Source organism: Aricia agestis, chromosome 14 (genome assembly GCF_905147365.1).
Source record: "Aricia agestis chromosome 14, ilAriAges1.1, whole genome shotgun sequence".
In the NCBI taxonomy this organism is placed as follows: Eukaryota; Metazoa; Arthropoda; class Insecta; order Lepidoptera; family Lycaenidae; genus Aricia; species Aricia agestis.
In genome coordinates this window covers 11,512,056-11,800,413 of record NC_056419.1, presented here as the reverse complement: position 1 = coordinate 11,800,413, position 288,358 = coordinate 11,512,056, and the positions used below count along the sequence as shown (strand labels likewise).

The 288,358-nt window shown below is 36.8% G+C and overlaps 3 protein-coding genes and 1 long non-coding RNA gene across 4 annotated transcripts; 3 read left to right on the top strand and 1 right to left on the bottom strand.

Moving 5' to 3' along the window:
* Positions 1-118,208: 118,208 nt before the first annotated feature.
* Positions 118,209-231,423, bottom strand: LOC121733512 (alkaline phosphatase-like). The gene is made up of 12 exons (XM_042123780.1): positions 231,214-231,423; positions 170,395-170,561; positions 155,077-155,158; positions 147,092-147,233; positions 146,141-146,315; positions 131,445-131,623; positions 129,930-130,137; positions 128,328-128,504; positions 124,002-124,196; positions 122,460-122,654; positions 120,879-121,012; positions 118,209-118,533 (listed from the first exon to the last, which is right to left on the bottom strand). The coding sequence occupies exons 2-12, from the start codon at positions 170,489-170,491 to the stop codon at positions 118,309-118,311; spliced, it is 1,809 nt and encodes a 602-aa protein (XP_041979714.1). The 5' UTR covers positions 170,492-170,561; positions 231,214-231,423; the 3' UTR covers positions 118,209-118,308.
* Positions 188,576-197,189, top strand: LOC121733513. The gene is made up of 3 exons (XR_006036570.1): positions 188,576-188,587; positions 188,828-188,832; positions 197,101-197,189. It is a non-coding gene; the product is annotated as an uncharacterized LOC121733513 (long non-coding RNA).
* A 15,027-nt stretch (positions 231,424-246,450) lies between the features above and the next one.
* LOC121733934 lies at positions 246,451-247,071 on the top strand. Its single transcript, XM_042124336.1, has one exon. The coding sequence runs from the start codon at positions 246,547-246,549 to the stop codon at positions 247,069-247,071; it is 525 nt and encodes a 174-aa protein (XP_041980270.1). The 5' UTR covers positions 246,451-246,546.
* Positions 247,072-276,931: 29,860 nt separating this feature from the next.
* LOC121733683 (secretory phospholipase A2 receptor-like) lies at positions 276,932-285,259 on the top strand. The gene is made up of 6 exons (XM_042124018.1): positions 276,932-276,999; positions 277,485-277,595; positions 277,959-278,102; positions 283,850-284,044; positions 284,738-284,989; positions 285,088-285,259. Exons 1-6 carry the CDS (start codon positions 276,957-276,959, stop codon positions 285,252-285,254), a joined length of 912 nt encoding a protein of 303 aa, XP_041979952.1. The 5' UTR covers positions 276,932-276,956; the 3' UTR covers positions 285,255-285,259.
* The last annotated feature ends 3,099 nt before the right edge of the window (positions 285,260-288,358 follow it).

Below are 288,358 nucleotides of genomic sequence, written 5' to 3'. Positions count from 1 at the left end.
CATAATTGTTGTCAAGGTGTGTACCTTGACAACAATTATGGACTAAAATATCACTTTACACTTAGGAATTATTTAAACTTAAAGTCAGTAAAATATATTATTTCATTATTTTTAAAGTTGTTTGGCGGGGTTTTTTTAAGTTTCTTAATTTAATTTTATTTCATGCTTTTTAAACTTGTGTTGCTTATAGTGCAGAATAATTCCTATCAACGGGATCATATATTATCCCAATGAATAGCACCTAGGAATGTTTTTTTGGATGAGGCCGTCAATATGAGTCCAAACATGAAACCTCCACTTTGGGTTCATATGGAGCTCGGTCCTATAGAATCCAGGTGATGCTGCAGCAGCAGCATGCAAAAATTTACTGTTTATCTACGTCTTACTAGTTGTCGCAATTAAAATGACCCCAAACACGATACCATTGCTCTAAGTTAGTGAGGAGTTGGGTATCCTATTGATTACCAGGTGATGCTGCAGCACCAGGTCAACTTTACATTAATGTGTAAATATTCATAAATATCACGAACTAGAATGCAAAATATAAAGCCCACCAAACGACTGAAAGTTGCTAATCGGCCCTTCACGAACCAGATGAACCGCGATTTTCCAGCACGAAGCAGTATGAACTATGGCTAAGAACACTCTCGGTTAAGTCAGCTTTCAAACAAAAAAAACTAGATCAAAATCGGTCCACCCGTTTGGATGCTACGATGCCACAGACAGATAGACAGACAGACAGACAGACAGACAGACCGACAGACAGACACGTCAAACTTATAACACCCCTCTTTTTTATCGGGGGTTAAAACCTAGATTCTATGTATAGCTATTACCTAGATTTATTACGTTTATGATGAAGTCGGTAAGTTACAAGATTTGTTCAAATTAATATAGCAAAAGTGAGTAACTGCTCTTATACAAGATGTTAGTGTAAACACCGTTATCCTTGAAACTATCAAATGAGCCCGTCAAAATGAACAACTTTTCTATGAGAACAATGCTGGGAACTCAAAAAAATCCGTCTTCATACCCATATAAATTGCCGATCCGGGCATCCGTATGGGTATGAAGACGGCTTTTTTTTTGAGTTCCCAGCATTGTTCTCATAGAAAAAGTTGTTAATTTTGTCGGGCTCATTTGATGGTTTCAAGGATAACGGTGTTTACACTAACACACTGTATTGTAGAATGTTAGTTACCCACTTTCAATAATTTTCTCCTTCCACGCTCCTGAACCTCTGTTTTATTATCATAATTTAAATGCATTTCAACGATTCGCTTTGTTTCGAGTGAAGTAGAGCTAAGGCTCTTAAGTTTGTCAGAAATGTGTTACTTTGAGTGAAGAGAATTTTATCATTACATCATAATATTATGTTGGTTAAATGCAGAAATTATTTTTGTAATCTTTTATATTTTCCAGTTTAATAAACATTTAAACAGATACATCTACAAAAAGGTCAAGCTTATTATTAAATGCAAGCTTAGTATTAAAATTGTGAGTGCGAAAATGTGTCTGTTTGTTGCCTCTTCACGCCGAAACAACTGGACCGATTTTGCTGAAATTTAGTATGCCTTGAGTCCCAGGAAAGGACATCATAATTATGATACTTTTTATCCCAGAAAATGTATAATTCCCGCGCTACAAAATTTTGCAGCAACAGAGTTGCGGGCGTCATCTAGTGCTAGCCTAATCCATACATTTTCGTAAAGTGGGAGAGCCATGCTTCGGCACGAATGGACCGGCTCGACCGGAGAAGTACCACGTTCTCACAGAAAACCAGCGTGAAACAGCGCTTGCGCTGTGTTTCGTCGAGTGAGTGAGTTTACTGGAGGCCCAATCCCCTATCCTATTCCCTTCCCTACCCTCCCCTATTCCCTTCACTTCCTATCCCTACCCTCCCCTATTACCCTATTCCCTCTTAAAAGGCCGGCAACGCACCTGCAGCCCCTCTGATGCTGCGAGTGTCCATGGGCGACGGAAGTTGCTTTCCGGTGACCCGTTTGCTCGTTTGCCCACTTATTTCATAAAAAAAAAGTCAACGAAATCTGAGGTTGAATGCTAAGTTGTGAGTACCTAATTAGTTTACAAAGGAAACTATATTGACGACATAGTAAAATATTACGGCTACTAGCTTTTCCCTGCGACTTGTTCTCGAGTGATCTGGCTGTGGCATACAAACTTTAAACAACCTTCACGCCTTCGGGAATTCATTTGTAAAAAAATCTTTGTCCTTTAGGTCTAATTGTCTAAGTGTTGTTTATCTACTGAAGCAAGTATCAGCTTTGCTATTTTAATATAGAGATATTTAAATACAGTGACTCTAATAGCCTTGGGCAATCATTTTTTATGGAAATGAAGATGTACGACAATTGCCAAATGATAACTAAGACACTAATTGGTTTATAAGTCACGTATATTTTATCGTGATACCTAAAATCTATCGTGTAACTTCATAAAACAGTCAAAAGGTAACAGACAAGCAGACATGAGACAGCTGATAAACCTTCACATTTATAATCTTCGTACGGATGTGACTTAAAGCCAAAGCAATTCTATTGTCGTTTCCTCGGAAATCCAATGTAGATTTAACCGCCCCGCCATTGCAAATATTGCACGCTTCCAAGCAAACAAATAATCGCCACTTTCGGAAATTAAAGCCCGTAGCCAAACGCTCCGAAAGGAATTTACTGGGCTAATACTAATAAATAATAACAATGGAATAAAAGAAAATCTGCTTGGCGACCTAGCTCTTGGGAAATGGTGGCAGTTTCTTGAGATTTTATTGTAAATACTCCGGCCAAGTGCGAGTTGGACTCGCTCATGAACGGTTCCGCAGCAGCAATAAGGTTTATTTTTATAAAATTAAAAGGTTTTTGATTTATTTTTATATTTCAGTGGATTGAATGAAAGTTAAATTAAGGTTTACCATTTATGACGTATAAAAAAAAACTACTTGTTAGATTTCGTTCAAACCAATTTTGATTGGTAGTTTTTATAGTAATGTACATCATAATATATATTTTTTAGACTTATCATGAACTTTAGAAGTTAGAGAGTTACACACATTTTGCCACTTTGGAACAGTCTCTCTCGCAAACTATTCAGGTTAGAAAAAAATGATACTATAAACCTCAATATGATTTTCGAAGACCTATCCATAGATTCTATGCGTGTGGGGTACACGCATAGGTTAGACGAAAAAAAAAATTTTTTTGTTTCATTTGATGGGGACCCCTAAAATTTATAATATTTTTTCCATTTTTGTATCAAATTCTTAATGCGGTTCACATACTACATCTACTTACCAAGCTTCAATAATATAGCTCTTATAGTTTCGGAGAAAAGTGGCTGTGACATACGGACGGACAGACAGACAGACATGACGAATCTATAAGGGTTCCGTTTTTTGCCATTTGGCTACGGAACCCTAAAAAAAGATATTGGTAGTAAGCAATTCATTATGTAAGTTCAATTTTCTCTCTCTTCAACTCGTTACACAGTTCTACAAGGATCTTAATTTGTTCGGTCGAACATAAGAGAATAAATTAAAAACTGTGCTCTTTATACAAATATATTCCAGTTTTAACAATTTTAATAACTTGATATACTTAATAGAAATTTTAATTATGAGCGTCCACGGCGGTTGTAGGTATCGAAGTGGGGCTCGCGGTGTACCTCGTGCCGCGCCGCGAATGTTCTCGTGCGTGTGAGTGGGATGGAAGAGCGCCGACGGCCGCGCTCGACGATTGTGTAGGTGTTCGCAGCTAAGGCGCGAACATAATTCGCCTGGCTAAAATCAGAACTAATGTCGTCATATTATGCAGTATCACTTGACAGATAGCTTTACGTTAATTTCAATTGTCAATATTAATGTCGTAATCTTATAATATCGTATTATTACTGCTTATATTATTGGGTGTGATGAGTGGTGACTGGTGACTGGTGATTGACATTTAGCCATTAATTTCCTCCCATGTTTCACTTCATTCAAATACGAGAGGATCCTTGCAGGCTTGTAAAAATTTAAAACCTTAAAACAGAGACCATTAACATCCGCCAAAAATATCTAGACGACAGCTGCAGTAATCGACGCAGACAATGTTGAGCTGAAGCATAGAGCTGAAGTAAATGTAGTGAAACACAGGAATGACGTAATTTGACTTTTTATCTTCATAAGTTGTTGTCTACGAATAATAAATAGTTTTTATTATTCGTAGGTTGTTGTGTAGATAGGGAAAGCTATTATACTGAAACTTATTGTGAATGTATTGTATGATTTTCTGAAAATACACTGTAGAAGTATACAGTCGACAAGAAACAACAATAAAGAAAAATAATAATGAAACAATGTTCCATATTTTGTGTCGTCAACTATCAAGACTCTAGCTAGAGCAACGATCGATTGATTAAAATAAAATTAAACCTCAGAAGGTAAAAGTATATTATTATAGGCAGAGGCGGCGTAAGGCGTGGGCGACGTGGGCCACCGGCCTTCGCCCACGGGCTCGCGGTCCAAGGGGCCTCGCACATCATTGGACCATGAAGATAAAAATTAACGAGGTTTAATACTTACTCTTAATTCTTATAAATGAAAGTTTGAGTGTAATTTTTTTTTTCTCCCAACAAAATTCGTCCACTTGCGTCATTCATGAGGGGTCCTCGCAAAATATTTCTTTGCCCACATCAAAGAATATAAAAAAATAGTCGTTAGAAGTTTACAATGAATTAACTGAGAAGTAAAACATTTATCCCTGGAGTACTTAATAAAATTAAAGTCAGGGAGTTTAAGAGTTTTTAACAAGACTCTTTCGGTTGAGTCACTTAAAATACCTAATCAGTGAACCAAATCAATGATATCAAATTATCGTCAACTTTTGGTCTCAGTTAAAATTATTAACTTTTTAACGAAGATCTTTAACATCTATATTTATAAATTATAATATTATAAAGCGGAAGAGTTTGTTTGTTTGTTGCGCTAATCTCAGGAACTGGTGCGATTTGAACAATTGTTTCAGAATTCAGTGTAAGCTAGCTCATTTATTGAAGAAGGCTATAGGCTATATATTATCACTATAACACTATAAAAATATAAAATAAAAAGTGGACCACGTGAAGGATCTTAGGATATTTTTGTGGGCTAATTTGCCTGTGAAATTCCTAACTTACGCGGGTGAAGCCATGTGGAACGTCTAGTTTCTTTTAAAATAAGATAAGGCAATCAATGATGTGGTGTATTAAAGATGGACGCGCCTACTATGGAGGTAGTTGGAAATAGTTGGAGTGGTCGCCCGACTACAGCGACGATCACTTCTCCACCAGCAGCCGCCAGAGTAGTGTGTTCAGTTATACAGCAATCTGTGTTTAATTTCCTCACCCAGCCATTGTACATACTGTGCACTGTACACCATATATACACCGGCACACTCGCCGCAGCTGTAGTTGACGACAGCACAAATAAAATAATTTAACACAAAAATTTACTAAAAAAAACTTATCTACAAACAAAATTTCAATAAATTCTAAACAGCTTATTTAAATAGGAAAGCGCATTTCCGGAACAAACGAAGTGTTCCAATCTCTTAACAATAATAATTATAAATTTATCAAGTAGGTATTGTCATAATAGTAACATTCTCTGCAGTTAAGTTAAAATGTTATTTTGAGATAATTCATCGTTATTATAACTTCGACGACCTCTGTGGTTCATTGGTGAGCGCGTTAGTAGCGGGTTCGAATCCCGCCGACGGAACAAAAAGTTTTCAATATTCCCGGGTCTGGATGTGTATTAAATATGTGTATGATATAATAAAAATCTTAAATATATTATGTATAGTATAAAAGTATTAAATATATTTCCGTTGTCCGCGGTACCTGTAACACAAGTCCTTTAGGTACTTAGCAGAGCTTAGAGCTCTTGGGGCCAGACTGACGTGGTGTAAAGCGTCCATAGATATTATTATTATTATTATTATAACGGGGTATTACGTTTCCTCTTTGAAAGTATTGTATAATTTACGTAATGAAATTGAAGATTACGTAAATTTAATATTTTGTTAATAGTTTATTTTAATTTTAATTAAAACGTAGTGACACGAAAGGTATAAAGCCTTAAACTCGTAACAACGTGATTCCCGCGGCAAAAACAAAGCTAAATGAAGTGGGAGTCATGAATAGAAATCCACTTTTGAATTTACAAAGAGGAAATTTTTAAATCGCATACATATTCATTTGGAATCCATCAGATGTACGTGTGATTCTAGTGCCTTGAGGGATACCGTAAAATCTTTAACGGCTGAAATGGAGGAGTTTCTGGGGCGGACGTGATCGGTCGGCCTGAAACAAAGATCACACAGGGCAGATTTGCTGGATTAGGTACACGCTGTGATTTGACAATAATGTCGTCAGATTAGCTTGAAATCCGCATGTGTTAGAGCTTAGACTATTATATTATGTAATTGTAGGATTAGATTTAGTGGTAAAGATTCTATGATTCCCGCAACTCCACTCGCCACAACTCATTTATCGCGCGGGAACCGTGCATTTTCCTGGGAAAAAAGTATCCTGTGTCCTTTCCCGGGACTCAAAGTATCTCCATACCAAATTACAGTAAAATGGATTCAGCGGCTTGGGCGTAAAGAGGTAACAGAGAGACAAACAGACAAACACACTTTGGCATTTATAATATTAAGTATTGATAATTGAAATTTTGGCAACGGTTGTAAATCGGTGGAGCCATGAACTGTAATACTTTCTAAGTTAAATATTAAATTTAATAGCAAACTAGATGACGCCCGCAACTCCGTTGCGCCAAAACTCGTTTATCGCACGGGAACCGTACATTTTCCTGGGAAAAAAGTATCCTATGTCCTTTCCCGGGACCCAAAGTATCTCCACGCCAAATTTCAGCAAAATCGGTTTAGCGGTTTGGGCGTGAAGAGGTAACAGACAGACAGACAGATAGACGGACAGACAGACAGACACACTTTCGCATTTATAATATTAGTATGGAAGTATGGATAGGCCACATCTATGTTTCTTTGATCTCTGGAGAGGACACTACCGAATATAAAGTCAGACTCATCTTAAGAATAGCATTTACTTTTTTATAAGCATAGCAGTGGAGTTGAAAAATTTTATTTCAAAAATATTTACAAGCTTGCTGTAAATTTAATAAAAGACCTAGCAGCGAAATATTGCAGACGACTGTGTAAATAATATTTTATATTTGTTTTGTAACTTGCATTTGACTAGCTCTATGTTTGTTTTAAATAATTTAATATTTGAATTAAATTTGAATATTTGCGTCTCTTAATATTTTTGTGTTTTAAAGTTAATTGGTATAGATTTAATCTCAATTTTAAGCAATGGTTTAATTCTTTAAACCTACATTTAAGATTCAAATCTGCGAATTCCAAGTCAAAAATTTACTAACGCAGTATTAGTGTTTAATCATTTTTATACAATCTTATAAAAGTATCCAAGAAGCTTGGACACTAATAAAATTCCAAGTTTAAATTGGATTTACTGACTAATGAAAGTCGATTTGAACTACTTTAATTTCATAGAATTGCATCTATATAGATTAGGTTGTAACTATTAGAGGAGAAAGGTTACCTACTTCATTTGGAAATAAGGAACTGAATACTAAGAAGAATTCTATTAAGATAATCAAGTACCTACGTGACTTGGAATTGAAGATGGCCAATATTATTTCTCATAATATAAATAGAGAACTGATGAATGAGAGTATATTGAGTCAACAACTTATAAGAAACTAATACAAGATCTTGTTGCTTCATAATATTAAGTTAGTTGCTTAAGCATGAGTTTATGACTTATAATAAGGCTCATGCTCTTCTTTCAATTATTATGTTTTTGATATAATAAATAAAAATATAGTTTAATAATTACAACTTCTACTAGTTTTATGTAATACTAATGTGTTTATAATAGACTAGTAAAAGTACCAAAAATATGATCATACTGTGATGATGCACAGTGTAATATGGTAGTGATGATGATGATGAATGTGATTTACATAGTAGGATAAACTTTCCGTCCTTCAAATAACGCTAAGAACTCCTGCTGAATAACGCTCCAAACTCGTATACTTATAGATAAAAACTCAAGAGTTCTCTCAGCTCCTTCGGGACCATGGTATACCTTGGTCACAGTATTGCAATATCCTTGGTGCAAAATCTCACTTTTAGGTAGCTGCTTATAATACTTCTCATGAAACCGAAATCACCATAAAATATTATGTTTTCATGTAAATTAAGGAGTTCAGTTTGTTCACGAAAAACGTTACAGGTACTACCAAATCTCAATATTATTTCTACGCAACATTATAAACACAATACATAATAATAAATTATTATATAATATTATCTTACTTTAGCTAAGAACTTTAAGGCTTTAGTCCACATTAAATGTACAGTATATTCCATTATATTTTAATTATGAAATAACAACCGCTCTTCTACTTATTATATTGAGATTCTATTTTGTATACATAATCTCAATATAATATTTAGAGAGTGGAGAGAGAATAATATTTACCGTTATTTATTTATCTTCAGAATGATTGAGTATTAGGATTTAGGTTCTTTATACAACGATTTTAATTAAAATTGAAAAAAATGTGTTTCTTCTCATAGATCAAATTACAAAGCTATAGATAAGATTACTCATCGACTTTATAAAATTAGAAGTTCAATTTTGTTCATTAACTTTATAAGCGTCATTAGCTTTGTCCACACTGTGCCTTTTTCTGTTCGTCAAGGGCATGCGTTATAGCGCAGTCAACAGCGAACGTGAGGCATGGCAGCGACGCATGCCATCTGACCGTATCCAAAACTTCAAAAATGACAATATTGGCGTTGCGTTCCTTGACGTATTCAATTATTGAACGCGCCAATATGAAAGTTGATGACGAAAATTGAAGATGAAAGTGCACAATGTGGACATAACTTATGAAAGTTGATGACGAAAATTGAAGATGAAAGTGTACAGTGTGGACAAAACTTATGAAAGTTGATGACGAAAATTGAAGATGAAAGTGCACAGTGTGGACATAGCTATTGTCTCGTCCACGATAGGTATTGTTGGCTTTGAATCTAACGCTGCATTTGTTTAAGGGAACAAATATAATGACCACCAACAAATGCACTGATACCCTAAACTTGTTTACCAAAAAAAAGATAATTAACACCAAAAAAATAAAGTCCAAAATTGTAATACTACCAGCTATTTTAGTCATGATAACACCTCAAATTGTAATCAAACGCCAAATAAAGTAAATGATCACCAAATATAGTAAATGACCACCAAATATAGTAAATGATCACCAAATAAAGTAAACGATCACCGAATATAGTAAATGACCACCAAATATAGTAAATGATCACCAAATATAGTAAATGATCACCAAATATAGTAAATGATCACCAAATATAGTAAATATCACCAAATCCTTGTGAGCTACGATTGACAAAAAATTTAAGCAAATTATTAACAAAATAATCGGTCAAGTGTGAGTCGGACATGGAGAGTTATAGAGCAAAATTAGACCTAAAATTGTATGTTTGTATGGGAGTCCCCTTTGAATTTTTATTTTATTTTAATATTATTATTAATTATTGAAGTAAACATATAACAAAGGCATTTGCAAAAATATCAACGTGCCTACCGGTTGGCATTATTGATATCGAACAAAAAAGGCCAAAAAAATCACGTTTGTTGTATGGGAGCCCCCCTTAAATAATAATTTTATTTTGTTTTTAGTACTTGTTGTTATAGCGGCAACAGATATACACAATCTGTGAAATTTTCAGAAGTCTAGCTGTAGCGATTCTTGAGATACAGTCTGGAGAAAGACAGACGGACGGACAGACGGACAGACATCGAAGTCTCAGTAATAGGGTCCCGTTTTAGGGTTCCATACCCAAAGGGTAAAAACAGGACTCTATTACTAAGACTTCGATATCTGTCTGTCCGTCTGTCTGTCTTCTTATCTTTAATAGGATTGCTAAATGAAAATATATTTGGTTATCATTTTACATTAAAATGCTAACATATAATGTTGGTGATCATTTACTAATTTTGGTGATCGTTTACTACTTTTGGTTTAACAATGAATTATTTGGAGTAATTTTGCATAAATTGGATAGCGAGATAATAAATCTTTGGTGATCATTTTACATTAAAATGCGAGTATAACGTTGGTGATAATTTAATAATTTTGGTGATCATTTACTTATTTTGGTGATCATTTACTATTTTTGGTTTTAAGATGTTAAATCTTTGGTTATCATTTTACATTAAATTGGTGGTCTGTATTTTGGTGATTGTTTACTATTTTTGTCTGTGAAAAGTTACTATTTCTGGTGATCACTTAATTATAAGCCTTTGTTTAATGTGAAATTGTAAGCGGTCTGTTGATCTTGCATATAAATAGCCTTATTAGCTATGCCTAAAGCCAGCTCTCTTTAAGACCCTGCTCTAAACGTTCTTTTATTCAGTTCAAGTTTTAGATGCCTTAACGGCTTTGCTGTTCTCGAAATATCAGTGTAAGACAGGTAATGTAATCACATCGGTACAAGTTGGTATTTGTATTTAGGTACTATAATAAGGTAATTATTAGTAGTGAAAAAAAATGTTTTTAATTTTATTAAAAATTATAATTAATTAAAATCTTCCATTGTTTTCAAATAAACCGCCCATTACGGATAAGCGGAAGAGATGGCTACAAAAAGTGTGTTAATATAATCCAAGTATAAAAATACCGAAAAAGCGTTTATTGGAATTTTAGTATTAATAACTAAAATGGAACTTAACAAGCCTTAAAGTTTTTTCTCCGAACAGCATTGATCAATTCATAAAAGCTGGTATGGCAACGAAAATTTCATTATCTGACGCGTTTATTAAAATAAACAACAAGCTTTTCAGTCTGGGTTCCGTAGAACATTTTTTTTATTACTATAAAGCTAATTTTTGTGAGTAGCTTCATTTTGATAAGACGAACAACAATTTAATTTGCGGAAAATCTTAAAAGTGGTAGCTAACAGAGTTAAATAGGATTTAATACTTTGACTTGATACTAAAATCCATTGCGTGCGGTGCGGTTTAGGGAACGCTATTGTATGAGTTTGCATACAATTGGCAAACTAAAATCTGTTGCGTGCGATACCGACAAGTGGACGCTTACCATTAATCGCTCAATAGTTAATTTAACTGTTAGTTAACTTTCTGACAATTTGTATCAAATTGTCAGAAAGTTAACTAACTAATGATTTCATGCTTGTAAATACTCGGATGTAAGCGTCACTGCAGTTGGTTAGTTATTCAAATAACCACTCTATCTGTGACTAATCTCTGTTATCTCAATTAGGTTTCCAGCTTTGTGTTTGAATTAACTATTCAAGCTGTTAGTAAAGTTGTTGAGAGTCAGTTCAAATTAAACTAGACGAAACGTGGTGATCCTTATATTATAACAGCTATGCTACATGTAGGTGCGTCCGCGCAAATGCGCGTTTTGGACGCTACATCGCGAGACCGCAATAGTATGCAACGATTTATTTAACTCAGCCTTTCCCAAAATGGGCGATAACGCCCCCTTGTGGGCGCTGAAGGTCTAAAGGGAGGAGGGTGTGGGATCCAGAAAAAAAATGGGGGCGTTGTGTAGAGGCTTGAGGGGTGATTTAATTCATCTGAATTAATTTTAAATTGAAACAAAGGTGGCGCTAAAACCACAGAACAGATAACAGTACAAGTACTAAAACATAATTTGTTCTCAAAGTGGGCAGTAGACAAATTAAGTTTGGGAACCACTGATTTAAATTATTATTTCGTGTGAGTCATTCCGAACTCGCAGTTTGGCGGCTACATCGCAAGATCACAAAAGGAATATAATATAGGACACTATCTTATACATCCCTATTCCACGCAGTGTTTCATTATTCATTCATCAAGCCCCATACGGTCACCGGTGATCGAGACACAATAGAAATTCTATTGTGTCTCGTTTTTCCACGATCAAGGGGTTAAAATATATTTAAAGTTAAAACTTATTTAAAGAAATTGAAATCAATTTTTCTCATCTCCGGGTATAAAACGTCAACTTTCTTCCCGCTGCGCCTACCGATGTTTCCGTTTTCCGCCTCCGTCGATGAGATAAATAGTATACGCACCATGGGCAGTAAATAAGAAAGCCTCAGATCACATGTTTGTTGGCCGAGGCGAAGCATTACATTTCTTATTTTCCTGCTCTAGGTACGTAATGTACTATTTCACGTACCGAACACTGATCTTCTCTGAAAAAATAGATCGATACAAGACTGTAGCCGCAGTTTGATACAAGATTATTAAACTTCGAAAGAGCTCTTAAAGGCAAATTTACATAGAACAATGCCAAAAGCGGAAATTCTGCTAAGAGTAATTTGTGAGCAAACCTATGACTTGCTATTTAAGCACCTTTTGATCTTTAGTTTGGTGAAATTATTACGGGGCTCTCAGCCGTTTTTTCTGTTTCATCTCTATGAAACACTTTTAATAATCCGGACAGAAAATGCAGAGGAAGGTGGATTCGTTCAGTAAACTTTCTTTCAACTTTGCTGATTACAGCTTTTGTATTTTTATAAAATAAATTTTGATGAAAATCTCCGACTAAAGAAAATTCATGATCATCATCGCTTTTCTTTTGTCTATACTGTCTAGCTCTCTTGTTGATTTTCTCTGAAGTCAAGGAAATTGAAATTAGTGTGTCATATTTATTAATATGGATAATATATTAATATATTAAATTAATATATTAATATGGATAAGTAATCCATATTAATATTATAAATACGAAAGTGTGTCTGTCTGTTTGTCTGTTACGTCTTCACGCTTAAACCGCTGAACTAATTTTAATAGAACTATGAAGACACTTTGAGTCCCGGGAAAGGACATCGGATACTTTTTATCTCGGAAAAATGTACGGTTCCCGCGCGATAAACGAGTTTTGGCGCAACGGTTTAGGTGACGCCGCGTTAAAGTAAAAAACCGTGTTGGATATGTTTTATAATGCTTGTTTTCTTTAAGAGGCCGTAAGCGACAAAATGGGTTTTGGCGCGTAATTTAAAAATCATAAATACATTTCATATAAGCTATGGGCAAATTAAAGTGTATGCTTAAAACAATTTATGTACAAATTTTGGAAGTTTAAATCACTCTCCTCTGTTGGCAAAATAGGAATCCCATTTTTTTACAGGGGTCTTTTTGATTGATTATTCTGTGTTATAAAAGTTGACCAATCGTGTTATGCTATGGGTAATTCAAAGACAAAGACATGATGAACACTGACAATGAACTTTAATTTGTTAGCTTTAGTCATTGCTGAGAAAAATCGATATCACTACAGCCAAATTATCAAGGCGTCGCCTTAAGGGCGTCATCTAGTCCAACATTACAAGAAAAATATAAAACAAGTAGGTATTATAGTTGACTGAATTCGAATAAAATTCAATATTATGAATTGTGGTTTATTTTATATTTATCTATATATTAAAACTTTGTAACCCTTTTTACGAAAAATGGAGAAACGTAGGTGCATGAAATTTCGCACGGTTATAGTTTATATGGTGAAGGAGTGCATCAAGCTAATATTATTTTAAAATTATGCTTTTATCATAATATATATTTTTTAACAAATAAAACGTTACACACACTACGACACTACTACTAGGAAAAATGACAGATTTTTGAGTGACAAGCCTATATACAAACGAATTATACTCTTTTATTTATGGTTGAAGTCTGTTGACAACAAGTTGACAAATTGAAAATGGATTATTGTTTTTTTTTTAATTAATTTTAGATACTATTAGACAATGTTTAAACGGCCAGTCTGAGATCAGCTGAGTCCCAGAGACAAGAATTGAAAAAAACTATGATGAAGTCAATATTTTTTACAAAATATAGGTAGCAGTCCTAATGTCGTTGCAAGTAAGGTCGAATTTCGACCATTGGGCGATCTCTAGTCCAATGAAATGTGTGAAGCCCGACTGAATTTGCTTAAATTAATCCTTCTCTAAGCGGTTAGCTCACGATATCTTTATGTTGCCATTTGCCAACCTCCAAACTTCGATTGACATAGTACCTATTGAAAGTCGGCGTTTTCACGAAAAATAATATTATATACGGTCTTGGTTGCGTTGAGAATTGGATGTTTTATCTTTTCAAATAAATCCTGCTACATATAAATCGTGATGCCCAAGTGTATAGACATGAGCATTATTTTGTTGTGACTGAACATAAAGGATACATCTGCTTTCTGCTCCACGTTAATACTATTATATTTTTATCGCCTCCGTGGTCTAGTGGTATAGAGCGCGGCTCTAGACTCAGAGGGTTCTCGTGGGCTCGATTCCCGCGTTGGTAAAATGTTATTTCCAAGTTTGGTTAGGACAATGCAGACTGATCACCTGATTGTTTCACAAGTAAGATGATCCATGCGTCGGATGGGCATGTAAAAAGTCGGTCCTGCGCCTGATCTCTCGCCGGTCGTGTCGGTCTTCCGTCCCACTGGGTTACGAGAGTAAAGGAATAGAGAGTGCTCTTGTGTAATGCGCACACACTTGGGCACTATAAAATTACTCCTGCGTAGCTGGCCTGGTTTCAATGATACCGGCCTCCGTCACCGAAACCGGTGTGGGGGCTATTATTTATTTTTAATTTTTTTATCATACCATATTTCTATCTATCTATCTCCATACCAAATTTCAGCAAAATCAGTTCAGCGGCTTGGGTGTAAAGTGGTTGTTATCTCTACACACCCAAACCGCTGAAATGTCTGTCTGCTGACAGAGAAACAGACTGACGGACAGACAGACACATTTATAATATTATATTAGAATGGATATTATGTATAGTATGCTCGTAAACTAGATTCATAATAAAATATATAGCCTTGTCGGTCTATAGGCCTCTACGTTGGCCCAATATATATATGTCGTAGGATGATTTGATAAATCCGTGTTTTCGCGAAATCCCTAGAATTTTCGCGAAAATTCGATTTATCAAATCATCCTACGGCATCGTAGGATGATTTGATAAATCGAATTTTTCGCGAAAATTCTAGGGATTTCGCGAAAACACGGATTTATCAAATCATCCTACGACATATATATATATATATATATATATATATATATATATATATATATATATATATATATATATATATATATATATATATATATATATATATATATATATATATATATATTGGGCCAACGTAGAGGCTTATAGACCGACAAGGCTTTAAATGAACGTGGCGAAAAAAGAACTAACCCCGCCATCATACATAAACCCCATTTTTGACAGTTCTTCTTTACCGGCAGCGCCCCCGCCCACGTTCATTTAAACTTTAAAGCCTTGTCGGTGTTGCCTTGGTCATAAGTTGGGAGCGACATTCCGTACTCTATACGTTGGCCAAGTCACCAATGTGCTGGATCAATTCGTTGCAGGCCTTGCGTGTGTAAAAAGCGGGCTTTATACACGTGAAAAGTAAAATGACCTTTATCAAACTTACATACTATTTCGCTGGGAACACATGCGGGCACTATCAAAGTGCCGTATCTCCAGTACAGGACTTTGAAAGAGCAGAAAGTAATTTAGCGAGACACCTGTGCACTTTTAAATTTGATTTGTAATCCTATATGCATAGTGTTCTGTTTTAACTTGGCTACTTTAACAGCTAGCTAGCTACTTATTTTAAATAGTAATGCAGTGTAAAATTTAAGGCGACGCCTTGATAATTTGGCTGTAGCGATATCGATTTTTCTCAGCAATGACTAAAGCTAAGAAATTATAGTTCATTGTCAGTATTTATCATGTCTTTGTCTTTGAATTACCCATAGCATAACACGATTGGTCAACTTTTATAACACAGAATAATCAATCAAAAAGACCTCTGTAAAAAAAGGGATTCCTATTTTGCCAACAGAGGAGAGTGATTTAAGCTTTCAAAATTTGTACATAAATTGGTTCAAGCATACACTTTAATTTTCCTATAGCTTATATGAAATGTATTTGTGGTGAAAAAAATTTGTCGCGTAGTTTAAACTACGCGACGAAAACTATTTTGTCGCTTACGCCCTTTCCATTTTTTGCTGTTCCATTGCTTGTTTTCCGGCCTCTCATAGAAAACAAGCAATCTAAAACATATCCAATACGGTTTTTTAATTTAACGCGGCGTCACCTTAACCGTCTTTCAAAACGGAGAATTTAGAATTAGGGCAAATAAACACTTAATTCAATCACATTTTTTTTGGAGTCAGTGGTGATTGTTATCTCTTAATTTCATATTACGAACAGCCAACCTAAAAACGTCACAAAGTGCAGAAAATGATTTGTCAAAACTGTCAAACTAATAAATGTCAAAAAACTGTCAAACTAATTAATGTCAAATAAGTAAATTGAATGCGAATTACTAAATAGACATAATATTATTACAGTATATAGTAAGTCTATGATTATTATTATTGACAATTTTGCGATTTTAAAAAGGATCTAAACTCCAAAGTGGCCATCTTAGATCCGCAGGTTGTCAATATTACATGTTCGTTTGATGTTTCAGTTATTTGTAAAACAAAAACAATTCCAACAAACTTTGAAGCATACTCACGTTTTATTGACTTTGGGATTGTTAAAGTTCTATTTGTTCGTCTTTATTGTTTTACAGAAAGGCCCATTTTCTGGACCTTTGTTTCTAACTAGGACAAGAAAACGTTTAGTTTAACTTGTGAATTGCCAGCGTTAACCCGCGACCCTTGTTGTTACAGTATCCCACTGTAGGACCCCACTATTTCGGTATAGATATGTATCATGGCCTGAACTACCGTATCAAATTTAATCAAAACGCGTTTAGTAGTTTTTGCTAGATGAAGTAAAAATGTACACACAAACTTTAGCCTGTATAATGTAAGTGGTGGTAAAGTTAAATTTATTTATCCATTTAAAACAATTAAATGTACCATAATAATATAATAATATAATAATATATAAAATCTTTTTTTCCCTGTATGTTAAGTAACATAATATATAGTATATAGTAAAATAATATATAAAGAGTTTAACCTTTTTATTAAGGTTTTTTTAATCTCTGCTAACCGGGAAAGTAAATAGACCGCATTTTCTGCTGAATGTATGCGCAGGATAATCACATTAACATATTTAAATCACAATGCGGCGTCCTCATGTTTCGGCCCTCTTTAATTCCCGGCTTGTTATTCTAACCTGACGAAACTCAATCTTACCCAACTTAGTTAACAAAAACACTTGATTTTTTATATTGTTTATACAAAATAATGTGATGTTAACTGCTGAGTCGTAAAGATAATGTAAGCTGCAAAGATTGGAATCGGAAAAATAAGTTTCCACGCGATATTAACAATTTCAATTAACAAAAAATCCATACTCTAATATTATAAATGCGAAAGTATGTCTGTTACCTTTTCACGCTCAAACCGCTGAACCGATTTTGCTGAAATTTGATATTATGACATATTATAATATGACAAAGGATAGTTTTTATCCCGGAAAATGTACGGTTCCCACGCTATAAATTAATTTTGGCGAAACGGAGTTGCAGGCGTCATCTAATAATTAATAATTTTGGTACCATCGAGGAAGTTGATTCCTATCAGTGTCGTAAATCACCAGTGCCACCGGTGCCCAGGCACAGGGCGTAGACTCTGGGGGGCGCAAGAATGGCCAGACCAGACAGATCCTTATTTTTCGAATTGCTCCCGATAAGTTCCCGCTGCGCCCCAAAGATGTTTCCCAATGTAGTAAAAAAATATCCCCAGCCGAACATATTATAACCTCTTTTTTGGAAGTCGGTTAAAAAACAAAGGTGCTGTATATAGAAGCTCGCACAGGGCGCAAAAAAGGCTATTTACGGCACTGATTCCTACAATGAGTTGATTCCTATGCAATTGACAGACCAACGTTATTTGATCGAATATGTCAATTTAATGTTAATTGTGATCTGTCAGCTGGGTTTGACGTAACGCAACCAAACAACTTAGGTCCCCGATTTGCAAAGGAATCAACTTCTCTGATAGTACTATGATGTTATAAACCTTTTGTCTGTATGGTTTTTCATATTTTACACGAACATCGCATCATATCACAGAGAAGAAATAAAGACGTAGCCTCGAGTAGTAATCGGAAATTGTTTGAAGACTCACCTCAGGAACAAGTGTCACAATTTGCCACTGATTTTGTATCGGAATATTTTGCAACGTAACGCCCCGAATAGTCAATATTATAATAATAACTCCCACACCGGTTTCGGTGACGGGCGATTTCATTCATTTTAAGTGCCCAAGTGTGTGCGCAGTATACAAGAGCATTCTCTATTTCTTTACTCTCAAAACCCTGTGAAATGGAAGACCGATACGACACGACTGGCGATAGATCAGGCGCAGGGCCGACTTTTTACATGCCCATCCGACGCATGGATCATCAATACTTGCCAGACAATCAGGTGATCAACCTGCATTGTCCTGACCAAACTTGGAAATAACATGTTTCCAATGCGGGAATCGAAACCACGACCTCCGAGTCAAGAGCCACGCACGCTCTAAAGTCTAAACCACTGGACCACGGAGGCGTCAGTATAGTCACTAATAATGATAACCTTCTAAGTCCCACCGGTTTCATTTTCGGATCAACATGCCCAATACCCATGATGATGATACATGAATCTTTCTAATAGTGCATTCTGATCACCAGATTGTCAGTTCAGTTATAGTAGATTATAAGAATAATATAAGTCAGTTGCAAATTGCAATCCGGGCCTGTTTCACCACTTTCTGATAAAGTGCCTAATAGGCTATTCACAACTTTTTTGACAGATTCTCCATACTTGATCTGTCAAGTTAATTGGTGGATAGCCTTGTCAGGGAGTGTTGAAACAGGACCTAAGTAATTTTTTAATTATTATTTTATTTTTCAGTCGATATAACATGATACGCGCCTTATTCGTGATCTGCCATCTATTTTTCCATAGTAAAAGGAGAGGAAGTAGTTATCTTCATACAAAGGCACCGCGCGCGGCTTGTATGTGTGCGCACTGCGCCATAGTATCAATGCGTCGCCACGTCGTCGGCACACAACAAAATCTCGGCGAGTTTTAGAGGCTGTTACTCGCTACTATGGCGCACACATACAAGCCGCGCGCGGTGCCTTTGTATGAAGATAACTTACTTCACCTCCTTTTAATATGATTTTTCTTTTCCTCAAGTCATTCAATAACAATAATTTAGTCTTCGGCTTATTAAAAGCTCGAAGCCGTAAAAGATGGTCGTAATTTTTTTGCAATATACTTCTTAATTACTTATTTGCAATTTGAATAGAAACGAGAATTAATAATGCAAATGGCCACTTAACGCTGTTATTACTTCAATCCTTGAATCTTTAATCTGTACCTAATTAGCTTCATAAAAGTTGGATTGTTGTGATAATAGAAGAGGAAAAAATTCGGTTAAAATTTAAGTAAACTAATTTGGGCTTCAGGTGAGCCACCTGACCCGGATTTCATTAACTGTCTTCACAAGTTACAATTAGGAAAATTTCAATTCAAGCCCGACGCTCGAGAAACACAAACACTTCCGAATATATTCGTATAAGCACTAGCTAGCAAAACATGTAGGATGGATATTATTTTAGGTCCTCGTAAACGGTGCAAAAAACATAATTATAGTCCTTGTCCTCGCTAATGCGAGCTTTAGCTCGAGCGAGGTCAAAAGAAACACGTTTCTTGTATGAGAGCCAACCCTCCCCCACCCCTTAAATATTAATTTTATTTCGTTTTTACTATTTATTGTTATAGCAGCTACAGAAATACACATTTGTGAAAATTTCAGAAGTCAAGCTATAGCGGTTTTTTTATATACAACGTGAAAACAGGCAGACACGTTTTGCCGTGGGAGAGCCATGCTTCGGCACGAATGGGCCGGCTCGACCGGAGAAATACCACGGCCTCACAGAAAACCGGCGTGAAACAGCGCTTGCGCTGTGTTTCGCCGAGTGAGTGAGTTTACCGGAGGCCCAATCCCCTACCCCCCTAGAAATGCCGCAGTTGAAAAACAATTTGTTACCCCAGGAGGGTACCAACTGCGTTGGAGAATCCTTCTCTGGACGTCCATGCTCAGGAACCCCTGGAACTGAACGTGGACGTCCAGGCTGCCCCTTGTATTCTGAGGAGGGCAAAACTGCGCTCCAGTCTGCTTGGGGCAAGAGCAAACACACAAAGGCACCCCCCTCGATATTAAACATGGACTTTTGTAATATCAGGGAATTACACTCCAACCTTAATGCCGTCCATTACCACCTTGAGACGGCAAAGCCGGCTTTGCTCTTTTTAACCGAGACGCAAATATCATCTCCGAGTGACACATCATACCTTTCCCACCCAGGGTATTACCTCGAGCACTCCTTTCTACCCAAAGCTGGAGTGTGTGTGTATATCAGAGATGATATCAGCTCTCGCCGCCTCAGCAATCTTGAGGTCATGGACCTATCAAACTTATGGCTCCGCATAGATTGCGACGACCACCCTCGCGTCTATGCGTGCCTATATAGGTCCCATAGTGGTGACCCCGAGACGGACCGACTCTTGGAGCACCTGCAAGCTGCTTCAGATTTTGTGCAGCAGCAGATTCCATCCGCAGAGATCATAATACTTGGCGACTTTAATGCCCACCACGCCGAATTGCACAATTCCAGTAAAACTGATTATGCGGGGAGATCTGTCTGCAACTTTGCCCTTGCGAACGACTTGACACAACTGGTTACTACGCCTACGCGAATCCCAGATGTGGATGGTCAGAATCCTTCCTTGTTGGACCTCCTACTGACTTCAAATCCTGACGGCTACCAAATATCCGTAACCGCACCACTTGGTTCATCGGATCATTGCCTTGTTAGGAGTTCTGTGCCACTTACGACGGTGTTAAGACAGCGCGCTGTTAAATACCATCGTGTGTGGCATTACAAGTCAGCAGACTGGGATGGGATGCGGTCGTTTTTTGCATCCTATCCTTGGGGGCACGTGTGCTTCTCGCCGGATGATCCCAACAACACTGCCAACTCTGTTGCCGATGTGGTGATGCAGGGGATGGAACTTTTCATTCCGACCTCTGTAGTGCCAACTGGCGGCAGATTTCGTCCCTGGTTTGGTTCATCCCCCAAAAAAGCTTCTCGCCGGAAGCAGGAGGCTTACCAATCCTGGGCCAATACAGTGTCTGCTCGGGATTTAAATACCAGCACATATAAAAAGGAATACAACCTTGCCTCTAGGTCCCTCAAGAAAGAGATTACTCGGGCAAAGCAACAGCACGTCAATAGAACTGGCAAGAGACTTGAGCGCCTCCCCTCGGGAACCCGTGCATTCTGGTCTCTGGCCAAAGCTATTGAAGGAAATTTGTGCAAGCCAACCCTACCATCCCTACACGTAGGAAATGGATCGTTGGCCCAGGACGCAAAAGACAAAGCCGATCTTCTGGGCAAGCTCTTTGCGTCAAACTCGACCCTGGATGACGGGGGGCAGAAACCGCCGACCATACCGCGATGCACGAGCATCATGTCGGATATACGGTTTCATCAGCGCTCAGTGCGAAAAGCCCTCTGTTCCCTTGATATCCAAAAGTCGAGTGGGCCTGACGGAATCCCGCCTATTGTGTTGAAAAAGTGTGCTCCAGAGTTGGCTCCGGTCTTGACGCGTCTTTTTCGGCTCTCCTATTCCACTGGCATCGTCCCGGCTTCCTGGAAGACAGCCTTGGTGCACCCGATCCCCAAAAAAGGTGATCGCTCAAATCCTTCCAACTACAGACCAATCGCTATAACCTCTCTTCTCGAAGATAATGGAATCCATTATCAATAGCCAGCTTCTTCGATACTTGGACGGCCAGGGATTGCTAAGCGACAAATAATACGGGTTCCGTAAGGGTCGCTCGGCTGGTGATCTCTTGGCATACCTGACTCATCGTTGGACTCAGGGAATTGAGTCGAAGGGAGAGGCATTGGCTGTTAGTTTGGACATTGCGAAGGCCTTTGATCGGGTTTGGCATAAAGCGCTGCTATCAAAGCTTCCATCATACGGGCTGCCCGAGAAATTATGTAAGTGGGTCACTAGTTTCTTAGCAGACAGAAGCATAAAGGTCGTAGTTGACGGCGAATGCTCGGAAACTCAGTCTGTTAATGCTGGTGTCCCTCAGGGCTGTGTGCTATCGCCTACTCTATTCATACTGCATATCAATGACATGTTACAAACCAAAGGCATTCATTGCTATGCGGATGATAGTACAGGTGATGCTGTAATTACCGGCTCCCCTAATATTTCTCTACAAGGCGCAGGTTCGGCCTCATATGGAATATTGTTCTCATCTCTGGGCAGGGGCGCCAAAATACCAACTGCTCCCTCTTGATCGTATCCAACGAAGGGCTGCTCGAATTGTTGACTGCCATAGTGTTTCAAACAGCTTGGACCCCCCGGAATTAGGCCGAGATGTAGCTTCACTCTGCATCCTCTATCGGTTGTATCACGGGGAGTGCTCTAAAGGGAATTGTTCGGAATCAAACCACCTGCAACTTTTCGCTATCGTCCCACGCGAAAAACATACCATCCTCATCACCTTGATGAGTGGCAGTCTTCCACAGTACGTTTTTCGCGTAATTTTCTGCCGCGCACTGTAAAACTCTGGAATGAACTTTCACCAGCAGTATTTCCGGACCGATACGATCTGCAAACCCTCAAGAAAAGAGCGTATTCCCTCTTACAAGGCCGGCAACGCACCTGCAGCTCTTCTGATGTTGCGAGTGTCCATGGGCGACGGTAGTTGCTTACCATCAGGTGACCCGTTTGCTCGTTTGCCCCCTTATTTAATGAAAAAAAAAAGAAAAGACACACAAACGGACAGACAACGAAGTCTTAGTAATAGGGTCCCGTTTCTACCCTTTGGGTACGAAACCCTAAAAAGGGTGTACTGTAAAGTGTAAACACGAGATAGGGGCGCGTCATTTTCAGTTGGACAAACTCTACCAATGTATTATGTAGCGTCATAGAAATTGATTAGAGTTTAGACGCAAATTTTTGATCTGGGTTGGTCGTGATCTGGCTTGGCTTTACATCTGCATATGAATTAATTTATCTGATAGTATCCAAGTAAGTACGTAAAATATAAAAATTAAAAAGCATCAATAAAAGCCTTTTACACTAAACATAATTCTAGAAAAGGTAGGTAGTGCCCTTGCGCTTCGCTTAGCTCGTCTTGGCGGGGGCACTACCGTGCACCCACATCCTTTTTTATACGTGGGAGAGCCATGCTTCGGCACGAATGGGCAGGCTCGACCGGAGAAATACCACGCACGAAAACCGGCGTGAAACAGCGCTTGCGCTGTGTTTCGCCGAGTGAGTGAGTTTACCGGAGGCCCAATTCCCTTCCCTATCCTCCCCTATTCCCTTCCCTTCCCATCCCTACCCTCCCCTATTACCCTATTCCCTGTTAAAAAGGCCGGCAACGCACCTGCAGCTCTTCTGATGCTGCGAGTGTCCATGGGCGATGGAAGTTGCTTTCCATCAGGTGACCCGTTTGCTCGTAAAAAAAGGCATGGCTCAATCTCATCGGTGCTACTATCTGCTTTACACGAAAAGTAACAATTTTCATTCCTTACCCAGGAATGAAAATTGTTACTTTATTAAATTGTTACTTATTCTTTATTTCCATTGAAAACTGAAAAAAAAACACCTAAATAGATATGTCAGTTTAAATACCAGCAGAATTAAGTAACCTGACTCCATTTTAAAATCAGTAAGAGGTGAATTTTCAGGTAGGAATTTCCAGAGTGCAATAAAGTGACTTTAGTGTTAGTAGGTCCCTCATGATATTAAATTTGATCGGACATTTTAACCACTTACATCCACACTTAATAATAAATGCGAAACAGTGCGTCTGTCTGTCACCTCTTCTCGCCCAAACCGCTGTACAGATTTTGGTGAAATTTGTTATGGAGATACTTTGAGTCCCGTGATAGGACATATTAGGATACTTTTTTCCCGTGAAAATCTACTTTCCTGCGCTATAAACGTGTTTTGTATTATCTTGGTTATAAAGTTAATGAATATTTTGTCTTTATTAAAATACTTATAACATCAATGAGGAGGCGTTGCTTTAACGCCTCCACGGTATCGTGAAGGGCCTGACTCTCGTGAGTAGGCTCTCAATAGAATTTCTAAATTTGGCTAAGATACTTGGGCACTCAAAAATTAATCTTGCTTAACTTGTTTAAATAAAAACAGGTATTATAGGTAGCCGTCGCTGAAAACAGTGTGAGAGGCATACATAAAAGGTTTTAATGTTTCTATAAAAATATATCATAATATTAACATTATTTTAAAATAAGTTGTAACTTTATTTATATGATCGTAACGTTACTTATACATAGAGCTTGTGTAACTTGCCTTGCCCACCACTTACCACTTCATTAGTTAATATGAATAATCGGCCAAGTGCGAGTCCGACTCGCGCACGAAGGGTTCCGTACCATTATCGCGAAAAATTAGGCCAAAAATTGTATTTTCTGTATGGGAGCCCCCCTTAATGTTTTTATTTTATTTTAATATTATTATTAAATATTAAAATCATAGCCTGTTGCCATTATTGATATAGAGCAAATAGCCCATAAAAATCACGTTTGTTGTATGAGAGCCCCCTTAAATATTATCTTTATTTTATTTTTAGTATTTGTTGTTATAGCGGCAACAGATATACACAATCTGTGAACATTTCAGATGTCTAGCTGTAGCGGATCTTGAGTTACAGCCTGGAGACAGATCGACAGACGGACAGGCATCGAAGTCTCAGTAATAGGGTCCCGTTTTTACCCTTTGGGTACGGAACCCTAAAAAGGGTGTACTGTAAAATGTAAACACGGGTGCATCATTTTAAGTTGTACAAACTCTACCAAAGTATTATGTAGCATCAAAAAAATAATTAAAGTTTGGACGCAAATTTTTGATCTGGGTTGCTCGTGATCTGGCTTGGCTTGACATCTGCATAATATGAATCAATTTCTCTGATAGTACTTTAAAATAAAATCGAGATGAGAAAATAAAGGATATTTTATACAAAGATAATAAACCATAAATATACAAGAAATGTAAATGTTATAAGTGTATTTTCAATTGGCAATCTGCTCGAACAGAGTAGAATATTAAACGACGACAGTACTACTACTCATTAGTACATTTTATTTCCTTCAGATAGGTAAGCTCTTTGTTCGCCTTTGTTGTTCGTTTTCGTTTCCACTATCTTCATTGCAGCGGTCTTTAAAATAGTCTGATACAACTTTTAATTACAATACCCAATTATTTACTGACTAAACTTTAATTACTTTGCCTTAAGGACTTTTTTACATAATTTGTCCTGGTAATACAGAACGTATTGTCACCGTACACACGTAGGTGCGCCCGCAGAGACAGAACTTATTTACATATCGCGCTGTTAAACCCAACCGAACGCCGATAACCGTAATATTGTTTGAAATTTCAAGTACGGAATTATCAATCGAGTGCTAGTTAGTACCTAATTTCGAAAGTTATGGCACAAGGAAGTATTCAAACTCAAATTAAAGTGTTCTGCAGTTTTGCTCGATAGTTTTACTCCAAATCGAGTAATTATTACTGTGTGGACCGCAAAACTGACAGCTCGAAGGCTCGCATCGCGCCGGCTCGATGGAATCAAATATGTATATCGATTTACTCGAATAAAACTATCGAGCAATGCTGAATGCGTTGTCGAAATCCCGAGCCGCGGGTTTTGCTCGACGTTATTGCTCGATCGAGCAATACCGTATGTGAGTACTTCGCATAATACATATTATCCAGTTCCTAAGGATTTGTAATGTGTATAATTGTTGACTTATAACTTGTATGACATTAGCGGTTAGTCTATCAAATTCATTAAAAAAATCCACTTCTTTTTAACCCCCGACAAAAAAGAGGGGTGTTATAAGTTTGACGTGTCTGTCGTCTGTCTGTCTGTCTGTCTATCTGTCTGTCTGTTTGTCTGTGTGTGTATCTGTCCGTGGCATCGTAGCGACCAAACGGATGGACCGATTTTGATCTAGTTTTTTTGTCAGCGCAAGGCTAAAATCAGCCTAACAGACCTCATTATTAACCGACTTTAAAAAAAGAGCAGGTTCTATGTTAAGCTGTGAATATTTATTTATTTTTAGCTACAAAACCAGCGCTCGAAAGTATCGTATTTGTAATATTTAACCTCTGCAAAACGTTAGTCTCGAGTTATATGCACGATATAAATTCGTTATGATACCGAAGCCAACGAGTAAGTAACTAAGCCACAAAATTTCAACTGCAAATTTAATATTTACTTAGCCAAGCGGTGTTTTCGATTTAACGGCATGTAAGTTATAGGTACCTGAAATTAAATATTATTATAAACTTTATATCAAATTTTTCATTACAAATCGACTTTTTTAGTCTTTCAGAGGCTATCCAAAAAAAGGTTTCATTTCAGCTGGTAATCACGCCCATAATATTATGAAGGCGAAAGTTTAGTGTGTATGTTTATTACTTTTTAGTTTTTACGCCAAAAAGACTGGAGTGACTTTAATACAATTTGGCAAAGAGTTAGGTAACATCCTGGAAAACACATAGGCTGCGGAAAAATATCAAAACTTATTGACGACCTCTGTGGCTCAGTGGTGAGCGCGTTGGTAGCTCAAGCCGGGGGTCGCGGGTTCGAATCCCGCCGACGGAACAAAAAGTTTTCAATGTTCCCGGGTCTGGATGTGTATTAAATATGTGTACCTATAATATAATAAAAATCTTAAATATATGTATAGTATAAAAGTATTAAATATATTTCCGTTGTCTGGTACCTGTAACACAAGTCCTTTAGGTACTTAGCACGGGGCCAGACTGACGTGGTGTGATGCGTCCATAGATATTATTATTATTTTCCCTTAAAAACCGAAGGTAAGTGGTAACACCGTAGTCCGCGGGGCGTAGCTAGCATACAGTCAATAGTAACAAATAAGTATAAATTATTAAGGGGGCGACTAACCCTAAAGTGTCGATTTTATAATTAATCTTTATACTTGAAAATAAGCCCCGAATTGTTTCATTTTCTAAAATTAGATACAACATTATATTTCCGAGAATTCGATCTGAGCAAAAACATGATATCTTAAAATTTTCTCGATAGAAAAAAATCACAAAGATGCATCTGTACATTTTCACAAATTTTTCATTTATTACCATAACCGTGCATTGAACTAAGTTGATATTTTAACACATTGTATGAAATTCTATCATTGAGAGATCGACCTAGCGGATTTTTAAAATGTTTTATATTAATCGAGTTATTGAGAAAAAACTAATTTGGCGATGAATCAGCATCGTTCTTTTTCACGTGGCATATGAAAGACGTGTGAAGTGAAAGTGAGTGTGAAAAGAGAGGGACGATGATTGATTTTTGGGGTTAGTCGCCCTTCTAAGGTAAGTGGTAACACCGTAGTCCGCGGGGCGTAGCGTACAATTTTTTTTTCTATGGACGCTTCACACCACGTCATTCTGGCCCCGTGCTAAGTACCTGAAGGACTTGTGTTACAGGTACCAAACAACGGAAATATATTTAATACTTTTATACTATACATATTATATTTAAGATTTTTATTATATCATACACATATTTAATACACATCCAGACCCGGGAACATTGAAAACTTTTTGTTCCGTCGGCGGGATTCGAACCCGCGACCCCCGGCTTAAGCTACCAACGCGCTCACCACTGAGCCACAGAGGTCGTCAATATAAGTATAAAATAAGTATAAACTAAGAAATAAAATAAGTAAAGTAATTTTCACAGCAGTGAGTGAACTATATTATTTGCAATTATAGCACAATCTCGATCGTGTCATCTTTCAATCAGAGAAGAGCTAGATCAAAATCGATTCATCCATTAAGAATTAAGATACAATAATGCTACGACACACACGACAGACAGACAGAAAGTAGAAACACAAAACTTAAATACCTTTCAACTGTTTTCATGGTTTTAAACAGCTCAGGGGTGGTCTGGGGCTAAAAAATCTCTCTCTTATTTAAATTATAATAGAAGTTCATGCCTCGCTTACACGCTATCAACTTTTACGCGTGGCGGTCGCATATCAGATCCTCTAGCCAAGGCGTTTTCTTTATCGCTTCTTTATACAGAATGTAACAAAAATAAGTGATAATACTTTAGGGTGTGTACGTGTTTCTTGTAGAGAGTTCACTGTGAAAGTAGCAGCACTAAAAGACCATTTTTTTTTTCACTTTTGTATGGGCAAGGGCCCGAGCGTCATGAGTTATTATCACTTATTTTTGTTACTCACTGTAGAATTGCCGATCAAAATGTATAGAATTGACGTAACCGTTCGATAAAATAATGTAGTGATTCGACCCATGCTATGAAAATTCCATACATTTTGATCGCCGATTCTATAAAGAAGCGACAAAGAAAACGTCTTGGCTAAATAGCCTGATATTTCTCAACACAAGTACCTATCCCCAATCACGTACGAATGCTACCAAATATCTGAAACGTGGTCCCTTAAAGTTTACGATCTGTTTTTCCCAACACAAATAACTTAAATATGTTTTATACTTATTTGTACTTATGTTGAAATACTACGAATAATAAAAAGTAGGATTATTACTTTTAGGAGAGATATAGTATACTTAACGCCTCCGTGGTCTAGTGGTCTAGAGCGAGGCTCTTGATTCGGAGGTCGTGGGTTCGATTCCCGCGTTGGAAACATGTTATTTCCAAGTTTGGTTAGGACAATGCAGGCTGATCACCTGACTGTCTGACAAGTAAGATGATCCATGCGTCGGATGGGCATGTAAAAAGTCGGTCCTGCGCCTGATCTCTCGCCAGTCGTGTCGGTCGTCCGTCCCACTGGGTTATGAGAGTAAAGGAATAGAGAGTGCTCTTGTGTACTGCGTACACACTTGGGCACTATAAAATTACTCCTGCATAGCCGGCCTGGTTTCAATGAAACCCGGCCACCGTCACCGAAACCGGTGTGGGAGCTATTATTAGTATACTTAAGCACAGAATAGATAACTTAAGTGAGAAAAAAGAATATATTAAGGAATTAAGGACGGACCGCTGACAACGCTTGTATGCGAGTAATAAAGACGTGAGTGGAACAACCAGATAACTATAAATTACTAATAAAACATTGTATAATATAAGGGCAATTATATTATACAATGTATATGTGTCATTGTTTCCGTAATATAATTTTAACAAATCTTGTTACCTGCTTGTAACCTGCTCATTCCACGAACGTCTTCTATGTAATGTAGAGAATTTTCATTTTTTGTACGAATATTAATTTGTTTTATAATATTTATATCGTAATAGGTACTTGATTATTATAATGTAATATTTTAATGTGTTAAAAATGTATGATTTTTTCAATGTGCAATGTTATAAAGACTTTGAAACGCTGCTAAATAAAGGTTGCAATTAAACCTTCCTGCCAAATTATTTCCAGGGCTTAGGTATCATTAGGAGTGTCCATTTAATCAAAAAAATTGGGTGTTATTTTTTAATGACATATTTTATCCCATTTAAAATTGTTGCAGAACGGTCACTCGTGGCGGTGGGTATGAGCGGGGTGACGCGGGGGAAGGCGTGCGGGGGTACGTCACGCATGGTCACGCGCGGGCGAAGCATAGTGTCCATTAGCTTTGTCCACGCTGTGCCTTTTTCTGTTCGTCAAGAGCATGCGTTATAGCGCAGTCAACAGCGAATGTGAGGCATGCCCTCTGACCGTATCCAAAAACAAAAATGACAATGTTGGCGTTGCGTTCGTTGACGCATTCAATTATTGAATGCGCCAAAACGAAAGTTGAATGAAAGAAGATGACGAAAATTGGAGACGAAAGCGCATAGTGTGGACATAGCTATGAATTATTGTAGTGTTTTTAAGGATAACTTTCGGAAGCTATTTCTCAACATTTTAGTACTGAGTGATTATAAAAGACGTGTACTTTTGTGTTACACGGTATTTTTATTTTTAACATGGATCAATATATCAAAATTTGGCAGGAAGGTTTAATTGCACCCTGTATTTTAATAGCTTAAATTAAGCATGCATCGCGTCGGTACTTAATAATATTCTAAGTCTATTATGTTCTCTTTGTCAAAAGCGAGTATAATATCGGGCTAGCGAAGCTAGGGAAATTATTAGTGCGCTCTAACGTCTAAGTTATAACAGAACATAATAATCCATACTAATATTATAAATGCGAAAGTGTGTGTGTCTGTCTGTCTGTTACCTCTTTACACCGCTGAATCGATGTTTGTTTTTGGTATGGAGATACTTTGAGACCCGGGAAAGGACATAGGATACTTTTTATCCCGGAAAAATGTACGGTTCCCGCGCGATAAACGAATTTTGGCGCAACGGAGTTGCGGGCGTCATGTATTAAAGTTTATAAAGTATAGCTGATTTGGCGAACGTTGCTTTGCGGCTTCTGAAAATATGCTTAAGAAGGCGACTAAAGCAAAATTGACGATTTTGTAATTCATTTTTGTACTTGAAAATAAGCCCTGAATTATTTCATTTCCTGAACATAGATACTACATTACATTGCCACGATATCTTAAAATTTTCAAGACAGAAAAAAAATAACAAAAATGCATCAAATTTTCACGAATTTTTCATATATTGCCAAAACCGTGCTTTCAAATCTTAGTAAATATTTTAACACATGAGTAAATTTTAATTATCACCGACGGACTGGCCTGGATTTTTAAAATGTTGCATATTTATCGAGTTATTAAGAAAAAACTGACTTGTGCTGATTCCGCGTCGTCCTTTTTCACCTGGTATTATGAAAGACGGGCGTGAGTGTGAAGAGAGCAGGACGATGTTTGATTATTATTTTCTTTATTCGCCCTCTAATCTTCTAGCCTAGCGAGGAGTTGTCATTTCAGCCCCCTTTAACAAAGTCCCTTTCGTTAAAAACGATGACGAAATTCGTTATCAAAATGTATGGGATATGACTTTTTTCGTCATCGTTTTTATCGAAATAAATTTTGTCTAGGGCAGCAGGCCCCTTAGACAAAGTATTTTTTTTATTAAAAACGATGACGGAATTCGTTATCAAAATGTATGCGGTTTGACATAAGTCACCGCTAAATGACATTTCGCTTGCGAAGACTAATGTCAAATTCCATACATTTTGATAACGATTTTCTTCATCGTTTTTAACGGAAGATACTTTGTCTAGGGCAGACCTTGTAAATGTCGCGCCAATAACATTTTAGATAGCACAATTGAGGACTGTCGGCTGTTTGGTCTGCTGACAAATTTATTTCAGGTCTGAAATAGATGGAGGCCGATTCTCAGACCTAGTCGATGAGCGAGAATTTCAACAGATAATCTCAACAAAATTTTAAAAGGACTTGAAAACAGACACCGCGGCTCGATAATTTTATACTTATGTGAATCCATACTAATATTATAAATGTTGAACGCCTCCGTGGTCTAGTGGTATAGAGCGCGGCTCTTGACTCGGAGGTCGTGGGTTCGATTCCCGCGTTGGAAACATGTTATTTCCAAGTTTGGTTAGGACAATGCAGGCTGATCACGTGATTGTATGACAAGTAAGATGATCCATGCGTCGGATGGGCATGTAAAAAGTCGATCCTGCGCCTGATCTCTCGCCGGTCGTGTCGGTCTTCCGTCCCACTGGGTTATGAGAGTAAAGGAATAGAGAGTGCTCTTGTGTACTGCGCACACACTTGGGCACTATAAAATTACTCCTGCGTAGCTGGCCTGGTTTCAATGAAACTGGACACCGTCACCGAAACCGGTGTGGGAGCTATTATTATTATTATTATAAATGTGTCTGTCTGTCTGTGACCTCTTCACGCCCAAACTGCTGAACCGATTTTGCTAAAACTTGGTATTGAGATATTTTGAGACCCGGGAAAGGACATAGGATACATTTTATCCCGTAAAAATGTACGATTCCCGCGCAACGAATTTTGGCGCAAAGCAGTTGCGAGCGTCATCTATACTAAATTGTCAAATCAAAATGCGTGAACGTACGCATACAATATAAACGTTGATAACTTTAGGCATCAAGCGATGCAGTGTCATATTCCCATTCTCATAATAGTCAGGGAGTCATAGAACAATTTTTTTTATTACTATCAAGCTAATTTTTTGTGAGTAGCTTCAAATCTTGAAAGTGGTAGCTAACAGAGATAAAAAGGATTTCATACTTTGATTTGATGGTCCTAAAATATGGATTGTTCTATTTGTAGAACAATGCTACTCTTAATTAATTATGTAACTATTAACCTACCAATATACAAAATATCATCTGGTTAGGGTTCCGTTTTAGGGTTCTGTAATCAACAAAACTTGATTGACTAAGTATTTCGTTTTAGGGTACCATAGTACCCTAAAACGAAATTCTAACCAGCTGATTTTTTTTATATTGGTAGGTTAATAGTTATACTAGCTATTTGACCGAGCTTTGCTCGGTATTCAATAAAACACGAATAAAATGGCATTTTCTAAAAATGATTCCTAGCTAGATCGATTTATCGCCTCCGAAACCCTCTATATACTAAATTTTATAAAAATTGTTGGAGCCGATTCCGAGATTCCAATTAAATAAGAATTGCTCGTTTAAAGATATAAGATAAGATAATTTAAGACTAACATTGTCCTACAAATAGAACAATCCATATTTTAGAATCATCAAATCAAAGTATAAATCCAACAGAGATACTGTTAGGCGCAGCGCAGACGACAGACTATCCGTGACGCACTTTTTAGTCCGTGGAAATGGAACCTATGCAATTGTATGCAGTAACGCCCACGTCTGCCCTGCGCGTCGTGTGCGTTACTGCATATAATTGCATCTAAGGTTCTATTTCCACGGACTAAAAAGTGCGTCAAGGATAGTCTGTCGTTTGCGCTGCGCCTTAGCTACCACTTTTAAGATTTGAAGCTACTCACAAAAAATTAGCTTGATAGTAATGAAAAAAATTTTGTTCTCGGGCTCCCTGACTATAAAACTTGTTTCTTTATTTATCCATCAACATTTAAGTCACGGTTGGGTTACTCTTTTCAGAAGAGTATTGATTCTGAACTGAACTGTTCAGTACTATAAAACTGTATTTTATTGAAATTGTGCTGACACCATGAAACAGCAAAAAATATTTTCTGAAAAGGGTATTTTTCTTTTCAGGACGTCATTTTTTGTAGCCACAGTTAGAAGTTTATTTAAATGGGACCAAACTTTCAGGTTGCCGGAATAATTGTTTCAGCTTATTGTTTCTGTTTCGGAACTTTTGGAGTTATAGTCGTTAATATTTTTTTTTACTTTTTTAATTTCGTTTGTTATTATAAAAGTAATCTCAGCATTTAACTGAAGTCATAATATAATATAACCTCTATTTCCTGATATTATTTCTATGTAAAGGTTTACTGTGTGTCAGTTTTGTTTGCATTTAGGCTATTTTTAACTACAAACCATCAAGAAAACAGCGTATTCCATCTTAAAAGGCCGGCAACGCACCTGCAACTCTTCTGATTTAGCGAGTGTCCATAGGCTCGGTAGTTTCCTTTCATCATCCCGTTTGCTCGTTTGCTCCATATAATTAAAAATATAAAAAGAGGCCCAAAAATCCCATGCCACTGCACCTTGCGAAAATATATTTAAAGAGCATACCAATTACCAATGTTACGATGTGAGCTAATTTTGTCATCGGGAGTAATTAAATTTTAGCCAGTTTTTCATGTTGGCTGGCTTAAAGCCAGTAAGGTTGTAAACGGCTTCAAATTATCGCCAACCGGTAAGCCTAGAGGCACTTGCGGTGAGAAATTTATGGCTCCTTACGGAAGAAATCAAGAATTTGATTAAAAAATTATAAAAGGAATGTTTTCTCTTTTCTCTTCAAAAAGTTTTTTTTCTCTCGAATGTTGCGAACGGTGACTTATTTTAAACTGACTTCAAAAAAGGTTTTCAAGTCGACCCGTATGTGTAGAACTGCCCAGTTTTTGTACATTATGAGATATTATGTTAGTCTATATCAGCGTCTAAAGAAATGTGCCAAATTGCAAAAGTGTAATAAGTAGGTATGTATGTATGTATGTTTTTATGTTTATGTTCGCATATCTCCGGATCTAAAAGTCCGATTTAAGTGAATCTTTTCTGTTGTACTACATATTATTCAGCTTAGGGAATACTGCAAGTTTAATCAAAATCGGTTCAATTCTCAATTACATGTATACAACTTTGAAAGTGGTTTTATTATTTTTTTAAACTATTATAATATTGTTGTAATGCTTTTTTCCAATCAAAGTACCAGAAACGATATCATATCAAAATACCCATGATGACGGTTTTGCCATGGGTTTTATTAAGTATATCATTAACTGGGTAATGCTCGCAATTACTCCGTTGCGGCAAAATCTTTTACCGCACGGGCACCGTATATTTTTTCAGGGATAACATGAAACATCTATCCTATGTCCTTTCCCGGGACTCAAAGTATCTTCAAAGCGGCTTAGCGGTTTGGGCGTGAAGAGGTAACAGACAGAAAGACAGACAGATACACTTTCGCATTTACAATATTAGTTAGGATATCAGATTATTATTCGTTTTTGAGATACGTGACTATATTAAAATCTTCTATCTTCGTCTAATACTAATATTTTAATTGATAAAAATACGGGTAAAAATATGCAAATACAGCCCAACATTAGAAGGAGTCTTTGCATCGTAGCTCTTTGTGCTAACGATATTCACATGTGCGCGGTGCAATACCGTCTTCAGACATGAGATGGAGATGAATGTAATATGCCAATTTATTCGAGCTGATGAGGGCTTTCCACGTTCCGTATAATGCATATTAGATTGAACTATTCATTAACGGCTCTAGAGTTAACGCCGATTCTAGAATTCCAATGTCTCCGTTTCTTTTTGGTCCCAGTCCGTTTCCTAAACAATAAAAATCCGTACAAAACAAAACAAAAAAAAAATACGTCTATCTGTCTGTCTGTTGCCTCTTCAAACCGCTGAATATATTTAATTGCTGTTTGTTATGGAGATACATTATGTTTCGGGAAAGGAACGTAGGACGTAGGTAAGGTAGGTAGGACGTTTTTAGCCCGGAAAAATGTACGGTTACATCTAGGTACGATACGTCTACGGTAGTCATCTAGTATTTTCATAATATACATCAAACGATACATTTTTTATGACCAGTCAGACCACGTTGTAAATTTTTTTATTAAAAAATAGAAGTACGGCATCGCATCCGTACGGATACGGTCTAGCGATCTCGTATGTAGATCGATATTGATTTATTTTTATAAAACTGACCCCAGACACAGATTAAAAATAAATTACCTTATATTATACTAGCGACCCGCCCCGGCGTCGCACGAGTATAAAATATATAGCTAACTGAAAAAATGATTAAAATCGATAGCCTATGATCCTTCACGTGGTCTAATTCTTATCTGTGCCAAATAACATAAAAATTGCTTCAGTAGTTAGCGAGATAAGCCCTTTTAAATAATTTCCTCCGTTTTTTCCACATTCTCCTATTAGTCTTTGCGTGATAAAATATAGCCTATAACCTTCCTCAATAAATGGCCTATCTAACACTGAAAGATTTTTTTAAATCGGACCAGTAGTTCCTGAGATTAGCGCGTTCAAGTCAGCCCTTTCAAATAATTTTGCCTGTTTTTTCCACATTTTCCCCTATTTCTTCGCTCCTATTAGTCTTAGCGTAATAAAATATAGCCTTCCTCGATAAATGGACTATCTAACACTAAAGGAATCATCAAAATCCGTTGCGTAGTTTTAAAGATTAAGTCGCTTTTTTCCCTCATGTCCCTTTGTTTCCTACAAAGGGACATGAGGGAAAAAAATAATAAGTATAGATAGGTACCTATTACCTTATACAATATTTAATTAGAAAATTTTATATCAAATCTAAATTAGAGGGATTCCACTGAAAAATATTACCGTAATGAGACTAGTCTGCTTCATAAACTATTTGCAGAAATCTCAAAACTATGGAAACGAAATTTCAAACATTTCGTCATTAATGCGACCAAGTGCCACAAAGTTTACTCAGCTGGTAGCGCCGTATAAATTTTATGGAAGCTGTACGAAAAATTTTCAATTTTTTTCTACTTTCAGAATTCCTGATGATACATAAAGTTGGACCACGGAGTACCGAACTTGTTTTACAGATTCAGAGTTGGGTAACTTATTTATTAATTATAACTAGCTATTTGACCGAGCTTTGCTTGGTATTCGATAAAACACGAATAAAATGACATTTTCTAAAAATGATTCTTAGCTAGATCGATTTAACGCCCCCGAAACCCCCTATATACTAAATTTCACAAAAATCGTTGGAGCCCATTCAGAGATTCCTATTATATATAATATATGTATTATGTATATTGTATATACAAGAGTTGCTCGTTTAAAGATATGAGATAAGATTTAGGCTCAAATTGTAAGGGTTTATTTAACGTCATATTTGGTTAGTTAAGCTACAGTTAACTTCTGGAATAATCAACAAATGTATGCTCAAAGCGTTTGCCACTCCGAGTATACAGAAATTAAGGTTTAATAACTTCATACAGTAACTAACGGTCAGCACTCAGCAGTTTTAGAGTCTTAGAGCCTGTTTCACCACTCTCTGATAAAGTGCCGAATAAGCTATTCATATCTTTTTTGACAGATTCTCCATACGTCTTGATCTGTCAAGTTAATTGGTGGATAGCCTATTCGGCACTTATCAGAAAGTGGTGAAACAGGCCCTTAGTGTCTAAACACACTAGGCCGAAGTTACGCGACGTAAATTCCGCATGATCACGTCCGCAATGTCAAACGCATACAAAATACGGACGGAATGCGACGGAATAGTGTGGCATCGGTAAATTAAAATACATTGCGAGCGTAATCATGCGGAATTTACGCCGCGTAACTTCGGCCTAGTGTGTTTAGACACTTACTGGTACATTACCCACTACTGCCTAATCTTGATGAGCTACTGCACCAGGCTATTTACAACTAAAGACGTGAGTGAATGAACACGATAACTAATATTTTGTAACATACGGACATTTACAATTTTTTTCCCTTATAGACTTTGAACAAATCTTGTAACTTATCTACTTCATCACCTGGCTAATATATCTGGCTATACATAAAATGTATTTCTTTTATTTCAAATCATTTTTCCGGCCCTAAAGCCTCCATTATGTAAAAAACGGCAATTTTTTGACTTTTACTTTCACAACTTTCTTCCCGCTGCGCTTACGGATGTTGTCGTTTTCCGCCTCCGTCGAGGAGAAAAATAGTACCGTATACCATGGACAGTAAATAAGAAAGCATCATCACACATATCACAATAATAATATTATGTATATTGACCTGGGCTTCGCCTCGGCCAACAATTGGGATTTTGAAAAAAAAAAAAGTATTGATTTTTTTTATGTATTTTAAAACTTTATTATTAATTATATTGATTTTTAATGCAAAAAACTTGAAAAAAATTTTTTTTTAATTAATTATAAACAATTAAAAATTGATAAAATTCAAATAAAAATCACGTGACTGTAAACGCGCCATGATTGGTCGCCATACTTGTGACGTCATAATGTTAAAGCAATTTCATGATAGTACAGTGTTTATGGCTATTATCTTTGACTTGATAAAAATATCTCAAATTTATTAGTGAAAAACGATTTGAAAAGTTTATTTCGACTAACTATGTGTGATAAAGGATTTATAAAAGCAAAATCGGATAATATTCCTGATGTTGATATATTTATGATCACTAATTTTTTTAAAAATGACGTTCGGTTTAATTCTGCTGAAGTTCGAGGTGCTAAGGCATCAAGGTAAGTCTGTTAAAAAATACTATTCTAAATGAAAATAAGTATTTATTCTCTATTAAATATAATTAATAATTATTTCATTAATTGTAGAGCATCACGTGAGAGTTACGGTGATAAAGCTATAGGTTATGTTCAACTTAATCGTAAGAATGGTATTTGTGTTTTAAAAGGACGTGTGTGTCCAGAACACCGAGTTCGGAGTAAAGCTTACTCAGTTACTCTAACTATCAATGAAAAATTAAGAAAAGTTATAATATTATGTAATAATATTATTAAGTAATATTATTATGAATACTTACATCGAAATGATCTTCGCAACAAAAAAAATTTGATTTTGTTTTTGAATAGTCTCGGTGCACTGCTTGAAACCATTTCTTTCGACGTTTTTCGTCTTGTGGAACATTTAAAAACATTTTTTCAGGAGTTGTTTTTGTAGTATTTGTACATAATGGTACAAAACAAGAGCGATAACTTTTGAGTTTTGACATTTTCGATTATTTAACAATGCCAACAGAATTTACTAGATAAAAACTCAAAACACTGTACTAATTATTATATCTCTGTATGCTACAATGAGCAAAAACTAACATTGTGACGTCACACGCGCTCGGGTTTATTCGGGAGCTGTCGGCGGATCTTCGGTACTGAATTTAAAATTTAATTTTTTTTTTGAAATAACTTTTTAATTATTGCAAAAAAAAAATAGTTTTGTTATAAAACTTATATATGATCTTTCCATTTATCACAAAAAAAAAATTCAAAAACCCAATTACATGTGATCAGAGACATTTCTTATTTTCCTGCCCTAGGTGCGTAATGTACTATTTACTCGATGTTAAGTGGCTTGAAAGCTGCATAATTAACATAATAATATGATTTGACGTATAAAATTAATTTGACGTATATTTTCTTTTAAAACAGATTTTGATCAAGTATGAAGTGGAATTAATATTTATCGTTGTAAACAAAACTCTTCACCCATAAATTATCAGGAAGAAATTACGTAGTATCGAGCACAAAATGAAATTAAGCAGTTTGAATAGCCTCCAAGGAGTCCATTAAAATGAGATCAGTCATGCTATAAGCCCAGATTAGAATGATGGGCGATTGTAAAGATTTCCTTTGGAAATTTCAAATATCCTTTTGAAATATTAATATTTATAAAATATATATTACAAATACATGTTTGCTCACATAAATAAATAAACAGGGTGTAACAAAACCAAGTGATAATACTCTGACTGCCGCACTCAGAGTGGAACAGTGGGAATCACAGACATAACAGATTTTCAATTGTTATGCGGCAGCCGGGTGCCGCGGTACTTAAAATATTATGTAATTCAAAATCTTGACAAAAGCCCCTACATTATCTGTCAAACTCTTCATTAAATTGAAGTTTAGTCATAATAATAATTATTAAATGTCCCTGAATTCGGCGGTAAGGGTAATAAGGCTTAAATGTGTCCCTTACGTAGAGTTCGCTATAAAAAGTAGCTTAGCGCTAAAAGAGTTGCTTTTGTTTTCTATGTTTCTATGACAAGTGCCACATAATCATGAGTTATACACAAACAAAGTCACACTCACACACACGTCCTAGGGCCTAGAGTCTAGACTCTAGAGTATTAGTATTTTCTTTTACCACACCATATTGTACCTCTATAAACTGGTGATGTAGAGAACTGAGGATGGGGATTCTTTTATATTTATTAAGTAAATATTGCGTTGATTAGTTTTTATTTACAAACTCAAAATACAAATACAAATTTTAATTTTATGATGAATTATTATTCAGTATAAATAAATTAGTTATTAGAGTATTTTGTGAACATTTCAAGTTTCTACATTTATTTTATTTTTAGTAGGTATTCGTTGTTCTAGATGCAGCAGATATACATAATCTGTGAAAACTTCAACTGTTTAGCTAGCACGGTTCTTGAGATACAGGCTGGAGACAGACGGGCGGACAGACATCGAAGTCTTAGAATATGGTCCCTACCTTTTACCTTTTGGGTAAGGATTCCTAAAAATGAATAAAATTGCAGGCAAAGGGCTAGCTTTATTAGTTTTTAATTCTTCTAAGATTTTCATTATGCGACATGTAAATCCCATGCGCTTTGAAATATTAACATTTGAAAATTGGAAACGTTAATATTTTCTTTGAACGCTTTGTCCATACCACATAATATATAAATCTAAAGACGTTTTGTTTTCAACCCCCTACGGGCAAAAAGTTCATTACGCTGTTAACAAAATGAAAACTTAAAATTTATTTTAGAATTTTCAATATAGGTACCTACATAAATAAAAATAAATTTTAAGTTTTGTTAGTGTCGCTAAAACTCGAGAGGGGCTCAACCTATTTGGCTAATTTTAGTCTTGAAATATTCGCGGGAAAGTCCAGGGAAGGTTTATTTTTAAAGTGATACGACGTTCACCGAGTCAACTAGTTTTCAATAAAAAAATAACAAGGTACTTAGAGTATAAGCTTTATAAACAACAAACTAAGGTTGCAATTTGCGAGTTACTCAGTGAAAACGGAAATAAAGATGGCCGTAACAAACCACACAACAATTTAAGACGTTAGTGGAAGAATTAGATAAGTAACACTTTAAAAATGCAGTTTTTTGGCATAAATTGAGGCTTTATGGCCGGAATTATGATTTGAAACAAAAAAAAACTGTGAATTTTATATGTATCCAGATGCATTAGATAGATCATCAAGTTGATAAGTTACAAGCTTTGTTAAAATTATAAGGGAATAATAGCTGTATTTTAAAAGATAAAACCATCTTCAAAATTGTAAGTAATTGAGAATTAAAATTCCCTATTTCAAAAACTACTAAACCAATTTTGATGGAACTTGCAGTATACCTAGTACAAAAAAAAGAACCAGGTCGAATTTATAACCTGCTGGTTTTGAAGTCGGTTACAATGAGTAATTGTCCTCATGTTATAAAATTCTTTTATCTGGTTCTTCCACTCACGTCATTTATTATTTTTGCCACTTTATCAATCGACTTCGCTACTCATACGTGTTGACTGTTGACCTACTTATATCGACTTATTTATATGTAGAGCGGCCATCGAGAGACGTAAATCATGATATTATAATTAGGGTCGAGTATCAAGAGGTTGCGGGCGTGACGTTTGCAGTTGGGGGAAGTGGCATAATTAAGGCTCGGCACGCACTGCTTTCGTCGCATATTTCCCCTGAATAGGCTTTCTCTCGATTGTAATCTGTTATGGTCACATAATATTATTATATTAAAACTAGCTGACCCGGCTAACATTGTTTTTCCAGATGGAAAACAATGTTTTCCGGGTCAGCTATGATTTATATAAATCACTAGATGACACCCGCAACTCCGTTACGTCAAAATTCGTTTATCGCGCGGGAACCGTACATTTTTCCGAGATAAAAACTGTCCTATGTCCTTTATCGGGACTCAAAGTATCTCTATGCCAAATTTCAGCAAAATCGGTTCAGCGGTTCGAGCGTGAAGAGGTAACAGACAGACAGACACACTTTCGCATTTATAATGGTATGGAAGTATGGATTTCTAGTATCAATGAAAAAGTAGATAAAAACCAATTCTCTGGCCTAAGAAATGTACATACTTTCGTTAAAATCGGTTGAGCCGTTTTGGGGGAGTTAGCGCATAAACACTGTGACACGAGAAATTTATATATTACGAGATTTTATAAGATAAAGTTAATAACTTAGGTACGTAATAATATGAATATTAATAATAGAATTTGGTTGCTTGCATGTAAATAGAACGGAAGTTACTAACTGTTATAAGGTGAATATTTATTATGTAATTATAGATGACGCCCGGAACCCCGTTGCATCAAAATTCATTGCACAAAAACACATTTTTTTTCCTATTTTCGCTCTATAATGGTACGGAACCCTTCGTGCGCGAGTCTGACTCGAACTTGGCCGATTTTTATTACAAGTTATAGCCCTATATTTGCAAAAATCTCCACATAAAGTATTTGCATTTTAATTGTAATCTCTACACAAAATTAGTTGTTTGTGTTAGTATCTAACTGGATTAATATTGTAGCGTCTAGCGTGCTACGACTAATCCCAATTTGCTTTAACTAGGATTACTGGTAACTACAGTTTACTGAGACTTTAAACGAACAAGTATCAACTAGCCGAAAATCTATTTATTATATAAATACGCGAGCGACAAACTTTGGATCCCTTTTGACGAAAAATGCGGGAACGTTGGTAAATGACATTTTGCAGAGTTTAGTTTTAATAATGTGCAGGAGTGCATCGAGCTAATATTGTTTTGAAATATGCTTTTATATATATTTTTTTAACAGATAAAACATTACACATTATACCCTTATGTAAAAATTTATACTGTGATGTAAATTATAGCTATATTATATAATATTTACTATTTTATTCACTTTTAGTAAAATAAAAAAATATTGTATATTTATTTGTATACCTTTTAGTTTTACCGAAAACAGAAAATATAGATTTAACAATCAACAAAAAGCATTGACTTCGAAAACTAAAAGAAAACATAAAGTAACTTCTTATTTTTTAGATAATATCACTTTTCCCGTATAAGTAATGTGGTATTCTAAAAAAATTTGAATCAACTATATAATATTAATTAGTCATAATTACATTTTTTTAGTCTTGAACATTGTGCTTCTATATAGCCAAAAATATTGAGTGTTTCATACAATATGGCTTTTTTACAGTGCTTACAACCATATTTTAGTCTTCTAATATTTCTTCTAGGGACAGTCACGACATCTGACAGTTCTTCCAGGAATATTTCTTGATGCTGAAGTTGAGGGTTCAAACCCAACTTTAGAGTCAGACTCGTCGAAAAAATCGTTTAAAACTTATTTTATCATAAATACAATACGTTCGTCACTTATTTTTAAAAAACCAAGTGAAATTAATACTTTAAAGCCAGATAAATTACACAAAATAAAATTAAAAATACATACACCAGCTTTGTGGCTGGGTGAAATTTACCCGAAGTAGATTAAGAAGCCTATAACTCCCGAGCAGGTACACGCAACACTAGGATATCGCCACTAAAGCTTGACCGCTGTAAAGTCAACCCTCGTAGCATACTCGTAGCATACATTTAGTATGCTACGAGTATGCTACGAGGGTCGACTTTACAGCGGGCAAGCTATAATACCTGTGGGAATATGCATGGTGGTCACAAAGGATGATCTTCCGACCGAGCGAGGTGTTATGCTCGGTCAGGCCGAAGCCTTCGTGATACATCTCAGCTGTCGTATATATACCGACGCGCTCAGAAAACTTCGATAGCGCGATGCAGGAATGTTAAGCGAATTGTGGGTACCGCCACATCACTCTCCCCCGAAGACCGGTGGTCGAATCTTGAAGTCTTGTCGCTTGAGTTGCCAGTGCCAGTGAGTTCCATTGAGTCGGAACTGTTGCAGTGAGTCCCAGTGAGTCGGAACTGTAAGCTGCTGCACGGGATCCAGTGAGTCGGATGCTACGTGTGATGCTACGTGCTGACCAGGAGAGATGTGCTCTGCTTGCTGACCGGTCGGTGTAGTGAGAAAGCCCGATTATGCCGATGCGGAGGTATATATACCGACGCGCTCAGAAAACTTCGATAGCGCGATGCAGGAATGTTAAGCGAATTGTGGGTACCGCCACATACCCTCCGCACTCTCTTGTCTGCAGCTACTGAAAGTCCCGTTGTTACTTAGCGCGAAATAAAAAAAAACTACGCGCGTTTAAGTGATGGGCAGGGTGTAAAATACCCTGCCACATTCTCGCCGGGTTAAGCTAATTTTTTTGAGCAGCTTCATTTTGATAAAACGAACAACATTTTTATCTGCGAAAATCTTGAATGTGGTAGCTAACCGAAATAGAAAGGATTTCATACTTTGACTTGACGGTCCTAAAATATGGATTGTTCTATTTGTAGGACAATGTTACTCTTAATTGACTACTCACAAAAAATTAGCTTGATAGTTGATAGTAATAAAAAAAATGTTCTAGGGCTCCCGTACTATAAGTAGGGATTTGCAGAATATTATTAGCTTTCTCACTGTCCTTGAACACACTTATCTATTAGATATTTGTTTGTGATCGTTGACTGAATTTCATATTAAATTGAGATATTATGCTTGTTACTTGATATTAAATTGAGATATATTATGCCTTTTACATTAGTATTTGCATAGCAATACCTGAGGTCTATAATGTGGAATTTCTCCAGTACATAGATCAGGCATTTCGATGTTGGTCGCGTGACTCGGTCTTCATTCTCGATTTCGAATCAGGGGCCGCACCACGAAACTGTTTTGAGACTCAAACAATCATACGAGAATGCCGCGTCCCACTCTAACAAACGAGATATTAGGTTGTAAGAGCAGGACGCGGCATTCTCATCCGATTGTTTGAGTCTCAAAACGATTTCGTAGTTGGCCTACAGAATACCTCCTTCACCAAGGGAAGGGCCTCCAGGCGTTATGAGAATCTATACTAATATTATAAATGCGAAAATATCTCTGTCTGTCTGTCTCGCTTTCACGCCAAAACTACCGAACCGATTGTAATTAAAATTTGTACACAGATAGTCAAAGCCTAAGAAAGGACATAGGCTACTTTTTAACTGGAACTTCTTTCCAGTTAAAAAGTAGCCTATGTCCTAGGTTGTAAGGGGGTGAAAATGCGTAAATTTTATTTATTAGATAACTCAGTATTTTATCTATGCAGTGACGTAACTTTAAACCTATTATTTATCAATGATAAATAGTTTATGGGTAAAGTTGTGTAATTGGGGGGCTAAATATACTTTAAAATTTGGCATAAATAAAGTTTAATTTAAAATAAGTTATGTGCACCCTGCACAGCTGTTATTGGGTGTTTTGATTTAAAGGGTACCAGGGTTTTTTTTCAAAAGCTTTTGACACTAATTTTGTTGACATCGCGCGCTATAAACTGAAGTCCACGCGGACGAAGTCGCGGGCAACAGCTAGTAATATATAATTGTACAATTTGCTAGCTAGACCACTTACGTAGCGACTATTTTATTAACATAAAATAAAATAACTATTTAATAGACATAGCATAAAAATCAGTCCAGTAGTTCTTGTTATTAGCACATTCAAACGAACAAAATATTATTCAGCTTTATAATGTGAGTAGCTTTAGAACTTTACTTTTTCCAAGCAGACATTTTGGACTGTTGCTGTTGTTGATTGTTATTTATTTTCTGGACAAAGGCACTCGGCCTTAAATAATAAATTTAATGTAAGGGTACTAATATTAAAAGATAAAATATAATGCTTCGATGCATAAATTTGAAATTGTAAATAATATTTTAGTCTTCTTTGATGTAAAGTTGGTCAGACAGTTAATAATATTAGTTTAGTAGATAGGTACGTAATAGCATTATTATAAATGGCTTATGCAAAAATAAAAGCCTTGTCCGAATAAACCAGTATAAATTGCGATTACTATAACCATAGAGATAGATCAAGATAGACACCGCATGTCGCTCCATTTGTATGAAAACGAGCGTGCCACTTTTTATAGCTACTGTGACGTACCGATGATAAGAAAAGTGCCCATTATCTAGATTCTAGACCAACGCTTCTATTTGAATTTCTACAACTCAATAAAGCACTTTTAGGCATTTTTAAAATTCCGATTGACGTCCGATTCCGATAGCAGACTGAAGAACAGACTTTCGAAAGACGAGCATTGCTCGTCGTTTGGGAACGCGATATGGCACGTGAAGTACATACACATGCGGTATCTATCATGATCTTTGTCTGTGAGTATAACCAATTTTAGAAAATTGTGTATACCTACTGTATACTATATTCGAATGCAGATTATATTGACTATACATCTATATATTAATACGCAAGCGAAAAACTTTGTATCCCTTTTGACGAAAAATGTGGAAACGTAGGCGAATGAAATTTTGCACAGTTATAGTTTATATGGCGAAGGAGTGCATCAGGCTAATATTATTTTGAAATGATGCTTTTGTCATACATTTTTTTAACAAATAAAACATTACACACACTACAACACACACACACGAGAAATAACAGATTTTTGAGTGACAAGCCTATACATACGAATTATACTCTTTTATTTATGGTTGAAGTCTGTTGACAACAAGTTGACAAATTGAAAATGGATAATAGGTTTTTTTATTGCCTCTAAGATACTATTAGACAATGCTTACACGGCCAGTCTGAGATCAGCTGAGTCCCAGAGACAAGTCAACAAGTCAAAGTCAATATTTTCCAAAATATAGGTAGTAGTCCTAATATCGTTGAAACTAAGGTCGGACTTCGACCATTAGGCGATCTCTAGTTTTTATAATTACTTATTGAAAAGAAGAAAGCGTTGTTCAAAGGAATTTCAAATAATACTTAATATTAATAGAGTAGACAGCACTTAGTTCTAGTACTAGTTATGTTTACTCTGATTTTAATGTACGCCTACTTCTATAAACACGTGTGTTCTTCCAAAGAAGATTAGGGCCTGTTTCACCACTGTCTGATAAAGACATTTTTTTTGACGCCCTCTGTGGCTCAGTGGTGAGCACGTCGGTAGCTCAAGCCGGAGGTCGCGGGTTCGAATCCCGCCGACGGAACAAAAAGTTTTCAATGTTCCCGGGTCTGGATGTGTATTAAATATGTGTATGATATAATAAAAATCTTAAATATATATATAGTATAAAAGTTTTAAATATATTTCCGTTGTCTGGTACCTATAACACAAGTCCTTTAGGTGCTTAGCACGGGGCCAGACTGACGTGGTGTGAAGCGTCCATAGATATTATTATTATTATTATTCACAACTTTTTTGACAGATTCTCCATACTTGATCTGTCAAGTTAATTGGTGGATAGCCTTATCAGAAACAGGCCCTTAGTCTCGTGGGTTGTCCTGTCAGTCAATTAACTTAGTCATTTATATAGATAAGTCCCGTAGGTCAAACCCCAAATGGATGAAAAATTAAACACTTCGGAAACATTTTCCTCAAACCCAACAAAGCTGGGAGATAAATCTGAACATATTCCGACCGCTATAAATATCATAAAAGGTTCGCAAGTTCAATTTTTTATTATTTCCACAATGAAGTGATTTATGTATGGAGCTAAACATTAATCCATTTATCACCACGGCAATAAAGACACGCCGCTATAAATTGTCGTCAAGGTTCATACATCCCAAATTATATTGTTCGCAAATAAAAGCTTTTGGAGCATCGTCGTATCCGCTATATATCGCATTCGATAAATGGTAGGAAACTATAAATATTACAACTGAAACATTCATTGAAGGAAAAATAATAAAAATCTGAAGTTACTTATTATTATTACATTACATTTGTATTGAGTTTGATTGCAGATTGGCTGTATCCTTAAAAGTTTTTACATACTTATCTGATATAGACTGCAAAAACAAAGCAGTTTTTAAAATCAGTAATGTTTTAGATAGCTAGAAGTTATTGATAGCCATTTCCAAGTGGATTTAGTAAAATCGAAGAAGGGTTAGTGTTTTTTTAAATACAGTAATCTCAAAAGTTGGAAAGCCATGCCGCGACACGTATGGGCCAACATTGAGCAGATTAAATCTGCGTCTTTCGCATCCCTGGGGCCTGTGGAAGACTACCGAGGTATGTGGGACTCCTGGGGGGTGGACGTAGATCTGCACCCGGGACTACCCACTAAAACCCCAACGGTGTGTCTGCTCCTGAAGGTGGGACTACGGAAAACGCGCGTGATACACGACCGTAGCCCCACTACCTCTGCGTCTTCAGGCTCAACTCGTGGATACACCATTCCACATTACTCCACGATCGCTAACCTAACTTACGGCAGCCCCATAAAGACGCTCCCCTTGGTCTCCACCTCGGTCTTCTCCGAGGATCGAGCGCCTCCACTTGTCGCCCGCGCTCCGCCTCCTCCTTCGACGAATTTACCATGTGGCCATGAAAACAGATTGCCTCGGATTTCTCCAAGGCGACCTCCAGACCCAGAGCGCGGATGCGGCGCACCACCTGGGCAACCGCAGCTGTCGCAAGAATATGACTTCGCGGTAAGTTTTCCCGCGACAAATAACTAGTGTGTCATCGGCATAACACAGCAGCACTACTCCTCGCAGGTTGGCGACGCGTAACGCCCAGTCGCATACGATGTTCCACAGGTGGGGGCCCAAGGCAGACCCCTGTGGAACACCGCACACAACTACCATTCTTTTCCAGCCTTATTTTGTTGGGTACTCTATGTATAGCATCGAAAGGTAATCTTTAAGAATCCTTCCCAGGTACTTGGTTAACTTGGATACCGGAGCCCATCCTTTATCGTTGCCTAGGGCAAGGAGTTGAAGGCATTAGATATATCCAGGGATATTGCCAAAGCTACCTCGCCCCGGGCGGTTCCTTCCCTTATTCGAATCCGAATCTCGCCTTAATTAAAATAAGAAATTTAAAAACAGCCCCCGTTTCAAAAGCGATCATATCACTGGAAGTCACTTATAAGCTTTAATGAAGTAGATAAACCCAAATTTTACTCTCGATCTCGAGCACTATCTTGATCATGTCAGCTTTCAAACAAAAACAAAACTAGATCAAAATCGGGGGTTACAAATATATTAAATTTTTAATGCGCAATCGAAGTATGGAGTTGAAAGAACAATCTGGGATTTAATTTGAGCCCTGGAACAATGGCATATAAAACCGGAATAATCCGACACCCGGAAAATCCTTCCGATAGATTGGAAAGATTATTATGATCGAATCTTTCGCTCTGACGATATTGTCATTTAGGCCTCTTTTCTCTGCCTTGCAAAACTGCCTACGTTTCAATAAGAGGACTGGCCAGGACTTTGAGATTTATAACTAGAGGAATGATAATTAAAGAAAAGTAAGTATTTATAGGAAAATTTAAAAATAATGATAATTAAAGGAAGAACTTCCTCAAAAACTGTGTGGTCTAAACTCCAAAATGTTAGTTGTTAGAATCCACTTTTTATATCGGCACTGATAAAAAATGTAAGCTTTCATAAAGAATAGCAATATTCATGGTACATAAGCTGTTAAATCTATTTTCCTGCAAGTAGCATACAGTGTGCACACTTTAACTGGACATATTATTGGTAATGCCGTGTACGTGATGTTATAATATTATAGAACATTTTTGCTCAGCGCTTATAATTTTGTACATAACACATTTTTATTTTATTTTAACGACAGTATATTATAAGTCTATGTTTTAAATCATATTGCTTAGTACTCAACTGCTCACCCTTCTTATGAAAGGTGTGAGAGAATAAAACTCAATAAGGCTTCTTACAGACGAACGGCACGTGTCGGCGGCAGTCGACGGCCGCCGTTGACAGTTTATGACGCTTGCAGGGGGCCTACCACGACCTTTCCTAAAACTATCATGTTTCCAGAACACTTTGTTGTAAGATTACAATAACATTACCATACTCACTTTTTAAATATAATTTTACTAAAAAACAGTAAAAAATGCAAAACTTTGTAAAATCCGCTGTGAAATATCAACTTTTTTAAGATGGCTAGCTTGACGTTAAAGTATTATCGCTTATCTGTCAAACGGTGTCGCTTAGTAGAGATGGTGGTAGGCCCCCAGTTATGACGTACAGCCTAAAGATAAGGGTCCACATGTTGGTATTATACGCAACGGACGATAAGACGTAGTTTTTAGTAGTAGATGTAATTTTTTCACAGTAAGTACGCTGAATCGGCAGCGTACGGATTACCGACTAGCCTAGTAAATGAATGCTCAAAAGGGGGTGTGGATGGAATTTGGGAAAGTCGAAAGCAGACATTTTGACTTAGGAACTTTGTGGACTTACTGGCTAGTCGATAATCCGTAATTCCGTACGCTGCCCATACAATGGACGTACCGTAAAAAATATCCGTTTGACGCGAGACGTCCGTTGTGTACGATACCGACCTGTGGACGCTTACCTTTACGCGGTACGTCACAATTGCAAGTGTGATAAACTGTCGACGGTAGCCGTCGACTGCCGCCGACACGTGCCGCCGACTGCCGTCGACTGCCGCTGACACGTGCCGTCGTCTGCCGTCGACTGCCGCCGACGCGTGCCGCCGACACATGCCGTTCGTCTGTAAGCGCTCTAAGAAAACAGGCCATGCGTTAAATAAAATTTGACATAATATGCAAAAAAGTTATTATAGGCAATAAACATTTCAAAAAGAAACGTGGTGGAAAATTATACCATTTATACTCGAGATTGTTAATAATTTAAAACATCGGATAATTTATCAAATGACTCACGCAATTGGGTCGTTTAGACAAAGATTATACAGGGTGTAACAAAACTAAGTTATATGTTATAATACTTTAGGGTGTGTACGGGTCCCCTATATATAGAGTTCGCTGTGAAAGTGGCAACGCTGACAGACCAACATTTTTTTTTCACTTTTGTAATGATGGTCGTGAGGGGATGCTCGTGAGTCGTGACGCTGGAACGCTTGCCCATACAAAAGTGAAAAAAATTGGTCTTTCACCGCTGCTACTTTCACAGTGAACTCTTTACAAGGAACATCTTTGTATGGAAAAAATCATGACGCTCGGGCTCTTCTACTGTCACAGTTAACTCTATATAAGGAACACATATACGTGGGAGAGCCATGCTTCGGCACGAATGGGCCGGCTCGACCGGAGAGATTTTGTTTCGCCGAGTAAGTGAGTTTACCGGAGGCCCAATCCCCTACCCTTTTCCTTTCCCTACCCTCCCCTATTTCCTTCCGTACCCTTCCCTATTCCCTTCCGTACCCATCCCTATTCCCTTCCGTACCCTCCCCTATTCCCTTCCCTACCCTCCCCTATTACCCCTTAGAAGGCCGGCAACGCACCTGCAGCTCTTCTGATGCTGCGAGTGTCCATGGGCGACGGAAGTTGCTTACCATCAGGTGACCCGTTTGCTTGTTTGCCCCCTTATTTCATTAAAAAAAAACCCTTAAATATTATCACTTAGTTTCACACCTTGTAGAACGCTAGATATTACTGAGGGTGCGTCCAGAGAGTGGCAGCCCTAGGGGGTGGCGAAGAGGGCAATCGCCCGAGGCCTCGCTCTTGCAGAAGCCTCGCAAAGACCTGCCACTCAGGGCCTCAAAAGACCTTCCACCCGGGACATCGCAATGGGTAAGGCCACCACTCCGTCCAGATCAATGCAGGCTGATCACCTGATTGTCTGACAAGTAAGATGATCCATGCGTCGGATGGGCATGTAAAAAGTCGGCCCTGCGCCTGATCTCTCACCGGTCGTGTCGGTCTTCCGTCCCACTGGGTTATGAGAGTAAAGGAATAGAGAGTGCTCTTGTGTACTGCGCACACACTTGGGCACTTTAAAATTACTCCTGCGTAGCTGGCCTGGTTTCAGTGAAACCGGCCACCGTCACCGAAACCGGTGTGGGAGCTATTATTATTATTGATTGCATATTCCTGTCATGGCATACAAATTAGTATTCACAGTCGCGTAACCTATGCGTACTTAACATATTGTGCTTATTATTGTTGTTTTAACTCAGTATACAGGTGTAACAAAACTAAGTGATAATACTTTAGGGCGTGTACGTGTTTCTTGTAGAGAGTTCGTTGTTTAATGCTAATAGTAGTACATTGGTTTAATGCTAATAATTTACTTTTGAACTCTAATAAAACAAAATGTTTAAAATTTATCTTGCCAAATGTTAGGCAAGTACAAACCAATGTACTATTAAATGATGAGAAAATGAATTTAGTAGACACCACCGTATTCCTAGGCATAACGCTGGATTGTAAGTTACAATGGGGTCCACATATTGCGAAACTGGCAGATAAGCTTAGTTCTGCAGCATATGCTGTTAAAAAAATTCGTGAAATCACTGATGTAGAGACCGCGCGATTAGTTTACTTTAGCTACTTTCATAGCATAATGTCTTACGGCATCCTCTTGTGGGGAAACGCGGCGGACTTTAATACAATATTTGTGCTGCAGAAGCGAGCTATTCGTTCTATTTATAAGATGTCGTCTTTGGAATCTCTAAGAGAAAAATTTAAAGAAATAAGAATTCTGACCGTCACATCTCAATACATTTTGGAAAATCTCTTATATGTTAGAAAGAACATAAATATTTTCAAAAAGAAAAGTGATAATCATAATGTAAATACTAGAAATAAGAACAAGTTAGCAATACCAATGTTCAGACTAGTCAAAATAAGCAAATCCTTTAAAGGCCAATGTATACGCCTATACAATAAAATCCCAGAAAATGTTCAAAATCTACGTTTAAACAAATTTAAAAAAGCAGTTAAAGAACGTTTGTGTGCTAAAGCGTATTATAAAGTCAATGATTTCTTCGAGGACAGCACACCTTGGGAATAGAGTGGCTCCATGCAGGTTACTTTTCTTTTAATTTTGTTACATAGCTGTAAGCCATAACATTGTAATTTTCCTTTTTTTTTTTGCAAAAGATGGCCCCGTGCGAGTTTCTTACGCCGGTTCTTCTCGGCGGGGTAGTTCCCGAACCGGTGGTAGGCAACGAAGTTTCTTCGTTCGACTTTCAAAAAGTGTATCATGATACCCATTTTGAATAAAAAGATATTTTATTTATTATTTTATTTTAGTTCACTGTGAAAGTATTAGCGCTGAAAGATAAAATTTATTTTGTCACCTTAGGCAGTAGTTTCTCATTTTTTTTTACTTTTGATCACGTCACTGAGTTCTTTCAAAAATTTTCCTTCTTATGGTGAAAATTGTGACATCTCATCTCGATTTCTTGCTACTTTAATTATCTATCCATACTTTAATATTATAATTGGGAAGAGTTTATTTGTTTGTTTGAATGCGCTAATCTCAGGAACTACTGGTCCGATTTGAAAAATTCTTTCAGTGTTTGATAGCCCATTTATCAAAGAAGGCTATAGGCTATATTTTATCACGCTAACATTAATAGGAGCGAAGAAATAGAGGAAAGTGTGGAAAAAAACGGGGGGAAATTATTTGAAAGGGCTTATCTCTCGAACTACTGGAGCAATTTTTATGTTATTTGGCACAGATAAGAAATAGACCAAGCGAAGGGTCATAGGCTATCGATTTTAATAATTTTTTTAGTGGCTTTATATTTTATAACCGTACGACGCCGGGGCGGGTCGTTAGTATAATATAAATTATTATTATTCGAATCCTGTTTTTCTTTTGATATTTACGTTTGAGTTTTAAGCTGTTTGTTAGCACTTTAACTTTTAACTGAACAGACAAAACAGTAGTACGAACTACGCCTGTTTTCGTTGTGTATCAGTAACTAGGGGCGTCTTTCCCTTAGTTGCAGGGTGTGCGTTGCACACGGGCGCCGCGGTCCTAGGGGCGCCGAGTGGCCCGAGCGCCACTCGCAACTTAGCGTGCGCCCGCGTTGGCCGGCCACCGCGCTTTAATGGCCAACTTTAAAAGAACTCCAGTTTGCATACATTTTGTGAAGCATCTGGAGTTCTTCGTATATTTATCGAATTACAGCAAAGCAACTAGCAAGAAGCGCCTCGAGCAACATAAATATAACCTTTTTTTCAACGTGAAATGAATAATAAAACACATAAATGAAGATTATATTTGTCGTCAAGATGGGCGCCAAAATGAGAGCCGCGTGACTCACGTCAGGCTGGATTTACATGCGTCCACGCGTAAGCGCGGTTTCACTGCTAAACTACAAGATTACAAGCAAAATTTACTCTAATGAAAAATGCAGCCTACGCCCTCCGTGCCTCGTTCTCATGGGATCTGTGTATTAATTTGCTTTTCGCTCTCTTTATGCAGCCTCCGTTTGCGACATAACAGTTTCGCAGAGGGTATAAGCTACTGCCTCCCAATAAGTAGTAAGGTCCAATCCAAGGATGGCGCAAAACTCAGCCCGTTGCTTAGCCCAAGCTGAGCGTCCATTAAGCGTATGTTGCGCTGTATTGTCTTTCTCAGGCTGTGGTGGCACCTAGGTGACGGTTTCCTCCTGTCCATATGGTCCAGGTAATGCCCGAAGGTAAGGGCGCCCCTTGAATCGATCGAAGGATCGCTTTCACAGTTCGACGGCCGGAATTTGGGGACGCCATCTGGTCTTGCCAGGTGCGTATTGTAATGACATGCGCCTGGTGGCACCATCAGGTTGTCAGGTCTGGTAGCACCCGCTCTCCTCGCTTTTCAAACTCGGCTGTGTGTTGATACACCCTCCTACAACTCGTGAGCCTCCAGACCCCACGAAGGGGACTCTGTCAGCTCTCTGACAGCGTAGTATCCGCAGCGCTAACGCATGCTGCGGGCTTCTGAGCAGCTGTCTATTCCGGGCGCTTATGTGTTCCGCCCAAATAGGACTGCAGAACCCCTGTATAAAGCCATCTGCAGGTCGACCATGGACTACAGATTTTGGCAGAAGGCAATTCAGGGCCATTGCCATCTTCTTTAGTTTTAATGCCAATCGACGAAAATAAGGGTTATTAAAAATTCATTCAGAATCAAGGACCAAACCCAAGCACTGCATTTCAGCGCCGATCGGCACAATCAGCACATACGTGGGAGAGCCATGCTTCGGCACGAATGGGCCGGCTCGACCGGAGAAATACCACGTTCTCACAGAAAACCGGCGTGAAACAGCGCTTGCACTGTGTTTCGCCGAGTGAGTGAGTTTACCGGAGGCCCAATCCCCTACCCTATTTCCTTCCTAACTCTCCCCTATTATCCTATTCCCTCTTAAAAGGCCGGCAACGCACCTGCAGCTCTTCTGATGCTGCGAGTGTCCATGGGCGACGGTAGTTGCTTTCCATCAGGTGACCCGTTTGCTCGTTTGCCCCCTTATTTCATTAAAAAAAAACTCCCCTCCACATCTCTGCGACGCGCCCATAGAAAAACATGGCCTACGTCTTTTCGACTGTGACTAATGGTCTGGTCTTCAAAAAAGTAAAAAGTATTAACTATTTGGTAGTTAACGGGCTTACGGCTCACCCATAAAGTTAATATACTTAGCGGAATATTAACTTTATGGGTTCACCTCATATTTATTCTGGTCATAGACACGTCTTAGATGGCATTCATTATAATCTCTATGCTAGAGATTTTATTTAGAGATGAGATTTAAATTCTCAGATTAATAGTTTTTTGCCTATCTTTGCTTTAACCTTTCGTAGGCGAGTCCGACTCATGCTTGGCCGTTTGCCGATTGGCTGAACCAAAAGTGGCGTCCTTCTATTTTTATTTAGAAGGGCGCTGCTTTTGGTTTTCGCACCAACTGAAAGTTTGACTGGGATCGGCACTGGTACCCATTTGATTTTGACCGCGCGCTTGCAAGGGGCGCTAGGGTAATATTTGCACACGGGCGCCGCATGGGCTTGAGACGGCCCTGTCAGTAACGCATCTATCCATATTATATCTTTGTGAAAATCTTACTGCTTTGTCCCATAATGCTCTTGAATAATTTGGCACGCATTTTTCAGACGTAGCCCCTGATGCAGCGGATATTACCTTGATGTTTCTCCCAGACGTGCTTATCTATATTACGGCGGGTGCCTGGCTAATATATGATGCCATTACGTACCAGACAATTTGTCACAACACATTCATAGGCCTCTGAATATTTTTTTGGTTTTCATTTTATTACACTTTGCTTCTGGCCTACCTCTCAGCTGTTAGCGATTTTATTGAAAAGTCAGTTTTTGTTTTGAAGAACGTAATTGACATCGTGATACATGATAATAATATTATATCGTTACTATTAGGTTACATTATGTATGTAAATAGAATGTGAGTAGCGCATAAAATGGAAAACTCGTGTTTTATTTTACCGCATATGCAGGATAAAAAGTATACATGACATGGTGTTTTTTATCCGAATAATTTCTTGTTGAAATAATTCGGATTAAAAACAAAAAACTGCAACTTTCGTGATTCGTCCACTACTAATCTAGGTGTCCTGAATTGTGCGTCTAATATTCCAACAGACAGACAGAACCTACATTTGACGACCTCTGTGGCTCAGTGGTTGAGCGCGTTGTCAGCGCGTTGTTCAGCGCGGGTTCGAATCCCGCCGACGCGACGGAACAAAAAAAATCGTATGTTCCTTAATCCTCGGTCATGGATGTGTATTAAATATGTGTATTATATAATAAAAATCTTAAATACATGTATAATATAAAAGTATTAAATATATTTCCGTTCTCTGGTGCCCGTAACAGAAGTCCTTCAGGTTATTACCACGAGGCCAGCTGACGTGGTGTGAAGCGTCCATAGATATTATTATGTTTGTGTTAAGCACTCCTTGCTCACAGCCCAAAGGCTATTAAATCCCGGACCTTTGGAAGGCATGCGTGGGACCGAAGCTACCATGTAGGGGCCCCGTAACACAGTTTATTATTATCATTATCATATTACAACCAGAACGAAACGGAATATTGTTAAACTAAAAAGCTTGGTTCAATTAATACTTCTGACCATTCATATTCAGAGTATTTTGCAAAGAATTAAGAGACAAAGACACTTGAAATACAGAATACCGTTAGCATAAATGCGGGCGATATTTAGAACGATTGTTCCTTTCAACGTTCGAGCAAAAGCTACAATCGATAGTGCAATTTTATTTCGCAGAAAGCTGTTCCGTTTTGGTATCGAACATATTTGATTTCAGTTATTTGAAGACAAATCTATATTTCAATCAATCAAATTTAAAACTTCTAAGAAACAAAATTATTATTCTACTAGCTGTCCCGGCAAATGTTGTTTTGCCATAAAATGATTTTCCCTGTTTTCCTGCTTTTCTCTTGAAGTTTTTCTGATTTTCTTTCTATAGACCTCACGGAGCCCGAGACCTTTCCAACGAAAGCAAAACCGTGGAAATCAGTTCGTGCGTTCTGGAGTTATTATAGCCTCAGGAAGGAAAACCCGATTTATTTTTATATAATACGTCACTCAATTGTTTTGCCTTCCCGGAACCTCTCCACTAACACAAACTTTATCGTATGGTATTAAAGTTCAAATTGACTTTTAAGTATTATCACAAATCTTTTGTATGGGAGTAAGTATAGAAAAGTGTTGTTTTTAGACTTTTTCAGGAAATTATTTTTTTTTTAAATTTTTCTCTCCGTAAGAACCATCCTCGTACTTCAAGGAATATTTTAAAAAAAGACTAAGCGAAATCGGTCCAACCTTTCTCGAGTTTTGCGCTTAGCAACACATTCAGCGACTCATTTTTATATTATAGAAGATTATATTCTGTATAATTGTAACCACAATACGTAGGTTTTGTACCTACTTGACAGTAAAATAATAAAAAAAACTCTTAAGATGTCGCTACCTGCGTCCTTGAAATTGAATTCAGACAATTTTCATTGCATATGCCAAAATATAAACAACTAAAACGGCCACACAATATGTCATAGGTTTAAATTTGTAAATAACGATTAACGAGTAACGACAATAATAATATAATAATAATAATATCTATGGACGCTTCACACCACGTCAGTCTAGCCCTGTGGTAAGTACCTGAAGGACTTGTGTTACAGGTACCAGACAACGGAAATATATTTAATACTTTTATACTATACATATATTTAAGATTTTTATTATATGATACACATATTTAATACACATCCATGACCCAGGAACTTTGAAAACTTTTTGTTTCGTCGGCGGGACTCGAACCCGCGGCCCCGGCTTGAGCTACCAACGCGCTCACCACTGAGCCACAGAGGTCGTCTTAGCGACTCGAAATTCGTCAAATTTTTAATTTCAACAACACTTCTAAGTCGGCATACTCATTTGTTCTCTCTACTCCGTCGCTATGGTATTTTACTAAAATATATTTACTTATTTGAGTGTTACTTGTATTTGAAAGCCAGAATGCTGTATTTAAATATAAATTCTTTTTATTTACAACACAAAATATAGACATAACATTCTTCTAAAGAACCACATTTCATTACAGTTATTGGCGGTTCGCCAGGGCGCCAGCCACTGATGCTATGACAATCAAAAAAGCTTACAGCATGACGTTTCACCACAAACAAAATGGTGCGGTGGAATAAATAATGGCATTCTTTTGTTAATAATGCTCTTACTATTATCAGGAACTTTTAAGGTCACCCTGTATTTTGAATACAATTTAGACTTCTTATTTCTAGAACTCTTTCACTTTTTCTTAAGCTTTATTATAAAATAATTATGAAACTAATTTAATGAAACTGATCTTCGCATTTGCATACTTTTACAATGTAAGCAGTAAACGTAATATTTTGTATGTAAATTATTATCATCACTACCAAGATCACACAATAATATGATAGACACTAGACAGCTCCTTATTATCTTCGCATTCACATTGGCATCAGCATCCGCAACCACATCCGCATCAGCTATCCGTATCCGCAATCGGCTTCTACGTACGACCTTAATTGAATTACTTCATATTCTATGATGTTTAAATAGCAGCAGGTTTTTAATTTGTTGTTGTGTTTAAAATTTTATTTGGGTTTAATTTTAGTAATGTCTTAAATCTTAATCGATACTAATAAAACAAAAACAAAATTCCAACGTCACGTTCACGGGAACGAAACTACATCAACTAGTCTTTTAAATGAAAAATTCGAGTAATCAAATCTCTCCAACGAAAAACTTCCGACTACTTTGACGACCTCTGTGACTCAGTTGGTGGGCTATGGGTAGCACAAGCCGGGGGTCGCGGGTTCGAATCCCGCCGACGGAACAAAAAGTTTTCAAAGTTCCTGGATCATGGAATGTGTATTAAATATGTGTATCAATATAGTAAAAATCTTAAATATATGTATAGTATAAAAGTATTAAATATATTTCCGTTGTCTGGTAGGTAACCGTAACACAAGTCCTTCAGGTACTTACCACGGGGCCAGACTGATGTGGTGTGAAGCGACCATAGATATTATAATTATTATATTATACTTCCAACACAATGTTTCATTCAAATGAATTGATGAAATTAATTTTGGTAAAGTCTTTCACCGCATACCAGACGCAGGAAATGAACGGACGACCATTTCAGGGAAACAGGTCCATAATACCCTCATCATTGGATGTGTGGATTATTCGATACGCTGGGTATTCTGTTCACAGTGTTAATGAAAAGTAGTGTTAAAGAATTTGGTCCAATTAGGGTGGGTTGCACCAGAGGCTTAGTTATAGTTAAGGTTAAGGTTATCGTCAAATATGGCGTCCATTATTTTTTTACAAACTTTCATCCCCTATTTGAACCCCTTGGGGTTCGAATTTATCAAAATCCTTTCTTAGCGGATGCCTACGTTGTAACATCTACCTGCATGCCAAATTACAGCCCGATCCATCCAGTGGTTTGGGCTGTGCGTTGATCAATCAGTCAGTCAACCTTTGAGTTATATATATATATATATATATATATATATATATATATATATATATATATATATATATATATATATATATATAACTATACATGTGAACAAACCGGATACAAAATGTAAAGGAATGAATTGACGGTACTACTTACTATAATTCTCAAATCGCGGAATCCTGTCTGTAGCGGTCGTTGACTTCCTTTCTGTATAAACAGAAACTTCACATCACATCGTGTATGCAAAATACAATAATATAATACTTAGTCCGTTTCTTTACAAGAATTCAATTTTATTCTTAATTGAACAGAATGCAATGCGAGTATTTTTCACATAGCTCCTAGACTAGAAAGGTCAATGACCGCGGTGCCACCTTAAATTGTCCTGACTTTAGCCTATCGTATTTAAATATATTTAATTATATACAAAGGCCTTAGTTATATATGTCTTCTTTAATAATTAATAATGATATTGAAATAAAATAAAAATATAAGGGGGTCTACCATACATAAAACATAATTTTTGGACTATTTTTAACCCCCGACAAAAAAGAGGGGTGTTATAAGTTTGACGTGTCTGTCTGTCTGTCTGTATGTCTGTCTGTTTGTCTGTGTGTGTATCTGTCCGTGGCATCGTCGCATCCAAACGGGTGGACCGATTTTGATCTAGTTTTTTTTGTTTGAAAGCTGACATGATCGAGAGTGTTCTTAGCTATAATTTATCATCATCAGCCTGTTCAGTGCTGAACAGTCAGGGTTTATCTGGTTCATGAAAGGCTGTTAGCAACATGTAGTCGTTTGATGGGTTTTATATTTCATTCTAGTTCGTGACATTTGTGAATAAACAATATAAGTATACACATAATAATGGAAAGTTGACCTGGTGCTGCAGCATCACCTGGTAATCAATAGGATATCCAACTCCTCGCCAACTTAGAGCAGAGGTTTCGTGTTTGGGCTCATTTTAATTGCGACAACCAGTAAGAAGTAGATAAACAGTAAAAATTTACATGCTGCTGCTGCAGCATCATCTGGATTCTATAGGAACCGAGCTTCGTATGAACCCAAAGTGGAGGTTTCATGTTTGGGCTCATATTAACGGCCTCATCGAAAAGGACATTGATAGAATATGGTAATCATGAGAATATGATTCTGTTTATAGGAATTATTCTGCACTATTTAAACCAACACAAGTTTGAAAAGTATGAAATAAAATTAAATTAAAAAATTAAAAAAACCCCCGCCAAACAACTTTAAAAAGTAATGAAATAATATTAACTGCCTTTAAGTTCAAATAATTCCTAACTTGTGTAAAGTAATATTTTAGTCCATAATTGTTGTTAAGGTGTGTCGGGGGACCGCTAATGTAGATGTTTAATTTCACATAACAAGTTTAAGGATCAATTCACAGCGAACTGAATCGAGATAACCAGCGACTTGGCGGTTGAAGGTTGTAGTTTACTTGGCGGTCCCCCGAACACACTGAGACAACAAAAAAATTACGCAAAAAATATGCACCTTTGATCGTGGCCGCAGAATACATAGGTAAGTACTTATCTTATATATTTAAACGAGCAATTCTTGTATATATATAATTGGAATCTCGGAATCGGCTCCAACGATTTTCATGAAATTTAGTATATAGGAGGTTTCGGGGGCGATAAATCGATCTAGCTAGGAATCATTTTCAAAAAATGTCTTTTTATTCGTGTTTTATCGATAATCGATAAACTGAAAAATATGACTCTTCCTGACATCTATTGGCGAATAATAATACTATTTTGTTAGCAACTAATTGTTTTAACGACCAGCAGATGGCGTTATTAAGTAACACGAAGTCAATGAGTGTTTGCTATAAGTACCGAGCAAAGCTCGGTCATCCACGTACTTATTACTTGTCTTGAATAGGAATAACGAAATTTTTGTTCTTGTTGGTAAGTGAAGGACCGTTCAAAAATGGGAATATCGGTGAAAAAATGACTTTGATAGCTTAAAAACTATCCAAGATATCCATACAAAATGTTACATAACTGTGATGTCACGCTTAGGTAGTTTGTTCGATAGCTATGTTAAATATTGCGTTTATGAAAGTGGTTTCATAAGATTTTTTTATAAATTGCATAACTTATCGAATAGTATACAAAAATTAAGGCATTTTATAAAAAAACAACGACTTGACGATCCAACTTTGGACCTCATAACAAAAAAAATACATAAGTTTTGAAGCTGAAATTTTGGAAATACTTATATTTTATCGCTATGTCTTTATTTTATTAAAAAATCAGCTAATATTTGACCTTGTCGTCATCCCTATTGAGCTTGTCGACCTTTGAAAACTCAATTCTGCATTATCTGATCCATAGGACTTTTATACGGCCGGCTCTTCCACTATTAGCTTCAGAAACACACTAGGCCGAAGTTACGCGGCGTAAATTCCGCATACAATATACGGACGGAACGCGACGGAATAGTGTGTCATCGGTAAATTTAATTACATTGCAGGCGGAATCATGCGGAATTTACGCCGCGTAACTTCGGCCGTGTGTTTAGACACTTAGTCATGGTTATAATAGCTAGCATTATGCGTAGCGTAACGCCCAGTGAATTAAATCTAAGAATCTGTTGTTGTACCTACATTATTTTATTTCATGAAAACCTTTAATTAAGTACCTCTTAAACTTACAAAGAAAATTGTGTCAAGTAATGTAAAAGATAATTGTAAGTAATTAAACTTTGAATATTGCTGAGCAGTACGACCGGTTGTTGCTTGTTATGTCTTTTATTACAACTTTGCGGGACCGAGTACGATTGTTTACAATTATGGTATCTTTGAATAACTTCATCTGGTAAGTGACTGTAATACTAATGAACTAAGCAGAGGGCTGCATTGTTATAACTTATTTAAAGTGTTATGATAGCAGACTTTTTAAGGTTCTCGATTCCGCTATTTGAATCAAATATTCATGCAGTTATGATCTAGTCTGGATCCAAAACAGCAAAAAAGTATTGATTTTTTTTCTTTAAAAGTATAAATTAGGAGATTTGAATTTCTCGTTTCGACCTGAATTGTTTGACATTTGACAAGTTTGACGATGACTATAACGAGACTGCATCGAAACAATAACGAAGGTTAACGTTGGATTAAATAGCAAAATCAGACACGAATTCCAAGCTAAGAGTAAATTGAATACAAAATAAAATCGGCCAAATGCGAGTCGAAATCGCGCACGAAGGGTTCTGTACCGTTAAGGAGTGAGCACACTGAGACGGGGGAAATCCGCTGCGCCCCGACACAGTGTGCGATACGCGCATCCGCTTCCATACAAATTGTATGGAGGCAGATTTTTGCGATGAGCCCCGGCACGGCCCGTCTCAGTGTGTTCACTCCTTAATAGAGCAAAAATAGGCCAAAATATAAATACCATCGTGTAATTTTTAAACAGAAAAAGACAGTAAGTAACTGTAAACATTTAACAGGCGTGTAATTCTTAAACTTTTTTATGTAATTACTAATTAGTGCACTATAAATTTTAGGCCAAAGTCGCAATGAAGTTTAGACTTCAGAGCATATCTAGTGCTTTTTACTTTTCACAGTCATTAATCATTATTCATTAAAAATGTAACAATATACTATAACAATATGTAAAAACCGGCCAAGTGCGAGTCGGACTCGCGCACGAAGGGTTCTGTACTATTATAGAGCAAAAAAACCCAAATTTTGTGTTTTGTATGGGAGCCCTTCTTATTTTTTTATTAAATACTAGATGTCCCGCGCGGCTTCGCCCGCGTAAATTAGAAATTTTACAGAATCCGTAGGTACATTTTCCCATAAAAAATATTTCCCCCGTTTTTCCCACATTTTCCTGAGTTTCTTCTGTCGTATTAGTCTTAGAGTAATAATATAATATAACCTTCTCGATAAATGATGAGTCTTACTCGATAAATGATCTATCTAACACTGAGATAAGTTTTTAAATCGGACCTGTAGTTTCTGAGATTGACGCGTTCAAGCAAACATACGCTTCAGGTTTATAATATTAGGTAGATATAGATTTTTTTTAATTATCGCTTGACAAACTCGAGTCTCGATCTAAAAGACTATGATATGGTAGTGATGATGATGATGATGATGATGATGAAGAATGTAATTTGCATAGTAGCATATGCTTTCTGTTCTTAAAACAACGCCGAAACTCCCAAACTTGTATCTATAAAGAATCAGGAATTCTCTCAGCACCTTCCGAACCACAGTATACCAGGTATATCTCGGTGCAAAATCTTACTTGTTGGTAGCATATGCTTAGAATACTTCTCACGAAACCGAAGTCACCATATGTTTCCCTATAAGTTTTGAGGAGTTCCCTCGATTACTTATGGATCCTTCATCAGATCATCACTTTTCTGAATATAATACCAAATTGGGATGATACCCTATATACCAAAAGAAAAATTTTGAAAATCGGTTAACCAACGGCGGAGTAATCGTTGAATATAAGAAAACGAACATAACACCTCCCCCATTTTGAAAGTCGGTTAAAATTGTAGCCTATGTGTTATTTATTTAATATTTTAATCAGCACATGAATTGAATAACAAAATTTTTTTCAAATTAATCGTAGCACCATCTGTCAGGACAAACTAAAATTGAAATAGAATAATATTGAATGCGATGATAGCGCCGTCCGCCGGATCTAATGTAAAACATTCCAAAATCAACAACTCCTTATAAATAAGAAATTAATTGAAAAAACATTTTCCAGTAGACCAAACTGTAAATCTAAACCATTCTCGAATCTCCACGAACACACACAAAAAATTTCATCAAAATTGGCCAAGATAAGATAAATCCGTTCAGCCGTTCTCGAGTTTTAGCGAGACTAACGAACAGCAATTGATTTTTATATATATAGATTTATCTTTCGATTTCTATATAGTCTTATTAAAAAAATAATCGGACAGAGTAACAACTTAAGTTAGCTAAAATAAAAAAATAATCGGACAGAGTAACAACTGAAGTTAGCTAAAATTGTGTTTATTTATGTACTATGTATTTTGAGACTATGCAATTTTGTCGCGTTCGCGATTCACTTTCACTTTTGTTGAGTTTCAGAACGCGATATTAGGTCCTCCAACGCGCACGCGAATTTGAACTTTATGCAGCGGTAATAAATTACAAATTGACTCTCCATTTTATTTAGAAAACGTTTGTATGGGAAATAGAAAAATGCTGTTTTGAGGATTTTCCCGGCAATTATTCGAATTTTTCTCACCTTTTAAACCTTCCCTAGACCTCCACGAATAATTCAAGACCAAGATAAGATAAATCCGTTCAGCCGTTCTCGAGTTTTAGCGAGACTAACGAACAGCAATTGATTTTTATATATATAGATTAATATTATTATCTAAAATTAAAGGACACATAAAACTAAGGATTATGTGAAAAATTCAAGTACCTACCTATAGCTATAATTGATATAGAGCAAAAAAGGCCAAATAAAACACATTTGTTGTATGGGAGCCCCCCTTAAATACTAATTTTATTTTATTTTTAGTATTTGTTGTTATAGCGGCAACATATTTACACAATCTGTGCTCTAGCTATTACCGTTCTTGAGTTACAGCCTGGAGACATACAGACAGACAGACGGACAGACAACGAAGTCTTAGTAATAGGGTCCCATTTTTACCTTTTGGGTACGGAACCCAAAAATAACTATTTTCTAATATATAAAATACTCGTTTCACGCCCACGAAGTTGAAGTTTGAACTCCTCTGAAACGGCTCGACCGATTTTCATGAATCTTAGCGAGCATATCGGCTACTGGGTACTTTTTATATTGATAAGTGCATTTTTTTAATAAATAATGGTAAATTATTACAACTCGAGACTGACGGCGACCATTGTTTGTGTGACGGGATAGCGATGACGGTTGCAATGGTGACATGCTTATATTTTAGTCACTTCAATAAAATAATATGGCCGAAAATCGAAATACTTTATACGGCAAAACAAGATTTGCCGGGACAGTTAGTATAGTATATGATAATATCGCTATATTGGTAGATGGTAAGGTTCTAACATCTGTCTAGTAAGTCGATCAGTGTAATTCGACTTTCATTTCAAACTGAGCCTATAATATTGAATAATCCATAATCGAATTTAAGCCTTCAAAAGGCAGCGAAAGGGTCGGAAATCAAAGTCAATTACCGTTCTGAAATTGATTCCAGCTCCATAAGGGCACGTCTGCAAAACCTATGTCAAAAGGGCAGATTTATCGACTAGCTTTTGCCTGTGACCTTAAGGGTCAAATCAGACCGCAACGCGAGGCGTAGATGCATTTCTAAATTTGTATGGAATTGACAGATTTCAATTGCGTGTGACGTCTTGCAAATCTGTCAAATTCATATATTTTTATTTTTTGAATTGACCCTAACTCTAAAAAACGTTTTTGAAATATATTTTGTTGCTGCTCCGTGTCCATAATAATATTATAGTATTTCTTATTAAAATATCTAATACTTACTCAAATAATTTTTAAAATCGTAACAGTTGTTGCGATTTTACTAGGTGTAACAAAACTTAGTGATTATACTTTAGGATGTGTAATAAATAAGTCCCCTATATTGAGTTCAAATGTCAATTGAATATTTCAATCCCCCTCCATTAAATATTTCAATTATTAAAGAACAAATATTATCAAGTATTTTGTGAATATTTCAAGTCCTTACTAGTAGCCATTATTGATAAAGCGAAAAAGGCAAAGAAAATTACGTTTGTTGTATGAGAACCCTTAAATATTTGATTTATTTTAATTTTAGTATATTTTGTTGTTATAGCGGCAACAGAAATACATAATCTGTGAAAATTTCAACTCTCTAGCTATCATCGTTCTTGACAGTTGAGATACAGCACAGACGGACAGACAACATCGAAGTATTAGTAATAGAACCCTAAAAAAGTTTCACTGTGTGGTTACAGTTCAAAAAGAACGCACTTATACGTGGGAGAGCCATGCTTTGGCACGAATGGGCCGGCTCGACCGGAGAAATACCACGTTCTCACAGAAAACCGGCGTGAAACAGCACTTGCGCTGTGTTTCGCCGAGTGAGTGAGTTTACCGGAGGCCCAATCCCCTACCCTATTTCCTTCCCTACCCTCCCCTATTCCCTTCCCTTCCCATCCCTACCCTCCCCTATTACCCTCCCTCTTAAAAGGCCGGCAACGCACCTGCAGCTCTTCTGATGCTGCGAGTGTCCATGGGCGACGGAAGTTGCTTTCCATCAGGTGACCCGCATGCTCGTTTGCCCCCTTATTTCATAAAAAAAAGAAACATGAAGTCAATATTTGAATCGCGTTACGCAACTGAAAACGGGAGATACAGCGTATTGTTACGTTTTACGAGGCACTTTGTCGGTCCTAAAGTTACTTGATGAAAATGTTCACGTCTTCACGATATCACTTTCACGTGATCAAAGTACAAAGTAGAGATAAAATTTAGTTATAATAATAACGGTGTTATCGTTCGAATGTTCATTTTGAATAAAAAAGTTTATATGCTGTCGTAACTCGCGGGTCGTGACGAAAATTGAGGAGTAAGCCCGGGCGCGCAATAGCTGCCAAGCCGCGGCGGCTAGGTCGCGACTCGCGGCGGCCATCGAGATAGATACCTTAGTATGAAACCGCCATAGACACAGAACAATAAAAACAGGCCATAGACGACGCGCGACTGGCCGCAACGCGACCTGCGCCCACACCATACTTTCGATGGCCGCCGCGGCCTAGCCGTCACGGCTTGGCCGCTAGTGCGCGCCCGGGCTTAGGGTCAATTCAGACCGCAACGCGACACGTAGATGCATTTCTAAATTTGTACTGAATTGACAGATTTGCAGGACGTCTCACCGCTCACGCAATTGAAGTCTGTCAAATAATTGACCCTTAGACGCTACGTGAGAGTGATGTCAATTAAGAATTCGGCCAAGAGCGAGTTGGGCTTGTGCACTAAGTGTTTCGTACCGTTATAAAGCAAAAATAGGTCAATTTTTTTTTATGTGAGGAAATTGACTCAAATTATGGTTTTGTTACATATTTTTTCTATTTAGTTCAAAGCCAGATGTTGTGTAGGTAGTATTTAAGTAGTACTAATACCAGAAATGAATTTCTTATAAAATGTTCTTAATAGATTTTATCGACTGCATTTAAATTGCCGGTACAAATAGATTTGATCAGAGAAATCCTTTCAATTATTTTTCTTCTATAAAAAGAGCTACTGAATTGGAAGTTTTTAAAGACGATTTCTTGTTGAACACTTCCAAGAACTTCAACATTTTTAATGACTTACTAATAAAGTAATATTTTGTTTAAAATTGTATAGTATGTAATCTATATATTAATACGTGAGAGAAAAACTTTGTAACCCTTTTTACGAAAAATGGGGAAACGTAGGTGCATGAAATTTCGCACAGTTATAGTTTATATGGTGAAGGAGTGCATCGAGCTAATATTATTTTAAAATTATGCTTTTATCATATATATTTTTAATAAATAAAACGTTACACACACTACGACACTACTTCTAGGAAAAATGACAGATTTTTGAGTGACAAGCCTATACATACGAATTATACTCTTTTATTTATGGTTGAAGTCTGCTGACAACAAGTTGACAAATTGAAAATGGATTATTATTTTTTTTAATTTAATTTTAGATACTATTAGATTGTCTAATGGCTAATAAACTGGCTTAAACGGCCAGTCTGGGATCAGCTGAGTCCCAGAGACAAGAATTGAAAAAAACTATGATGAAGTGTAGGATGAAGTCAATATTTTTTAAAAAATATAGGTAGTAGTCTTAATGTCATTGCAAGTAAGGTCGAATTTCGACCATTGGGCGATCTCTAGTAGATAATAATTGTACAGAACCTTTTATATTTCGAATCATACGATTCGAAGGTACATACGTACCATAGAGGTAAAACAGAAGTGTAAATTACTACTTAATGTAAGTAAAACTTAGGGCCAACCCACACGTACCACAACCACACAACAACCACAACCACATCACGTGGTCGGGCGTATATATTTCGTATTGTAAATGAACTGGACTATCACACGTACCACGTTTTGCAGTCGTCGTCGACCACTTGTGTGATACCGGTAACCGACCACATCGCAACCACAACGTCGCGTCGATGACAATGTGCGCACACCGCCCGCACTCTTCCCCACCTCCGTTTCATTGACTTTCGTACGTCACAACACGCAACTACTGGCGACAACGCAACCACGTCAACATTTTGTCGGTACCACAACGCAACTTCAAAAAGCTGCAGCGACACCATTCACACGTAACCACTGCTTGACGGTATTTTGTCGTTGCGACGTGGTGTGGTTGTGGTGCGTGTGTGTTGGTCCTTGAAATGCTCTTATCGAATTTTCTAATAACACTCGAAGAAATCGCTGGCGCCAGCGGCCACGAGCAGTCACGAGCGGCCACGAGCAGCCACGAGCGGCTACGGGCGGCCGTAGATTTTTCAAGCGATACTATGTATTACAATAATGAAGATTAAGTTTAAAATTATAATGACACTGAAAGCGCTCGCCTCGCCGCTGCCATTTCGGTGTAGGCGGCCCTTAGTTAAGCTTACTTTTTTAGTCACTAAAGGTGCCTTTCCGATCTTTACCGCAGCCCGCAAGTGACCAAAAATAAAGTAAAACGCCACTTTATGACATATGTCCTAGGTTTTAGGTTTCATTTTGCTCTGCGCCATAAATTGAATTTAAACTCGTCAATTTATTGACAACTCTATATAAAATTCAAAAGAACTATTATAGAGCTGACATCATACAAACAGAATTCTTGGAAACTATTAAGCAAGGCTAGCTAGGACCTATAAAGTTATAACTTTTGTACTGGTCATTTTAAAGTGCACATGATTTTTTAAAATGCGAGAGTATTTTAAAATCTGCATATTATCTGGGTGAGTCAGTCAAACTGAAAATATTTATTCTATTCTCATTAAAATCTGCATATTATCTGGGTGAGTCAGTTAAAGTGAAAATATTTATTCTATTCTCATTAACATTATTTCTTGTTTGAATAAAACATACAAACAAATACAATTTTTTGGACATAAACAAAGGGATAAATTATTGAATTTTAAGTAAATTGTTACTGTACTAATAAAATATAACAGATCGTATCAACAACAAAAAAACTAATCAAAACAACAACAGCCTTAGGGTGACAAGTTTTTAGGACTTTTACGAAGGAAGATTCTCTTCCTTAAAGTCCTAAAAACTAACTAACTAGATAAAGCACAAATATAACCTTTCTTTATTTAAATTTCACACTTTAACGGATGATATTAGGGAATCTGCAGATTACCTAGGTAATGTGCACATTAACGTATTCTGCATTTTAACGACAATATATGCATAAAATAATAATAATCAAAATAAAAACAATATGTGTCGACTAATTCTAATATTATTCATATAATTCAGCACCAGCAAGGCACGTTTCTGTCATATCAGGATATGACAGAAACGTGCTAAGCTGGTGCTGCCTCTAGCGTGAAAACATTGCAGTAATAAGTTCTATTGGAATGCTATTTTCATAAACAAATAAGATTCAGTTAACATCGCAACGTCGCACTTTAGTTTGTTAACTTAAATTGACCTTTACCTTTCTTCATAGACTGTTAATTCAAAATGTTAAGTTGATAAAGCTAATAAAAGTAAAGTTATTTCGTTCAAGATATTTAACTTTGTAAGTAACTTGTAATAAATGGGATTGAACGAAATAAACAACTGTCACAACTTTGTATGGGAAGGCCATTCTACACCTGTTAACGCCATTTTCTAGTTAGTTTAGCAAAGTGCAAGAATGGCCCCAAATGGCTCTACACTTTAAAATAAATTAATCCAGGAGTCCGGCTTGAGGTGAGATTGCTGAAAGCCGGTAATGAACTAAAATACGTCCACACGTTGTTACCTAATAGACTTATAAGATGCCTGATGCTTTTGGAATTCTCGTGCTGTTAAATAGCTAGCAAAATTAGCTACTTGTGGATAATTATTTTGGTACGTGATTAACTTTATTGCTTTTATTAGTACGTGTAGGCTTAAACCATTAGTAGTTACTAGTTTCACCTTAACGCCTCCGTCGTCCGCTACTTTATTCCTTTACTTTCATTATGTTAGTGCTCTTGTGTACTGCGCACACACTTAGGCACAATAAAATTAATCCTGCGTAACTGACCTGGTTTAATGAAACGGGCCACTGTCACCGAAACCGGTGTGTGAGTTATCTATTATAATAATATTTTTTAATCAGCTAAAAGTGAAAAACAAAACGTATTAAAGATTCCTTACTTTTTGGCATAGGTCCATGTTAAAAGTTTTGTTTTGTCTATTATTTTATTTTATTATATTAATAAAAATTAATAATGAAATAGACATAAGTATAATATCATGATAAACTAAACTTACCGACTTCCAATTAAAAACTTTAAATACTACAAAGAGGATACAATAAGTGGCCATAATTTTACATAAGCGTCGCCACGTTTTCCTGAATGCTAAAGTTATGGTTTTAAAGCAAACGAAAAGTAATTTCAGCCATACGGTGTTAAAATTAAATGGTATCATAATGAAAGGGTCTTTTGTAAGCCTGTTATTACGTTACAATGCAAAAGGGTATGTAAAAAATGTTGTCATAAGTGACCCGTATGAGAAATTGTCGAAGGATCAAGGAATGATGTTATCATAATTAATTTTACGAGTATAACGCACATTTTTAAATACTATTTAAAGCTTATGTTAAAATAATATTTGCTCTAATAATAATCGATTTAGTTTTGAAGAATTTAGGACGTAAAATCTAGGTTAAAGGAATCTAGGTTTAGGTTTCAAGATATTTATTTATACTAAGACTCGTTACAGGTTATTTATGTAGCCTAGGCGATGAAAAAGTAAACTTTTGTCTAATCTAAACTATAACGAAAAAAACTAGAATCCCTACGTAGGTAACTATTGAAATAAAATTAAGTACTAGTAACATACAGATAATATAACCCTTTGCGCCTTTACTTAACAAAGAGACGAAAATTACTTTAAAATTACACCCAGATCCGGCGCCGAGATTGATCCTCGAAACTTAGTAATCTAAAGTTACAGTGGTCTAAGCTTGAGATAGAGAGGATGACCTAATAACATTAAGTGTACATTGTGCAGTGGGTACTAAGAATGTACAGCCAGGAAAAATAATGTGTGTTACAGACCTATAAATATGTTTTGTGTATGGCATTGTTTTTTTTTTTTTATGAAATAAGGCGGTAAACGAGCAAACGGGTCACCTGATGGAAAGCAGCTTCCGTCGCCCATGGACACTCGCAGCATCCAGAAGTGCTGCAGGTGCGTTGCCGGCCTTTTAAGAGGGAATAAGGTAATAGGGGAGGGTAGGGATGGGAAGGGAAGGGAATAGGGGAGGGTAGGGAAGGGAATAGGGTAGGGGATTGGGCCTCCGGTAAACTCACTCACTCGGCGAAACACAGCGCAAGCGCTGTTTCACGCCGATTGTAATTTACACATGGGTGTGTACTATGGATACGAAGCTGTTAATATTATGTCTCCAGCAAGAATTCGTATTTGCAAGATGATTCTTGAGGGTAGACAATTCACAGGGACAAAAGTTCAAAGTGTATATGGCACAGAATATATATTAGTAGTACCAAATAATGGTGGATTTACACGGGTCGATTTTAGTCGTGCGGCAAGTCACTAGTCGAATCTCAACCCCATTTACACAGTTCTACAAAAATCGCTTGTGACTAGTTCGTTCTGCGTGAAAATGTCGCGTAAAACAGTCGCATTGCGTAGGGGAATTGAAATCGTTCGACAATTCATTATTTGAGGAATATTTGACCAATTAAAATGAAGAAAAAGGTACTAAGGTGAGGCTACAGTGCAGACAAACTATATTGAAATCGCAGCAAGCGATCGCTTGCGACTGAGCGTTTGCACGGTCGATTTTAGTCACCAGCCGCATGCGGCCAATAGCTACACTATGTAATTTCATCTTCAATTTTCGTCATCATTTTTTTATTCAACTTTCGTTTGGCATATTCAATAATATTTGAATGCGTCAAAATCCACCCGCGTTGGAAAGAAAAGTGTCATAGCGTCGCGGGCATGCTTCACGTGCGATGTTGACTGCGCTTTAACGCATGCCCTTGATGAACAAAAAAAGGCACAGTGTGGACAAAGAAAATGGCCGCGCGGCAAAAGTCGGTTGGCAGTTTACTTTTGGGGCATGCGGCTCGAGCCGCATGCGGCGTAGCCGAATTGCCATTTAGACAGTCGATTTTCGCCGTGCGGCGTAAATCGTGCGGCTATGGTCACCCGTGTAAACCCCGCGTAAGATGGCAGCGTTAGCCATGCCCATGAGTGATGAGATATTCTTGTAGGACTGTATTTCAATGAATTCATACTTTGTAGGTTAGCTCCTTTTTCTGCAGAGTGAATAAAATTGCAAAATTTGTTTTTTGTTTTGAATTGGTGTTTTCTCATTCTTTTTATTACTTTATTAATTCTTATTAAAAAAAAACATAGTAAACATTTGGGAATAATAATATCATGCCCTACCAAAAGTGTATTGTTATTGTTCATCGGTCACCATTGTCGAACCTTTACACAAGACTCAGGAGTCGAAAGCGGTAAATCTTAGCCCTTTATAACATGAGTCGCTTCACCGAGAATTAAGTTAACTTATCATTTAATTTCCTTAACTGTACGGCAACTTAGTAGCACTTAAGGTATAGATATAATATAATTCAAAATATGTACTTTTCACAAATTTTTGTACCTAGTTTCTTAAGGTTCCGTACCCAAAGGGTTCTGTCTATAGAGTTCTGTATTCAACAAAACTTGGTTGACTACTGAACCCTAAAACGGAACCCTAATAAGCTGATTTTTTGTATTTTGTATAATGAGGTAAATAGTTATTAATTTTAGGACCATCAAGTCAAAGAATGAAATCCTTTCTATTTATGTTAGCTACTACGAATAATAAAAAATTATTATTCGTAGGTTAGCTACCACTACTTGTACTATTATCTATTCTGTGCTACCACTTTCAAGATTTTTCGCAGATAAAAATGTTGTTCGTCTTATCAAAATAAACCTACTCACAAAAAATATATAATATACTTACAATAGCTTGAGAGTAATAAAAAATGTTCTAGGGCTCCCATGCCCTTAATATTATCGCCCGCCCGCGATTACGCCCGCATTTAGAGTACTTGGGCTTGCACTCTTATTTTTGTGCGATTTTCAGTGTGACATGACCCTTATTGGGACTACTTGGGTCGCGCAGGCACTGCAGTTAAGTGGAAGCCATAAACCAATCAATGTCCCCTTGTTACCATCTTAGAATCGGACACAGAGTCCATTCAAGTAGGAAACTGTCATTTTGCACTCTTATTGTTTGGTAATCGCTCAGTGGTCCATTGGTTTAGAGCGCGGCTCTTGACTCGGAGGTCGTGGGTTCGATTCCCGCGTTAGAGACATGTTATTCCCAAGTTTGGTGAGGACAATGCAGGCTGATCACCTGATTGTCTGACAAGCAAGATTCAGATCCATGCGTCGGATGGGCATGTAAAAAGTTGGTCCTGCGCCTGATCTCTCGCCATTCGTGTCGATCTTCCGTCCGGCTGGGTTATGAGGGTAAAGGAATAGAGAGTGCTCTTGTGTACTGCGCACACACTTGGGCACTATAAAATTACTCGTGCGTAACTGGCCTGGTTTCAATGAAACCGGCCACCGTCAACGAAATCGGTGTGGGGAGTTATTATTGTTATTTGGTAATCAGTTTTCTTATTGTACCAAACTGCATGGTAAGTAAATAAAATAATATTAATCCTTACCAAGTACTTGCGAAATAGTCTATTTGTCTATTTCTCTGTGTATACCCTATTCGATACATTGAGACACGGAAATGAGATAACTCATAGGCCTTTTTTATTCCGTAAAAATTTACGGCCTGATTAGGGAATGCAATATCTGCATACCGGGATCCCGAAATACCATCCCGCATGCATTTGGCGGGACTAATCTCGGTCGATAGCGGGATCCCGTTGGACTGGCGGGATTACGAAGAAGCGTGATTTATACTATACATATATTCTGTGGTACTTATAAGTAAATCGGTGGCGCGTGGACTGGTTAAGAGGAGTCCACACCACCCTTTTTTCCATACAAACGTTGTCCCCTGTTTCCTCCCTGGATAATGCTAGTAGAGTTATAATTTTTTTCCTGAATATTTACAGCCACTAATACAATGTCCCTATGTTTTCTTTTTTTTTTCATAATTTAATTAAAAAAAATTAAAGCTCAAGCCGGGGGACGCGGGTTCGAATCCCGCCGTCGGAACAAAAAAACTTTTCAATGTTCCTGGGTCTGGATGTGTATTAAATATGTGTATAATATAATAAAAATCTTAAATATATGTATAGTATAAAAATGTATTAAATATATTTCCGCTGTCTGGTACTTGTAACACGAGTCCTTCAGGTACTTAGCAGGTACTGACGTGGTGTGAAGCGTCCATAGATATTATAAAGTATATTATTATTAAATAAGATATAAACGTTCAAAAACCCAAAAAAATGGCCAGATTTTCCACTGTTTTTAAACATCCAGAAAACAGAATTGACTAAATTATACAAAAAAAATAAAACTTAGGAACACAGCTCAAGTCTTTCTTTAATATTTAATGAAAAAAATACTTAAATCGCTTAAGTTTTGGAGAAGGAATCAGGGGACAACGAATCGTTGATTTTCTGCAGTTGTCTGTCTCTATCGCGTTAAGCGGTATAGGCTTGAGGTAAGGGAGACAGCTATAGATATTACTATAAACTTACAAGATATTACACGTTTTTTTTTTCATTTCTCTAGCCACTGGTGTATCCTCATAAGCCGGCTAAAGAACTATTTCGAGTCAGTTGAATTAAAAGGCCTTCAATAATAGGTGAACTATTTGAGTTCAGATTAAAACGGGTCCATAAAGTCAATACGATTTATTTTAAAAGTTTAAGTCCACCCTGCTGGATCTCGCAAATACCTGGATTGAAGTTATCTTGCGGGATTGCATTCCCTAGGCCTGAATCCTGGTAAACGAATTTCGGCATCACCTAGTAGCATGATAATATTTTAAAGGTTTATTATTTATTATAACTTATATGTTTACTTTTTTGGCGTTAGCAAGATGGAAAATTCGTAAGCCGCAGATGAAGTAGACTAGAAAGAATAAGAAATATCCTCTCTCTTTCTTCTTCTTCACGGCGAAAATGTGAGCTTATTAATTTGCTGTTTCGTTCTTACTTCTGAATCTGCCGCCATTCTTATGATTCACAATGCGCAATTCGACTCGGATTCGGAAACTTTACCGCGCGACATCCAATAAACGCTCGCCACGCTAAGCATTGACCAATGACAGCACGCAAAGTTTCCGAATTCGAGTCGAACACTCCCAACATAATAATATTGTTATTGCGTATGCTAGCGCTATAAGCGGGCCCCTAGACGATCAATTTTAAGTATTATTACATTTCACGCTTCAATTTTATTAAACAATTTATATGACAATTAGGTTAAAGGTGCACGATGTTCAATATCAATCCTAGATGGTCAATAACATGATTTTATTGTGCAATATCACCTTATATAATTATTGATCGTCTGGGAGCCCGCTAACTCAAGTACCTCTCTTTACGTAATGTTGTTATTTCGGTTACCGTAGATTGTACAATTGCGAAGTGTCTGTCAGACGAGCAGACGTTTACAAACTTGTGACAACTTTGATTGGAATGCTAAATTAATCTTGGGCAGGCTGAATTTGATTTAAGACATGATAAATGATAAATTAACAACGGTAACGTAATAGCCAATATTTTAGTATTATCTCATAAGTTAGGATTTATTGGGAAAATGTATGTTACAAGTAATTCCTTTTTAGTATGCTGAAGGCAAATTTTTTTAAGTTAAATACAAAAATTAGTTACCTATGTTAAGTTAAATACAAACATTGTCGTTTAAGCCTACATGCTTTAGAAAGAGTTTCTTTCTTTGAAAAAAAAAATAGACAAAGTGACATAATATTTCTGTCCTTTGCAAAAATTCTACATTCATAGCGCTCACACTACTAGATCTAAATTTTGCTTCGTAGTTTTTTACATAGATAGATATAAACCCTTTATTTACTTACTCCTAATTATTACATATTACTAAATAGTTATTACGTAATCCTACGTAGTAACTATTTAGTATTGATTTAAATTACTGATAACTGATAGTGATAAGTGATAAGTGATAAACTAATTAATTTTTTTAGTAATTTGAGACATAAATGCGCGCAAAGGCATTATACGTGGGAGAGCCATGCTTCGGCACGAATGGGCCGGCTCGACCGGAGAAATACCACGTTCTCACAGAAAACCGGCGTGAAACAGCGCTTGCGTTTCGCCGAGTGAGTGAGTTCACCGGAGGCCCAATCCCCTACCCTATTCCCTTCCCTGCCCTCCCCTATTCCCTTCCCTTCCCTACCCTCCCCTATTACCCTATTCCCTCTTAAAAGGCCGGCAACGCACTTGCAGCTCTTCTGATGCTGCGAGTGTCCATGGGCGACGGATGTTGCTTTCCATCAGGTGACCCGTTAGCTCGTTTGCCCCCTCATTTCATAAGAAAAACACTATAAGCGATCTTTTTCGTGTTCTTGTTGTAAAAAGATCACGCCCTTATCAAACTGCGACTTACCCCAGGTGAATCCAACTTTTAATTAAGGTGCTCCCTCACCGGGAGCATTCGCGTTTAATGTAACATTATAGATAATTCGTCTTAGAGCATTACATTACAATACTATCTCCCTGACCGACGAGCATTCGCGTGTCATGTAACATTAAAGTTAATAATTCTACTTTGAGCATTCCATAGCAAGTCGACTTTACTGTCGCATAGCATTGATGTTACAAGACACAAGTTGTACCAAGATATTACACATTGTAACACACAAGGTACGCATTGTAATGCTCGGATCTGCTCCCTCAATGATGTAATGCTCGACTCTGTAAGGGTTGATTCAGACCGCAACGCGACGCGTAGATGCATTTCTAAATTTGTACTGTATTGACAGATTAGCATGTCGCCACGCGCAATTGAAATCTGTCAAATCCATACAAATTTATGTCGCGCCGCGCCTCGCCTCGTCGCGTTGCGGTCTGAATTGACCCTTACGTTACATCACAAGCGAACGGTAGGGAGCACCTAAATATTATGTACTTAATAGCAGCAAACACCCATATTGTCTATATAAATATAGTCGAAAATCCCGAATAAAGCAGTAAACACCGCGAGCGCTTTACGACTTCATATTGCATATTATTGCGAATTTATCGTCGTTTTTCGCGTCTCTGTGAAATGTGAATTCCTCGCACGTAGTCAGTGACGTACAAATCATATATGAGCTTTTATTACTTAACGCTCACGCCGTGTTTTGTACGGGAAAATTGCAATTTTATTGGATTCAAATTGGCTACAGGATGTTTTTGTGTGAAAATATTATGAACACTATTCTATTAGGCTTCCAAAAAAACCGGCAGCCGAAAAGTGTATGTTTAGTTTTGGTTGTGTTAATAACTTTGTTCTTAAAGGGAACATTAAAAGTCAACACTAACGACGCGACACCATTCTGATGTCAGCAGCAATCCCAAATTGTGGGGGGGTTCAAGGGGGCGTAGCCCCCCCAAGTACGGACTGACGTCAAAGTCGTCCGCATATTAATCAAAGGACAGCAAAAAAGTATTTGTTTAGTTTTGGTTGTATTAATAACTTTGTTCTTAAAAGGGAAAATTAAAACTCAAAACTAACGACGCGACATTATTTTGATGTAAGCAGACATCCCAGGAGGGGGGGGGGTTTGGAGGGGCGCAGCCCCCCCAAGTACGGACCGACATCAAAGTCCTCCGCATATTAATCAAATGACAGCCGAAAAGTGTATGTTTAGTTTTGGTTGTGTTAATAACTTTGTTCTTAAAAGAGAAAATTAAAAGTCAACACTAACGACGCGACACCATTCTGAAGTCAGCAGCAATCCCAAGTTGTGGGTTGGTGGTGGTACGGTACGGGCCGAGGGTAAAGTCCCCCGCATATTATTCAAATGACAGCCGAAAAGTGTATGTTTAGTTTTGGTTGTGTTAATAACTTTGTTCCTAAAAGGGAAAATTAAAAGTCAACACTAACGACGCGACACATTATGTCACGTATAGATGAAATTTGGTATGGAGATACTTTGAGTACTCGTACCTTAAGACTTATGGTTTACGCGAAAACTATACAATCCATTGTAATATAAAATCTTACAATCGAAAACAATCGATTGTATAGTTTTCGCGCAAACCATAAGTCTTAAGGTACTCAAAATATCTCCATACCAAATTTCATCAAAATCGATTGAATAGTTTACGCGAAAATCATAAAAGTTTATTGTTCGGAAACTGTACATTTTTCTGGGACAAAAAGTATTTTATGTCCTTTCTCGGGTCTATCTACAAACAAGTATCTACAAACCCATCAAATCGATTGAATAGTTGACGCGCAAATTATAAAAGTATGTTGTGCGGAAACCGTACATTTTTTCGGGACAAAAGTATCCTACGTCCTTTCTCGGTACTCAAAGTATCTCCATACCAAATTTCAGCAAAATCAGTTTAGCGTTTTGGGCGCAAATCATAAAAGTTTATTGAGCGGAAACCGTACAGTTTTTCGGGACAAAAAGTATTCTATGTCCTTTCTCGGGACTCAAAGTATCTCCATACCAAATTTCAGCGAAATCGGTTCAGCGGTTTGGGCGTGAAGAGGTAACAGACAGACAGACAGGCACACTTTCGCATTTATAATATTAGTATGGATTTGTATGGCAATGAATGTACATTTATAACGAGTTTTACACTACTAACAACATCATCTCAGTTACGCTCAAAGGAATTTGAAAGAAAAGTTCCTTTATACTTTGCCGAATACATAGAGTTCGCGCACAAACACCGTGAGATATTAGAATTATTAGAAGATGCATAGAAACCATTAAATTTAATATTGAATGTTAAATTAAAATATATTTTACTAGCCTTTTGGTTTGCATTACTTATTACCGATTTAAAAATTTACTTTGCATCTACGAATAAGAAAAACTAAGGAATCGTAACTCCCATACTATTACCGTTTTAAATTTGGTTCCTTTTGATCTGTCATGTAACGTCAGCCTAGTACCGCTCAAGGTCACCTAAATATTGCAAATGTATTGAAATGTGTACCGTACACTTTTTTGGCAAGTATTGTGGAGCATGTTTTTTGACGGAGTTACTTTTCCTTAGTTTTTATTATTCGTAGCTTTGCATTGTAGAAATTCAAAGTTATAATGTTCTACAAGTCAAACGGGTGTATTGTTGTGCTGACATCGTGTCCTCAATTCGGAATTGCGAAGGATAACAAAAGCACGTTCGATTCCACATGGAAATGTTACAGAATTGTACAATGTAGATCATTTTGTTTGGAACTAGCCGCACCGGCTTAACTTTTGCCGTCATATTTGTTTTGCGACAGTTTTTCTTGAAATTTCGCAATCATTTTCAAAACTATAATAAAAATAAGGGACAGAATTTCTTAGTTTTTTTTTAAAGAGGAAGGATCGATTAGCCCTTTGGACCCACTTAGGCTTTTTTGCCTATAGTGCCAGCAACCTTGCTTATGCTTATAATAGTGTAAAAAGCTTGTTGCGCTGGATAATGGCGCGGAGGCCGCATATTAAAAAAAAGCTATGTACACAATTGGTTAATCGTTTCATGCACAAAATATATCGTTTCATGCACAAAATATATCACTTATTTTTGGTACACACTGTATAGCTTGAATTATTGTTGATAACTATATTAATATTGACCAAGGCTGGCAAATCCGGGTGTAGGTCGACCTCCAACTAGCTGGGACGACGATCTCCGTTTAGTTGCGGGCCCATGTTGGATGCGAGTAGCAGGAGATCGGTCATCTTGGCGTTCATTGAAAGAGGCCTATGTCCAGCAGTGGACGACTATAGGCTGATATGATGATGATGATTAGAGCACGGATTTATATGTAAATACCATCGACATAAGAAGCTATATGGACACAAAATCACTACGAAAGACGCCTGCCTTCAAAATTTGTAAACTAAAAATGGCAAATTTTACTAGAGATGTCACTGAATAATAAAAAAATATCGATATCGATACTAATTTTCCAAATAATAGTAAAGGCAAAGACCTAATAGGTCTTTGAATTCAAAATTTGTGGACTAGAATGGCAATGATAAATATGATGATATTAATATTAGTAAACATTGAATATTATCTGGGTGCACGGAAGTGCCCCCGCTAAGATGAGCGAAGCAAAGCGCGCACGGGCACTACCTACCTTTTCTCGAAACGTTTCGTCGTATTTTTGCACCCTCGTAACTTTGGTTCGGATAATGCCTGATAGTTGAAATTGCAGATATAATGGCATGAGTATAATAATTAAATGCGCAATGTTTGAATATTGTTACTATTATACTTTAAATTTTATAGGTGTCCAAAAATCCACATTTCTGGCACTGACTCACCGATCATCAAAATTGTTAAGGTACTTCCTGAAGTCTGAGAAAGCTGAAATTTGGTATGTAGCATACTATTAGTACAGAAACAACAAAAAAATTATCAAACCCAACCTAACCTATCCCGTCCCCTTGATATATTATTATCACACAGTGTAAAATTAAGGTTTTTAAATTTAGGGCTGAGTCTGTAACGTTAGAAACTTGGCTCTACATGAGATCTCACTACTTTTTGACACCACAAACTATATGTTCTCATCTTGGCAACATTTTTACATGAAAATGTTTTTGGTGGGATTAGAGATATTACGAAATAATTTGTGTTTCAATAAACACAAATAGCGAAAGCTAATGCCTTACTTTCGACACAATCGAGAATCGAATAAACTCGATCTAAGTCGTCTAAGTTCTCTCGACAACAGCGTTGCCAGACGTCCCGATTTTTTTATCAAAATTAAATGTCCCGCGCGGGACAGGCTCGGTCCCGCGTACGTACGTGCAGCGTGCTGAGAAAGAAAGAAGCGTAATTAAGATAAGAGTGTGGGAGGTAGAGAGGTGGATTTTCTTTGGCTACTTTTGCTATCTATTGTATAATATCGTAAAGTAACGCAAATGAAATGAAAAAAATTCAAAAAACTTTCGATTTTATACCTTTTTTTCCCGCTTTTGACTGAAGAATCCCGCTTTTTCACTCAAAAAGTTCCAAAGTCCCGACTGGGCACAAAAAATCTGGCAACGCTGCTCGACAACCACATCAGCGCGATTATGCGGTGGCCCAATTTGTAACTAAAACCGATGTTAGGCCTTTGCGATGTCGATTTTGATTCGAGATTGTTCAGAGTGCTTACGATCGAAAACTGAATCCAAATCGAGATCGAATCAGACTCGTAAGTCAAAATCGTATCAGTTTCGGGAGTAAGGCCTCTAGTTTCTTAGAGTCGGATGTCGTATTGATTTTGTAGAGTCGCAAATTCAGCATGCACCAGAGGATTTACAAGAAGTAATTCGATGCTACACGTTTCTGCAGATTCAATTTATTATCCTGCTTTAGTTCAATTAATGTTGTTTCGGATAACTTAATAGTCTGCAAGCGTTAGTCCAATCTGAAACTAATGCAGTATTATAAGGTTTATTTACCCAGTGAGAATAATATTTACAACCAAACATACTTTGGATTTTTTTGAGTTCCCAGCATTGTTCTCGTAGAAAAAGTTGTTTATTTTGACGGGCGCATTTGATAATTTCAAGGATAATGGTGTTTACACTAACATCTTGTATAATTTATATTGCTATACTGAGCCCGCGTGATGATAAACTATTTTAAAATTATTCACGCCCACCGGCAAAATAATGTAGTCGTCATGAAACACGTGATTTTTTTCCACTTTTAAATCGCATATTTTGAAGAACGTTATTTTTTGACCCTAAAATTTTTTTTGTGGCCCGCGACACCAAGTTCAAAACATATTTGTGGCCCGTATACAAAAAAAGGTTGGGGGGTTAATTTCCAGCAGATGTCGAGCAGGCGGAAGTTCGGGTAACTGTCGATTTATTACTTATGATTCAGTACGCGTGAGCAAATAGTGCAACATTTAGCTGGATTGGAAAACCGGATTTATAACGACGTCGACGAGATCGTAACTTGAAGTCATCCGAGAACTGGACTTGCGCGCGCCCTGGCGTAAAGAGTTTCCCCATACAAAAGTGAAAAAAAATCTCTTTCAGCGCTACTACTTTTACAGTAAACTCTTAATACACGGGACTCATACACAGTACCCACCCTAAAGTATTATCACTTAGTATTGTTATACCCTGTATACTAATATTATTAAGTTGAAGTGTTTGTGTGTTTGAAAGTGCTAATCTCAGTAACTGCTTGTTTGATTTGAAAAAATATTTTTGTGTTGGATAGGCCATTTATCGAGGAAGGTTTTAAGCTAATAAATAACGCCGTTTTATTGTATTTTCCTGAATATTCATGTTATGATAAATTTACGTTTAGTTGAAAATACGAACTTAAAATGCCTAATATCTTGGCTCCGATATAGTTTAGCTATATGTCCCCCATAATAAAGTTTACTCCCCTTGATATGTTGTTTCATAATATGCCGGTTTGGTGAGTGGCCGCGAGATTTGAAAATGACGCCAATGTTACCCAAACCCCTTTGTACTTGGTAGATTTCAATTGCGTGAACGTCCTGCGAACCTGTCAAATCCATACAAATTAAGAAATGCATCTACGCGTCGCGTTGCGGTTTGAATTGATCCTAAGTACACAAGTCACGTAATAAAAGAATCATCAAGACATTTATGTTCTGCAGTTCGCAGCCCTAGTGCTTGAGTGGCCAATCGACCAATTTTATCAAAATATACTTTTTATTTCAAACTATTAGTAATCCTGATTACCCACTTTACAATATAAATATTTTTTATTTTCCTTGCATATAACTTGCTTTTTTAGCAAAAATAAAATATCTCATCTCCCATACAAAAACTGTTTTAAGTGCTTGAGTAGACTAACTCCATATTTTGCTCAAATGACCAATCACGGTCAAGCATTTTGAAGGTCACGCGCACGTCACGCGACGCCATTTTGCTTGTTTATTACGTATTATTTGCTTACTACGACAAATTTAAAATATTTAAGTCTATAACAACGAAAAAATGGAATTTAAATTAAGCGAAGTTGATTTGGAAAGGTACGTTGCCAGTTTCATGATATATTCTTTTGTTTCAATTTTGTTTTAGTGTTCGAAGTTACTTGAGGGTAAATACAGGATGATTATTAGTAAGTACTCAATAAATAATTTATTACCTTGTCACATGCAAGCCATGATCCGTTCATACTATTTTAATCCTTCAAGCCCCATACGAGCACCGGTGATCGTGACAACAATAGAATATAATAGCTTTTCCAAGAATCCCCGATCGAAGGACTAAGCCCACTTAAAAAAAGTAGGTTCTCAGATTGACCTCTATGTATGTGTGTATGTATGTATGATGTATGTTGGTCCGCAATTATCACTCGTTTGGCTGAACCGATTCTGATGCGGTTTTCAGAACAATATTTGTCACATTTAGGGTCAATTTAAACTAGCACAGAATCGAAACGAATTACCAAAACTGAACATAGCGAATTCAACCTTAACTCCAAAGCGTTAACGCACACATTACTTCTGAGAATTTAAAAAGGCGCGCGCATTCGCACAAATTCGCGCGAATACAACGACAAACGCTGATTTGCCTCGCAGAAGTAATGTGTGCATTATGCTCTGGAGTTAAGGTTGAAACTGCTATGTTCAGTTTTGGTAATTCGCGTCGATGCGCTTTGATTCTGCGCCAATATAAATTGACCCTAATCATAATCATAATAACAATATCTTTATTTGCTCGAAATGTGGTTAGTAAAAAGATGACAAAAGTAAGTACAGTTTCAGCACAATTCGCTAATAAATTGTTAGCATGCAAATATTAATTTCTCATAATTTTTAAATAATAAAACAGTATTAAATATAAACAATATTATGACAAAAATAACAGTAGTAACAATAATAAAATAATTAAGTAAAATGACATAAAAAGGAAATCTAATTTAAATGTGACAAATATTGTTCTGAAAACCGCATCAGAATCGGTTCAGCCAAACGAGCGATAATTGCGGACAAACAAACATCATAGTATACATACACACATACACGGACATATACATTTTTTAATAATTTTATAAAAATATAAACATACTGTATAGCGAACATGGTGGTATTTTGGACAAACAAGCACTAAACTGGCACGTTATTTTAGAGAACTATCTCCATGTCGTTGTGCTCAATCTCCATATGCATAATTATGTTGGAAGAATTTTGGCCAATCTCCAATAATTAAATGAAATATAATGAGTGCTATAGTTATTATTTTCAATTACTATTTCTATACATATAAAGAAATACTACTTTTTTTTAAATCAGCAAAAGTTTAATAAACTTCTAATAATATCCATAAGTAATTTAAAAAAAACGTCTCCTGTAAAATTTGCTCACTGGTCGATTGATTCAAGCACTAGGGCGGCGAGTTCATAATGAAATAAGTATATTACAATCAGAGCGCCTTCACATTACGTCGCAAGCAGTGCGGCAGCAGCGCTGCAGCCGTACGACTTCTATACAAAAGAGAGTCGCGCGGCTGCGGATTTCAATAATTAAGCGTCAACATACATCCCGAATTCTCAGAAACTATTCTGAATTGAAACTGAGCACGAAATAACCGACTCAAAGGATGCTTACGTGAAACTTGATCTTTCTACACGGGGTTGCGTTTCAAAGGATAGTAAAATTGAAGCGCTGTATAGGAATTCGAAAACTGGAACCTAGATCAAATGCAGTTTAGAAGGCTATACAAAACTCTGTTCAACTAACATAGCTTTTAAATTCATCGTTCGGTCAAATAATCGCTTGCCTTGCAGACGGCACACTTTTTGTGTGATCGAGTCTGCGGCGCGGGCGCACATACACTATACAGTCTGCATGGCCTCGCCATGCCGACTGCGATCTCCCTAAGGCCGTGCGCCCATTGCGACTTTTTGTAGCGATGCAGTCGCGAATCGCGATACTGTCGCATATTTGCATCGTTACAGTCGCGATGCAGTCGCTAGCTGTGTGTTTTGTATGGATTTGCAATTGCGACTAACGCGCGTTAGTTATAAAGAATAGGAGTAAAAACCTTTTGTTTTTAGTACTACACAAATCAAATATATCAAATCGTTTACTTTAGGTTACATAATATACTACATTTTTTGTTTTTTCTAGAAAGTGTGTAATTTAGCCATAAAATGATTTAATTATGAAAAACAGCGTTATAACAGTCATCTTTGAGATTTTTTTCTATCGTACCTTTGCGTATAGGAAATTTTCTCAATTTTAAAACGGTACTTATTTTATACTTAAATCATTAATGACATTTTATTTAAAAAAACGTGTTTTAAAAAAAACATTTTACGTAGTTGCAACAACCACAGCGCCTTAAGGTTGAATTTTCTGTGTACAGTTTTTGGAAATTCGCTTCGCTGCGCTTGGACTCTGCTCTATTATAAATTGATCCTTAGTGTTTTGACCTGACCTTCGTACATCTTCGTACTGATTAAGCTTTCGATCAAACTATCGGCCGACTATAAGTCTGCAGTCTGCGGGGGCTTTAAGGCCGTTTGTCCACTGCCACCGCCAAAAATTCAAACAAAATACCACTTTATGACGTAAGCTATAGGTTTTATTTTCTACCGACATTGGTCTAGCGACCCATGCCGCCTCTTCTATTTAGTGGCGTAGAGCAAAATGAAAGTCTACGTGAAGGGGGTGACAGACGTGCGAGTAAGTACGCGGACTTATGGCTCGACGATCTTAATCGCCTGTGTGTCAGCAAAGAGCCGCGAGCCGCGAGCCTGGGCATGGTAATCCAGTGTGAGCGATTCTCGTGTGTCACCGACGCGAGCCGAGTAAGTTCGCAAAGTTAAAACCCGCGTGCTTTAAGTTCCTACGTCTATCAGGCCTTTCACGGCGGCGGTAGAAAAACGGCATAGCACTTTTTTTAAGTTAATTCACTTTTTCAATTCAATTAAACTATATTAACAATTAGCTGTTGCCCGCGACTTCGTCCGCGTGGACTTCAGTTTATAGCGCGCGATGTCATCAAAATTGGTGTCAAAAGCTTTTATAAAAAACCCGGGTAAGGGGTACCCCTTAAATCAAAACAGCTGTGCAGTGTGCACATAATATTTCATTTTTTAAAATTAAACTTTATATTTTAATTAAGTCACTGCATAGATAAAGTACGGAGTTAATTAATAACGTAGTAAAGAAATAAAATCGAAAAAAATCGGAACTCGGACAAAAGATGATACCACCTCTTATAGAAAAACTTTTGAGCAAGCGTCAGCGCGATGTAGGAGACGCACGGCGCCATCTATTATGAATTTTTGGAACTAACTTAATTTGAACAAATTTACGTATTTTCACCACCTTGCAACCCTTTTTTCCAGTAAGAAAGCGAGACAGACAGACAGACAGACGGACAGACAGAGATACTTTCGCATTTATAATATTAGTATAGATGATTTCGGTTAAGGCCAAAACAGAAAATTAAAAATTGCTGTTAGTTTGCTAGCACGTTGATCAAATTATAGGGATTACTCCCTTTGCTGTTTAATAGACGCATAAAAATATATAAAAATAACCCCTGTGTTCTTGAAAAGCGCGCAATTCTTCTCGATACCAAATAAAGTCAGTGAACCGAATATTTGTCTTATTTAGCGCGTACTTTGCGAGGAGTATCCTCCAAATAGGATTATACGGGTTTCAATTTTATCCGACGCCGGCGTTGGGTGATTATATTATTATTTTTGTATCGTCACGATAGGTCTATTTAACCAGTCTGAGTAATTCCCACCGCCTCGGGCTATCGTGGATTATTAACCAGTCTGAGTAATTCCCACCACTTCGAGCCATTGTGGATTATCGAAGACATGAATGGATGAAATGGGTAACAATTTGAAAACTGTCGTTTTTTTGCATAAATGGAGGCTTTAGGAGCGAGAAAATGATTTGAAAAACTCTTAACAGTCTCTGTATACTTATAGCTACATTTATTAGCTAGATGATTAAGTAGGTAAGTTACAAGGTTCGTTCAAATTGTAAGGGACGAAATGATAAGCAAATATGTTGTAAAATGTTAGTTATCCACTCAATACGTCTTCAATCGTGGTTACCATCATGATTGGGGAGTGGTAGCGTGCTTAAGCGACACTAAGGCTGGTATGAATAGTCAATACTTAAGATGCGACCCGGTCTCAAGACGCGGTTCGGCTCTGTGATTGGTCCAAATTTTGACAGCCAACCAATCACAGAGCCTGAACCGTGTCTTGAGACCGAGATGCATCTTGAGTACTGACTATTCATACCAGCCTAAGCAACCATAGACGCAAATGCACCTTTTTGCATGCTCAATCTCTTGTATTGACTCGTGATGTTACTTCGTCGACACTCGACATCTATAATATAGTACTTACGAGTACTCGTATGTATTTTCAAATTTCATAATATCATGTATTTGGATGTGCAATATTTGAAATACCTATCTGAATATCTATAATATCGGATTAATTTCGTTCGTCCTATAAGATAGATTTAGCTAGTCCCTCGGGCACCCCTGTGATCATATTATCAAAAATGCGTGGTTGCCCCGCTTAAAAGAAATGTCAAAATTAGAGATGTGCCGATCATGACTTTGGCCGACTAGCCGACTAGCCCATTAGTCGGCTATAAAGAAGCCGACAAATCGGCCGAATAGTCACCCAAGCCGTCATGGTTTCGGAAGTTTCTGTAACATCTTTTTTATTGCTGATTCACGGGTAAGTCACACACACTGCCTGCGAAGGTGTCGGATCGTGTTATTTTTACTTCGCGTAGGTAGGTAATTTTTTTTATGATACAATTGGTTTTGAGGAAATATTTCATATGCATACATGCAATCTTGATCTAATATTACATTCCTAATTTGTTGTTAAAAACTATCTTAGATATTAAAAAAATATTTCTTTACTAGCAAGTAATTTCAGAAACACTTCATTTAATTTTAAAATGTGTGACTTATGAAGTGTAATATGAACACATTATAAATAAACAATTTTTTTGTATTTTTAATAATTATTATAGCAAAAATTTAAAAAGTAATAAGTCGGCGGTTTTTGCCGACTATTCGCCGACTACAAAAGTGGCCGGATAGTCGGCTTTACCGACTAGTCGGCGACTAGTCGGCACATAGAGAAGAATTTTTTTTTTTTTTAGACTGAAGACTGAAGAAAATCTTATTTTCTTCAGTCTTCAGTCTTCTATATAAAATTTTCTAACTTTTATATTTTCTAACATGTTAAATAATACTTCTTCTTCAGAATGTCAGAGTGTGATGACGGAGACTGTAAAATAATACATACTCGGTACACTTAAAAAAATATTGTTTTTTTTTATTTTCTAAAGAAGTTCACCAGGTCAACTTATTTTAGTCTTAAAATAAATATGTATCGTTTTTTACCGTGTATGATGCTTTACGTTACTAAAATACAAACAGTTACATTTTATTTACAAAACCAAGAGTGATACTAGTAAAAAGATAAGAAGAGAAAGCTCGGAACAATTTTCGAGAACAGGGGTGTTCCTTAAAATTACAGATTTCGTATTAATTATACCTGCGGGGATACAAGTATCCCCGCAGTTGTAACGTGATGCGTTGTCAGTATCAAGATACTGACAACGCATCACGTTTGAGTTTAATGTTTAGAATGTAACATTTCCTGTGTTATAGTTTACGTGTTTATTGAATTTATGTTATTCGTCATCAAATTAATTTTATTTTATTTAACAGAATATAAATTCCACGCTGTTGAAACAACTTGTAGTTCTGTATATCTAAAGGGGTGCAACAAAACACTTTAGGGTGTACAGAGTTGACTGTGAAAATAGCAGCATTGAATGAGTAACTTTTTTTTTGTGTTTTGTATAGACGAAGTCGTGACGCTGGGTAGCTTGGCCAAAACCGCAAAAATTCTATTTCAGCACGGCTATTTCAGTCCACATAATACCACAGAATAGATAATAGTACAAGTACTAATACAGGGGACTCAATATGCCCTTTAAAATATTACCATTTTCTTTTGTTACAGTTACGTTTAACAAGTACGATTTTTAGCTTCTTGAGCCTGAATATTGCTAAATTATGTTACGGATACGCGTACTTTATCTAGGTACTTACATGAATTGAGCTCTGTAATATAATATGCTCATATTTTTTAAAAATATAATATCATTGGACGCGTCAGATAATTAATTTCCCCAGTTTAAAATACCAAATAGCCGTTATTTAGTCAAGTTATGTCAAGCTGACTTTACTCTCATATGAGTCATAACCTCAGAACAGGGAAATAAGGTCATAACCCAGTGGGACGGAAGACCGACACGACTGGCGAGAGTTCATGCGCAGACGGCAGAACCGACTTTTTACATGCCCATCCGACGTGTATCATCTTAATTATTGTCAGGTAATCAGGTGATCAATCTGGATTTTCCTAACCAAACTTTGAAATTGTTTTCAGCGCGGAAATAGAACCCAAGACCGCCAAGTCGAGAGCCACGTTCTAAGCCACTGGACCACGGAGGCGTTAATAATAATAATTAGGTTACTATAAGTCCGTAAGGTAGATAAGCCATTAGACTTATTACACAATAATCAATATTTAATTGCTATAAATTGCGATGGTTAATAATAAATTAACCAACATTAAGCGGCTTACACGTTATTCACGTGATAAATATATCCGATTATTTATTTGTATTTAACGCATTAAACAAGCGGCAATTTCCAGAAACAAATTATGAATGCATTGTACTAAATAGGCGCTGTTAGTGATATACCATTAAGTAATATATTTAACGCAATAAAATATCATCAACACCTTTCTTTATTTTATTTGATTATGTTCTGTTCATACTGAGAAAAACGTACCGAAATGTGTGTATAAGACGATTTTTCTATAGAGAAAGCCAATAGTCAAAGTCAAAGTCAAAAGTCAAAAAATTTTATTCAGAATAAGTTTTTTTCAAACATTTTCCGAACGTTGATGCTACTGGTGCCTACCACCGGTTACGACGGGACTGGGACTGATTTGTAGGTAGTCGATACGACTACCTACAAATCAGTCCCAGAATCGTCTTTTAGTATGAATTCATCACTCATCACCCGTGCCTAGCACTGCACGATAATCAGTACCTCCACTCTGACGCTGGCTACTCCCGAAGGGGAGGCATTCGCCAAAAGAAGAAGGAGTCTTGTCGGGAATGTAAAAGAGTGATGAGAGTTTTTGTATTATTTACCTAATATTGTGTTAACTGGGTTTTCAATGTGTAATATTGGTAGGATATTAACTATTAGATATTCGTTATCACGCATAAGTGTAGGAAAGTGATGCAATATCTAGAAACGTGCTATTTTGTGTTCCCTCCGAAACTCCATCGAAAGTTTCAGAAGCGTCTGCCACTTTACTGAATCGACCGACTTGACTTCCTGACTGTATTGACTTTTACTTTGACTTTGACAAGACTTTGAACCTGACAATATAGGAAAACGATGCTGAAAATTGTATTATAAAATATTCTGTACCCGCCATAATATACTTAACACTGAAGAAGAAGAAGACCGTCTTTTAAATGTACGAACGACGCATGGATTTTCCTTATAAGTTAGGTTGATCAATAAATAATATTTCAATTCAAACAACACACAAATAAATTTGGTACACCAAATTGACATCTGCGGTGCTAATATTAAATTTATATTTCAATTTTTTTGTATTTTTATGTTAAAAGAAATACTTTCTTCTTCTTAAAATACAGAATTGCAGATTCATGTTTAGCGTTTACTCTTCGCCTGACTCATGTCAAGCAGCTCATCAAAGGAGCCAACAGCACTTGGCGTCGTTGGTCTAATCTTCATCCCACTTTATCCTCTGAATCGAAGCCTTGAGGGTCCTTTTATCGGCTAACAATAGGTCGTTCACACTTTTCACTTTGTTAGATCGTGGCTACGAATAATAAATACTATAGAAGAGTAACTGTGTCAAAAACCACAAGTTGGGTAACCACCTTGGTGTGCATTTCTTGGGACCCCAGAAAAGCACACCAAGGTGTAAATAACTGGTGGAACTTTCACCATAAATATCATAGATACCGCGAGAAACCAATGTGGATCCACCCTAAACGAAAAGGTCACCTGCTGTAAAATTTGTGCTCAAAATATATAGGCCCTTTTGTCCCCTTCAGTTTCGTAATAAAAATAGAATTGCGGACGCAAAAGAAACCTTGTTATGTCTATAATATCTAAGAATAAGGCCCAATTTTACCAACGTCTGTAGCGTTAACAACTTTATTACTTTTTAACAAAAAATTAAAACCGTCTTCCAAGGTAAAAACAATAGTAAGTACTAACATCCTTATAATATGACCGAAAAAGTATTGAATAATTTTTCCTACCTAAAGTGCCTTTTTCCGAATTCTGCTAAACCTCAACTATTTCTGTACTCGATCTTCATAATTTTGAAGTCGGTACTTACGGCTACACATCCCTTATCGACTTTTTTTAAATTTTCACCACTTTTGGTGCGTCACATGACATATAAGTCAGGACGTTTTACAGCATAGACTTAATATATACTGTTTACAGTATAAGTAAAAAATTACTTGTCCAATTTTAGAACCACGAAAAATGTTTATAGTTCAAGTTTTTAAGATATAGATAAAAGTCAAAGAAATGTTGAAAAACAAAAATTGAATGAGAAATACGAGTTTGAAAAAGAATTGTATACCGGACAAATCAGTCTTGTTTCGCACTGGAAAACTTTACAGTACATGACAATATCGTCCTGTAAGTTGTAACGCACCAGAATGGAATATAACATTTTCAAGCGCCGCAGCGAAAGTGTTAAAATATACACTCGACCTCTTGTTTTTTAAGAAACAAGATAACTTTTTAAGTCTTCAGGCTCTCAAAGTTAAAAATAAGTTTAAAGTTGTTAAGTAAAAAGTTATATCTGTAGAGCGGTAACGAAGTCTCAAAATACAATGTAAAGTATAACACTAAAACCGGACTAGGTCAACATGTTCCTTTATTACATTTTGTTTGCTACTAGCGCATTGTGTAACTTATTGTATTGCGCATAATACCATATTTGAAGAACAGCGTCAATTTTATACAGTAAGGTAACTCTGTTCAGCTTGAAATCAAACTCAGTCAACACAGAGACAAGTTTTGCGCACGTTCAACGAGACTGCATTGTTTTGCTACTTTTGATATTATTCTAAATTGCTATAAAATAGATGCTGATGTGTACAGTGTTAAAATGACATACTGTTTATTTTTATGCTGAGTATGAAGTCCAGTCATGCTAGTTTTCATAATGTTTTCCCGCAGTAAAATGATTCAGTTAAAATGATCTTAGTAGTACAATAGATTTGTGAAGTTTTTTTTATTAACTCAAAGGTGACTGACTGACTGATTGACATAGTGATCTATCAACGCTCAGCCCAAACCACTGGACGGATCAGGCTGAAATTTGGCATGCAGGTAGATGTTTAAGACGTAGGCATCCGCTAAGAAAGTATTTTGATAAATTCCAACCCCAAGGGGTTAAAAAAGGGGATAAAAGTTTGTATATAATAATACTACTTAACGCGAGCGAAGCCGCGGGCTCGTCATAAATAAAATTCAGCCGGGTCATAGTAGCTCGCGCCTATCGGCATAAAGTTGCCATAGTACGTCATACAAAATATTTTTTATGTTCAAATATTAACATGCATTATTCGATACTATAGGTAAATCGTTCTGCTGTGGGAAAACAACCACTAAAATTTCACGTTGTATAGTAAATTGCGTTGGACATGCTACAGAATATTATATACAACATGATGTTGAGGTTTGTTATAATATTGTTATAGCGTAAATAAATTATTATTTTACGATTTGTACATTTCTCTTGTATCTTTGTTCAAGTAGCCTTATTTTCGTGACCATCATAAGGGTTCATCCATAAATATGTTACACCTAAAGGGGTGGAAGGGTTCGACGCAGTGTGACATGGTATAACAAGAAGGGGGAAAGGGTCCTTAGTGCAAATTTGTGACGTCACACTATATTGGGGTCCCACAAATGTGACAAGGGGAGAGGGGGGTCTAAAGCTCGTGAATCGTGTGACGTACTTTATGGATGGTCCCAAAGGGACCCACAGATCTTTTTATTACGGACCCACTATTTCATCGAGTGATGATAAACACCAGTAACTTGTTAAATTTCGATTTAACATGTGGACAATACTTTACATTGGCTACATTTTGAATAATTGAAATTAATTGAGTTTTTTAAGCAATAAAATCCTGTTTAATTGACTTAATGGGCGGTTAAATTCTTCTCGTAAATCAAGCTCGAATTGTTCCGACGCAAAGTGATCATTTCCTAATTCCTGGGCAAATTGAGCGGTCGGTTTGCACACTAAACCGCGGATCGGTTGAACGCGGATCCAAATCGCATGGATTAAGTACAAAGTTGCAATGGCTTTCAAGCGACTCTCTTAGTAATACTACAGCTGGTGAATATTATGAATAAATGAAATTAAAATTATTACTGTCGATCAGTTTAGTTTTAAAATATTAGCCTTAGCGTTGAGTTAATTATTTTAAGTACTAGATGAGATCTAGTCATCTAGTTCCCGCGCGATATAATCGTTTATTGCGAACGAACCGTACATTTTTCCGGGATAAAAAGTATCTTAATATGTCCTTTCCCGGGACTCAAAGGATCTCCAAATTATACCAAATTTCAGCAAAATCGGTTTAGCGGTTTGGGCGTGAAGAAGTAATGGACAGACAGACACATTTTCGCATTTATTATAATATTAGTGTAAGTTATTTACTAGCAAAAAGCCGAACTTTGTGAGGGCTCGCGTCGTCACATCTTGATTCTTGACTGACTGGTGATAACACATATACATATAAATAAAAATTACTATGTTAAAGCACACATTAATAGGCGTGATAGTTTTTCCGTAATTAAAGTATTGTATTACAAAATGTAAACATTGTGGGATATACTAGGGCTCGCTTCGCTCGCCCTGATAAAATAATAATGAGTAGTTTTATGTTCAACAGAGTAGGCACCCGAAGACGGACGCCGGCGCCGTGGCCGGCCTAGAAAAAGATGGCGTGATTAGCTGGATGCTTACCAGCCAGGCTGGCCAGTGGTGGCGCAGGAGAGAGAAAGATGGGAGTCTTTGGGGGAGGCCTTTGCCCAGCAGTGGCATTAAGGCTTATAAACAATATTATGTTACAATTTCACCCACTATGTCAACACAGTAAAACATTTAATAATGGCATAAGAATTATTAATATATCTCTCACATAAGGATTCTATCACAGAAATTATATTTTATTCCTTTCTATTAACAAATTATAATCTGTATCGAAAATCGTGTAAAATAGTGACGCGATACCACGGTTTTGTGTAATAGCATAATATTTGTCCATCCAATCTTTTGTTTAGGAGGAAAAGCAGATTTTTTTAAATTCAAACCCAAAAACGTGACAGCTACAAACGTTTGATATCATTCACTCTGTTTTTGCTTTACGACTTCCGAGTTCCGACTCAAAGAGAATTTATTGGAAATATTTTGCGTTTTTTGCGGCGTGGTGGTTTTCTATGAAAAAATTATTTATTTTGCCTTCAGTTAACGTATTTTTTTCATGAGTAGGCAAACAAAACAAAATCAAAGTGAAATAAAAGCTTTTAAAAAATTGTAACTTTTATTGAAATGTAATTGGATGTTGGGATTTGTCAAAATTATAATTAAAACTTAAAAGTAGTCATATTGATATAAATAATTTTCGAATAAAAAATTATTTGTAAGTGTTTGTAATATAAATTCCAGAATCCAGGCAGACTTTTTTATGAAATACACTATTTTATAGAGATAATATCGTTATTTTTTATCTATCAAACTAAAATAAACTGTTTTTTAATATTCATTACTCATTAGTTTTCTTAAAAAATAAATATTCCAGGAAACGTTCCTTTAGCTATTTGTACCGCTTTAATATAAGAGGTACAAGTTGCTATGTATAGTAATCTGGAAGTCAAAGGAAACATGCTGTGGAAGTTTGGAAGTCAAGAACTAATATAGAGGACGAAACAAACAAACTGTACAGCATGCGCAATAGACCCCTCGAACTTTGCTGAGCTGTAAGCTCTTTTTATAAAGCTTAAGTTTGTGTTGGAACAAAATTTCTTGGTTGTGCACAAAGTAACTATAATAATAATAACAATTTCGTTAAACATTTTTAATAAAAAATCCTATAACACATCCTTTTTCTAAGATTTTTATGAAAATTGTCTAAAAAAAAGTGACAAAGTAAAAATTACTTCCATAAGACTCCATAAATCTCAGAAAAGCTGCCACCTCCATTTAAAGTTAATTTAGGAAACTATTTCTGATGTAATCACTGGCTGACAGAATAATATAATAAGTCATTCTTATCACATTCGGTCTGCTCTAGCGTTAGGATCGGCGTAGACTAGCTACTGACGGCAGCATAACAACAGCGCGAAATCAGCACGACAGTCGTCACCTCTGACAAGTCTCGTTGCGTGTGAGACGGTGTCAACTAGGTGCGAAAACTCCCAATAATAAAGTACTAGAGAATGCGTACTGGCCCTAAAGGTATTCCAATCCGTGCGTTACGCATCGATCCTATAGCTTGGCCCACCGATGGAAGTCGAAGTCAAACTTAATACCACTTATATAATATTATGAATTTGAACAGTGTTTCAAGTGCGTTAGCGTATTGCGTGCCGCAAAGATTGGAAGGATATTTATCGGGATACAAGGACGACTGTCGCTTTGACAGAACTCTGTCTTTATTGCCGGTATCCCGTTTGCACTTCTAGACGTAGAAAAGTCACGTACGATTCCGCAATCAGCAATAAATTGCCAGGTTAAGTGCGGTATGCTCTGGGATTATGAAGTTAATGATATTTTTCGCGCATAAGCCTATAAAAGTATGTAATTTATTCCATGAACATTCCGCGATACGATCTTCTATTTCGCCTTTTAATAAAACAACCAAAAGCGAGAGCGAATTGAGTATTTCATAATGCTAGTATAGATAAAACATACGTTTATAATTAGCAAGAACCCTTTCCTACAAATAAGTTTAAAAGTAAATTAATGTTCTTTTAAAACATGGAATTTGTTTGGCATTAAGGTTGATCACTTACACACGTTTCCCGTATTCGATTTCCGAATTCGTTTTCCGTATTCAAAATTCCGTGTGACTAGCGTGGGTAAGCCAAACGAGCGAAATTTTTGACGTGGGAGAGCCATGTTTCGGCATGAATGGACCGGCTCGACCGAAGAAATACCACGGACTCACAGAAAACCTACAAATTATGACTCACAAAATTACGCCCGTGTGAATCAAACAGGACTTTTGTATGAAACTGAATGCAGCAGAATTTCTGCCAGCCGACATTCTGCGACTCACAACTCACAAATTACGCTCGTTTCGCATCACCCAGAAACGTACGTGTGGAATTCGTTCCGTTAAAAAAAGCGAACGTGTGCGCCAGTTAACGTATTTACTACTAATACCATGCATTCGGAAATCGAATACGGAAAACGTGTGTGCGGCCAGCCTAAAGTAACAAACTGTATAATTGAACTTGGTAACGGTAGTCTGTAACGACGTCTGGCGTACAAAAGGTACAGTCATACAGTTACAAGAACACTTTAACTGTTCCACGAAACTGAAGCGAAGATGTTATTCAATAACAAGTTCCGGTTTAATTAACAGAACTTGAATAGACTAAAACATGATGGAAAGCAAAGTTCGCTCTCAGTAGCTCACAATGTAGGTATTATAAAATACTGGAAGATACAATAAAATTATGCTGACTCGGCAATCGCTGTTTTGTTATAAGTAATGTAAAACTAGCGGCCCGGTACGAGCTTCGCTAAAATTAAAAAAAAATATTTTTTTAAATTTTAAAAAATACTTATATTAAAAAAATAATTTAAAAAAAGTGAAATGTTTGAAAAAAATTAGCAACACTGATAAAACAGCAAAATCCCCATTAAGAAAATGATCCGCTATTCATTGAATTAATTCGTCACAAAAATGTGATAAATAAAAAACCACTTCACCGATTTTGTGCAAACTTCACATAGAATACAAACACACTAAATAGTCCAAACAAAGCAACATTTGCTTTGGATAGGTGAGCCCGTTCTTGAGTTATAAAATTACAGCGAAAGGTGGCATTGATTTTTATATAAAGAGATACTACGTTTACAGCTTACAAAATAAAGCTAGAATAGTTTCAAGATCTAAGCTTATTTAAATTGATAGGGAAAGAGTAAAGACAGCCTTGTGTTATACTATATAATTAATATTATTCTAATAAAGCTGATTCTATCAGTTTATAGTCATGTTATACTCGTAGCAACCATTAGAATCATAATATTAATACGCGAACGAAAAACTTTGTAACCCTTTTTACGAAAAATGGGGAAACGTAGCATGAAATTTTGCAAAGTTATAGTTTATATGGTGAAGGAGTGCATCGGGCTAATATTTTTTTGAAATTATGCTTTTATCATACATTTTTGTTAACAAATAAAACATTACACACACTACAATACACACACATGAGAAATGACAGATTTTTGAGTGACAAGCCTATACTATCATGTACATTCTCGCTTAGTTCAATTGCAGTTATGAACTCAGAGAAGATGGACCATTATTTTTCTCTATGCATCGAAAGATATCATTGTAATCCAAAGATCTATAATCATATTTAATTTTATTTCTCACAGATAATGACTGATAATGACGTTTATTATTGTTATTTTTCTGTTCTGCACTGTCTAGCGGCGCGACTAGTAGTGAAAAACGCGAGAGTGTACAGTAATGCGCTCGCTTTCCTCGCGAGACCCTTTGTCTCGGGCGCAAAATACCGACACCGGACCGAGAGGGTCCGAGACAGGCGAGACGAGGCGAGCGCACCCATTTACACTCTCGCACTCGGGCCGCCTCGCTGTGTCTCGGCGAGAGTGTACAGCCGACATTAGATACTATTAGACAATGCTTACACGGCCAGTCTGAGATCAGCTAAGTCCCAGAGACAAGAGTTGAAAAAAAATAATGATAAAGGCAATATTTTTTACAAAATATAGGTAGTACTTAGTCTTAATGTCGTTGAATCTAAGGTCGAATTTCGACCATTGGGTGATCTCTAGTCGACATAATTTCATATAATCTATTTAAATAAGATAAAATATACTAGTACTTTTAAAAGCATTAGAAATAAAAATAAAATTCACACAAATCTGTAACAAAAATAACAAAAGTAACAACGATGATATTCACCGTCCGTAATACTCATGTTCAGTTTTCCTTTACTCAGGAGAGATATAGAAGATTGAGTTAGTATAAATTATTATGGGAAGATAGGGTAACTTTGTATCGAGTAGTATCGACTAAACTATTGTCGCATGCGATAACATAATTATTGTGTATCGATGTTTGGAATAACGTTCTCCTGGTAGTTTCTCGCGATTTTCAGTTGAAATATTTAAAATGAAATAAAGTTGTAATTGAATATTAAAACCTTTTATTTAGCGACACAGTACGAGTACTATTCAGTTCACAGGTAAAATTCGCCATGACACTTTTACATAGATAAAACAAGAGTGAGAGAGAGACAACAAATAACAAGATATTATCTATCCCAGTAACTTAGTATTAAACATTTTCTCAGTGCAAAAATCAGCGACTTTCATTCTGGGAACACCAGAGGGCCTAGACAAGTGGCAAGCGATTACCGTAAATGCCAACAAAATGACTAGATTTGACATTTATAGTATTCGCTAGCGATGACTTAATTTAATGATTCGCAAGGCCCGATTCGACCAAACTTGAAGTTAAACGAGTATAACTATCATGAGAATAATTTTACTCCTTTAATTTACACTAGGGTATTATCAGAGTAGACAGAATGATAGAGTATGCCGACTTAGAAGTTAGAACTGATGTTGAAATTTTTAAATTTGACGTATTATGACTAAAATCGTTGCTAGGGTTGTTAACTTGTTACCTACAAATTTAAAACTATGACATATTCGCTGGACGTGTTCCTCTTTGGTCGTATTGTTGTTTGTGTTTTGGCACATGCGATTAAAATTGTCAGAATCCAATTTTGAAATCTTTATTTTAAATATTTAAAAATAAATTATATCAGCCAGCGCGAGGCACATTCCGCTTATAATCCTAGTGAAACCCGACGAATTTGACAGATATTGAAACCTGTCCGTCTCTTTGCAGTCGAACTACTGGTCCTTATGTCTATTGTGCTAGCGATGACTTAATTTAATAATTCGCAAGGCCCGATTCGACCAAACTTGAAGTTACACGAGTATAACTATCATGAGAATAATTTTACTCCTTTAATTTACACTAGGGTATTATTGTTTGTATTTTACCAAGTTACTCAAAGAGTATGAAATAAAATGTCAATTATAGTTCACAATGACACCGACCGTGACAGTTGAACCCTGTTGCGCAACTATTCTCCACCAAAATAGCCCGTGTAAATATTTACTCCCGTGTACCTTTACCTCATTCTTGGATTAGAAGTTGGAAAAACGCAAAACCGGCTTACTCTTAGATTAGGAGACAGTTATACTCGAGTAAAATTTTACTCCAGTTTGGTCGAATCCGCCCTAAAGAAATAGGATAATATTAATTCCTAGAAAGCGCCGGCAGTATACTCTTTCTTCGTCTTAAAAAAAGAAAAGGTGCCCAACGCACAATGCCACATAAGCGACTTTTACTTTAAAAAAATCTGTTATTATAATATTCTATGTACTGTGTACCCAATATTCTGTCGTAGCCTATTCTATATCTACAAAGTTTCTTCACATTGTATGCAAGATTATATTATAATAATATGAAACATTTACCCTACATTATAGTATAAATAGAACATTGAAAATAGATGTTGTTATAAGATCTACCAGAATCTGATGGCAAAAAGTGAGAAAATAAATTATTGACTCTAGCAAAACCGGGGTAATTTGAATAAAACATTTTGATTCTTTTTTTCCTTATAGCGGCTTATTCTGTGTGTGAAACAATATAAAAATGTATCCAATGCTCAAGGATATTTTTTGAAGATCTGCCATCAAAATATGCCATCAGATCTGGTAGATCCGATAAATCCTATTGATAATTAGGTGTTAGACAAGTTTAATCTGCTCTTATTAAGCATCAATGGAGTATATTATAGTTTGCTTTTAGTCTCCAGTTCTATTTGAATTATGTTAATTTATATTCAGGTTAAATAGGTCATACAAATGTATTACCTAACAAATTCCAATTTTCAATCCATCACATGAAACTACATAGGGAATTAGTATATTTGTTGTGACATAGTTCTCGTAATATGGATTTAATAGTTAGCAGAAACTAAATATTATGGTTAAATAAATTATGGTTTTGTTCGAAATATTATAAATTATGGATCTTTGTATCGATCAATTAAAATATAATGAAATCTAGATGACGCCTGGAACTCCGTTGCGTAAGCTATCGCGCGGGAACCGTACATTTTCCGTTACCGTTACCTCATAAGAAATAACCATAAAGTTAATTATGTACCTAGCGGAATAGAGAAACAAAGGCCTGAGCAAGCGAGATGTGTCTATCAATAACACTGCGTGGTAAAAAGAGACGTGTGATACATGACAGCAGAACCAATTTTATTAATAATCTGTTTGACGTCCAACCGGCACTTATCGGCACGTTGACAATTTAATCTCATAGAATTCATGTTCAATCATGCTTTTGTAAGTGTATACGTACACATATTTTTACACACAGATGTAATCTAATTTCGGTTTTGTTGGACAGCTCGAGATTATTGCTACTTGCTCTATTCCGCTAGGTATATTAACTTTATGGAAACAACGAAATTTGGTATGAAGACACTTAAAAAAACGGGAAGGGACCTAATAATATTAAGATAGTTTTCGTTGGGGAAAAATATACGGTATCTGCAACTTTTAACGAATGCACAGAATATATTATAATAGCATGACGAATGTCGACACAACGGAGTTGGGGTGTCATCTAGTATGTTTTTTTTTTTTTTTATGATATAAGGGGCAAACGAGCAAACGGGTCACCTGATGGAAAGCAACTTCCATCACCCATGGACACTCGCAGCACCAGAAGAGCTGCAGGTGCGTTGCCGGCCTTTTAAGGGGTAATAGGGGAGGGTAGGGAAAGGAATAGGGGAGGGTACGGAAAGGAATAGGGGAGGGTACGGAAGGAAATAGGGGAGGGTAGGGAAAGGAAAAGGGTAGGGGATTGGGCCTCCGGTAAACTCACTCACTCGGCGAAACACAGCGGAAGCGCTGTTTCACGCCGGTTTTCTGTGAGGACGTGGTATTTCTCCGGTCGAGCCGGCCCATTTGTGCCGAAGCATGGCTCTCCCACGTCTAAAATAATGTTCTTCTTATTTCTTGCTACTAGCAAGAAATTAACGTAAAGTTCAATAAACTATATTCAGACCGCACTCAGTTACTGTCAAAAGCCATGACCCTCATCATACTGTTCAAAATTATTATACGGAGAGAGAGTAGGTATTTTGTGATACTGATCCTTATGTGACCGATATTAGATTGATGTCAGATGTAAACAAAAGATCAAACAAGCGAGATAGTAAAACTAAAGTATAAAATACATTATGACTTCGACTTACAATCAACTTTGAACAAAAAGCCTAAATTTCGTCATTGTCTGCTTTTATATCCGAGTAAAAGTCCATCCAAATCGATACAGTACTATCAGAATCCGATAAAACAAAAAAACTATGAAATCTGTCCTAATAATATATTTTTATAAAATTTCCAGTTTAAGTGCGGCCCTCGTAGCATACTCTTAGTGTGCTACGAGGGTCGCGCTTATACTGGTCATACTATAGTTAATAGCAGGGCTCGGAAACCGGTTGCAGAACAAAACCGATTTCGGTCATTGACCCCAAACCGAAATCGATTTCGGTTAAAGGTTGCACTTTACCGGTAAAAACCGGTAAACGCAGAATACGGTACCGGTTTTTCTTTAATTTCGGTTTTGGTATTTTAAGTAAAATTAGCCGGTAATTTGCCGCGCGCGACATTGCCACCCCGTGCGCAAGCGAAAAGTAAGATTTTGCATCAAGGTATACCATGGTTGCGATGGTGCTGACGGAACTGATTCCTTATAGATACAAGTTTGGGGGTTTCAGCGTTGTTTTAAGAACGGAAAGTATATGTTGTATGTGTAAATTATATTCATCAGAATTCAGTAATAGTAATGGACATTGTAATTACTATGTAGTAAGTATGTGTGCTGTAGGATGAATATTATGATTTATGCCTGTGTTCGGCAACCATCTCGTTTCGGACAGTTTTGATTTTTACAAAATGATTATACAGATTTTAATAGGTAATTAGTTTTCTATTAGGTATTTAACAACTATCAGTTAAAAAATGTAGTGTTTATTTTTTATTTTACTCGATTTAAAAACTGTATTTGTTTTATAGTCTAAGTCAGCGGCAGGCAACAGGCGGACCGCGGTCCGTGTGCGGACCGCGAAAGGTCGAATTTTGGACCGCGAAATATTGTAAATATTAATTTAAAAATTTTAAAAACTTATGGTGTACTCCGAACACTTTAAAGAATTTGCTCCCGTTGGAAATTTAACTTAAAGTAAATTTTTAACAAATTAGACAAATGCTAATTAACGAAATTTTTTTGAACTTCCGTCCTCATTGTACATAAAAAAAATGTTTAAATAATTTTCGTAAAAATTTTTCACTTCGTAGGGCCCTTAAACATCCTACTTCCTACTATATTATAAAGGCGAAAGTTTGTTTGGATGTATGGATGTTTGTTACTCTTTCAAGCAAAAACTACTAAACAGATTTTAATGAAACTTTACAATAATATAGCTTATACATCAGAATAACACATAGGCTACAATTTTAACCGACTTTCAAAATGGGGGAGGTGTTATGTTCGTTTTTTTTATGTTCAACAATTACTCCACCGTTTGTAAACGAATTTTTAAAAAATTTCTTTTGGTAATTGGTATATAGGGTATCATCTCAATTTGGTATTATATTCACAAAAGTGGTGATCTGATGAAGGATCCATTAGTAATCGAGGGAACTCCTCAAAACTTATAGGGAAACATGTGGTGACTTCGGTTTCGTGAGAAGTATGCTAAGCATATGCCACAAAAAAGTAAGATTTTGCACCGAGGTATACTTGGTGCTGGGAGAACTCCTGATTCTTTATAGATACAAGTTTCGGAGTTTCGGCGTTGTTTTAAGAACGGAAAGCATATGCTACTATGCAAATTACATTCATCATCATCATCATCATCACTACCATATTATACCATGCATCGTCCCATGATTATGACCCTGTTATTGGTACTTTTCATAGTCTTTTAGATCGAGTCACGAATTTGTCAAGCGATAATTTAAAGAAATCTATACTTTAATATTATAAACCTGAAGAGTATGTTTGCTTGAACGCGCTAATCTCAGGAACTACAGGTCCGATTTAAAAACTTATTTCAGTGTTAGATTGCTCATTTATCGAATAAGGCTATATATTATGACGCTAACCTAATACGACCGAAGAAACTCAGGAAAATTTGGGAAAAACGGGGGAAATATTAGAAAGGGTTTATCTCACGAACTACTGGAGCAATTTTTATGGCAATATTTACGTGAAGGGAGTATAGCTATTTTTATGGGAAAATGTACGGTTTCTGTAAAATTCCTAACTATCGCGGGAGAAGCCGCGCGGGATATCTAGTATTTATACAAACATATTTAACAAGATCACGCCATAAAAGTTAAAAAAAAATTTATACTTTGTTTATAATAACTTTTTAACTTGGACAAAAAACTATAAATCCAAGTAATATTGTCAAAAAAATTTTGTTTTCAATTTTTGAACAACTTTATAATACGCTTTAGCACACAAACTTTCTTTAACTGCTTTTTTAAATTTGTTTAAAGGTAGATTTTGAACATTTTCTGGGATTTTATTGTATAGGCGTATACATTGGCCTTTAAAGGATTTGCTTATTTTGGCTAGTCTGAACATTGGTATTGCTAACTTGTTCTTATTTCTAGTATTTACATTATGATTATCACTTTTCTTTTTGAAAATATTTATGTTCTTTCTAACATATAAGAGATTTTCCAAAATGTATTGAGATGTGACGGCGTTTGTGAGAAAACCGGCGTGAAACAGCGCTTGCGCTGTGTTTCGCCGATTGAGTGAGTTTACCGGAGGCCCAATCCCCTATTCCGCTATTCGCTTCCCTAATCTCCCCTATTCCCTTCCCTACCCTATTACCTCTTAAAAGGCCGGCAACACACTTGCAGCTCCTATGATGCTGTGAGTGTCCATGGGCGACGGAAGTTGCTTTCCAACAGATGACCCGTTTGCTCGTTTGCGTTATTTCATTAAAAAAAAAAACTTAAATCACAACTATTAATATAATCTACATTATTTTTGAGTCTTAGGGTGAAGCCAAACGACCGAAATTTTGCGAGTCACGAGTCACGATTCACAAAATTAGAGTCGTGACTCGTGACTCGCAAAATTTCGGTTTCATAGAAAAATCCTACTTCAGTTACACGAGCGTAATTTTGTGAGTCATGATTTGTATGAAACATAATTTACGCGACCGAAATTCTGCGACTCACGACTCACAAAATTACGCTCGTTTGGTTTCACCCTTACTAACAAGCTGAAAACTAAATAATAGTAGGCGAAATAAAGCAAAAACGTAAATTTAGGATTAGCAAATGACCAAAATAATTCACACAAGCATGTTTCAGAGCTTAATATCCTGATCCTCTTATTAATAACCACAGATGTTAACGATCATAGAGGCTACCCGGTCACATAACTCAAAACTTTGGCCCACAAGCTTACGGGCTGTTCAGAGATATTTTTTCCATTCAAATGTGGTCCTTACGATTATCGACATAAAGATTATGTTGGAGGTAGAATATTACCGACTACCCTGTATCTTTATATCCAAGGGATTTGCATTTCCCTATTCCTTCTGCTATTTATGACCAACGGTTTCTGTTCATAAAGCCATTATAGGTCCCAAAAGTATTTTTTGCTGAGATTTTCACGATCCTGCCAAGAAAAATGGCTTATAACTTAATTTTATTCAACCAATGACAGTCTTTTGTCTTCTTAAAACGGTAAAATGCGTTTAAGAATAAAGTATAGGCAGCACAAACTTTTTAGATCGTTCGGCAAAAACAAGGCCTAGGCAGCACAAACTTTTAAGATCGTTGAGCAAAAACAATGTTCAATTTTGCTGTTATTAGTTGTGCGCTCTATTTAATTACATGAATGATTGAGACAGGTCCGGATTGTTGGTGACATCTTATAATTGGTATATGCGGATGTTTCTTCGTCAGTTTTGTCCCACCGATCTTAAAGTTTTGCACCTTTACAATAAGTTTATTTAAATATTTTAGATAGTTTAAATTATTAAAAATATCCTCATTAATATGACGCAGTGCGACAGATTACACTCAAGGGAAATGCTTTTGCGAGGCCTGTTTAAAAATTTAATTCAAAATTAAAAAATCATGTTATTTGCTCAGCTCATTAAAAATAAAAATACTCCAATATTACATATTCTAAATTTAGCATAAAGCTCCATTAACATAATATTACTGAAAGTGGATGAAAACAACGCTCAACATTTTTTAATTTCTCTCGTTCTTACGCGACAGAAAACTTTTGTTCGAGTTTCAAAAGTTAAACATTTGAGGAGGAGGAATGAGGAGTAAATTTTTGCCCATCGGACCCGAAAAGTCAATATTTCTAAATTCTATTGGTTTTCAAGGAAATTCTGTGATTGTGCACAGAAAACTTATTACTTGTTTCCTCAATTAGGGACGACAACTTTAACTACTAGTTTTGTCTGTGTTGAAGGTTGTTTAAGTACATACTTTTTGTTGTTAAAGTTTAAAATGTCGCTATCATTAAACTCTGCAATCTGCATATTTTAAATTCATTTTTATAGTCATTTTGTTCATTTATTTTTATGAATGAATTGAAGTAAATTATTTTCCCACCACGTAAGTTGTAATACTTAAAAGCGGCACCTAACTACCACAATAGACATAAGGACCAGTAGTTCGACTGCAAAGAGACGGACAGGTTTCAATATCTGTCAAATTCGTCGGGTTTCACTAGGATTATAAGCGGAATGTGCCTCGCGCTGGCTGATATAATTTATTTTTAAATATTTAAAATAAAGATTTCAAAATTGGATTCTGACAATTTTAATCGCATGTGCCAAAACACAAACAACAATACGACCAAAGAGGAACACGTCCAGCGAATATGTCATAGTTTTAAATTCGTAGGTAACAAGTTAACAACCCTAGCAACGATTTTAGTCATAATACGTCAAATTTAAAAATTTCAACATCAGTTCTAAGTCGGCTTACTCTATCATTCTGTCTACTCTGTAACTACACTGGACTACATATAGCTACTAGGCGTCGAATCATGACGTCATAAGATATAAATTATGATGTTAATAGACAAAACATTTCGTGAGTACAACGGAGGGTAGCAAAATGATCCTTTACCTACTCCAGTACCATGACGCTATGATATTTAGGAACACACACTAAGTTTCATACGTCAATCAAATGTCAAACTTTTATGGATTTTTTGGATTTGAAAAGATTCGAACCTTTTTGTTTTGAGCGTGGCATACCTAATAAGTTTCAAGTACTTAAAATGTCGTATTTTGGTGTAGACCTATGAAACATGACAGGTATGCCAATAAGGGTGTTGTTCTTTTACGAGAATAACATTTCGTAGTTCGCAAAGATCGAATAAGAAACGAACCCTTATCGATGTTGCGTTAAAATAGTCAAATCGGCCCAAAATTAAACTCGGAAAATGGAACTTGAACTATAATTGCAATTTTGCGATGAAACTGCCATTCCGACAAAAAGAATTCAGTCTAGTGACCCCATTGTTCTATGTCCGATTCACTGCGGCACAATTCACCAAATGGAGTGGACGTATTAGGGATTCACGGGAGCGTACTCACCCGATAGCCGTTTTACAGACAGTTTGCCGAAATCTATTGAGCCGGGGGCAAAAGTCACCTTAATATATTCCGCGTAATTGTCTAGCGTGAATAATCTACGGAGTCTGGACTGTGTATTATTGGCAGCTAATTATAGAATACAGAGAATTGGTAATGCTTTTTTCGCGCGAAATTTTTTATAACTACTAGCTCGGCGCTTATAAAACTTGTCTTTGGTCACATTTGTAATTGGAACGAAGTTCTTTATCGTGCGTTGCGAAAGGGGGCTAGACGGAAAAAGTTGTAACGACACTTTTTGACACAGAGATCTAGATCTAACTTAATCTATGTCTGTGCATTTGCTATAGTTGTAATGTGGCATGCGCGTTTTTTTTTGTCTGTCTCAGAGTCTCTCTCTATCCAAAGAGAATGTCATATACTACGTAACATCATCGTAGAAAGCAAGCCAGTTATGATTTGTTTTGTTTTTTTTTAGTGTAAGTATACAGGTTTTTTATACATAAGAAATAACTTCGTTCCACTGCACTCGGGTGTCACTTGATACCTCTCAAGTTTTTTTTTTGTAGCAATATGGCACGGCATGCGAATACCATGGACAGGTTTATGTAGGCCTTCGTGGCTTAAGGTGAGACCCCACTATTAATTGATGAATGTACAACAACTACCGTCGCCCATGGACACTCGCAAAATCAGAAGAGTTGCAGGTGCGTTGCCGGCCTCTTAAGAGGGAATACGCTCTCTTCTTGAAGGTTGCTTATATAATATTATTATAACAATAATGTACAATAGATAATTATACAGGGTGTATCAAAACTAAGTGATAATACTTTAGGGTGTGTATGGGTCCATTTTATAGAGTTTACTGTGAAAAGAGTAACTTTTTTCATCTTTGTATGGAAAAAATTCATGACGCGCGGGTGCTTGTCCATACAAATCATAAAAAAAATCTCGCGCTGCTACTTTCACAGCGAACGTTATAATAATATGAGGATCATACACACCCTAAAGTATTAAGAGGATTCCACACCGCCCTTTTTTCCATACAAACGTTGTCCCCTGTTTCCTCCCTGGATAATGCTAGTAGAGTTATAATTTTTTTCCTGAATATCTACGGCCACTAATACAATGTCCCTATGTTTTCTTTTTTTTTCATAATTTAATTATTAAATAAGATATGAACATTCAAAAACCCAAAAAAATGGCCAGATTTTCCGCTGTGTTCAAACGTCCAGAAAACAGATTTGGATAGATTATACAAAAAAAGCAAAACATAGGAACACAGCTCAAGCCCTTTTTTAATCTTTAATGAAAAAAGTACTTAAATCGGTTAAGTTTTGGAGAAGGAATCAGGGGACAACGAATCGTTGATTTTCTGGATTTTCTGCAGTTGTCTCTATCGCGTTCTGCGGTATAGGCTTGAGGTAAGGGAGACAGCTATAGATATTACACGTACTTTTTTTTCATTTCTCTAGCCCCTGGTGTATTCTCTTAACACTTAGTTTTTTTACACCACGTCTAGCAAAATCTACTTTGTAAGTAGTTTTTATTATTCATAGTTTATAAGATGTACAAAAACAGGTAAATAACATGTTTTGATTCGATCTTCATTCGATCACAGTTGCCGCAATCTTTATATCAAAAGGAAGACATTTCAATCATTTTTCGATCTCACTGTATCGGTAAACATTAAATGACTCAACAAAATAACTTCCCGTAAGATTTCCTTATTTTTGAAATTCAACAAATAATTATGTGTTCATTATGAGATTAAAATGAATACTATTCGAAGATATATTTTCCATGAAAATGTGTGCCCGTCGGTTCATTGAAGGCTCCAGAAGCATATCTTTGACAGGGCGTAAATCTACAATATCTACATAGAGTTCCACAATCCACAAGCTAGGTAAAAATCTTTGTTTTGAACGTCAGTGACTTCTCCTAAGTAAATATCCCACTACTAATTGATGAATGTACAGCAACTACCGTCGCCCATGGACACTCGCAGCATCAGAAGAGCTGCAGGTGCGGAGCCGGCCTTTTGAGAGGGAATAGGGTTATTACCCTAGGTTAGGGGAGGGTAGGGATGGGAAGGGAATAGGGGAGGGTAGGGAAGGGAATAGGGTAGGGGATTGGACCTCCGGTAAATTCACTCACTCGGCGAAACACAGCGCTAGCGCTGTTTCACGACGGTTTTCTGTGAGAACGTGGTAAGTGTTTCTCCGGTCGAGCCGGCCCATTCGTGCCAAAGCATGGCTCTCCCACGTATATTCATAACGAATACTTAATAAGACCCTAAGTATTGTCACTGTTTTGTTACATCTTGTATAGGGCGCCATCTTTTTCAATGGAATTACACGCAATAAAACTGTAAGGCTCGTGTACCCTCATAAAATAAAGTTCAGCCGAGACCTCACGTACTGCTTATTTATAACTGCTACGCTCACCAGTATCATGTAACTCTCGCCCATAGGAAATAATTGGATTTGAAAATATTTTAATGTACGAATATCTACGAATTCTCTCTTCTAGCTTTGATTTTTTAACCCCCGACCAGAAAGAGGAGAGTTATAAGTTTGACGTGTCCGTCTGTCTGTGTATGCTATTCATCCGTGGCTTCGTAACATAGTAAATGCGCAAAAAAAGAATATGGGCGATTAGCCCATAGCCGGCCCCAAAATACATACATAAATATATATATAAAGAACATAGCCAAATACAAAGACGGCGAATTAAGCTGCGCGTCCACTGGATCGGAATCGAAGCGTACGGAGCGGACAGAGCGTCGGCATTTATGAAAGGGTAGTATTTAATCGAGTGACTGTAAATTACATTTTTAAGTGTCAAAATTACTTAATTTGGGTTATAGAATTACTATTTGAGCGACTGACTGTGAGTGACGAGAAATTAACAGAACAGCAACTTTAACTTTATTTGAGTTACTTAAAATTCAAAATGAGCAGCTCCATAATATTTGAGCGACCTAATATCTGTTTGAGTGTGAACATTACGTCCTGCATTTTTTTCAATATTTGGCAAATGTATTTTTTATACTGAGCGGCATTTTATCTTAAATGAAGTGTTACGAATACAAAAACCATTTTGAAAAATACTTTAATGAGCAGAGTATAATGATCTCACATTAAAACAAAAAAAAAATTAAATAACTATTTGATGAAACACTTTTAATCAGGAATCCCTAGAACATTTTTTTTATTTCTATCAAGCAAATTTTCATTTGGATAAGAGGAACAACATTTTTATATGTAAAAAAAGTGGTAGCTAACAGAGATAGAAAGGATTTTATGCTTTGATTTGATGATCCCAAAATATGTGTTGTTATATTTGTAGGAAATCAAAAGTTTAGAATCATGCCCAACGATTTAGGGAGGGGGGGAGGGGAGGAGGGCGGGGTAAAACCCCGTTTATATATAAAAATCATGAATAAATTACACAAATAATAATCCTTAACGGAACGTCAAAGAAATGGTTAAAATTTTAATGGCGACCTATACCAAAAAAAAAACAACTGGCTTTAACTATGAGTCGACGGAGCCCCGCTACACGGGACTCCTACTTCTGGGTAGTGCACAAAAAAATAACGACGATGGCTAAGGCGGGAGCTTCGCTGCGCTACGCTCCCGGCCGCCTTAGCCATCTAACCTAACCCAAAAAAGTCATATTGGTCCGCAGCCCAAATCACCTGACTGCAAAGATTCGTCGCTCCGCCCCAGTTCGAATTCGCACGCATTTAACAATATGTAGTTTTCATTAAAACACGTATCAAAATATAAAATATAAAGCCTCAAATACAATATCAGTAACCAATTATCATTAATAAAGCAGCTCACAAAAGTTTGCTCAAAGTGAACTTTTTAGTAGCTCGTAATAAATAAGCTCACTTAGAAAAATTTTATCTATATTTAATATTGAAGTTGCCCGCTATGTATTTCCAGTCGCTCACTTAGTAATACAGTCGCTCGGATAGAATTTTAATATCTGAAATAGATTAATCGCAATCCACTTTTTGTAAGCTCATTTTGGATTTTATTATAAATCAATATTCGTCGTTAGTTTAGTTTATTTTTCGCTTAGTCAAATTAATGCCGCTCATGTTATTAAAACAGTATGTTCATCATCAGTCGCAAAGTAATTTTTTATTCGCTCGTTTTATTATTTCCCTTTATGAAATGCCGATGGGATGCGTCCACTGCATTCGTATTCAGCATCGGCAATTTAGTTATTCTTTGTCCGTCATGGCCTGTTAACGTACATTTTCCTTATGGAGGATAGTGACGAGGATATTGTTGTAATTGGCTGTATTTGATCAGAACCACTTTCATTCATTATTTGCCCAATTTCATCCCAAATATTGTCTCTCATCAGTTGGTTATGATAATATTGATGTTTTAGATTGTAAAGTTCTTTATATTTTCCACCAAAGTAATTAAAATATCGTCATTCATCGTGAATAAGTATTTATTTATACTGTATAGCCTCGCGTCGTCGCAAACACGTCAGAACTGGAAACCTTCGGAATAAGAATGACGCGTTCACTGCGGATGACGTCATCGGCATAAATACCGGTCTCAGGCGCAGAAATGCCGATCCAGTGGACGCAGAACCATAGAAATCAGTACAAAGCAACAAATCCGTACGCTCCGATTCCGAGCCAGTGGACGCGCAGCTTAACGGGTGTTGGGCGTGACTGTCACTTTTAACATGTTTCACAAATCACAATGCTTAGCGCATATTTAATATCTACTGCGCGCTCCGCCAGCCGATATACTACCTACTCAAATGTATAAATTTCGAGATTTCTTCTGAGTCGGCCTCGTTAGTTCTGTTTACTCTGGCAAATGAGTGGATCAATTTTGTCGAGTTTTTTATCTGAAAGCTAACATGATTGAAAGTGTTCTTAGCAAAAGTTTATCACATCAGCCCGCACGGCGCTGGAAAATTTGGGTTTGTCTTTGATGAAAGGTTGTAAGCTACTACCGTTGATTATATTAACTTCTATTCTGAAATCCAATGTCAGAATATTTCTACTATATAAAACTGTCGTATCACAGTGTTTGTGCGCGAACTCCTCCAAAACGACTCAAATTATTTTAATGGAATTTTGTATGTACTATCAGAGAAGTTGATTCCTATGCAAATCGGGGACCTAAGTAGTTTGGTTGCGTTACGTCAAACCCAGCTGACAGATCACAATTAACATCGAATTGACATATTCGACCAAATAACGTTGGTCTGTCAATTGCATAGGAATCAACTTCCTCGATGGTATAATTGACAGACCAACGTTATTTGGTCGAATATGTCAATTCAATGTTAATTGTGATCAGCTGTCATCTGTTAGCTGGGTTTGACGTAACGCAACCAAACTACTTAGGTCCCTGATTTGCATAGGAATCAACTTCTCTGATAGTACATTCCTTAGGTCTCAGAATAGGTTTTTATCAACTTTTTATATTGATACCAGAAATAATTTATATGGCAAAAAATTTAAATGTCAAATAATTATTTAACTTTCTGCTGCTACATTTACTCAGTGATATATATTTTTTTCATAATAAGTTTTTTTTTTTCATCTAATATAATAGCCAAATATCACGCCCTCGAATTGAACATGACTGGTGAGATTATTGAACATAATATAATATTGTGTTCAATTTTTTTTTTCTACGGGGAGGGCAGGAGAATCCTCATGGGTTCCTTATGTACCGGCCTATAAGGATATAACCTACGGACTAAACTCCCTCCTGGCCACATCCTGCTGTTGTCAAATTGCAATTTGACAGAACACATCTTATCTTGAAATTCAGAATCGGGAGTAGTAACTGCTACAGCTGACAGCTTACGTGTTTACCTAAAAGTTTAGCAAGTTTAAAAACACAAAACTTTATAGGAAACCTTATAGATAACTAAAACAGTAATTGACTTAAAATATACAAAAAATTGCAAGTTGTCTTAGTACTAAGAAGCATCAGAGTTTATAATAATCAAAGTATTTTCTCTTTATAATAAAAAAATAATATTTTTTCTTAACCCTGGGTAACTATGTTTTCTTAGCAACGGTTATACTGTATTATCCATCAAAAAAACTAAGCATATTTTGCATATAGTTTACTTGATAAAATGCAAATAGTAGTTTATCCTATTACTCAATCCGGAAATTGAATAGATAAGCCATATAGTAAACGAAAAGCCAACACACACGAAATCTCGAGGAAAATTGCTTTACCTTTATTCGAATGCCCATAATATTGGATATAGGATATACAATAAAATACGAAATTTTCCTGTTTGGAAAGGATGTCTATTTTAAGGTAAGTAAATTACTGAGCAAAGGTAAACAAAATCATGCTGATCCCTTTTTCAGCATTTCAAGAATTCAAAGGGTCGTATGTGGGAGAGCCATGCTTCGGCACGAATGGGCCGGCTCGACCGGAGAAATCAAATCAAAATTATTTTATTTCTGAATAAATTTAAAATAAATGTTTTCAGAATGTCCTACATGATGCCTAGAAATACCACGTTCTCATAGAAAACCGGCGTGAAACAGAGCTTGTGCTGTGTTTTGCCGAGTGAGTGAGTTTACCGGAGGCCCAATCCCCTACCCTATTCCCTTCCCTACCCTCCCCTATAATTCCCTTCCCTTCCCATCCCTACCCTACCCTATTACCCTATTCCGTCTTAAAAGGCCGGCAACGCACCTGCAGCCCTTCTGATGCTGCGAGTGTCCATGAGCGACGGACGTAGCTTTCCATGAGGTGACCCGTTTGCTCGTTTGCCCCCTTATTTCATGTTTATTTTTGGCACAATAAAAAGTAATGAGCCAAATTATTATTATTGATTGTGGATTTCATAATATCTCCGCAGACTTTTTCCGCGGAAAATCAGTACTTATCGAAAGCTATATTTACTTATATGGACATGATCATAAAATATTCTTTCAAATTCATTGAACCAATATGATTTTTTACTTTGTATATTTTGTTTATAACATCATATTCTTAGTTATTACTAAAAACAGATTGTTTACCTAATTAAAAATTAATAGAGCACAAACTAATTCCAAAGCAATCATGTTCATGAAGTCTTCGAAATCCATGATGATGGAGAACGAATCATCCGTGTAAAAGTAATACCACAGACCAGAGTAGGTAATCGACTGTACGACGTGAAAGTGGAGCTATGTATTGAATAATCTAAATATATTTTCAGCAACTTACGGGATTCGGGAACCGTACATTTTCCCGAGACAAAAAGTATCCTATGTCCAGTGGCGTAAATATAGGGCTGGCAAAATGCCACGGGCCCCCGACCCAAATGGGCAAAAATTTTTAAGTACATAATATTGTTTATTATAAATGTGACGATTTTTACTGATAGAGCCCCATCAATTTGCCACGGGTCTTATAGTTACGCCACTGTCTATGTCCTTTTTCGGGACTCTTAAGAATATATTATGGAGTTATCCATGCCAATTTCAGCAAAATCTGTTCAGCAGTTAGGCGTTGGGAGCTAACAGACAGACACACTTTCGCACTTATAATATTATTAGTAAATTAGTAATATCGGTAATTAGTATATTAGTATGATAATATTATAAATACGAAAGTGAATATTGAAGGAATTAGTAATAAATATTGAACCGACAATAATTTTATTTATATCGTTTTTTCAATTACAATATATAAAACGTTATTAAAAATAACTTGCACGTGATATTTTAAAAATATTCATGCGAGATTTAGATTTAAGCATGATTAATAATCGGCACGTTGATTTCGATACGTTTCCCAATTCCGTCTCAGAAACGAATAAAACGTTAATTCACGAATCTGAGATTGGGAATTTTTGCACCCTACAACACAACAGTACCTCGTACCGCCCATATTTTTCTTATTCAGACCACTTTTTAACGTTTTCTATGTGTTTTCATTTTTAACTAGTAAACCGTATTTCTCAGCTGATCGCACTCTGACACCCACGTGTTGCCTGAATCTGCCACTCGCCGCGCCACTAGAGATATCCAAGAGGCCTATAATACTAGCGACCCGCCCCGGCGTCGCACGGGTATAAAATATATAGCCACTGAAAAAATTATTAAAATCGATAGCCTATGATCCTTCACGTCCTTCTTATCTGTGCCAAATAACATAACAATTGCTCCAGTAGTTCGCGAGATAAGCCCTTTCAAATAATTTCCTCCGTTTTTTCCACATTCTCCTATTAGTCTAAGGGCCTGTTTGACCACTTTCTAATAAAGTGCGTAATAGGCTAACAACTTTTTTGACAGTTCCTGGGTCATGGATGTGTATTAAATTTGTGTATCATATATATATATATATATATATATATATATATATATATATATATATATATATATATATATATAATATAAAGTATTAAATATATTGACGTTGTCTGGTACCGTGCTGATACCCGTAACACAAGTCCTTCAGGTACTTAGCACGGGGCCAGACTGATGTGGTGTGAAGCGATAGATATATTATGATACATACTTTGAAATAAATTCCCTTTAACCAAAATGAAAATTTTACCGAAACATAATAATTTTCTGGCAATTAGAATGAAGCCATGTCAATGTCCTTAATCGAGAGCAGAGTAAACAAAACTAATGTGTAGGCCGACTCCGAAGAGATCTCAAAATTTAAACCTGCGTGTCCACTGGATCGGAATCGGAGCGTACGGAGCATCGTCATTTACAAAATGCCGATTGGGTGCATCCACTGCATTCGCATTCAGCAACGGCAATTTAGTTATTCTTAGCTCGTAATAGTCTGTTAACATTTGCATTTTCATTACGAAGAATAGTGACGAGGATTTGAAATCAGCGGAATCCGAATGACGCGTTCACTGCGGATGACGTCATCGGCCTAAATTCCGGTCTCAGGCGCAGAAATGCCGATCCAGTGCACGCAGTACCATACAAATCAATACAAAGCAACAAATCCGTACGCTCCGTACGCTCCGATTCCGATCCAGTGCACGCGCAGCTTTAACGTTTGACGTAGTATGTCATGTCGACGGGCGCACGCACACGGTGAGTGCGACGCCGCAACGTTTTGCTGTACTGTAGCAGCGACGGACTCGAGCTCCACCAATACATACACCCCTCCCCGCCTCGTCTCGATTCCGGTGCGCGTGCGGTGCAGCGCCGGAGCGCTCCGGACGGCGCGGCGCCGTGTGCCATACATACATTTTTATATTATGTAGAAAACCGTAGCGGCACCGGTCAGGCGCCGCATCGTCGCCGCACCGCATCATGTGTCATGGTACTTACCCAGCGTGGAACATATGGTTCAAAAGCTTTGTCCACACTGTGCCTTTTTTTGTTCGTCAATGACAATATTGGCGTTGCGTTGCTTGACGCATTCACTTATTGAATGCGCCAATATGAAAGTTGATGACGAAAATTGAAGATGAAAGTGCACAGTGTGGACATAGCTAAAGTGACCCTTGCGCCCAACTCGCGTATATTCGCCCGTTTGTTTGAAGTCGAGGTGCTACTTATTTCTGTCTACTCTGTCGAGAGCATAAAGTTAATATACCTAGCGGAATAGAGAAACAAATGCCTGAGCAAGATGATGTCACTATCAGTAACACTGCGTGGTAAAAGAGACGTGTGATACATGACAGCAGCATTCTTTTTTTGACGTCCAGTCGGCACGTGCCACACGTTGACTATTTAATCTTATAGAATTTATTATTTCATCATCATATCTAAAAATAATTATTCAGAACTCTACCAGAACTTTTAGCGAGATTGTTTAGTAATCACATCTAAATCCATCCAACGCTATTCATCTTCCCAGCTCCGGGCATCTTGTAAAATATAGAAGGGATGTTATTTGTCAACGTCACGGTACAAAAGACCCCAGTTAAATAAACTTTAATCCCAGCCCTCATCTTCAAATACAACATTTGACCCCAGTTAATCCCACAATGGCTGAGATCTTTGACACAATTCGTTTCATTCGCTCATAAAAGCGTAAAATCGGATTCAACGGCTATTTTCTCATTTAAAAATTGTTTGATTTGTCGAACCTCTTTTGTGCTTTATTGTGTTTAAATATTCAGTGTTTTTGTCAAAAAAAAGCAGGAACAAAGAGGTTACAAGCAGAGTTTAATTAATATTATAAGCTTCAGGCCAGACGGCCGCAACGGCTTAATTCCTGATTATACAAATATTTCAGCTAGTCATTTTAAACAAAGGTTCCGTATCTTTTCTCCTGAAAGTAAAACAACTGAATGGTCTTAAAATTTTATTTACACTCCATCAAATACTTTATTTACATTTTAGTGCCGAATTACCTACAAATACTCCCTGTACAAAATTCTTACGATGATTTTTAGCATCAAACGATTTTATCGAAGGTGGCTTACGTGCCGTACATTTATAATAATCAAAGTAGAAAACAATAGTGTAAGAAACGGTTCAAACTTAAGGGCACCCGATCGGGGAAGTCTCTCGTCGGACATGACGCTCGAAGCGACAATCACTCGTCGCCCGTTCGTGACGTCATTTCTTGGATTTTCATCGGAGGCTGAGACGCTGCTTACTTCAGGTGGAACGCAGCTCGGAAGTTTCACCTGGACAAAAAGATAGAGCTTAAGAAAATCCTAAAAATGTAGTGTTATGTGAAAGGACCGTAAAAGTTTACGTTCTCGTTTTTAGCACCCTAAAGTGCCTCGAACACACCGTTGCGTGAGTAACATTAATGTTACGAGTACTATTTGGTAGGAAAGCTCACTTCTGTAATTTTACTTTCATTCCGATTATCATAGACAATGAAACAGAATAATTTTCAAATTATTATTTGTATCGTTGTTCATTCGACAATAATTGTTCAATTTCTAGTTATCCAATACTCATATTGTGTTCCATGAACTATTAGTAAATAATACAATCGAAAGTACAATAAATTTTCACCGTTGATTCTAAATACTTCATCTCTATAAATCTGAATCGAATATATTTTTACCAAACTCTCATCAGCATGCAAAAGTTATGATTTGTTTGTTAGTGGACAAAACGTTAAACGAACTGAAAAATGAATCAAATAACAAGTGATATATTAAATATGTTTGCTAATGGAATCCAATTATTGTGCTAGCGTTGTTTCATGTGCTTGCATTGAATAATAAATTATGTCAAGCAAACGTGTTATTAATGTTGACTTTGCATTGTAAAAAAAAGGGTATGCTTGTAACAAATTCTGCCACTTTAGAATCGTGTTAAAAAATTCCGTTTTAAGGTGAATCCTTGTTAAAAATTGTTTTATTTATCAAAAAGACAGTACGGTGCAGATAAGAGGATTGAATCAAACGAAAACGGAAGAGCACACATACAAAATGCTTAATATTCAACGACCAACTTTGAACTTATTTTAAAATATCAACATCGCAATATACAATAGCAACATTGTAGCATTCAAAAGATTTTCCTAAGGGTTAATTCAGACCGCAATGCGACGCGTACAGCGCATTTCTAAATTTGTATGGATTTGACAGATTTGCAAAACGTCTCACGCAATTGAAATCTGTCAAATCCATACAAATTTTTGCCGCGCCGCGCCTCGCCTCGCCTCGTCGCGTTGCGGTTTGAATTGACTCTTAGAGCCAGTCCACACGGCGCGTTGCGTCGTGCCGTTTGACGCATAGCCGGCCACACGGGCGCTGCATCATTGCAGCGTTATTACTAAGCAGTCTTAACGTTATTACCCCCTCCCGCTTAGTCTCGGGGGCTGCTGTCCGTCATGTGTGCGTTGCGACGACGCAGCGTGCCATGTAAACACCTTGGTTATTTGTATGTAAAACAACGCAACGGCAGCGCTGCGTCGACGCAACGCTGATGCATTGCGTCCATCGCATCCGTGTGGACTGGCTATTAGGAATAAAGCCACATTGCGTTGCGTTGCGTTGTCCTAAGAGCTGCGACGTTTTACAAAATATATTTTGACTTTATGGTTAAACCATATATCGCTGGCCCCGGGCAACAAAGCGGTAAGCGCCGGTTACGCCCTTTTTAATGTTATTTGATTTTTGGCTTCTCTGAGTATTAGTCTATCACCCCTATTTATTTCATATTTTTAAAATAATATTTTGGGTATACTAAATGACAAAAACTTTATTGAATCGAAAATTCTCTTACGACTAAAACTGTATTCTTGCATTACTCTATGAAACATAACTAAAAAAACCGGTGAAGATACGGTACAACTAAGCTTTCGCTGTATGATTCCCCAGAAGAACGGAGTAATCGGCTGGTACGCTCGAAATCTAAAGCGAAAAATACGTCGTATCCCCAGAAGAACGGAGTAATCGGCTGGTACGCTCGAAATCTAAAGCGAAAAATACGTCGTATTATGCTCTTACAGCCGTAAATCTCAAGCGGTTTGGTGTTTATAAAAGGTCAATAAACAATGTTACAATTGAAACAATGTCGCTTATTAGTTGTATTATACTTTTTTCAATTATTTCAATAATTTTTTATACTATAACAATTATTTTGATATGGTTAAATAGGTAAAAAAATTAACTTTCATATGAGACATCACACATTTGTTTTGGACCACTGTAATAATAATAATAATAATAATAATAAAGTTTATTTGCAACTACATTAATGATACATGCACACATACTTTAAAACAAGACAATTCCAAATGTACGCTGCACTATAAACAAAATAGCTTATTTTGTCTCTTTGAACAAAACGATTTTTGATATTACGCCTTTATTGCCCGGGGCCAGCGATATATGCGTTGCAATGCATCGAAAGCTGTGTTTTGACGGTGTGAATAAGACTGACTGGTGGAATGCGCGTTGTATGCTGTAGCAACGTAGCAATAGGTGTAATTGCGTTGCGACGACGCAACGCTACGCCCAGGAGCAGTGTGACAGCTCTTTTATCGTTTTACATTACTATGCATTACCTGTGGCGGAGTGAAATTGAATGGAGTCTCGTAGCAGCGCCGCGCCTGATGCGCCAAGCAAGCTGAGTACGCGATCGCGTGAGGGATGTAGCTCTGTTCCACGACGCCCGCGAACAGTATAGTCGCCATTGGTCCTGAAAATAACTTTCTCTTACTACTTTATTACAACGGTTGCTATTACGAATATTACATTACACGCGAATGCTCGTCAGTTAGGGAGGCAGTATTGTAATGTAATGCTCAAAGTCGAATCTAAAATGTTACATTACACGTGAATGCTCGCGATGAGGGAGCTCCTTTAATACAAGATTCATTCACTCTCATTACTTGACGTCATCCCTTACTACAGTTGTCTACTAATACTCTGTTAGTCTTCATTGATTCTGAAAATAATTTTCAATTAAAAATATAAGAATAAGTATAATTTATTCAATTTATCGTAACAAAAACACCACCATTATAAAATATACAGAGGAATAACAAAAAAAAGAACTTAGAAATAAAAAATTAAATATTCTAAAAGAAACAATACAATTACTCGTGTCTACGAGTAGGTCTCCATAATATATCAGCAAAATAACTTGAACTAAAAGGCTTTGATTTAGACGATCTTTGGAAGTATTTTTGGAAGTATTGCTTTTAATAACAACAAAGCTAATAATAGCCTAAAGGGCCTGAAAGGTTTACTGATGTTAAAAAAATATACTAACTAGTTACTACAATAAATTATTCCGCAACCTCGGCCTCATCTCGTTTATCAAAAGGAATCATAAATTTATGGTATTATCAAAAGCCACCGTTTTTGTGATGGCGGTTTCTAAACCATTTGATTCCCCTAACTTTTTGAGGGCGGGTACTGTGAACTGTCATACATCAAAGGGCGATATACCCTTAATCCTTATGTTTCATAAAAAGTTATCAGATGAAAGTTTGGAAAGCAACGCAACTGGGGTGTACCTATTTTTATCATTACTTACTGAAAGGAAATGTTTTATTAAAATGTCAATATGTCAACCTTTTGCTATGAAACAGGAAACAGAAACCGTGAAATACTTAATAAAATAAGGTACCTTAGGGATAATGGGTACGAAGAGTTTACTTTTTATTTAGAGGACAGATTTTTGTATATTTTACTACTCGACAGCTGCATATTTCGCACTTGATTTCAATTATGATAATATTCACTCCATATTTAATCTGACTCAATTAACCAGATTGGTTGATACCAAGCTGATGCTTATGCACGGTGATAGTTTACTATCAAAACTTTTATAACTCAGAATTACTGTGGCTCTCTTCCCCCAATAAAGAGTACAATTAACGAGTAGAAGAACACAATAATGAACAGTAAAAAAATTGCCTCCATAAATGGAGGCTTTAGCGCCAGAAAAATTATTTGCAATAAAAAACCTGTATATTTTATGTGTAGCCAGATATTATATTAGCCAGGTGATGAAGTAGATAAGTTACAAGATTTGTTCCAATTATAAGGGAAAAAATGAGTAAATGTCCGTATGTCACAAAACGTAAGTTATGGTGTTCTTCAACTCACGTCTTAAATTATGCAAAATATGCACATACCTAGAGCATAAACAGGCACGTCTTCACCCCCGTGAGTCGCCCACTGTCTCGGCACGGCGGCTGAGTGGACGGCATCCACTGGGCTCGCTGAAGTGTTGAGAGGCACCGACCGCGGCTCAGAGTACCCTGGCCCAGTGCCATAAAGCAACGTGGTGTACCTCAACCCGTCGATATCCGATGGGACCGTGTCCGAACCTGTGTTGAATATTTTTTTATTTTAATTTGGAACGTTACAACTAACATATTGTGTGTTTGCAAAAGCAGGCAAGGCCTGGATAATTTCATAGCTGTCTAATGAGTAACTCTATTTTATATCTGAATGCTTTGAATGTATAATATATTATACTATCCACAGTTTTCGATTTTTAGGATTCCGTACCCAAAGGGTAAAAACCTATTACTGAGACTTCGATGTTTGTCCGTCTGTCCGCCTGTCTCCAGGCTGTAACTCAAAAACGGTAATAGCTAGAAAGTTGAAATTTTCACAGATTATGTATTTCTGTTGCCGCTATAACAACAAATACTAAAAACAAAATAAATTAAGTATTGAAGAGGGGCTCCCATACAACAAACGTGATTTTTCAAACATTTTTTGCTCGGTACCAATGATGACAACAGGTAGACAGGCACTTGAAATTTTCACAAAAGCCTTAATTATAATATGTGTACTTTAATAATATTAATAATATTTAAATAAAATAGAAAAATTAAGAGGGGCTCCCAAACAAAAAACACAATTTTTGGCCTATTTTGCTCTATAACGGTACGGAACCCTTCGTGCGCGAGTCCGACTCGCACTTGGCCGATTATTAGCTTTGTTTTTTGTTACATAGTTTTATTTCATAGTAGTTATTGTAGTCAGGGAGCCCTAGAACAATTTTTTTTTGATTTCTTATACTAACAACCTAGTTTTTTGTGAGTAGCTTCATTTTGATAAGACAAACAACATTTTTATTTGCGAAAAATCTTGAAAGTGGTAGCTAACAGAGATAGAAAAAATTTCAAAACTACTTTGGTTTGATGGTCCCAAAAATATGGATTGTTCTATTTGTAGGACAATGTTACTCTTAGATTATATAACTATTAATCTACCAATATACAAAAAAATCAGCTGGTTAGGGTTCCTTTTTAGGGTTTTGTAATCAACAAGCCTTGGTTGACTACGGTTTAGGGCCATCAAACCAAAGTATGAATTTTTTTCTTTCTCTAATAATAAATTAGTTTCACTTCAAGATTTTTCGCAAATAATAATGTTGTTCGTCTTATCAAAATGAAGCTACTCACAAAAAATGTGCTTGATAGTAATAAAAAAAAGTGTTCTAGGGCTCCCGTGCGATCACTAAGCCATGTAAACTTTAAAAAAAGCCACAAAATATGCTGTTCTGTTGGTGTGTCTATAAAATAAATACATATACAACGCTAGTCCTGTGACGTGACAGTTTTTAGTATCTGCTAAAAGCGCTATATTTTATTGCCTCTTTGCAGAAAGTTAAATAAGTCAAGCAGAAAATACCAAAAAACGTTGATTAAAACATTCCTCACCTAATATCGGGTGACCTCTGGGCGTGGCCTGGCCCCCGAAGGTCATAACGTGTCCGTGGTCCGCCGTGACGACGATTAATGTCTCGGCCGGGTTGACCCGCTCTAGCGCCGCCAGTAGAGCCGTTTCCAACTCCAAAGTCTCGTCGAGCGCCCGATAAGGATTGTTGTAATGATGGGCGTGATCTATCCGCCCACCTAAAGAGGGTTAATACGGAAACTAAGTTTTACGGTTAAAACCAATGAGTTTCTAAAATACTAGAGTAGCAATGTCTTACAAAAGATTCTCAGAAATGCGTAACCACTTTTTTGTTCAAAAGACAATATCAAGTCTTATATTCGTTATGTCATTATGTATGTGAGATATGCCTGCAGGCAACGCGTTGCTACCGTAAACTTCTAATCTAGTTACGTTAGTAACATAGAATATCATTGGTTAAAACTAAGTACAGTGCTCCTACAGTGATAATGCGCATAGAACCGGTGGTAGGCACCTTAGTATCAACGTTCAGAAATATTTTTGTTAAAAAAAATATTCTGAATAAAAAATATTTTGATTTGATTTGATTTAGAAATTTTCGTAATTTTTCGGCAACGATTTCCCGAGCGTTGGAAGACGTCGCTGCAAGCGCTGTTTTAAACTTAACTTTAAGAAAAACAGCGCTTTGCAGCGACGTAGAGGCGCCTGACGATGCTTGGACGTTACCATTAACCATGGTAACACCGCGATGGCTTCCCAGTGAGCTTTTGCCACCGGCTATGATATTTACTTCTATTTCCTTTGAACAAGGTGCAAAATGCAAGTATCATACATTTGGGTGTTTCCGTGATTACGACAATGGGGATTGTTCATTTTTTTTTTAATTTTGCTCAGTACAAAAATATTTCGAGGAATAAGGTCAGTGATCGTTTTTCTGTATATAAACGAAAAAAATACCCATTCGTTACTTATATTTTTGAACAAATACGTTTAACCTTTGTTTGACCTTCAATGGCGTTAAATTAGCAATAAATTCGACTAACGTTACGTTTCGAACTTTTGGTAAGCTTCTCGTATCAGCTTTCACATAATGAGAACTTGCATTTGACGAACCAGCCATTTTAATAAGATTGAAAGGAAATTTAAAACATATGCAGAGGCCGATGATGACGTCAGAGCGAAACTATAAAGCAAAAATATAAATTAAATAATTTCAAAATTATTTAATTTATATTCTTAAAATACTCTATTTTAACGAAAAAAATATAAAAAGTACATGTGATTTTTTTTTGGACAATGCCCATTAACGAAGATTTCCATGCGTACTCGTATTATTAATTTGGGAGTTACTACGGTTTTGTCATAATGTTTTACAAGCATCAATCATTTTTTATGAACACAAATGAAGGCTAAACAAGGGCGTCGCCAGCCGATGGCGCAGGGGGGGGGGGGGGGGGCAAGTTGATTTTACCTACTACGATTCATACTTTTCTCATTCTCTATAAATGAGAAAAGTAGATATGAATCGTAGGTAAAGTCGACAGCTCATGAAGCTTTTCACTTGTACTACGACGAGCCTTACATCTATGATCTACAGCGATTATAATAACAACAGTATCTTAGTACTATATACATATAATATATTCTGTGGCAGTACAGAGTCGAGAGAGAGAGATGTGTAAAGCTTTGTTTTAGCTTCGTGGTAAAGCTACACGAGCACGAGCTCTTCGCTATGCAATAAAAAAACTTGTAAATAAGTTATAATAACATTTGTTAGAAAAATAGAATAAAAAGGAGTTTGAATTTGAATAAGTGTACCTACATCGTACAGCGTATTTTTTTTAATTACCAGATTTTAATATTATAGTGGTCGTTGTTTGCAATATATTTGGCAACTTTTTTAGAATCTCTAGGGGGGGCAGCTGCCCCTCTTGCCCCCCCCTGGCGACGGCTAAATAAAACCCTTTGACACGCAAAAAAATTAGGTCGCAGTTTAAGTCCCTCAAAGTGTACTATTTTAAAAGTTTTTCTATTTTAAAGCGCTTATTTGTTTCAAATGTAGACTTCAATTGCCAGTACTTAAAAACACATAGAGAGAGATTACGAAAATAAAATTTTAGTAGCCGATCCTGTTTCCAGGATGGCACAGCAATCAGCGTTGAGCACTCGACGCAGCCATTATGCGAATCGGCATGTTTATCGTACGCTACATAAAGAAATTGCAATTTTCGTGGAAATCCACTTGGCAATCTCTCCAGATTTTCACGTCATGAACTTCTTAGTTACCTAATTTTAGTATTGAGAGATCTGTTAGGGTTAAATCAGACCGCAATGCGACGGTGCATTTCTAAGTGTCTGAACACACCATGCCGAAGATACGCGGCCTAAGTTGGGCAAGATTACGCCTACAATGTATTTTAAATTACCGATGACACTACATGCCGATATATGTCATTGATTGTACTGTTGGTTCTTGGTGGAAATTCATGTTGAATACTAATAAAACACTATTTTTTACTTTGTACCATAAATTGCTCTTGGATTTTTTGGTTTCTCAGCAATAGCAAATTATGGTACAAAGTAATAAATAGTGTTTTATTAGTATTCAACTACATGCCGAAATTACGTCGCGTTATAGCGTACAGCCGAACTTCGTTCGAGCGTAAGTTGGGCAGCGATTCTGCGGCGTTCGAGACACTGAATACTCGGACAAAGTTACGCAACTGGATTTTCACCGCGTAATTTCGGCTATTATCGTGTGTCAGCCGGATGCATCGGAACGTAATGTCGGCCACGGAACTTCGGCCGTGTATCTTCGGCATGGGTGTGTTTAGACACGTTTAGAAATGCATCTACGTGTAACGGGTGACGTTGCTGTCTGATTTGACCCTTACAAAATCTGCAGAGGATTTGAAAGTTCTTATTAAACTACATTAAACAACACAGTATAGTTAACTGAGTGCTGGTTTTATCAAAAAAGTTTGAATACCGCTTCGTAAAAAAATTGTATCATAATACCGCTTAACTCTTAAGTTATCTCAGCCAAAACAAGTGAGACTTAAAGCGCGAAGTATTAAAATTTATGTGGCAAATTTTTTAAATTACTGCGGAAATATTATTGTGGTCGGTGTAAAATGTTTAAAATTTGAACTTTTATTTTGTTATCTACGCCGGAATCCCTGCTGTTATTAATTTATGCAAATTAAAGCGCAGCTTGCTTTTTTACGGCTGCGCGGTTTTATGAGCTTATATCGGGCACACAGTACACAGGGTGTAACATAAATGAGTGATAATACTTTAGGGCAGTGTTTTTAAATCTGCAAATCGCGATCTTCTGTAGGAGGGTCGCTAGAGGTCGGGAGAACTATTTCAGAAAAAAAAACATCAAGATCAATAGGAGAATTTTAACAATGGTGGGGGTCGCATCATGAAAAAGGTTGAAAAACACTGCTTCACTGTATTTGTGTCCCTTGTATAGACTTTGTGAAAGGAGCTGCGTTGAAAGAATTACTTTTGACTTATCATTTTTAGTAACTATTAAAAACTGCTAATTGCACCGTTTTAGAGTTCCGTAGTCAACCAAGTTTTGTTCATTACATAACCTTAAAACGGAACCCCGACCAAGTGATTTTTATATATATTATATTGATAGGTTATTACTTAATAGTAATTTAATTTAAGAATAACAATGTCCTACAAATAGAACAATCCATAATATTTTAGGACCATCAAATCAATGTATGAAATCCTTTCTATCTCTGTTAGCTACCACTTTCAAGATTTTTCGCAGATAAAAATGTTGTTTTTCTTATCAAAATGAAGCTACTCACAAAAGATTTGCTTGATAGTAATCAAAAAAGCCCTTATGGTCAGGGTTCCTTAAATATTCAGCATCATAGTACTCTTAAAATATATCATCCGGAATATGATGATTTTTGTGGAAAACAACATTCAATATACTTCTCAATAGAAGCTTAATCAATTCTGATATTCAGATAACTACTCCAAACTTCTGTAATATTTCTTGTCAACTTTACTAGTTGTGATAAATAAATCTAAATTAAATCACATATACCTACAAACTTTTAGATATAATAATTATTATGGACAAGCAAAAAGTAATTAATTCAAATCATGATTTACAAAGCTGAAATAATCATTGTATTGTAAGACTTACTTTATTAATATCTCAAACTTATATCATTAATCTTTCTGACTTAACTTTTTTTATAACCCTAGATTTGCGAAGTTGTGCTTTATTGACAAAGTTTTGGCTTTATTTCGGACACACACACACACACACAGTGATTGTTTGCTAAATTATGTTTCTTTTCAGATATTCCAAGTACCTTCAAGTAGTAGAAAAAATCCCTTGTCGTTCTTGGTCAATATGGACAGCGCAACCCTGGTCATGTCTGCTAGGGAAGGGTCATCCGCCTTCACAGCCCCACTGGTGGACCCGTCTTCAGCATCCAAGGAAGCACCACGCTCAGCGTTGAACTCCATGTGCGAATACTCAAACAAACCTGGCAAAAATTCCGTATATTTAAAAATAGGAAAGACAAAAAAACGCTCGACAAAAACATGAAATACTAAAAATTTTAACAATGTAATAAGGTGAGATTTCTTTCATCGGTGCTGCAGTAATAAATATAGAATATCTTTTTATACAACAAAATAAATTGCTTTAGTCGTATCCACCTCGCCTCAATAAATTTTATCTTCTGCCCAAAGAAAATCCCCAGTTTTACATCATTTTGATTCCCGATCCTATTATCAAAGAAGGTTTTATAGCTTTTACGCCACGAGATATTGCATGTGGGATAGATTACAATTTACATCAGATCCATCAGATCAGTTCGTACTGAAATGTAAGAAAGCAGTTACTTGATTGTTTTCGTAACAAAGAATACTATGATTAAACAACACCTGACTTACCAAAAACTAAACATTGAATCCGAGATACTAACATTTTGTAAAGCTACCACATCTCCCTCGGACGAATCTGAGAAAATCTTGCAGGATCCAATGTAAAATCGAATTTCTTTTCGAATAAAGTGGCCAATAAATTCGTAGCTAAATATATTCCAGATCCACTTTAAAGATTGGCTTCCTCGAATTTAGGGCAAGTCTTTTAGCCAACAGACAGCTGGACAATTCTTAATGCTGTCTACCCTAAGGGATATCGTCGTACCGAATTCAAACAAACCATTCCCCGAGACGTGACTTTGAATAGGAGACTGTTGTTAGTCTATGTTTGGTCAGCGATGTAATCCATAATAATATTATAAATACTAAAGTGGTGTCTGTCCGTATGTTACCTCTTTACGCCCAAACCGCTGAACCGATTTTGCTGAAATTTGGTATGGAGATACTTTAAGTCTCGGTAAAGGATACCTAGATACTTTTTATCCCGTTTCCCGCGTGATAAACTACTTTTGGCACAACAGAGTCGCGGGCATCATCTAGTTAAATCATACGTTTTGAATCTATTATACTGAGATACATAATGCTTACGCTCAAAATTAAATGCCAAATCGCAAAACTACGGATTTGCTTGTTGTTGAGCTTAAATTAACTAAAATTCTCGCACAAATATAGCTCTACGTATATTATATGCACAGTGCAGTTGTTCACGCTATTATTATGTATGTTAGTCCTTAAGGTATATTATAATATGAATATGTATGTTAGTCTGTAAGATATTTGTATTATGGGCCTAAATAAATAAAAAAAAAAAAATAGGCTCAATTCAGACCGCAACGCGACGCGCAGTCCGCAGATGCATTTCTAATTTTGTATGGATTTGACAGATTTCAATTGCGTGAAACGTCTTGCAAATCTGTCAAATCCATACAAATTTAGAAATGAATCTACGCGTCACGTTGCGCTATGAATTGACCTTCCAAGTATGAATTTAATACGTACCTAACCTAACCAAGTATGCGTACCTAATACATAATCTACTGCTCTCGGATCTATTTTCGCTAGCTGCTCCCTCGTATGGATATATTGGGCTCGCAATCGTCGCCTCTTCTTCTCTCTCGCCCAATCTTCTGCTAAATTCCTCCCGTCCAGCCTTCTTCCTTCTCTATTCGGATGTTCCGGATCCGGCGTCACATTTGGTAGAAAATGTCGTCTCCCACCGCCCATTATTACCTTTACAAATGAAAGTAACATAAACAATAGACGACCTAGACTTGTATTGTGTTGGAGCCGACATATTTTTAGCATCCCCTTTATACAATGGCCGAGTGTGGGTACTATAGTTACATAAGTTTGGAGATGATGTTTTCTAGAGAACAATGCATAGAGATGAAAAGAAACGAAGGCAATTTCGCATGTTATTGGATGAACTATATGGCTCATGGTCATAACCGAAATACAATCATTATATTTCAGTACGATGTGTTCTTCATTGTAATGCCATTATGTTTCAATACAATGGATATTATTATAAGTAGCGGATTAATGAATTAATATTTTAAAATTACCCTGCATTTTAATTTGATATTTTTAATATTCGAATCGCAGAATTTTGTCATAAAACATTTGCTATTCCTCTTCACAAGACACGGTGTTATTATTGGCTTTCGAGTATTGCCATGATAGCAATGTTAATTTTCTTAACCTACATTCCGTAAAAAAACTTGAACCAAGAAATTGTACATTCCTCGCTACACTGTTACTTTTTATTATAATGACATAATAGAGCGGGGGATTTTATTCCGTATCAAGACTTTACAAAATGATAACATTTCGACTTATACAAGGTGTAACCAAACCAAGTTATAATACTTAAGGGTGCGCTAAGCTTCCTCACGAATTTTTTCATACAAAGGTGAAAAAAATGGCCAAGTGCGAACTCGCACACGAGGGGTTCCGTACCTTCATAGAGAAAACATAGGCCAGAATTTGTGTTTTGTATGGTAATTTTATTATTAAAATACTCATAATATAATTGAGGATTCTGTGAAAATTTCAACTGCCTACCTGTTGTCATTATTGACATCGAGCAAAAAAGGCCAAAAAATTACATTTATAGTATGGGAGTCCCCCTTAAATATTTATTTTATTTTATTTTCAGTATTTGTTGTTATAGCGGCAACAGATGTCTGTGTAAATTTCAGAAGTATAGCTAAAGCGGTTCTTGAGATAATATAACAGCCTGGAGACAGACAGACGGACAGACAACGAAGTCTTAGTAATTGGGTCCCGTTTTTACCCTTTAGGTACGGAACCCTAAAAAAGGTACCCTTTTAGCGCTGCTTTTATAATTTATACATTACACACCCTTAGTTTTGTTACACCTTATATAAAAAATAGCATCTTTTTCATCACCTCAGTGCCTAGCAACTTTTGTATGAAACATGTATTTCTATAAGAAACCTCATTGCCATATAAAATTTGCTAAACGGGAATACCGTACTTTCAGTTTCTAAACGGGATAAAGCTGTATAACTTACGTTTATGCTTCTTCCAGGCTCGTTTTCGACTAGTTGCATGGCGATGTCTTTGCAATCTTTTCGCACAGTGGGCGGAACTCGACTGTCATCTTCCCAGTATCTTGAAGGAGCATGGGCGTATAACGCAGCGGGAGTCGCGTGGGTTATCCTAGCTGTGGTCACAATACCGCTTGATTTTCCTGAAAAATACTATGATGTGAAACAGCCTTTCCCAAAGTGGGCGTTGAAGGTCTAAAGGGTGTGGGACCCAGAAAAAATGGGGCGTTGTGTAGAGGCTTGAGGGTGATTTGTAATTTCAGTGTGCTTAAATATATTTTGTTCCCAAAATTTGCAGTAGACAAAATAAGTTTGGCAACCCCTGATTTAAAATATCTCCTATTAAATATTATATTTATTAAAGCACGATATTTCTATAATAGGAGATACTAGGGTCGTTTTTCTATACAAACGTTGTCCCCTGTTTCCTCCCTGGATAATGCCGGTAGAGTTATAATTTTTTTTCCTGAATATTTATGGCCACTATTGACATGTTTTGTTTCTTTTCATAATTAAATTATGAAAAAGATATGAACGCTCAAAAACCCAAAAAAAGTGGCCAGATTTCCCGCTGTATTCAAACATCCAGAAAACAGAATTGTCTAAATTATGCAAAAAAAAAATATAGGGACACAACTCAAGCCTTGCATTAATTTTTAATGAAAAAAGTACTTAAATAGGTTAACTTTTGGAGAAAAAATCAGGGGACAACGAATCATTGATTTTCTGTTCAGAATTTTCATATCAAGCTGTATTATAATATAGTTGTCTCTATCGTGCTCTGCGGGGGAGGCTTGAGGTTAGGGAGACAGTAATAGATTTTACAAAACCTACTTGTTTTTCATTTCGCTATTCCTTTGTGTATCTTCTTAAGGCCCTGTATTCCCAAAAACGGACGATTTTCAAGATTTAAAAGTGACAGTAGACACAAAAATATAGTAATTTAAATTCTGAAAAAATATATGTATTAATTAAGGATCTAACACAGTGGAGTTTATATTCCATTATACAATATCATGATTTTCACTCGATAGAAAAAACTCCCAAACTTACCTCTTCTAAAAAACTATAAAATAGCAGGCGCAAATGTTCGGCTGGTACGCTTTCAGTCACACACTTTGCGCCTGCTATTTTATAGTTTTTTGGCTTCGAGCCCTAGATATATTCTTTGTCTTTAAGTCACTGCAAAAATAATCTGAAAATTCCAAATAATTTGGACATAGTATGGAAAACTCGTTAAAGAAGAGGTAAGTTTGGGTTTTTTTTCTATCGAGTGAAGTTCATGATATTGTGTAATGGAATATAAATTCCACTGTGTTAGATCCTTAACTAACACATATATTTTTTTCAGAATTTAAATTACTATATTTTTGTGTCTACTGTCACTTTTAAATCTTGAAAATCGTCCGTTTTTGGGAATACAGAGCCTTAAGGATATTATATTGCATTGACGGTGCGTCTATTGTAACAATAAATTATTATCATAAAAAATCTTTTTGAAAAAAGCTTTTATTTTAACACTCTAAAAAGAATAAAATAAATTTCTCCTTAAACATTTTAACCATTAAGTAGGTATTAATAACCTCATTTAAATATTATACAATTTGCATGACAATAAAAGCTAATTTGTAAGTGAACTATTAGGTACTAATGTAACAGAGTAAATTGATATTATATTTTTTATTAATATTAAATACTAACACATTGTAAAATCTCGCGACAATTCATAACGCGAACAATCGCAATTATCAACAAATTGTATAATTTTATGAGGTTATAACTTTATTGTAAAAAAATGTTTAAGTAGAAGTTTATTTTCTTTTTTTCAAAACGCGATTTTTTTTTCATAGGCCATATTTGCATTTAATTACACTTAACTAGGAAATCTCCTAAAGGGGTGTTCCCGTTAATGCGCACCATAACGTGGTAAAATCTACAAATGAAATTCTCGTGTCACGGTGTGCGTAATTAAACTCCTCTGAAACGGCTCAACCGATTTTCGTGAATCTTAGCGAGCATATCGCCTAGGGTTGGGAATCGGATAACATCTACTTTTTATATTGATAAGTGCATTTGTTGAATAATAAATAGTAAATTATTACAACTCGGGACTGGCGGCGACCATTGTTTGTGCGACGGGATAGCGATGAACGTTGCCATGGTGACATACTTATACAGTCACTTCAATAAAATAATAGATATGGGTGAAATACTTTATATTATGGCAAAACAACATTTGCCGGGACAGCTAGTCATAATATTATATTACTCAAATCCATGGACACACAGAATGAAAAATGAGGTATTTTAAGCTTTATAATACCGTTAATAAGTAATCCATGCCCATTCTAACGTTATAATTGCGAAAAGTGTCTGTCTGTCTGTTACCTCTGCACGAAAAAACCACTGGACGGAATTTTCTGATAATATCAAAGTATCTCCATACTTGTATGGTATGGAGATACTTTGAGTCCTGGCAAAAGGACATAGGATACTTTTATCCCAAAAAATGTATAATTGCTGCACGATAAACGAATTTTGGCGCCATGGAGTTGCGGGCGTGAAAAACCTCTTTTACATCAGTAATCCCGAAAGAGCGATTTGGTACTAATGTGATGTACATGTACAACGTTATACTGGTATGCATATTTTGTCGGCAAAAAATTGCTGAATGTTAGGCACATTAGCTAATAACCCTCCCATGAAATGTGTAGTCCATTTTCAGCGCATTTCTTCAGTAATATGGGTATACCGTATAATGTCGTCATAATGCCCCCATTGAGTAATTAGGTCGTAATAATGGGGAAACCTAATGAATGCATTGTTCGAACCGTGCGTCAAAGAAAAGTGGTGCTTACGTGGATAGGTGACTAGTAATTAGAAATTAGCTTCCCATATAAAAGCAGTTTCAGTGAAGGCAATTTTCATCAAAGAATGTTTAATAATAAACATTTTTTTCCATAATAATTGAACTCATCATAGTAATTTAATGAGCAGAACATTACACCTTTGAGTTTTGGAAATACTTATGTTTACTCTAATTACACTAATTTGCATTTATATTGTCTAACGTCGTAAAATTAAATTATAATGCTTTTTAGGGTTCCGTAGTCAACAAGAAATACTTATAGTTTCGGTCTTTCCCCATTTATTTCTAAAATTTGAAGTTTTAAAGTGGAAAAATTCGTAACAGTCCAGTGCCCCCCCCCCTCTTCTACCAGTTAAACGGTTGTTTCTGGAAATGTGAAAATATTCACGGGAGTAGAATACTTTAAAAGTTATTGAGTAATAGTCGATTAACTAAAAAAAAATATAAAGGTCCTTTGTGGCGGTATTGACGCGGTTTGAAGGAAAGATTAACGGTAATCACGCCAATTCGTCACATTGGGACGAGGAATAGAGATTCCTCGACGTTACACACAACAATGAGCAACCAAAAACAACGAGCACTCACCAGATTTGCTGGAAGACGCCGTTGAGTGGGTTCAGTAGCTCCTCGATACGTCTGTTGGTTCTGTGGATGTCCTGGGTAAATTCAGCTGGCCAGCTATCACGTTAGGATTTAGGATTCCAATGTCCACACACGATTCACCAGTAATTTTGGTGGAACTCGCGATCGCGGTAATGTGCAATTAATTAGATGCACGCGTTACAAAGTCTTGAGACGCTCTCGGCGAGAGGCGGAAAGCGAATATGGCGACTCCCGCGCCAAACAGCGTCACAGGATCGTGTCTCGCACGTCATTGGCTACTATCGTTGTGTGCGTTAACAGGTGACAAGTTGACGCGCGGTAAATATGAATTTTGAATTATTGTAGAAACGATACATTCCGCCCACCAAAATACCAACTGGGATTTTCTTAAACTGATAAAAGAAACGATAAAATATGAATAACTTACGGTACTAAGCTTAAACTGCTAGGTTGCTACTAAAACTAAGCGGTAATTGATTCTATTTGTCATTCCATAGGAAGAGGACACAATTTGACCAGGGGTCGTTTGAGCAAATGATCATGACGAGTTCGAATAGTTGCCACCCGAACTACTCCATCTGGTCCAGGATGTAGTGATACTACGCGTCCCAGCGGCCAGTGGAGAGGAGGTCGATTGGTATCTTTAATCAACACGATAGAATTTATTGTTAATGGTTTTGAATCTTTGGTCCATTTCGCTCGCTGAGTTAAGCCATGTAAGTACTCATGCCTCCAACGTTTCCAAAACTGCTGTTGATAAGATTGAATCAGTTGCCACCGGTTCAATCGATGAATTTTAACGTTAGTGTAATCTGGATCCGGAACTGTGGTTAAGGGTTCCAACGTTAAAAAATGACCCGGGGTCAAAACGCTTAAATCGTTAGGATCCGAACTCAGTGGACACAAAGGTCTGGAATTCAAAACGGATTCGATTTGAGTAAAGAGCGTGGCAAGCTCTTCAAATGTCAAAGCTTGATCTCCAACGATACGATACAAATGTGATTTTGCGGCTTTAATTTGGATTTCCCATGCTCCTCCGAAATGGGGAGCAGAAGGGGGATTAAATTTAAAAGAAATTCGCTCTGCTTGCGAGGCTTGTTCTACATATGATACGAGTTGTGCGCTCGCGCCTACGAAATTGGTACCGCAATCAGAATGGATTACGTTACATCGACCGCGGCGAGAAATGAATCGGCGCAATGCCGCGATAAAACCATCGGTCGATAAAGTAGATACTACTTCAAGATGCACGGCTTTTGTACTTAGGCACACGAACAAGCATAAATAGGCCTTATCTAGCTTAGCGCCCCTATGGGTACCTAATTTAATTCGAAAAGGCCCTCCGAAATCAACACCTACCTCTGAAAACGGTTTCGTTTGATTAACGCGAAAGGCAGGCAAATCACTCATAAACGGTTGTAAAGGTTTCGGGTTAAGACGATAACATCGTATACATTTCGAAAGTTGATTTCGAATTGCACGTTTTGCCGCAAATATCCAAAATTGTTGTAAAACTAAATAATGAGTCGTATTTAGACCTGGATGAAAGTTGTTTCGGTGAACAGATTCGATTACGGCTGTTGTAAGAACACACTTCCTTGGTAACAAGGCAGGGTGCTTATGTTCAAATTCTAGGCCTGAGTGAGCGAGACGTCCGCCCACCCTGAGAATACCTAAATTATCGATAAATGGACTCAGCTTTCGAAAACTTCGCGGTAATGATTTTCCATGTTTCAAGTTTGAAATTTCTAATGAAAAATAGCGATTTTGAAAATGTTTTACGATAATAAGTAGCGCACGATGACGCTCGACTTCGTTAATAAAATTAGTTTCGTACGATATGCCTGTGCGGCGCGCTTTATTAGCAAATCTAAAAATATAGGCTAGAATGCGACAAATTTTGTCAAGAGATGAATATTTCTCGAACATTTGATCGATAATGGACGGTTGTTGATCGGTATTGCTTTTGTCGATTACGAGAGCTACGCGACGTTGCTCAGATAAGACCACATCATTGTTAGCATGGGTCCTCGATCTGTCCTCTGGCCAATGAGAAGGTGATTGGGACAGCCAGTGAGGCCCCGCCCACCATAGTGAATTATTCAATAGATCGCTGGGTAATTGGCCACGTGAACAGACGTCTCCGGGATTCGTAGCAGAAGGAACGTACCTCCAACACTCGGTAGGTACGATATCCTGGATGTGACTGACACGATTTGCGATAAAAGTCGCCCATCGCGACGAAGGCGATCGCAACCAAGCCAGGGTAACAGTGGAGTCACACCAAAGGAAAATCTCATGTATGGGAATCCGTAAGGTATCCCTGACGAACTTCATGAGATCGGCGAGTAGAACGGCTCCACACAACTCTAAGCGAGGCAGCGATTGCTTCTTAAGAGGAGCAACGCGAGCTTTTGCACAGACGATAAAAACACGTATAGAACCGTCAGACAAGGTCACACGTAGATAAATGACAGCGCCATACGCTAATTCAGAACTATCGCAGAAACCATGTAATTGATACGATAAAGCGTTTTTACTAAAGAATTTACGTGGAATCTTTAGGTTCTTAATTAAAGAAAGCTGACGAGAGAAATTGTTCCATTGGGAAACAATTTCCGGTGGAGGAGTTTCATCCCACGACGAACCGATAATCCAAAGTTTTTGAATTAAAACCTTGGCAAGAATTGTTAATGGGGACAAAAAACCTAAAGGGTCAAAGATTCTAGCCACCTCACTTAGAATCGTTCGTTTGGTGCAGGAATTGTTTGTCGGTTGAACGGTAAAAACGAACGAATCCGAGGCAGGCTCCCATTTGAGGCCTAAAACCTTGACAGTTGTGTCTGTCGCTTCGGTAAAAGTTCTAGATTCCGATAGACAAACCTCTGAGGGAAGATCACTCAGAAGTTCAGGGCAGTTACTTACCCATTTTCGCAGCTCAAAGGAACCACGACCAAGAAGAGCGATAACCTGTGATTTTATGTCACGTGCCTCCTCCAGCGAAGAACTTCCGGTAATGACGTCATCGACATATATATCGGAAGTTAGAACGGTTTTAGCCTTCGGGTACTCGTGACCTTCATCGTTGGCTAATTGCTGGATGACGCGACATGCAAGAAATGGAGCAGAAGAAACTCCGTACGTTACGGTATTCAAGATGTACTCTTGAAGGGGCTCATTTGGATGAGCACGCCAGAAAATACGCTGATAATTGCGATGATGAGGAACTAAATTAATTTGACGATACATTTGACGAACATCACACATAAAAACTACTTCATGTTCGCGATAACGAAGAAGGATTTCAACAATATTGGACTGCAACTTTGGACCAGTCAGTAGTGTGTCGTTTAGCGATTTGCCGGTAGCATCCTTGGCAGACGCATCGAAGACGACACGAAGCTTAGTCGTCGCGCTATCCGGTCGCAGAATGCAATGATGCGGTATATAATACCTTCCCTGTCCGACTTGTTTAGGAGACACTAATGACATATGCCCACTTTCGTTATAATCGGTCATAAAATCGATATATTGTTGTTTAAGATCCGAATCACGAGAGAGACGTCTTTCAATAGCATGAAAGCGTCGAAGAGCTATATCTCTAGAGCCTTCAAAAATTGGCTCTCCGTTATCCTTGAAAAGAAGAGAAACGAAATATCTACCTGTCTCGTCACGGTAGTGATTATTGGTGAAAGTACTTTCACACAATTGATCTTCTGGAGAAAGACGAGAGGAAGATGGAACGGTATCGATTTCCCAGAAACGTTGAACGATAGTATTTAAATTATTGTCAAGAGCCTGAGAAGCAGGCCTACCTAACAAACACGAAGAAGCGAGTTTACTTTTACCTAGGAGAAGCCATCCGAAAATAGAATTGAACGCTTGTGGTTGAGAAGCGCTAGCCTTTATACGTTGCTCAAGAAGCGACTCAGCGAAAACATCGGCACCCAACAAAACGTCGATAGGACCAGGAATGTCAAAACCAGGATCAGCAAGCGGTAATGTTTTAACTTCCCACCCATTCGTGTTGAGCTTCGCTATCGGTTGCTCGCCGCATATGTTTGGAACAACGAACATATCAAGACGAAACTTATCGTTATTGTTAACACCTATATCGCAAGTAATCACGCCGCCCACCGCAGCAGGATTACTTCCTAGGCCAAGAATTTTGACGGAAGTAGCGATAGGCTGCAAGCGCAGCTGTTGTGCAGCTCGAGCCGTTATAAAGTTATTTTGACTTCCGGTATCAAAAAGCGCGCGAAAACTATAAAAATCGCCGGATGCGTCGCGAATCTGTATTATGGCGGTCGCTAGTAACACCGTCGTCGGAGACGGAGAAGAAATTTCCTTCGATACTAAGGTCGTTGAACTTGACTTGTCATCGGATGACACGGAATTAGTTTTCGGTAACTCGCGATGCAGAAGAGTGTGATGTTTACGTTTACATTGTTTACACGCAAATATTGAAGTGCACTGTTGCACGGAATGTGACGCGTTCAAACAGTTGTAACACCATTTCCTGTCAGTGGCCACGGCCATACGTTCATCCGTCGATTTTGAAAGAAAAGATTGACAAGCCATTATGCTATGTTTATCGCCGCAATAAGAGCATTTACGACCAGGCGGTAATGTAGACGATACCTTAGTAGGGCTGCCGTTCCGTGCAGCGCCAGTACTAGTACGAGAAGAAACTAGTGTGACATTTTGTCGCTTCGATCTCAACGAATTTATCGGAAACTCTTTAGACAATGGCGCGGATTTGTTATTAACAGTGCGGTCGGTAAAATGAGTATCACGAATCAAAGCTTCACATTTTGAACGCAAAAAATCTTTAATTTGAATATAGGATGGAAGATCCACATCACTATGTTTTTCTTCTAATTCGCGTCTTAATTTAGGATCGAGCTTCGCTAAAATGTGATAACTAAGAACAAAATCCCACTGCTCGACAGGTAAACTTAATTGTTTCAATATAGTTAAGTTTTCTTCGATAGTATCAAGCGAGTTTCGAAAATCGTGAGCGTTACCTATTTTAAAATTAATTTCTAAAATGTCACGCCAACATGTAAAAGCTAGTTCGCGTTTATTCTCGTATCGATTTCTGAGCGCATCGTATGCACTATTATAATGCTCCGCCGCGACAGGAAACGTCCGAATTAACGATAAGGCATCACCGCGTAAAACGGAAACTAAATAATGAAATTTCTCAATATTAGTTAATTGAGAGCACTCGTGAATCAATGCGTTATAAGTTGAAATGAATTCCGGCCACGATTTTATAGCCCCTGAAAATGTAGGTAACGATATCTTCGGTAAACGTATGTTGCTACCCGGCGCAGCTGCGACTGAGTCGCGCCGCGACCGCAAGTCATCCGGTTGAGAAGATGAACTCGGTTCATATTTACGTTGCAGCGTAACCACTTGAAAATACATGTCGTCGAACATCTCCTGAATCTCGTTATCTTTGTCGTCGACGTCATCCTTTAAAAGATCTAAAATTATAAAATGCGCCTCTTGAAAGTCGTTAGCAATAGATTTTAATTCTTGACAATATGAAAGAAATAACTCGACCTTTGATTGGTCAGACTGAGCCGAGTTCCCGACGTCCAAGGCTCTCGCTATACGATTATATGCGATAGTGCGTTTACGACGCAAACTAGGTAAATTATTAATCGTATAAGACGATTCGATACATTTCTTAACCGTAGGTTTAGATTTACGCCTCGCTAGATAAGACATAATTATAAATCACCACAACAAACGATAAGGTTAAGTTCGTTTCAATCGATAATAATAATTGAAAATGAATTTTAAAAGTACGTAAACAACTATGCAAGTTCGAGGAATGTGACTTGATATAAATCTAAGCCACTGAAATAGACACTGCACTATTATAGAAATTATTTAATGTCTATGCAAGAATGTTTTACGAAAACTATTACGATATACTACTAATCGTTTGAAAATATCGATAAGAATATTGTTTAGTAGAAAATAAATTATTAACTTCACAATAATTTATGAAATATGAAGTGAAAAGTTCCAATCGTTACGTGCGATATGCGCATCTAGTGTAATACATCGATGGCCTGAAGTTGCTTAAACAACTTGAAGTACCTAATATGCCTCGGTGCGTTCGGTACGGTGCGTTGCTAAGTTCACTCGATACGATATTATTTGCAATAATGCTAACTGCAAATTGTTAAGAAAAAAAGAACATGCAACATTGAAATAGAAATATCACTAGGCAAAATTAGGGTTTTTTAAGTTGGAACATTTAAACTTGAATAGAAGTTGCGAGAACGTTCGATAACTTTTTATGAAAATGAAATGCGGTAGTTGTGAAAAGAAATGGAGCAAAGATTATGCTTATTTTTCGTTAATTTGGAATCCTAAACTATGTTTGTAGGTATGATTACGAATGAATAAATCGGTATTTGGCAGGCTGAATGCATTTTTACCTAGAAATCCCTGGTTTCGGCACCAGAAGAATGTGGCGGTATTGACGCGGTTTGAAGGAAAGATTAACGGTAATCACGCCAATTCGTCACATTGGGACGAGGAATAGAGATTCCTCGACGTTACACACAACAATGAGCAACCAAAAACAACGAGCACTCACCAGATTTGCTGGAAGACGCCGTTGAGTGGGTTCAGTAGCTCCTCGATACGTCTGTTGGTTCTGTGGATGTCCTGGGTAAATTCAGCTGGCCAGCTATCACGTTAGGATTTAGGATTCCAATGTCCACACACGATTCACCAGTAATTTTGGTGGAACTCGCGATCGCGGTAATGTGCAATTAATTAGATGCACGCGTTACAAAGTCTTGAGACGCTCTCGGCGAGAGGCGGAAAGCGAATATGGCGACTCCCGCGCCAAACAGCGTCACAGGATCGTGTCTCGCACGTCATTGGCTACTATCGTTGTGTGCGTTAACAGGTGACAAGTTGACGCGCGGTAAATATGAATTTTGAATTATTGTAGAAACGATACATCCTTTTTTATGAAATAAGGGGGCAAACGAGCAAACGGAAAACAACTACCGTCGCCCATGGACACTCGCAACATCAGAAGAGCTGCAGGTGCGTCGCCGGCTTTTTAATAGGAAATACGCTCTCTTCTTGAACGGAACTGATACGAGTATAAATATGTTGTTAGTTATGTGAAACACGTTATAATTAATGTTCATTCTTGACCGTACTAAAATTATCAAAAACTAGCGGTACTACGGAACCCTAAATTACGCGTGGCCCGACACTCACTTCGCCGATATATTGCATGTACTATAACTTCTTGGTGTTTTTTTTTCTACAGTAATAAATTACACACTTTTCACGCTTATTCTGCTTAATTTTATACAATATTAAGTTTACTATAATGCTTTTTACTTTCAATGGGCACATCTACTTAATTTGACGTATGACGTTGTAGATTTTATATACTTTAGCAACACACATGAAACCAATGATATTCTATGTTACTAACGTAACTAGATTGGAAGTTTACGGTAGCAACGCGTTGCCACTTCGAAGATGCCTGCAGGCATATCTCACATACATAATGACATAACGAATATATGACTTGACATTGTCTTTTGAACAAAAAAGTGGTTACGCATTTCTGAGAATCTTTTGTAAGACATTGCTACTCTAGTATTTTAGAAACATTGTTTTTTTTTATGAAATAAGGGGGCAAACGAGCAAACGGGTCACCTGATGGAAAGCAACTTCCGTCGCCCATGGACACTCGCAGCATCAGAAGAGCTGCAGGTGCGTTGCCGGCCTTTTAAAAGGGAATAGGGTAATAGAGGAGGGTAGGGATGAGAAGGGAAGTGAAGGAAATAGGGGAGGGTAGGGAAGGGAATAGGGTAAGGGATTGGGCCTCCGGTAAACTCACTCACTCGGCGAAACACAGCGCAAGCGCTGTTTCACGACGGTTTTCTGTGAGAACGTGGTATTTCTCCGGTCGAGCCGGCCCATTCGTGCCGAAGCATGGCTCTCCCACGTATTGTGGGGAAAACATTTTCGAAATAACACGGATCAGTTTAATTTTAATATTCAAATTGATAGTAGTAGTTGTTAAGTCGTTAATTTAAAGCGCATGGGTCCAATCCATGAGGCTTAATAATTCTCCAACCCTCATTAATTGTAAGAGGGATAATTGTTGTTCAACAAATACAACATGTTAATAACTAAGAACATCAAAACTATTTAAATTATTTGCGAATGTTTCAGTGGGTACTTTGATCAGTAGTTTGTGTTGATATTTTTTTGTTTAATGTTAGATACATCTATTTCCTATCCTGTCCGTGTACCTTTTTGTCTCTTTTTTTTTAGATTGAAATATTTTGTACTAAATAGTATTTATGCAACATAAGCTAGTTTAAGTTTCATCAGTAGATCTAAGATTTTGTTGAATGTTATATTAATAATCTAAATTAAATAGACTATTTTTCGTAGTTGGTACGAGTAAGATGTAATTAAGTTTCTCACGAGATCTAAAACATTTCCTTTAAGACCTGTAACACATCTACAATATCTTTACATTTAGCAGTTCACCTCTTCAAATTAAAAATCAGTGTCATGCCTATCAAAGGCGGTTGCAGCAAATTGTTCCTAATTTGGCACAAAGCGAAACCGGAATTGCTGAGTACGAAACCGACATATTTTCTTTTTATAATTTACTTTTTTAAACTTCTAATATGGCTACAGTTATAAACGTCTGCAGTCTGCTAGACTGTCTCTTACACTTCCCGCTAAGGACGGCTAGAATAAAAGAGTAAGAGATTAGATTAACATAATATTATAGTTAATTATGGAAACAGAGAACCAGGAAAAAGAGAGGAATAGAGTATATTGTTTATCAGGGAATAGAGCAAAATTATGAGCAAAAACAAGCAATAAATCATTATTAAATTGATTGATAATGGTGCGCTTATACGGGCAACTAAAATTGCTCAACTACAGTCAATTGTCGTCAACTTTGACGTCACGACTACATCAAGCAATTAGCGGCAACAAGCAGCAAATTTGCGCAATATAATATTGAGTGATGTGGCCATCGAATATTTGAGCGATATGACATTGAGCGATATGAAATAAATTGCTCCATATTGCTCCACTAATTGCTCCAGATCGCTCCGTTTGTGCCGCCGAGCAATTATTGCCATAATTTTTGCCCGTATAAGCGCTTCTGAAATCTAGCTGGAGAGGAGTAAAAAAATATTCAACGTGATCTTTTGTTTTGAGAGCTGAATATCTGTCACCTCGAGCTGCCAAAAAAGTTGCCTCGTTATTTTGCATGATACGTCATTTGACATCTTCGTTCATTAGTAAATCAGATTTTCACCACTTTTTTATGGGGATTGTTATGACACTTGATATTTCCGCTATCCACAAAGTTCAAGTATTACGCATTTATTTTAAAACTAACTTTTGCAAGCGGCTTCGCTCACGTTAAGAAGTATTATTACATATCTTTCATCCCCATTTTATCCTCTTAGGGGTGGAATTTATCAAAATTCTTTCTTAGTTGATGCCTACGTCATAATATCTACCTACATGCCAAATTACAGCCCGATCCGTCCAGTGGTTTTGGCTGTGCGTTGATAGATCACTACGTGTGTCAGTCAGTCACCTTTGAGTGTTTTAGATAGTGCCCCTTATCGTAGATGCTTCCACTAATCTATCCCCTGATATATAGAAACGTTGTAAATCCGAGACACTTCTACTGAGACTTTAATAGATGGATTCTAAGCTGAAGGAGTTTGAAAATGTACCTTCAGGACATAAATAACATTCGTAAAATATATTTCGACTACTCTAAGCCTGACCCTCTAAATAGGCAATTTCTAGGCCGCTTATAGCCGTAGTGTACCCATTTTATGTAAGGTTGTTTTTCATTCGATTCGAGAGACGATAAAATCTTGCTTATTTCTTACAAGGATGTTTTTTTTATAAGAAAGACTTCTATTTCATAAATATGTTTCTAGTTTTCAGTTTGCTTTGTGATTTAAAGAATATTTGCTATCGCTAGTATCTATTTTATGATGTCTCTGAAAGGATTAAGTGCACGGACCACGGTACAAGAATTGTTTTTAAATCAAACCTCACCGCACCGGAGGAAATTGTTTCGGAAATAACAAAGCCATGACTATCAGCACTTTGTTGAACTAATGTACAATTATACTCGATTTACACTCGACGAGCCGCGACAATGAGTTTCTAAAATACTAGAGTAGCAATGTCTTACAAAAGATTCTCAGAAATGCGTAACCACTTTTTTGTTCAAAAGACAATGTCAAGTCATATATTCGTTATGTCATTATGTATGTGAGATATGCCTGCAGGCATCTTCGAAGTGGCAACGCGTTGCTACCGTAAACTTCCAATCTAGTTACGTTAGTAACATAGAATATCATTGAGCCGCGAGACGCACCGCGAGCCCTGAGTGTAAACTCGAGCTCGCGGCTCATCTCGCGGCGCGGCTCGCGGCTCGCAGGGCTCGCGTCGGGAACGGTTTCCAAAGAAGCTCGAGGAGGACGCGAGCTTTGTGTTTACACTCGCGCTTCGACGCGAGCCGCGAAACGCGCCGCGAGCCGAGCCACGAGACGCGAGTATAAATCCAGCATAGAGAAGTTGATTCAAAAGTGGTGGACCTATGTAATTAATAATTATTTCAAACCCAGCAATCACGACTAAGCGAGCCCCTAGAGTCGTAAACTTAGTATCACGTTGCGCAATATCATATTGTATTGTGCAATATTATTGATCGTCTAGGGTTTGTATTGAACGCGCCCGTCTCTCAATCTTATTGTCAAATATTATGTTGTTCAATTTAAGGCTCTAGGGTACCACTAACATTGAATTGACATAACCCGAGCAAATGACGTAGGTCCACCTTATATAAATCAATTTCTTCTATCCTTACTTTATATTATAAATGCTAATGTGTGTCTGTCCGTCCGTTTGTCTGTCTATTACCTCTGCACGCCTAAACCACTGAACTGATTTTGCTGAAATTTGGTATGGAGATACTTTGAGTCTTAAAGGGCATAGGATACTTTTCATTCTAAACAAATCTACGGTTCTTCGCGATAGACGAATTTAGTTGCGGGGTTGCGGGCGGCATGTAGTGGTTCTTAATCTTTCTCTTTTCTTTTCTAACTCTTTCTTCGGTGTGGCATACCTGCATCGTGTGCCCAGTCGATGAGCGAGGAGACCTTGGAGTTGACAGATGAGGAGCAGCTGTTGAAGCGGCCTCCAGCGTCCAGGCCCAGGGTCTCGTACCGCGCCTTCACCCCGCACAGCAGAGCCGTCGCGCAAGCTGACGACTCCCCAGTTTGAGCATCAACGTTGTACGTCTACAGAATGTAAGAATCTTAGGGTGAAGCCAAACGAGAGTAATAATGTGAGACGTGAGTCGCAGAATTTCGGTCGCTTAAAATATTTTTTGTGTTTTCCTAATAATTTTATTGGTTTCTATAAATTAATAAAGAAATTTTTTCCATGGCTCAGTTTCATTTGGGTCTAAATGGGTTAAATTGGTATCTAGGATTAAAGCTGCTTGAGAAAACTAACTTGACGCTAATTACGCGTCGTTCTTTTTCACATTATGAAAGACGGGTATAAGTGTGAAGAGAGCAGGAATATGTTTGTTTTTTTTTTAACATAAATTCTGATATTTATACCAAATTCTCTCAGCAATAATTAATGTTATATTATGGCAACATTTATGTATCAATAAAAGAGACAATAATTGTATTTTAAAAAGATAAAATCGACTTCAAAATTGTACGTAATTGACAATTAAAATTCCCTATTTTAAAAACTACTAAACTGATTTTGATGAAACTAGGTATTGTTCAACTTAGGTAATGCTACAATTACCTAAGTTGAAAAATACCTAGTACAATAAAAAAAGAATTACTTAAATCGGATCAGTACTTCCGGAGATATGGCGACACATTCATAAAACATACATACACTTTTGAAATTTGGCACATTTGTTCAGACGCTGATATAGATTAACATAATATATGAAAACTGGGCAGTTCTGGAAATATTACATACATGCAGGTCGAATTGATAACCTTTTTTTGAAGTCGATTAAAAATAGGAAAAACAAATAAAATTTTACCTTTGCTAGTGCGACTGCCGGGAATGTGTCCCAAACCAAGTCAGTGTCCTCGCCCGATTGTCCTCTCCTTTGACCCCTGAGTATTCTAGCCGCTGTCGCAGTGGTAAGACTCATGCCGTCGCCGACCACCAAAATTATGTTCCTGGCACAAAAAGCAGCTGTTAGATTTTAATTCTTAGGGCCTATTTCACCACTTCCTGATAAGTGCTTGCTTGGCTATCCACCACTAAACTTGACAGATAGAGTGTGACAATCTATAAAAAAAATGTGGAAAGCCTGTCCGGCACTTTATCAGTGGTGAAACAGGCCCTTAAACTTAAGTCTTAAATAAGCTTACATAATCGGTTTCGGTAGCGGGTGTCAGAGAAAGTTTTAAGGGAGATAAAAGAATCTAACTTGATCCTTTGTCTAAAAAGCCACACATTTTTAGTTGTTATTATTTTATTAAAAGTACAAGCAAATCTCTTTCTGGTGCAAATATAAATGAAAATTTAACATAGATATTAAAGTAGACGTTCCGCGCGGCTTCGCCCGCGTAAATTACATATTTCACAGACAAATTAGTCCACAAAAAATAACATGTGATCCTTCACGTGGTCTACTTTTTATCTGTGCCAAATAACAAAAAGATTGCTCATGTAGTTCGTGAGATAAGCCTTTTGAAATAATAATTTCCCCCGTTTTTTCCACATTTTCCTCAATTTCTCCGTTCCTAATAGTCTCAGCGTGATAAAATAATATAGCCTATAGCCTTCCTCGATAAATGAGCTACCTAACACTGAAATAATTTTTCAAATCAGATCAGTAGTTTCTGAGATAAGCGCGTTCAAACAAACAAACAAACAAACTCTTCCGCTTTATAATAATTATTATTATAATATTAGTATAGATAAAAACCACTATTATCACTTAGTTTTGTTACACCATGTATAGATAATAATAATGTTTGTTTCATCATGACGCCAAAATGGCTGAAACCTACAGCGAAATTGGCACAGGATCAATTTTAGTTCAAACACTGGCTATTTATAAGGGATGTTGTTGTAAATATTATTCAATAGATAATGCTATTGACTGCTTAGCGAATCGCGAACAAGTTGGCAAATCAATGAACAAAATAGACAATGGACTAAATCAACTGACGCAAATGAATAGACACAAAGGCGATTAAAGTAAAACAGATGTTGAATGAAATATGATTCAATTTGGGTTTGCTGAAACTGAAAATGCCAATCATAAGATATTCCCGGACGTAAAGCATCTTCCATTGCAATAAACTTCTCAATATCAAGGAATATTTGAAAAGCAATTCACCACTTGATCAGCGGGGCTAAAATGGTCGCTTTGGAGAATCACTTTTGATTCATTTTTATAAAATCGCTAAATGCAAGTCTGTTTATATGAACGTGTCGAAAAAAGGAACTAACGCTGCCATCATACAAAAACGTCATTTTTGACAGCATCAGAAGAGCTACAGGTGCGTTGCCGGCCTTTTAAAGCTATCTTCCCACGACCTGATTTCTCACAGGTCAGGCCGCGCCAGGACATACCGACAGGCCATGGGAACCGTCGCATCCGATGAGGCCTGCGGTGGCCTGTTGTCACCCGTTCGATCCATCGGAAGTCGGTAAGTTCAAAGGCGCGGCGCGGCGTGGCGCAACAGTGCCTGTCGCGGCCTGTACGGGCGCGTCTGCGTCGGTTGTAATCGTTCATTTTACCTACGGCCGCGCCTGAGCGTACACGCACATGATGGAGTGGACGAACGAGCTGATATTCGAGTTTTTAACTCTTTATGAAAATTAACAAGCTTTGGAATAGTTCGTCGCCTCAACATAAAAATAAGAATGCAGTCCATGATGCGCGGTTACGCATAAAAGCTAATTTATCAGATGGAGCTATCCCTATCACGGAGTTAAAAAATTTAATGTCTACCTACAGAAAGTTGAAAACCAAAATTAATAATTTTATGATCCTCCGTGTCACTGCTCATGTTGGAATGTCAGTCAACAGGCCGACATCTGCCGTGGGAACGCTCACGTACAGGCCGTGACAGGCCTACACAGGCGGGGCAGCGCCTGGCGAGGCCTGTCGCCTAGCGGGTCGTGGGAACCCACCTTTAGAGGGAATAGGGTAATAGGGGAGGGTAGGGATGGGAAGGGAATAGGGGAGGGTAGGGAAGGGAATAGGGTAGGGGTTAGGGGATTGGGCCTCCGGTAAACTCACTCACTCGGCGAAACACAGCGCAAGCGCTGTTTCACGCCGGTTTTCTGTGAGAACGTGGTATTTATCCGGTCGCGCCGGCCCATTCATGCCGAAGCATGGCTCTCCCACGTATATGGACCCTTCACACCACGTCAGTCTGGCCCTGTGCTAAGTAACTGAAGGACTTGTGTTACGGGTACCAGACAACGGAAATATATTTAATACTTTTATACTATACATGTTACGCTCAAAGACCGATATCGCTCAATGAGCGAAAAAATAGCTCACAACGCGTTGTGGCCACAGTGAATTTAGATCCGTAAAGTTTGATTTTAAAATTTCCATGACCAGTAACGAATTGAGATACGCAGTGGTCAATATCCATCCAGGGTTTGGATCATCGTTTACGAATATTAGGAAAAGTTTTAAAGATCGACCTTTGCTAGAATTGGTAATCACTTTGGTTGACGTTGTTAATTTTGAGGAGTTCCTTTAATTTCATTACTTATCAAGTCACCGTTTCTAGGGTTCCGTACCCAAAGGGTAAAAACGGGACCCTATTACTAAGACTCCGTTGTCTATCTCCAGGCTGTATCTCAAGAACCGTTATAGCTAGAGTTCTGAAATTTTTACAGATTGTGTATATCTATTGCCGCTATAACAAACAATTCTGAAAATAAAATAAAATAAATATTTAAGGGGGCATGCAACATACATGATTTTTTTGGCCTTTTTTGTTGTTGAAAGTTTCACAGAATTATAAATTATATGTGTACTTTAATAATTAATAATAAAATTAGAATAGAATTAAAATTTAAGGGGCGCTCCCATACAAAAACACAACTTTTGGCCTATTTTTTCTCTATAACGGTACGGAACCCTTCGTGCGCGAACCCGACTCGCACTCGGCAGATTTTATTGTAAGCATGGTATCAAATTCGGGCACTCTATACAACAAAAAAATAATTCTGAAAATCTGACCACAAACAGCAAAGTAAACATTAACTTCTCCTTTTTTGAAAGTCGGTTAAAATGTAATTAGGATGTTGACCAGGGATGTAAGGTATCATCATGCCAAATTTCATTGAAATCGGTCCAGTGGATTCAGAGATTAGCCTCTACAAACAGACAAACAGACATACAGACAAACGGACAGAGAAACAAAAATTTCAAAAACAGTTAAAATGTGTTCTACTACTCTTCTTACATGCCCCTGACTCGTTTTTTCAAGTTTATTTTCAATGTACAAAAATTTTACCTCTACGATTTAATTATAAGTATATAGAGTATAGATAATGATAAACACGTTATGCAATATGCAGTGATTTAGTAAAAGAAAAACTATTTTGTAGTACGCGTGGTAATTCAAATATGTATAATCTTCCTTACCTATGGACGATTAATCAATCAAGAACAAATCTAGAAAAATGAATAGCATATCAGCCACAACACGAATTTCGCGTTATGGTCTTTTTGTGATTGCCAGAACGCGTCGTGGCCATTTTCATTAGGGCCACGACGCGAACTTCGCGTCGTGGCCGTTTCACTATTACCACAACGCGTTGTGAGCCCTTTTTTCGCTCATTGAGCGATTTCGGTCTTTGAGCGTAACATACATAATTATGTTTAAGTACGGTACATTTTTCCGGGATAAAAAGTATCCTATGTCCTTTCCCGGGAAAATGGTACAGCTGTTTGGGCGTGAAGAGGTAACATACAGAAAGACAGACAGACGTCTCACGTCAGACACCCTTTCGCATTTATAATATTAGTATGGATTTTTATTATATCATAAACACTTTAATCAAACCCGCGACCCCTTGAGCTGCCACACGCTCAACCATTGAGCCACAGAGGTCGTCAAATATGAAAATTGATAATAATATTATTATAATACTTTTTAGTAAAAAATACTTTTAATTATACTAAAAATACTTTTTAGTGTAATTGGTTTAATGGCTCTCTTTTATACCTCAGTTATGATATTATTAATAAAATAGTTTTTAAAATTAAATTTTCTTATATACTAAAAATAGGTACTTATAATGTACTAGCTGTCCCGGCAAATATTGTTTTGCCATGAAATGATTTTCCCTGTTTTCTCTTGAATTTTTTTCTGACCGTGCAAAACCGTGGAAATCGGTTCGTGCGTTCTGGAGTTATAGCGTCAGGAAGGAAAACCCGACTTATTTTTATAAGTATATTACATTCTAGATAATGTAGCTTTTAAATGTTCTTAACGAGAGCCCTTGCATGATATTTTACACGATTACAGGAAGGCTGCTGATAGTTTTGGCAATAGGTACGTCTCTCGCGTAAACCAAACAGGAGCAAATTATATAAGATAATACGGAGTTAACTAGAAATGAACCCTTCCTATTTACTTTAACAAGGGAACGTGCATATCTTATAAGGCTCGAAGTTATCTTTAGTGCCAATTGAAGCCGACGAAGGTAAAGGACCTTGGAGGACACCTCAATTATAAATTAGGAAAACCACACCCGATTAATTATTCAACGACCCTGTAAGGAACAGGAATACTTAATAGCCAAGTTTGGAACAAATTTTCATGGACTTTAAATAGCCTAAAGTCTAAACCAACTAGAAGGGCTAATATCCCAAGCTATTGAGCTTTGTCCACACTGTGCCTTTTTCTGTTCATCAAGGGCATGCGTTATAGCGCAGTCAACAGCGAACGTGAAGCATGCCCGCGACGCATGCCCTCTGACCGTCCAAACTTTCGCTTTGTTATTAAAAATGACAGTTGGCGTTGCGTTCGTTGACGTATTCAGTTATTGAATGCGCCAAAACGAAAGTTGAATGAAAGAATATGACGAAAATTGAAAACGAAAGCGCATAGTGCGGACATAGCTAATCCGAAAGATATAAAAACTAAAACATTTAGTAAAGTAGTCATATTTTGGTATAATTTATGATAATTATTATATATTTTAGAATCGTATAAACTTGTAATAATATTAAGTTCGTTTTTAGACGTTATTTTGATAAGCAATTTGATACTTAACCCTACCAAAATTTATGTTTTTTCGTGATTAAAAACAATCATAATAGCATTCATATTTTGAATAAGTTCGTGCGCTCTGAAAATTACAGCAAGTCATAAACTCCAATATAAGGAAATATAGTAGTTGCTCATGAAAAAAGTTAGGATTTTATGATCATAATATAAAAACTCGACAAACTTGGAAAATATACACAAAGGGCGCGTTGTAACATACTTATTCTCTTTTGTTATCCATCCTTTACATGTATCACCGATATGTAGGAATATCGAGCTTAAGTCATGTATCCACTCTTATATCTGGAATATGAAAGGGTGGGATTGGGGCCCCCCTAAGTTCTGGCCGAGGGCGTATGGTAATTAAGTGATACTCAAAAAGTATATGTTTAGTTTAGGGTACAATAATTTCACTTTTAATTTATAACTTTGTTCCAAAAAAAGGAGAATTAAGAGGATTCCACACCGCCGTTTTTACATACAAACGCTGTCCTCTGTTTCCTCCCTGGATAATGCCGGTAGAGCTATGATTTTTTTCCTGAATATCTATGGCTATTATTAGCATGTCTCTATGTTTTCTTTTTTTTCATAATTTTATTATTAAAAAAGATAAGAACGTCAAAAAACGCAAAAAAATGGCAAGATTTTCCTTCGCGTTCAAACACCCAGAAAACAAAACTGGCTAAAATATACAAAAAAAATAAAACATAGGAACACAGCCTTGCTTTAATTCTTAATGAAAAAAGTACTAAAATCGGTTAAGTTTTGGAGAAGGAATCAGCGGACAACGAATCGAAGATTTTCTGTTCTTTTATTAGAACTTTTGTCGTGTTGTCTCTGTCGCGCTCTGCGGTGTGAGACTTGAGATTGGTGAGACAGCAATACATTTTTAAATACCTATTTACAATTTCTCTCGCCCCTGGTGTATCCTCTTAAAACTCAACACTAACGACACGACAACATTTCCAGAAGGGGGGGATTGTGCCATTTTGTCGCTTACGCCCTTTCCATTTCTTGCTGTTCCATTTCTTGTTTTCTATGAGAGACTGGGCCGGCCTCTCATAAAAAACAAGCGATCTAAAACATATCCAAAACGGTTTTTTTACTTTAACGCGACCTCACCTTAACAGAGATCACGTCATTCTATTTTTGTCAGGATTAAGAGCTACAGCGAACATGAAATTTAAAACCGAATAAAACTTATGTTCCAGTTTATACGAGTCCATAAAATATGCTGCTCTTATTATTATTATTATCAGTCTACAGTGTCCCACTGCTGGGCAAAGGCCTCCCCTCTCTCTTTCCAAAGTTCACGATCCTGTGAAGTTGTTGGCCACTCTTTATCAAACGCATCTAGTTCGTCGCGCCACCTTTTCTTGGGTCGGCCTCTGTTACGCCGACCATTCGGTAGCCACTCCGAAACTAGACGCGCCCACCTGTCCGGGTGCATACGGGAAACGTGCCCTGCTCCACTTAAGGCTAGCTGCCTTTCTGCCTACGTCAACGAGCTTCGTTTGGGAACGCAGGGTGGTATTCCGGACGCGGTCAATCCTTTTTATACCTAGAATGCTGCGTTCCATAGCTCGTTGGCAAACTCCGAGTCGGGACTTCTGTGAAGCTGTCAAAGACCAGGACTGGGCACCGTAGGTCAGAATAGGCAAGATACACATGTCCACGAGTTTACGTTTTAAGCTGCTCTTAAATTAAAATTTGTAAGAATCTGAACTTTTTGGTCGTAGCCTGTCCTGAAACTGTCATCATTCGATATTTTTCTTTTAGTAACATAACGAGCAGTCGTTCTTACTAATTTTATTAGGTAATCTTCAAATTATTTGCTTTGAACCAACGTTGTTCTTACCAGTGACATAACAATTTAATATACATATTGAGCAACCTTCAATCTCACTTATTTTATTAGTATTCATTCTTCTGAAGTATTAACCATTTGTATATAAATAGTTTTCATTACTGGAAATGCAAAATTTCATACTGAGCAATACAAATGTTTTAAAGTTGTTCAAATTCAGTTTGTTTTCGATGATGATAATTGATAACCGATCTATATCCTAAAACAATCACGCATAAAAGGTTTTTTATTAAATTTTTAGGCGAAACATAGTTAGGAGTTTCATAAACCAGCTTTTAACTATGTACGTAACGTAATAAATATTACAGTAGACCAGCTGTACTTTTAATATCAGAGCTTTTCAATGCATTTAGTTTTAGCGAAAATATTTTTAGCTTTAGACACTATGGACTAAATTTGAATTTTTAACCAAAAATGTTTATTGCAAAGTTACATAAAAACTGCACGCGTTATAATCCGGGATATTGAAGTGTGATTTTAATTTTTCCTTGATTATAATTAATGTTATTCCGTGAATAATATTTTATTGTCTTTCCTTTGAAAAATAAATTAATAAGTCGATAATAATATAATCTTGGTGGGCCATTAAAATATAATGTTATAAATAATTACTTAATTACAGGATCATTAATGGTATGTAGTTAATAGTATTTTATTTCACTTTAATATATTGTCTAAGGCCCGTATAAATAGTCAGTACTCAAGATGCGACCCGGTCTCAAGTCGCGGTTCGGCTCTGTGATTGGTCCAAATTTTGACAGCCAACCAATCACAGAGCCTGAACCGTGTCTTGAGACCGAGATGCATCTTGAGTACTAACTATTTATACCGGCCTTAATTAATAACGAAATAATAATACACGTACCCCTTTAAATAAAAAATATATTTTTTACTTACTTAGCAACAGGATTCTTTTCGGTGGCATACTGTAGTCGTTTCTGGAGGGTTTCTTGGGCCTGTGCATACCAGTAGGCGCGATCTGCGACAAATACAAAGTTACTTTTTTAAGCGTTTCAGTCACGTTAAGCCAGGCCGCACATTGTCCGAAATTTCATCAGAAACAGTTGAACGTCCGCGCTGTCTCTTACATTTTGTACTGAGCCGAGTGAGCTCGAACTCGCCGGAAGGATATTTCGGATAGTGTGCGGGGTGGCGGTCCGGCGAAATTCAACTGTTTCTGATCAGAATTCGGACAATGTGCGGCCTGGCTTATTCAAAATTGTCACTTTCAGTATAAAAACGTCAATTCACACTGCATAATATATTACGTCCATCCGTCCATTTTCGACATTTCAATTGTCATCGTCGTAGCAATCGTGCCGAAATGGTAATATTTTGTCAATGGGCGATTAATAAACACATTAACTTGGTCTAGGGATATTTCAATTATTAAACCTAAATAACTAAAATTCTATTAACTTTTTGTTAAGACACCTACACATAAAAAAGTTAAGTTAAAAAAACTTAGAAAAAGAGGAAAATCTCGGACAAAATTTCAAACTTAACTTTATTTTTTAAACATCAAAACGTAAACAAAACAATTATACTGTACTCGGCGAAACATGGCGGTAGCGGTCATTGACTCTCTGTCAAAAACTTGTCATTTTCTATACAATGCCGCGATTGACAACATCTGACACTACATTGTCAGTCGCGGTTTATATAGAAAATGACAAGTTTTTGACAGGGAGTCAATGACCGCTACCGCCATGTTTCGCCGAGTAGTTCAGTATAGTTTTTTAAATAAAAGTTGTCAAACGCTTCTCCGGTGCTCATTAATTAAGAGGATTCCACACCGCCCTTTTTTCCATACAAACGTTGTCCCCTGTTTCCTCCCTGGATAATGCTAGTAGAGTTATAATTTTTTTCCTGAATATCTACGGCCACTAATACAATGTCCCTATGTTTTCTTTTTTTTCATAATTTAATTATTAAATAAGATATGAACGTTCAAAAACCCAAAAAAATGGCCAGATTTTCCACTGTGTTCAAACGTCCAGAAAACAGATTTGGCTACAAACAGACTTGGAACACAGCTCAAGCCTTTTTTTAATCTTTAATGAAAAAAGTACTTAAATCGGTTAAGTTTTGGAGAAGGAATCAGGGGACAACGAATCGTTGATTTTCTGGATTTTCTGCAGTTGTCTCTATCGCGTTGTGCGGTATAGGCTTGAGGTAAGGGAGACAGCTATAGATATTACACGTACTTTTTTTTCATTTCTCTAGCCCCTGTTGTATCCTCTTAATAAATAATCATGCCACGTAGACACTTGACCAGGAACGAAATGTTAAGAGCAGCTGTGGGCATGATTCAAGCTGGCGCTACCCAAATTGCGGCGGTGTCTGAAGCCACGAGGACCAGTCAGAGCGTTCGCGTTATGGCGGCTCTCGACATAGGCGAACGCGTTGGCCAACGCGTCTGCAGACGCGTTGGCCGTAGGTATTTAGACGTTGGCCAACGCGCGAACGCCCGTTCTACACATTGGGCCAACGCGTCCGCAGACGCGTTGGCCAACGCGTTCGCCTATGTCGAGAGCCGCCATTATATCCAGGCTTTGGGCACGTTGCCGTGTCACGGGGGAAGTGGTGGAACGGCACCGAGGATCTCAATGCATTACAATACAATTTGTAGTGTATTGTAGAGGACCGATTCATACTTTTTTTACATTCAGCACTTTTTGGCACATTCTTATGAAAGAAAAATGAGACGTAATGAAAAGAAAATGTGTATGCAATGTTAATAGAAAGTAGCTATTAATACAAAAAAGACATTCCAAACCGGGTACACAATTTTTCTAATATTTTTTATTTATTTATTTTTATTATATGTATGTACACGATATTAATAATTTGAATAGTATTTGTTCTCACAAATTCTATTTAATTTTAAAATATAACTCTGCTGTGTTAACCTGCTCCATTAGTTCTGCACAATAGGAAATATGACTTACTAGTTCTGCACAATAGGAAATATGACTAAGGGTTAATTCACACCGCAACGCGACGCGTAGTTGCATTTCTAAATTAGTATGGATTTGACAGATTCGCGAGAGGTCTGACGCAATTGAAATCTGTCAAATCCATACTAATTTAGAAATGCATCTACGCGTCGCGTTGCGGTCTGAATCAACCCTTAGTAGTTACTATTTAGTAATCTGTGATAGAACGCATGGTCAGAGCAGAGGGCGTTACTAGCATACGCAGCAAATAATCCGATCAAAATTCGACATGTTACGCAAGTACACACGTCATATCAGAATATTGACAGAAACGTTATCAAACGTCGAACAAAGCTTTTTGTTTACCGTCTATGCTGGTGCTGCATGTAACGTGAAAACATTGCAATTATATCCTATTGCAACGAATATGACAGAGAAATTGCATGAACGAATCGTCATTGCACCAAAGAATTCTATTTGCATTGCACGTCCTTTGATGTGAGCTAAGTTCAGTCTGTTCTGAAAGGAGCTCAGACTAGCTTGCATTGTGATTTGCGTTTCATTGATCATTCAAAAATCAAATTTGATACTAAGGTGCCTACCACCGGTTCGGGAACTAACCCGGCGAGAAGAACCGGCGTAAGAAACTCGCACGGGGCCATCTTTTACTAAAAAAATGGAAAATTACAATGGGCATTGTCCAAAAAAAATCACATGTACTTTTTATATTTTTTTTCGTTAAAGTAGGGTATTTTAAGAATATAAATTAAATAATTTCGAAATTCATTGGCTAGTTTTTTCTCAATAAATTTTTAAAGTTTCGCTCTGACGTCATCATCGGCCGCCAATTGACCTCTGCATGTGTTTTAAATTTCCTTTCAATCTTATTTATAATGGCTGGTTCGTCAAATGCAAGTTCTCATTATGTGAAAGCTGATACGAGAAGCTTGTGGCATAATACATTATATGCCTATACATACACAACACACACATAAGTATATTTATTTAATAAAATTAATTTAAATATATACATTATACACACAATAATTAGAAATAAAATATTTACAAAAGTTCTAAATTTCATTCATTCGTTAAAATAAGATTAAAATAATAAAAACACTAAATCTAAACATTAACATTAACTATTACTTAAATTATTAATATTTTATAAACTTCGTTTGCATAGTAAACACGTTACGTCACAGGACCGCCGCGCCGCGCTGCACTCACCTTTAAGTACCTAGCGAGTTCTTATCGCTAGATGTGCGAGCGCAGCGCGCCGCGTTCGGTCACCTTGCCACTTTAGTCGGAAATTCACCTTCGTACGTTGAACCCGTGTCGCTTGCTGCCTCGCCGCGACAATTATTTCTTACGCGATCTTAATATATTTGGTCCGCGTTAGTTATTAATTAATAGACTATAATCCTTATATCTTTCTCCTTCTTAAAATATGGTGTGTGGTTTAGTGTGAACTGTATTCGCTAATTAACTGTTTAATAAACGAAAGTTTTAGTGAATTGTGTTAAATTATTGACTCTGCCTAACACTCGTCTACGCTGTCACCGCACCCCCCATAACTGGTGACCCCGGGAACACTTTTAAGGATTATAAACTATTACAAACATGAGTGAAAGTGATGGTGACAAAAATGTGACGCGCCGGGCGCAACGTGCTCCGGAGGCGCGCGGTCACACGATACGTGACGGATCCGACACGACATCGTCGTCGAACTTTAAAATTAAAGTTCCACCATTTTCTCCCGATGACCCGGAGCTGTGGTTCGCGATGATCGAAGGTCAGTTCGACGTACAAAAAATAACGGACGACCACATAAAATTCACGAATGTTGTCACAAATTTAGACATTCAGTACGCTAAGTCGGTTAAAGATATAATCGTAGCACCTCCTTCAACGGACCGCTACGAAAAAATAAAACAAGAATTGATTAAAAGACTTTCTGCGTCCCACGAAAAGAAAGTAAAACAGCTGTTGATTCACGAGGAGCTTGGCGACCGGAAACCGTCCCAATTCTTACGCCATCTACAGGACCTTGGTGGACATTCCGTGTCAGATAATTTATTGAAGTCTATATGGACTAATCGGCTTCCTCACAATATCCAGACCGTTCTCGTATCTCGGGACTCCGATACTTTAGAGCAATTGGCAGATCTGGCAGACCGTATCCAGGAGTTGGCCTCACCGTATACTATTGCTGCTATGTCGACCGGTACTTCGCAGTCTAGTAGCAGTAACGAGATTGCAGAGCTGAAGAAGATGGTCAAGGAGCTCACACTCAAACTTGAGTCCCATACCAGAGCCTCATGCTGTACTACCTCGCGCTCCAGACCGCGCGAGCGTAACCGTTCCAGTTCACGACAACGACAGCGTTCTTCTTCTAACTACAATAAGCATCCGTTATGCTGGTACCATGCCAAATTTGGGAAGAAGGCTCACAGATGCATTAAGCCTTGTGACTTTGTTGCTGATAAGGTGGGAAACGCCTTCGGCAGTCAGTGATGGCGACTACCGACTGTCCGACCGCTTCGAGTCGCCTCTTCGTGACCGATCGCTGTTCGAAGGTACAATTTTTGATAGACACTGGCAGTGACTTGTGCGTGTACCCTCATTCTTTACTTCGTGAACGCCGTGCTAAAACTGGTTTCCAACTCAGTGCTGCCAATGGATCCGCAATAGACACTTTTGGTACTGTTAAGCTTAGTTTAAATTTAGGTTTAAGGCGAAATTTTGTATGGAATTTTGTAGTGGCTAATGTTACCAAGCCAATAATTGGTGTTGATTTTTTATGTCATTTTAATTTAATTGTAGATTGTCGTCATCAACGCCTTATAGATAATACAACTACTCTTTCCGCTGTTGCTTCTATTGCAAATGTTAATATTTTTTCTGTTAAGGTCTCGACAGGCAGCACGCGATACCACGAAATATTAAGCAGGTATCCTGAAATTACACGCCCATCAGGCTCGGTAGTTTTCCCTAAACATAATACGGTTCATCACATTAGGACTACACCGGGCCCACCTATTTCATGTACTCCTAGGCGTCTGGCCCCGGATAAACTTAAAATTGCCAAGAGTGAGTTCGAGCTTATGCTTAGTGAGGGTACAGCGCGTCCTTCGGAAAGCCCTTGGGCTTCCCCGCTGCACCTTGCACCTAAGAAGGATAACGGCTGGCGTCCCTGCGGTGATTATCGCATGCTTAACGCGCGGACGATACCAGACCGTTACCCTATTAGGCATATACACGACTTCACACATAGTATTTCTGGTTGTAAAGTGTTCTCCAAAATCGATTTGATGAAAGCCTACAATCAGATTCCTGTTTTTGAGCCTGATATTCAGAAAACAGCTATAACGACACCATTTGGACTATTTGAATTCCCCTTTATGACCTTTGGTCTTAGGAATGCGGGACAAACTTTTCAGAGGTTCGTTGATGAAGTCACTAGAGGCCTAGATTTCTGTTATTGTTACGTGGACGATTTCCTTATATTTTCAGAAAATGAAGAGCAGCACGAGGCACACCTTCACCAAATATTTAGCCGTCTGAAAGAGTATGGTGTTGTCATTAATACTTCTAAATGCGTTTTTGGAGCTTCTGAAGTCTCATTTTTAGGTTACACCATTTCTGCTTTAGGTACTAAGCCATTGGAGTCCAAGGTGCAAGCCATAAAGGATTTCCCAGTACCTAAAACAGCGAGACAGCTCAGAAGATTTTTGGGAATGCTGAATTTCTACAGACGTTTCCTTCCAAATTCAGCTAACTTTCAGGCACCTTTAAATGCCTTACTTACTGGCTGTGTCAAGTCTTCTCAGGCAGTTGACATTTCTGGTGAGTCTCTTATTGCTTTTAATAAATGCAAAGATAGTCTAGTCAATGCTGCATTACTTGCTCACCCGGATTGTCAGGCCGAGCTCGCCCTAGTAACGGACGCGTCCGACCAGGCAATGGGTGCAGTATTGCAGCAATTTAAAAATAATGTTTGGCAGCCTCTTGCTTTCTTTTCGCGGAAGCTAAGCCCCGCTCAACAAAAATACTCGCCATATGATCGCGAGCTTTTGGCGATATACGAAAGTATAAAATATTTTCGTCACATGCTTGAGGCAAGGCATTTTGTCGTATACACCGACCACAAACCTCTGAGCTTCGCTTTTTCGGAAAGAAAGGTTAATTGTTCACCCAGACAATTTCGTCATTTAGATTTCATCTCGCAATTTACGACTGACATTCGATATATAAAAGGAAAAGACAATATAGTTGCCGATCCCCTTTCGCGTATCGAAGAAATTCATGCACCTATTGATTTTGAATCGTTAGCTGCATCGCAAGCTTCTGATGAAGAGCTTGCTAAATTTTTGAGAGTTGAATCTTCGTTACGCATTAAAAAGATTAAGATCCCTGATTGTGAAACAGAACTTTACTGTGACGTCAGCATTTCTGTTCCCAGGCCTTTTGTCACTAAACCTTTTAGAAGGCAAGTTTTCGACAGTTTCCACAGTTTTAGTCACCCTGGCGCAAATGCCACAGCCAAACTTGTAGCAGACCGTTTCGTTTGGCCGGGTGTCAGAAAAGACTGTCGTGAATGGACTCGTCATTGCTTGTCCTGTCAACGAGCTAAGGTGTATCGCCACGTGTCTTCTCCATTGGGCATGTTCGATATACCTCGCACACGTTTTTCATTTATTCACGTGGACATTATTGGCCCTCTTCCTGTTTCACAGGGTTACCGTTATTGTTTAACGGCGGTGGATAGGTTCACACGATGGCCAGAGGTCACACCTATGTGCGACATCACAGCAGAAACAGTAGGAAAGGCGTTAATATCATGGATATCCAGGTTTGGATGTCCAATGGATATTGTAACTGATCGCGGCCGACAGTTTGAATCTTCGCTTTTCCAATATCTTGGAAAAGCGATTGGATTCAAGCATCGGAGAACAACCGCGTATCATCCTGCTTCTAATGGCCTCGTGGAACGTTTCCACCGCCAGTTAAAGGCGGCAATAATGTGCCACGCTGATGCAAATTGGGTTGACACTTTACCCCTTGTGCTGTTAGGTATAAGAAGTGCATTTAAAGACGATCTCAAAACGTCTTCTGCTGAGTTGGTCTATGGTGAGCCGTTGAGATTACCTGGGGAGTTTTTCCAAACCTCGCTACATCAGAGTACAGATATATCCGATTTTACATCTCGACTTCACCAATTCGTCTCCAAATTGAGACCTTCACCAGCATCACGCCATTCAAAGAATAAAATCTTTGTATATCGGGACCTCAGCACTGCCAGTCATGTTTTTATTAGAGATGACACAGTGCGTGGTTCATTACAGCCTCCTTATTTAGGCCCATTTTTAGTACTACAACGAGGTAGTAAAACATTTAAGATACTCGTCAAAGGGAAGAGCGTCACAGTGAGTATTGACCGCCTGAAACCGGCCTATACACTGGTTGACCCTCCGACCTCTTCTACTTCCGAGCATCCTCGCTCTGCAAGTCCTGGTGACGATTCCTCACCGGATCCTGAAATTTTAATCCCGGATCAACTAAAACGTACAAGATCTGATCGAGTAGTTCGCTTCCCTGATTTTTATCGTCCGCAGTGACGGCCTCTGGGGGGGAGTGATGTGGCATAATACATTATATGCCTATACATACACAACACACACATAAGTATATTTATTTAATAAAATTAATTTAAATATATACATTATACACACAATAATTAGAAATAAAATATTTACAAAAGTTCTAAATTTCATTCATTCGTTAAAATAAGATTAAAATAATAAAAACACTAAATCTAAACATTAACATTAACTATTACTTAAATCTATATATATAAAAGAAAGTCGTGTTAGTTACACCACTTATAACTCAAGAACGGCAGAACAGATTTGGCTGAAAATTGGTAGGGAGGTAGCTTAGAGCCAGGAGACGGACATAGGATACTTTTTATCCCGTTCGACAGCGTTCCTGTGTGACTTGACATGAAACGTCAGTCACTATAAAACGTGGTATAACAAAAAAGAATCAGACTTGGAATAACAAAACGAAAATGACAGCTATGTAATTGACGTAAAATGACAGCTATGTAATGACGTATGGATGACAATTTGATATTTGTAAGAAATCAATATTAAAACTATTTCTATTAAATAAATAATTAACAAGTGGATTGAAGTGAAGTGAAGTTTAATTAATAATGCCGCGACCAAGACGATCGAATCTTTCCCGACAAAGCCGTAATGCAAGAAGAATACAAAATACTGCAAATGAAAGGACTGAAGAAGAACAAGAAATTGCACGTGAACAGCGCCGCAATAGTATGGCTCGACTTCGTGCTTCTCAATCACGAGAGCAAAGTGAAGCAGCCCGTGAAACAGCTCGGTTGGCAATGCAGAATCGTCGAGCGAACAACAGAAGTCAACAAATAGATAATTTGGGAATTGGGAAGGGAATAGTTGAGGGTAGGGAAGGGAATAGGGTAGGGGTAAGGGGATTGGGCCTCCGGTAAACTCACTCACTCGGCGAAACACAGCGCAAGCGCTGTTTCACGCCGGTTTTCTGTGAGTTTACTATGATGATAACTATGATTTTCACCTAAACCATTTAATCTATTTTGATGAAATTTGGCATGGAGCTATACTCATTTTAATCATGGTTAAATCGTCAAGACAGGACAACGTCTGTCGGGTCAGCTAGTTATTAATATTTTATAAACTTCGTTTGCATAGTAAACACGTTACGTCACAGGACCGCCGCGCCGCGCTGCACTCACCCTTAAGTACCTAGCGAGTTCTTATCGCTAGATGTGCGAGCGCAGCGCGCCGCGTTCGGTCACCTTGCCACTTTAGTCGGAAATTCACCTTCGTACGTTGAACCCGTGTCGCTTGCTGCCTCGCCGCGACAATTATTTCTTACGCGATCTTAATATATTTGGTCCGCGTTAGTTATTAATTAATAGACTATAATCCTTATATCTTTCTCCTTCTTAAAATATGGTGTGTGGTTTAGTGTGAACTGTATTCGCTAATTAACTGTTTAATAAACGAAAGTTTTAGTGAATTGTGTTAAATTATTGACTCTGCCTAACACTCGTCTACGCTGTCACCGCACCCGCACCCCCATAAGCTTACCAAAAGTTCGAAACGTAATGTTGGTCGAATTTATTGCTAATTTAACGCCATTGAAGGTCAATCACAGGTTAAACGTATTTGTTCAAAAATATAAGTAACTAATGGGTATAATTTTCGTTTATATACAGAAAAACGATCACTGACCTTATTCCTCGAAATGTTTTTGTAATGAGCAAAATTTAAAAAAAATGGACAATCCCCATTTGAACATATACAGGGTGTAACAAAAATAAGTGATAATACTTTAGTGTGTGTACGTGTTCCTTGTAGAGAGTTCACTGTGAAAGTAGCAGCGCTGAAAAATCAATTTTTTTTTCAGTTTTGTATGGGGAAACTCGTGACGCTCGGGCCGTTGCTCATACAAAAGTGAAAAAAAAATTCGTCTTTCAGCGCTGCTACTTTCACAGTGATTTCTCTACAAGGAACATGTACACACCCTAAAGTATTATCACTTATTTTTGTTACACACTGTATAGTGCACGTGCACGTGCAGGCGCTGCTGGTAAAGAAGAACTGTCTAAAATGATGTTTTTGTATGAAAACAGCGCTAGTTCTCCCTCTCGCCACGTTAATTTAAAGCCTTCTCGAAGTGTAACAATATTATGACTTAGATCTATTTACAACAGGAATTATAAAGAGTATTCAAGTAGTTTGTAAAAACCACCCTATTCATTTTCCTGTATCACATTCCTGTAAGAACATTATGGAGTGAAACATAAGTATCGGATACGAGTCACGACTCAGTATCATGCCACACGATGAGGTGCGGCAGCGGTGCGGCACCTGACCAGTGCCGCTCCGGTTTCCTACATATGAAAATGTATGTATGGCACACGGTGCCGTCCGGAGCGCTCCGGCGCTGCACCGCACGCGCACCGGAATCGAGACGAGGCGGGAAACTAAACAGACTCGTAAATCCTATCAGTTTCAGGGGTAGGACTGCTGTTTTGAATGCCAAGTTTCAAAATGCCATGAATCACCTCGTCACATTGCAATGCTAACGTTTAGTGGGTGTATATACATTATATATGTATAATGTATATACATTATATATGTATAATGCAAAACCACTCGATATCTGTTATGTATTATGATACATAACAGATATCGAGTGGTTTTGCATAATGCTATTCAGTACGTGAATTCATTGGTAGGGCATAAATTCACGCTGAAGGGTAACCAAGGGCAAAGTTTTTTTGACAGCTGTCAGACCTCGAGTTTGGAGTAACAGATTACAACAGTTGGAACGGTTTCAAAAGCTTGTTTTTAGCTGGAACTCGCTATGTTTTGTCCTAATTTTATAGTATTTTCAAAAATCACGTGAATCTTAAATCCGAACGATAAATAGGTACTTAAGTCAATTCATTTCCAGTTAACAAAGTTTTGAAAATAGGTACGCGATATCAGAAAAAGCAATATTACATACTTCTTTAATCATACTACCACGAAATATTTTTATCACAGTATGCATGTAATTTAAAAGATTCTGAGTAAGTATATCAATTGGATCATAAAACATAATATATTCATTCTTCACTGAGAACGAAAAGTCATAATTTGGAACATGTTACGTACGTATGATTTGAATCGTTTCACAGCCGAATCAGTTTGAATATCAAACATTCTGCGCATCAATTTCATTGGCGATTAATTGGATGAGTTGAATTCATAACGCTTATGAGTCTGAGTAGAAATGCAATCATGACCACTTCATAACCGCATTTGGGACTTGGTATTTGTTTATTCTTATGACAAAATTGATAGCTCTGAAAGGAAACGCGCATCGAAGATGATGATTTAACTAGTGCCGTTGATTCGAAACATAATTACCTATTTACTTGACATGCTCTTCCTCCTATCGTTTATACACGTTCAATAAAAAGTGCTGACTGCTGACGTCGCCTATATTGGGTCAATTTATAATAGCGCAGAGTCGAAGCGAAGCGAAGCGAATTCCCAAAAACTGAATACAGAAAATTCAACCTTAACTCGAGAGCGTAACGCATACATTTCTTCTGCGAGGCCAATCAGCGTTGGTCGGGCGCATGTCACGCGAATTCGCGCAGGTGCGCGTGCCTTTTTAGATTCTCAGAAGTAGTAAAGTGCGTTAACGCTTTGGAGTTAAGGTTGAATTTGTTATATTCAGTTTTAATAATTCGCTTCGATGCGCTTCGACTCTGCACTAGTATAAATTGACCCTAAGTCTATGTCATAAAGTGGCATTTTATTTGATTTTTTGTCCGTCGCGGCTATACTGCACTCGGCGAAACATGGCGATAGGGCCTAGCGGTCATTGACTCCCTGTCAAAAACATGTTCTATACAAAGCCGCGATTGACAACATCTGACACTTCACTTCCAATCGCGGTTTATATAGAAAATGACAAGTTTTTGACAGGGAGCCAATGACCGCTGCCGCCATGTTTCGCCGAGTACAGTATAAAGATCGGAAAGTCACTTTAATCCACGAAAACTTTGCTTGAGTAGGTATTAAAAAAAATTAAGTCTGAAAGACTTACGTTGGTCGGGGTGATAATCATCACAGAATTGCACAATGTAAATATTATTCTTTTAAGTGGTGGAATTACACTAACAGCCAGCGCAGAAGGGAAAAGAAATTTTCTAGGGCGACATCTATTAAAATTGCCCAATAGTTATTTTATACTAATTTTAGTAAATTTTGTCATTTATAATTTTGTAAATAATTCAGGAAATTCAACAAATACTGTATTCGTCAAATAATTTTTTTAATAATAATTATAATTTTGCCAAGTAAATATTGGGCATTAATAAAAACAAAATAATTTTATTAGTGCCCACGGCAAACAGATATTAATTATATTCGGGCCTTTTTTTGCGTTGCGGGAATGCGTTTACACCTCCCCGGGGCCTGGGGAGGATCACCGAGGTATGTGGGACTCCTTGGGGCAGACGGAAGACGCACCCGGGACTACCCACGAAAACCCCAACGGTGTTCCTGCTCCTGAAGGTGGGACTACGGGAAACGCGTAATACACGACCGCAGCAATTATATTCGGCCCTGGCACACACATGTCAACTATGAGTAAAATCGTGATGCAGTTAGCCAAGGCCACACCGACTTGGCATTCGCACTTAAAAGTACTTTTGTGTGAATTTTCCATACTGAAACACAAACGGGAAACCTTGGAGGTTAAAAGCATCATACGTAACATGTAAATAACAACACTTTATCAACCTAGCACTACGAGGCCAGGGTATGTTTCTTGAATTCTTAATAGCTGCTTATGCCCGTTTCTGTTAGCAAAAGCTTATCTGTTTGTTGTCGTTGTTTTATCAATGTTTTGTAGGTAACTAATCAAAATCACTATAATAAAATATGATAAACTACTGTCCAAAATTCTCGGAACCGGCCATTAGTCTAATCTTATATCTTTAAACGAGCAATTCTTGTATATAAATATATAATTGGAATCTCGGAATCTCGATTTTCATGAAATTTAGTATATAGGGGGTTTCGGGGGCGATAAATCGATCTAGCTAGGAATCATTTCTAGAAAATGTCATTTTCATCGGATACCGAGCAAAGCTCGGTCAAACAGCTAGTAAATTATAAACTATGCAATAATTATCCATTGTAAATTAACGCATTTAGCTTCAATATAATTTCGGTATATATAGTTTCGGTCTGTCCGTCCGTCTGTCTGTCTGCGGTTTTGCTCAGAGACTATAAGGCCTACAAAGCTGTAATTTGGCACGAATGCACATCTTAATAATGCCGACAAAATGGTTTATGAAATCTTTAATATTTTTTACGGTACACATCCCCCCCCCTCTCCTACACATCAATGCGGGGTTGATTTTTTTCGCGTCTACCCCACCTTGTGCAGTGTCGTTGGATAGGTTTTTTAAAAATATTACGAGTATTCCAAGATCATGTTCCGATTTAGGGATCCATTTCTGAAATATCAAGTTTTAAAGTGGAAAAAAATCGTTAGAGTCCAGTGTCCCCTCCCCCCCCCCCCCTTCTACTAGCTAAACGGTTGCTTCTGGAAACGTTAAAAATTCACGGGAGTAGGAAATATGCTGAATTTAAAAGGAAAACTATCATAACAGCTAAGAAGACTTTATAAGTTACGGAGTAATAGTCGATCAACTAAAAAAAATATATTCGTAGAAGGACAAAGGAACTTTTCGTTCAAAGTCCTTTGAACGTAACTGAGATGAAGTTGTTACTTGTTAGTATTAGTAGTGTAAAACACGTTATAAATGTGCATTCATTGACCATACAAAAAATATAAAAAACTAGCGGTACTACCGAACCCTATATTGCGCGTGGCACGACACGTACTTGGCTGTTTTTTTTTTCTAAATTATATTTGTAAACTACACGATCTGCCCTCTTGAATTTTTAAGTGAATTCCATTGGTTATTTAACGTAAGACCACTTAAGACAACACGTCACAAACGGCAAGGGTGAATTAAAGTTTGTTGCAACATTATTTACAATGTAGTCACTATTGTTGGCCACGTTCCTAAGTGCTTTTAATCAGATAGCTTCGAAGAATTCTCTTACCAGCGTGTCTTGTTAGCGGTTCTGTTTTCGGTTAATACCGTGTTTTTTTTTTGTTTTGTTTATCGAATTAGTTTAATCACGTTATTAGTTTTGTTGAAACAGCTCAGAAATTTGTTTTGACCGGGTTTTGGGAAATTATCTCTTGTTTATTTGCACGGTTTTACCGAATTTCTCTGTTTGTTGCATGTTTTGTAGTTATTAATTTATATCATCAAACATTAATTAAAAGTAAAGAATTCTAATATTTTTGAATATATTATGCTCTCTATCAATCACGATAATATTATCAAACACTTAATTAAGTAATTATTTAAACTTAATTAAGTGTTTGATACTACTGATTCTACTCCGCGAAAATCAGCCTGCTCACTGATACTAGTGAGCAGGCTGACAAAATAATAATATGAAAACAATTATTAGTACTTACAGGATTCCTAAAACATTTTTTCACTTTATTACTATCAATCTAATTTTTCGTGAGCTGCTCGGCGGCGTGTTTTTTTTTATGAAATAAGGGGGCAAACGAGCAAATGGGTCACCTGATGGAAAGCAACTTCCGTCGCCCATGGACACTCGCAGCATCAGAAGAGCTGCAAGTGCGTTGCCGGCCTTTTAAGAGGGAATAGGGTAATAGAGGAGGGTAGGGAAGGGAAGGGAAGAGAATAGTTGAGAGTAGGGAAGGGAATAGGGCAGGGGTTAGGGGATTGGGCCTCCGGTAAACTCACTCACTCGGCGAAACACAGCGCAAGCGCTGTTTCACGTTGGTTTTCTGTGAGAACGTGGTATTTATCCGGTCGAGCCGGCCCATTCGTGCCGAAGCATGGCTCTCCCACGTATGTGTTTGAAATAGTCTATTTATATATTCGATACGGTGCCGATCCCTTTCCGAGTTGATATGTGTGCTGTGACCTTAAGGCCCAGTAGTCCCTAAAATAAGCAGGTCGATGTCTGTCAGTACGAATATCGACCTAAAGGACATTAAAATAACATTAATATCAGCGCGCCTTGTACAGTGGCGGTTACGCGCCTTGCCTTACGTGCCTTGATAATAGGAAATAGGAAAAAAAACCTTTTTAGTAGGTATTACACAAATCAAATATATCAAATCGTTTAGGTTAGGTTACGACAAATATACTACATTTTTTGTTTTTACTAGAAAGTGTGTAATTTAGCCATAAAATGATTTAATTATGAAAAACAGCGTTATAACAGTCACCTATGAGATTTTTTCTATCGAGCAGAATTTTTCAAATTGTGTACTGATATTACCTTTGCGTATAGGAAATTTTCTCAATTTTAAAACGGTACTTTTTTATACGTAAATAATGACATTTTCTTTACAAAAAACATTATTTAAAAACTCATTTTACGTTGTTGCAACAACCACAGCGCCCTAAGGCACCTCCGTGTAGAATGTAATGTTTCAATGGTTTCTGTACGCCTAGGCTCGCGTTGGTTGGTCGCGCTTGCCAAACGTGTAGACTGTAGACAGTAGCGCTAGCCTTGCGTCGACTTGCCTAGGCTCGTGTTGGTCTACGCTTTCCAAACGTGTACTGCATAACACTCACCGTATGTTTCCTTGACCTCGGCATGCATGGGCGCCGGAGACAGGACTCCAGTGCTGATCGTGCACATCATGACCACGACGCAGCACCACCTCATCATTGTCAAGCTTCATCTGTGCCGGCCGCGTTGCCCTTTAGATTTGAATGCCATGTATTTCGACAACTTGGGCCTGCAACAAAGATTTTTAAATTATGTTGACATACTAATTAGATTTTAAGCGCAGACTATTATGTTTTATCTTTCGGAAATAAAAATAATTTTCTTTTTTTTTACACAGAACAAATCACATATTATTCCGAGTCTTTCAGTCGATTATGCTCCTAGCTCAAATTATATATTGAAACACACTTACAAAATTATGGAACAGTCAAGTCTTATTATTATGAAATGAAAACATCGGTAAAAAATTTAATTGGATCAAAGTTGCTGATTCATAACTTCCGTTAATTGCTCCCCAGACATTAATGGCCTGTTTCACCACTTACTGATATGTTCCGGATAGCCAATCCGGAACTTATATCATACTTAGATAGGGTATGGAATTAGTCAGATAAAATGTAGATAGCCTATCCAGAACTTATCAGTATCTATCTTTCATAACTACAATATTTATTATCTTTGGCATGATTCTAATGGCGATTATTGTGATGATAAATTGTTGTTTAGGACTATTGTTTTTCCCACTGTCATGTTTTAAATATCTGATAGCATTTGTTTATCTGGCAACTTCCCAAACAAAATTAGGACGATTCTGTATTTTGAACTACAATAATCTGCTTCGATGGGTTACATAACACATTGTGTAAATATGTTTTTTACATTTTCGTTCGTCGGATCCTCGGCAATATAATGTATATCTATAATCTATGTGTAAAAAATGAAACAATTCGGGGCTCATTTTCAAGTATAAAAATGAATTACAAAATCAACAATTTTGGGTTAGTCGCCTATCTTTGTTACAATTTTTATGTTTATACGACCGGTTTCGATAAAATCATCCTCATTTGTCAGTGTAATAAATATACACTTTTCATAAGTGCGCGAAAAGTGTAAACATGAATGAATTTCCACCAAGAACTAAGAAGTTACAGTACATTAAAATATATCGTTATGAAAGAAAAAATGATACATCTTAGCTGCTGTTCTTGCAGTGATATGTTCCATTTTTGTTTCATTTTTATTACAAAGTTTGATAGCCATCTCAAAACGCATTGGGCTCGTATTGAAAAATCTTTTTCATTTTTTGTTTAAGTTGCAAGCATTTTAATTGCAATCTGAGAGTTGTATCAAAGTTGATATTGCAGATTATGCCAAACTTTTGAGAACAATCTGGTAAAAAAAGGAAATGGAGTACGTTATGCCAGACGAGATTACAAATTGAAAGGAATATTGTACAATACATTTTAAATTAAACGTTCTTATTTTCCGTGTGTAAAATAAAAGAGAGTCTCAATTTTAATTATCCTGACCTTTTCCTTTTTGGTTTACGCTACACTTGTTATTCGCTTTATAAAGTTACTAGATGACGCCCGCAACTCCGTTGCGCTAAAATTCGTTTATCATGCGGGAATCGTGTCGTGAGAGGAGCGGACAGACAGACAGACGGACAGACGGACAGACGGACAGACGGACAGACGGACAGACGGACAGACGGACAGACGGACAGACGGACAGACGGACAGACGGACAGACGGACAGACGGACAGACGGACAGACGGACAGACGGACAGACGGACAGACGGACAGACGGACAGACGGACAGACGGCCAGACGGACAGACGGACAGACGGACAGACGGACAGACGGACAGACGGACAGACGGACAGACGGACAGACGGACAGACGGACAGACGGACAGACGGACAGACGGACAGGCGAACGGACGGACAGGCGGACAGACAGGCGGACAGACGGACGGACGGACGGACGGACGGACGGACGGACGGACGGACAGAGTACGGATGGATTAGTATGGATGTGTTAAATGTAAGCTCTATGTTATAGTTTATTACTTGAAAAAATACGAGTAAAATAGTTCAGTGTAACAAAGTTATCCAAGCGCCAAAAAACTAGCGACATAGGCGATGTGTCATGTAGCAGTTTATGGAGGAAGTTTTGGCTTAATTTATTTTGTCAGCGGCCAATTCGCTCAGCCGTGACTGGCCAAAAAACTTCCATTGACTTTTTTTAAATTATATTTTTGGCTTAGTGAACAAAAGTAATTGTAACTTTTAGAAAGTTACAATAATTACTCGTGCTTACCCTGCCTTTAGATTTTACAAGTATATGACCTCTTAAATTTTGATGAAATTTTAATGTGAGTATGAACCAGAGATATTATCCTTTGGCATGAGTTGATTTCGGAAGATCAATATCAAAATGACAAAAAACCGGATTGTAATCTTAATAAAACATTAAGTATGTTTAGACAAAACGCGCTTGCTGAATTTTATGACGTGTTTTGCCGAGATGAGCCTAGTGGAAGCTACACTAATAGTAAAAATTAATGGCTGGTAACAGAAGTGCACCTCTCTACTACAAGAGTAACACGTGTATAATGAAAAGTTTTACGAGTATTTGCGCATTTATTTTATTTAAACTTATATTTTACAACTAATATAATAAATTATGTATCTGTTAATCGCGAGCACTCGCGCTATGAGCATTTTGCTCACAGTAAATTAAAAACACGTGCCATTTTGTCAAAATTATCCTTATGGCCATCGTTCCTTCAGTAGCAGAGTTTTACTTCGTACCCCACCTCTGGATACAGCTCGTTTTTTGCTAGGGTGCACTATTCGCTTGTACGAGGAGGTTTAGGAGGAGGTACTGTACCACCATGCGGCATTTTGCTCGTCGCGTTGGTATTGACGTAAGTACTTTTTTCCTTATAAATATTATTTTTCATCATATCGACAGTTTTACTGCTACTTTTATGTAACATTATGGGTTTAAATTACTGTTACGGAAAACTATTACGTATTTCTATTATAGATGGACGATCGAAGAAATGAACGCATTTTGGTGTGGTCTTATCCATAATAATAATAACTCGTTTATTATTCATTCATATCCATAGAAGGGACCTTACAAGACATTGAATATCCCCTACAGCATAAACGTTTTTTACTTGATTAAATGTTTTGTACTAGAATCTGAATTACCAGGACAAGAAAAACCAAATAGAATCTGAGTCCTGCAAAAGGCGCAGGTTTTAGGTACCGAGCAAAGTCAATCTTGTGATATTATGTGTACAGCTTGCAAATACATAATATAATGAAGATTAATACTTCGCACATATTATAATATACTTATATGAAAGTTTTCTTTTTGAAAATATTTTTATTTGTGAATTTTTTTCCTACATATTGCCCTAGGAGGCTGAAAATTTTGTTATCATAAATGTTAATGAAAATAAATAAATAAATATATATATATAAATAAATATATAAATATATATATATATATATATATATATATATATATATATATATATATATATATATATATATATATATATATATATATATATATATATATATATATATATATATATATACATTTCGCATATATATATATATATATATATATATATATATATGCGAAATGCTGTACTCGCGAGTGCTCTTGTAATTTTTAGAGGCGCGGGTGCTGGCAGGTTAAAATAAAAAATAATTTTAAAATTTTTTCAGTCTCTCTAAAACTGAACCGACTTGGCTGAGTTTTAGTCTTGACATATTCGGGCAAGTCTAGGAATTATAGAGGGAAGTGATATTCATTGGGTCATCTAGTGATTTAAAAAAACCATTTTACTAAAAATGTACGTACTTCATCAAAATATTCATACATATTCATGTAAAATACGAGACTTCTCAATTTAACACCTGATGTTCCGATGGCAAAAGTTCATAACTACGAGGAACGAACTACCTGAAACTTTCGAGATGACTGTCTTTGTCCTCATTCATTAAGAACAGAGTCCGTTTTGCATCGAAATTAAAATAGAGATTAAAACATGAAAAGAAGTTATATTAAAAGGGAAAAGATTTTGTATACGTTACATTAACGCTTTTTCTTTTTCGCTCGTTAGTCATTACATTAATGAAGTCTGTTTTATTTACACCTGAAGCCATACAATTATTCTACATACTTTTGAATTTAAAGGTAAAAAAGTATCTAAAACTGTAATTACAATTATTAATTAAATTAAATAGCAACTTTAAGCTACCCGGAAGTTAAACATACTTATATTTTAATTTTTAGGATTCGTGAATCGTGACGCGATATTTTAATAATGAAACCCAATGAAATGACATACACACACTGGCAAAATTAGCGGAACATAGGTAAAAAGGGCCAAAACTTGAACTGAAGTGAGTCGGGCTGTCTGAAAGCCTTTTTTATAGCTTCTAAGCTCATTCAAGAAATAAAATATTGAACAAAACAGGCAAGTTGACAGGGTTTTTATAGCAATTATGCCCTAATAAGTGTTTTTCGATTATTGACGTTGTAAGTGTTCCTGATAAGAATGGCGTTTTAGCGGGGTGCAAGGTATGCTCAGCTCATTTGATTGTTTGGTTTTTGGAATACCACATTGCTTAGATACAAAATTAGTGATTTCCCAGCATCTGCGACACCTAGAGCTGTAACCACGATAGAGAAAGGTCACACCTACCGTCCGGTCAGTCAGGCCTTAGGTGTGTCGGCTTCCGTGGTTCATCGTAACTTTCAACGCTTCAGAGAGACTGGATCTTACGTTCGGAGACGAGAACAAGGCAGATATCGGGTGACAATGGTTCAGGATGACCATTTTTAAGGAAACAAAACTTAAGAAATCGACCTTAAACTGCTATGTAGACACGAAACCTGTCGGAACAGATCCAAGATGAACGTGTAAGTGATTGTACAGTAAGAAGAAGACTCAAAGAAGTTAAATTAAACTCAAAAGTGCCAGCAAGGGCACCAAAACTTGAGACAGGACACCGAAGAGCCAGGCTAAGATTTGCGCGTGAACATCAAAATTAGACAAGTGAGTGAAATCTTGTGCTGTACAGTGATGGGAGCAAATTCTGTGTACATTGTATTGACGGGTGATAAAGAATGTGGATAAATCATAAGGAAAGCTACAGGCCATCAAACTTACCGGAAACAGTGGCCTATGATGCAGGCTTCGTAATGGTTTGGAGTTGCATATGATTTGGAGCCCGCATGGAGCTGATGATTATAGATGATGGTACTTTGACAGTACAGGGCTATAGCACCGAAATCCTGGAACTGCATGGTGTTCCTTTTACACAATTTTAGGTAGTAATTTCAATTTTATGTGCGTCCATAGAGTCAGAAAATTGGGCATTATTACCTAAACGATGCTGGCGCAGCCCAGGTGGAGAGGCCAGCGTGGTCTACAGATGTGGATCCGATTGAAGACGTGTGGCACATCAATGGGTGAACAGTACGAGTTAAAACCCTAGCTCCAAAATGTGTCCAGGACTCCTACTCGTAGTAGTACTGTAAGTAAGTACCTGTGGGATATTCTCCTACTAGAGTAGGAGAATATCCCACAGGAAATGATTGACAATTAAAATGCAAGCATGGAATGGCGTATCCAGGCCCTCTTGAGATCTATAGAGGGCATTACACGCTTTTAACATGGCATTTCTTTAATAAAAATGGAGAATTTCTTAAAAACTTACTACTAAAATTTCAAAGATTTTCTTAATTTTTTTATTTTTGCTGATTTTTTTCTATTTTTCACGTTTTTATGCCCTAAATTTATATATTTATAATTTATTTTTTTATAATCAATTAGTAAATAAATAAATATATAAAAATCAGTGAACAATTAAAAAAAAATTGAAAATGTTGTTATGTTCCTCTAATTTTGCCGGTGTGTTTAGCTACATCATTCTGTCTACTCTGTAGCTACTAGAAGGGTAGTAATAATAATAATAATATAAAACACAACATTAATAATTGTATATATTTACTAGCTGTCCCGGCAAAAGTTTCTTTGCCATATATAAAGTACGAGCTTTAGCCCGCGGCTTCGCTCGCGTTATGAAGTATTATTATATACAAACTTTCATCCTCTATTTAAACCCCTTGGGGTTGGAATTTATCAAAATCCTTTCTTAGCGGATGCCTGCGTCATAACATCTACCTGCATGCCAAATTTCAGCCCGATCCGTCCAGTGGTTTGGGCTGTGCGTTAATAGATCACTATGTCAATCAATCAGTCAGTCACCTTTGAGTTTTATATATAATATAGATTTCGTCCGTATTATTTTATTGAAGTGACTAAATAAGTATGTCACCATGGCAACGTCCATCGCTATCCCGTCGCACAAACAATGGTCGGTATTAATTTACTATTATTTATTCAACAAAATATGCAAGTTTATCAATATAATAAGTAGGTACCCAGTAACCGATTCTCAGACCTCAATGCATATAAAATTTGGTTAAAATCAGTAAAGCCGTTTCGGAGGAGTACGCGGCCTCACATTGTGACACGAGAATTTTATATATAAGAGATAAAATTCATAGTTCCTAAAAATATTTCAGACATTCAATTTATATAATATTCTTAGCTCACATTATATTACGTAATGATCAATAGTAGTATAATTTATGCTTGCCAAACCGCATAATATACATTACCGGCCTATATCTAAAATATACTTTTTACTTTATCTGAATAATTACCTTACTTTTTGTTATATTCCTTATGAAACCTCCCCCGGGCTTTGTGTCAGGATTCGCAGCTTTTCTCGACGGAGGTTCTAGACTAACGACCAGATTAATATCAAGTGTTTGAATAAATAGCCTGCATTAGACGCTAAAAAGTGTTCTCCATATTTTACATACGTAGAGCTTAGCTTAGAATAATATTCAAGGTATTTTTTATTTAGTGTGACTATATTAATTTATTCCCTTACCTTTCCTGGGCTATGCAAAATGACACAATGATTATGTTAAAAGCAATTTTTGTACAAGTTTACCTTTTCAAAACGGCACAATTCTAAGAATAATATAAAATATTGTGTGGAAGTCGAATATATTTGTAAATAGCATACGCTTTTTAGGGTTCCGTAGTCTACAAGGAACCCTTATAGTTTCGGTCTGTCCGTCAGTCTGTCGGTCTGTCTGTCTGTCTGTCTGTCTGTCTGTCTGTCTGTCTGTCTGTCTGTCTGTCTGTCTGTCTGTCTGTCTGTCTGTCTGTCCGTCTGTCCGTCTGTCCGTCTGTCCGTCTATCCGTCTGTCCGTCTGTCTGTCTGTCCGTCTGTCCGTCTGTCCGTCTGTCCGTCTGTCCGTCTGTCCGTCTGTCCGTCTGCAGTTTTGCGAGAGAGACTATAGGACCTGCAAAGCTGTAATTTGGCATGAATACACATATAAATGAAGATGACAAAATGATACAATCTTTAAAAAATATTTTTTTTTATGATTCCTGCCTTACATATCAAGCGGGGATGAATTTTTTTTTCGCGTCTACCCCATCGTGTGGTGGATAGGTTTTTTAAAAATATTATGAGTATTCATAGAGAGAATTTTCGAAATCGGTCCACAAACAGCGGAATAATGATCAAAGATATCTGTCTCGATGTAAAAAACTATGAAAAACACTAATAATCTTGTGATTAATACGTGAGAGAAAAACTTTGTAACCCTTTTTACGAAAAATGGGAAAACGTAGGTGCATGAAATTTCGCACAGTTATAGTTTATATGGAGAAGGAGTGCATCGAGACAATATTATTTTAAAATTATGCTTTATCATATATATTTTTAACAAATAAAACGTTACACACACTATGACACTACTACTAAAAAGATGACAGATTTCTGAGTGACATGCCTATACATACGAATTATACTCTTTTATTTTGAAGTCTGTTGACAACAAGTTGACAAATTGAAAATGGATTATTGTTTTTTTATTTAATTTTAGATACTGTTAGACAATGCTTAAACGGCCAGTCTGAGATCAGCTGAGTCCCAGAGACAAGAATTGAAAAAAAACTATAATGAAGTCAATATTTTTTTACAAAATATAGGTAGTAGTCCTAATGTCGTTGCAAGTTAGGTCGAATTTCGACCATTGGGCGATCTCTAGTACTAATAGTAGAGTCATGATGTTGCAAGATGTAAGGGTAGAGACGATGATGATGATTAATCTAATGTACCATTAGCATATTATGCCTTCAGTTCTTAAAATAACGTCAAAACCCCCAAACATGTATCTATAAGGAGGCCGGAGATCTGTTCACCACCTTAGAACCATGGTATATCTTGGTGCAAAATCTGACTTTTTGGTAAGATTTACTTAGAATACTTCATTATTTATCCAAAATCACTATAAGTTTCCATTTGAAATACTAATAATAATAATAATATCAGATTGAAATAATAATAATATCTGATTATGAATCGAAATCACAATATCATCCAGATAAATGGGTTTTTGGTATATTTTTGGTATAAATAGCGAGGAATTCCTTCGATTACTTATGGATCCCATTGCCCAAGTCACTTTTTTATGAACATGGTACCAAATTTGGATAAAATCCGATAAAATAGCAAAAAAATCGTTGTGATCGTTGAACATACAAAAAAATATTTATAAACAGACGAACATAATATAACCTCCTCCTTTTTGGGAGTCGGTTAAAAAGTTGAGTAGGGTAGTGGTCCTACTTCCACGAGTTACCATTGTTTTAGTTATGTAGTATTTCAAAATACTTCTGTTGTAAATTGGTAAATATTATAATCTTATAATTTAATAAGTTTAAGTAAATGAGACAACTAGCGCCATTTGTTTGTCGGTAGTACTGTAGAGAAATATATTTTGTATCTGTGCTTGTCACTATGGTCGAATAGTTTTTTAATCTGTTCTCTTGCAATTTTGCCTCTCTTGCAAAACGTGTGTCCGGAATAAAGATATTCAAAATTATAGTAAAAGTTATTTATTATTCATAAAACCATTTCAACAACTTCTTATCTCTAACCTATAATAATAAGTTCTTAAATATTATTATGCTGTGCGGGTATTCTAAAAAGGTCTCGAAGCGGATTAAAATATGTTCATCCCACGGACGTAAAAAAAATAGTTCATCCATATACAATGAGGATTTCACGCTTTATTAACCTCTATAATCAACCTCACTTAATGAACTAAAATATAAAAGCGAATATATTAATCGCAATTCGCAAGTGTAATATCGACGTTGTAAATTCCCAGAACCGCATTCATCCGATACGAATATTTATGACTGGAGTATGATACCATTTATCACGGATATAAAGACATATAAATTAATGTCGGGGTCTACATACGAATATTGTATGAAAGATACGCTTCTGCCAGCACTTCCGATACAGGGCTTGTACCATGAAACTGTAGGCCTACTACGAAACCGTTTTGAGACTCAAACAATCGGACGAGAATGCCGCGTCCTGCTCTAACAACGTCATTTCACGTTTGTTAGAGAAAGACGCAACATTCTCGTCCGATTGTTTGAGTCTCAAAACAGTTTCGTAGTAGGCCTATAGAAAAGTATTGGCTTTGATAAACATCGATACCGATAGTCAGGGTTCCCTAGAATAATCTTTTATTACTATCAAGCTAATTTTCCATGAGTAGCTTCATTTTGATAAGACGAACAACAATTTCCTCTGCGAAAATTCTCGAAAGTGGTAGCTGATAGAGATAGATAGGATTTAATATTTCGATTTGATGGTCCTAACATAATATGGATTGTTCTATTTGTAGGACAATGTTACTTTTAAATTATGTAACTACTAGCTGTTGCCCGCGACTTCGTTAGCGTGGACTTTAGTTTATAGTTGTTCCCGTACATCGATTGAATCGTTTACGCGCAAATCAGAAAAGTATATTGTGTGGGAACCGCACATTTTTCCGGGACAAAAACATTCCTTGTCCCAGATTCAAATTAGTATCTCCAATCTCCATGCCAAATTTCATCAAAATAGATGAAATAGTTTAGGCCAGGGCTTCGTAAAGAAATGACAAAATCCCAAGGGCGTCACAGTACAAATAAGTTTGGGAAGCCCTGGTTTAGGCGATAATCATAAAAGTTTATTGTGTGGGAACCGTACATTTTCCGGGACAAAATTATTATTCCTTGTCCTTTCCCGAGACTCAAAGTATTAGTTCTTGAGATTAGTGCGTTCAAATAAGCCATTTCAAATAATTTCTCCCGTTTTTTTCACCCTTTCCTCTATTTCTTCGCTCCTATTTGTCTTAGCGCAATAAAATATAGCCTATAGCCTTCCTTGATAAATAGGCTATCTAACACTGAAAAAATTTATCAAATCGGACCTATAGTTCCTGAGATTAGCGCGTTCAAATAAGCCCTTTCAAATAATTTCCCCCCGTTTTTTTCACCCTTTCCTCTATTTCTTCGCTCCTATTTGTCTTAGCGCAATAAAATATAGCCTATAGCCTTCCTTGATAAATAGGCTATCTAACACTGAAAGAATTTATCAAATCGGACCTATAGTTCCTGAGATTAGTGCGTTCAAATAAGCCATTTCAAATAATTTCTCCCGTTTTTTTCACCCTTTCCTCTATTTCTTCGCTCCTATTTGTCTTAGCGCAATAAAATATAGCCTATAGCCTTCCTTGATAAATAGGCTATCTAACACTGAAAGAATTTATCAAATCGGACCTATAATTCCTGAGATTAGCGCGTTCAAATAAGCCCTTTCAAATAATTTCCCCCCGTTTTTTCCACACTTTCCTCTATTTCTTCGCTCCTATTAGTATTAGCGTGATAAAATATAGCCTATAGCCTTTCTCGATAAATGGACTATCTAACACTGAAAGAATTTTTCAAATCGGACCAGTAGTTCCTGAGATTAGCGCGTTCAAACAAACAAACAAACAAAACTAACAAACTCTTCCGCTTTTTAATATTAGTATAGATTAACATATCAATATACAAAAAATCAGATGGTTAGGGTTCCGTTTTAGGGTTCTGTAATCAACAAATCTTTATTGACTAAAATTTCTTGGTTGACTAATTGACGTCTAAAAAGATGATGTTTTATTATGGTTCAGACTGTCAATAGCCTCACAACCTCTTTGTAAACGACTTGTTGACAGATCATAAATGTATTTTCTTGGAAAATATAATTTTCCAATACAACAAGTTATTTATTGAATGCCAATAATTTCTGAGTTCTTGGAATTTGTCTTTTAATTGAAATTTATAAAATTCATCGAACGATCTCTATTTCTAAACAATCGAACGCATTTAAAAGAAAAACAAGCGAAAGCTTTTTTATTTATTATTATTGTTGCGATAGTAATAAACTCTTTCCTAGTCTATAATATCCAAGTATGAAAATCGGGTCAATAGTTTAGTAGTAAAATTAAAACAATCAAATCTTTTTAATCATTTAATAGATGAGAGAGAAGTCAGAAGGCAGTGGTATTCTTATAGCCTGTATAGGTAAATATCCAGTAACAGCATAAACATTACTTGCACTTCGTAAAATTAAAACGTCATAAAATATTTACTGTTTTTTCAGCACTGAGTGGCTAGCATAAAATGCGATAAGGAACTTTATACGAAAAATATTGATTGCGTTATCGGAGGCTCGCAGGCACATAATAGATTGAATTTATTAGCAGTTCACCTCAGGCGTGGTGGAAAATTTCACAGCCTCGTGTCTACGCGATGTGCCACAAGCTTTATCGGCTTTAAAAATGCTGGCAAAAATACGATGGATGCTTAAAAGTAACGCTCAAACCAACCTTACATGAAACGCTTTATGCATACGTCTATTACCCACGAAATGTGGCAAAGTTTACGTGGGAGAGCCATGCTTTGGCACGAATGGGCCGGCTCGACCGGAGGAATACCACGTTCTCACAGAAAACCGGCGTAAAACAGCGCTTGCGATGTGTTTCGCCGAGTGAGTGAGTTTGCCGGAGACCCAATCCCCTTCCCTATGCTCCCCTATTCCCTTCCCTTCCCATCCCTACCCTCCCCTATTACACTATTCTTAAAAGGCCGGCAACGCACCTGCAGGTCTTTTGATGCTGCGAGTGTCCATTGGCGACGGAAGTTGCTTTCCATCAGGTGACCCGTTTGCTCGTTTGCCCCCTTATTTCATTTAAAAAAAAGTCATAGAAAATTGGGTTCAAAGAATCATCGCTGCAAACGTACCTGCGGTGGCCATAATGAGCGCAGTCTAGTTCTATTAAAAAAGTTTTTATTATTCTTCAATTCGATACCTACTAAAATTTTTTGATTTATACTTATCTCAAATGGTTTTAATTTTATTTTGAAAAAAAGTTGTGAAGTCCTTATTGGAAAACCCCTTATTATAAATTAAAATAATATAGATATCACATCGGACTAAATACTTACTATATTATGATGGCTTGATAGATAGAAAATTTAACATATTACTTATATTATAATGTTTTTCACACAAACATAAAATATAGATTGTACTATTACATTATTTGTACAAAGAGGGTAGGCCGGGCGCCATCTTGTTTTGCAAAAAAGTAGGTAGGTATTTTTTGCATAGATTTTTCGCGTCTGAGGGGTTAAATGGTTATATTATGGTCCTTTAATCAAAAGTTTAAAAATATATAAATAGACAGACAGACAGACAGACATGACGAATCTATAAGGGTTCAGTTTTTTGCCATTTGGCTACGGAACCCTAAAAAGCGGGTTAAGACTTTTTGCGTAGGTAGTTGATGCGTCAAAAGTTCAAAGCGCATGTTAAAATATTTATATTAAAACGTGAAATTCATACTCATAGGCAAGATAATAATAGTTTGAATTAAAATTTAAGACCATAAGAAGTTACATATTTTACTACCATTAATATTTCTTCGATACAAACAAGCTCCCTTTTAAAACTGCGCAAAAAAGCGAACGACATTTTTGGAGGATGAAGCGATTAAGTAAAATACTTTCAGTGAACTAGACAGTAAATGTTTAATTTGTTTTGGTAATGGGAACGTAAATAATTACGTGCAGGTCCAACCCAAATGGTAGCCTAATCACGCCGTTTGTGGTTTTAAACACGAAATGCTCAGTTTATTCAGGTATCGAGTAAATTACTGCCAGCTCAGGAGAACATAATATATTATATAGTATTGACTGAAGCCAGCCTTAGCTGCATTAATTAGGTACTAAATATTATAGCCAGTGGTAGAAATTAATGAGCCGTTGTAGGACGACGTGGCGCCTACTCAGTAATCTGTGAAGCGTTGACATTATAATAATAATGTACAATCACAGAAATATAGACAGACCTAGTTAGTTAAGTCGAATAATTAAAGTCAAGACTTGCTAATTGATCAATGATGATTATGGAATTGATCCGACCGAATAAGGTAAGGTTTCTGCTTATAATTTTTGAAGTGAAAACTTCTTTAACGGCGTTTTGTAGGATGGGTAAAAACTGTGAAACTCGCGTCAGATTCTCGTGCTGATCAAAAAACCGTAAGACGGTTGGAGAGTAGTGTTGTAATGTGATTTTCATAAAAAATGGGTTAAAAATTTCATCGATTGTAAGGGATTCGATTAATTACAAAAACCGATTTTTTAAAAATCGATTTTCATAAAAAATGTGTTATAAAAATTGTAAGGGTATCGATTAATTAAAAAAAATGATTTTTTAAAAATCGATTTTCATAAAAGCGGGTTAAAAAAAATTATGCACAACGTTAATAATCAAGTTTTCACTTCTGCCGGCACTCCCGGAGTGCAACCCGTCTTTTTTTTATATAAGTAATAGTTTAATCAACACACTCTTTGTTACACTTAATAATATAGTTTATTATGTCATTTTATTATTGCTTCAAGTTTATAATTAAAGCGTTACCGACTTCCCTATGAAAATAATGTTAGCTTTGTAACTTTTAAGAAATTGTTCTTCACCTTTTCAAAGGGGGATGAAAAGAAGGTTCGTAATTGGTTAAGGGATGTAGGGCTTACCGCAATGTCGGGACTCAAGTGTGAAGAATCCATTAAACCCATGTAAAACGTCTCAAAGGGATCCTTCTAAATCTCAGGGTGTTAATTCATTTTCATGGGGCGAAGCGGCACAATGTCATGTAGTCCCAAATTTAAACTTACATCAACCGTGTAGGGACACTTGAGTTATAATATTTAGTTATTTTCCGGGACAGCTAGTTAATAATGAAAATTGAAAACATTAACAATGGAAATATTGAATCATTTCCAAGCTTTATTACTTCAGTAAATTATCATTAGCACTTCCGCAGCGCTCGAACCAAGCCAAGTCGAAAAAAAATATAGCACGGCCGTTCCATCTTTACTATTCCACCAATACACTACATCCTTTTAAACCTGTATTTTTCAACATATTTATGATGCGATGGTGTAAAAAAATATTTCGCAACCATAATTTGCTTTATTATCATTTATCACGTATGTATGGTACAGGTTCCCTAGAACTACTAGATAGATTTTCAATTGTTATGCGGCAGCCGGCTGCCGCTTGAGGATTGACATTATGATGGGTTGGGCTTGGGGGTTGATAATAATTATGATGGGTCAAAAGCAATTTTGATACAGGTTAGAAAGGTTACGTCTTGTTAATTATTTCGTCTGTTGCGTTTGCTTTGACCAAAGACCACGTATTGGACGATAATCGATATTGCTGTGAATATTCATCTATGGTATTCGAATTGTCCTTAATCCTTGTACCATAGTAGTGTAGTGGTACAAGGATTAAGGACAATTCGAATTGTCACTAGCAAATGGAGCAATACTATAGAAATATATACAGTACAGTAACAATGTTGTTATAAGGTAGATATATAAATAATATTGATATTAATTACACATTTTAATTATTAGCATTGATTAAAATGCAACTTGCTTATTTTAGGCCATTTTTGGTTTTAAAGTAATTTTGTGCACTTTTTTGAGATAACTAAAAATTCCAAACACTCACAGAAGAGTAAGTAGACTATCGGCGCAGTGTAGGAGAGGAAGTATTTTTATTTTATTTTAATCTAACTAGCTTTGTGAGAGCTCGCGTCGTTTTTCTGTGTGGTAATAATAAACAATATTACCACGCAGAAAAACGAAGCAAACGTTTTTTTTTTAATATTTAAATAATAACTAAACCGTGACTGACCGATGATAACACATCTACATATAAATGAAAATGACTATGTTAAAGCACAAATCAATAGGCGTGATAGTTTTACCGTAAAGTGTACCACAAAAGTGCAGGTTGCAAAGGTTGTGGAATTTACTAGTGCTCGCTTCGCTGCCTTATACCATAACAATAATACCTATAATATACAATTACCCAGTTTATAATGAATCAAAAATGTTTTGTTTTTTATATAAAATTAATAATGTAAATAAAAATAAAAATGTTTTATTCTTCACACAACAGGAACTTACAAGATAATTAGGTACATGAAATATTATACTCAATAGCTAAATCTTTGTGTGAACTGGAGCCTAAACTAGGTGACCCTGTATTTCAGGACTCCAGGTTCCACCCGCAGATACAGTAAACGGTGTACGTTCGCGCGAGTGTGTGTTCGTGTGTGTGTGTGTGTGTGTGTGTGTGTGTGTGTGTGTGGGGGGGGGGGGTGTGATGTTTGTATATTATGTGTATTAATATTTTTATGTAAGTAAGTAATATATTTTGTTATAGTTTTATATTTTTATGAGAATAATATTATATTATTAACAATATACATACATATACTTAAGTCTTAATACATGATATTATGATAAATACACATATATGTACACATATTATATGGAATATTATACTAATTTATAATTTTTATTAGGTCTTCTGATTCATTGTAATTTAGTGTAAGGAGCCATTTTTTAACGAGTGTTTTACATTTGTTGCGTGTTTTGTCGTAGATATTTATTAATTTATTTATTCTATTGTAGATATATGATGCAAGGAAAGATATATGACGCGTATAAAACACAGTTTTGTGTTCAGGTATACTGCATACCTTATCTGATCTTTGTTTGGTATGAATATCAGGATCATATGTGAGCTCAGAGTGTTTGTATAATGTGACATTTAGAATATACAAACGTCTGATCGAAAAAACTTGTGAACATTCGTAAAGTTTGCTGGTGGGATATCTATACGGTTTTTTAAAAATAACTTTGAGTAGAGACCGTTGTGCGCGTTCAACTTTTATCATTTTAGTTTTACATGCGCCTCCCCAAGCAGTAATACAATAGCCCAATATAGATTGAGCTAGTGCGAGATATATAGTTTTGAGTAGTTGAGGTTTGGCGACGTCACGTAAGTTTTTAAATACTTACGTGACATCGCAATATTTCATTGATTGATTACTAAATTGTTATTAATCAATGAAATATTTGTTGAACTTGAAAGTATGCTGAGCAATAAATGTACTTACACGTACATTTTACCTACTTAAATACGCTCAAACACTTGCAAAACAAAACCATCTAGAACAGTCGGTTAAAATCCAATATAGATTTGATTGATGTCGATATCAGATTTTATACAGGCCACCAGAAGTGATCAATCACTCGGACTCAATTATTATCTCAAAAACTTTTTAATAACATTTTTATATCAAAAAAACTTATACGAAATGATCACACAAGTCCACACGATTTTTGTGCCTGAGTTCTTTGTACCCAATTTGGATAACTTACACAAAATTAATTAAAAAAATAATGATTTCAACTCATAAAATTTGCTTTTATAGGAACTTTCAAATTTTGAAGAAAATCCGCATATTTTTCTTCCAGTTATATTGTATTAAAAGAATAAAATATATATTTTTTTAATTTATATCGTTGCTTGTATTCTCAATAAAAAATTGAGGTGGAAAAATAAATACTTAATTTAGATTTAAAAATCATATTTTTTTTGTATCTAGGTAACTTTTTATCTTACTTTACAAAACCTTTTAGTTATTTGTCGATGCATGTAACTTTTTAGCTCTTACTTTAAGTAATAAATTTTTCCGAAAACGTAGCAAAAACTTTTCTCGTCCATTTTACATATTTTGGAGATATTTTAAAGCTAGATATTTTTTCTAAAACGGAGTGCTTGTGGCACACTTCTCGTTCCAATCCTGATAGCCTCCTAAATCCCCTTTTGAGTCGAGTTAGTAGCTGGTATCTAAGAATTTTGCAAAAAAAACTTTATTATTATTTATAGCTTCGCCTAAACATAAGCAAACTTTTTTTTTTTTTAAATTGTTATTTTTGTTAATTTTCTATGTAAACAATCGGACAATAGTCATTAAATAAGAGGCACAAGAAAAAAATACTTTTTTTTCTTGTGTCTCGATGTTGAAATCACTATTAATATCCATACTAATATTATAAATGCGAAAGTGTGTCTGTCTGTCTGTTACCTCTTCATGCGCAAACAGCATGGGGATAATTTGAGTCCCAGGAAAGGACATAGAGTACATTTTATCCCGAAAAAATGTACGGTAGCTGCGCGATTAACGAATTTTGGCGCAACGGAGTTGCGGACGTCATCTAGTTAAGGTAACGCCGCGTTAAAATAAAAAACCATGTTGGATGTGTTTTATATTGCTTGTTTTCTATGAGAGGCCGGCCCCGCCTCTCATAGAAAACAAGAAATGGAACAGCAAGAAATGAAAAGGGTGTAAGCGACAAAATGGTTTTTGTCGCGTAATTTCAAAACAATAAATATGTTTCATATAAGCTATGGGCAAATTAAAGTGTATGCTTGAACCAATCTATGTACCATGGAGGAAGTTGATTCCTATGCAATTGACAGACCAACGTTATTTGGTCGAATATGTCAATTCAATGTTAAGTAGTAAAATATCTTTGGTTAATTGTGATCTGTCAGCTGGGTTTGACGTAACGCAACCAAACTACTTAGGTCCCTGATATTGCATAGGAATCAACTTCTATGATAGTACAAATTTTCGAAGGTTAAATCACTCTCCTCTGTTGGCAAAATAGGAATTCCTTTTTTTACAGAGGTCTTTTTGATTGATTATTCTGTGTTATAAAAGTTGACCAATCGTGTTCGGGTAATTCAAAGACATGATAATAGTGACAATGAACTTTAATTTCTTAGCTTTAGTCATTGTTGAGAAAAATTGATATCGCCACAGCCAAATTATCAAGGCGTCGCCTTAAGTAAAAGCAGATAAATAATACTTGTAACTCTATTTTCAAGTTTAACGACTGATGTATAATATTGGCCTTGTTTGGAGCTGCGTAGCTGTGTTCCTTGCAAGGCCATTTGGCTATTTAGGTTACATAACATCATATATATATATATATATATATATATATATATATATATATATATATATATATATATATATATATATATATATATATATATATATATATATATATATATATATATATTTTTTTTTTTTTTTTTTTTTTTTCAGTTAGAGTCGCTTTACATGGTTCATGATGGTCCTTACTTTAGGATATTATGTAAGTCTATTGTATAGAGTTCACTGTGAAAGTAGCAGCGCTGAAAGAATACCTTTTTATCATTTCTGTGGGCAAACTTATAATCATGGCGCTTGCCCATATAACTCTATCAACTAAATACTCAATTAAATATAAAAACAAGGCTCTCTACCATCTGCCTCTAACGCATTTTAGAATATTTCGGACACATAGCCAGAAAAAAAGGAGACAATCTTGCAAGATTGAGGGAAAAAGACCACGAGGTCGCAGTCCTATGCGTTGGTCCGATCAAATCCGCACCACACTTGAGTCCACCGTCTACGACGCTCTTCGAGTGGCCGAGGATAGGAACAGCTGGCGTAAGACCATTAGAAGGAAGGTCATGGAAGGGGGAGGTCACGACCCTCAGACATGAGGAACACGACTGGAGGAGGCCCATATAAATCTCAAAAAAATATAATATTACTCCTTCAGCGCTTCTACTTTCACAGTGAACTCTATATAATATATAATATATAAGGAACACGTAAACCTCTTATATGGTATTAACAATTTGCTTTATTAACCCCTGTATGCGTATAATATCTTTCCTCGTAAATGTTATAATAATATTATGTTTTCTTCTGTTACATTTCATTAGACATTTAATTAATTTAACAAGAACACACTAATTAATTAAGTATTCCTCATAAACGCGTTTAAACGCCTTTCACACCTTGTATGTGGTTGTTTAAAGTAACTTTTTGATATTCCGAGAATAAAGTGAGTTGTGAGTAATCCTGAAAATAAATACAAAATTATAATTTATTACTATACTCATAACCTAAAGTTTTTTTTTTATGAAATAAGGAGGCAAACGGGTCACCTGATGGAAAGCAACTTCCGTCGCCCATGGACACTCGCAGCATCAAAAGAGCTGCAGGTGCGTTGCCGGCCTTTTAAGAGGGAATAGGGTAATAGGGGAGGGTAGGGATGGGAAGGGAAGGGAATAGGGGAGGGTAGGGAAGTGAATAGGGTAGGGCTCCGGTAAACTCACTCACTCGGCGAAACACAGCGCAAGCGCCGTTTCACGCCGGTTTTCTGTAAGAACGTGGTATTTCTCCGGTCGAGCCGGCCCATTCGTGCCGAAGCATGGCTCTCCTACGTCTAAAAGTGCCTCAGGTTTAAAATTAGAATCATTACATTAGCTCTGCAAAAGCAGAGAGCAGCATTGCTTTAGGAGTGTTAAAACTTTAAGCTATAACAACAATAGTATACCAATCACTGGATAGCTACAACATGCCCATACTAGTTATCTGTGCCAATACTAGGTTTAAACTTTAGTGTTCTGTGCCGACGCTAGCATCGTAATTGTTCGGACTTTAACTTGGCCGTTGATTACACTTTGTTTGTAAATTATCTTGGTGGCTTAGGGAGCTCGGGTCTCAGTATGCAATCTGTCGAGTAGTGGACGCTATAAGTGTTACTGGCGCAGTCTAATTGTACCAATAACCCAAGAGCCAGCAAAAGCGGAAAGCCAGAATTTCGTCATTTTTAACTTAAAAAAACAAGGAGTTTATCAATTCGATCCGTATGTATGTTATATTTCCAGAACTGCCTAGTTTTCGTAAATGTTAGTCTATATCAGCGTCTGAACAAATAATGTGCCTTTTAAAAGAGTATGTAATTATGTATGTATAATATAATTAGGTTTTATATTTGTGTTCGCATATCTCTGGAATTTTTGGCATATCTTTTGGATTTAAGTGATTCTTTTTACCTTTTGCCATTATTGATATCGAACAAAAAAGGCCAAAAAATCACGTTTGTTGTATGGTTAAGGCTGCGTTTCTACCAAAAATGTGTTGCGAATTGCGATGAATGTCTTTTTAAGGCTGATTTGATAATTTGGCTGTAGCGATATAAAGTTCATCATTCAAAGACAAAGACATGATGAATACTGACAGTATTCATCATGTCTTTGTCTTTTTTTTGTCGTTTACGCCCTTTCCATTTCTTGCTGTTTGCTTTGGTGCAATAAAGAATTTTCATTCATTCATTCATTGCTGTTCCATTTCTTGTTTTCTATGAGAGGCCCGGCCTCTCATAGAAAACAAGCAATCTAAAACATATCCAACACGTTTTTTACTTTAACGCGGCGTCACCTTAAGATCTAATAGCATCGCCGCCCTGAGCGATGTCATGGCAAGGTCACGTCAATGAAGCGTTTCTATTGGTTCTCAAAAACACATTCCTCGCAACACATCTCTGATGGAAACGCAGCCTTAATAGTTTTTAGTATATTATTTTGTTGTCATAGCAGCAACAGAAATACACAATCTGTTAATATTTCAGGAGTCTAGCTATAGCGGTTCTTGAGATGCAGCCTGGAGACAGACAGACAGACAGACGGACAAAAAACAAAGTCTTAATGATAGGGTCCCGCTTTAACCCTTTGGGTATGGAACCCTAAAAAGGGTTCTTTAAGTTCATTTTTAAGTTAGTGATGACCACAAACAATGAAGCTTAATATTGATAAGCGTATTGTAAGCAATTAAGTATAATTATTATCGCTGTGTTTAACAATTTTATCAATTTGCTAATGATAATTGTTTTATTGACAAACCATTTAATAGTATAAATTTGTACGCACCAATATTATCTAAAGCTAATAAAACATTAACGAGATTTTCGTTCGATATAAATACTTAAATGTAATTGAATATTTAATAGCTATGTGCACTTTCATATTCAATTTTCGTCATTTTCTTTCATTGGACTTTCGTTTTGGCGCATTCAATAATTGAATGCGTCAACGACCGCAACGCCAACATTATAAGTTTCAGTTGCAGTGTCTGTCAGCTTTTGTAACATGTGCGACGAGAACATTGTACTGGGTGGTATATTATGTGCGGCTTATTTGGTCATAAGAAATTCCAAAAAAAAAGAACAAGGTTAAAGTTTTGGATTCGGTCAGAGCGCATACGTCGCTGGCATGCCTCACGCGCGCTGTTGACTGCGTTATAACGCATGCTCTTGACGAACAAAAAAAGGCACAGTGTGGACAAAGCTATAGAGCCACATTCTTTTCAGGGCAAAACTTTGGAATGTCCAAAATTCTAGTACATTTTTTACAATAACGACTTTGATAAATTAAGTAAGTACCTACATCCGTACTAATATTATTAATGCGAAAGTGTGTCTGTCTGTTATCGCTTCCTGCCCAAACCACTGAACCGATTTTGATAGGTATGTAGACAATTTGAATCCCGGGAAACAACATAGGATACTTTTTATCCCGTAAAAATGTACGGTTTCCGTGCGATTAATGAATTTTGGCGCAACGGAGTTGCAGGCGTCATCTAGTACCTACTTTATAAAGTACTATAATAATAATAGCTCCCACACGGTGGCCGGTTTCATTGAAACCAGGCCAGCTACGCAGGAGTAATTTTATAGTGCTCAAGTGTGTGCGCAGTACACAAGAGCACTCTCTATTCCTTTCTCTCATAACCCAGTGGGACGGAAGACCGACACGACCGGCGAGAGATCAGACGCAGGACCGACTTTTTACATGCCCATCCGACGCATGGATCATCTTACTTGTCAGACAATCAGGTGATCAGCCTGCATTTTCCTAACCAAACTTGGAAATAACATGTTTCCAACGCTGGAATCGAACCCACGACCTCCGAGTCAAGAGCCGCGCTCTATACCACTAGACCACGGAGGCGTTAAAGTTAAAGCACTAGAGTGGAGTAATAAAGGCTGTGAATGAACATCCTAATGGTTTCTGTGAAATCAAATGGGACGATTAAGTGATAACATCAAATTGTGTTGCGTCCATTACTTTTTATACTCATTTTATAGCCCCAGATTACGTTACAGGCCAACAATAGTCACTAAATTCGTTTATTGCACCGACTTTCGTCCTGAACTATGGAACTGATTTTAACTAGCCCTTTGACAACCTCGTTAAAAGTATAGGTCTGATTTCTCTACATAAGTTGTATAACAAAAAAGACTCTTTGTTAACGTTGAATTGGCACGGAATTCTGATTTTACTGGACCGAGACCCATTCTTTTTAGGGTTCCGTACCTCAAAAGGAAAAAACGGAACCCTTATAGGATCACTTTGTTGTCCGTCTGTCCGTCCGTCCGTCTGTCAAGACCCTTTTTCTCAGGAACGCGTGGAGGTATGAAGCTGAAATTTATATCAATTACTCAGGTCTACTGTCCTTTGAAGCTGTGAAAAAATCAAACTTCTAAGCCAACGCAATCAAAAGATACAGCCGTTTATGCCGCAAATTTTCGACACTTGCAAGGGAATCAAAACCTACAGGGTGCTTCCCGTGAACTCAGAATCTTGAAATTTGGTACGAAGCAACGTCTTATAGCATAGATAAAGGAAAAATTACGAAAACCATAAATTTTTAGTTACATCACATAATATTTTTTTTTTTAATAATTTTAAACTTACTACCCATTTCCTCATAAACGCGTAGAGGTATTAAATTGAAATTCATACCAAATACTCAGGTCTATAATACCTTTAAGCTGTCGGAACCCTCGGTGCGCGAGTCCGACTCGCACTTGGCCGGTTTTTTCATGTATGAAGTCGCTGACAGCTTGTAGTAACGTTAAACCTAACCACTAGCTATAATTATTATGTAAATCGTACCGCATAGTATTCAAAGCTCTAAGGAATTTCGAGGGAACTGTACATTATCCGCACAAAAGTAGCAGCCATGTCATTTCTTGTCATGTACGGCGACTGTGCCAAATTACATAAAAATGGTTCAGTCTTTCGTTAATCTTTAAGGCCCTCCCCCTACGGAGATGCCGCAATTTACCGTTTTTAGAGTTTTATTAGCTAATAATTTGAAAGCTACAAAATTATAATAAAAATACAGCAATAATCTTCAGCATATGAACATTGCTTTCACTGTTATTAATTTCCTATTTATGTTTATTATACTCATGATATCATCTTTCGAAGTAATACCAATTTATTTAAATTCAAGCATACATTCAGTATTTACTAATCACGTTTATTTGAAACACACACCAAAAGATGGACAATTTAACTAACTACATATTCGCCGTTTGAATTTTTTTAGGTCAATTTTGAAGTAAGATAAGTAAAACAATAGGATTTTGGTGCGGTCTTGGCAACGCGGCAAATGTATGGTCAAGGTGGTTTGCTCAGGGGATGGCCTTAAGATTAGCGCGTTCAATCAAACAAGCTTAGTATTTTAATATAGGCAATATACATTTGATATTATTTGAATTTCATCTGATATCTGATCAGCAGGTGTTTATTAAATCAATACTGAAAGCTCATCAGTTGGAACTAACGAACATATCGATAGTAAACAAGGTTAGCATTGTCTAATTACAATACAGCTTTATGAACTAACTGTGTACAATTGATAATACCTACAGCAACTACGGTAGTAAGGTTCGGTGGCCTGGGAATACGAAAAACATCGGACACAGCTTTACCGGCGTTCTTGTCCTCGGTCCACGCAAATCGCGCAGTAATAGCCAAAATTTTAGAGCCCTCATCTTGCCCATTCGTCATTCCCTTTGCGGACGAGGCCAAGGATGCCTGGGACATTGCTAGTGCCGGCAGCGAGGTTCCCAAGAACACATCTTCCCAAAGGCTCTGGGACGAGCCCATCTGCGAACTGGTGCGTAATAAACTGTTTAACACGTCTACCAGCGCCGTAGAACGGGCTCGACTTTTGGCCGTGGAGAGGTGGGAGTCGGGAGCTTGGCTGCAGGCACTGCCATCTAAAAACACAGGAACATTGCTGGACCGTAATACATTCCGTCTTGCCACTGCCCTGCGTCTTGGTGTCCCCCATGTCGTCCCCCATCAGTGTGTTTGCGGCGCGCGCGTTGACAGCTATGGTCACCACGGGTTGTGCTGCTCGCGAAGTGCCGGACGCTTTTCACGGCATCACAACCTGAATGACCTCATTCGTCGGGCTCTTGTCACTGCCGGCGTGCCAGCGATACTGGAGCCCTCCGGTTTGGCGCGCGACGATGGCAAGAGACCCGATGGAATGACCCTGGTGCCCTGGAATGTGGGTCGGACCCTTGTGTGGGACGCTACTTGTGTCGACACACTCGCCTCGTCCCATATTCAGAGCACCTCGAGCTGTGCGGGCGCAGCCGCAAACCAAGCAGAGAACCTCAAGCGGCGCAAATATGAGAACCTCAGCGGAGATCTTATATTTGAACCGTTTGGGGTGGAAACTCTAGGCGCATGGGGTCCGGGGGCACATAAGCTTTTTAGAGGAATATCTAAGAAGCTTGTTGAAGCCACCCGAGACCCCAGAGCTGGGAGCTACCTGGCACAGCGGATAGCAATTGCCATCCAACGTGGCAATGCTGTCAGCTTGCTGGGCACTCTGCCAGATGGGGACGACTTGGGCAAGTTTTTCTTTTTATAGTTTTATATTTAAAGTTTGTATATATAATATATCTGTATATTTTAGATAGTATTTTAATTAACAGCAACTACTAATAAGTGCAATATTGGGAGTTTTTGAATAGTTAAAATACAAAAGATCATTTCACGTAGTTAAGGATTACTTTCATAGACACATGCAAATTTTCAGAAGTAGAGATCTATTTTCTTCTTAGGGTGGGTTGCAACAGAGGCGTGGTTATAGTAATTACAGTTATGGTAAAAGTTATGGACTATAGTTAAGGCTAACTTTAACCTTAACTTTGACCACAGAATTTGACAGATGACAGCTGGTCCGACAAGGCTTTAAATGAACGTGGGCGGGGGCGCTGCTGGTAAAGGAGAACTGTCAAAAATGGCGTTTTTGTATGATGACAGCGTTAGTTCCTTTTTTCGTAACGTTCATTTAAAGCCTTGTCGAGCTGAAGGTTATCGTTAAAATATATGGTGTCCGTTATTGACTTTAACCAAAGATTTGACATTTTGCATTGTAGTTAAAGTTACAGTTATAGTTAAAGTATGTTGGTGCAACCCACCCTTGAAAAAACTAGTTTTTTATACGCCCTTCTGGCTTTGAAGTCCGCGAAATATTCTCACCACACATTTGCCTATAAACCGCCAATCTAGTGAAAACTTCTTAAGCGACGTTATGCATTTCTTCAGGACCCAAAATTCGTTGGAGCAGTCTGTAGAAGAGAAACTAACCCCCTCTATTTGAAGTTGTATTTTTACGAAAACGTAATATGTTTCGGTTTCACTGCCGGCACCCACAGAGTGTAGTTGTTTGAGTTCCCAGCATTGTTCTCATAGAAAAAGTTGTTTATTTTGACGGACTCATTTAATGGTTTCAAGGATAACGGTGTTCACACTAACATCTTGTATAATAATATAAAAGTTGAAATATTTTCTTCATAATAATTATTTATTATTTTTTATAATCAAATTATAATAATCAATTTAGACATCATTTTAAGAGTGTCACTTTAATGAAAAAATTAAATAAAAATCAATGGACATGTTTCGTTGGAGAATAAAAACCAGGGCATGACCCATTTTGTTTTAAAAGAGGTATTCATGTCATATTTAAAGCTTGGTCATTTATTTTTGCATCAAAGCTGAAAAAATTGTCAGATGAAACCAGAAGTTATTAAAAATCACACCATTTTATAGCCCCAAAAATATTAAGATATGATTATTTTTCAGAATAATCTGTATTATCTCTCTCTAAAACTATTTAACAAAAAAGAACGAGCGGAAAACTTTGGATCCCATTTGACGAAAAACGAGGAAACGTAGGTGATTGAAATTTTGCAGAACTTTATAGTTTATATTATGGTGAAGGAGTGCATTGAGCTAATATTATCTTGAAAATATGCTTTTACCATAAAAAATTTTAACAAATAAAACATTACACACACTACAACACACTAGGAGATTTCGATTGACAATTATTGTACTATTTTATTTATGGTTGAAGTCTGTTGTCAAATCGTGTTTCAGTATTTAACTGAGACAATTATTACACGGCCAGTCTGTTATCATTTGACTTTATTAGTCTGAGACTGTCGCAGGAATTATGTCTAAAAATAATAAAGTCAATATTTTGGCAATAGAATAACAATTGAAAAGCGCTGGAATTTGAAACTTATTTTTTAATTTTTTATTTGAGGACCATTGGGCGATCGCTAGTTACAATTAGGACGTGAGCACATAAATTGTAACTTTAGAATAAATAAATAAATTAAAAATGTATTTATTTCTGAACTAATTTGAAACAAATGTTTTCAGATTGTCCTACATGATGCTTACCACAGGTTCGGGAACTAACCCAGCCAGACGAACCGGCGCGGCGTAAGAAACTCACACGGAGCCTTATACCAAAAAAGTGGGCCCCTAGCACATACAGCAATTTGTTACCTATATTTTAATATTATCATTTTTTTGTTCCACGCAAATGAAGATTTCTAATAATACTTTCATTTACACGTTACTTTATATTTCAAATATCGTGCAGAAACTCGTGGGATTAGTGTTGGATAAAAAATAGAAGCATATTGTCCATACAAACCGAGACACCCGCATGTGTTCTTGAGCAAACAAGTGAACTTCAGAAACAAAACCTCCACGCCCATACGGGCTCCGTTCCACTTGCAAGAAAAATATTAATTAAATTTACCGCTTCTTTTATTCGTAACTTATAAATATACTTACGGCGTGTTTCACCAGTTTCTGATAAAGTACGAATTGGCTATTCACTACTTTTTTGACAGATTCTCCATACTTGATCTTAATAAACTTAGGGCCTGTTTCACCAGTTTCTGATAAAGTGCCGAATAGGCTATTTACAACTTTTTTCACAGATTCTCCATACTTGATCTGTCAAGTGAATTGGTGGATAGCCTATTCGTCACTTATCAGGAAGTCGTGAAACAGGCCCTAATACGTATTATAATTACAAAAGTGTATCTGACTGTTAACACCAATTTTATTTAAATTATACAAATACCTACTTTTTAATGAAATAAGGGGGCAAACGAGTACACGGGTCACCTGATGGAAAGCAACTTCCGTCGTCCATGGACACTCGCAGCATCAGAAGAGCTGCAGGTGCGTTGCCGGCCTCTTAAGAGGGAATAGGGTAATAGGGGAGGGTAGGGAAGGGATGGGAATAGGGGAGGGTAGGGAAGGGAATATGGTAGGGGATTGGGCCTCCGGTAAACTCACTCACTCGGCGAAACACAGCGCAAGCGCTGTTTCATGCCGGTTTTTTGTGAGAACGTGGTATTTCTGCGGTCGAGCCGGTCCATTGGCGCCGAAGCATGGCTCTCCCACGTCTAAAACTACTTCTGCTTTGAATCTCGGGAAAAAACGCCACATTTATCACGTAAAAATATACGGGACGTATTTCAACATTGCGAGCATCATGATCTAGTTCATAATAAATATCACAGCAAGACGTGACGTCAGAATCACGTAGCTCTTGAAAAAGGTATTTTAATAAAAAATCTTAGCCAATATCAGCAACGGACTCCAACTCAAAGTTAAAATGTAGGTATATTAATTTATAATTTACCAGATGACGCCCGCAACTTTAGCTTGTAACAGACAGACAGACACACTTTCGCATTTATAATATTATAATGGATGTGAACTGTGTTTATATTATGTACTTGTAAATTTAGGTATGCCAATAAGGTTTGTTGTTCTTTAAGATGAGTCGCGGACCATATTATTCTGGCTCCTGCGGACCACTGGTTGGAAACCAGTTTTGATGACGTCATCTGACTGCATCGCTCTCAAAGGGCGCAATTAAGTCCGTTATGTTTGCTCAATTCAACCGCTATTGTTAGTTAATGGATGTTACATTTAACTAGACGAGGACGTCGGCAACTCTGCGGCACCAACATCAGTGTGTCGGTAACCGTACATTTTTCCGGGATAAAAAGTATCGTATGTTCCTTACCAGAACTCAAAGTATCTCCATACCAAATTTCAACAAAATCAATTCAGCGGTTTGGGCTTGAAAAGATGACAGACAGACCCACTTTCGCATTTATATTATTTAGTATGGATGACTAGGATGTTGTAGCTATTTGTTGAAATACACTTGAAGCAGTTAAAGTTTGGGAGTAAAGTAAACGAAATCTTGGTAAAATAAAAAATACTCGGTAAAATAGTTTGACATTTCTGATGCTTAATTGGTGTCAAAAGATTATATATATATATATATATATATATATATAATTGGAATCTCGGAATCGGCTCCAACGATTTTCATGAATAGTATATAGGGGGTTTCGGGGGCGATAAATCGATCTAGCTAGGAATCATTTCTAGAAAATGTCATTTTCATCGGATACCGAGCAAACAGCTAGTTATCTCTGAAAAGACCTAAATGAAATTCATCATAATTATTAGGTTGTCCGAAAAGTAATTTAGTTTTTTCCCGACAGAGGATTTAATTGTATATTTTCGCACCCAACTTCGCATTGAAGCCGTATAAATTATTCTTTGAGAGCTCATATAGCAAGGCTTGTGTGTAAATTCCAAAATATAATAGTCTTTGGTTAGTGCCCTTTTATATATTATTTTAGCAGCATTTTCAGCTCAAATGTGGAGGTTGAACATAAGCAAATGAGGGAAAACTATACATTTTGGTTTAACTATTTGAATATATTTTATACCTGTATACTAAGAGTATTTAACAATAATATAATTATTAATAGTCGTATCCATATATTGTATACCTGTACACTAAGAGTAGTTAATAATAATATAATTATTAATATTCGTATCCGTTCCCTAATTAATTTTACAGCAAAGACATTTTACATGTTTTAAGTTCATTTCTATTTAAACTTAGAGGCAAACCTTTTTAGGGTTCCGTACCCAAAGGGTAAAAACGGGACCCTATTACTAAGACTTCGATGTCTGTCCGTCTGTCTGTCACCAGGCTGTAACTCAAGAACCGCTATAGCTAGACTTCTGAAATTTTCACAAATTGTGTATATCTCTTGCCACTATACAAGAAATACTAAAACAAAATAAATTAAGTATTTAAGGGGGGCTCCCACACAACAAACGTGATATTTTTGCTCTTAATCAATAACGGCAACACATAATAAATTGAAATATTCACAAAATACTTAATTGAATTGTACTTTAATAATTAAAATTTAAATAATAATTAAGGGGGGCTCCCATACAAAAAATACAATTTTTAGTCTATTTTTGCTCTCTAATGGTACGGAACCCATCGTGCGCGAGTACAACTCGTACTTGGCCGATTTCTTCAGTATGGATTTTATACAAAATATTTTCTGGTATTTTTACCGGTTCCATATACCATACAGCTCAGATGTCGACTAATTTCAAAAGTTGATTTCTATTAAAATTTGTAACACGGATCTTTTTCGTAGAAATACTAATTTTTCAAAAGTTAGAATGAAAAGTTCAGGCATCGTTTTTATTTCTTTGAAAATCCCTTACAACACTATTGTTGCGAAGCAAAAATTCCTTTCCACAGTTTTTGTGATCGCCTAGGCCGAAAAAAGCAATTCTAGCCTCACCTCAACTATCAAAGCTTTACAAACTTTTTGATTTTCCAATCAATTAACTGTCGGGACGTCAATCGCACTATATCAACACCTTTTGACGGGTAAATTTCATTTGCACTTTAGTGGAAGTCCAACTTCTGTACCGAATATTAATGGGGCGTTCAGACGCTATCCCAATAGACCTAATAGTATTACATTGCCGCCACTCAAACAAAGTTTTACGTAACTTCTGAAAGTATTATAATTTGAAATCACTACACCTTTGGCAATATTGTAACTTTAGCATGAAAAGTTCCATTGCACACATCCGTAAGGTAAAAGTAAATAAAGCTTTCAAGTATTTCGCTAGAGCTTAAGTATAGCTGGACTGATTTAGTTTTTTTTAATAATATTTCTATTATATTCGGGTAAGGTTTTGGACGTTGAGTAATTTTACGAGGTCTTAATCTACGAATAATAAAAACTAAGGAAACGTAATTCTAAATTTTTCCGGGATAAAATAATTATGTTTCCTTTCCCAGGACTAAAAGTATAATATAATCCTTACCAAATTTCAGCAAAATCGGTTCGGTGGTTTGGGCGTGAAGAGATAACTGACAGACAGACAGACGGACAACTTTCGCTTATACCTAATATTAGTACAGATATGAAATACGATGACGAGGGTTAGGCGTAAGTAACAGCTACTTTACATTTTACATCTCATAGATAATATATCTAATTTAGCTAATTCAAGTCGCAAGATAAATTAAAAGAGACAATTTTAAAATATTCCTTTTTACACATTTTAATATATAAAAATCATTCACAACGTAACTTTTCGCACTCTGTTAGAATGGGAAAATCATTTCGAAAAAACCATTGACAAAAACCACTCATGTAAATTATGGCTTCGCTTAAACACGAATGCGAATAATTCTAAATGCCGTATGAAAGTTGCATTTCATAATACATTTTGAGATCACTGATGCGATTGAAATGACGACCTACTTGATTAACCCAGATACACACAATACAGCAGCAACATAGCAACATCTCACACTTCACCACACTTTGAATACTCAGTAAAGAAGTGAGCACACTGAGACGGGCCGTGCCGGGGCTCAGCGTGCCGGGGCTCATCGCAAAAATCCGCCTCCATACAATTTGTATGGAAGCGGATGCGCGTATCGCAGACTGTGTCGGGGCGCAGCGGATTTCCGCTTCCATACAAATTGTATGGAGGCGGATTTTTGCGATGAGCCCCAGCACGCTGAGCCCCGGCGCGGCCCGACTCAGTGTGCTCACGCCTTAAGGTGCCGGTTGGCAGCGGGCGACATGAAGCAACCTCAGACGACGTGTCGCAACGACTGGTTTGTATGTATTTCCATGAAATACCCTGCAGCTAGCGACACGAAGCTAGCGACACTTATTCATACATAGAAACCAGTAGTGTCGCGACGACACGTCGTCTGCGGTTGCTTCATATCGCCCGCTGCTAGCCAGCACCTTCATACCGCATTTTTGTTCTAACACGTTCCCCTGACATTGCTTTATTGCTGCCATCAAACAGTAATTACAGCAATGTGTTGCTGGGATTTATGCTAGTAATGTACAAGCTTGTGACACGCATCATCTATCTTTTAATGCGCGGTGTTTTATTACAATTAGTTTGAATTATGCGCGCTCGTGTAGCATGTTATGAAAATAGCGCTACGTTTATTTTCCTGTTAGCTATCAAGGTAATGAAATCACATAACCTCATTCTACACGTGGATAATCAAGAAAGTGGGGACCCACAGTAGGGTTGTGTCAGGACACAACCCTACGCGCTATCGAAGATTTTGAAATACGAATAATAAACTTAAGGCTACACCTTGATAATTGGCTGTAGCGATATCGATTTTTCCCAGCAATGACTAAAGCTAAGAAATTAAAGTTTATTGTCAGTATTCACCATGTCTTTGTCTTTGAATTACCCATAGCATAACACGACTGGTCAACTTTTGTAACACAGAATAATCAATCAAAAAGGCCTCTGTAAAAAAGGGATTCCTATTTTGCCAACAGACGAGAGTGAGCTTCCAAAATTACTCTTAAAATAGACAATGTATAAGTACCTATCTATATATTAATACGTGAGCCAAAAACTTTGTATCCCTTTTGACGAAAAATGGGGAAACGTAGGTGAATGAAATTTTGCACAGTTATAGTATAGTTTATATGCTGAAGGAATGCATCGAGCTAATATTATTTTGAAATAATGCTTTTATCATACATTTTTTTAACAAATAAAACATTACACACACTACAACACACACACAAGGAAAATGACAGATTTTTGAATGACAAGCCTATACATACGAATTATACTCTTTTATTTATGGTTGAAGCCTGTTGACAACAAGGTGACAAATTGAAAATGGATTATAGTTTTTTTTATTGAATCTTAGATACTATTAGACAATGCTTACACGGCCAGTCTGAGATCAGCTGAGTCCTAGAGACAAGAGTTGAAAAAAATATATGATAAAGTCAATATTTTTTACAAAATATAGGTAGTAGTCCAATGTCATTGAAACTAAGGTCGAATTTCGACCATTGGGCGATCTCTAGTTTAAAGAAATAAGTATGTACCTATAATTTTTTATTCTTTATATAACACCTATCTTATATAAAATTTAATTTCCCCATGTTAATCGAGCTTAAGCATGAATAATTATTGGTCAGACAGGCGAAAATACTTTCAAATTCATACTGCGATAAATTGTAGTATAATGTGTTACTCTGACTATAAAAACAAAATTCACAAGCAAACGAAAAATATGAAAAGCGAACACTATTCTCTGACTTTTGAAGTATTTCGACGTGAAAAATAGGAGTCCATCGCTCGGATTGTACGCTGTAAAAAGAATAACAAATACATTTTGAAACGTACCGTGAAAGGTGGGAAATGAAAATAAGTATGAGTAGTTCATTATTACCATCTGGCTGAATTTTCTAAATAATTTGAATAAATAAAAGACTATATTTGGTAGGGTAAAATAAACATTGATAAAAACGGTTTTTGATTAAGGCGACGCCTTGATAATTTGGCTATATTATGATATCGATTTTTCTCAGCAATGACTAAAGCTCAGAAATTAAACTTCATTGTCAGTATTTATCATGATATGTCTTTGAATCACCCATAGCATAACACGATTGGTCAACTTTTATAACACAGAATAATCAATCAAAAAGACTTCTGTAAAAAAAGGGATTCCTATTTTGCCAACAGAGGAGAGTGATTTGAGCTTCCAAAATTTGTACCTAAATTGGTTCAAGCATACACTTTAATTTGCCCATAGCTTATATGAATTAATGTATTTATGGTTTTTAAATTACGCGACAAAAACCATTTTGTCGCTTACGCCCTTTCCATTTTTTGCTGTTCCATTGCTTGTATCTAAAACATATCCAACACGGTTTACTTGAACGCGGCGTCACCTCAAGCTATTTATTTATGCTAAATCAAACACCCACGCGCTTAGTTTTTGATTTCCAACATCAAAGGCCGACACGAATTTTACAAAATTAATATAGAAACTCTCATTTCAAAAGAGGAAAGTAATTGTAAACATGTGTTAATACAACTCAAACAATATTTTCGCTACTATAGATATACATCAGAGTTGTTTACAAAACGTACACCAAATTTGCATGTGGGGTATGTAGTCCTGGGGCTGTAGCCAAAGTCCCTTTCGTTAAAAACGATCACGAAATTCGTTATCAAAATGTAGGGTTGCTGAGGATTCCTCTTCCGCTTCTTCATAATGCGGAAGTTCCGCAATATTTTGGGTTCCTCATCCGTTACCGCATCCCCATAAATAAAAAGAAAAAATGCTCTTCCGCTATCGCTTCCTCAAAATTTAAGAGGAATTTATGAGAATTTCACTGCGCATGCGCGTCGTGTATCCAATCATAGCAACGCACACGCCAGAGCGCGAGAATTGTATCTTTCACTCATCTTTTTTTTGTGTGCGTGTGTTGTGTATATTGTTACTGAACTCCTCCTTAACTGCTGGACCGATTTTGAAGATTCTTTATTTTATGTGTTTTGAGAATGGTACTAAAATATATTCTGTGGAATGGTTTACATTCATAGTTTGGTCCACTGGAAAATGCCCTTAAAATAACTATTTTTGTGTAATGTATGTATCTAGTTATGTACAGACAGGACAAAGGCTTTTGGGTTGGGTCCGCTAGTATTTATAATTTCCTATCATGCTATTCTTCATCCGCTTCCTCATCCGCATCCTCTTCCTCAAAAAATATTCTCTTCCTCATCCGCATCCTCTAAATTTGCGCGTGACAATTCCTCTTCCTCATAATCACTTCCTCAGTAACACTATCAAAATGTATGGGATTTGACATTAGTGTTCGAAAGCGAGATGTCATTTAGCGATGTAAGTCATCGCTAAATGACATTTTGTCAAACCGCATACATTTTGATAACGAATTTCGTCATTGTTTTTAACGAAATATACTTTGTCTAAGGGGCTGTTATGGCATAATAATATATTCTTTTTTTCTTACGTGCAACGTGGTAGTGATATAACATAGTGTTACCAGACGACACCCGCAACTCCGTTGCGCCATAATTCGTTTATCACGTGGGAACCGTACATTTTTCCGGTATAAAAAGTGTCCTGTAACCTTTCCTAGGACGAAAAGTACTTCTATACCAAATATCAGCAAAATTAGATTAGTGGTTTGGACGTGAAGAGGTAACAAACAGACAGAAAGACCTGCGCATTTATAATATTAGTATGGATATTATAACTACGGCCAGGCTGTAGGCGCTCTTAGAGCCCTAGTCCACACGGCGCGTTGCGTTAGCGTTGCGTCGACGCAGCGCTGCCGTTTGACGCATTTTGTATGTACAACGCAACGTCAGCGCTGCGCATGACGGACAGCAGCCCCCGAGACGAAGCGGCGATGTTGACGCTTCGTAAATCGTAATAACCATAGTAAAAGGAGGGGAAGTAGGATAACTCCGGCCCAATCCGCGATATAATTACCTACTGTCTTAGGGTTGTCACTTGTCAATTTTCGGCGGCGCGGAGGCGCGGCGGGTTGGTGTGGTCCGAGCGGCCGTCCGCGCTTCGTTCGCGCAACATGCGGATCAGCGGCAACGTCGCGGTCTCCCGACTTTTAATAAAAAGTAAATCTTTATTGTGCATATTTTGTGCATATTTCGGCCATTTTTCGTGCATATTTGCATGCATATTTCGGCACTTTGATCGTGCATATAATCCGATGTCTAAATAAAATTATAAAAATACCCTGTAAAACAACATTGAAAACTAACGCATGTCTCTTATATTATAAACAAATCTGTTGTTATGATTCGAACTTTGCTTTATGTGTATTGTGATTTACAATTAGTCAATAACTTATTTTTAATTACGATTTAAAATAAGTAATTGACTGTAAGTAGTTAGTTAATATACGGTCTACAGACTACAACACAGAGAAATCGGCAAATTACTATTACGTAAACAAAGCAATAGCGGCAAATTAGTTGACGGATCAAAAGTACATAAAACATTATCTTATTTATACTATGTTCTAGTGGGAAAGTAGATCTACCTGCCTACCTACTTCCTTTGTGTGATAGAAAACTAATACAATAAAAAATAAGTAAGTAGGTATCAAGTAAAAATTATTATATTATGCTAGAATAAAGGAGTAGTACTGACCTTTCCTGTTCAACATGTAATTTAAACAAAGACAATTCTGGAATTGTTGCATTACTATTAAAATACCTAAACACACAGCAATATCTATTACTCCTGCGGTTATGATCGGACATTTTTGATTCGTTTAGCCGTGGCGCGGCGCGGCGCGAGCGTGCAGCGTAAAGTGTTAGCCCCGACTGGAGTTATGTTACCGTAACAAAGAGGCACATAGCTCTCTTCATAGAATGAACCCAACACCACCTATAAACATCCGTGGCTTAATTATCGCCGAAACCATTAGACGTCCGCTGTTCCTGGGACCAGAGTAATATGACACCCAATGTAAACACAGCGTCATCACCGCCACCGCCCGCTTCAGCCGTCGCAGACGCCGGACTCGCCGCCCGCGCCCCATACCCCTACATAGTTTATAAGCAATAGTTAGGCCCACACCAGTCAGTTGACAGCCACCTCTTGCCCGCTCACTGTAACTCTGTGCGACATTTAACAGTAATCTAATATTGTAAAATAGAGTTAATATTTAGTTAAATAAACATTTATATAAGTAATTCATTCGTTTGAATAACTTCACTGGCGCAGTCGGTAGGATAAAGTGTCTAACGTAACGACCCGGGCTCAATTAGTCCAGTGATCGCGACACAAAGACTCTAAACTCCAAGTAAATTCAGTGAAAGACTCTCAACCAGATTACGCACTATCATCGTGCAAGTGGCCGTAGCAGCATCGACAGCAGAAGCAGCAGAGGAACCGGCTCAACTCACAAGATAGCGGAAGATGATGTTCCTGGGGTGAGCATAAAATTTGTTTATTTTCCTGGACATCCCATCTGGCCCTATCCTTATATTATAGAGCTTAGAAGCTTGCTCTTTTCTTTTTTTTTATAATTAAATTTATTGCAAAATGACAAGTCCTGCAGTAGTAATAGATTACCAGAACGTTTCAATTTTGTTACCGTCTTACGATGGAAATAAGAAAACGCTGCACTTTTATATCAAGTGTGTGGAAAATGTTATAGACATGATCGAAAACAAGGACGATCAGTCACTAGCGTGTTTAATAGTGAACAAACTAACAGGTAAAGCCGTTGAGGCATTGTCTGAAAGAAACAATTTTAAAACATGGAAAGACATTAAACAGATTTTAACACAAAGATTTGGCGAATATAGGTCAGAAGTAGAATTAACACAAGATTTGATTAAATTAAATAAAGACAGAGATAATATGGAAACATTCACCGATAAGATTAGGGAATTAACATGTAACCTTATAAATTGCGGATCACAAAGTACAGAATATTACGAAAAATTAGCAATCAGCGTCTTATTAGACCAAATAAATCCGATGATTTCAATTATGGTTAGAACTCAAAAAATAGAAAAATTAGAAGAGGTTATTGCCCTAGTAAAAATCGAAGACTTAAAGTACACTAAATATAGAATCGCGAGGTCACAAAATTTCATAAAGCCCATAAATAAACAATCTACATATCAAAAACAGAATATAAAATTAGAAGACACTAAAAAACATTTCCCAAAAAATAATTTTAATAGAATAAAACAAGAAAAGGTAAATTTTCAATCTGCTGAAGATTTTCCTCTTGACGATACCTCCGAAAATGGAGATGAGACGGAAAATTTTCAGGAAGGACTCGAAGTAGACGGGGAAACGTAGTATTTATAAATAATTTGAATAAAAATAGTTTACCATCAATTTTCATTAACGAGTTAGGTGGTCACTTCTTATTAGACACAGGTGCCTCACAATCTCTCATAAGCCCAGATATAATAACAAAATTAAATTTAAAAAATGATATTGTAACAGAACAACATAGAATAAAAACTGCACATGGTATTACAGATCATAACGAAGTTATTAATTTAAAATTGCCTAAATTATTCAATAATTATACACATAAATTTTTAATATTTGAATTTGATAAAGACTTTAAAGGATTATTAGGAATAGATTTTTTCAAAAAATTAGAATGCAAAATTGATATTAAAAACTTACAGCTTAAATCTGAACATTTTGACATACCAATACTAATTAATATTAAAGAAAAAATTAAAATTCAGCCCCAATACGAACACATTGTTCAATTTTTGTGTAATTATACAGATGGTGAGTACATAACTGACGAATACTGTAGCCAGACCTTAGAAATATTACCAGCAATAGTTTCAGTAAATAATGGCAAATATTTCACTTCAGTTAAAAACAAAAGTAACAAAAATATTTTAATTAAAAAATGTTGTAACTTAAAGTTAACCCCGCTAGATCGGGATACACAATATTTTGATAACACACATAATTTATATTATTTTAGAAATTGTACAACGGATAAAATTTTAAAAGAAAATTTACAGCGCCTTAGAACTAGCCATATGAATAGCGAGGAAAAACGTGCAATAGAAAAGTTATGTTTTCAGTACCGAGATATTTTTCACAGTGAAAAAATTCCTTTAACATTTACACACGACATCAAACATAAGCTTAGATTAACAGATGAAAACCCCATATATGTTAGAAACTATAGACAGGCTCCCCAACAAAGGCAGGAAATAAATAATCAAGTCCAAAATTTATTAAAACAAAATATAATTAGAGAAAGTAATTCTCCCTGGTCTTGTCCAGTACACATAGTCAGCAAAAAGCCCGATATAACAGGAAAAGTGAAATGGCGTTTGGTAATCGACTACCGCCGTCTTAACGAGAAAACTATAGAGGATAAATACCCCTTACCAAACATAAATGATATCCTAGACAGACTTGGCAGAGCTCATTATTTCACAACGATCGACTTAGTTTCAGGGTACCATCAAGTGGAAATGCATGAAAATGATATAGAAAAAACAGCTTTTTCTACAGAAAGAGGCCACTACGAATTTTTAAGAATGCCATTTGGTTTAAAGAATTCACCAAGTACTTTTCAGCGCTTAATGGATTCCGTTCTAAGAGGAATACCTAATGTTATGACGTACATTGACGATGTTATCGTATATAGTATTTCCCTTCAGGAACATATTAAAACTTGCGAAGAGGTTTTCAAAAGGTTTAAAAAACATAATTTAAAAATCCAGTTAGACAAGTCAGAGTTTTTGCAAAAGACAGTTAAATTCTTAGGACACACATTGACCGACGAAGGAATTAAGCCCAATGACGAGAAAATAGAAGCAATTAAGAAATTTCCCTTGCCGAAAACACAAAAGGAAATTAAATCTTTCCTTGGACTTGTTGGTTACTATCGTAAATTTATACAGGATTTTGCTAAATTAACTAAACCATTGACAGTTTGTTTAAAGAAAAATGCTAAAGTTTTACATAATAAGGAATTCCTAGAGTCATTTGAAAAATGTAAACAGTTATTAATTAATGCACCCATATTGCAATACCCCGATTTTAATCAGCAATTTATCTTAACTACAGACGCTTCAGATGTTGCACTAGGCGCCGTCCTATCACAAGGCACCGTAGGCTCAGATAAATCCGTAGCATTCGCTTCACGAACACTTTCAGATACAGAAAGAAAATATTCTACAATAGAAAAGGAACTTTTAAGTATAATTTGGGCAACCAAATACTTTAGGCCATATCTTTATGGTAGGAAGTTCATCATATACACAGATCACAGACCATTGACTTGGATTATGTCTCTTAAAGACCCGAACTCCAAACTTACGAGATGGAGATTAAAATTAGAGGAATATGATTATAAAATCGTATATAAAAAGGGTAAATATAACACTAATGCAGATGCTCTTTCCCGCGTAATTATACATAATCAAGATACAGAAAACACGTTAGAAAACGATTCAAATGACACTCAAATAATAAATAGAATTTTTGAGAACGTAGTACCCTCTACGTCAACCGTAGACTTTCAACCCTCTACGACATCCGTAGACGTTCAACCCTCTACGTCATTTGCCGTAGCGCCGTCAAAATGCGTAGCGCAGCCTACGAGCGTAGACTCGCCCGCTACATCGTTAGATATAAGCAGTTTAATTAACATCCCAAATGATTCTGAAATTGACAATGTTGACTTAGATAAAAATAAAATTCCCCAAATATCAGATGCAATAGATAGACAGTTAAAACAATTTTACATTAGAAAATCACCTGGAAATGAATATAAGGTAGAAAATAGATCAAAAGGTAGAACTATAATTAAAGATGTCTTTATACCAATTAATGATACCCATAATCAAGTTATTAAGTTCTTATTAGAACATACAATAGCAGATAGAATTTTCCATTGTTACTTTTATCAAGAAGAATTATATGACGTTTTTAGTAAAGTTTATAAGACAATCTTTAACGACAGAGGCCCTAAGTTAATAAGATGTTTAAGTAGAGTCACGCGCATAGAGAATCCGAGTGAACAGTTAGAATTAATCAAAAAGTATCATGAAGGTAAAACCATACATAGAGGCATACAAGAAACATATAAACAAATACATAGGAATTATCACTGGCCCAATATGCTTTTATCAGTTCAAAAATATATTAATAAATGCGATACATGTCTTAAAGCGAAATACGAACGTCATCCTTTAAAACTACCACTAGCATTAACTAATACCCCATTCAAACCTATGGAACATTTATATATGGATTTATACAGTAGTGGAGGCGTAACCTTTTTAAGTATTATTGATAATTTTACAAAGTATGCACAAGCTATTCCGTTGCAGGCAGCCACTAGCGTACATATAGCAGAAGCCTTATTGCAACTTTTCTCAGTTCTCGGAACACCAATTAAAATAACTACAGATTCTGACTCTAAATTCGATAACGAAGTTATAGCAGAAATATGCTCTATGCACAACATTAAAATTCATTTCACAACGCCATATAATCCAAATTCAAACTCCCCAATAGAACGTTTACATTCAACGTTAGGCGAAATGATTAGAATACAGAGAATCACAGATAAAAATGAACCCACCAATCTTATGAAGTATGCAATTATAGCTTATAATAATACAATACACTCAAGTACGAGTTTTACGCCGTTTGAATTATTATTAGGACATACAAGTTCAAGAAATCCTCTAGAAATGCATTGCACACAAGAATTCTACCAAGAATATGTTAATAAGCATAAACAAATAATGGAAAATGTTCAAAAGCTAGTAAATGTAAGAATGTCTACAGAAAAGGAAACTGTTATTAACAAATTTAATCAAAATAAGGAAAACCCAGTATTTAAAATAGGCGACATAGTGTATAAACAAGTAGCTAAATCAGCCCGTAGTAATAAATTAGAACCTAAATACCTAGGACCCTATACAATTGTCAGGATTCACCCTGAACAAATTGCAGAAATAGTAGGAAAACACGTAAATGCAAAAACTATTAGAGTACATTTTCGTATGTTAAGACGCCCCGGTACTTTTATAGTAAGTAAATAGAATAGTATATAATCACTATAGAAAGTAAGCTCGTATATTTAGGCTCTTCAGCATTAGATTTTAAAAAGTTTTTATGTACCTATGATTAAGCGAGGTTTAATTAATAGATTAGGTTCAATCATAAAGGCAATTTCGATCAAATTGATGCAGATCGTTTTGAAAAGTTAATAAGTAATTAAAAACTGACTACATAAAAAATTTAAATTAACTATTAGCCTTATGCAAGACTTTATGAATAAAAAACAATCAAATAGCTAGTGTTATGAATCCATTTGTGGCGAACCACAAATAAAATGATATATATTTAGTCTTTATTTTACATAATATTTTTCTGTTACAAGGCAACATTATTAACTAATTATAAAGGAAATTGTAATGTCAATACTGGCAACATTGTCAAAAGACACTTCCGCAAAAACTTTTAATTCAGACGCCATATTATCTTTACTAGAAACTGCTGTATTGTTAACTTGTTAAAGTTTCTATTAATTAATATATTGGACTTGTGCTACATGTGTGGATAATAAACAAATCAATTAATATCGGAGTCGTTTAATTGTGCATGTCACCCCCAAATTGGTGACCAACGACCGAACACGACGACGCCGGCTCCCGCCTTTCGCATTGCATCGAATCACGCCACGGAAAACTCCTATGCATGGTGAAAAACTCCTATGCATGGTGGAAACTCCTCGCACTTCGATCAAAAACGCTCTGAGAGGTCTGCGGCTGCGCATCAACGCATGTGGCTTTCATCCTTCGAGTTCCGGCGCATGAGGTCCTTCTATGCACGAGGTTTCATCTTTCAGTGCACCAGGCTTCACCCTTCAACGCACGAAGATTCGTCTTCGACGCACGGGGCTCCATCCAATCGGCGCGCGAGGCTTCATTCTGCATCGCATTGCATCATCCTCTTGCTGAGCATGAAAACTACGGAGCAGGCCCAGGGTTAAGCTTATTAACATCGCATGAGGTGACATTGCATCATTTTTTTGTTTAAAAGACTGTCCATTTCAATTTTCACATAACTTTTTTGTTGCTAACCCGTTGCAACATGCATGTGGTTTAAGATTTTGTGGTAACTTTTAAAAGATATTATTAACATTTAAGTTTTGTTAATTTAAACTGCATTTTGTGCAATTTAACTTGCATTTTCTGTATATTAACCTGTGTTTTGTACTAAATTTACTGTAACACTTTGCATACTTAAATTTAAAGAATTAAGGAATGTCATTTGACATTTGAAAAACTTAATTTCAATTTTTATATTAAAACTATCAAATAGTTATCTATGTTTGCATGTTAACTGTGTTTAATATTGTGTATGTAAACAACATTAATTATTTTCATAAGAAAATTCGCATGACCTAACCCCCCGGTGAAGGATAAGGTTTTCCTCTTAACCCGTTAACACACAAAAAAAAATTTTTTTTTCTTGTTTAAAATTAATTATCTTTTATTAATTTTGGATTGGTTGGTTTGTTGTTTTGGTTTGTTGTTTGCTTGCGTTTTTTAGTAATCATGACTGACACTAACACTTTACCCGAACCTACAAATTCCGCACAGGTCCATAAATCTGTGAATAAAGTGTCAGCTAAAATTCCACAATTTTGGCCTGAGAAGCCCATTCTCTGGTTTAGCCAAGTGGAAGCTGAATTTCACCTTGCAGGCATAGTCTGTGACACAACTAAATACAGTTATGTTATTGCTGCACTTGATCAACACACTATAGGAGAAATAGAGGATAATATTATCAACCCTCCCGTTGATCAGAAGTATGAAAAATTAAAAAAGGATTTAATTTCAAGATTTTCAGCCTCGGAGGAACAACGAGTCAGACGTCTGCTAAGCGAAGAACAGCTCGGAGACCGAAGACCATCTGCTTTTCTCCGGCACCTGCGGTCCTTGGCTGGTTCCCTGAAAGATGACAACCTGTTACGACAACTTTGGATGCGACGACTGCCTAATCAAGTACAGGCTATTTTGGCCGCACAAGCAGACCTGAGCCTGGATAAAATTGCAGAACTTGCAGACAAAATTATGGAATTACCGTCCGCATCCACCAACGTTTATGGGATTGAGAGCTCACCATCAGTACTTACTACACTTGTCACACAAGTTGAGAATCTTACCAGGCAAGTTGCAGCTCTCACAAGTGGACATTCTCAGCACCGTGGCAGGTCACGTAACCGGTCTGCCTCCAGAAACCGCAGCAGCTCCAAATCTGAAAGACCTAAAATGTGTTGGTATCACAGGAAATTTGATACAAAAGCCAATAGATGCATTCCTCCGTGCAACTGGAAGGAAAACTCCAGCAGCAGTCAGTAACGGCGGATACTGACTGCTGTTCCATAGACTCTACTGGCCGTCGACTTTTTGTTACAGACCGAGTTACAAAGAGGCAGTTCCTTATAGATACAGGGTCTGACTTATGCTGTTACCCATACCGCTGGGCCCCTGAACAGAGGACTCCCACTGACTGGGAACTCAGTGCTGCAAATGGGAGTAGCATCAAGACCTACGGAACCATAAATCTACGACTGGATTTAGGACTGCGTCGCGACTTCTCATGGCGTTTTGTAGCTGCGGACGTGAACACTGCAATCATTGGTTCAGATTTTTTGGCACATTACCACCTCTTACCAGATTGCCGCACGAAGACCCTAGTGGATGGTACCACTGGACTAAGAGCCGTCGCAACTACCGCCGCAGTCGAGCAGCCTAGTGTAAAGTCTGTTGATATCCAGAACTCAACCTATGCACAAGTGCTTGCTGAGTTCCCTGATGTTACTCGTCCCCCAGGACTCCCTCGGTTGGTTAAGCATAACACAGTGCATCACATCAAAACTTCAGATGGACCACCCGTTTCTTGCCGTCCTCGCCGCTTAGCTCCTCAGAAGTTGATAGCAGCTAAGAAGGAATTTGAAGATATGGTGAAAAATGGTACTGCTCGACCATCGAAGAGCTCCTGGTCCTCTCCATTACACATGACTACCAAGAAAGACCAGTCATGGCGTCCTTGCGGCGACTATCGCGCCCTGAACGCCAGAACGGTACCGGATCGTTACCCTGTCCGGCATATAAATGATTTTGCCCACAATCTCTCTGGAGCCAATATATTTAGCACAATTGACCTTGTGAAGGCCTATCATCAAATACCAGTCTTTGAGGAGGATATCCCTAAGACCGCTATCGTTACCCCGTTTGGCCTCTTCGAATTCCCTTTCATGACTTTTGGGTTACGAAATGCAGGCCAGACATTTCAGAGGTTTATCGATGAGGTCACACGGGGTCTCGATTTCGTGTTTCCATACGTAGATGACTTATTAGTGTATTCTGCTGATGAAAGTTTTCACAAGGAGCACCTTAAAATCTTGTTTAAACGCCTTCAAGATTATGGCGTTGTTATTAACCCGTCAAAGTGCATTTTTGGCGCCAGAGAGGTCGTTTTCCTTGGATACACGATTAATTCTGAAGGTACTCACCCACCCGAAAACCGTATCCGAGCCCTACTTGATTTTCCCCCACCACAGACTGTCCAAGGAGTGCGCCGTTTCCTCGGTATGTTCAACTATTACCGCCGGTTTGTACCTCATGCTGCGCAGTACCAAGCCCCCTTGATTGATGCCTTAGTAGCCATTAACGGCAAAGGTGCGAAGCCATTTAAATGGACACCTGAGCTTCTGGAGCATTTCAAGGCTTGCAAAGAGAGTTTGTCCAGCGCTACATCTTTACAGCACCCGGTTAAGGATGCACCCCTCGGACTATTCACAGACGCATCAAGCACATGCATAGGCGCATGCTTACAGCAACAGGTGGACGGAGAGTGGCGCCCCCTAGCTTTTTTCAGTAAGAAGCTCAGACCACAGCAGACGCAGTGGCCAGCTTATTACCGAGAATTGTTGGCCGTGTACGAAAGTGTACAGCACTTTCGGCACATTCTAGAGGTCCAACATGTAACCATCTTTACTGACCACAAGCCGCTGCTGTACGCTTTCGTACAACGGCGGGAAAAGCTGCCACCTGCGCAACTTAACCAGCTGTCTTTCATCGGACAATTTACAACAGACATTCAATACATCAGGGGTGAAGATAACGTCGTTGCAGATGCCATGTCTCGTGTGGAAGCGATAACATTATGTGAGGACTTTGAGGCTCTTGCCAAATCTCAGGAAAACGATGCAGAGTTAGCTACCCTACGAACAGGCGACACTGGCCTCAGCCTGACGCAAACCATTGTTCCAGGATCGAACATTTCCATCACCTGCGACGTATCTACTGGCAAACCTCGCCCGTTTTTGACCCCTCCATTCCGTCGTACGGTGTTCGACAAGTTGCATAACTTGAGCCACCCTGGCGTTAAAGCTACAACCCGTCTTTTACTAGACCGATACGTTTGGCCTTCGATAAAGAAAGATTGTCGAACATGGACCCGATCGTGCCAGGCATGCCAGCGCAGCAAGGTCACTCGACATATCACCGCTCCACTCGGACAGTTCGAGCAGCCATCTGGGCGATTCATGCATGTCCATATTGACATCGTCGGCCCTCTCCCAGTCTGTAACGATTTTCGTTATTGTCTTACCGCCATAGATAGAGCATCTCGGTGGCCGGAGGTATGGCCCATGCGCTCCATAACAGCTGAAGAGACGGCTGACACGTTCACTAGGGGCTGGATTGCTCGCTTTGGTGTCCCGTCGATTATTACTACCGACCAAGGAGCCCAATTCGAGTCCGACTTGTTTCGCCGTCTCACTGAATCTTTCGCTGCAAAGCGCATCAGAACGACGGCGTACCACCCGTGCGCAAACGGGATGGTGGAGCGAGTTCACCGAACACTGAAGGCGGCACTCATGTGCCACGGTGACTCGTGGTACAGGTCCCTTCCATTTGTGTTGCTGGGTATGCGCACCTCTTTTAAAGAAGACCTGAATGCCACGGTTGCCGAAATGCTGTATGGCGAGTCCCTTCGTCTACCTGGCGAAATGTTAGCTCCCGTCCCACGAAATGACCAGCTAGAGGACGCTTCTGACTACGTAGTCCAGCTCCGACGCAAAATGTCTAATGTGCGACCCATACCTGCCTCTCGCCACAGCAAACCCGGTTCTTTTATTTTTAAAAATCTGTCTTCAGCTACACACGTGTTTCTGAGGGACGACACCGTACGGCGTCCCCTTCAACCTCCCTACACTGGACCATTTTTAATCTTAGAACGCTCCAACGACGGCAAGACCCTGACTCTCGACGCTAAAGGTAAAAAAGTAGTCGTAAGCGTCGATCGAGTGAAGCCTGCCTTCGTTGAGAGCGACATAACTACAAATAGTCTACCACAGCCAACTCTTCCAGACACAAATATTCCAGACATTCAGCCTCCCCAGGCACCGGACCAACCAATTCCTCTGCGTTCCACTCGTTCCGGTAGGGTTGTTAAGTTTAAAGAGTCCGAAGATTTTATCTATCTTTCTCCGTGGGGGGGTGGTGTGGCGAACCACAAATAAAATGATATATATTTAGTCTTTATTTTACATAATATTTTTCTGTTACAAGGCAACATTATTAACTAATTATAAAGGAAATTGTAATGTCAATACTGGCAACATTGTCAAAAGACACTTCCGCAAAAACTTTTAATTCAGACGCCATATTATCTTTACTAGAAACTGCTGTATTGTTAACTTGTTAAAGTTTCTATTAATTAATATATTGGACTTGTGCTACATGTGTGGATAATAAACAAATCAATTAATATCGGAGTCGTTTAATTGTGCATGTCACCCCCAAACATTGTCTAATAAAACGTACCGATTAGAAAATAGAATAAATATGATTAATGTCTATGTCCAAATAGAGACATGCTTGCAGCAGCTCTACAGGAAGTTGTCACTATTGAAAGACGCTATAACGTTCACCCACTCAGGTGTAGTGCATCAGAGTATTGTAGATCCCAGTTATCTGCTAGAAAAACTAGTGGAAATTGAAAAGGAGATTGAGTTTAATTTACCTTATCATCCAAAATGACTTTATATGTATTTGTTAGAAAAAGGGATAATTTTTAAAGCATATAGTACAAATGAAACAATTAATTTTATATTAGAAATTCACTTGGTAGACAAACATCTTTATAACCTTCTTTATTTGTATTCTATTCCTAATAAAAATAATATGGTCCTTATTCCAAAACACCCTTACCTTATTCTGGGAAATAACGAATTCGCTTACCTCAACGAACCCTGCAAGCTCATAAACAACTAGAATTTTATTTGCAAACATATGGAATGGTAGTCACTCACAGATTCAGACGACTGCATAGCACAGCTTATACAACGGAAATCATTCCCTTACCAAAAATTTGGTCCTCAGTTATACTGTATATCAACCTGATGTTAGCTGGAGCCGTTGCAGCACACGTATTCTGCAAAAGGGGGCATGCAATGTCAGCGCATCAAGAAGTCGAAGAACTGCAGCTGCAGTCGACGGAGTCTTCGCAGCAGCCATCTTCCACGCGCCTCACACTTAAGGGGGGAGGAGTTATGTTACCGTAACAAAGAGGCACATAGCTCTCTTCATAGAATGAACCCAACACCACCTATAAACATCCGTGGCTTAATTATCGCCGAAACCATTAGACGTCCGCTGTTCCTGGGACCAGAGTAATATGACACCCAATGTAAACACAGCGTCATCACCGCCACCGCCCGCTTCAGCCGTCGCAGACGCCGGACTCGCCGCCCGCGCCCCATACCCCTACATAGTTTATAAGCAATAGTTAGGCCCACACCAGTCAGTTGACAGCCACCTCTTGCCCGCTCACTGTAACTCTGTGCGACATTTAACAGTAATCTAATATTGTAAAATAGAGTTAATATTTAGTTAAATAAACATTTATATAAGTAATTCATTCGTTTGAATAACTTCACTCTGGTTATGCTGAAATATTGTCCGAGATTTTGTTGTGTGCCGTGTGGCGACGCATTGTTACTATGGCGCACACATACAAGCCGCGCGCGGTGCCTTTGTATGAAGATAACTTACTTCCCCTCCTTTTACTATGTAATAACGCTGCGTCGATGCAACGCGCCGTGTGGACTGGCTCAGGCTCTCACCTAGCAGTGGACAATTAAAAAAAAAAGCAGCAAGCCATGTTTGCCAAAGGCCAAAAATCTTGCAAAATAAAAACTTTAACAACTTCGATAAGAATTAATTTAAATCGGTTATCAATTAAATCGATTTAAATTTTGTACCATTTGTTAGACAGACACACAGAATTTAAACGATATCGGAAAACGAAAAGCCTGAGGGCCAAAGCCCGCTTTTGAACACGGCGTCGAAATTAATAATTGGAATTTAGAAACCCGTTACGCTTTTAGATATCCTAAAAAAAGTTTGTTCAAAAAGTTAAATGAAATGGACATTTTAATAATTCTTATGGTGGCACTAATGAAACTGTCCCTGCGTTATTTCCGATAATATATTATGTACATTTTAACCAATTTCTTTGATAATAAATCGCCGACCTCAATCTTTGAATGTACTTTAACAAATTTCTTGGAAAAAAAACAGTTTTATTTTCTCGACGAGTAACTAAATAAAGGCAGCTACTTTTAGTAAATACTTTCTATTTGTTATCTAACTACCTCTAATTAGGTATACAAGGTGTAACAAAACTAAGGATGGGTTGCACCAACTTACTTTAACTTTCGGTTTAAAGATCTTTATTTCCCATTAAGACATTTCGTCACATATAATATGAGAACAACTTTAACCATGCCAAATTCCTAGTAAAAGTCCATAATGGACGCCATATTTGACGATAACCTTAACTATAACTACGCCTCTGGTGCAACCGGCTAAGTGACAATTCCCTTCCTATTTGTCTTTTACTAAAACATATTCAATCCATACTAATATTATAAATGTGAAAGTATGTCTATCTGTCTGTCTGTCTGTTACCTCTTCTAGCCAAACCACTGAACCGGTTTTGATGAAATTTTGTATGGAGGTACTTATAGTCCCAGGAAAGGACATAGGATACTTGAAACTTGAAAAAATTACGGTTTCAGTATGACAAGCGAATTTTGGTGCAACGGAGTTGCGAGCGCCACCTAGTTTGCAAATATCGCAAAGAGCATGAAAATCGCCTGTTATCTAATCTATTATCTAAAAGTAACATTAAATTAAACCTGATGAGTTTTAATTTCCGTCCATTATCCTCCCTTCCCGACCGAAAATATAATCATTTCGTTTTTGAAAATTAATTAATCTTATCTTTTCCATTAGCTAATCAATCCCTTGTTGAGTCGACCGTGACGCTACTGTACTCGATTTATCTTTGCAACCGATTACGTCACACTACTGTTTTATTTTAAACTGCGTCCTACATTATATACGATACTGTTGTGTATTATCTATATATATAAAAATGGATTTTCAAATGTGTTAGTCGCGCTAAAACTCGAAAACGGCTGGACGGATTGGGCTGATTTTAGTCTTAAAATATTCGTAGAAGTCCAGGGAAGGTTTTAAAGTGACACGAAGTTCACCGGGACAGCTAGTAGTAAGCTAAAATCGTATCCTTATTTTGCTTAGGATATGGGCGAAAGACTAAAAACTTATAGGTAAAGACTGACAATGACAAAATAGCAAAAAAGTGTTTTGTTACGGCTTTTAATATTAAGGAAACAGAAAAATTGGATAGGTACTATAACAACATTGATGGACTTTTACTTAGGGCCGGGACACATAAACACGATACGACGTCGCATCGTGAAACGACGCCTCACGCCGCCGCATCGTGACACGACGACGTATCGTGTTTATGTGTCCCGGCCCTTAGAGCCTTTTTCGGTTTATCGCGAATTTTCGAAATTTATAAAATCGAGGCATTCATATTTAACACAATAACTTTTTTCAGTAAAAGCTTATTCGCATTTCGCGTATGAAAACCTTGAAAATGTAAAGAAATATTATACAGTAGTGGCTGAAAATTTGATTAAATGCACCGATTTTTCACATCCGATCATCGAAATCCGAATCCACTTCGTTTGTTTCAATTATGCGCCGAGACTGTGCATGTTGAACGAATTCAATTTTTGTCTAGTGGATTTTAAACTTATGAAATAAAAAATTTGGCTGGTCCAATATTTGTCGCAAATAATTTTTTGTGACTAAGGCTGTGTTTCCACCAGAGATGTGTTGCGAGGGATGTGTTTTTAAGATCCAATAGAATCGCTGCGCTGAGCGATGTCATGGCAAGGTCACGTCAATGAAGCGATTCTATTGGTTCTCATAAACATATTCCTCGCAGCACATCTCTGGTGGAAACGCAGCCTAACTAAGGATAGTGGGCATTTTTGCCTAGAGACTAACTACAACGTGTGATATATTGTCGATAACAGGTAGAGCAAATTACCCCCTTATTGGCAACCACCATTGAAACCGGTTTCCCCTATGATTTCGTAAATTTCGTGCAAAGATTGACACGTTAGATAATTTTAATAAACGAAATAGTAAATGCGATGTTAATTAGAATTATAATTAAATTAATTAATTATATAAGTACGTAGCTACGTTTAAAAAAATAATATATTAAAACGAAATCGCCGGCAAAACGAACACAAGCATAATTCTCAAAAAGGTCAATAGGGAATTAAAATTCAGATTATAATAGCCGTAATACCCGGATGAAAGTATGCCCGGGGCAAATCCTTCAATAAAGATCATGAATGATCGAACCTTCCCCTCCTTTGTTGCTTAACTCAATTTGATGCTTCGTGCCTCTGATCCCCAATCGTTGGAGCGTTTCTTCTATTTGAGTGGATATTTCGTTGTAATTACTGCAGATTATCCGGATATGAAGGAGTATAGGCGAAGCGTTGCGGAGCAAAACTGCTTTGCGAGAGTATGGTCGTTTAGGCGCTTAAGATGTTTGCTTCGCTTCGTAGGGACTGCTTCATGTCGTAACGAGCTAGCGAATATCATCTATATCTATACTAATATTATAAATGCGAAAGTATCTCTGTCTGTCTGTCTGTCTGTCTCGCTTTCACGCCAAAACTACTGAACCGATTGTAATGAAATTTTGTACATAGATAGTCTAAGCCTGAGAAAGGACATAGGCTACTTTTTAACTAGAAAAAGGGGTTGTAAGATGGTGAAAATGCGTTAATTTGTTCAAATTAAGTTAGTTCCAAAAAAATCATAATAGATGGCGCCGTGCCATCTCCTACATTGCGCTGACGCTTGCTCAAGCATCTTTCTATAAGAGGTGGTATCAATTTGCATCGAACTTTCGATTTTTTCGATTGCTCCTTCTATTTTACGTTATTAAATAACTCAGTACGGTACTTTATCTATACAGTGACGTAATCTTAATGATAAAAAGTTTATGGGTAAAGTTGTGTAATTGAGGGGGCTTAATATATTTTGAAATTTGGCATAAATAGTTTAATTTAAAAAAAATGAAATAAGTTATGTGCACACTGCACAGCTGTTTTTGGGTGTTTTGATTTAAGGGGTACCAGGGTTTTTTATAAAAGCTTTTGACACCAATTTTGTTGACATCGCGCGCTATAAACTGAAGTCCACGCGGACGAAGTCGCGGTCAACAGCTAGTATATTATATAACCACTTTGATATAATTGTGATTATTTAGTACTTTTTAAAACGCAAGGATGGTGCTAATATTTCAATTGAAATATTTGCGCCATTTGTTTTTAGACATGTTATCAAATATCAGCTAGGGGTTTCCTCTTCAAAATGGTCCATGCTGGCCCACTACAAGCTATTGCCATTGTGTAGACGAGGACAGTGGTGTATTCGATGGCGGACGATGGAACTTTCAAGTTTATTGATTTACTGGAGGTACAGTTGACGATGGCCAGCAGTGGGCCATCGTGGGCCATTGCGTACTGGCTACTTAAGATACAATTCATTCAAAGGCAAATAATTTTTTTGGGGTCTATCAAAAAGTCAAAGCGTGAAAGAGTTCCGCCACCAACAATTTTTGGGAACCACTGCACTATTATAATATCATGTTTAATTTTATAAAATGTTATAATTTAAATTTGTATGTAATTAATATTTAAGTGATTTTGATATTGTTACTATAGTCAATTTTAAAACCGCAATACTATCATATTAATTACGTGTATCAATTTCATTTATAATTAAAACTTATTTCAAGCGATTTCCTCTTTAATTTATAGAAAATTAATATTTCCATACCTACGTAATTCCACAAAATGTGACCCGCATACGTGCATACTTTATGCAAAAAGAGACCCGAATTATGCATGCATGAATTTTGTGTAATTATACAGTGTGTAACAAAAATAAGTGACAATACTTTAGGGTGTGTACGTGTTCCTTGTAGAGAGTTCACTGTGAAGGTAGCAGCTATGAACGACGAAAAATTTTTTTCACTTTTGTATGGTCAAGGGCCCGAGCGTCACGAGTTTCCCCATACAAAAGTGAAAAAAAATTGGTCTTTCAGCGCTGCTACTTTCACAGTGAGCTCTCTAAAGTAACACGTACACACCCTAAAGTATTATCACTTATTTTTGTTACACCCTGTAGAAGTGACAACAGCTGACAATCATTGTCAACGGCTTTATTTTGTCAATTTGAATGTAGTCTTTTGTAGCTATTGGCATATTATTTTAGTGTGCGAAAAGAACCTTGAGAACCAAATTCAAAATGATTGCAGTATGGGAGTTACGTTTTTATTATTCGTAGTTCCATAGCCATACTTCATAATATTATAATAAATGTCTAAGTGTGTCTGTCTGTAACCTCTTCACGCCTAGGCTGCTGAACATATTTTGCTGAAATTTGGTACGATGATACGCTGAGTCCCGGGAAAGGACATAGAATGCTTTTTGCCGCGGAAAAGTGTACGGTACGAGCGATAAACGAATTTTGGCGTAACGGAGTCGCGGGAATCGTCCAGTACTAATTAAATACCGTAAACTAAAACTCTGTATGTGAGTTTTAGTGAACTAAAAATACCACCAATAAAAAAAGAACTGGCTTCCATGAATGTCGGACTTTCAACCGTAAGTGCTTTATCACACTGGCGATTAGCGAGCGATTTGAAAGCGAAGCGATTGCGCAGCGCACACGCCGCGATGGCGCGGCGTGCACGTCGCGACAACGCAGCGTCGTCGCGGCGTGGCATAGACGCCATTTTGTACACTCGTCTACACAGATTATTATTATATATAGTAGACTCGTCTAGGGAGTGACGTCAGAATCCATTTTGCTGCTGAATGTCCAAATCGCCGAAGGCAAGCTGCGTGCACGCTGCGCAATCGCGGCGTCATCGCGGCGTGTGCGCTGCGCAATTGCGTCGCTTTCAAATCGCCAGTGTGATAAGGCCCTTAGATACAACAACTTCACTGTAAACTTTTATTTAAAAAAGGAAATATTGTGATTTCTATGTTTCTATAAAAACATCCCAACGTCAGTCCATTTGTCAGCCATTTGCCCATAAAATAAAATAATACGTGTAGCACTCGGGACCTGCCCTGGTAAAATTATTGCATAGCATTTTTACTAACTTATACAATTATAATTCGCATACGTCTAGTCGCACGCACACAAACGAAGACAAACATCGTCGCACCGTCCGGCACAGCAGTGCGGCGAGCACTACACCCCGAGCCACTCCGACCCGAAGGATGCCGAACTGAAGCCACGTTAGCCGAATGTTAGGTGTTTTTCATACGAATTTTTTTGATACGGTCGCCGCGATAAAAGCTATGCAATAGCGTAAAAGTAAGAAGTAAAGGGCTACATACATAACGCATAACCACTTAGTTTTGTTAAGCTTTATATTAAGTTATCACCGTTCAAAGATGGTGGCCGTTAGCCGGCTCATGATGATGGCTGCTAGTAAATAAAGACAGCGACCAGTTTCTAGAAGTATATTTAAGTTAATTAGGTACTCGGTCGCTTGTGTTCAGCTGCAGCTCAATTAGCCAGCGCATTTCATGTGAGGTGAGCTAAATTCTGAAGCGAGCGACCTCATTTCATTTATTTCAACATGTTTCAGCATTTAAACTAATTTATAATGTGTAAATACATCAAATATCTTATATATAAAAATGGATTTTCAAATGTTAGTTAGTCGCGCTAAAACTCGAAAACGGCTGAACGGATTGGGCTCATTTTAGTCTTAAAATATTCGTAGAAGTACAGGGAAGGTTTTAAAGTGACACGAAGTTCACCGGGACAGTTAGTTACGGATATTATTGTAAATAATAGTATTTTAATGAGATAAAACCGCCTTCAAATTGTACGTAATTAGGAATTAAAATTCCCTATCTCAAAAACTACTGAACCGATTGTGATGAAACTTACAATGTTACCTAAGTTGAACAATACCTAGTACAATAAAAAAAGAATCACTTAAATTGGACTTGTAGTTCCGGAGATATACGAATACAAACATTAGATATACATATTCTAGATACATACATACATAGACATATCACATACATAGACTTTTGAAATTTGGCACATTTTTTCAGACGCTGATATAGACTAACATAATATTACAATCAAATCAATCAAAATTGTTTTCTGTCCTACATGATGCCTACCACCGGTTCGGGAACTAGCTCGGCGAAAGCTGGGCAGTTATGTGATTATTAGCTACATACGGGTCGTATTCATAACCTCCTTTTTTAAGTCGGTTAAAAAACAATAATAATTGGACGTGACGAAGCTCTACGAAAGTTCGTAGTCGTCGTAGAGGTGCTACGCTCGCGTAGACCCGCTACGAGTGTTAAAGTTCGTCCGCTTTTTTATTTTCTTTAAATATTTGTCTCATTTTATAAACTCTAGTCTCTTTGAATGTTAAAGTACCCTTGGGTTAGTGGAAAAATTTTCATCATCTCGTCTGGATCCGTAATAAAAATGAGGCATTCAATAATTTTTCTTTACAAATTTTATTAGAGCAAGCTAGTACGGTTTCGCAGTACTTAATTTTAAGTACCTGACCGTATATTCAGAAGTACGTAGTAACCTAATCTTCAGAAAAGTCCTCGTTATTTCTTTTGATACGGTCTAAAAAGCAGTTGCGTAAATTCTCAAACAACTTTCGCGGTTGCATGTTTGGGGATTTATTCTTTTCTTTTGTAAACGAAACAAAAAAATTTCGTTTTAAAATTTCACCTTCTGTTTGAGAAATAAATTTACCTTTTCTTTTGAAGATTTTTTTCGCTTTTGTTCCTTTTTTATAGCAAATTTAATGATGATTGCTAAGTAATTGACCATTGTCTTGTTACTTTCCTCCGAAAAGATGAGTTTAAACACGCGAACAAAAGTCACGACTTTCTTGACTCGAGCCACGTTCTAAACCACTGGACCACGTAGGCGTCGAAAAATGTTAGTCTTGAATTTAACTGAAAATACTTTCAGTTAAATTCAAGACTAACGACTTACGCTGAGGGCCTGTTTCACCACTTCCTGATAAGTGCTGGATAGGCTATCCACACTTGTTTGACAGATTACCATACTCTATCTGTCAGATATGTTGTGGATAGGCTATCCGTCACTTATCAGTAAGTGGCGAACCAGTCCAGTGGCTTAGAACGTGGCTCGAGTCAAGAAAGTCGTGGCTTCGATTCCCGCAATGGAAACATGTTATTTCCAAATTTGGTTCGGTCAGTGCAGGTTGATCACCTAATTTTCTGACAAGTGAGATGATCCATGCGTCGGATGGCTATGTGAAAAGCCAGTCCTGCGCCTGATCTCTCGCCAGTCATGTCGGTCACCCGTCCCACTGGATTCTGAAAGCTCTTGTGTACCACATAATATTTTCTAACGCTAAAGTTCTGAAACGTATATTACAGTATTTAAAATGATATTGTATTGACTTTTATTATGTAGATAGAGAATAGCAAATATAATGCTGTTTTGCGATGCTTTGACCCTCAAGGCGTTTATAGTGAAATGAAAATACAAGAATATTATTGTATATTCTCGGAAAGCAATTTCAAACGTTACACGAGTAAGTAACTCCTAAACTTTATTAGACAATGTTAAGAGTTAACAATAATACTTGAATGTAATTTGGGGCTTTAATTTGCTGCCATTCAGTGATCATCCCTCGAGCGGCAAAAGACTTTCGCTACGAGACAACAATCTAATTTTCTTACGCCGCGCCAAAATAAAATGAAATATTTAGGGTGAGATCAAACGCGCTTTATTTTGTAAGTCATGACTCATGACTCATGCCTGCCTAGCATACGCCAACGAGATATCTCACTCCCGAGATAATTAAAAACTACTCGCCTCATGATGTCAAAATCTCGACATTATCTCGACAAAACTCTATAAAAATGTATTTTTTCTTTGATAGATCTACGCGAGAAAAAATGTTTGTTACGCTAGGGTCAATAGAGATGAAGAGACAAACCATCAAACATCGAGAAAACATGTAGAGTGAGATATCTCGTTGGCGTATGCTAGAAAGGATGGATCAACGAGTTTCGGTCGCAGAAATTATGTTGGGATGCCATACGAGCGCATTTTATTCACTTGTCGAAAGTTTGTGACACATGCTAGATCGCCAGTATAGTTCCTATAGCATACCAAAGAAAGGTTTTCATTAGATTTAATTAAAAAGGACTTACTTCGGATAGCTGTGAAGCTTATCGTGCCTAGGGTTCAAACTAGGTACGGTTTAATTTTGCTACAAATATCTAGGCTAACCATCTTCTTCTTTTTCTAAATATATATAACTCAAAGGTGACTGACTAATTACTGACATAGTGATCTACCAACGCACAGCCCAAACCACTGAACAGATCAGGCTGAATTTTGGCATACAGGTAGATCTTATGACGTTGGCATTCGCTAAGAAAGGATTTTGATCAATTCTGCCCCTAAAGGTATATATTATTCAACACCTTTCTACCCCTATAGGTAATATATTAATCAACACAGGTGTTGATTAATATATTTTTAACATATTTAAATTAAAAGGACAAAAGTTTATTGATAAACTTTAGTAAAAACAACTTCAGAAAATAGTAATATTAACTAGCTTTTGCCCGCGGCTTCGCTCGCGTTAAGAAGTATATATTATAATCTTTCATCCCCTATTTTATTTCCTTAGGGGTGGAATTTATCAAAATCATTTCCAAAGCGATGCCTACGTCATAGAAGCTTTATGCATGCAAAGTCTCAGTCCGATCGGTTTAAAATTGACAAAGTTTCATACAAACTTAAAAACCCTTAGAAACTGGACACAATCATTATTAAGTTAGTAATACTAAAATTAAAATTCCAATTGTTTAATCATAAAGCTTATAATAAATTCGACAACGTCGGTACTTTATTGCAATAATTGAGCCATATTTTTTGTAACGCCATAAAACGGATAATCACTTTTCGGAGGCGTAAAATTGCTACCTTCGTGATCTAACTTATTGCCTATTAGATGCCCCTGGTCCCGCATATAATTTATAGCATGGGGACTGGGGGGGAGCAAAGTGACGTATCCGTTGTGCCATGTTAACTCAATTAACGGGTTGAATCACCCCTTTGTGAGCATTTCCTACTGAGGCTCGCTAGTTTCAAGTCTATAGAATAAAACCTAGGTATCGTACTTTAATCTAATATATAAAATTCTCGTGTCACAGTGTTAAAACGACTCAACCGATTTTAATGAAATTGTATAACATATAATTATGTTCATTCGTTAGGCCTGGTTCTATCTACTTTTTATTAATTATAATTAAGAGCCCATATGACCCTTACTTGACTACATACATTAACCTAGATCTCAAAATCTGTAAGGTCTAGAAAACTGATATTTTGACACTAGTAACTTCAGTTCATAAAGATTAAATGCTCAAGACGAAAACACGATTACTCAAAAAATGCTCGATAGTTTCTTTTTTACAAAAACCTTGTTTTAGACACATTTTTGCTTTTAATATTTTTTAATATCTAAAAAGGTATTGATGAAACCTAAATTTGCTCAAAACACTTTTTTCATAATCGTTATAGTTCGTCTTTTATTCAAGTAAAACTAACTCGGCGATGATTCCGCGCCGTCCTTTTTCACCTGGCATATGAAAGACGAGCGTGAGTGTGAAGAGAGAAGGACGATGTTTGATTTTTAGAGTCAGGTGAGCTCTTAACACTATTTATAATTTATATGGCAAAACAACGTTTGCCTGGTCAGCTAGTATTAAAAATTATAATATAATAATTTATTAACACACAATATAATATTTTGGTTTTTAATATCACATTATTTAAAATTGTCATACAAATCTCTTGTTACATTGCAAATCTATGATTATAAATACGAAAGTGTGTCTGTCTGTCTGTTACCTATTCATGCTCAAACCAATGAACAGATTTTTTGTAATTGAATATGCTTATACTTGGAGTCCCTTGAAAGGATATGGATTCTTTTTATCCCGGAAAATGCACGGCTTACGAGCGCAAACGAATTTTGGCGCAACGGAGTTGTTGATCTAATAATTAGTTTATAAATTGATGCATAATTGGTACAATTCGCAATAGTTTTTATGAGGATAGTTGGTCCAAACCTAGCCAATGGCTGAGTGCTGAATCTATAATAATGACCAAGTGTGTGCGCAGTACACAAGAGTTTCATTCTCCTTTTATTTTTTGTAGTCCTAGCCATAATAATATGGCAGACGATTGACGAGAGAAATTTGTAAAATCAATAATTGTTGTAAAGTCTATTTAATACACGGCCGTCATGATCAGAGGATCATCCTGCATCGTTTAGAACATGATATAGAGACAATTTCTCAATCTTCTACTCGAAATTCTTTTTTTTTCGTTTTTACTTAAAAAATCTCAATTGGCGATTTTATTACAACTATTATAATAGTCGGTTTTACAATTGAAGATAATAGTGGATCAAGTGGGAACAATTTGATAACTGACGTTTTTTGCATTGATGGAGGCTTTAGGACCGGAATAGGATTTGAAATAAAAAAATATGGATTCTATGTATAGATAAATATATCATCAGGTGACGAAATAGGTAAGTTTTTTTTTTTTTTTTTTTTTTTTTTTTTAATATCTATGGACGCTTCACACCACGTCAGTCTGGCCCCGTGCTAAGTACCTAAAGGACTTGTGTTACAGGTACCAGACAACGGAAATATATTTAATATTTTTATACTATACATATATTTAAGATTTTTATTATATCATACACATATTTAATACACATCCAGACCCGGGAACATTGAAAACTTTTTGTTCCGTCGGCGGGATTCGAACCCGCGACCCCCGGCTTGAGCTACCAACGCGCTCACCACTGAGCCACAGAGGTCGTCAAACTCAAAGTCAAAGTTATAAGGTTTATTCAAAATGTAAGGGAAAAAATGCTATTAGGTTCTTAAATAATAATAACAATAAAATTTATTTTGTCACCACAATTTAAATTCACTAGAGATCCCCCAATGGTCGAAATTCGACCCTAATTTCAACGATATTAGGACTACTGCCTATATTTTGTAAAAAATATTGACTTTATCATTTTTTTTTCAACTCTTGTCTCTGGGACTTAGGTGATCTCATACTGGCCGTGTAAGCATTGTCTAATAGTATCTTAGATTCAATAAAAAAAAACTGTACTCCATTTTCAATTTGTCAACTTATTGTCAATAGTGAAGTCTATTGACAACCATAAATAAAAGAGTATAATTCGTATGTCTACCTTGTCACTCAAAAATCTGTCATTTCTCATGTCTGTGTGTGTGTTGTAGTGTGTGTAATGTTAAATTTGTTAAAAAAATGTATGATAAAAGCATAATTTCAAAATAATATTAGTTCGATGCACTCCTTCACCATATAAACTATAACTGTGCAAAATTTCATGCACCAACGTTTTCCCATTTTTCGTGAAAAGGGTTACAAAGTTTTTCGTTCGCGTATTAATATTATGATTACACAATTAACTTAGAATATGTCATAATCTTAGAAATATTAGTCACCTACTTCATCCACTCATGGCTTCAATGAAAACAGACCGGAAAAGCATAAAGTTGTATAATGGTTTCCCAAATTCACGTCTGGCAACAAGTACTTAAATCATATTCACTTCCAGTTTGCGCAGTGCAGCCAACCGAGTTAATTTTAAAATATTTTATGCTCCTACAGCAGCTTCCTTTATGAAGCAACAAATAATTTAATTTTCAAATTCTTTTATTACTTAGCACTATCTTTTAAAAATATATTAAAATCATTTTACATACATTGTTATATATGTATAAAAAGTGACAACATCGTAGTGTCATCCCTTTCAAATCTATCTAATAAAAAGGGATGACACTACAATGTTGCCACTTTTTAAGTTAGTCACTTTCTTGACAGACTATATTTTAAGACGCAGAGAATTTGAAACCAAAAAAAAAGTTGTAGGTTGTGAGTTATGACACTATTTATTGAGAAGTTGGATATTTTGTAGTACAAAATTATATAATATTTAGATGAAAGAAAGTAGTACAGGACCTAAAAACTGTCACCCGTTTTAGCATTATTATGTGCAGCAGCAACCAACGTCTTTTAAGAATAAAATATGTACAGACATATAAAAGTGTTCAAATATTCTGCCAAATAACAATCAAATTACATATATTTTTAAGCTAACATTAAAATTTTTGATACATACGAATCGTTCATAAAATACTTAAAGTTTAAACTTACCCCAAATATTTTCTTTAGTCCATATGCACATAAAAAATTATAAACAATCACCAAAGTACACAAATAACACTAAAACATGAATTTACAATGTCTACAATAGTTTAAAAGTTAATTAAACAATTTCATAAATGCCCGTTTCAAACTTTCACTGAATTCACGTAATGTTTCGTTCTCGCATGAACCGTCCCGAGTCGAACCGAAGACCGTTTTTCAACGGAGCGCATCGTCGACTGAATTTGGATAAGGCATTGACGCATGCGCCCTCATAACCCTACGTTAAAAGTATATGTGTCTATTTCATTACTTAGAAACTTTTTGTTGTGCGTCTGGTTTTTGTCTGCGGTAAATGTGGGTGTTATAATTACTCCCGCGTAAACCATTTTTTTGTTTAACTGGATAAGTGGTGTCTTTGCGATCGCGCTTGAGTCAAAAAGACGCGGTTCTCCCATTGCATTATATCAATTTGAGTGCGTAAACTTGACTTGTCAGACAGACAACTTATCGTATTAGTTGCACAATGTTCTTTTAATTATTATCATCAACATAATATTACGTCTTCAGTATGCCCAACCTAAAGCAAAGAGCAAAGAGGATCAAATTCAATGCTAAACTTGAGGCGCGTTGAATATTTCTGAATTTTTAATCTATTTAGAATTACTGGAGATCGCCCAATGGTCGAAATTCGACCTTAGTTTCAACAACATTACGACTACCCGACAGTATATCATAAGTTTATGGGACTACCATCTATATTTTGTATATATATATACAAGAATTGCTCGTTTAAAGATATAAGATTATATTCTTCTATACATATTAATAATTACATTCCTCAGGGTACTGGCAAATGTTGTTTTTCCACAAAAATTATTTCTAGTATCAATATAAAAAGTAGATAAAAACCTATTCTCAGGCCAGACGAATGTGCATACAAAATTTTATTAAAATCAGTTTAGCCGTTTTGGAGAAGTTCGCGCACAAACACTGTGACACGAGAATATTATATATTAGATGTACACACTACAGTATGTTATATTTATTATTCGTCATATATTTTATTTTGCAAGTATACCATAAAATAGTAAAGCTAGCTTTTTAAATTACCATATTATAAATGATCAAACGAACTTACCAAGTGAAGTTCGATCATTATTATATGAGTCGCTTCATTCGAAGATATATAATTAACCAAAGTAGTGCTTTGCATCCCGCTAGGCAATACGCGTTTTTTTTCTTTAGAGTATGTGGGTACTCGACAAAAATATCTCGTCTGGTCACTCGCTCGTCAGCGCCCTCATTATGTTTAGAGAGAGATAATGCAAAAAATCTTTCTTTCTTTCTTTGGGTACTGCAGCAAACATAGTTTCGTGCAGACTGGGTGGGAGGGAGATTATATCTTCGAATGAAGCGACTCATATAATAATGATCGAACTTCACTTGGTAAGTTCGTTTGATCATTTATTATATTTCTTCGCTTCATTCTTCGATATATAATTAACCAAAGTAGATTTTCAGAGTAACGAAAGAAAGGTTTTTTTTTTTTTTTTTTTCAAAATACCATATACTTATTATATTATGTACTGGTACATTATGAATTGAATAGCAATCATTATATTCGAGAAAGAATTTAACATTATGGCCATAAATAAAAATAATAGTCAGTAGAAACAAAACTTAACAGACCTCTATGGTTTGTGATTCAAATGATAACATACTGGGATCATGGTGATTATATTATAACTGATTCATCGAAACTTTGTTCGTCAATAAAATTATGGCTAAGGGAAATAGCGGAAGTATTGGAGTCGCTAGTCCTGCCTGTCGACTGTCGTCTTACTAATCGTGTCGAGTCTCAGTCCCCGTGTCGACGCTCGTATCGACGCCGCGCCGCTCTCGCACAGCACGGTCTGCTTTATCCAGCGGCTAACCAACTGGGAAGTGGCTGTTCTGTGCAGAGCGTTAAACGTTAGCAATAATATCCCGTACTGTAGCATTATCCTATTTAATATAATCTTGAATAACCATCGCACGGCGTAGTAATTTAAGTATAACTTTTTTTTAATAAAAAAGAATTACATAATTTAATAACATCACCGATCCGATCACGCCCGGGAGTTGGTGTCCTTGTAATATAAATTTTGATATCGCTATTTAAAACCGTAATTCTTATTTTGGCGAGATTTATTAGGCAGAAAGTTTTAAGTAAATGACCAGTATTCAGTAGGTACAGAGTGCAAGAAAAAGCAAATAATTTATAAGTGGATCCCGGGTACTATACTACTCAGGTATGAGCTAGGATTTTTATTACCGGAAAGCTTCTTTCGAAAGATGCTTCACACATTCATCTGTGACCAACTAATAATGTCAACATTGTTCATAAACAATGACAGTGCACAGTGATGGCTGTAGAAGATATTGTATTACAGCCATTGTCAAATTCTTTGGCTAAGGTTCCGATGGAGCGGACGAAGATCTCTGTAATAAGTCTATTAACTAATAAGATTGATGAGAGTATTTATCTAAAATCTAAGTCGAAGTAAAGTATTTTAGAATAAATTTTAAGGAGTCTACTGCTTTAACTGGGTCCGGCTCTGTGGTCGTCGATAATGTGATTATTGCATATTAATATTATTATGATTGAAAGTTGAGAATATTGTGTTCTCGGTCCACCTGCAGGCTGAATATTTTAACAATTATTATTCAAAAATAAGTGTGATTCTGTTATCGTATTTATCATTGCATATTTTATTTAGTATTAAAAATTTTAATCGCTGAAAAACCAGTTGCATTCCGCGGCGGGAGTCATGAATCAGGATATGAAGGTGTCAAAACACCTATCAGTTGAGCTAGCTCACGAATATTACACTGATTTAACTGTTCTAATTATTCCGTTTTAATAGGCATATATTATTATATAATATATCTAATATATAAAATTCTCCTGTCACCGTGTGCGTGGTTGAACCCTTCTGAAACGGCTCGACCGATTTTCGTGAATCTTAGCGAGCATATCGGCTAGGGTTGAGAATCGGACAACATCCACTCTTTATATTATTGGTAAGTGTACGAGTATTAATTTGTTGAATAAATAATAGTAAATTGTTACAACTCGAGACTGACGGCGACCATTGTTTGTGTGACGGGATAGCAATCATGGACTTTGCCATGGTGGCATAGGTACTTATTTAGTCACTTCAATAAAATAATAATATGGGCGAAATACTTTATATGGCAAAACAACATTTGCCGGGACAGCTAGTTATATTATAATAATATATATTATAGACGTTAAGACTTAAATGTTTACATATTTGTTGTGGATTTAATACACCCATTGCACTATTAACAATCAAACGTAAACAAAAAAGGGGCGCCTAACGCTGAAGAATTGTCGCCTAGAACACTAATATTGTTAAAGCGTGGTAAGTCTAGTAGTAATAAAGCATACGCTTGGTTTGGTTTCCCTTTTTATATTTTTTATCAAAAAAAAAATATATTAGCGCATCTGATAGTCTGTACGTCAAGACTTACGGCCTTAAAATTTTGTAAATTCGAAAAATCTTTCGATGGATTAGTGAGTTAATAGGAACCAAGAAGTAGGCTTTTAAATCTATTTTTGCTAGATATCCACTTTTGGGTATTGGCTTTAAAGTTGTACAGTAATTTTCCAAATTAATATGTAATTTCGAAATAAACTTACGAAGTGGTTTCAAATTTAAAATAATTCAAAAATAGTATTTAAAATATAATACAATATTTTCCGCCGCTTCTGGGGAAAAGAAAATCTTTGAAATAAGGTAACCTTCGGTGGGGGTACACGAAGATAAATTCTAATAATTTATTGATGTCATGATGTATAATATATTAAGCTAGTGGTCTCCAATCTGTTTTTTTTTTTTTTTTTTTTGGAACGAAGTTCCCTAATTTATTTATTTTTTCACATGCGGGCCGCAAACATTTTTGGTCTTGGTGTCGCGGGCCGCAACAAATATTTTTAGGTTTAAAAATAACGTTTTTCAAAATTAACGATTTACAAGTGAAAGACTTTCACGTTGACTTTGATTTTTCCGGTGGGCGTGAATTTTAAAATGGTTTAACATCACGCGGGCTACAAATAAAGTCCCGGCGCGGCGCGGCGGCCCGCATGCAGCCCGCGGGCTGCGGGTTGGGGATAGCTGTATTAAGCCCACAATAATCATAATAGTAACATCTGTAAAACATATATAAGTATATAAAAATAACTGTCAGCACTACTGCTGCGGTGTTGAGCGTTTAGTCGACTCAACGCTCTTCGAACTCGAAGGTTTTGTAGCGGTACAGTACTAGCGGCGCCAGCCGACGGTTACCAGTGCTCCCCCCCCCCCCCCTTTGACGGGTAGCGGGAAGGGTTTGTCAGAGCCCAAAAGATACCCGATTGATGGGATGTTCTAATATGTCTCTGAGAACAAATACTGGAATTATCCAGCGAAAGCATAATAATCTCGGTCTGATATTGAGACAAGACTTATCGAGTCTGAGTGTTATAGGTTTCCTTTACGAAGTTGTCTTGTCTGATAATATTTTATCTGATAAGTCTGATAATAATTAATATCGAGATAAGTCAGATACTGTTGATAAGTCGGATAATATCGACACTTTGTCAGGTGAAATCTTTTTAATGATATTATTAATAATCGATCGAAATGGAATCGATCTGCAACACTTATTATCAGGAATATTTTATAAGCAGTAGCTTATCTTAATTGTTTTTGGGGTCATTTAAAACCATAATCTGGCGAATCCAACGAGGGTTCACCTAATGTCAGTAGGAGCCCTGGAGCTATCCGGATCTGGTCCGATTCTATCGGTGTCGGTACTCCGAATCCACCTGGTTTAGGAGTGGGAAAGCTTAGGGTTCATTCATAACCTGATCGACCCGTATATCGGTCGCTTCTAGCTATATTTCCCCGATTGTCTGGTCTTAGTGACCTCAAAAATATAAATATTGCGGTAGCTTAATTGCTTGTTATAATCGACTTATTTGTCGATAAAATATGTTACAAAAAATATTGAGGGTAGTAACTATCACGTTACGTAGATATTAAGTAGGTTTCGTTATACACTCGCGGTGTATCCCGAGTCCCAACATTGGTGCAAAACTTATTTAATAATTATATACCGGCAGACATAATAAATTATAATCGTAGTTCTATATTTAGAATAAAAGAATCGCGCGGGACGCGCATTGTTTATTAACTGATGAGACTCGTAGTCAATCTAGTTATTAGCTCAAAATAGCTGTTCTCTATAAAACGGCAAAGATATGTAGTTCTATTTATAAAACTAAGAGCGCGGAAAAACGCGCGGTAGTTGCTAATTTTTATTTTTAAACATTGTCGGAGACTCGTAGTCAATCCATACATTATGTTGATTTAAAATAGTAATTAACTCTCAGTTAACCCTCGTAAACCAGCCAACATATTATACTTCTATTTTTAGATAAAACATCGTCAGAGACCCGCAGTCAATTCCGATGCATAAGGAATGTGTTTAGAGACTCGCGGTCAATCCACACATTATGGCGGTTTAAAAAATAACACGCTGTTAACCCTCAAACCAGCCAACGCATAGTTCTATTTATATAACAGATAAAACATCGTCAGAGACTCGCAGTCAATTCCGATGCATATAAATTGTGTTTAGAGACCCGCAGTCAATCCACACATTATGGCAGTTTATAAAATAACTTAATATAATTAAACACTTGCAGTAATTTACTTGCAGTTATTTACCCCAATCGGGCAAACATATAGTTCTATTTATAGAATAGGTAAAACATCGTCAGAGATCCGCAATCAATTCCGATGCATATAGAATATAGATTGTGTAAAAGGTCTCGCGGTCCAAACACACTGTACTTATTGACTCACAGTCGCAGTACATGCCGGTTAATAAAATGATTGCAGTAATCACCTGCAGTTGTTTCCCCCAATCCGGAAAACATATAGTTCTGTAATTCTATTTATAGAACAGATAAAGCATACATAATATTATAGATTGTGATAAAGACTCGCAGTCCAAACACATTGTACGTTTAATTGACTCGCGGTCGTATTACATGCCGATTAGTATTGAATATAATTGGCTCGTCTAGGCCTCGGTAGTGCCTGCCGTTTATTTAAGTATTTAATAGTACTTACATGTATTTTCTTGTTACATGATAAAATAACACTGACTTTAGTTACTTATAACACTGACTCAATCATCTTAATAATAATAACCAATTTTCTTCTGAGCGCTGTCCTTTAGCATGGTTACTTAGTAAACGTGTTCGCGTTGCCTCGCGTTAACAAAGAATGAGGACGCTGACGAGCGAGTGACCAGACGAGATATTTTTGTCGAGTACCCACATACTCTAAAGAAAAAAAACGCGTATTGCCTAGCGGGATGCAAAGCACTACTTTGGTTAATTATATATCGAAGAATGAAGCGAAGAAATATAATCATCCCAATCTATCTTCTCTGTCAATCCACTTTACTAAAGTATCAGAAAATAAAAAAAACACTTTGTAACTCTGAACTTTTCTACTAATAAAGTATTTTGTTTAAAACAAAATATTATGTTTAACAGTTGAAATTAAAACTCGGAACCGCGGCACAACTGTGTAATTGTGAACAAAGGTTTAAAGTTCAAAATTGGCGACTTTTAATAAAAGCCAACAGTTTACGGTTTGAGGAAGTTGGAGGTTATTGGAATATTGCGCCGTTAGTTCTGCAACATCTGGTTCGCAATACCAACTATTGGAATACCTGAGTTTTGACGCGAACGCGTCTTTCAAATTCTAAAGAGCAAAGGGGATCAAATTCAATGCTGAACTTGAGGCGCGTTGAATATTTCTGAATTTTTAATCGATTTAGAATTTTAAAAAAACAACATTAGGACTACCCGACAGTATATCATAAGTTTATGGGACTACCACCTATATTTTGTTAAAAAAATAAATGACTCTATCATATTTTTTTCAACTCTTGTCTTTGGGACTCAGCTGATCTCAGACTGGCCGTGTAAGCGTTGTCTAATAGTATCTAAGATTCAATAAAAAAAAAACTATAATCAATTTTCAATTTGTCCCTTTGTTGTCAACAGACTTCAACCATAAATAAAGAGTACAATTCGTATGTATAGGCTTGTCACTCAAAAATCTGTCATATTTCCTAGTGTGTGTGTTATAGTGTGTGTACTGTTTTATTTGTTAAAAAAATGTATGATAAAAGCATAATTTCAAAATGATATTAGCTCGATGCACTCCTTCAACATATAAACTATAACTGTGTACAAATTTCATTCACCTACGATTCCCCATTTTTCGTCAAAAGAGATACAAAGTTTTTGGCTCAATTATTAATATATAGATTTTGGCTTAAAATTCTATATCACTCTAGATTTGTACGGTCATTTTGTTTTTAATATACGCAAAATTAGAGATTTTTTAGAAATACTTAACTCTTTTATTTCGTCATCACTTTTTGGGCCATACCTTACCGGGATGCCATAGCGACTTTCCTACTGGCATGTCCGGGATGCCATGCCAGTAGGAAAGTCCGAGACTTTCCTATTTACTACCTGCCATCAGTTGGGACAAGGTAGGAAAAGGGTATATTTTAGTAATATTATTATTGTCGCGTCAAATATCTTTCGTATGTTACTTAAAAACTCCCATTTATACTGTACTCGACGAAACATGGAGGTAGCGGTCATTAACTCCCTGACAAAAACATGTCATTTTCTATACAAAGCATAAAGTTAATATAAGTACCTAGCGGAATAGAGAAACAAAGGCCTGAGCAAGAGAGATGTCACTATCAGTAACACTGCGTGGTAAAAAGAGACGTGTGATACATGACAGCAGCACTCTTTTTTTGACATCCAGTAGGCACGTGCCGCACGTTGACAATTTAATCTCATAGAATTCATGTTCAATCATGCTTGTGTAAGTGTATAGTGTATACGTACACATATCTCACACACAGATGAAAACCAATTTTGGTTTCGTTTAACAGCTCGAGATTATTGCTCTATTCCGCTAGGGTTAAGGTTATATTAACTTTATGATACAAAGCCGCGATTAACAACATCTGACACTTCACTGTCAATCGCGGTTTATATCATAAACCTAGCGGAATAGAGCAACAATCTCGAGCTGTCATCATGTGTGTCATGTCAAGTGTATACGTATACATATTTTAACACACAGATGTATGCATCTGTGTGCAAAAATATGTATACGTATACACTTACACAAGCATGATTAAACATGAATTATATGAGATTAAATTGTCAACGTGCCGATATGATAAGTGCTGACAGGACAGGACGTCAAAAAAAGAGTTCTGCTGTCATAATATATCACACGTCTCTTTTTACCACGCAGTGTTACTGATAATGACATCTCGCTTGCTCAGGCCTTTGTTTCTCTATTACGCTAGGTATATTAACATTATGGTTTATATAGAAAATGACAAGCTTTTGACAGGGAGTCAATGACCGCTACCGCCATGTTTCGCCAAATATATTATAGTAAAAATGTAACGTATCTGTCTGAATGTTGTATGTCGTATAATTTGACAAATATGGCAGCTGTTAAGAGGATACCACAGCGGCTAGAGAAATGAAAAAAAAGTACGTGTAATATCTATAGCTGTCTCCCTTACCTCAAGCCTATACCGCAGAACGCGATAGAGACAACTGCAGAAAATCAACGATTCGTTGTCCCCTGATTCCTTCTCCAAAACTTAACCGATTTAAGTACTTTTTTCATTAAAGATTAAAAAAAGGCTTGAGCTGTGTTCCTATGGTTTGCTTTTTTTGTATAATCTATCCAAATCTGTTTTCTGGACGTTTGAACACAGTGAAAAATCTGGCCATTTTTTTGGGTTTTTGAACGTTCATATCTTATTTAATAATTAAATTATGAAAAAAAAGAAAACATAGGGACATTGTATTAGTGGCCGTAGATATTCAGGAAAAAAATTATAACTCTACTAGCATTATCCAGGGAGGAAACAGGGGACAACGTTTGTATGGAAAAAATGGCGGTGTGGAATCCTCTTAACTTTGTTGTAAAGTTTAACTTTCTGATAAAATTGTCTGACTCAGTTAGAAAAATATATCTGTTATGGGCGTTGATTGCAGGTTGTTCCCGTACAATTCGTGCCGATGCACAGTCAAGGTATAGGCTGTTCTCAGTATTGGCACATTGCAAAGCGAGCGTGTTCAACAAATACAACTGTAGTAATTACATCGAGATTGCATTTCCCTGAACACCTTTCACGAAAACTCAATTTTCACAGCTAAATAAAGCTGTATAAGTTTAAGTGTATAATGTTTTTTTTTAAGATGACGCTGCGTTAAAGTAAAAAACCGTGTTGGATACGTTTTAAATTGCTTGTTTTCTATAAGAGGCGAGACCGGCCAAAAAAAAAACAAGCAATGGAACAGCAAAAAATTGAAAGGGCGTAAGCGACAAAATGGTTTTTGTCGCGTAATTTAAAAACCATAAATACAATATAATACAAGCTATGGGCAAATTAAAGTGTATCCTTGAATCAATATATTTACAAATTTTGGAAGCTTAAGTCACTCTCCTCTGTTGGAAAAATAGGAATCCTTTTTTACAGAGGTCTTTTTGATTGATTATTCTGTGTTATAAAAGTTGACCAATCGTGTAAAGCTATGGGTAATTCAAAGAACAAGACATGATGAATACTGACAATGAACTTTAATTTCTTAGCTTCAGTCATTGCTGAGAAAAATCGATATCGCTACAGCCAAATTATCAAGGCGTCGGTCGCCTTAAGTACTAGTTGACGCCCGCTACTCCGTTGCGCCAAAATTAGTTTATCGCGCGAGAAACGTACCTTTTTCAGGGATAAAAAGTAGCCTATGTCCTACCCCGGGACTTATAGTATTTCCATTCTCCATGCCAAATTTCTTCGAAATCGGTTCAGTGGTTTATCCGTGAGCAGGTAACAGCCAGAGATAGACAGACAGACACACTTTCGCATTTATAATATTAGTATGGACTAGAGTCTAGACATTGCCCGCAACATTATTGTCCCGTAACTCGTTTATCTCGAATTAAAACTTTTTTTTAGTTCTTAAGTTTAACTTTTCTCGACCCTTAGACATTCCTTGTAGCCCTTATGTGAGAACAAATCTTTCCCTCCCCTCCCATCGCTCCAACTTTACCGTTCATGCAGTTAGATTATGGAATTCCCTTCCCCACACCATTCGTGATAGTCCCACAATCACTGTCTTTAAAAGACGCTTGAAGGAACACTACCTCAATACTGAATCCAGTTAAGATTATTATTAAATATACATATAGTATGTATCCATATAATGTTTAAATATTTATAATTGGTATATAATATTATGTCGATATAGTATGTAATTAATTATAGAATAGTATTATTATTATCTAAGTATTGTAGTATAATAGTATAGTATAATTATTGTATTTTAAAATGTTACAGTAATTTAAATTGTTCATCAATATTAATTATTATCTGTGCACGCCCTATCTGATGTTTCTGTTCAAATTTCTCTACTTAGGACTGCTGGAAGAAATTTCTTTTAGAGATAAGCAGTACCTGTTGTGTCTTTCTAATATTATGTTGCCTACTTTTTAATGGTTTTTTGTGCAATAAAGTGTATATAAAAAACCATCTTACGTCCTCGAGTATATTTCTGTTTCATTAAAAACGGTCGAGCGATTAATGAAGAGGTACATAACCGACAGAAAATGAAATGGAAGAATGACAGACACACTTTTGGTAGTTTTGCATTTATTGAGTACCTGGATGACCGAGCTTTGCTCGGTATAGCAAACACTCATTGACTTCGTGTTACTTAACAACGCCATCTGCTGGAATGGCTTTAGCTGTTGTTGTGTCGTTAAAGCAATTAGTTGATCACAAAATAGTTTTATTATTCGCCAATAGATGTCAGGAAGAGTCATATTTTTCAGTTTATAGATTATCGATAAAACACGAATAAAAAGACATTTTCTAAAAATGATTCCTAGCTAGATCGATTTATCGCCCCCGAATCCCCCTATATACTAAATTTCATGAAAATCGTTGGAGCCGATTCCGAGATTCTAATTATATAATATACAGTGTGTACCAAAAATAAGTGATAATATTTTAGGGTGTGTACGTGTTCCTTGTAGAGAGTTCACTGTAAAAAGTAGCAGCGCTGAAAGACCAATTTTGGTTTTTCAGCGCTGCTACTTTTTACAGTGAACTCTCTACAAGGACGTGTTCCTTGTAGAGAGTTCACTCACACACCCTAAAGAATTATCACTTATTTTTGTGACACACTGTATACTAGGGTGGAGCGAAAAATGTTTCTTTTGATATTCGTTTCGGCATACCTATAAAAAGTTGATGTTACTGTTCACAAATATACGTACAAATTTTTATTTAGATCATAATAAATTTAGAGGTGCCCCCAACGTCATGAACTTTAGAGAAATTCGAAAAACTTTGTCAAAAACCACCAACTTCTAATATTGCCAAATTAACGCTGAATTCCCACAATCACTGTCTTTAAAAGACGCTTGAAGGAACACTACCTCAATACTGAATCCAGTTAAGATTATTATTAAATATACATATAGTATGTATCCATATAATGTTTAAATATTTATAATTGGTATATAATATTATGTCGATATAGTATGTAATTAATTATAGAATAGTATTATTATTATCTAAATATTGTAGTATAATAGTATAGTATAATTATTGTATTTTAAAATGTTACAGTAATTTAAATTGTTCATCAATATTAATTATTATCTGTGCACGCCCTATCTGATGTTTCTGTTCAAATTTCTCTACTTAGGACTGCTGGAAGAAATTTCTTTTAGAGATAAGCAGTACCTGTTGTGTCTTTCTAATATTATGTTGCCTACTTTTTAATGGTTTTTTGTGCAATAAAGTGTATATAAAAAAACCATCTTACGTCCTCGAGTATATTTCTGTTTCATTAAAAACGGTCGAGCGATTAATGAAGAGGTACATAACCGACAGAAAATGAAATGGAAGAATGACAGACACACTTTTGGTAGTTTTGCATTTATTGAGTACCTGGATGACCGAGCTTTGCTCGGTATAGCAAACACTCATTGACTTCGTGTTACTTAACAACGCCATCTGCTGGAATGGCTTTAGCTGTTGTTGTGTCGTTAAAGCAATTAGTTGATCACAAAATAGTTTTATTATTCGCCAATAGATGTCAGGAAGAGTCATATTTTTCAGTTTATAGATTATCGATAAAACACGAATAAAAAGACATTTTCTAAAAATGATTCCTAGCTAGATCGATTTATCGCCCCCGAATCCCCCTATATACTAAATTTCATGAAAATCGTTGGAGCCGATTCCGAGATTCTAATTATATAATATACAGTGTGTAACAAAAATAAGTGATAATATTTTAGGGTGTGTACGTGTTCCTTGTAGAGAGTTCACTGTAAAAAGTAGCAGCGCTGAAAGACCAATTTTGGTTTTTCAGCGCTGCTACTTTTTACAGTGAACTCTCTACAAGGACGTGTTCCTTGTAGAGAGTTCACTCACACACCCTAAAGTATTATCACTTATTTTTGTGACACACTGTATACTAGGGTGGAGCGAAAAATGTTTCTTTTGATATTCGTTTCGGCATACCTATAAAAAGTTGATGTTACTGTTCACAAATATACGTACAAATTTTTATTTAGATCATAATAAATTTAGAGGTGCCCCCAACGTCATGAACTTTAGAGAAATTCGAAAAACTTTGTCAAAAACCACCAACTTCTAATATTGCCAAATTAACGCTGAATTATATTATGTGTATTCCGTTACGTTCGTAACTGTTTAAGCTTGAATATTGCTCAGATAGATGGGGAGATTAAGGCAGGAGAGGTGATTTCTTTGCACTTTTCAATCGTTGTCTGAACGTCATAAAGTGCGCGCTATTATTGTAATTCTGTTTGTGAGAAACAGTGATTTTAAGCACTACCCACAAGAAAATAAACTCCTTTAAGTAATATTATTAAATTCCTGTTCACTTATTGTTGATAAAATACTATTTTCGATATAATTTATGCCTAGTAGGTATTTCTCTTTATTACAGTCATAATATGTCGTCAAAACACGAAAAGAGACATTTTATCCCGTTTTTGGTTTATCGGAGAAGTTACCAGTTTCTCTACTACCAACTCATATTTCTGTTATAAAAATTACATAATTATTAATTAATATGAATCAAAGCTGGACAAAACAACAAAAGAGCCGACAGTTCATGATGTATCCCAAAGACTAGCTACGGAAATTTTACATATCTGGCGACAACCGTTGCTTCCCAAAAAAAGAAGTACTTATATTATTTACTTGATTAAAGTACTGCAAGAAAAAATATTATAGGCTTTGTAGATTTAATTGCGACTAAAAATATGAAGAAAATAAAAATATAAGACAAAGAATGACTTCGAGATAATGGATAATGGATCCTAACCAGACGTCTTGTTCTCGTTCTTTGCATGATGACTTAACAACCGAAAGAACTAGTTCCAGCGATTGTAGCTTCTTCTTGTAGCTTCTACAAGCTAATCAATCGCCAAAATAAGTAGCTGCTAAGCCACCCAAGAAAAAGAGATTCAATTTTCCATCATTAGCTCTCGTATGCGATCGTACCTGAGTCTCTGACAGAGCAGCTGCTATTATAGATTTATCTGCTTCTTTATCTGTGTTAAAAGATGTTGATTGTTGGTATTATTATATCAAAAGATTCTAGTGCTGTCATTGATCGTTAAAATGCGATGAGAAATATTGAAAAACAGATCAGCACACACGATGTAGATCGCAAATATAAAAGTATACGCAGAATTTAGTTTGATGGCAGAAAAGGTAGCTGTGATGGCACAGTTGTGAATATAGTTTCAAAGGAGATGTTATTCGTTTTATGGAAGAAGTAATTAACAAACTATTAAAGTAGTTTTTTGTTTGAAATGCCTAATTGTGAAATAAAAAAACAATTTAATACCAAACAATTACCTTTTTTCTGATGATCATTCCTTGATAATATATCATAAATATTTAAATTTTCTCGATAAAAACATTGATACCACTAACCAGAGCCTGTAGGCAAGACCTTTTTCTTATCAATTCCTTATAGAATCGTCGATCAAAATGTATAGAATTGACATTAGACGAGTCGAACGTCAACGTCATATTCGCGAATTTTTAAGTCAATTCCATACATTTTGATCGGCGATTCTATAGAAAAGCGATAAAGAAAAGGTCTTGGCTAAGGCATCAGGCTTTTATTTAACGTATTATAATGTAGTTTTTTTTACAAGGAACAGCAAATATAGAAAAATACTATGTGTCAAAACGAAACCATTGTTTTCGAAAAATTCGTATTTTTCGAATTTTCAATTGGGTTGGGGCACCACCTCATAACATCAAGACAAGTAAACTATATTTTGTATGCAGAATTTACTCATCAAAGAGCAACTTTCTATTGCTATGCCATTAAAAAAATTAAAAAAAAAAATTCTTCATACATTATCGCTCCACCCTACTGTATACATATTTAAAAATATATATATGTAACGTGCAGTATATGCAGTTATGCACATATGCAATAATTATGTTGTGTGTGTGCATCATTGACATATACGTGTCAGGTGTCCCTTTAGTCTTTAGTTACTTAGTCTATAAAAAGATTCCGTAAGGGCTTGTCGCCCTGCCGGCACCTATACTTACCTGTATTAGTGAACACTTAATCTTAACGCAATAAATGAAGTCCGATAATATTTTTCATTTTTATTAATCTCTCCTAGGGCGCTCCCCTTACTTTGGTGACCCCTAAATTCGTAAGTAGGTGCCGTGCGCGTTTTAATTAATTAATCGGACTATTGCTAAATAAGTATCGGACTATTGTGAATTTTAAAAACTATAAAGTGACACTTAAAAAATAAAATGACGGAAAGTGGAAGTGATCCTGCTGCCGCTCAAGAGATATCTCAAATAACCGTTTCCTCGCGCGTTCCTGATTTCTGGGAGGACCAGCCCCGGACCTGGTTCATTCAACTGGAGTCCGTGCTATTTAAGCAGCGGCTGACTGATGAGGCGAAGTACCACCTCGTCATTGCGAAGCTCGGTAAGAACGTCGTGTCACAGATCACGGACATCTAAATCAAACCTCCAGATGATGGTAAATATGAGCTGCTGAAGACTACTCTTCTAAGCATCTATGAGGAGTCCGAGTCTCGCCAAATACAGAAGCTCATCGGAGAGATGGAGCTCGGCGAACAGAAGCCGTCTCACCTTTTAAGGCGAATGCGTGAGCTCGCCAGGGATAAGGTCAATAATCATACCCTGAATATTCTTTGGCAAAATCATCTGCCCGCATCAGTTCGTGCAGTATTGGTGGTGTCCGACACGAAGGAGCTGAATACCTTAGCGTCCATAGCTGACAAAGTTATGGAGACTGTCAGACCGTCTGGCTCTGGAGTAGACGAAGTCACATCGGCAACCAGTGACTCGATAATAGCCGAGATCGCTAAATTAAATAAGCGACTCGACCGGCTGACGCTGTCACGCTCGAGAAGAGGATTCTACCGTGGAAGAGGTCGCGCCAGATTCCGTTCCCGTTCCCGCCGTCGTCAGGATTCGCGGCACAGATCCCCAGCCCGCAAGGACTTGTGCTTTTACCACGCCAAGTACCAGGAGAAGGCTCACCGGTGCGTCACACCCTGCGCCTGGAAGGACGAGCCGGGAAACTCTCCGTCGTGCAGCCAGCAGCGGTGGCCAGCTGCATAGGAGTGAATCACCGCCTACTCATTAAAGATAAGTTTAGTAATTTAAGATTTTTAATTGACACTGGCGCAAATGTCTCTGTTATTCCCCGAAATAAAATTAAAGTTTTGAGCGAGTATTTTAAAAATAATAATTACAATTTGTATGCCGCCAATGGAACTCTTATTAAAACTTATGGATTAAAAACTTTAAAATTAGATTTGGGTTTGCGCCGAAATTTTCAGTGGACATTTATTGTGGCTGACGTGTGCCAACCAATTATTGGTGCAGATTTTTTATTAAAATATAGATTGTTAGTAGATATAGCGTCACGTCGATTATTAGACGAAGTTACGCATTTAAATGTTTTGGCTGACGTTGTTCAATGTAACGAACAATCGGTCAAAACTGTTGACGAGTGTCATCCTTATTATGACATTTTAATTAAGTACCCTGACATCACAAAGCCCGTTTCGTTTAAAGAACCTCCTAAGCACTCGGTTTATCATTATATCGAGACCAGTGGCCCGCCCGTTCATGCAAAAGCGAGGCCGTTGCCACCACATAGGTATGCCAAGGTCAAGGAGGAGTTCCAGCTCATGCAGGAACTTGGAATTTGTAGACCGTCGAAAAGTGCGTGGGCCAGTCCTCTTCATGTTGTCCCGAAAAAGGATGGACAGTTGCGACCTTGTGGAGATTATAGAGCGCTTAACGCTATCACTAAGCCCGATAGATATCCTATCCCTCGTATACACGATTTTACATATATATTACAGGGCAAAAATATATTTACGCGGATCGATATAAATCGCGCGTATCATTTTATAATGGTCGCCCCTGAAGATATTGCAAAGACTGCTATAATTACACCTTTTGGTTTATTCGAATTTCCACGAATGACATTTGGTCTTCGTAACGCCGCACAAACTTTTCAACGGTTTATGAACCACACAGTTTTGGAAGGCTTAGACTTTTTATTTACATATATCGATGACGTCATAATAGCAAGCGAAGATTTAGTTACCCATAAAAAACATTTAAATTTAGTTTTCGAGCGATTAAATAAATTCGGTCTTACTATTAACTTGAACAAATGCTCGTTTGGACAATCGAAAGTAGAATTTTTAGGTTTCGAAGTTTCCTCGACAGGGATTAGCCCCCTTAAAGAAAAAGTTGCTGCGATTTGCGCTTTTCCCCGACCCACAACGGTCGAGGAATTGCGTAGATTTTTAGGTATGGTCAATTTTTATAGATTACATTTGCCAAATGCAGTAGAGTACCAGGACGAGCTTAATCAATATTTAAAGTCTTCTAAGAAAAAGGACAAGACTAAAATTATTTGGACCGAAAAATCTAATGAAGCATTTATACAATGTAAAAATAAGTTGCAACAAGCAGCTAACTTGTCCTATCCGAAACTTAATACTCCGCTTGCACTTATGACTGACGCATCGAATACGAGCGTGGGAGCGGTGTTGCAACAGCGCATGAACGGCGCGTGGACACCGCTTGGTTACTTTTCCAGGAAAATGTCACCTACTCAACAAAAATATAGCACTTTTGACCGCGAATTACTAGCGATTTATTTAGCCGTTAAGTATTTTAGGAATATGGTAGAGGGTCAAAATTTAGTGATCTATACCGATCACAAACCTCTTATCTATGCTTTTTCTAAGGTCGGTAGTAACAACGAATTGCCGAGGCGCGTTAGGCAGTTACTATTTATCAGCGAATTCACTACAAACATTCATCATATTGATGGTGATGAAAATACGGTAGCTGATGCGTTGTCTCGCGTAGAGAGTATATCTTGTTCAGGAATTTTAGATTACTCCGCCGTTAGCCGTGCGCAGAATGATGATGATGAATTAAATAAGTTACGGCAGAATAGTAAGTTCAATTTCAAACAGATAATTTTACCTGGTAGTGACTCATCCGTATGGTGTGAGATGTCCACCGACAGAGCTAGACCTTATTTACCTAAGGCGTTTAGAAAAATCGCTTTTGATAATATTCACAACCTTAGTCACTCCGGAATTCGTACCTCGCGAAAGCTATTAAAGGAAAGATTTTTCTGGGAAAACATTAACAGTGACGTAGGTAGTTGGTCAAAATGTTGTATATCGTGGCAAAAAGCTAAAATTCATCGTCATAATAAATCAAAGCTAGGACATTTCCCTTTAACAGAACGCTTTACGCATATCCACGCGGATATTGTAGGTCCTTTGCCGATATCCTTGCATGACTACAGGTATCTCGTTACAATTATAGACAGAGAGACCGGGTGGCCAGAGGCTTTTCCCGTCAGAGATATTTCTGCTGAGACCATTTCAAAAGTAATATTTGAAGGTTGGATTGTTCGTTATGGTATCCCTCATCAGCTTACGAGTGATCAAGGGAGACAATTCGAAAGTAATATTTTCCAGCAACTCATGAAATATTTAGGTATTTATAAAACTCGTACCACTCCCTATCACCCTCAGAGTAATGGGATGGTAGAGAGATGGCACAGATCTCTCAAAGCCGCTCTTATGGCTAGATTAAATACTAAAACTTGGGTCGAAGAATTGCCTATAGTCATGCTAGGACTTCGTGCTGCCCCTAGATCTGACACCGGCGTTAGTGCAGCAGAACTTGCTTTTGGTCAGTCATTAAGACTGCCCGGAGAATTTTTAGACCACAATATAAATTTTAAAATATTAAACGAAAGTGAGTACGTGGAAAGGTTGCGAAAAATGATACGCGATCTCAAACCTCGACCGACGTCACATAAGGGCGCGAGCACGTTGTTCGTGCACCCGGACCTGAGTCGCTGTACACACGTGTTCGTGCGCAACGACTCAGTTCGGAAGTCACTTCAACCTCCTTATGATGGACCTTTTAAAGTTCTAGAACGAAAGGATAAAACATATTTAATTAAAATGTCTGGTCGAGATAGCTATATTTCAGTTGATCGTTTAAAACCTGCATTCACTAGTAATTTTTTAAGTACTCCCCAAAGTAGTGACGAAAGTCATAGCAAAAATCACAGTGAGCAGGAGAACTCTGCACAAGCGTCGGCGGATAGCGATTTGCCTGCCGCTAGCCCGCTCCGCCACACAACGCGTTGTGGCCGATTAGTTAAAAAGCCCGTACGTTTCAATTTTTAGCACCGCGGAATATTATATTTAAAGTAGCATAATACATTTATTTTTATTCTATCGATAACTTTACTGTCGCGTATAAGTATTTTTACAACTTAACTTTTACATTTTTTACATTTTTACAAGTTTTATTTACATTTTTTTTTTCATAAAATATGGGAAATCAATCAACTAAAGATAACATAGTGGTGAATCAATCGGAAGTCCAAGTAAATGAGATTCACAACGCGATGGTAGCGTCGTATATCGGATGGGCAGTAGTGTTGATGGTGTTAGGCGTGTTTATCGCCTACGTTCTCTGTCGTTATGGCGTTAATAGGACGAAGAAATGGCTGCTGGAACAGGTAGAGTCCATGCAGAACTCCACCTTATCCAACTTCTCCAGAGCCACAGCGAGCTTCCGTAAAACTCGCGAGGCCGCTAAACCAGCGCAAACGCATATCGAAGTATGCTAGGGCAAAAGTGCTACATTTTTTTAATTTTTCCGCGTTTTTGGGTCTTTTGTGTGTCAGTGCAGTGCTTTTCTAAAATGTCAAATTTTTTTTTTTAGTGAAACACACTTTAGTGATGTTTAACTTTAACTATACTTAGAAATAGAAAATTTTGTTCGAAATGATCATGATCAAAGTATATTATGTTATTTTTTTTTTATTCAATGTATCAGTAATGCATTTGTAATGCATTCTTACAATTGCTATTGTAATTGTATCTTGGTTATAATGTTACTTGTTTTGTCGTGGAACTTGTCACGTTGTGCAGTTAAGCATAATATTTGACACCTGCGAGTGTCACTTGCATGCACTGCATATTGCACTTATACATAAGTTTATAGTTAGGAATTATTAGTATGTAATGACATTGTAATGTTTATTGAAAAATTTTTAAATTTTTGGGGGGAGTAATGTAACGTGCAGTATATGCAGTTATGCACATATGCAATAATTATGTTGTGTGTGTGCATCATTGACATATACGTGTCAGGTGTCCCTTTAGTCTTTAGTTACTTAGTCTATAAAAAGATTCCGTAAGGGCTTGTCGCCCTGCCGGCACCTATACTTACCTGTATTAGTGAACACTTAATCTTAACGCAATAAATGAAGTCCGATAATATTTTTCATTTTTATTAATCTCTCCTAGGGCGCTCCCCTTACATATATATATACAAGAATTGCTCGTTTAAAGATATAAGATATGGATTAGGCTTTAATCATCTTTAAATCATTTTCTTCTTTCATAAAACAAACATTTTATCAACCCATCAATCCCCAAGCGGCACCCGGCTATCGCATACCAATTGAAAATCTATTGTGTCTGGAAATTCCCACGATCGAGGTATTAAAATGTGTATCTATATAATATTATTATTCTGAAATGTGAAAATTGATGATAAACGTAATAAATAATTGTATTTGAATTTCTTCTCAAAAATGGAGTACTTTCAGACGTTGTCTTATTAAATTGGCATAAGTTACATTTTATTTATTACATGGGTATTTCATATTATATCACAAGTTATATTGTATGACACTTAATATAACGATATTATTCATACAACATAATTGTGATGTTCATTGTTCGTACAGTTGACATCAAGTGAAGGGCGAGAGACGTGAACTTGTGAATTGCTCGCTTGACAATAAAGGTCACAGCACACATATCAACTCGGAAAGAGATCGTCACCGTATCACCTTTCGCCTCGCCGTCAACTGGGCGTCAACCAGGCGTCAACCTAACCTATGCACGTATACCAAAGCGTATCAGCCCCCCTAGACAAGTGGCAAAACGCAAACACGCTAACGCTACTAAATGTATGCGATTTGACATAAGTCATCGCTTAGCTAGCGAATACTAATGTCAAATCCATACATTTTGTAGCGTTAGCGTTAGCGCTAGCGTTAGCGTTTTGCCACTTGTCTAGGGGGGCTGTAGCGCCTGTACGTCAACTCGGCTACGGCTAGGCGACGCCTCGCTTATGTTCGGGCCACACTAACGAGAAACGCCGTTAATTATCGCGTTAATTCTAAAACATGTTATAGCATTATCGCCTTTAATTAGTGGCATGTAAAGGCGATAATGCTATAACATGTTTTAGAATTAACGCGATAATTAACGGCGTTTCTCGTTAGTGTGGCCCGAACATTACGGCTCGCCGACCGCTGTCCCCTTCCGAGACGAGGCGATTACGTTACGGTTCCGCTTAGTGTGCGTTGTAGTAGGGAGTTTCATACTTAACAATATTAAACGGCTCGAGGCGATACGGTTCCGATCCCTCACCGAATTGATATGTGTGCTGTGACCTTTACTCGAAATACACATACACCTGCACCTACCTCTACAGACTACACATCATAAACGTATACTACGATACGATTGCTACATACGACTCTAATTCGATGTCGATTTTTTTAAATGAAATAAGGGGGCAAACGAGCTAACGGGTCACCTGATGGAAAGCAACTTCCGTCGCCCATGGACACTCGCAGCATCAGAAGAGCTGCAAGTGCGTTGCCGGCCTTTTAAGAGGGAATAGGGTAATAAGGGAGGGTAGGGAAGGGAATAGGGTAGGAGATTGGGCCTCCGGTAAACTCACTCACTCGGCGAAACACAGCGCAAGCGCTGTTTCACGCCGGTTTTCTGTGAGAACGTGGTATTTCTTTTTCCCATTCGTGTCGAAGCATGGCTTCGACAAAATGTACGCACATAATATTATGACAACGTAAACACGACGCTTTAATAATGATATGCCAATTCCCATAATACCTTTTTGGTCTCGAATTGATTTGATTCTTAATTATTATCGTGTCGGTAGTAAGCGCCGACTCGTCTTATAATTAGATTTGATATAAGTTACAGTATATAAATAAGTCTATGATTATAAATATATTAATATCTATACATCTATACATCTATTCTACATATTTTTTTTTATTTATTATTAATTTATTATTTATTTAATTAATAAAATTGGAGTGTCTGTTTGTAATATTGAAAGAACCGTTTTTTACTACATGTATATGAATGTATATAGGTCACAGACATCAAAACAACATTTTTTACAATTTTTGTCTGTATGTCTGTCTGTCCGTTTGTCTGTTTGTTCCGGCTAATCTCTGAAATGGCTGGAGCGATTTTGACGGGACTTTTTAGGCACATAGCTGAATATGTAGTAAGGAATAACTTAGGCTACTTTTTAACCGACTTCCGAAAAGGAGGAGGATATGTTTAACTTTTTTTATAAAGGAAACTTAAAAAGGGGATTTTTTTCTCTTTTTTATTATCTTTGTTATCACATGTCGCGGGCAACAGCTAGTTATAAATATTATATTAAAACAAGCTGAAGCCCACAAATCCGTTGGGCGAAAATACGTTTATCACGAACCGTACATTTTACCAGGATAAAAAGTATCCTATGTCCTTTCCCGGGACTCAAAGTATCTCCATGCCAAATTTCAGCAAAATCGGTTCAGTGGTTTGACCGTGAAGAGGTAACAGACTGACAGACACACTTTCGCATTTATAATATTATATTATTAGTATGGATATTCAATTACGTAAAAGGTAAAAGTATGCAATCGATAACTACGCCAAATCTCTTGATAAACATAGTGCGAACGTAGGTGTCAAAATACGGAACAAGCTTTTTCCATTACATATTTTATAAACATTATTGCTTTTATAGAGTAAGATCCCAGAGCGATAAGACATAACTTATTTTCACATTTACCTATTAAAAAATCTTGCTATATTGTTTTATAAGGCGTTATAATAAAATAGAAATAACGCCTTATAAAACAATATAGCAACAAAATCTTTTTTCGTAGTGTCTGACACTTCATGAATAATATTCAACAAAATGTACATTATAAAGATCAGCAATGAGATTTCAAGTTGAATAAGACTAATTTTTAGTTACCTCTCTCCCCTCTTTTTTTTTAACATGGGGAAATGCTTTACGCATCCCCGGCAACTCTCGGTACCTGCCCAGGTGTCACACGTAGACACCACAAACACGCAGGTATTCTAAGTACATGAGGCACTACTGAGAAAGTGAGAACCTATTAGGTTTCATGCATGTGAAACTTGAAAGTAAGTTAGGTCTCATCGTTCTCGGATCATAGCTAGCACAAGCATGTAGACAAACGAAAGAAACTAAATTTTGACAGTTTTACCGGAAAAACATTGGAGTAAAAGTTTCTTTCGTATCTCGATATCTTTCGCTTTTGAAAATCTATATGTCAAGCATGACGATCCGCTTTTGACATTTAGTTTCTTGATTCTGTTTTTATTTTTATTATGGCACTTGGCTATAAAACCATGGCCAGTGTCGAATAAATGGAGGCAAATTCAAAAAATCGATGTATAGCAACCCTGTCTATAGCCTGAATTATAGTTTTGATCTACAAACTACGAATAATAAAGTACCTTAGTTTTTATTATTCGTATTTCGTAGATCAAAACTATAATTCCGGCTATAGACAAGGTTGCTACATGTCGATTTTTTGAATTTGCCGCCATTTACTCGACACTGGCCATGGTTTTATAGCCGAGGTGCCATAATTTAAAAAAAAGAACCAAGAAACTAAATGTCAAAAAAAAAATTGCCGTTGCTTTAATGGTTGCTATGGAAAGAGTTTCTTGTCTTTGTCCACTGAAACTCAAGTCGATGGGTGGTGCCATGCTCGGGAATAAGATATGTAGACATGGGAAAGAAACTGCCATTACTTTCTTCCGAAGAATCGACTGGGAAACCCCGTGCTAGCTACGCTGGGAGCTTAATCTTATATCTATCTTTAAACGAGCAATTCTTGTATTTATGTAAGTATATATACTTAATATAATTGGAATCTCGGAATCGGCTCCAACGATTTTCATGAAATTTAGTATATAGGGGGTTTCGGGGGCGATAAATCGATCTAGCTAGGAATTATTTTTAGAAAATGTCATTTTATTCGTGTTTTATCGAATACCGAGTATCGGTCAAAACTCAAACAGCTAGTTATTACTTAACTATGCCCATCTAGGGTTGATATTGCACAAAAATTGTCAAATAAACTGTTCAATAAAATTGAAGCGTGATATTCACAATACAATAATTATAGATCGTTTAGGGGCCGGCTAACACCTGCTCTCTGAGATCAATAACGATTACTTAACTATAATTAATTGAAGAGTTTGATAGAAAATGAATGAAGTTTATGTCAAAATATATTACATTGTGATTAATCTAAAAATCTTTCCACCATATTTTAGTTGGCTCTTTAGTCATTTCTAAAATATTTTAATCAGTTTATGGCTTATTTATCTTAGATTAATTTGGCTAAGTAAAGGAACATAAAATATTGCTGCGATATAAATGTAATTCGTTTCAACGCAAAGTAAGTAATGTTTTATATTCATAGATTATATTAATGAGGAGCATAACAATATATTTGCTTCAAAATGTTTAACCCATGGAGGATATTTGGATCCGTTGAAGAGTAATGTGATTTCAAAGGAATATTTTCTTTTCAAATATTACCTTATATTCGAATAGAATAACGAGCCCCAAAACTAGTTGAATATCAAATATTACCTCTGCAATAACAAAAGGAAAACATTGCGAACGTTACAATACACAAAATTATGGATATTTAAATAATTCCTCATATTTGTTACACGTGTAAAGAATGAGCGTCCGTGGCCTTTTATTTATTTTTATTTTTTTTAACATGGGGAAATGCTTTACGCATGGGACGTGGGAGAGCCATGCTTCGGCACGAATGGGCCGGCTCGACCGGAGAAATACCACGTTCTCACAGAAAACCGGCGTGAAACAGCGCTAGCGCTGTGTTTCGCCGAGTGAATGAGTTTACCGGAGGCCCAATCCCCTACCCTATTCCCTTCCCTACCCTCCCCAATTCCCTTCCCATCCCTACCCTCCCCTATTACCCTATTCCCTCTTAAAAGGCCGGCAACGCACCTGCAGCTCTTCTGATGCTGCGAGTGTCCATGGGCGACGGAAGTTGCTTTCCATCAGGTGAACCGTTAGCTCGTTTGCCCCCATATTTCATAAAAAAAAAAAAAAAAACGCATCCCCGGCAAATTGGGGATATCGGCCGGGGTATGTGGGACTCCTGTAGTCTACCCACTAAAACCCCATGGTGCTCCACTCATCGCTTAAGGCAGAGTTGCGGGTACGATAGAGCCTACCGCAATTAACTCTGCCAGCGATCATCTACATTTTGCAGACCCGACACCACCCTGCTACTCGGGGACCGTGGCCTAGTGCATTCAAAATCAAAATCAAAATATTTATTTCTAAACTAGCTGTGCCGGTGAACTTCGTGTCACTTTAAAACCTTCCCTGGACTTCTACGAATATTTTAAGACTAAAATCAGCCCAATCCGTTCAGCCGTTTTCGAGTTTTAGCGCGACTAACACATTTGAAAATCCATTTTTATATATAAGATAGGTTAACAAAGTTAACACTTTTAGAACGTCTACATGAGGCCTATCACCGGTTCGGGAACTAAACCGGCGATAAGATCCGGCGTAAGAAACTCGCACGGGGCCATCTTTTACTAAAAATATGGAAAATTACAATAGTATCTTAAACTAATTTACAAAAGGCATTTAAAAATGTGTTATATTTATATAGAAGCAGCTTACAGTCAGTGGTGAGGACCTTGGGTTTTGACGCACTCGAGAAGATGCAAGTTTGTTCATAGGTGGTGGCGAGTACCTAGAGACTTTTTCGGACCTCAAGTACTATCAGAGAAGTGCATTTCCAGTCAGATGGGGGAACTACGTAGTTTGGTCGCTTTACGTCAAACCCAGCCACATTCCAGATAGATCACAAACATTGATCCAAATCATAAAGTTAATATACCTAGCGGAATAGAGCAACAATCTCGAGCTGTCAAACGATACCGAAATTGGTTTCATCTGTGTGTAAAAATATGTGTACGTATACACTTACACAAGCATGGTTGAACATGATTTCTATGAGATTAAATTGTCAACGTACCTACCGATAAGTGCCGACTGGACGTTAAAACAAGAGTGCTGCTGTCATGTATCACACGTCTCTTTTTACCACGCAGTGTTACTGATAGTGACATCTCTCTTGCTCAGGCCTTTGTTTCTCTATTCCGCTAGGTACATTAACTTTATGATCCAAATGACGTTGGTCTGTCAACTGCCTAGGAATCAATTAACTCGATGGTACCTTATACGCTTGTACGTTGAAAGAAAACATCGCAAGAAAACCTACACATGGTTGAAACCAGACGTATTGACCAGTTCATTCCTCTGGTTTCGCCGACTATATTACAAAAATGCCGTGCGGGCTTGGGAACAGTATTTAAAATCGTATATCAGTTAACACAGAGACGCCGTATCTACTAGTGTTATTATTACACCTACCGAGTATAGTTATGGCTTGATTACACCTACCGAGTAGAGTGGCGAGACAGTAGGCCTACTAAGAAACTGTTTTGAGATTCAAACAAAATGAATGCCGCGTCCTGCTCTAACAACGTCACTTCACGTTTGTTAGAGTAGGATGCAACATTCTCGTCCGATTGTTTTGTTGCGGTCCGAAGGGGGGGGGGGGGGGGGGGGGGTCACAGGGGACATGACAAGGAGGTGGGAGACAGTCAGACCTACATTCTCATTTACTATCAAAGTAGTTGATTCATATGCTGGATGCGGACCTTTGCTCTTTGGTCGGGTTGTGTCAAGTCAGTGGTGATCTGTCCTCTGGGATTGACATAAACCACAATAAACAGAACGAACCAGTACGCCGACTTAGCAGTGTTCTTGTACGTTAGACACATCGCGTTGTGTTGCTTAGCCGTTCGTAGCATGCACACTTGCACAGTGGTGCTCGCGCCGATTCATCATTTCCGCCATAATTTGCGTGTGAACCAATTTCCTTGATAGTACAAATAAATCACCTTATAACATTAGTAGGTACAAAACATAATGGATACCAAAGTTACACTGAACCAATGTTCATCTAAATACTTGTGACCCAGCGCAGATTCAGTCCGACTCGCGCTCGAATTTATAGACCATAAAACGTTTCAGCAGAGGAGCCACCGACATTTATAGGTAGTTTAGTGCGAGCCCGATTGTAACAGATGCAGGCCAAATCTCCAAATTATATTTGCTCTATCTGGTATTATATTGATGCTATATCTTTGGTAATAGACCTGGGATAAAGTTATTGGATTGGAGTGTTAAAATGAATAGTTTATCAAAAATCTTAGAATATTTGATGTAGTTGTCTGTAGGAATTTTGAAATATTTTTAGTCGATATTATAACATTATATAAATTGCATGGATTAGATAGGTTAGGAAGGCTAAGCACACAGTATAAATAATCTGCCTAAAACGGTAACCTAGCTCAAAATCATATTTCAAGCTTCAAATATCTTCTTTTACAATCTTGAAACTGTGTCCCTCTAAAACTTCTGTAGAACAAAAATAAACAAAAAGTTTTTACAACCTCCTTAGACCCGGAGGCCGTAACGTTAATTTACGAGAGATCTCGTGTAAGAGGGTAGAATGGCTTGTCGCTAAATTAGAGACTGATAACATCTATGGGCGACATTAAAGGATCTGATTAAAAGATTTCCAGATTACGACCCACTCTAGTTATTGTTGTGTCCGTCCGAGTTTACTCTTGGCTTTAAGTGTGATAGACTTGGCTTTAAGACCGAGATAGTAGTACGTGGTAAATTTTCTTACTAAGCGCCTTATTTACTACGTATATTATTTTTAACTATGTGGTTAAGAAGTTGTTTCTAGTAACTTGAACATAATAAGTTACAAATAAGTGAAATTTCATACGAAGGTGTCTCTTGATCCGAAGACCATGGGCGTAGCCAGCCTTGGGCTCAGGGTGGGGCAGCAGTCAACCTATTCCCCCCCCCGTAATTTTTTTTTGTAACTAAGGATATTAACAGCTATTTTTGTTGTTAGTATAAGATTTTTTTTTGTTTAATTAGGCACCTTCTAGGTCAGAGCCAGGGTGGGGCATGCGCCCCAGCAATTGCCCCAGTGTGGCTACGCCCATGCCGAAGACACTGAACAGAACTCCTGAACCTTTAAAGATAAAAGGTTGTAAATTGCAGCATGGCTTAGATAACTGCAAGCGTTTACCACAATTTCGCTTACAGTAACATAATGTGAATAGTTAACATTTGTAGTGGTTATTTACCTATAAAGCCTTATCTTGTAGATAACTAAAAAGAGTAAAATTATTATTTTTAACAAAAAAATTAAACCGTCTTCCAAGATAAAAACAATATTCTTAAAAATATTATGTAATAAAAATATATATATATATATACATACAGCCGAACGTATTACCTCCTCCTTTTTGGAAGTCGGTCAAAAAGTATGAAATAATTCTTATTCTTCATTAGTGCCTTTTTCGAAATTCGACTTAACATCAACCAATTCTGTACTCAATTTTCATTCTTTTGAAGTCGGTACCGGCTAAATTCTAACTTCTATATCAAGTATCTCAGTTCTGGGCTGGTACCGAGTTCAAACTAATGAAAATTGAGCACAGAATTGGTTGATGTTAAGTCGAATTTCGAAAAAGGCACTAATGAAGAATAAGAATTATTTCATACTTTTTAGATCATATTTTTAAGAATATTGTTTTTATCTTGAAAGTCGGTTTATATGTTCAATAAACAACGACGATCAATTCAAATGGTATACTTGTGTCGCAGTAATTTTTTATCATTTAAGCCGAAATAAAAATTAAATAAACAGTTATCTTAATTGTTTTTACTCATCTTCTGTGTTTTCTCGGACTCACGAACGTCAACGTGTTTATATTATTACTGGATGACCCGGTGAACTCCGTATCTCTTTCCTCCTAATATTATTATCATTAAGATTCCCTGGACTTACACGAATAATAATTATTTCGAGACTAAATTCAGCCAAATCGGTTCAGCCCTCGAGTTTTAACGAAACTAACCGCGGGCGCGCACTAGCGGGCAAGCCGCGGCGGCCAGGCCGCTGCGGCCATCGAGATAATATATACCTACTTTAGTATGAAACCGCCATAGACGACGCGCACCTGGCCGCAACGCGACCAGCGGCCACACCATACACGATGGCCGCCGCGACCTGGCCGCTGCGGCCATCGAGATAGATACCTTAGTATGAAACCGCCATAGACCACGCGCACCTGGCCGCACGTTGTCAAGCGGCCACACCATACTTTCGATGGCTGCCGCGGCCTGGCCGCTAGTGCGCGCCCGGGCTTATAAACACAGTTATTTTTATTTTAGATAGATGATGTAGTTTTAATGCTCGAATTTAAAGGTGCTCCCTCACTGGGAGCATTCGCTTGTAATGTAACGTTATAGAGTCGAACATTACATCAGTGAGGGAGGAGAACCGAGCATTACAATGCGCACCTTGTAATGATACAACGTGTAATATCTTGATACAACTTGTAATATGTAATGCTCAAAGTCAAATCTATAATGTTACATTACACGCGAATGCTCCCGGTGAGAGAGCACCTTTAGTGAAATATATAATAAGTGAAGTACAATTTAAAAGACTATGAAAAGTACCAATAATATGATCACACTGTGATGATGCATGGTGTAATGGTAGCGATGATGATGATTAATTTGATTCATATAGATGCACTTTCCGTTCTTAAAACAACGCCAAGACCTACAAACTCGTATCTTTAAAAAGTCAGGAGTTCTCATCAGCACCTTAGGAACCATGATAATAACCTTGGTGCAAAATCTTACTTTTTGGTATATCCATACTTTTACTAATATTATAAATGCGAAAGTGTGTCTGTCTGTCTGTTACCTCTTCACGCCCAAACCGCTTAACCGATTTTACTGAAATTTGGTTTGGATACGGAACCTTAAAAACGAACATAGCACCTACTCCATTTTGAAAGTAGGTTAAGATTGTAGCCTATGAATTGTGTTAATCTGACGTATAAGCTATATTTTTGTAAACTTTAATTAAAATCCATTCAGTAGTTTTTGCGTGGAAGAGTAACAAACACCCATACATACATACAAACTTTCGCCTTTATAATATTAGTAGGACTAGTAGGATATTATTGTAAAGTTTAATTAAAATCCATTCAGTAATTTTTGCGTGAAAGAGTAACAAATATCCATACATACATACAAACTTTCGCCTTTATAATAATATTAGTATGATAGTGAGATTTTGGCGATATCGTGGGCTTTCCCTGCACATCATATTTTATTGCGAGGGCGGAGGGCAAATGCATATCTTTGTAGATATTTAAAAACATCTTTTTAATATTAATACAGCGTAAGTAATAAACCTAGATTTTAGAACTACTTAAAAAAAATTAGAACTACTTAAATACTTGGCTCAAAAACCAAGAAAAAAGCAAAAGGCAAAATATGCTCAACATAATATTATATATTATCAGTATATTCATATTAAATCATATTAATATACATTTAAACTTGAAATTACAATGTATACATTATAATGTGTCCCAAATCCCAACACCAGACGACGTGTCCAAGGCCCAAGCCGTTAAGAGGAGTCCACACCGCCCTTTTTTCCATACAATCGTTGTCCCCTGTTTCCTCCCTGGATAATGCTAGTAGAGCTATAATTTTTTTCCTGAATATCTACGGCCATTAATACAATGTCCTTATGTTTTCTTTTTTTTTCATAATTTAATTATTAAATAAGATATGAACGTTCAAAAACCCAAAAAAATGGCCAGATTTTCTGCTGTGTTCAAACATCCAGAAAACAGATAGACAGCTAGATTTCACAAAAAAAAAAACAAAACATAGGAACACAGCTCAAGCCTTTCTTTAATCTTTAATGAAAAAATTACTTAAATCGGTTAAGTTTTGGAGAAGGAATCAGGGGACAACGAATCGTTGAATTTCCTCAGTTGTCTCTATCGCGTTCTGCGGTATAGGCTTGAGGTAAGGGAGACAGCTATAGATATTACACGTCCTTTTTTTCATTTCTCTAGCCCCTGGTGTATCCTCTTAATGTTATGGCAAATTGGCTATATTTTTTTTTCTCTAACGTTTGTGCTTCGTCAGTCCGTCGGTGTCGCGAGGTCAGGGGAAGAACTTAAAATTATTTTCAAAATTTTCTTGCAGTGACATGAATCATGATAATCTAGCCCCTTTAAAGCTCGAATACATATTTTATCTTATATCTTTAAACGAGCAATTCTTGTATATATGTATAATATAATATATAATTGGAATCTCGGAATCGGCTCCAACGATTTTCATGAAATTTTGTATATAGGGGGTTTCGTGATTATAAGGGTCCCTCATGGTTTAGGTGTCACGTTGGTGAAAACAAAACATCCGTTAGGTGTCCCTTATATTCGCTTAAGGGACACCTACATTTTAGGTGCTGTTGGTGAAAATTGGCATAAGTCCATAAGTAAGAGTTGGCATAAGTATATAGAGTTCACTGTGAAATTAGTAGCGCTGAAAGAGTAACATTGTATGGAAAATATCATGACGCCATTCCCATTGCCCATACTAATCACAAAAAGATTTCAACGCTAATACTTTCACAGTGAACTCTGATAAAGAACACATCGACACTGGAAAGGAAAAGTCGCTGAAGCGCCATTTTGTTCATATATAGTTATATATATATTTGGAATCAGCAGATTTCAAAGCAATCAGAGTAATTTTGTGGTCAGTTAGCAAAATGAAAATTGGCATTATTTTATAAATCTTTTCACTGAACGACGCTCAGAACGGTCTTTTTTACACCTATGTCGCTTAAGTTATTTTTCCATTACTTATTTGGAGCATGAATAACACTTAAGCGATTATTCCACTCGCTCGTATTGTTTACTATGGCGCATTAGCAATTTTTGCTTTCTCTCAAAGGTTAAGCTATGGCGGTTAAGCGAAAAGGTCCTCTGGTTATTTCAATAAAGATATTGTTAAGTCAAAAGTGTCTACTGATAAGAGGAATTTTAATAATTTTTAATAATTTTTACCTGTATATTTTTTTAGTTTCTGTGATGTCAGATATTTTAATCGAATATAGATAGCATTAATCGAAGTGACAATAGTGAAAATAATGCTAAATTCAAGACTTTATAAATGGACTTCAGACATTGATTACTGTATCACCCAACTAAAAAAGTTCTCCAATAGTCCTTTGACGTGGGAGAGACATGTTTCGGCACGAATGGGCCGGCTCGATCGGAGAAATACCACGTTCTCACAGAAAACCAGCGTGAAACAGCGCTTGCGCTGTGTTTCGCCGAGTGAGTGAGTTTACCGGAGGCCCAATCCCCTACCCTATTCCCTTCCCTATCCTCCCCTATACCCTTCCCTTCCCATCCCTACCCTCCCCTATTACCCTATTCTCTCTTAAAAGGCCGGAAACGCACCTGCAGCTCTTCTGATGCTGCGAGTGTCCATGGGCGACAGAAGTTGCTTTCCATCAGGTGACCCGTTGGCTCGTTTGCCTCCTTATTTAATAAAAAAATAGTGCACAGTTTATAGGCTTGCAGCACTAGTAACTCTCTCTTAGTGGTTCCAGGTTTTACTACCAAGCTTACACGTTACACGGAGTTCGTTTGGGTTTGTAGTAGACGTTCTTATAAGTTGACTTATGGTCATGTATAGAACGAGATTATAGGCGCAGTATAGGCTAAGATGGCCTATACAAGTGTTTCAAATGTTTAAATATACTTGAGAAAGTTACAGTTGTAATATACTTCAAGAAGTAATTATAAATCCGCTATAAGGTCATACGCCAGTAATAGTAATGTATAGAACGAAATGCACTTAGTACCATTTGGTCTTGTTACTTGACCTTATAGTGGTGTATAAGTCAACTTTATGTGCCAATTATAAGTGAATTAGTTTTACAGTGGTTTCTTCCCAGAGTAAGTGTACTTGGTATTATTTTGGGCACTCGAAAGCAGTTATAGTCTTAATTTCTATATAAAGGTTTCTTGAAAACTATAAGTGTCCAAAGTATTCTTCGTGAAGTCCATCTAAGCCTTTAAAAAATTATCGCACCTTCACGACCATTTAAAATGCTGTTAAGACTACTATTATTTTTAAACACAACTTAGTAAATACGCCGTCTTCAATGGGCGAACAAAAATTGAGTTGTTAAACACAATATACTTCACCGTAAATAATTACGTGTTTGCCGTTCAAACATATATGCACGTATAATATGACGTGCGAAATACTTTTTATTTATTTATTTATTTATTTAATATTATATTAACCAACAGCTTAGAATTTTACTTTAGCAGCTAAAGAATAGAAAAAACAAAATGCCAATGACAGGTTTTCACCATTAGCATTAAGGAAGTGACTAACAAGCAAACGTGATTTTTTTTAATACTTACAAACAACAATATGTGTAATTTAAAACTTTAATAACTATATAAACCAAATTTTTCGAGGAAGTTAAGGTTAAATTACAAAGAGCATGATGCTTCTGAAAATATAAGATTTACAAATTAAAGAAGTCAGGGTTGAGTTTATCTCTCGCATTCTTGGTCCGCAATGTATGAGGATCAAAAGAGATTTTTTACAAATATTGGTAAACTTACTTACCTACTTGTTAATACATTCCATAAATGTGTCTGTATGTCTGTTACCTCTTCACGCATTAAGGAAGTGACTAACAAGCAAACGTGATTTTTTTTTAACACTTACAAACAACAATCTGTGTAATTTAGTGTTGCGCGAGCAGTCACAGCGGATGCGCGTGCCCTTTCTAGGGCGAACCGTCGTGTTTTGTTTACGCGTGAACTTTTACCTACGCACGAGTGTTTAATATAACGCAAATAGGGTATCTCCTGGTAACAGGAGACCCTATATTTTAAAATCTATTCTACCCCATCGTATCCCAACCCCCCAATGTCTCAAAACCCCACAACGTCTCAATACCCCCCAATGTCTCATCAATTACCTACTGAATCTCAAGTGTCTCAAGCTCCGAAAGTCTCAAGTTATGCGAACGTGACATCCACAACAGTTTTCCCCAAAAAGGAACAAGCTATTATTTTGGACTCAATCGAAGGAGTAACCCTCAGGGAGTACCTAATTGCGCTGTCATCTGTGACACCAGCTTCAACTATAAGATTTATATCCCGCATATCAAATGCTCGTATATGTATTTATTTAGATAGCAAGGAAACCGCAGATTACCTTATAGAAGAAAAGAAAAACGTGATGATAAATAAGAATTTACTTGAAATAAAATCATTAATCAGAAGAAATAAAAGAATAGTATTATTGAATGTTTGCTCTGTTATACCTAATAAAATCATAGAACAAAAATTTGAAGAGTTTAAAATTAAAATTTTGTCACCTATTACATTTATGAAGATTGGTGTGAGTGATCCAGGCTTTTCCCACATTATGAGCTTTAGAAGACAGTTATACGTTAGCCCTGAGGATGAATCACGATTTCCGGAATCAATTCAACTGTCCTACGAAGGGACCAACTATTGGATATACATTTCAAATGACAGCTTGAAATGTTTTTCTTGTAACTCAATGGGCCACTTGGCGAAGAATTTTCCCCAGAATACAGCAATATCTCAAGCTGATTCTGGTATGAAAGAAACCGAGATTAATAATCAATTAGAGGAAGAAATTAATCAAGTATTTGAAAGAAACGATGACCGTGTATCGGACCAGCTATCCACTGTGCAAAATAACATGTTAGAACCTCCCTCTCAATCCATTGCATTGTTTCTAAAAGGTAAAAAACGTATTCATTCTTCAACTACTAGTGATTTATCAATACCAGATATACAGTTGAAACAGTTCGAAAAGGAAATTGATTCTGACATCATGGAGTCAAAAACAGATGGCACAGAAAGCAATGTTTCTATCGAAGATATTGCTGTTAAATCAAAACCGAAGAAGAAGTTAAAAAAAGAGGATAAGAGAACTGAAGAAGAGGTTTGGAAAGATATCGAAAAAAAACATATCAGAAATAAATAACGACAATTCATTCCCTATCAATTTAGATCAATTTATTAGCTTATTAGATAATGTAAAAAGAAAACAAAATGTAAAAGAATTAACTTATGACTATACAAATAACATTCACGGTTTAATTAAAATGTGTAATAAAATTCATAGTAAATTAAATAAGAGCTTAAAAATACATGTTCCCGTTTATCAAAAAAAATACATGAAATATTAATTAGTGACTCGATAAAACCTACATTATAATATAATTAGCAATAATAAACTAGCTTGATATATAATTATATGTATTATAAATATATTGTTTAAGTTTAGATTATTATATATTCAATAATTTCATGGATTTAATACAGTGGAATGTAAATGGTTACTTTAAAAGATTAGAGAACATAAAACTATTGATTAATCGATTAAGTCCAACATGCATATGTTTACAGAAAACAAATTTTACATCTAATTACTGTGCTTCTATTAAGGGGTATGTACACTTTTTTTAAAACCGGTTACAAAGTAATAGGGCTAGTGGTGGCGTTGCAATCTTTATCAAATCGTATACTTTTCCAGAATTAATTAATGTAAACACTAACTTAGAAGCAATTATAATTATAATTAAAATTAAATTTCCTTTCACTGTTACTATATGCAACATATACCTTCCCAATAGCTTAGACGATTTAAATGATTTGCTGAGTCAATTATCGCCCCCATTTATAGTTATGGGAGATTTTAAGAGGATACAACAGGGGCTAGAGAAATGAAAAAAAAGTACGTGTAATATCTATAGCTGTCTCCCTTACCTCAAGCCTATACCGCAGAACGCGATAGAGACAACTGCAGAAAATCCAGAAAATCAACGATTCGTTGTCCCCTGATTCCTTCTCCAAAACTTAACCGATTTAAGTACTTTTTTCATTAAAGATTAAAAAAAGGCTTGAGCTGTGTTCCTATGTTTTGCTTTTTTTGTATAATCTAGCCAAATCTGTTTTCTGGACGTTTGAACACAGCGGAAAATCTGGCCATTTTTTTGGGTTTTTGAACGTTCATATCTTATTTAATAATTAAATTATGAAAAAAAAGAAAACATAGGGACATTGTATTAGTGGCCGTAGATATTCAGGAAAAAAATTATGACTCTACTAGCATTATCCAGAGAGGAAACAGGGGACAACGTTTGTATGGAAAAAAGGGCGGTGTGGAATCCTCTTAATAGCCACCATTTTTATTGGGGTTCCGATAAATGCGACACCAGAGGTAGGATAATAGCTCAATGGCTCGATGACCATAATGACTTATTATTGTTAAACAATGGACAACCTACACATTTTAATAGCAATAATGGCAGCATGAGCAATATAGATTTAACTTTGGCTTCACGAGATATATCATCATATTTCGAATGGAACGCCTTAGATGACCTATATGACAGTATTCATTTCCCTATTTTTATTAAAACGTTAATTAATCAAAATTTACAACATGACATTATGTTACCAAAAAAATGGAAATATGATAAAGCAGATTGGTTAATGTTTTCTGAAATAGTTAATCAAAATATTCTCGAATTACCATCTTTAATTTCTTTACCTCACTGCTCTATTAATGACATAATTGAAAAATTTACTAAAATTATTTTAGAAGCTGCGAACTTGTCCATACCGAAATCTACTGGTCGAATGAGGAATAGTAATTTACCTTGGTGGGACGATGATTGTAGAATTGCATTAAGGGCAACAAAAAAGGCCTTTAAACTTTTTAAAAAATATGCACGAAATGACCCCGATTCGTTGTATAAAATTGACTACAAAAAAAAGAGAGCTTTTTATAGGAGACTTTTAAAAGGTAATAGAAAGAAGTACTGGGAAAAATGGGTATCCTCTATAAACAATCGAACACTTATTGGCGACGTTTGGAAAAAGGTACATATTCTTAATAAGTGCAGTATTAGACTTGATAAAGTTGTTCTTGAGAAGCCGGATGGTTCATTTGCATCTGACCCAAATGAAACATCAAATATTTTAGCAACAACCTTTGCGACTAACTCTAGTTCGTCTAATTATGCTGATCATTTTATTCAATACAAAAATTCAGAGGAAAATAAACACTATTTTGATTTATTAGATAATTCTAATTCAATAAATAGTAATATTTCAATGATTCGTTCATTGAAATATTACTATTTATTGAATTAGAATTATCTAATAAATCAAAATAGTGTTTATGAGGCTAGTGATATCTCAAGTAGGGAATTCAAGTCCAGGACCTGATGATGTTTCGAATATTATAATAAAACATTTACCGGAAAGTGCCCTAAGTTTTTTACTTCTGTTATATAATTTCATTTGGCAAAAACAAGTTTTTCCAGATAGTTGGAGAGAGGCTTTAGTTGTACCAATATTGAAACCTGGTAAAATTCCAAAATTGAATACTAGTTATAGACCTATTGCCCTGACATGTAATATGTGTAAAATATTAGAGAAATTTATTGCGTAAAAGAATGAGATGGTATGTTGAAAAAAATAACTATTTATCCCCTTTCCAATATGGTTTTCGCCAATTTAGATCCACAACAGACCTCTTGATGAATATTGAGAGTGAAGTTCTTGATAGTTTCGCTAATGAATATTTTATGGTAATAATAACTCTTGATATAGAAAAAGCGTATGAAATGACATGGAGACATAAAGTTTTAAAAGCATTACAAAAGATAATTTTTTTTAATAAAGTGCTTAAAATGGTTAATTAAATATCTTAATACGAGTATATGTAATATGATAGATAAAAAATTAAAATATTTTTATTAACTAACTATAAAGGTTTTCTAAACTATTACAACTGGAGCCTTCTCGCAAGCTATGTTTCAGAAGGTTCCACTCTTCCAATGATGACAAAGACTGACCTTACGTAAAATTATAAACATGTTTAACAAAATAAAGCTAAGTCAAACAGACAAAAATAATTAAAATTAAAATTTATTTCATAATTATGCAGTTAACTTTCACTCAAAAATTTCTTTGACTATAATTTTTCTTTGACTAAAAAAGTATAATATGACTTAATAAATTATATAAGGTGTGTATAACCATGTGTTTTTTTTTACTTTTTGAGAGAATAGTTACCAAATGACAGAGTCATGTACCAAAAGAAAATACGATCTTGGAGATAACAGACAAGGAATCAAGTAATTCTTCTAAACCATCTTCACCTGCAAGGATAAGTAAAGGTCTAGCTGCCTATGAAGAGTCAATTGACGAGATTTATAGTAATGCTGAAATATTGTCACCGGAAACATCTGTTAATAAATCATAGATGATTTATTAACAGACGATGGTATTGAAGGGGTAGACCCCTTCAATACCATCGTCACCTAAGCATATTACGAAAAACACTGTAAGCGAATCAGTTGACGAGAAATGTGTTGATTGAGTGAGTGTGTGAGACTAAAACAGAAAATTATACGTCAGAAATTTCATTTGTTTTCAGGTCGCTAAGAAAAGAAACAGTAATTTAATTGAATTGCTTGCACTTAGGTAAGTATTCGATTACTACATTTTAAAATATCTTAAAACACTTTAGCTAATTTAACCAGGTGGTGTTGGGTCATTTCGGACGTTAAGAATAAAGTACCAGCTGATAAGAGACAATAATGGATGGTAAGCAAAAATCACTGTTAAGAAATATTATATGAAGTGATGGTAGTTCAGCAAAAATGAACTTTTCTTTTTTGGAGGTTAGCGACTTTTCCAGGCTCTAAATTTTTAAAGTTAGTACTGATATTCGCTGAAGCGCCACTTATCTTCCAAACTAATGCGATATTATATTGGGTTTTAGCTTCAAAAAATGAACACAAAATCATCCATCCAATAGGTTTTGGAATTTCCAAAATCGGTTAATAGATTGTAAAGATATGAATTTTTTTCCAAAAATTAAAACTTTAAAACGCTCTCTCCTTAAGAGGATTCCACACCGCCATTTTTTCCATACAAACGCTGTCCCCTGTTTCCTCCCTGGATAATGCTAGTAGAGTTATAATTTTTTTCCTGAATATCTACGGCCACTAATACAATGTCCCTATGTTTTCTTTTTTTTCATTATTTAATTATTAAATAAGATATGAACGTTCAAAAACCCAAAAAAATGGGCAGATTTTCCACTGTGTTCAAACGTCCAGAAAACAGATTTGGATAGATTATACAAAAAAAGCAAAACATAGGAACACAGCTCAAGCCTTTTTTTAATCTTTAATGAAAAAAGTACTTAAATCGGTTAAGTTTTGGAGAAGGAATCAGGGGACAACGAATCGTTGATTTTCTGGATTTTCTGCAGTTGTCTCTATCGCGTTCTGCGGTATAGGCTTGAGGTAAGGGAGACAGCTATAGATATTACACGTACTTTTTTTTCATTTCTCTAGCCGCTGTGGTATCCTCTTAAGTTGCCTATTAATTCAGTAAATTAGTACTGTAAAGTGACCCTAGTAGGAAAGTTTTGGGATAGTTCTGATTTTTTCATTACATATGTGTTTTGGGGTGCTAAATCTGAATCTGAGGTTTGCGGACAAAGTTTCGTGAGGCAACATTAAAAAAACCAGAAAAAACCGTTTTTTTGTTTGCTATTTTCCGGTTTTTTGCTTAAAACTCGAAAACTGTTAACTTTTCGTAAATGGTCTGTTTACAGAAATTAAAGTACTTAAAATTCTCTACAAATAGCAGTATTTAGTTTCTTTTCAGACGAATCGTTCGGTTTCTAGTGCGAGTTGAAAATTGTAAATTTTTAACAGTTTATGCAAAACCCACTTTTTACATTTCTATATTTAATTTTATGGATGCTGTCATTTGGTAAATGTCACCTGGTTTTCCACACAAGTAATTAAAAAGAAAAAAGGCAAAAATTATGCAAATTCAGTAGGTATCAAAAAAAGGTAGAACTCGTAACAAAATAAAACTTTAATCTCGTTACTTATGATCATATATTATTATGATAAAAATTATAATATGCAAAATTTATATGAGCCGTTGTCTTTTGGAAGGCCCTGGCTGAGGTTCTTCGATAACGATGAGTCCTGGTTCTGCTTGTTCTGGAAAATAAAAGTTTAAAGTTAAGTCATTTATCAAGAAGAGATGAAGATTGCAAAATAGATTGTGAAATTAAACATACCTTCCGCATCGTACTGAGGTTCTTCGATGGCATCGGGTCCTGGCTCAGGGTCTGATTGCTCCAGCGTCAGCGTTCGGAGTCGTTCTCCTGGAAAATAAAAAGAGGTGAGACACATATCATATATCTAGGAGAGATGAATGACTACAAAATAACTTGTGAGATCCAACATACCTCTCTCTCTTTCTTTAGTTTCTTCTACATCTATGTCACAACAATGGAGTCCCGCCTTCCTACATCCACAATTGCGTTGACAGCCCTTTTAACATTTACATGACTTGAATAAAAAGACCCAAGTGAGTGGGGATGGAAAAAAACTAGTAGTGGTCTCGTGCCAGTACCAACTACTTTGGACCCTGCACCAAACTCAATACTCCGGTACATTTCATGTAAATGTAAAAAGGGCTGTCAACGCAACTGTGGATGCAGGAAGGCGGGACTCCATTGTTCCCCAATATGCGCATCATGCGAAGGATTGTGTAACAATGTTGAGCCCCCAGAAGACAGCTCTGACATAGACGTAGAAGAAACTGAAGAAAGAGAGAGAGGTATGTTGGATCTCACAAGTTATTTTGTATCATTCATCTCTCCTTGATATATGATATGTGTCTCACCTCTTTTTATTTTCCAGGAGAACGACTCCCAACGCTGACGATGGAGCAATCAGACCCTGAGCCAGGACCCGATGCCATCGAAGAACCTCAGTACGATGCGGAAGGTATGTTTAATCTCACAATCTATTTTGCAATCTTCATCTCTTCTTGATAAATGACTTAACTTTAAACTTTTATTTTCCAGAACAAGCAGAACCAGGACTCATCGTTATCGAAGAACCTCAGCCAGGGCCTTCCAAAAGACAACGGCTCATATAAATTTTGCATATTATAATTTATAATCATAATCTATACATATAAATAAAATTGGAGTGTCTGTTTGTAATATTGAAAGAACCGTTTTTTACTACATAAATATGAATGTATATAGGGTACAGACACCAAAACAACAATTTTTTAAATTTTTGTCTGTATGTCTGTCTGTCTGTCTGTTTGTTCCGGCTAATCTCTGAAATGCCTGGAGCGATTTTGATGGGACTTTTTTTGGCACATAGCTGATGTAGTAAGGCATAACCTAGGCTACTTTTTAACCGACTTCCAAAAAGGAGGAGGATATATTTCACCTTTTTTTATATTGGTTCGCGGACAACTCCGTCGTTTGTAGACCGATTTCCAAAATTCTTTTGTTGTTGTATGCGATGTAGCCCGAATTTGGTAACATGATCACAAAAGTGGTGATCTGATAATGCAATCCATGAGAAATCGACAGGACTCCTTAAAATTTATATGGAAACATATAGTGATTTTACGTTTTTCTTAAGGATTTTAAGCTTAAACTATCAAAAAATAAGAATTTGCGCCGAAGTACACCCTGGTTCCGAAGGTGCTGTACAGAACTCTTGAATCCTTATAGAAAAATAGGCAATTTTGGCGTTGTTTCAACAACTAAAAGCATATTATTATGTCAATGTGTCATCAATACATCAATACTAATCATCATCATCATCACTATATATATATATATATATATATATATATATATATAGTGATGATGATGATGATTAGTATTGATGTATTGATTATATATATAGTGATGATGATGATGATTAGTATTGATGTATTGATGACACATTGACACAATATGACTGGTGCCGACTTCAAATTATGAAGATTGAGAACAGAAATACTGAGTACAGAATATGAATAATTATTAATTATTATTTTTAGTTCATTTAAGAAAATTACTATTGTCTTTACCTTGGAAGTCGGTTTCAATTTTTGTTTAAAAATAATAATTTTACTTTTATTCGTTATCCTTAAAATTTTCTATACAGTATTGGCGTTTTTAACTGACTTCCAAAAAACGAGGAGGTTAAGATAAGATAAGATAAATATTCTTTATTGTGCATACATATTATAACAATTTAAAATAAAAGACATTTTTAAAACACAGGTAACACACAATGGCGGCCTTATTACTAATTAGTAATTTCTTCCAGGCAACCACAGGTAGAGGAAACATAATTTTAAGATATAAGTATGGTAAATGTGCCATCAACAAAAATGTATTACATGATATATCAAACGTAACATGATGCTTCAAAATAAATATAATAAAAATATAGATATATAATTATAAAATAAATACACAGCTACATACATAAATACATACATACATAATTAATCTAAAATACTTACATACATACGGACATACATAATTTATAACAAAGTATGGAACATTATTTTTTATGTAATTGTAATATTTTAGCGATAGAAAAAAAAAAAGTTATTATAATTGTATCTATAGTCGTAAGGAAATTTAAGTTGAGCTATTATCATTATTAGCGATAGCAAGTAAGTGTTGCTTGACCAAGATCTTAAAGCGACTCAACGTTTTCGTCATTTTTATGTCTCTAGGTAAAGCATTCCAGAGTTTGATTCCAGTAATAGTGAAGGAGGAACCATAGAATTTGGTGTTATGTACAGGCATTTCTAAGAGCAAGTTAGACACTGACCGTAAGTCCTTGACCTGCCCGTCGAAATAGAAAAACATTTTTCAAATAAGAAGGTAAATACGGGTCGTGAATAATGGAATATACAAGAGATAGTATGCGAGCATCCCGTCGAAGACGTATATGCAGCCATCTCAGCTTTGCGCGGAATTCGGAGACGTGGTCGTATTTTCGAAGGCCGAATATGAATCTTATAGCAAGATTTTGCAGTCGCTCGAGCTTGCTAAGCTGGTCCTCCGTCAGATCAACAAAACAAGCGTCCGCATAATCAAGCGTAGATAGGAACAGTGATTCAGCAATCTTAATTTTTGTGGGGATGGGAAGGAGGTAACGCAGGCGAGATAGAGAGTGCCAGGTTGCGTGTATTTTTCTACTGATCTCTTTAATGTGTTGTGACCATGATAAAGTTTCGTCGAGGTAAACTCCAAAATTTTTAACCACTTTAGTAAAGGGAACTACAACGCCATTCACGACCACCTGAGGTAAGCGATCAAACTCAACCCTAGATATTAGCCCAGGACTACCAATGAGTATTAATTGCGTCTTAGTTGGGTTAATAAGGAAACCATGTCGTTTACTCCAATTACAGATTATGTTAAGGTCATTGTTGAGTTGGTGAATAGTGGCATGTATGTTATGTGGGGATGACTGACAATAAACTTGGAAGTCGTCAGCATAAAGGTGATAAGATGAGGATAGTGATTGGGTGATGCTGTTTATAAAGAGAGCAAAAAGCAAAGGAGATAGCACACCACCCTGAGGGATACCGGTAAGAATCATGGACCGGAAGAAGCATCAGCTACTTTAACTCTTTGTCGACGCCCCACAAGGTAGCTGCGAAATAGGGCAATTACTTGAGGTGAGAAGTTATAAACTCTCATCATACCAATTAACACGTCGTGGTCGACAGCATTAAACGCGTTGCTAAAATCTAGCAGTGCTAATAGAGTAATTTGCTTATCATCCATGCCACGTCTAATGTCATCGGTGACCTTAATAAGAGCCGTAGTCGTACTGTGCCCACGTCGAAATCCTGACTGGAAGGTGCTGAGTAGGTTATTCTGCACAACATAATTCGTGAGCTGCTGACCTATAAGTTTTTCAAAAACTTTGGAGAGAAATGGCAATATTGAAATTGGGCGAAAGTCTGATACAGCTTTAGGTCGAGCAGATTTTGGCAGTGGGACTATGGTGGCATTTTTCCAGGAATTAGGAAATACGGTTATATATTCGGCTGTGGATATTTTTTTTTGTATGTTCGACCACTACTCCGCCGTTTGTGAACCGATTTTCAAAATTTTTGTTTTGTTATATTAGGTTTCACTCCAATTTGGTCCCATTTTCACAAAAGTGGTGATCTGATGATGGGATCCATGAGTAATCGAGGGAAATCCTCAAAATTTATATGGAAATATATGGTGATTTTGGTTTTATGAGAAGCATCCTAAGCATATGCTATCAAAACGCAAGATTTTGCACCAAGGTATACTATGGTTCCAAAGATACTAGAGAACTCCGGATTCCTTATAGATACAAGTTTGGGGGTTTAGGCGTTGTTTTAAGAACTGAAAGCATATGCTACTATGCAAATTACATTCATCATCATCATCATCATCACTACCATGTCAGGGTCACCAATGTCACAACTCACATGGTTGTATATGGATACAATATACACACAACACCATAAAATATCATCAGTCATCACGTTATGTCCTTATTTATTTGGTACATTTCAAAGCGATTTTAATACAAAAAAATATACTTAATGTTGTTTCAAAATACATAATATTTCAAGTACCACAAAATTGAACATAAGTAACAAATTCAACCTTTACTCCAGAGCGTAAGGCACACATTTGGGTTGGACTGAAGGAAACGGGGCACTATGGAAAAAATACTTAGAAAAATTTTTCGTCAAAATTTTAACCTCTTATAACCACCCTTTTTGAATATACCAATCGATAGGGGGCGCCAAGGGGAGCAAAAAAGCTCAGATAAACTTTTCTCAAAATTTAACCCCTGTCGAAAGACAGGCCGAAATGTGACCCTCGTTAGCACGGAGAAAATACTTTAAAAAAGTTGGACGAAAAAATTCAACCTCTTATAACCACCCCTTTTGAATACACCAATCGATAGGGGGCGCCAAGGGGAGTAAGAAAGCTCAGATAAACTTTTCTCAAAAATCAACCCCTGTCGAATGACAGGCCGAAATGTGACCCTTGTTAGTATGGCGAAAATACTTAGAAAAATTTGGCTAAGGTTTAGGAACCTACGTCAATTAAATGTTGGTGACATGGGTTAAGGAGGATTGTTTTGGGTGAAAAAACTCCTACTTACCGTTTCCACCGCCAGTAAACTCTCTGTTTAGAAGAAATTCGCATTTGAGATTTTCGTAGTCTTCAGATAAGATCATCTGTTTTCTGATGTTTACGAAGTATTTTTAAGGCATCTCAAGGCTGTGATGAGTGGGTCTTACTTAACTACTCAGCCACGGATACCGAAGGGAGGGGGGACGGGGGGGCTCGGGGGGCGCAGCCACCCGCCAAAACAAAAACAAACACAATCTAGAAAGTCCAAAGTAGGTTAGGTTAGGTTGGAACTTAGACCACAACACCCAGATATAGGAGCCCCGCTACGCGGGGCTCCGTCGACTTTCTTTTGTAGTAGTTTGTCAAATAAATTGGGGTAGGTTTGTAAACATTTACCAATATTAATAAGATAATATTAAGGGGTTGAAGTATTTTCTTACGCGATGGTTAGTAGGTAACTAAAAAGAGTGAAATTATTATTTTTAACAAAAAATTAAAACCGACTTGCAAGGTAAAAACAATAATAACATCCTTATAATATGAACTAAAAAGTATTACATAATTTTTCCTATCTAATAGTGCCTTTTTCCGAATTCGGCTAAACCTCAACTATCTGATACCGACTTCAAAATGATGAAGATTGAGTACAGAAATAGTTGAGGTTATCACTGGCTTATCATTCGTCTCGATAGAATAATATAAGCGCAGACAGGTACATCAGTAAAGTGAGTCTACGAACAGAGATGATCGCGATTCTATTACTCTGCGCTGTGTCCGGTGCTGCGGGTAAGTGAATTTTATAAAATTTTTAGTTTTTACCTTTTTCCATAAAAAGACTAGCAAGTAGATAGTATTTTTTAACCGACTTCAAAATAAGGAGCCGGTATGTATGTAATATTTCCAAAACTACAAGTCTTTAAGTGATTCTTTTTTTGCTGTTCTAGGTATTATTCAACTTAGGGAATACTGCAAGTATCATTATAACGGTTCAGTAGTTTTTGAGATACGGAATTTTAATTCTCAGTTACGTAGAATTTTGAAGTCGGTTTTATCTTTTTAAAATACAATTATTTCTCTAGTCTAGGTGAATATGATCATAAATATACAATAAACGTTTTTGAATGCTTTCCTAGTGGATTAGGGACATCAGCGCCCAGGCGCGAGTTCTACTTCTAGGTACCTAATAAATGGTGCGCCCTTAATTGTGCTCCACTTTTTTTTGCAAAAATAGTTTAAGTATTAATTGCATAGAGTTTTTCCTTTCTGATCAGATGGTCTTTACCGGGCCGATTACAGCTACCACGAAGGAGCAGGAGGATGGTTCAAAGTCCACAAGGTACCCGCCGTTTGGAACGACGCTAGGTTACGGTGTGAATTAGAAGGTATCACGTAACTTGATTGATGAATTTATCGATAATAATTATATTCATTTGTATCTTATTTGAATTCCACGAACATAAGACGGAGTAAGAAATCTTAATATCTAATTGTACTATCAGGAAGTAGATTATAGGCAGATAGTTTGGTCGCGTTACCTCAAACTCTAAAATAACATTGATGATTAAATTATTGATATGACCCGACTAAAAGGGAATTGGTCTGTCAACTGCCTAGGAATCAACTTCTCTGATAGTTCTTTGTTAAATATTTCTACGTAAATATTTCCTCCAGTTCTCAGGACTTTGGGGGAGGCCTTTACACAGCAGTGGGACAGCATAGGCTCTTAAAAAAAATTAAAATTCCAGGGGCGGTGCTCGCTTCACCGGTAAACGAGAATGTTACGTCAGCACTGATAGAGTTTATGGAGGAGGCAGGCCTGGACTTGGAGTGCGGCATGTTCACTGGCACCAACGCTCGGTTCTCGAAGGGCGACTACTATTCCATAGAAGGTATCATATTATTTTTAGGAACACTAGTCCAGGTTCCCTAGAACATTTTTTTCATTTGATTATTATCAAGCTAATTTTGGGAACCTGGATTAAGGGAACATGGTCCCTAGAACATTTTTTTCATTTGATTATTATTAAGCTAATTTTAGGAACCTGGATTAAGGGAACCTGGTCCCTAGAACATTTTTTTTCATTTGATTATTATCAATTTCCGCTGCGAAAACAAGTCCTTGTTGACTACGGAACCCTGAAAAAAGATTACTAACCAGCTGGTTTTTAGGATTCCGTAGTCAACAAGAAACCCTTATAGTTTCGGTCTGTTCGTCCGTCTGTCCATCTGTCTGTCCGTCTGTCTGTCTGTCTGTCTGTCTGCCTGTCTGTCTGTCCGCGGTTTTGCTCAGAGACAATAGCACCTACAAAGCTGTAATTTGGCATGAATGCACATATTAATGATGCCAACAAAATGGTATATGAAATCTTAAAAAAATATTTTTATGGTACCTCCCTACACATCAAGCAGGGATGAATTTGTCATTCGCGTCCACCCCATGGTGTGGGGTGTCGTTGGATAGGTTTCTTAAAAATATTATGAGTATTCATAGATCATTTTCTGATATAGGGATCCGTTTGTGAAATATTAAGTTTTAAAGTGAAAAAAATCGTTAGATGCCAGTGTCCTCCCCTTCTACCAGCTAAAAGGTTGCTTCTGGAAATGTGAAAAAATTCACGGGAGTAGGAAATATAAAATAAAATAAAAAATAAAAAATAAAAATAAAAATAGCCTTTATTTTCCTACCACCAATTTACAGAAATATACTAGAGAATAAATACAATTTTACTAACTAAAATATAACAAAATATAACATTTCTCTCCCTATAACTACATATTATTATTATACTTATTATTATTATTATTATTATTATTTTTTTACAATTTTTTTTTTGTAACTAAATTTTTGGTGGTAGTCGCCTCTACGGCGTAGGCCTCTCCTAAATCCTTCCAAATAATTCTATCTCGGGCTACTTGCATCCAGTTATTTCCACACCTGTCTCTGAAAATGTCTCTCCATCGTTTGTTGGGTCTGCCTTTTTTTCTTTTTAAGTTTCTTGGTATCCATTCTGTCAACCGTTTTGTCCATCTATTATTCATTCTACAAACATGTCCAGCCCACTGCCACTTAAGTGTTCGGATTCTTTTGGTAACATCTATAATTTTAGTTTTTGTTCTGATATCACTGTTACGAATTCGGTCAGATAATTTAATTCCTAACATACTTCTTTCCATCTTACGTTGACAAATGGCAATCTTATCTTCTTCCTCTTTCCTTAAAGACCACGTCTGACAACCATAAGTAAGACAAGGTAACACTGTTGTTTCGTAAATTCGTTTTTTTTAATTAAGATCTATACAGCTGTTTTTCATTATTTCTCTTAATCTCCAATATTTTTGCCATGCTAAAGTTATCCTTCTTTGTATTTCTTTCGCACAGTTATTTTCAAAAGATATTATCTGCCCAAGGTAAGTGTATTCGGTCACATACTCTATATTTTCATTATTTACTTGAATATCCTGTTGAGGGCCGTTTGTTAAGATCTTAGTTTTGGTCGTGTTGAGTGACAATCCTACCTTGTAACTTTCCGACGCCAGCTCGCCAGTCATATTCTCTAGTTCTATTGGGCTTTCTGCAAATACTACGATGTCGTCCGCAAAACGCAGATGGCTTAGAAGTTCTCCGTCTATATTCACACCTTTGGATTCCCAGTCCATAGATCTAAAAACTGACTCTAGCACGGCTGAGAAAATTTTTGGAGAGAGCGGGTCGCCCTGTCTTACTCCTCTTTTTATCGGGAACTCTATCCCTTCGCGTTCTAGTCTAACTTTAGCATAGCACTTAGAATAGACGCTCTTGATTATATCTATATACGTTGGGTCAACGCCTTGTTGTGCCAATGACTTCCATATAGCTTCAAAATGTAGAGAATCGAAGGCCTTCGTATAGTCGATAAAGCACATATATAATGTCTTTTTATATTCTCTACATTTTTCTATTATCTGTGTTATAGCTTGTATATGATCTATAGTCGAATAACCTTTACGAAAACCTGCTTGCTCACGCGGCTGGTTTTCATCTAGAGTAGTTGATATTCTACCCAGAATTATTTTGGAGAATATTTTATACAGGTTCGTCGTGAGACTGATTGGTCTGTAATTCGCTAGGTCATTCCTGTCACCTTTTTTATGGAGTAAAATAATTGTTGACTTTGTCCATTGCTCTGGCGTAGATCTTGTTTTTAATATGTTGTTAAATAGAATCTGTAGGGGTTTCAGAAGGGCGATGGATATTGATTTTAATAATTCATTGGTAATGTTATCATTACCAGGGGACTTATCATTTTTTTGCGTGTTTATAGCCTGTTCAATTTCTGATAGTAAGATATTTGGTGTCATTGTAGAGCAATTGTTTGACAAAGGAAGACGGACAGTCTCCGTAACACAAGATTCTGTAAGGTGTGTTTTGACATCTATGTTGTAGAGATCTGCGAAAAACTTAGTTGCTTCCTTAATAATATCTGGTCGCCTATACTGCGCAACTCCTGCTGTATTTTTCAGATTGGCTGTCCAGGTAATCTTTCCACTTAGCTCCTTGTATGCTTTACGTATAGCTCCTGATCTACTCATATATTTTTCAAAAGTTTTCTGTCGTATTGTTTTCCTCTCCTGACTAATTGCTCTATTTATTCGTTTGCTTATTTTTGTTATTTCCAATCTTATTTCTTTGGTTCTTTTCTTGTTGTATAAGTCTTTTCTCTGTTCTAATAATTCTTTTGTTTCTTCGTTAATATACTTATGTAACTGTTTCTTTTGGAGTGGTAATTGCTTCAGTAGATTCTGTAACTCTTTTTCAAATTCATTGTACTGGATTTGTACATTGCTAGATATATTAACGGCTTCCCGAAATTTGCCCTCCCAGTAGCTGGCATCCTCTTCCGATATCGTTGGTAGAGTTCTTGAATACATAGATGTTTTTATCATTTTTCTTTTAATTTTCGTGCTCCAGTGAATTGCGCAACGTATCATCCTGTGATCAGTGTTGAAATTAAGATTTTTTATAATGTCGAACTTTTTGAAGTGTTTTGCTTGGTTTGTCATAATATAATCAATTTCATTAAGATGTTGTCCATCAGGTGATCGCCATGTCCAAATCTTACTTGGTTTGCGTGGAAACATAGAGTTTACGAAGTAACACCGATTTTCGAGAGCAAATTCCATTAATTTATTACCATTCGGACTTCTTTTGCCGTAAGAGTATTTTCCTAAAATATTAGTTTCATTTTCCTTAGCTTTTCCTATTTTTGCGTTGAAATCACCGAGTAGCATGATATTTTTTGCTTGTGTAGAGTCCAGAGCTAGTTGTACTGTTTGGTAGAATAACTCTACATCTTCTTTATTATAAGCCTCCGTAGGGGCGTATATTTGAATCAACGACCAGGTATATTTGTCAATCAGCTGCAATTCCAACAACGCGACTCTATCTGAAAAACTTTTGATACTTAATATGTTGTTTTTTAAATGTTTTTTAATTAGAAAGCCAACTCCATTTTTCCCATTTGTCCCTGATGTGTGGTATAGGATGAACTCGGGATATTCTTCTATTACTTCGTTTTTTCTTCTAATTTCACATAAACCAATAATATCCCATTTTAAATTCTTTATGGCATTTTTTAACTCCTCGATTCTGCTATCTGACAAAAGAGTTCTTACATTGAGGCTTGCAATATATAGGTATGAATTTTCTCTTTTATTATGTGTATAAGTATTGATTTTTAATTGTTCTTTATGATTTAGGAGGTTTTGGTCTGACTCCTCCACGGGGACCAGCCGGCTTGGAGAAGGTAGAGAGGTTGTAGAGGCAGCAACTAGTTTTTTCGAATGTCTTCGTTCGATAAGGAACGGTCATGAATAGTAAATGGAGAAGGACGTAAATAATTAGTTATGTTTTGTTTTTTGTTCTTTTTCGTTATCTCATTAATCACGTCCGATGTATATATTGTCCTTTCTTTGCGCGCCTCTTCAGGTGACATAGACATAAGTCTCTTATTTCTTTTAGCATTTACATTTTTCTCCGACTGTCCAGTTTTCATTTCTACAATTTTATCATAGCGCAAAAATACTTTTTTTCTCGCTTGCCGCTCTCTTTTTAGCTGTTCCTGCAGTTCTTTGCGTTTTTGCAATACGCTATGTGGGAAGTCCTCTTTTAAGTACATATTTGTATCTCTTAGTAAATGGCCTTTTTTTAATATTTCAATTTTTCTACTAATAGTGGTTAGTGTAATAACGACAGGTCTTATTTTTCCTGAGAATTTTCCGATTCTATTTGCATTTTCGATTTCCCATTTTTCACAAGAAACTCCTAAATTTTTATTTATTATATTTAGTAAAGTTAAAAGTAGATTTTCATATCCTTTTTCATTTTCTTCTATCCCGAAAAACACAATATTTTTCCTTTTGGCCTGCTTTTCTAACATATTTATTGTTTTCTGTTGTTGTTCAATTTTCATTTCCAAAACTTTAGTTTTTTCTTCGATTTGCGAAAATTTCTCATCTATATTGTTATTTATAGATTCTTTAATGTTTTGTTCCATCTCTTTCATGTTCTGCTTTTGTTTTGATAGGTCATCTTGAATAACTTTTAACATTTTCACAATATCATCCATGATGCTGCCCTCTGTTGTTGGGTTGATGGACTAAAATATTGGGTAGTTTGTAACCCTGTATATTCGTTCCACCAGCAGATTCTAGATGGCGCTTTATCGATATTGATTGTCTTGTGATGATGAATGAGTTTTTGGATAGGTTTGAGGTTATAATTTACTTTTATTTATGAAACACTCATATATACACTTGCTATTATATCCATGCGTCAATAATTCCAAGACTGACCTTCTCATTCAATCACGTACTGTTATTTTCCCTATATTTCCAGTATTGCAGGGTTGATTGACGGTTGACTTTGTGATGTTTCTTTCAAACTTTTTCCCGTTAATACAGAATTCACCCTGATAATAACACTTCCACAGATAGTTCAGAGTTATTTCCACACACTTTTGCGTTTTTGGGTTAATTTTAATCACTTTACTATTTTTAAGCACGGTTTAATAACGGAGCAGATGTAAACACAAAAGTAGTAGGAAATATACTGAATTTAAAATAAAAACTATCACGGCTAAGAAGACTTCATAAGTTATTGAGTAATAGTCGATCAACTAAAAAAAATATATTCGGCGAAGTATAAAGGGACTTTTCGTTCAAATTCCTTTGAAAGTAACTGAGATGATATTGTTAGTAGTGTAAAACACGAAATATACATTCATCGACCATACAAAAATTAAAAAAAAAACTAGCGATACTATGGAACCACAAAGGTTCCGGGGGAGACTCCGGAATGAAGCGCGCGTCACGTCGCCGATAACATCGTGATAAAGACGAAGTTGAAGAATTAAGTGTATATAATTTATATGTATGTTAGTCATTAAGGTATATATTGTATGGGCCTATGTAGCCTGATATAAATAAATAAATAAAATAAATAAAAATAAAGTTAATATCTAGGGCTCCCTGGACTATACTCTACGTATGTGACAGATCGTAATTCATTAAGAATATTATTAATCCTAATCAAATTGTGTTATTTTAAATTTCACAAACTAAGTACCTCTCGATTCTGACAGTTTATATCGAAATCCAGGAGTGCCGTTGTGGCGGATGCCGGTGGATTGGATGCCGTTGGAGCCCGACAACAAGAACAACAAAGAGGAGTGTATCGTGATGGTCGGTAACTTTTCAATCGCCGATGCCAACTGCTCGCAGACCCTGCCCTACATCTGCTACAAGAAAGCAAACGAATCTATGCCCATCAACGAATGTGGCACGTCAGATAACGGTATGGTCTATAATCTTTCAACAATAAGCAATGATACTTAATTTAATGCACATATTTGACATAACTAGAGCATTCAACCGCATAACTTCAGTTAAGAGGATACACCAAGGGCGAGAGAAATTGAAAATAGGTATTTGAAAATGTATCGCTGTCTCACCAATCTCAAGTCTCCCACCGCAGAGCGCGATAGAGACAACACGACAAAAGTTGTCCGCTGATTCCTTCTCCAAAACTTAACCGATTTAAGCACTTTTTACATTAAGAAATAAAGCAAGGCTTGAGCTGTGTTCCTATGTTTTGTTTTTTTTTTGTATAATATTTTAGGCAGTTTTGTTTTCTGGGTGTTTGAACACAGAGGAAAATCTGGCAATTTTTTGGGTTTTTGGACGTTCTTATCTTTTTTAATAATAAAAATATGAAAAAAAAGAAAACATAGGGACATGCTCATAGTGGCCATAGATATTCAGGAAAAAAATCATAACTCTACCGGCATTATGCAGGGAGGAAACAGGGGACAACGTTTGTATGGAAAAACGGCGGTGTGGACTCCTCTTAAGTAGCTTAAAAAGTGTGTCACAAATTCAAAACCACGAGAAAATACTTTCGCAACATTGATGAAATTATTTACACAACCTACAACACCTCGATTTGGGCGCTAATTATGTACGTACCGCGTACGTCAACTTGTTGCAGATTATAAATTATTCCCTAATACTTGCAATTGCTACAAGTACCACACGAAGCCTCGTACCTGGTCTGAAGCATTTATGACGTGTTCCGCTGAAGGTGGATATTTGGCCATCCCCAACAACAAGGACGAAGCTATTCATCTAAGTAACATGTTTAAGGACAACATCGGAAAAGCCGCCAACACCACATATACGGAAGTCATGTTTCTGGGATTTAAAGATATTGACATAAATGGATCGTGGTCTACTATACACGGTAGAGTTGTTAATATAAAGTTTACAAAACAGGCAATATTTTATAAATTTTATATTAACTGTTACTATTATTTTCAACTAGTATGTATTGACTTCTAGGATCCAGGATGAGCGACTACTATTTCGAATGGCATAATGGCCAGCCAGAAGGAAAAAATGGAAGTACTACCTGTGGAGCCATGTACCAAGACGGCCTGTTAGACGACTATTTCTGTACGAACAAAGCGACGTTTGTGTGTGAAAAGGCTGTGCACAGCTTATTATGATTAAAGAAAAATATTAGAAGAACACTAATTTGAAACATACAGCTTTTATGAAAACAAAATAAATGTAATATCGTATCTTCTTCAATACTAGTTTTTATATTACTAGTTCAAGACTGTACAAATATAAGAAACTAGATGACCCGGACGTGTACTTTGTATCACTTATTCTTTTTTATTTTTTTATTTAATTCAGGCATCTTGGCCCATATTATAAATACCTTATACATACAATTATTATACTAAAACTACCTAACACTAAACACGTATTGCGCGACGTGTTCGGAAGTCGTCCTCGGAACCTCCTGTAGACGACTCCAATGGGCCAGATCTCCTCCTTCTCGAAGGTCGGCAGATGATGCGTCGGGACTCTCATCACAAAGGAGCTAAAATTCACTTTGTGGCATGACTCCAAGCGCTCGACCCTCAAGACGAAGTGGGTCTTGCTTCTGATGTAGTCCACGACCTGCTCGACCGTCGTGGACCAGTGCAGCCTGGACACGTACAGCGGCGTCGCGGTAGTCTCACGCCGCAACTGCTGACTTAACTATAATATTCTGTATTTCAGAGCCAGTAGCTTAAAACGCATATTTTCTACAATTTTACAATTTTAATGACCGCGCTAAGGTCATAGCTCTATGGAATGAATAGAATCAAATTAACAAAAACTTTCCAAACAAAACTAGCCAACTTAAATAAAGATTAATCTATCTTATATATAAAATTCTCGTGTCACAATGTTAGATAGCGTATTCCTCCGAAACGGGTTTACTGATTTTAACCAAATTTTATATGCATATTCAGTGGGTCTGAGAATCGGCTCCTGGGTACTTTTTATATTGATAAGTGCATTTGTTGAATAAATAATAGTAAATTATTACAACTCGAGACTGACGGCGACTATTGTTTGTGTGACATGATAGCGATGGACGTTGCCATGGTGACATACTTATTTAGTCACTTCAATAAAATAATACGGGTGAAATACTTTATATGGCAAAGAAACGTTTGCCGGGACAGCTAGTATTATAATTGGATGCTGTTAAGCATTGGTGTGTCATCCCACATCGGACTAGTTTAGTTAGTTGAGTAATCGGCGTTTTAAGTTTTTTTGGAATAATCTTTATTTTCTGCTTATTTTAAGCAAAAAAATGTTATTGTGCAGTATCATTTTTTTTTGTTGAAATGCGTAGATTATGATTATGAAAAAAGAAATAATTTTACATTCATTTTTAAGAGAAAAAGTATAAAAATGGTTAATGCTTTATTGCTATAGGGCTTATTACATATAACATTAATGTCCTATTATATAAAATTACCTCGTCAGGCCCACACCACTGAACCGATTTTTCCGAAATTTGGTATGGAGATACTTTGAGTCCCTGAAAAGGACATAGGATCCTTTTTATTCCGAAAAAATGTACGGTTCCCAGGCATTCAATAAAAATGATTTCTGCTTATACCGCTACATGGATTTCAATGATATTTGGTATGTAGGTACGTTATGTGTCGGGAAAGGACATAGGATACTTTACATCCGGGAAAAAGGTACGGTACCCGTATGATAAACGAAAATGATTTGCGCCTAAACCGCTGAACCGATTTTGATGAAAATTGGTGTGCACATACTTTGACTCTTGTGAAAGGGCATAAGATAATTATTGTCTTGAAAAATGTACGGTTACCGCGTTATAAAGTTTCCTATTTTGCGCCTAAGCCGCTGAACAAATTTTGATGAAACTTGGTATGGAGATACTTTGAGTCCCGGAAAAGGCCATAGGATCCTTTTTATCTCGGAAAAATGTATGGTTCCCAGGCGTTAAATAAAATGATTTCTGCTTATACCGCTACAATGGATTTTGATGATATTTGGTATGCAGATATACGTTATGTCTCGGGAAAAGACAGAGAGTTCCCGCTTCCTCTTCCCTTCCCGCACTTCCCGCAGAGAGCTCTTATGTATTGCGCACACACTTGGGTACTATGATATTACTCCTGCGTAACTGGCCTGGTTTTATTGAAACCGGCCACCGCCACCGAAACCGGTGTGGAAGTTTTTAGGGTTCCGTAGCCAAATGGCAAAAAACGGAACCCTTATAGATTCGTCATGTCTGTCTGTCTGTCCGTCCGTATGTCACAGCCACTTTTCTCCGAAACCATAAGAGCTATACAATTGAAACTTGGTAAGTAGATGTAGTCTGTAAACCGCATTAAGATTTTGATACAAAAATTGAAAAATTATCAAAAGTTTTAGGGATGTGATGTGATGATCCCCTAGGTACAACTGAAACAAAAAAAAAATTTTTTTGTCTAACCTATTCGTGTGGGATATATATGGATAGGTCTTCAAAAATAATATTGAGGTTTCTAATATAATTTCTTTGTAACCTGAATAGTTTGCGAGAGAGACTCTGCCAATGTAGTAAAATGTGTGTCCCCCCACCCCCCCTCTAACTTCTAAAGTAGGGGTATGATAATTCTAAAAAATATATATGATATTTATTACTGTAAAAACTACCAACGAAAATTGGTTTGAACGAGATCTAGCAAGTAGTTTTTTTTTATACATCATAAATGGTAAACCTTAATTTACCTTTCATTAAATCAACTGAAATATAAAAAAAAAATATAAAAAAAATTATACGTGGGAGAGCCATGCTTCGGCACGAATGGGCCGGCTCGACCGGAGAAATACCACGTTCTCACAGAAAACCGGCGTGAAACAGCGCTTGCGCTGTGTTTCGCCGAGTGAGTGAGTTTACCGGAGGCCCAATTCCCTTCCCTATCATCCCCAATTCCCTTCCCTTCCCATCCCTACCCTCCCCTATTACCCTATTCCCTCTTAAAAGGCCGGCAACGCACCTGCAGCTCTTCTGATGCTGCGAGTGTCCATGGGCGACGGAAGTTGCTTTCCATCAGGTGACCCGTTTGCTCGTTTGCCCCCTTATTTCATTAAAAAAAAAAATCAAAAAACTTTTTATTTCATAGAAATTAACCTTATTGCTGCTGCGGAACCCTTCATGGGTGAGTCCAACTCGCACTTGGCTGGTTTTTATTTATTATAATTACCAGCATTGGACATTGGGCATAATTATTGAAATACTCGT

What these genes read in the sequence shown, in the direction of transcription:
- LOC121733934 (XM_042124336.1), top strand. Translation starts at nt 246,547, where the DNA reads ATGGAGCTCGGCGAACAGAAGCCGTCTCACCTTTTAAGGCGAATGCGT.
- LOC121733512 (XM_042123780.1), bottom strand. Translation starts at nt 170,491, where the DNA reads ATGATGAGGTGGTGCTGCGTCGTGGTCATGATGTGCACGATCAGCACT. An exon ending in AGCAGTAGATTATGTATTAG is followed by an intron (nt 128,505 to 129,929) that starts GTACGCATACTT and finishes AATTTTTGCCAG; the next exon opens with GTTTGTTTGAGTATTCGCAC. An exon ending in ATTTTTTCTACTACTTGAAG is followed by an intron (nt 124,197 to 128,327) that starts GTACTTGGAATA and finishes AACCCTCTTTAG; the next exon opens with GTGGGCGGATAGATCACGCC.
- LOC121733683 (XM_042124018.1), top strand. Translation starts at nt 276,957, where the DNA reads ATGATCGCGATTCTATTACTCTGCGCTGTGTCCGGTGCTGCGG. An exon ending in CGCTGTGTCCGGTGCTGCGG is followed by an intron (nt 277,000 to 277,484) that starts GTAAGTGAATTT and finishes CTTTCTGATCAG; the next exon opens with ATGGTCTTTACCGGGCCGAT. An exon ending in ATCGTGGTCTACTATACACG is followed by an intron (nt 284,990 to 285,087) that starts GTAGAGTTGTTA and finishes ATTGACTTCTAG; the next exon opens with GATCCAGGATGAGCGACTAC.